General features: G+C 44.0%; 6 protein-coding genes across 13 annotated transcripts; 3 read left to right on the forward strand and 3 right to left on the reverse strand.

The window, feature by feature from the left end:
- Positions 1–942: 942 nt before the first annotated feature.
- LOC148833176 (retinol dehydrogenase 12) lies at positions 943–9,583 on the reverse strand. Of its 2 annotated transcripts, XM_088919004.1 has the most exons (7): positions 9,501–9,583; positions 7,788–7,903; positions 5,979–6,134; positions 5,459–5,563; positions 3,890–4,099; positions 1,490–1,676; positions 943–1,045 (listed from the first exon to the last, which is right to left on the reverse strand). In XM_088919004.1, the coding sequence occupies exons 1-7, from the start codon at positions 9,581–9,583 to the stop codon at positions 943–945; spliced, it is 960 nt and encodes a 319-aa protein (XP_088775130.1). The 2 variants fall into 2 exon arrangements, with proteins under 2 accessions (XP_088775130.1, XP_088775131.1); XM_088919005.1 differs by lacking the exon at positions 9,501–9,583 and having other exon boundaries at positions 5,979–6,131; positions 7,782–7,884.
- A 12,559-nt stretch (positions 9,584–22,142) lies between these two features.
- Positions 22,143–44,856, reverse strand: tnfrsf11a (tumor necrosis factor receptor superfamily, member 11a, NFKB activator). Its single transcript, XM_088919123.1, has 10 exons — positions 44,527–44,856; positions 33,374–33,449; positions 32,004–32,129; positions 30,247–30,393; positions 29,684–29,771; positions 28,739–28,824; positions 28,220–28,327; positions 27,942–27,991; positions 26,833–27,472; positions 22,143–23,963 (listed from the first exon to the last, which is right to left on the reverse strand). The coding sequence occupies exons 1-10, from the start codon at positions 44,623–44,625 to the stop codon at positions 23,635–23,637; spliced, it is 1,749 nt and encodes a 582-aa protein (XP_088775249.1). The 5' UTR covers positions 44,626–44,856; the 3' UTR covers positions 22,143–23,634.
- An 8,859-nt stretch (positions 44,857–53,715) lies between these two features.
- relch (RAB11 binding and LisH domain, coiled-coil and HEAT repeat containing) lies at positions 53,716–102,506 on the reverse strand. 5 transcript variants are annotated; one of them, XM_088918874.1, is made up of 29 exons: positions 102,024–102,506; positions 91,711–91,800; positions 85,896–85,967; positions 85,728–85,783; positions 85,324–85,437; positions 84,500–84,703; positions 84,157–84,245; positions 83,153–83,458; positions 82,085–82,160; positions 81,576–81,671; positions 73,762–73,874; positions 72,869–72,959; positions 69,916–69,987; positions 68,932–69,072; positions 68,522–68,686; positions 68,077–68,224; positions 67,400–67,556; positions 67,013–67,136; positions 66,794–66,842; positions 66,037–66,116; positions 65,839–65,945; positions 65,397–65,496; positions 64,258–64,340; positions 62,400–62,463; positions 62,018–62,156; positions 61,175–61,291; positions 58,557–58,645; positions 57,242–57,312; positions 53,716–54,327 (listed from the first exon to the last, which is right to left on the reverse strand). In XM_088918874.1, exons 1-29 carry the CDS (start codon positions 102,469–102,471, stop codon positions 54,207–54,209), a joined length of 3,582 nt encoding a protein of 1,193 aa, XP_088775000.1. In that variant the 5' UTR covers positions 102,472–102,506; the 3' UTR covers positions 53,716–54,206. The 5 variants fall into 5 exon arrangements, with proteins under 5 accessions (XP_088775000.1, XP_088774999.1, XP_088774998.1 ...); XM_088918873.1 differs by having other exon boundaries at positions 84,157–84,248; positions 102,024–102,499; XM_088918872.1 differs by having other exon boundaries at positions 82,085–82,178; positions 84,157–84,248; positions 102,024–102,499.
- An 892-nt stretch (positions 102,507–103,398) lies between these two features.
- On the forward strand, positions 103,399–128,690 carry pign (phosphatidylinositol glycan anchor biosynthesis, class N). The gene is made up of 29 exons (XM_088919717.1): positions 103,399–103,657; positions 104,344–104,579; positions 106,824–106,945; positions 107,585–107,683; positions 107,773–107,879; positions 108,241–108,365; positions 109,059–109,189; positions 109,696–109,812; positions 109,988–110,028; positions 110,351–110,410; positions 111,022–111,114; positions 112,242–112,297; positions 112,907–112,985; positions 113,428–113,610; positions 114,262–114,401; positions 115,431–115,530; positions 116,433–116,525; positions 116,967–117,058; positions 117,497–117,602; positions 118,334–118,442; positions 119,168–119,270; positions 119,677–119,779; positions 120,079–120,165; positions 120,962–121,017; positions 122,431–122,506; positions 123,506–123,579; positions 124,248–124,290; positions 125,634–125,686; positions 126,740–128,690. Exons 2-29 carry the CDS (start codon positions 104,353–104,355, stop codon positions 126,861–126,863), a joined length of 2,799 nt encoding a protein of 932 aa, XP_088775843.1. The 5' UTR covers positions 103,399–103,657; positions 104,344–104,352; the 3' UTR covers positions 126,864–128,690.
- Positions 128,691–221,783: 93,093 nt separating this feature from the next.
- Positions 221,784–231,231, forward strand: gpr141 (G protein-coupled receptor 141). Of its 2 annotated transcripts, XM_088919102.1 has the most exons (3): positions 221,784–221,938; positions 222,547–222,599; positions 227,590–231,231. In XM_088919102.1, the coding sequence occupies exon 3, from the start codon at positions 227,606–227,608 to the stop codon at positions 228,524–228,526; it is 921 nt and encodes a 306-aa protein (XP_088775228.1). In that variant the 5' UTR covers positions 221,784–221,938; positions 222,547–222,599; positions 227,590–227,605; the 3' UTR covers positions 228,527–231,231. The 2 variants fall into 2 exon arrangements, with proteins under 2 accessions (XP_088775228.1, XP_088775227.1); XM_088919101.1 differs by lacking the exon at positions 222,547–222,599 and having other exon boundaries at positions 221,895–221,938.
- Positions 231,232–232,742: 1,511 nt separating this feature from the next.
- On the forward strand, positions 232,743–260,410 carry hnf4g (hepatocyte nuclear factor 4, gamma). Of its 2 annotated transcripts, none has more exons than XM_088919784.1 (10): positions 232,743–232,901; positions 248,958–249,129; positions 251,358–251,452; positions 252,383–252,489; positions 253,251–253,406; positions 255,206–255,293; positions 256,177–256,329; positions 256,503–256,739; positions 257,499–257,621; positions 257,801–260,410. In XM_088919784.1, the coding sequence occupies exons 1-10, from the start codon at positions 232,865–232,867 to the stop codon at positions 257,920–257,922; spliced, it is 1,290 nt and encodes a 429-aa protein (XP_088775910.1). In that variant the 5' UTR covers positions 232,743–232,864; the 3' UTR covers positions 257,923–260,410. The 2 variants fall into 2 exon arrangements, with proteins under 2 accessions (XP_088775910.1, XP_088775909.1); XM_088919783.1 differs by lacking the exon at positions 232,743–232,901 and adding an exon at positions 243,702–243,935.
- The last annotated feature ends 27,948 nt before the right edge of the window (positions 260,411–288,358 follow it).

Below are 288,358 nucleotides of genomic sequence, written 5' to 3' on the forward strand. Positions count from 1 at the left end.
GAAGCAATTTAATAACGAGCACGGGTGTGACAGTTTCTCCTTCTCCTGGATAGCTCTGGGCTGGAGCAGGGGGCATTCCAGGACAAATCCTTTCACACTAATCAGTGTTCGCTTTCCTAAAGCAGATACAGCATCTCATAAGGCTCTTATAACAGCGACACAGCCAGCACAGAGGAGCAGTGAGGAAGAAGAAGAAATGAAATCCAGTTTTTCAAAGAGACACAATGACTCTGAGTTACCTAGACATGAATTCATTCATACACCGTATAGCTCCAGATGCTTTTGGCAGGGGAAGAGTTATATTCATATGATCGTTTAATACATCTCTTCTACTACAGGAAAAACAGGATTTTTTCTGTTAAACTTCTCTGTATATACTGCAGGTAGAAGAACATAAACAATGTAATCATGCACTGTGGAAAAACAGTTCCATCAGCCTAACTCCGTTAAATATTGTGACTCATTCAGGTGTCTTCCTGGACAAAGGGTAATAAATGTTTGTCTTGTCTTTATAAATGTGTCTTTCTACAGCAGGTACAGTTAGGTGGATAGAGCATTACACCACAGCATGGAGTTGCTGGTCGATTCTGTTTTTCCGCTGGTATTCTGTATTTTTTCATGTAGCAGCGTACACTTCGTTTCGTATTCTGACACATTTCATCACAGCCCACGGTGTGGGTGTGTGGGTTCCTTCAGCAAAATTTATTTCCAGAGACAGTGGGCACAAAACACTTCACGCCATACTGGTGCACAGAAAGGAAACATTATTGTGCATTTACAGTCTTCTTTTACTAAGACAAATATTGGCAGATAGGCAGCCATTCACTCTCATCGGAAACTAAATACATTTGTATCGCCCGTCAGGACTCTAGCGAGAAATATGGGGCGCGCATGCAGAACGCTTCAGGGGTTCTTTGTCAGCTGTCCCGACAGTGATCTGCCTTATTTCCACCTTATTCCCAACAGGTAGCAGCTGATGCCCCACAGCTTGTTAGCGGACTGGTCATCACAGGCAGCTCTGGAGCAGGTAGCTGGGGCACAGTTCCTAACCCAGACACGAAAGACAGGAGTTATTCTGGACATACAGTATATCACGTAAACAAACTGCATTTTCCGTCTCCTAAATATCTCTCTACAAGCCATTTATGTAGGTCTATCTTGCAATATCTAGAATATTTTATTTTCATTTTCAAGTATTATTCAAGTGCATATAAGAGCATTCCTTGATTAACATGTTAAAAGTTAATCTCTCATTTCCCATATCTTTTACATACTGTATTGATTCCTTCATTAAGAAGGCGTAATGCAAATTATTTCTAACTAGTACTGTTGGTCTGAAACAATTACTGTATAATAAGTACTGTGCACTCCGAATAGAGAGATTTAATATTAACCTGCGTCAATATATAGTATTTTGAACTGATACCATTTACCATTTAGCCGTGTCTCATAAAAACATTTCTTTATTATGTTATTGGTGTGATCTCACCTGTAATAGCCTCCTGACTCCAGATCCGGAGTTAAAACACAATAAAGGGTAGTGTAGGCTCCTTGTGCTGGTGTTTTGATGAAGAAGCTAAATGCTTTTATAAAAACCTGGAAAAAGGTTTTCATGTGTCGGATAGCAGCCGTGTAAACTATCCCAGGATCAACAGCATACGCTGTCACCCCAGTGCCTGAAAACAGAGTGATGCAGAAAGCTGTGAGCTCTAGGGTTATGTGAAGCCACAGCACAGTTCAGCGAAGGTTTGAAATTTGAAAAAAGTTTTAATTTGCTACAAAAAAGGCCATTTCCACTGAACACACAGGAGCACACAGAAGGTGCATTTTCATTTAATGCTGTGCACGTTTACAAGCAGCTTTAATACTTAGGCCATCACATGTCATTTAAGAGAAGCCTTAGGACCAATATATATTTACCATAATGGTGTTTTTGACAACATCTATCCTCACCTTCCAGGTGCTCTGAAATGTCACATACATTCTGTAACCAGTGTCTCTCCAGGGCACAGAAATACAATTCTACACAGATAGAGAATCAGCTGATTTGGACTGGATGAGAGGTCCATCAGACCGCAAGATAAATTATGAACAGAAAAATGTTTGGGGTAGGTAGAATCCATTTATTCAAATGGTCATACAATTCCCACTGAAGCCAGAACCTGGACAGTAAGTGGCTTCTAGTAGCTTCAGATCAGATCCGATACATGTCCTGTGACTGGTACTGTATGTCTGCCAAGCTCTGATAAATCGCATACTGGACAGGAGCTGCATTATCAACATGGCCTCAAGCGTACTGTTGCCAAAGGATTAAGGATTCTAATGAATAAAGGTATTATTTTTTACAATACATATTAATATTCACATATTATTTGGTAGTTAGGAATTAATTAATACACTTATTCAATTCAGCCATTTCTCGAAAGAAGCCAGGATATCGCTATTGACTCCAACTTGTTCTAGGCACCCACAGCACTTTGCTTGAAATTATGGCAAAAAATACATGCATTCCTGTTTAATTCCTGAACCAATTAATTCTTAATGGTAATAAATCTGCTCTAAAAATGCATAGTCCCTGCCTGCACTAATTATTGCATACTGCACAACAAATCCCCGTTTTATATTTTTTTAGATCTTTTTTATCTCGACTGTATGAGACTCAACTGACTCTGGAAGCACAGCTGTGCCATCGGGTTCAAGATTTAACCCGCTATCACATGCTCGATTCTCAGCTCCCCGTGTGCGCAGATAAACATGCGCAAAGCCAATGAAGGCAGAAATCTCCCACCACCACCAGCGAGCTGGGGCAGTTCAGAGACTCTGCTGTTGTACAAAATGAGACCGTGACCATACTGTATGTGTGAAGTCGCAGACTCTCTTGAATTCAGAGAAATTCACAGGCTACTGATGGGATTATCATGACTAAGATTTATTAGAGAATTACAGCTTTGAAGAAGCTGAAAGAACTCCTTCTAGGCAATTCTTTTACACGCGAGTTAAATTATGAATTGTTATGTCCCGACATTAAAGTTAGGTTCTTGCCACTATGCAATAACTCGTTGATCCAACCAAGCAGCTGAAGATTTGATTGATAACTGTCAATGCATTGACAGGTTGTAGACAAAAAAATCTACCCTGCAGCAGCGAGTGACTTTGATGGTTCCTGCGAAAACCAGTTGCTGGTGACACTATTTATCTATTTCTGTTCATTGCGTTGAGTGGAATATAGGTATGTCAAATGTATATACCCATGTCGGAAATTTCTGTTGGGGATGCATCTCAAGCTAATTATATTATTCCTTAAGAATATTAATTCCCTTAAGTCATTTTGCTGTAAGTGTTCATTATTTAGGAACATAACCTGGACGCTCTGTACAATGACAAACCTGAAGAAGACTCCACGGCCGAAATGTTGTGTTTTCTTTCTTCTCTTTTCAGCATGGAATAAACCTATTACTTGTTCCTCTGTACAATGCTTGGTTAGATGCAAGTGAAACACATATTCTTTCTAATTTGTGCTCCCTGACCTGACTCTATTCCATTAATTCTTGTGGGAAAAGCCACCTGCTCCAAGTCACATATGCAACACAAATTCTTTCTGGCCCAAACCTCCATATTTCCATTGTTTTTATTCCCCTTTATATGTCGTTTCGCCACACGTCACAACATTCTAGTCCTTAACTCTGACGTGTAACAGAGATCGACTGTAAAGCACTCTAGGTGCTTGTGACCTTATCATAGCTTTTCAGACCTCAGTGTATTTTTGCTCTCCTTCCCCCGAAGAGAATAATGAAACATTAAATAATTCGGCCTCTGTGACGGGAGTGGGCAGACCTGCTTGGAGGGGGGGGGGGTCAGGAAACAATCGATTAGAAGTGACGGCTCTCACCTTGCAGCCTGCTGGCCAGCTGCCGGGTGAACAGGACGTTGGCCAGCTTGCTCTGCACGTAGGCCTTGACCGGGTGGTAACTCCTCTCGCTGTTCACGTCGTCAAACTGAATCCGCCCCATGGAGTGCGTGAGCGAGGACACGTTGATGACTCTGGCCGGAGCAGACTGCTTTAAGAGGTCAAGCAGTAAATAGGTGAGGAGAAAGTGCCCTACAAAAAAGATTGCAAGCATCAGCTCCCAGAGAAAGCGTTTTGCATTACAAGAAAAAACAGTCCTCCTGCCACCTGAGATCCTCTTCCCTTTTGAATGGCCGACTTTGGACTGCCATGAAGGAACTGTCCAGTTCAATTTAGTGACCATCTTTAAGGGTGACCTTTAAGGAATGAGCAGCTTGCTTTCAAAATAAACTTCCCTGCATGTGTCATGATTGCCATCCCTCCTCTAGAGGGCGCTCCTACCTTTTCCGTTGTGTTCCCAAGCCTTATTTCTCCCAGCTGTTTCCTATACCCTTTTCCCTATTTAAGCCTGGCGTCTCCGTAGTTCTGGGCTCAGCTTTGGAAGACGGACGTCTGAAGGCCCGCCTATCCTCCAGGCTCAGGAGCAATCCGAGGTCGAGGCCTCTTCCCCAGACGTCCTGACCCTCTGAGTCCGCGGCTCGGAGCGCCTAGTCCCGTTATGGTTTGAAGCTTTCGTATTCCTAGTTCCCTGTTCCCTGTGTTTGTCTCTGACGGATCTCCCGGCACCTGGACCTTGGACTGCGCCCTGATTCCCCCCACTGGACTTCCTTTGGGACTCGTTTGCCTGCGCTCCCCCCACTGTCTTCATCGCCCCCCTGTCCATCATCCCGTCCATTCCTCTCCGTGTCTTCCCTGATGTCCTTCTCCAGTCTCTTCCGGATTCTACCATCCCACACAGGGTCTTTAACAACGCACTTCACGGGAGTCAGGACCGGCTCCCCTGACAGCATGCTCAAGAGTCCTTTGAGTACCCATCATTGTCTAAGAAACTCTTCACTGCTTTTACCCAAATAAAGAATATTTCAATAACTAAAATAGATGTACTTACTGTCACAGCCCCATCTACTGTGGCTAACTGTAAAGCTTCTCAGAGCTTCCTCCTTACCTGGAATAAGTGGCCCAAGCTCCAGGGTTACAACACCGCAATCCAGGAAATGAATCAACACATTACAGAACATAAATGTCTTTCAAACGCTGTGATTAATTATATTAATTCTAAGGTAGGCTATCAAATCAAGACATTAATAATTCAGGATGAACTGATTCTGAGAGAAGGTGTTAGGATATACAGTACACCCTTCTGGAGCGCAGAAACCTGATCTCATGGGTACATCAGAACTAGAGATCAGACATATAAGCTCTTCAAAGTAGAAACGGCAGCAAACATAAAGGGTGAGTTTCATAAGCAAAGATTTTGCTATAGCCCTAGACATACAGTATTTAACTGAAATAATAACGTGGTCCAAAATTAGTGCTAATCAAGGTCTGTGAAGCCACTGGAAACAGTCCTTAGCTGTTTGAATTACTCTAATTTAAATATACTGTACATACCTAAGTGATTGACTCCAAATTGCATTTCATAACCATCTGCTGTAGTTGCATATGGGCACATGGCAACTCCTGCATTGTTAATCAAAAAGTGTAGCGACTTCTCCGCTGACAGAGAACAAAAAAAAACAGGAATTTGAACACACACGATCATCAAGACTGCTCTAATTTCAGAACCACCATTTCCATTACCATCGGTCAGTCACAAAACATCTCCTGTTTTGATTACTGCTATTTGTGCCTTTACTGTTTTATAAATATGATTTATAATGGCTTCACGTGGTGACTGAATAAATTGCCTCATGCATTACAAATAATTCCCCTGCTTTAAAATCCTCGTCAATGATCACTATAACGTAGTTACTGTTGCAGCCTGATGTTTATAACTTGTTAATACAGTACATGGTAGCACAAAATGTCCAGTACTGATCTGCCAGATTTCCATTTTAATTGTCTAAATTACAAATAGTGGACATCTAAGACTTAACAGTAAAACATACACACTGAACATCCCAGCACTTACAGTTATAGATTTGCTCTGCAAATTCACATATGGACTTGGTGTCCGAGAGGTCCAGTCTGCCAGGAATGACACTGTTGCTCCCAGTGTCCTTAATGATCTCATTGGCTGCGACTTTAGCTTTGTCCATGTCTCTGCACGCCAAGATAACCCGTGCTCCTGTGAAGAACAGGATAAGGAATCTGGGTTAAAGGTCGCAGTAATTTAATCGTTCCTGTTCAAATCTGTGGATTGAAAAATATAAAAATCTTTTCTAGGAAATCATGAATCAAACTCTGAATGCATGTGAATCAGTTTGAATATCTTGAATTATAAAACAGTGTAGACTAACAGTTGCTGTATGGTGTATCAATACTCCTGGTTTATAAGGGAAGGACCTTTAACTAAGGAAGGTTAATTGTCGAAAAACAGTCCAAAAACAATAAAAACAATCTGAAGTGCCATTGGGTTCTAAGACACAGGACAAGTATGTGAAAATATTCTCCTAGATTTCTTTTGATTGATGGTTTCTTTTCTACAAGCGAATCAGTGCGTTTGAAATTCATAACGGAGGCAGTGAGGCTGGAGTTAACTGGGATTGTCTGCTCCCTGATCTGTCAGCCTCAAAGAGCTGAGGCTCTCTGCGCAAAACAACAGATCTCTGTGTCACAAGAATTTACCCAGAGTAAAAGGTCATATAAGTTCAGTTCCGATATTGCAAGCAAACACCAGGCACATTTACTGTGCAGAACCGCGCAGATTAAATTTGCGTTTGTGTGATTCTCCCCTAAAATCCATGTCCTACTACAGAAGCGATGTCACTCCCTCTTAAATCAAGACAGTGCAAAACTCCGCCGCGACGGAGGAGCCAGTCTTGTTGCTGGTGTGAAGGAAGCTTGCCAGCACTCGGGTTTGAAGCCTGGCACTGGGCACTGGGGTTACTGCACTGGTCACACTAATACTCTCAAATAATCTGAAACAGGGGAGCCCATCTCGCTCTTGGGGGCACAGGACACACGTGGCGTGTCAGAAAGACTCATTAAGACACGTCTCAAAGTAAGTCAGACAGCTTTGGTAGATAATGTTGAAGTAGATGAACTCATGGTCAGCGTTCTTAGGTGCTGGTTTCAGATGATTCCACAGAGCTTAAGAAAAGTGTTGGTCTACTGCTACAGGCAGGTCCCCATTCCAGATAGCACTGTTTTCAAGCGCTATATAGGATCTGAATAAGTGAGTGTAAAGCAAAGGAGTCCTATTGTTCTGCCTTTTCCAATCCATACTTTACTCTAGTGAGACTAAAAGCTCTGTGCCACCAGTAACCCCATGGAGACGTGAGTGAAAACGAAAGATCTCGATGAGCATCATGAGAAGTGAAAACGTGATTGTCTCTCATGAGATCTGTCAGACTGCCACCCCCTTCCTTTCAGACCATGGAGGGGAAAGCGAGGGGAGGATTGAAGAGCTGAGTTTCAAAGAACGCCCGGATGTAAAAACTGCCCACCCATTTTCTAACTGCTAACTTTCCGATTCAGGATCGCGGAGGAGCCGGAGCCTATCCTGGGAAGCATCGGGTGCGAGGCAGGATGCAGCCCGGACAGGACGCCAGTCCGTCACAGAGCCCAAATACACACAGACACTCAGACACACACCAGGGCCAATCTTCCCAAAAGCTGAATGCCAATAGCGCTGCGTTCTAAGCTTGGTGACGAGCTGATTTTAATCCTAAGAGTACGAAATTGTGAATTAGGAGTGTATGTACCCCACAGATGTGGGTTAAAAACCATGGAGACGATCAAGTGCTTTGTCAAGCCCCTGATATCAGGTGACACCCACCCCTCCTGGCCAGGTCTCTTGCTGTTTCCTTCCCAATGCCGGAGTTGGCACCCGTGACGATGGCCGTCTTCCCATCCAGCCTGGCGTCGGAAGACCAGCTCTGGGACATCATTCCTCTAAAACAAAAACAAAGACCAAACTAAGCTGAAGGCAATTCAGTGCATCGCCAGGACCTTTTAGACACTCAGGAAACACAGTGAAATCAAATCTGATCTGAAAAGCACAAAGAGACCTGGATCACAGGATCTTTCCATCCGTATGGGTGACAGTCTGTCAAACATTCCCGCAACAAGAAATTTGTTTTTCCAGCTACAGTAGAACGATCGATTACATTTCAGGCAGCACGTCCAAACGACGGGACGTCTGAATCTCATAAATTCGTAGAGGGTGGATAAGAATCATAAATCCCATTTGAATTTTAGCAGCTGAAAGTAAATTTGAAAATGTGCCCTAAACAGAAACTTAATTAGCTTGTGATTAAGAACTTGGCTGAAGCAAACTCAAGCACTCCTCTCCCAGGACCTGGGCTGTGGACTTCAGAACTTTTGTCTCACACCTTGTTGCTCCACAGGCTATTAAATCCTATAAAACAATGAAAGCAGACCTCAAACATTGCCATGGATACAACTGATTATAGAAGCAGTGTCTCCAGATTTGAAACCCGAGTTTCTTGCTCGTTCCTGTAGTCACTTTCTTCTTGACAGGCTCACGATGAGATTGCTCACAGTGTCTCATACAGTATTCAGTACTGTACTCATACTGTTCCAGTCTATCAGTTACTTGGGTTAAAAGTTTACTCCAAGCTCTTTTACCAAAAACAGGTAAATAATAGCTTAGAGGTGCTTGACAAAATAAATACTGTTTAATATCTAAGTGTTATATTTGGTGAGCTCTGTTTGCCTTTGTGTCTAATAACTTTGTTCTGGACAGTGTGTAGAAAAGCCTCCTCTGGGGCTGTTAATCTACATCAAAATCAGATTTTCCTGTTTCTCATACATGATAGAAAGAGACATAAAAGAAAGGGAAATAAACCGTGGTCTATAATTGCTCAAATGGACGGTAGAAAACAACCTGGCCCCTACTTTCACTTTCACTCTGGGAAGACTTTAAATACAGCAAAGGTCTTTTCTATTCACAGCTTGTGTCGGAGAGTCACAGTTCACTCCTGAGCGCCACTATGTCTGCAGGGGTCCGGTCCCAGCTCTCGGTTACACAACCGAACCTTTAATTGACTTCACTGATAGGATTGACTAGAACTGTCCTGTCTGACCGTGTTTAACTTTTAAACATGCTGGAAGTTGCAGTTTTAAATACTGCATCTCGTTATTCCAAAATCCAAACTTTTGAGGAGAAAGAAAAACATGCAAATGTTGCAGTCAGACAGCTTGTTACCATATTCAATTAATGCTTCAATTAAGCAATTAAGATGAGATGGAATGAAAACCAGGAGATTTGTGGTCCTCCAGTATCAGGACTTGGGACCTATATACAGTATGTGCATATATGTAACATGCACAATGTAATATTGTAGCACATGGTTCATTTAATACAACAGAAAAAAACAGTAATAGCAATACAGTTCATCACAAATGTTAATGTAAATTAAAAGGTAAAGTCGGCTCTAGCGGTGTTTATAAAAAATGCAAGGACATTTTCGTGTAGTCAAGTTAGTTACACAGATATTTACACAGTGTCTTAAGGAAATCCTCTTACCTGAAAACACTATCTCTGTAACTCTGCAAACCCAGCTGCCACAGTGGGGCTACAGCGTCTTCAGCAGAGCCAGGGCTGCCCATGGTTGTGCTTTTATAGTGCTTTTCAGGAATATAGAGAAGTAATATGTGCAAATGAGGTGCGTAAAACAGGGAGCATCTGACTTTTCTCTGAGCTGCAGGCTTGGATGTTGTCGTCAGGCATAACTAGTGTGAACACCCCTCTCCCTTTTGCTGAAGAGCAGGCATACCAAGTCATGATGAGGGAGAATAAAAGCCCCTTTCAGATGAGGAAAATCGTAACTAATTCTCACATGCACAGTGTTGTGTACCCGTTGAACTGGGCAATCCACAAAAACGTAAGTGCAACAGAACGATTTCTCCTGCAGAGCCGTTGCGCTCAATAGTCCCTTTGTTGATGTTGGGCCTTTCCTTTTCTTCAGAGCAAACCGCTGCATCACAGAGCCCCCACTTTCAAGGGTGAAGGTTGTAGGAGGCCTTATCATCGAGTTCGATGATAAACATTAGTAAAGCTCATTCGTCTTCACTATAACTCCTAGATTCACTTCCATCTTTTTGATAGATAGCCAGAAGCACATGGCTGTTTTCTCCTATGTCAACCTGCAGGCATTGAAGGGAAAGCTGTCAGGGAGTGTAAGCGATGTCATGTGTCCTCCTTTCACTTGGAAGCAGATACAGCTGGGGTGGACAAGTGTGCTGCCTATCACATCACTTAAAGATGCTTGACCACAGTTCTGTTCTAATTCTTGCAGCGACCTACAGTATAAGCAGGATGTACAGGGGGAAAATAGACTATAATCTTCACTCTGGTCCCTATGTTTCTACTGCTGTACCAAGAACAACACCCACCTTCAGATGGGCTGCTGTGTTTCTAAAACCGTGAACAGTACTTACATATACCTGTGTGCAAGTGTGGACGTCTCTTGTGCTGAAGATCAGGAATGGGCAATATTTAAGCCCGTCATTGTTTTACTGTTAATTCAATCCAAGACAATACATAGATAATATTCTGATTTTATCTTAAGGCAAGATTTTAAATGGCTGGAAAAATGTTTTCCTTTTATAGATGCACATTGTTGGAGCTTTCAAGACCAAATTAAGACAACAGATGAAAGTGCATTATTCACAGCTTTAATTGTATCTTTAGGGAGTTCACTGTTTTAGTGGTGATTATGTAGCAGTTAACTACACAATAATTACATAGTGAGAGAAAGTGATACCCATCATAAACATACAGTACTGTATATAAAGTGTGATAAGTTAAGTGAGAGTAGTTATTAAATGATTTGATCTTCTATTTCTGAGTCTTAGTGTACCCGATGTACTATTGTGTTCTATTGAAGGGAGGACAGAATCGAGTTTGTGGTCAAGTGTTAATTGTAATTGGATAGATGATCTGTTAAGGCACGTGAAGTTGCTCATAGGTTGCAACGTAACAGTGTAAACCACATTGCAGGTCTACTGTGCCTTGCAAGTGTATTGGAACCCTTGAACAGTTTTCACACTTTGTTGCTTTAGAGCCGGAAGTCATAACACTTCATTCAAAGAAAGGAAAGAGGGGAAAAAAAGTCAGAAGTATTCAAACCATTTGTTGTATATAATTTAGGTGCTCAGAATTACCTTAACGAGACATAATTACTTGAGAGGTTTCTGTGTGTAATAATTGCACTACACTATTTCTGAATAAAAATTGTAGGGTCGCTCAGTTGGACGTGAATTTAAATCAAAGATTCAACCATAAACACCAAGGGGCCTCATGGTTGAAGCGAGATACAGCCTAGATCAGCCAGACATTGAGGAAACTGGTTAGGGATGCTACCGAGAACAACGCTTAAAGAGTTACAGAGTTCATTAGCTGAGAAGGGAGAAAATGTGCATGAGCCAACACTATTCCAGTCACGCCACGCAGCTGGCCTGTGTGACAGAGTAAAAAGCTCATTTCAGTGATGCTTCCAACATGTGTCAAAATATTTTGTGGTAATATAAGACATAATTGAAGTGTTTTGGTCTAAGTGCAAAGTGTTACATCTAACACAAAACCAGCATAGTGCATCACTCAGTCAACACCATCCCTACTGTCAAGCCTGAGAGTGGCCGCCTTAAGTGATAGTTCTGTTTTTCACCCACAGGGACTACAAAATGTATCCAAAGCACAAGGCCAAAGCTACTTTGAAGTGGCTTAAGAATAAGAAAGGGAATGCCCTTGAGTGACACAGTCAAAGTCTTGACTTGAATCCTCTGGAGAATGTGTGGAAAGACTAGAAAACCGCTGAGAACTACTCTGGGAACTCGAGAGGCTGAGCAAATCTGGCAGGTAGAATAGGCAAAAGTTGCTGAGTTGGTAGTGTAATGATTCATAGCCGTTCAGGGACGCCAAATATGTAATGTAGTGGCTCTCTGAAGGCACCAGTTCTGTAGGGTTTGGGCATTTACTGAGACAATTATTAATTGTAGCAGTAAATCACAAAGTTGATTCTTTTGATGGCTTTAGAATCCAACCATGCGACATAACTCAAACAACGCACACACACAGGTACTAATACACGAGGATACATTTATTAATACATAGAATATCCATGTAAACCTAACAGATCTTATCGAGAGGGTTATCAGAATACAAAAGATATATATTCAATCAGTTACGAAGAGTTACACATATCAAGAGGACATACGTTCAGTATATCATTCATTAAGACCGTTTCATAAATGAACTTGGTTGTAACTTCTACATTAGATACTCAAAACAAGTACATAACTCTTAGGAATTAAATTGATATCAACTGGTTGGGATAACAATTGAATTCTCGAGCTGTAATGCATTGAAGTTGAATACTCATCCAATCTTTGGGGATTCAGATCTCCTGCGGGCACAAAGAAACAGTTGCAGGCTGTTGCTGTCCAATCCGCGCTCTCTGGCTCCGTGCCAGGCTGTGCTGTGCGGCTTGCGACGGTGCGCTGCTGATGCTCACTGACCGGCTAGTTAGTGTTGGTTTTAACTAGCAAAGTTTGTGCACAGGAGAAAAGATGACTGTGGGTCCCAGCAAGTCAGGAAGAGGACCGGTTCGTTCCTGGTGAAGAGCTAGTTCTGAATAGTGATTCAGCTGTCCACAGTTCCGACCTGTTCACGAGGCTTGCTGCTGGTGCTAACCTCGGGTGGATCCTCTGGTTATTCTCTGGCAACCTCCACTCTAGACTCTTAGAACAAAGGAAAGTTCTGGCACTTGGACACACTGGCCGTTCCGTGGTTGTCCGGGCTGAGTCTCAGGATGGTCAGGAGGCGCGCTGCGAGAATGTCCTGCCCTTGGGAGCCTTCTGCTCCTGGGCTGTCCTGCCCTGGAATTCTCCTTTGAATTCCCTTTAGAAAAGTCCACAGAAGTCTCTCCAGAATCTTACTGAATCTCCCGAATCTGAATCTGAATCTCCAGGCCTGTGTTGCCTGTTTTTACCTGGAGGAACTTCAGCTTGTTGATTGGCTGAAAGTTCCATGGGCATCAGAGTCCCACGTGGGTTACTCGGCCCTACCAGTCCCTGATTGGTTGATCAAGGTGAGATATGAGTCACTTAGTCCTGACACTTAGTAATGCAGTCCAGATGTCCATCCGGCACTCCCTAGACTGATAGGCGCCAATGGATGACCATTGATCATGATAGCCAGACTTAGCTAAGTGCATCCCCCTTTGGGAGCTGTCCTAGGACCTTAAATCACCCTGCACTAATGGTCTCTCTGTGGCTGCACCACAGAGATGAACAGAGAAATGGGGCCTCATTTGGGAAGCTCAGAAACACTTAATTCTGCCTTATTTTTAAGCCTCGCCGCTACAGTAGAGACTCAAAGACTTCTGGCTGTAATTCTGCCAAAGGTGCTTCTACCACGTTCACAAGTCGGAATGCAATCAACATGTATACTTTTTAGCTTTTACCGATGTACAGTATACTATAAACTTTCAGTCTTCAGTTCAAGCACTCAGGCTTTGAATAAAATATTAAGCTTAAAAAAACGTTAGGCATCATTTTACAATTTAACAAAACGCCACACATAGTCCCAATACTTTTGGGAGTCTTCGTCTCGCACTTTAGCGCCCGTAATAAAACAATTTATGAATGAGACCCTGCCTGTTAAATTTATTTTAAGTAATCTTGTGCAGCAAGCTCTTAAATATACGGGAAACCAGTCATCAATGAGAACACTTTCTTCACTTACATCGGCTCTTGACGGTGCACAGTATTTAAATGAGGACCTAAAGCTCGGGGGGAAAGCGGATGCTGTAGTGTGGTTGTTTAGGATCCCTTTGTATCCATTTCCCTGTGAATTGGAATTGGAACATGGGCAGTCAGAAAGCACTTGGACACTTGTCATTCAGTAAAAAAAAAAAAATGTATAAAAGATCTGGAAACACAACCTCAAGTTCAGTTTTATTTTTATAGATCAAAGTGAAGGTCATAAAAGAAAAATGACAAAATATTCTCCCTGGACTCCAATATTGTTCAAATGGTCACAATACAACTATCTGATCTACATCACAGCAATAGGAACCATACAGACAGCCATCACTGCACAACATAGACAATGTTGTCTATCCCAAACATTCTCTTGCTAGCAGCATGATCATTCACCATCTCCTTGAAAGGAAGTCGGAACAAAATGAAAGCCATACGTTTTTTGGGTCAGCATTTTTTGGAATAATGTTAAATCGTTCTCAGTGATTAAATAATCACCTTGCTTGAGCCCCCCTCCAAGAAAGACCGGTGAATCTGTAGGATCTAAAATGCAACCTTTCTCATCTCCCTCGAGGTAAACGAGACTCCTCTTCACCAGAAAGAAACGACGACTGAAGCTGCACCTCTGAAAAGAAACCCACAAGTTCTGTAATAGTACTGTAATAGTTCTTTAATAATACTGTAATAGATCTGCATCACGTCTGTAATAAGTGGGAAGTACTAAAGACTTGTTTTGACAACTAAATACAACATTGCTGCTATTTGAAATGCAATCTGTGCCCAGATATTAGAAAGGTACACTACACTGCACTGTAGAGAGTCTGGTGTACAGGTGAATCGCATACTATTGATACTCCTACACCTGAAGAAGGCTCCATGGCCGAAACGTTGTGTTCTCTTTCTTCTTTTTTTTCAGCATGGAATAAACCTATTACTTGTTCCTTTGCAGCCTACGCATGCTGACGCAGCTCCCCACCTGAACTACTATCAATACTGCTGAGGAAGGCAAAACAAAGCCCCGTCACAGCCTTGAATGTCTGACTTCAACAGGTGTAGCCAGCGCTTCCACTATGCTGATTGCATCTGGAGTCATGGATCGAAAAGGTCAAGGTTTGACGAAGAAGTTATACGGCTTAACTTGCGTGAGGATCAAGGTTTATACGCGTTGCTGGTATTGGAACTTCTTTTCATTGCATTTTATCATCCTATTTCATTTATTGGAACATAACCCATTTATATGTCACATTTGTATTCATGATTTCTATTTTACTTTTGAACTAACTTTAGAAGTAACTGAATTTCTAAGGCTAGCCAGAAAAGCAACAATAACAGGAGTTAAAACTTACTGACTTTTTGGCATGGCGGTAGTCTGTGCCTCCATAACACAGAAATGGCCTCTTAGCACTGGGCTGCTCTTTTTAAAAAAGCTAAAAGTTTGTTTTGGAAAAAGTGACGCAAAACACTCATACTCACATAAACCACATAAACAATAATCACAGAAGGAAATAACGCCAGCCATTTGTAGTCTGTCTGCAAAAATATCTTCATATCCTGGAATATGTCCGCCGAAGTAGAACAGCCTGTGATTAGCAGAAATAAAAACATTATAATGAGGAACATTTACTAGCAATGTTTGTGAAGTTTAATTTGTGTATAAAACTGCTTTTTGTGTATAAAACTACTTTTTAATGTTTTTCTCACATACAGTACGTATTCTGAAGGAATGTGAAATACCACTGAGACTGTACCTAATGCGATCTAATTTTCATTGCAAATTAGTGAGTCTTCAAATTCCTTTTGAGGTTTCTGTAAATGTTTTACAAAAGAAAAAAAATAATACCTTGCACTGAAAGTAACAGAATTCATCCAAAACAATGAAGAGGTCTCAGTAAGATGCAGATCCGAACACAAACAGATGTAAAATGTATACAGTAAAATACAAAATAAATACGACACTCCTGTATCATGGGTGTAACAGGATTTAACAGAACGGCGTGGTACGAATCTCTGAAGGCATTGACTGGGAAAAGCATCAGTGATGCTAGAGCGACGTGCTGATGAAAGCCACTTTCGCAGCACCATTCCGTTTTGTTCGAGCCTGCTCGCGGAACCAGGGTTATCCTGCTTGGCTTCCGCTCTGTCCTTCGCCACTGCGCGCCAGGGCCTGGGACGCGGAACCAGGGTTATCCTGCTTGGCTTCCGCTCTGTCCTTCGCCACTGCGCGCCAGGGCCTGGGACTAGGCACGGAGGAGCCCGTAGCACAGCACGGGGGTCTTGTGGGGGGTGGGAGAGGGGGGAGCCACACAGAGGTGCCCAGGGCCAGCATGGGCAGAGTCGGGAGCAGGAGGAGGAATGCCCACAGGAATGTCATGAAAGGAGGCCGGCCGGTGTTGTGGATAAAGTGAGTGTTATTGATAATTCGGCCACTTAAATTCTCTGTACATGAAACCACACAGTGCAATAACCCCCCAGAACTGTCCTCTAGTCTGGACCTCTCCTTTCTGTGCTACAAACTCCAGCACTGTGGGAGCAGGTGCTGCGTCTCTCAGGGCAGGAAGAGTCTGTCCCAGTACTGTTCCCAGTCCTGGTCCAGGTGGTCCTCACGCCGCCGGGTTTTTAATTCCAGCCCACCTTCATTAGATACAGTCATTGAAACCTTACTTCATCTCATCTTCATCTAACAATTTGCTTCAATTGAATGCATTTTGTTTGTAGTCAATCACAAAATACTTTACTTCTACATTGTCTTCAAGCTACAAATTCTCATTATATCGAACACAGCACAATATACATATTGAGTGAATTAGGTTAACATCACCAGATTTCCATTAAATCAAATCAGATATACCTGTAGCTGTCTCCCTTCTTCATTACACAAAATCATTCAGCAAAGCTAAAAACTTGTTTTAAATATTTTTCAATAAATTGAGCTAGGCAATGCGAGTCTATGAATATGAAGTACTTTTTGCAAGACATGTTGTTTTTATTCAATAATTTGTGCCGAAATATCCAGGTGAAAAACGCAACAAAATCACTAATTATGAAGAACCTGTTCCTACATTTCTAAACCACATGTTAAATACTACTTAGCAATTTTTCATTCTAGGAAAACACCATCTTTTTAATGCATTAGGCTCCTTGTGTTTTGTTGCATTATCTCAATGCGTTATTCTTGATGTTTAAGTAACCGTGTGGCAGGTCCACATGGCTTCTTCTAGAAGGCCGGGCAGGACTGCCACAGCCGGCCCTGTGGAAGGGGTTTTCACTCCTTCTGGAACACACCACATTGTATTTCGGGTTGAATACAATTTTCAGATTTTCAGGTGATTTCCAAAAAGACGCATGAAGAGAAACCTGAGATACCCGCAAGACCAATCTCACTTTCTGAACACCGAACGGGCCTCCTTCCAAGGGGAAAGCCACACAGAAAAACACCTGAGATGCAGAGCAATGGTTTGTGGGTGCAGAGGTGTACCTGTAACTGTTAGTCGGGTGTCTCCTTCCCTGTTCCGACGCCCCAGCGGCGCCCACAGTGTACACCTGTAGACCCCGGAATGCTGCTGGGTGAGGTTTCTCAGCTCAATTGTGAAACCATCTCCAGTGGGAAACCCCACTGAGTATTTCAGATCACTGTAGACACTGACCAAGTTGCTCTGAAGATTCCAGCGAACGATACCACTTAAGTGGCCTTGATCAGAAACCTACGGAAAATCCACAAAGCATCAGACTTGGAATTGAACACATACTTCACAAGCATGCAATTCGCAACCTCAACATTCAAATCACCCTGAAGCCTCGTCGATACGTCTCGTTTCGTTTTCTTAGAAAACTTTAACATTTAATGTTAGTGAGCCCCAAGACTGTTAAAAAAAAGTACAAAAGTTTTAGCATAAGAAATAAATCATTGCTTTAGGCATACTGTGGCTTTTTACAAAATTCAAGAGAATAAGTATGATTTCAAAGAATGACCATAAGCAGATAATGATCCAGATACATTTGTTTGAAAACAGAAGGTGAATATCAGACCATATACAGTATGTAAAGTGAGTTTTTTTTTGCTTTCTTACCTTATACCAGTTTATAGCTCTGTACTGGACATCTTGTTCGGATTTTGCCGGACATGAGATTAAAACGTCTCCTCCACAATTAGCTGTTGTCTCCATAGCTGCTTGGCCACACAACAAGACACACAAAAGAGCTGCACAAAGTGGTGCGTTTTGTTATTTCTCTGTGACAAACGTGGTGCACTTAATGTCATTTAAACGGGTACTGTATATCAACACTGGATCACACTCTCAGAAATCCACAGATAAGAAAAAAAAGTTTCAGGATTTGTCGTTAGGTGGTGTAATCGCTAGCACACATGCTCCGAGCACGTGCTCCTGTCCTCTCTCGTCTTTCTTCTAGTTTAGGAGAAGTTCACGAGGAATAACACCCAAGAACTGGATGCGCCGGAGGATTGAGGCATAGTGAATCTGGGCTTAACCTGCCTCTGTGAGGCCAAACTAAGGGACAGCTGCACAGGAGGAGGTTGTGAGTTCAAAATGTGAAAAGAGAGGATTTGCATATGATATATGTATAGCTTTGAAAAATGGGAAGTATTATGATTTAGAGCAGCTGTGTCTACCTGACAATCATCGGGACTGAGCTGGACAGAATGGACATCCAGCTGGGAGTCCATCTGTCACAAATATCACAAGCCTCAGTGCCTGTTTCGCACTCTGGTTGGTCAATGCATTAGGAGTAAAGGTTACTTTGTTTACTTTAAGGTACCGTTACATTTAACAATGACACTAGCAGTTCAGTTGGTTTTAATAATTTAAACATAATACTTACAGCAAAGCAAGGACATCTTCAGCTACCTTCTTCACAGCTACAATGAAGAAAGTGAAAGTTTCATTTCTCATGCCTCGTTTTGCTTGGTCACAGAGAAAGAGAAACAGAGTGATTTGGCTTTGAAGTTTTCAACAGCCATTACTTTTAGTTTCCAATCTCATTGCAACAATTCCTGTAAATAAGCGGTTTTAATTAAGAGGTTATGCAAACGCAAGGAAAGAGCACTTAGTTGTGAAAGTTGACTCCAATCAGTGTTAGAACTGTCAACACACCCCGATGTACGTCTTTGCCCTAAACCTCGAAATGCAGTTTATGGATTAGGTCATTTCCTTTCCGATGGAGTGCTACTGAAACGGCCGCTGGAGGCCACACAACCAGCCGTCCTCGACACCATGCTGTCCCACCAGTGAGCGCGTTAAGAAGATCGGTGCGTCCGCTCACAAGCCGGAACGGCAGGGTCCCCCAGTCCACTGACTGGACTCCCTGAGCGGGCAGGCTTGTGTCTGGGGCGAAAGAGGCGGGCTACATCTAAAGATAAAGAAGAGCGCCAAGATCTCAGCCTTGTTAAGGACTGGCGGAACCTGTGCAGAGCGTGTGCATTTATAAATTTGAGACACACCCAGAACACCCTCACCTGAAAGGTGTCCCGTGGAGAGACTCCGCGGCAGGTGTGTCTCGTCCTTCTCAAGATGAAGCCCGGCGAGTGGGCTGAGCAGTAGTGTGCAGTACATGCGCTTCAAGGGGCAATCGGAAATTATTGATTAGTGCGTGTATTTCATACGGAAGCGCACTGCCGCCACCAAGAAAGGTATCTCGTAATTACGAGATAGTAATTCTTGCGTACTTTATGTGATCACGCGATAGCACAATTGTCATATATTATCTATAATATCGCTACGTGCGGACTTAAACTTGCCAGCCAAGTTCACGGTAGCTTCTAGATGCGTTCAGTGCACAATGTAACAGATTGTACATACACAAAGGTCATCATTGTAATTACATTAATTACACTAATTACATTGTAATTAGCAATTACGAGATAAGGGGGCGAATTTTTTTTTTCCCCTTGGTGGCAGCAATGCGCTTCCGTAATTCCAGAGTATCCCTTACACTGTTTTCCAGCTTCTAAAAGAACATACATTTTTACCACTAGATGGAAACATAACCCTAAAAATCCCTTTCATGGTTATTTCAGTTCCCTCAGCTCGGAGCATTCTTGAGAGCTTCCTACGCGCACAGTATTCACATTAGCTGAAATTCTTATACTAGTGCGCACAATTATTCAATCACTGTTGAAACACGTACAAGTAGCATCTAAACATTGTCAGAGACAGAATCTCCTAAAACCCACAGCCTGTGCGAATGGTTGAAAATCCCAAATCCCCAGACAGTTCTTTAATATGAGCACAAATCCATTACATCCCACGTTAACATCCTGTATACTGTACATTCCGTTCATAAAAGAAAGCGGAACGAATTTCTTCATTTGAAAAGTCTCACCGTCAATACTTTCCTTTCAGCGCAAAGGCATTCAATGTTTTTTTTAAAAGGTTATGGGCCCTGGTTACAAAATATTAAGCTACGTACCCTTCAATGCTTCTCAGGGTAGCAAAGTGTTTTGGAAATGGGGCCCTGCGTTTTCTGACTTGTGCGAGAGGGACAGGGAGGGCGCCTGGCCGCACAGCCTGGAATTCTGCCGTACGGTTGTATGTACAGTATGTGTGCACATGGTATGAAAGTAGATCATCCGTAATGATGTTGAACAATATCCGGATATCTCATAACACTGTTATATTTTTCCCTGTTTGTGTAGAAACAACTGCAGGAACTGTGAGGCTATAGCAATGGTACATTTTATTTTAATTACAGGGAAACTGTTACGGTTAACAGGCAACTATTAACATACTATTGTAGGGGTGGTTGAAACTCTTTAGTCTTACGGCCCACCAAGAGCATGAAATTTTGTTTGTGTCTTGCTCTACCCATTTATTTTGATGTGGGTTTCGCATGTGTCCTGCAATTTCACAGCAAAGCAGGCCTGCAGCACAGAGTCTTGATCTATGGGCTGACTCACAAGCGATTCACACAGTAACACTATATAGTGCCTTGCAACAATATTCACCTCCTTTAAATGTTGTTCAATTACAGACGATGCATGCATATTTTTTAAAAGTGAATACTTTTAATAATCGTACGGGTGAAAGAAATGAAACATCAGCAAAAGCTAAAAAAAAACTATTCACTCTTAAATACTTAAATGTGTGTATGCATCATTCGAATTTCAAAAATACTGTATTTACTGAATATACAGTATGTACTTAACAGTGTAATTTAAGTTCAGTAGTTTACTGTATTAGCCAGACTACAGAAAATGTCAAGGTATTTTCACAGTTACTTGGGTGTATGGAAAATTGTATGTATTCATGTACTAAAAAGTTCCTCCAAAACGTAAGATTTAATTTATAAAAAATAAAATATTTTAAAAATTAAAGCTCTTAAGGAACAAAACAAAAAGACATGATCTACACTAATATATGTCAGTAAACTTTTACTTAAAATAAATGTCTACTTAGAATGCTATTTCATAGTCACATGCATGCCAGAGACCAATCTGTCATTATTTCCTATGTGCCTTAAAATAGTGTTTATATACACATTATACGGTATATGTATATATTTGTCTTCTTCTGCTGCAGTTCACATTAATTAAAAACTACTCGTCAAAGAATGGAAGCGCTCGCCTTGAAATCTAACTTGCTTCATTCTGATTACAAAGGACTCTCCTCCTGCATCACTGACGTGATACCGATCTTTAACTCAGTAATTCAGTTAGATTTTAATAAATGTGATCGAGGAACGAAGGCATTAGAGGTTATTTGGGGTAATTCACTGAGAGAACAGCAGCCTGACTGTATGGATGAGGCTGAGTGGACTCACACCCACTTCCCTAAGGAATGAGCCAGGGAGCTGCAGCAGGGGTGTGTGGGAGGGGTGTGAGAGAAACATGCACAGGAAAGGCCAGAAGGTGAGAGAGATACATGTATATATAGGATTGTGGAAGTAGGCAGGATTTGGATCTAACCTTCCTCACAAACATCTGATATACTGTACACCCCATTTAGTGACAACATCAACCTTCAGTACTCTATTCAAAAATCAATTGAGCAGGTCGGTTAGATTCTAATGAATGGTAATTAGAGGTTATTTTAAAGAACTCTCCTAGCTAAGAGAACAGCAGTCCGACGAACCCCCTTTCTCACTTCCCTGAGGAATGAGCCAGGGAGCTGCAGCAGGGGTGTAGATGGAGTGGCAGGTGGGGTGTCAGAGAAACATGCAAAGAGAAGTCCAGAAGGCAAGAGATTGACAGATGTACATAGGAGAACTGAAATAGGATCTAACCTGCCTCCAGAGCTTCTGTTGTTCATTTTATATATAGTTTTTTTCCATGATCTATATTTGGCTCATTACAGAAAATCACAAGAAAATGTTCAAAGATTTTTAAGAGGCAAAAATGTGGCAGCATTCTGTATATGAACATAAGACTGAAAAAGTAGACTAAAAGACAAAATGTTATAAAAAAACATTTATACATGTTAAAGACACAATACAAAACATTTCATACAAGGGCACAGTTTGAACACCCTTTCAATGGAAAGTTACGGGGCAGTTTTTGTAGATTCTCTAGTGCAAAGTTGCTCCATCTTTTTCATATCCAAATAAAATTCTAAAAAAAGGCAAAACTCGTGTAAATGAAAAAAATATTAATTTTATTTCTCCATTCCCAACCTGTGATGTCTCTTAATATATATATATGAACCTTTAATAGCTTTCTAGAATGCTTATAAAAACTAAATCCATTTTTGTTTCAATAGCTTAAAATGTATCACTTAATTACTGTATAGACCTTTCAATCCGTTTCCCTTCCCTACAGGTGGCATCAAGCAAACAACAAAAACAGAATCTTTCTAACAGGACGAAGAGCAAGTGGGAGTGAGGGTGTTCTCATGCTCTGGGAACAGAACGGGTGGTTTTAAGACAGGAATACTAACATAAATGGGCTGAACGTTTGCCGAACCTTGAAACAAGAAAGTGACAAAACTCTTCAAAACAGGTACCTTCTAGACATGCATTACTGTGTCATTACTGAAACACAGCTCGTTGAGAGCCAGTGAAAGCCTCAGGGCTGTATGTTACCCTGTTATTATCGATGAGAGATAAGTAGCCTAGCCACTCTTTACACAGCAGACGCATGTGATGTGAAATCCAAGCATTACAAGGCAAACAGGCAGCTAACATGCCTTACAGGTGATGCCTCAAGTAAAGTGGTACAGAGGTTTTCTCCTTTTCTTCATTCAGCTCCTTCCTTCTTCCGCCTCACGCTCCAGCAGGGTTCGCACTCTGATGCGTCGCTGGATGGGCTCAAACAACAATGAGCGAGGTGTTCCTTGTCTCCCAACACAACCCTTCTTCGTGTATCAGTCCTTATCTGTTGATCCAGTGTAGCCTCAGGCCCCAGGAATAAAGGAAACAGCAAATACAGTGTACAGATGCACTCTTCTGACGTTATAGCTTACCTAAAGGACATTCAACCCAACCTAACTAACATTGGGAGGCACTGTAATTACTGTCCCAACAGTCTTTTACCAACAACTTGAAGAAGTCACTGAAATGGAAGCTAGCTTTTTGTGTCCAATTGCATCACACAAAACTAAGCTGAATCTTAGATTTCAAAACCTCATGCTCGTTCAAGAACACAGGATCTGCAAATGCCAGTCATTACTAATACGAGTAACTAGTCAAAGAATTGGGACTGAAAATCAATTAAAGCTGAGAAAAAAATAGGTTTCAAATAATTTAACAAATGCATAGCATTTTATTGTACTTGAAATTGCCCTGTCGGTTTGAGCAATGCAATCTGGAATACTAAAAACTAAAAGACAAAGTCCTAGCAGATGTCCTTCCTGCCCCAGTGCTACCTGCAGCACCCTGAGTGGGTAAGTAGAGTGTCCTATTAAGGCACCATGTAATTCCAAAACACCAGTCCACCACGCTTCTGGTGTCTAAACGCATTTCTGCTGGGTCCACTCGTTGCTCTCCTCCTGCACAGGCACAGACGTGTTCCTCAAGGGCCCTTCCTTCCTGTGCTGTGTCTCCTCCTGCAAAGGACGTGCGGCATTCCCCTGGACGGGGTCCTCCTCCTTCACGTCGGCGCTCCCCGGGAAACTGGGCGCGCCAGTCTCCTCCTGGACCGGGCTGGCAAAGCCGTCCTCGGCGGTCCCGCTGCTGCCGTGCGAGTTCTGCCGGACGTAAACGACGATGACGTCCCCCGTGAAGTTCATGACTTGTCCGTTTGAGATGAACGTGGTGTTGTTGTTTCCCGTCACGCTGCCTGCAGAACGAGACCGGCGCCTGTTACACGTGTAGTGGAGACTGCTCATGGGTTTCAACAGGGCACGAGTTAGAAGCTAGGGAACGGTCGTTGCTTTACTAAATAAATCTGGGTGCCATGGTAATTACACGCACAGGAGGCCCTACAGCATCTGGAGCAAGTGACGAAAATGTACTTAAATGCACAAGCGAGCACTTTATCTTTGTGGAAATTGCGCTGCTGTGCTGCCTGTTGACCCCCAGCTGTGGATTTATTTGCAGGAAGGTAACGGCTTGAAAGGAGTTCATGAAGAATTTCATTCTCAAGTAACCAGCTGTAAATAACCCCCGCAATGTTTCAGATCTGGGGCACACGGACACTGTGGCGAGACTGGGGACTGGCTCACCCGCTGGCTCTTGAGCACAGGGAGGCCAGGCTGCAGCCCACTGTGAGCCTCACCTACCTTCCCTGCAGTGCCTTCAGAACCACACCTGGGCGGCCCTGAGAACTGCAGGCCTCAACAATTCCCTGTTGACAACGAGCCACACTCCCTCTAGTTTCCCATGACATGAGATTCTTTCGACAGTTAATAATAACTCCTTACACTTCTATAGCGCCTTTTCTGGACACTCCACTCAAAACGCTTTACAGGTAATGGGGATCCCCTCCCACCACCACCAGTGTGCAGCCCCATCTGGATGATGCACTAGTACTCTCCCCACACACCAGCTCTCAGTGGGGAGGGGAACAGAGTGATGAAGCCACCCTGGGATTTTTAACGACTACAGAAAGTCAGGACCTCGATTTTATGTCTCATCTGAAGGATGGCACCTTTTTACAGTACAGTGTCCCTGTCACTATACTGGGGCATTAGGACCCACAAAGGCAGCAGGGTGAACGCCCCCTGTTGGTCCTCTCTATCACCTCTTCCAGCAGAAACCTTAGCTTTCCCAGGATGTCTCCCATCCAGGTACTGACCAGGCGCACACCTGTTAAGCTTCAGTGGGCTGCCCATTGTGAGTTTCAGGGTGATATGGCTGCTGGCTCATTTAAGTCTATACAGATATATTTGCTGTGCAAATCTGTGCTGTGGCTGAGGTCTGACCCCTTGACCTCGAATTTACAGTGGTTTGCACTTCATAAGTTCATATGAAGCTCTATCTTAAGATGAGTGCTGCTGTTTGACAGAGAAATCGAGCCTCAGCACTGCGAATTCTTACACCCAGCATTCAAACAAAAAAAAGGTAGCAGTTTGCAGAAGTTCCTGTTTTACTTCTGCAAACAGTAAGTACTTCCGAAGTTTAATAATATCCACATCCACTCATATATATAGGCTTCAAATGTCTGGTGAGTAAGTGTTCATCTACCAATTAGTCATTACCGACTGCTTCATAATATATAAATAAAATTCCAAAATGTCAAGTAAGTTAGATTAGAACCATTTTCATTTTCTCATTTTCCTCTGGTTCTGAATGCAAAATTCCAGTGGAGTGAGAGTCCTCAAAGTCAACGAGTTCAAATAAATCAAAGATACTTGTGCATATCAGAAACACTGGCCACCCTGAAGTACTACTTTACATGAGCCATTTGCACTGCTTCAGCTGGGAGAGGACAGGTTGTGATTTTACAGCTGCTGAGCTGAGCACAGCTGAGATGAAGGGGTACAAAACACCTTTGTCTTCCACAAACATCTCTCTTCACTCTCCCCTCAGTGATGAGGGGTTTGATTTTTAAAGAATGGGATTTTCGTTTCACTGCAGTTCTTGGTAACGCTTCATTTGAATAATGGGCAGAATCCCATCACACGCAAGACACTACAATGCCACACATAATGCTATACAGGGACGCGCAAATGACACTATGTGCATGAAGCTGTATGTCACATGCATCGTTCCAAGCACTATCAGGGATGCTAAAACAACTGTCTTGACCTCTTTTGCACACATTATGTCATTTGCGCATGTCCCTATAAGGCATTATGCACGCGATTATAGCATCTTGTGTAGCATTTATGAAGGGATTATGAAGCCACTATGCAGCAACATATAAATAAAGAATTACCACGTTTTTGATTTCATTCTGTTCTCACTCACAAAGCTACTGTCATCTACGATTTGTTTAGCTAAAGGTGCCAATCTTTTGTCTGTACAAATAAAGAATTCTAGGAGCTGACTCCATGATCAAAAACACAGTTCAAAGCAGCGTCACTCCAGCTTCTGCCACTGCTCTGCCTTCACAGAGTCAAGGCGGACAGTGTCTCTGAGACTCGGAAGATGGGCGAATGGAAAAGCAGCTTACCCCTATAAACAAAGATATAATCTGAACTGCCAACCATCTGAACAAACATCTGGAACAGGAAAACCTCTGGATTTTAAACAGTTATGCCAAAGTGCTGACTGGAAGAGAGCTTTAATCATGTCATTAAAGCTTTGGGGAACACAAAATTACCCTCATTGTGTGTTTTGGACCGCATTCAACAATAGTTTCAAAAGTCGCAGCCGCAAGATTCTGTGCAATTTGCCTTGCTGTAACAATCACGTTTTCAGAGGGATGTCCATGCAGAAGTTTTCATTTGCGTCTCGTTAGAATAAGAATATATATGGTCATATGAAGTAAACTGCAATGGCAAACGCAACACTTATATCTCTGATGATATTCTCCACCTTTAAGGTGCTAAAAATCAGGTCCAGGAAGTTTCCACATTCTTCTCTCTCTTCCTAAACTGCTAAAATGTTAAGGGAAGGTCAATTGTATTCGAGTCAGATTTAGATAACTGATATCAGTGGAATATTCTATTTTCCGTTTTCGTGTTTTCATGGCAACTGTATCCCAGTGATAAAGTATGACAGGTGTTTTTTTAACGAGTAAAAGCACTCGGGCATCCACCTACCTGAGGCTGACGGGGGCTCGGCAGTGTGCCTGGAAGGTCTGGTGTCGTGGCCGGGAGGCTTCTTCTCCGGGTTCAGGTCCTCCAGGGAAACGTCCCCAGCGCTGTCGCCGAGGGCGCTCGTGGAGTCGCTGCTGCAGCAGCACGGCTCGTTCGCGTTTCCGCTCCGGGGACGGCCCCTGCTGTCGGGGTCCAGGCGCAGCCCCTGCCTGCGGGGGCAGCTGGGGCTCCCCGCCGCGCTCCCGCAGGACGGCGGCTCCTGCAGGTGCCTGGCTGCGCCCGCTCCGCTCTCGCTGTCGCAGGAGCAGCTCCGCGAGATGCCGCTGGCCACCGCCTGGCTGCAGTCCTCGTTCTCCCCCACCTCCATGGGCTCCTTCAGGGACAGCACACAGCTGCAGGAGCTGGAGGCCGTGGGCGGCGAGGGGTCGTACTCGGACGGCTCGCCGCTGCTGCTGCTGCTGCTTCCCGTCGACTCGCACCCTTCGTCCGACTCGACCGGGGCCCTGTCGCCGCTCGGCAGACCGGCGTTCGAGCAGGTGTTCAGGGAATCGGGCGCGCTCTCCTCGTTTCTGATCAGGCACGTGGTTTCGTACCGGGAGCACGTGTGTGGCCCGCCGTAGCCTTCGTAGGAAGAGGTTGTCTCCTTCGCAAAACGGGACAGATGGACAGGTCGTCGGAATGTGCGATTATATCAGGCGCACTCCGAACCGTCTCTACTGCAGTGTTGTGAAAATGAAGCCATTCATTATTTAACTGCTAGCAATTTATTAATCTGTCGCTGGGCCCCCTCCACAAAGAAGTCAACTTTTTCCTGCTCAATGTCACACTCTCTGAAAGAGCAACTTTCAAGCATCGATTAAACAGAACCAACGCTTCATGTTATTAGTATTGCAGCTTTCGCAACAAAACTTGGTCACTAAGTTTATCAGCGCATAGTCAGACACCTCAGAAGACATCTTCAGTGGCCCTGAGGGTCAGACATATTGCAAAGCGATGAGACTTTATTCTTGATATCGATGTTTGACAGATGCAGTATCCCAGGCCCACGGGGCGAAAGGGAACAGGATAATGGAAAATGTTACAGAGAATACAAACATGCACATTTCCCTTACCTGTGGTTTCCTGCTTCTCTTCAGATTAAGCACACAAGATCGAAGATTTTCTGGAGGTGGGAGAACAGCAGCCATCAGGTCAGAGGTTCACTCTTTCTTATCTATAACGTACACGTGTGCTTATGTAGCATGTGGACAGGTAGATATAGTAAGTTCTAATTGCTCAAGTTAGATTTTCACACACAAGAGACGTGTCTTTTCCATGCAGTCCACAGGGGATCCATTCTGACTGCTTGTACTGCCCCTGGTACCAGAAGGTAAGGTCGGAGGTCACTCACCCGACAGAGGCTTCAGCTTGTCCTTCTTGCAGACCAAGAGCAGCATGACAAACGATATCACAATGATAACCGACAAGCCAATCACCACTCCCAATAATGTGCCGTTGCCTGGTGTGAAATAAAGAAAGCGCAGAGCGTTAAAATTCAGCTTTACTAAAGCCGCCTGCGCTCCTCTTGAAACAAGGTGTCCTCCATGTCAGAGGTGCTGTGATGAGCTGTTTCCTGGCTTTGTAGAATTTATACCTGCAGTGTTACAAGGAAAATACTTCTGGCAATAGATATGGATTATTAATATGGTCGCTGTTTAAATTCAGGCATGTTCCTAACATATAGTAAGTACCTATTTAGAATGATATGCTTTCTTCTAATACAGTTTATTTAAGGTTTTTATTTTAAATATATTTGCTTGACTCACACTGAATTGAAGGGCTTTTTTAAGAACCTGCAGTGGAACAGCCACCTTCAAGGCAACAAGAAAAGCGAGTTATAATATCAAAATGGGGGAAAACAGTAACATACCGTCAAATGGTGGAATGGGCACCCCACATACTGCATCTGTTTTTTCATTCCCAGGCTGTTCCTCGGTCTTTCCAAGGGCTCTGCAACTGCAGGAAATAATAATAATACAAAATATTTTTTCTCTCTTTTTTTTTTTGCTGACAGTTGTGTTTCTATTTCCATCAGCTTGAATTATCCCAGTCTGAAATTCACCACAAACACAACTGGCTGCACCAGTCCAGCTCTTTCCAAGGGAAGTGGTGCTGGAGTTAGTCATCGTGCCGCACGGCGGTTAGCTCTCTGGGACCACGGCCCCTGACCAGGAAATCACAAGCAGGGCTTCCCACACGACCTGCCATCGCGCCTGCCACCTAGGGCCACAGCCGCATTTTCATTTTCATTCTTTCAGGACAACTCGGACCAAATCGATCACTCGAAAGGAGGGTATGCAGAGTTAGAGCGGTCGGGGTAATAAAATCTGATCCTGTCACAGGTCTGGTGCTGCATTTCCCATTACCACGTGGCTGGGACATGGAAAACGTACACACTGGGAAGTGAAATTATAGATTTAAGGACAGCACTGTATTTCCATAAGGCATATTTTGTTTAATTAAAGTGCTTTCTTAAGAAAAAAAAAAGATTGTGACAAGTAAGTGATCTGGAGAATAATTCAGAGATCTGGGGAGTGTAAACAAAGGATTTCTGCCCTGGTGCTGCAGCAGTTTCTCACTTCTCACCCCACTGAATGTGTCCTGGGCGACACAAGAATTTTCACTTTGATCAGTCGGATGCTGATAAACGTTAACATATGAAATAAGTGATGGAACGTGCCTTACGACAAAGAAATGCCCTGTAAAATGTCTGAGAAATGCTCTTTAAAATGTTCGCCGGCTCTTGTGCCGGTGACTGTAAAACCCCAGGGGTAAAGTGGCGGAGCAGAAACAGAGGGCCGCGGCTGACACTCACTCTGTCCAGGGCTTGCAGGGCTCTGCGGCCGAGGTGACGTTGGAGAAGAATCCCTCCGTACACTTCATGCAGGCGGTCCTGCCTGACTCTGGCAAGCACAAACGCCAAAAAAACAGAAACAGCTGCTGAAACATCTGAACTTACAGATCGCACAGACGACGAACTATCTTATAGTCTTTCCTCCCGGCGGCTGTCAGGGTGTATAGCGCTGCCCTAGGCTGGGACCGTTAGCCCTTCATTTGCTCGTCTATGGACAGCATGTTGCTCCATCATACTTTTTTTTGGGGACACTCAATCTGTATATACCTATGCACACCTTGCACATATTTTATTGTTTTACAGTGACTATGTGCATATTTTGCACACACCTATGTATTTATTTTATATTTATTCTGTATTACCGTACGTAATTTTATTTTTCGTCTATTCTGAGGTCTGTTTTTTGCTTGTCTTGGGCTGGACTGCTGTAACACATCAATTTCCCTTCTGGATCAATAAAGTCTTATCCATCTATCTATTCTCTATCTCACCGTGCCCACACGGATAGCACCTGTGCCAGTTACCTTCTAATGTGACTCCATAGCCGGGCTCACACTCCTCCATCTTCTCGCAGAACACGCAGTTTAAGATCGAGCACTGGAAGCCAGGCCGGCACTCACAAGGCACCAAGGCTGTGCGGTTTATCGTATTTGTCTTCCTGAAACCCCTTCCTGACGGGAAAAAGGACGAGACCAAACCCAGCCCTGGTTACATCGGATTGGTTGCGGGACTCACTGTGCATTCTTATTATATTTCAGATCAGATGTGTGATATTCTGTTGCCTTAGAATGTACAGTGTGCTCACAAAAAAAACAACAAGTCTTTACGAGTCTAATCGCTTGCACAAAACAGTTTAAAAGTATGTTATTAATAATTAGAGTAGCCACAATTATTGTTGTAGTCATTTTAATAGTTAGAGTAAAGTTAATTAAAGTTGGCCAATGGACAATACTTAATTCGAATATTTGCTGTGTCTGTGTATACTGTACTTGGCTAAAACCATTACAATATATACAGTATTTTACAACAGTAAAAGTATAAATTTGCTGCATGTGAAAAGACTTGAATGTATAATTTTAAAATTTATTCTGAATAGGTTTGTGCTTTTCCATTTGTTTCATAAATAAAGTATGGAAATTCGTTGTATTCCTATTTATTTGCTAGGCTTACAATGCCATTTCTAATTGATATTTTTGATTTACACATTAATTAATTAATTTTGTAAACACCCATTATGGACACTGTGCCAGTGAAAAGGGAACTAATGATTCTTTTTATTAATCCCTAAAAGTTATTAGAGTATGCTAATACTAATAATATAATATAATACCGTACTATTCTTAGTATATGCACATTTATTGTGGCAGAAACAACAGCAATTTCCCAAATTCCAGCTCAGAATGTGTTTTGTTATGGGTGTCCTTTGTGTTTCCATGATTGTGGTTTTTTACAAAGGTCTTCATTTCACACACACAGCTTTTCTTACATTTCCCAACACCAACTCATTAAATCCTGAATCAACTTGGCAAGCAGCATGTAAGAAGCTTGGAATTCCACTGCTTCTGTTATCATGGGTCCAGCTGACAAAAGCAATAATCCATTTAATCCAAGAACATGCAATTTCTCCCACAGGATACCTCTAATCAAGATCATCCTCAGGACCCGGGGGGTGTGTCATTTTTACTGAAAATCTATGAATGTGGAATATTATTTCCTGAGACACATAAGTTCTTTCCTCAACCATGCTTTTGTATAAACGCATGAGGAAGTAAGATTAAGATAAAAACGTCAAGTAAACTGCAGGGTTCTTATAATCTGTTCAAGTCCTTTAATTACACTACACATTGAAGGCTGTCACATGAGCTGTTTATTTCCGTACACCCTTGTGTGTAGATGTAACAAGGAGTTATAAAACACATGACCCAAAGGTCAGGTGATAGAACGGTTGGCAAATTATCGGATTGTCGGAGACTTCCTTTTCTACTGTGACACTTCCCCTCAGAGTTTGCTTATTAATAATTCCTCTCCCCAGCTGTCAATTTCATCACCAGCGTGTCTGGGCTGGGCAAATACAGAGAGAAGCATCTGGGTCAACGAGAGGTGACTCTGCTGTTCTCACGATGTCTACCTTTTCTGTGGATGTAATTGTATCACCAAGCCAGAATTTATCTGGTGTTCTCTTAAGGTCTAAATGACAACTCCATGAACATATACTACACAATTAAAATCCACACCAGACTTGTAACCATCTCTGCCGAAGAGAACAGTTGTAGCTGCTCACCTTCATCACAAACGTTCTGTGAATGGCATCTCTCCTCTTGGTTCCAATCTGGCTGGTATTCATTGTCTTTACAGGGCTGGCACCTGGTGTCCGACCTGTTATTACACCTTGCTGTCATAAACTCGCCTGTGTCCAAAAAGAAAACGTACACGATTTAACCTTAATGGAACTCCATGGGAAAATGTACACAATAATTACATACTGTATGCAGCTCTGATGACTGAGTGCCTGTCTCTTAAAGTTTCTGTTTCAGTTCACAGATTTTATCCTAGTTTGCAATTGCTTATAACCTAGGCATCCCACACTCTTCCCTCCAAGTGGATTTAAAACGATGCAATTTGCACTCTCTGCTGTGTGTGGAGACTTTGTAAGTGGGGATTTATGAACCAGTGTTATGGGTGGGTCTGTGAGCATACTCCTCTCTCAGACTTTGCTCCTTATTGTGCTGCCTTGCAACAGCATTTTTCAAATACTATGCAAAGCAGGGGAGGAATGCTGTGCTTTATAGCAGGGTTATCTCACAATGCCAAGCCCTCACAAAGGTGAGGTGCCACTTTCAAGGTCTTTTAGAGCCAAGCCTTCAGGCTCGGGCCTGGTGTGCAGCTCAGGCCGGCTCCTGCTGTTCCAGCCAGTTCTGTCACCAGACTGATTAACTGATATCAACATCCCGTCCCTAAAGACCAGAACCTGTGGCTGACCTGGCCAGCCCCTGTCCTTCTCTGCTATAACCTCAGCAGCATGTGGCCTGGGAATTCCAGTGATTAAATCACATGCTTTTATAAGGCCAGATATATACGGAGCTCTTAGCATAACAAAACAAAAGAAGGACAGTTCTAAGAAATAAATCTTTTGAGAAGGTGTTACGACAGTCCTATCTGACAATATGACACAAGCCTGTTACATGGGAATTCTCCAAAGTCTTGTGATTGAAATCAACAATGAGGTGCTTACACAATGCTCAGCGGTTTCGGTATGCTTTTCATATTCTATACTGCAACAAAGTGCAACTCAGTACATTTCTGGAAACTTGTACCACTGAAAGTAAGATTCCAAGTGCATTACAATGTTGCCAAGTGTCACGGAACACTACAGACCCTGGGTTCATTTTAGCATTATCTGGGAAGACAATGTCATATGGATTCAGAAATGCAGTGTGCGATGCTTTCAATTGGCACGTTTTGCTTGATTGCTTTTTCACAGCCTACTCTATTTCAAAGAATGTCATTGATGACACTCTTGCCGAGAATGGAATCGATCTGAGAATGATCGCACATTGTTGAGTGGAACTGTTCTGGAATTCATTCACAGTGGTGGAAGTGAACAGAGCAATGTACTGTACTGTTGCACTGGACACACATGAAAGACTCTACCTGGTTTACATTTACTGCAACACTTCTTGTCTTTAAGGTACTGCCACTGGTTGCATTTTCCATTTTCCAAGGCTGCCTGAAAAAAAACGAGTATAAAAACAATTCTGTGAGAAGTGAAAGCTTTTTGTTTCTGAATTTATTTAAGGAGCACATTGAGGACTGCATAGGAGCGTTCATGCTTCAGCTTTTTCCTTTTCTATCCGTCAGACAAGCGTGCCCACAAGGGAGCACTTGTTTGTGTAGTTCAGCATTTGCAGGAAAATACATAAATAAAAAACAACATCTACAGTATAAACCAAAGTCTGTAGACTTAACATTTTGTAGAATGAAGTGAGAACGCAATGAGAATGCAGGGAAGATGGTGATATGAGCACCAAAACATCTTCTGGTATGACATTTCAGTAGAGCAAAAGAAAGTAAACACTCACACTCAGCTGCAAACCAAAAAAAAATGAAATGGGTAATTTTTTTTATGAGTCAAAACATTGATGTTTTCAGGCCAAGATGCCTTTGTGGTATCGTGAAAAAAAATTCGCAAGTTGCTCTCGGTGAACAAAGGTGCTACTCAGAAAACAGTCTGAGCCTGTGGCCAGACGCTGTCACGGCCAGCCTGGGTCACCACACTGACTGCCTGTGACTGGGAATCTGACAGGCCAGGGCTGGCGGACAGCTGTTGGCCAGAGCTCCCTTAGACCTTGGTGAATGAGCGAATCCTGTAACTTGCCAAGGGCCTGCAGCCTGCAGTGACCGGCCTCTGCCAGGAGCTGCGGGGCTTGCAGAACATCAGCAGATACATGCCCCTTACAGGTGAGCATGTCGCACGATCCCATTGGCAGGTACTCACCCTGCTACATAGGATGTGAAACCATAAGACTATTCCCAATTGAGCGAGTTAATGAGAAAAATAATATTAACAAAAAAAGAAATTATGAAACAAGACACATTACCCAACCAAGACACATTCCTTTGATAAAAGGAACAGGAAAGACACAGAGTATCTCGATTTCACTTCTCCAGATGGGTCTCAAAAAGAAAGTATAAGTGCTTAGTCCAATACTGACTAGTGAAGACAAGACACCACTCAGTGGTGACTGATCCTTCCCATCCTACTGAAGACCAGACTCTGCTCTCCAGTGACAGAACCTTCTCACTCTGCTGAAGACCAGACTCCACTCACTGGTGACTGATCCTTCTCACTCTGCTGAAGACCAGACTCCACTCACTGGTGACAGAGCCTTCTCACTCTGCTGAAGACCAGACTCCACTCACTGGTGACAGAGCCTTCTCACTCTATTGAAGACAAGACTCCACTCACTGGTGACAGAGCCTTCTCACTTTACTGAAGACCAGACTCCACTCACTGGTGACTGATCCTTCTCACTCTGCTGAAGACCAGACTCCACTCACTGGTGACAGAGCCTTCTCACTCTGCTGAAGACCAGACTCCACTCACTGGTGACAGAGCCTTCTCACTCTGCTGAAGACCAGACTCCACTCACTGGTGACAGAGCCTTCTCACTTTACTGAAGACCAGACTCCACTCACTGGTGACTGATCCTTCTCACTCTGCTGAAGACCAGACTCCACTCACTGGTGACAGAGCCTTCTCACTCTGCTGAAGACCAGACTCCACTCACTGGTGACAGAGCCTTCTCACTCTGCTGAAGACCAGACTCCACTCACTGGTGACAGAGCCTTCTCACTCTGCTGAAGACCAGACTCCACTCACTGGTGACAGAGCCTTCTCACTCTGCTGAAGACCAGACTCCACTCACTGGTGACTGATCCTTCTCACTCTACTGAAGACCAGACTCCACTCACTGGTGACAGAGCCTTCTCACTCTACTGAAGACCAGACTCCACTCACTGGTGACAGAGCCTTATCACTTGACTGAGGACAGATTCCACTCTCCAGTGACAAATCTTTCTGATGTTCAGAATTATATCAATGGAGGCCACTGCCCAAATTCCCTAGAAACTGTGACTGTGGAATTTCTTTAGTGCTTTTAATAGATAATGTATAGCTTAGGTTTACTTGTGGTTTCCAAAGCCAATTTTATGTGACTTTTTACCTCTACTTTTTTGCTTCTATCACATATTTTATTTTGCAAGCTGTTGAAAAGCTTTGTGTACAGTATATTGAAAAAGTGCTCAAAAATAAAATGTTGTATTAATAATTACATTATAACATTACAATTATCATCATTCTGCATTGTTTGCAATGTTTAATGCTTCAGTTTGGGAGCTGTTTTTAAAGTGTGCCTTCCAGCCAGGAAATAAACCCAACTAAAACACTTTTAATTGCTTTAGAGTTAGCCAGTACTGTGGCTTATGCGTACTAATTTGGCAGGTCATGGGTACTGAAAAGAATATAAAAAAGCACATTCTTTCAAATTTTGAATATAGTGCATCTTCCTTCCTGGTGCACCATGATTAAATTAGGGATGGGCTGCATCTACAGTACAGTTTGTTTTTGACAGAATGTGCTCAGCCGTCTGATTTTCTGTAAGAAGGTGACATGCCAGTGTAGAGCAACAGGACAGTTATCTTGCAAAGCACACAGCAGGCTTGCCTCCTAATAGATAACAGCAGTGTGCTGATCTTGCGCTTCTGGTGAAGTACTCGGTCACGCCCCAAGAGAAGCGGGCTGCCCCCAGAACTGGGCTCCTCAGTGTCACAGTCTGGAATGTTTCCATTTGTCACACCAGCCGGGTTTCAGATAAACACGCAACTTGCAACAACAGAGCCCTGTGGCATCAGGTGTACATCTGCTGCTGTCCCGCGCCCTTTCAAGAGTCTCGCCCTTTGGTTCAGTCTATATTCACACATAAATCCACACGTTTATCAGATGTATATAAGTGTATGTGTAACCTTGGAGTAATCACGCATTCAAGTGCTCATGCCTTAGATAGTAAATCAGACAGGGCCATTGGGACAGTGTTAGGAAACCTTACAGAACCTTTGATCTTAGTAGTTTAATAATCGGCATAAATCACAGTTAACGAAAGGAAATACGTCCACAAGCATGGTGCATGATTTGAAACAATTTGCCCATTTTTAAAAAATGTAACATCAAGAAATTTTACCAAAAAAATGAGTTCTACTTATCTACGCCCACAAGTGCACACATTCTGTTTTCAGTAGACCTTGGAACATGCTTTGAAGACCAACAAAATGCTATGCTTAGTTAGTCTGCGTAGGTTTATAGACTAAATATTCAACATTTTTCCCTGGTTTACCGATCCCAGGAAGAAAAGTGTCATGGCATCTAAATGGCCTACTTTTATTCAGCATCAATTTCACACAGATAAAAGTGTGAATCTGTAGTTAAAAACTGAATGTCAATATTGTTTATTATTTCTTCATTATTAACTCCTTTAAAAGAGAAAACTTTTTGCCAGTATTCATTCATAGCTGAAGAAATGTAGAAGTATTTCTTGAAACACCCTGTAACAAGGGTGTAAAGGCCAAGTAAAATCTAAAATAGGTGAAACTGTGTGAATTAAGTCAGTTTCCAAAAAAGCGTTTCTCACCAAAGTGTCTCAGCAAGTGTTTTTCCAGTGTTTGTACAGTATATGGTTTCCGTACTGGAAGCTCTCTGGTGTCCACAGCAGACTGATGGAAGACTCGCACTGGGAGTGAGGAGCAGGAAACACTGGTCCAGGCAGGTGAGCAGAGCAAGAGAAACTGGTCACCCCCTTTTTAGGACCCTGACCAAGTGCAGCAGCAGGTGTCACACAACACTTGACCACACTAATAAATACATAATAAATTCCATCAGAAGAAATTTAACTTTGTGAGAATTAACTGACAACGTAGTGTCAGCAAGAAAATTAAAACTCTGCAGCGAAAGATTTCATGCAGGTCTAGACTGAGCTGCACTGAATGTGCCAGATTACTTTTATTTTCTTATAGTAAAATATATAATATAGTAGAAGTAAGTGAGACATTATTTGAACATTTGTTTATAATTCTCCCTGCAGCTGGTTTGTCTGCATTTGCATTAATTCAATTAGAATTTGGGAATATGCGTTGAGCAGGAAATTTGTATCCTCCTGGACATTCGATTATTTTACGTTTTTGCGTTCTGTACACCATAAGTAGGAAACAAATCTTCTCTCAGATACTTCACTGGAAGAATGTATTGCACAGCCTTCATTCTGCAGACATTTCCTTTCACTTGCTGTTAGAGACTTAGTGACCTCACCAATTTGCTTTGATAGCATGTTTTGTGACTGAAATTGTTATGAATGAAGTACTGGGCTCGTGTGTTCCCTGACAGGTTTACACACTTTACGGTTCGGTCTCTGGCAGGGCAGGTCGCAGTGCTGAGGGTCATGGAGATAGCCCTGGAAAAGTGGCCCAGGGGTCTGCGAGGGTGTGCTCTTACAGACGGCGTAATTTCACTTAGATGAGACTGAGTCTGAAGAATACCACAACGCCTACAGCCGGGACTTGTTTTAAAACAATTGTAATTAGGAGAGGTAGTTAGTTTGTACAGACAATACTTAAGCAACAGCGTGTGCAGACATTGCAAAGACACGGTCACGTCTGCCTTGTTGACGGATTCACTGCACATCTGTCTGTGAGATGGAACTGGCAGCTCAGGAACAGTCAAAGCTATAGTGTAACGAAAGAAATGAGTATCACTGATTAACAATGATTTATTTGCTTATGTGATACCTTTATGAAGGGCATCATGGGAACAACTGTGCCGGTGTTGTACGGAGCTCGGCCACTGAGAAGAGAGCCATTTAGCCACTAAATTCCTTTTGTGTTTTCGGGCAGTAAGTATAGTAAATATGAAGCATTCTTCAGGTAGAGCAATAGGTGGCATTATAGCAATTCAATATCAGTGGACTCGAGCACAACAGATTAACAAACAAAACAATGTTGAGAGTTTAAAAAAAACATTCATGAGGAATACCAACACCCAAGCATTAAAGGTATCGAAATGTGTTTCTTTTTTATACACAGGTGTAGCTAAGTGTGTTTTAACCTGCTTAGCAACTGCCAAAAGACTCAAGGAACCAAGGGGGCAGCTGCAGATGGAGGAACTTGAACTTGAACTTTACTGCCGTATGTAACCGGTACATGTACTGGTACAATGGCATTCTTAATTACAGAAAGTCTCTCGATTGTTAAAAAAGTTTAAAAACAGAAAGTGCAGACAGTGCATCAAGACAATATACAGACAAACAGTAGACAATGGACAAGTAAACAAGCAAACAGTTCGAATGTAAATGTAAATGAAGGAGGAAAAGAATGAGCAGGAGACAAGGCTTATATACAGGATACAGGATATACAGGATTCATATATTTTTTTATCTCGGAAATTAGAAATTTATTACGACTCTGAGCAGATGAACTTGGCGGACGTTGTCCATTCAAAACTTTCATTGTATATGCCATCAATGCAGATTACTTCGAGATACAATAATCTGTCAGACAAATGCAAGTGGAAAAGACCCATCTTGGTACACTGTGTAATATCTCATCGTGTGTTTCCTCCTTTCAGAGCCCTGTGAAGGTAAATCAATCATGGGGAATTTAGAGGAAGCATTTTTGTTTCCTTATTTAATGGAAATTAACATGTGATCTGCGTTTCCATGTCACAGCATTCATTTACTGTAGACCGATAAAGGCAGATTACGGCTTGTGCAATCTCCTTCACTGAAGTCTGGAGATGAAAGGCCAAATCACCCTGCCAATTCTCGTCAAGTTCTCGGTCTTAAAGTTTCAGTTTGGCTTGTGCCATCAACAGACGTGCTCTGTCAAACTGAAGCTGTAGTGATCTAAAGACCAAGACTGTGAAGATACACAGTACAGTACATAACATGCGATGGTGTTTCAAAGAAAAGGTAACAGTATCAGTCTGTGAGAACTTGTATTCAATAGGACTGTAAAACTGGTCAATCAGACAGAGAGCTGTCGTCTGCCATTCACTGAAAAACAGGGTGAGTGGTTTCCTGTCACTGGGAGAAGATATGGGCTTGACGTGAGGAGGGGCTGCTGCTCACAGTTCTGTGATGAACATTGCTAGTGCACAGATTGGTAGGGCAGCGTGAGATGGGCATTTCCCGATACCTAAAATAATCTACTTCTAAAATAACGATAGGTTCTACAGCTGGGCTCTGTCGTTTGTTTCTATAGTTCAATCAGCCGGAGGAGAGCCGAGTCACTGCATTTGGAGTTTTGTTTTAAAGGTGGAGCAGTCTAGACATGTAGAAGTGATACAGGGAAGGCAGAAATGACCTTGAGGACTGTTTCTGCGGGCCAGGGAGAAGAATGAGATAAGGGAAATTGATGAAAACACATTCATCCATAGCACTGTGCTTTAAGGGCCTTCTGATAGTTTTCTTTTTAGAATTCATCGTCATTAAATCACAACTCAGGTCTCTTACATTGCCGGCATATTTAATGTCTCTGAGCATTTCTTGGAAGACAGGCATGGCAAAGAAAAGAGAACTTGGGCAATTCCTCAACTCTTCTGCCTCTGAGCACTGCTGTGATGCCGAGTGTGGGTGGAAGTGATGGGCAGTCTCTTCTTGTGACATTCAGTGTTTAACTGGATTTTGTAAAGCTGTCTGGTGGGACACATGGTGCATTTTTATTTGTCAGTACTCTGTGAATTTCAGTTTTTACAATGGGATGCATGTGAAGTCCTTGATATGGCCTTTTCCTCTATAAAACAGAAGTGTTGAAAACCAAAAAAATAATAATTTGGCTTTTCCGGGGGCCGTCAAAGGTGAGATTGTGGAAAAGACCTAAAAAAACGTTTAGTTCTTTTAAGTTCCCTACAACCTAAACCATTACAATAGTGAGTTTACTCATTTCGGTTCTGTGCTTGAATCATTTTCATCTGTCTTTATTCACTTCTGAGGGATATCTGTCATGTTCTTACCAAGTCAAGGAAACCAGCTGAAGACTGGAAACCTTCAGTGCCTTTCGCTGTGTCAGTACATGAGAATAATTATGCAAAGCAAAATGTCTGTCATTCACTACATGTAGAAATGCCTGGTTTGTGATGCCCCACATAATTGCACGTTGTCTTATGTTTCTTAGGAAACTACCACATTCTACTCCTAGGGAGCCTTGAGATGTGTTTTATCTTTTCTGATCTGGAGAGTAAAGCTATGTTTAGTTCTGATGTATACTGCTGCATCTTTTTCTACATTTCTAATCAACTATTTCATGTTGTTAATTTGTTAGAACATGTATGTTTTTTTTTCTTTTGATGCCTTTTATGGGGTTTTTGGGGCTACTCGGCTAACCAGCATGTCAGCCGTGTTTATTATTTCTGAATGCATGCAAGCTACGACTCCAGTCCTCTACCACATGACCTATACGGTATGTTCAGTACATACAAACTCAAGTGCAAGTTGCTGATTAGTCTGTTTTGGGTCAGTGGTCAGTGTGAGGTTTGTGAGTGAAAATCTGTCTGTCCAGGAACTGCATACACTAGTCTTCACAGGTCAAGCACTGTAAAGAATAAGGGGTGTTGAGCGAGTATCTGCTGTATTCTCTGACCTGTCCTGTGGGAACTCTAAGGAGATGACCATGAAGGGCTACCATATGGTCATTTTCCCTAGATGCCCGTTCAATTCAAACAGGCCTATTGGCATGACCGACGAATTTCAGTGTTGCCAAAGCGAATACAATGAACACAACATCTACAGACATTTACAATACAAACACATCATAAGACAACTGCATACAATATACCACATGTACTATATAACATTACTGACAGACAGGTTCATCAAAGTTCCTCAGGCTGTGACAGGAGATCACATATTCTATTATTATTATTATTATTATTATTATTATTATTATTATCATTATTACTGGGGGACAGGCTCACTGTTCCTCAGGCTGTGACCAGAGATCACTTACTGGGCTGCCAGTTCAACTGAGTTCCCTCATCCCTCTCCCAGTAGGATTGGGAGCTGTTCCGATTCTTCTGGCAGGTGTGGGAATTCTGGGGTGACATTTGTTATTTTGGGGCAGAATGATTGTCTAACCCCAGAATACCTCTCACATCGCAGTGGAACGTGCATCTCTGCCTCTGTTTCTCCCCGCTGCCAGTGGAAGCCTGTCCTCTGTAGACCGGGTCTGTCTGTGTCACCCAGTTCCCAGAGTGACTGACTATCTGCTCTGGGCCTCCTGACTCTGAATGTACAGACCCGGGCAGCAGTTTCCTGCTGTACCCCACTCCCAACACGAAGGGCAGAGGCGTCACAGAGGGCTTTGTGAATACTGGCTGTAAATGGCCACAGGATTTATGGATGTGATGCACATTTGCAGGGTTCCAGAGCCGAATGCCATTTTATAACAGCCTTAATGACCTTAATATACAGTATGGTAACCGGAGGGCCATTTGTAAAGTCTTGATACTGAAGGAGTAAAAAAGGAGGAGAAAAAAAGAGTTCAGTTGTCTGCTGTTTTGGGGGGGGGATGTTTTTTTTCTTCTTAAACCGATCTAGGATTATGAAATAAATGGATAAATCGTGTGGAAAAAAAGGGTTTGTGGGAAAAGATCACCCTTTATGAAAATCTGCCAAATCGCCTGGGAAGACCTCTGTTTTACCGCTTCCTGCGAAAGTCGTAATTGACACCAGTTCTTCAAAGTATCTCACATCTGTCTGTGTGTGTGTTACAGTATTGTTCAGCGGTAAACCTAATAGGTTCATACATCAAAAAGGTAAACTAGAGAATAACATTTATTAAAAAAATACACTTGAGAATAACATTTTTTTTTCTTAAAAACAGTTTTCAAGGAACAACAACCTGATTTTTCAGAAACTATATTGAAAAACAATAACCACCACGACCGTTCGGTACTGTTCAACATGCATTGAAAGGGGGGCAATGCGAATATACTTGCATACATTAAAACAGCAGCTACTGTAAAATCAGACTGCATTATACTGTATATTCAGAACTATTGTTTCCGTGCGATTATATCCACTGCCCTATATAATAGTTTTCAACCTCTTTACGTCACACGCCCTCGATGTTAATTGAAGGGGGCGAGTTAGAATCACGATTCTGTGCCAATAATCACAGAAATCACCCTGGCAGCCCACCAAAGCAGAAAAGCCTGTACAGTTCAGAGCTGGGAATCATTCTATGTGAGTTATCTAGGAATACAAAACCATTGCAGAAATTTGCATAACTGCCATCACACCTTGATAACCCGACCCAGATCAGCTTGGTGTCGTAAGTCACGGTCTTTTGTAGCTGTAGTCAATCAACCGCTGTTTGGTTGAAACAAAGCAGTAAAAGTGCTTTTCTTTCTGAACATTTTTTTTTATTAATTTTAATTCATCGAGCATATAACAGTATCCATCCAGTTCTGTAAAAAATAAATTTGCTCTGACAAATTTCAAAATGACCCCACTAAAGGTGGTTCGCGTTTTTGCCTGAATTTTGTTTAGAATACGGGTAAATGTCTTTTTTAACCCACTCCACACATTTCACTGCAATTCAGCGTCACCTGTATGAAATTACTTTGCACCTTGACCTACAAGTACAGGCTGTTAACATGATCAACAGTAATACTGTAAGCCGCAAGACGAGGTGTGTCAGTTTTACACGACGATAATTTCTGGCATCATGACAGGTTTCTGCAGCAGCACGTATTCGTGAAACCTGCAACATCTGATAGCAAGCTGCGCATGAAAAAAAAATCCTTAACACGTGACTCGTGTGCAAATTAAGAAAAGGTTAATTTAGCTTAGCAGTTTTCATCAATTGGGAATTTAAAAAAACAGCGCCGAACAGAAGGTCTTCAGTAGTTTCTTTTTTTTCCTCGGCTCTGACATTCCCTTAGTCCAACGTGTTTCCAGGCAGCGTTTCAGCTGCCGCATACTTCTCAGAACAGGGAAATCATATCTTTTAAACTTTACTTTGAGATCAAATTAGCCTGCCAGCACAATGATAATAAGGTATGAATGACCATTTCCAACAGGACAGTTGTCTGAATACGTCTTAGTGTCATTATATAATACGAATGAAACATCTGATGGGCTTTCTGTGGAAAACAAACTTTAGCCGTTAGTTTTACCCGTTTTTACCACCTGTTTACATTATGTTAGACATGTACAGTGGAGTAATAAAAAAACCTTCTTAGAAATAACATAGATCGAAAAGTCGTCACCCTTATTTGGAAAACTGCAGGTCTTATATCTGCCCTCCATTAGTTTTTAGCCTTTATAATGTTAATTTCCTTGTCTCAAAACACGAGAAGGAATCGAAGATAGGCGATGTTCTTCCCTAAACCAACAAGTGCAATGTCCTCTCACTTCAGGCACCAGTACATTCAATAACGTTCTACACTTAATCAACAGACAAAGCAGATACAGACAAAACAGGAACAAGTTGACAAAAGCTATGGGAAGACACCTATGGTAAGTGCACTGCGAGTAAAACCAGCAGTATTTTACAGTCAAGTATTCTGGAGGCCGTCTGTTAGACAGCCAAACTGCACAGCCGTACACCACAGATAAATAGGGACAACAAATGCAAATGAAGAAAAGTCACCAGCATGTCCTGAGAAATTTGTTTAGACTTCCCACCACACAAGCTGTAGAATGCCAGAACAAAACAAATTAAAATCTGGCAATGAGTTGCCGTTCCCTGCGAGATTTCTGAGGTTTAGTGGTTAGAAAATCTCCTGGAGGGAGATCATGCAGCTCTCTGGTTCTAGTTAAATCAAACTTTGAAGCGTGTAAACACGGCTGTACAGAATCATTTATTGCAGACAAGAGCCAAAGGACAGTTTAAAATAATAAAAAAAACTTAATATCCTGGACCTACAGTATCACAGTAAATTGATCCGCATGCTGTAATAAATGCAAAACCATCATTATACACGAACACATTTAATACATCAAACTTTTTCAAATTGTCATGAATTAAGGATTTTAATTCCAAGCTAACCAGCTCAGATACTTCCCATTATCGTTAGTTTTATTGGTTTGCTTATTATCGTTAGTTTTATTTATTTTTTGTCCCTTTATAATCCAAATTAACAAATTGGATTCTTATTTAAGTACAATTTCACGAAGTTCAAGTACACAAACAGACTTCAATGTTATTATTGTTAGGGAAACGCATGTGAAGATAAAAACATAAGATTTCCTCCTTACCTGTGTGCAAAAAGCCACCAGCATGAACATAATCCACCCCTGGAAAACCCATCTGGCTGAGAAACCCTCCCTCATGACTCTTCTGGATTGAAAAGGCATTAAGAGGTCAAGATACGAGCGTGTGTCTCTTCGCTTTGAGCGGCTTTCTTTTTTCGGGAAATTAGACGTTTGATCTTTCCTTGAAATAAAGAAGCAAAAACAAAACAAAAACACGACAGGTTCCCTCAAGGATCCGGCTGGGTAGAGTCTTGGGTTTCAGAGTCGCGCTGCATGTCCACGCAGTACGTTCACCCACGCTTCCTAAGTGAAGTTCATTCCTGTTTAACAACAGGATTTACAGCAGAGGAACTTGTCTGGTGCAGCCAGAGCTCCTCCCACTACAGTAATATATATAAAAAAACTTCCTCTGTGAAATGTAGTACATGTGATGAAATTATCGTGCTATCTGGCCAGTAGCGAAAGGACACTTTCCGGCACCTGAGTCTATTTCGAAGTGTACTTTCTTTCATCGAAGTCCCCTGTGGTACAGTTAGTGAAACACTACTTACAGTAGCATTTGCTAATGCTATCCTCATAATCACTAAATTTAGGAAAGCAGGCAATGTAGATTAAAACACTTTTTTTTCAGACATGTTTATTAAATGACATGGGTCTTTGCTTCTTGCACTGTGCTGTCCAAACGGGAAAGGGTCTCTAATCATCTGTTAGTCATATACAGTATACTCAGCATGTTCTGTGGCTCAGTTTAGCCTCTCGATGATGTTGAGAGGAACTAGTGTGACCTCCACTCCGCACACAGGCTTGCATCATTCAGGGTTCAATAATATTAACATATTAATATGAGTAATATTAATTGCCAGCAGACATATCACCCTGCAGCTCACAACTGGAAGTCTACTGAAGCTCAGGAGGTGTTGGCCTGGTCAGTACCTGGATGGGAGACCTCCTGGGGGAAAAACTAAGGTTGCTGCTGGAAGGGATGTTAGTGGGGCCAGCAGTGGGTGGTAAATCTTCAAGCTCAATGCCCTTTGCTGGAGGGTCTAAGTGTAGCCAGTAAATCTTACTGCCTTACAAGGTTAGGTTTGAGGCAGAGATATTCTGTATTTGTTCGTAGAAACTGTTCTTATTGAAAGGTTATGATTATTATGATTGGGTTACACTGGCTACTGCAGAAACTGCATTGAGGGCAGATTTTTTTTCATTAGCTTCATGGTTTGTTTTTTGAGACCTCCCTTTCTGGATGATTTTGTTTACTTTTAAATGGAGGTTCTTCGCTGAAGTTCAGCACGGATGGCGGACAACCAAACCACTTTCATCCCAGCTGTTCTCAATGATAATGATTCCCAGTGCAATTTGACATTAAGATATATATACAGTGGTGTGAAAAAGTGTTTGCCCCCTTCCTGATTTCTTATTTTTTTGCATGTTTGTCACACTGAAATGTTTCAGATCATCAAACAAATTGAAATTTTAGACAATTTTTTGTGACCTCTTGGATGAGTCGTCGCTGCGCTCTTGGGGTAATTTTGGTTGGCCAGCCACTCCTGGGAAGGTTCACCACTGTTCCATGTTTTCGCCATTTGTGGATAATGGCTCTCACTGTGGTTCGCTGGAGTCCCAAAGCTTTAGAAATGGCTTTGTAACCTTTTCCAGACTGATAAATCTCAATTACTCTGTTTCTCATTCGTTCCTGAATTTCTTTGGATCACAGCATGATGTCTAGCTTTTGAGGATCTTTTGGTCTACTTCACTTTGTCAGGCAGGTCCTATTTAAGTGATTTCTTGATTGAGAACAGGTGTGGCAGTAATCAGGCCTGGGTGTGGCTAGAGAAATTGAACTCAGCTTTCCAAAGATGTGATAAACCACAGTTGATTTATGTTTTAACAGGGGGGGCAATCACTTTTTCACACAGGGCCATGTAGGTTTGGATTTTTTTTTCCCTTAATAATAAAAACCTTCATTTAAAAAACTGCATTTTGTGTTTACTTGTGTTATCTTTGTCTAATATTTCAATTTGTTTGATGATCTGAAACATTTCAGTGTGACAAACATGGAAAAAAATAAGAAATCAGGAAGGGGGCAAACACTTTTTCACACCACTGTATATATCATATTCACATTTTTCTCACATTCCATCACCTGCACCCTAGCTCAACCTGTGCAGCAGCCCCTGTATGGGGGTCCCAGCCTCCTCGTCCTGTCACCAGGGGGTTGGCTCTCAGCCAAGCGGGCCAAAACACTCACGTCTACTTCAATACTAGAATAAACATCCTCAACACATCGAATTCTGGGGTGTTGTAATTCCTAGTGATATAAGGTCCCGTGCTAAAAGGTTTCCACTGCTGTAGGTCCGGTTGCATGTCACAGTTTATGCAAAGCAGAAAGGAAACATCACAGAATTTATTTTTATTTTTTTTGAACATGCCTTGCTCTTGCAGGGAGGAAGCATTTTTTCCAGTTATCAGACAGAACATTCTTTTTTCCATTGGCTTGGACGATCGGGTGATTTGTGTGCGTAAGTGTGAAGTCTCCACAGTGCTGTTTCTTCAGCTGTCACCACAGGGTTTCCTGCTTCAAAGTGCAGATCTGAGCAGGAAGCTCCCTGCGCTTGTGTGTGGGGTGTGGGTTCTTCTCAGTGGCCCCTGGACGAGTGCTACTGTACATAATCCATGACACATCTCTGCAGTGTCCAGCTCAGGCACCACTGTAACATCTGTTCTCCCCACTACAAGTGCTTAGGTGTTGGCTCAGTCTTTTCCTCAGAGGTACAAACAATAAAGTTTACCTTATGGCATTTAACACCCAGCTCTCCATGAACTGTCCAGTGTATTGACAGCCAGCCACAGGTTACAGGATAAATCCATAGACCAAAGAATTTTATTTGCCTTCAAGCAGTTGTCTAGGGCACATGCTTCTGAGACACCCCATCCAAGTGGGAACCCCACCAGCTGCAGGAAATCTGAATAGTCTTCAGAGTCCTGGGTAGCAACATCACCGTCACAGCAGTGACATCACTGTCACAGTTGTATCTTACGCTATAAGACATGCAGTGACCTCAGTGAATGACAGGCACCAGGATCAATGGAGTGCAAACTCAGAGACTGGTCCTTCACTGTGACCATATAAATCTTAAAATCTTTTTTTACCTCACCTTAGCTGTTACTGAAGCTACTTAACAGAACAATAACACATGTCAAACAGTGTTAAATAACTGGGAACCTGAGTAAAAAAAAAAGAAAAATATCTATACAAACTCTAGAATATATACCACATCTTTCTGGAAAAATAGACTATAACCAGGCCAGTCACACTGAGGAATTGCTTTAGTGCACATATCCAAGGGCAAGTCAAATCATTGCCACTTAGGGCTCTCAACCATGCAACCTAGCATGATAGGCAGGCAGGCAGAATGACATCCCATTCTCCACTGCTTTCAAGTTATTATATATATACACATGCTATCAATGCTATTAGTATAGATTTCTAGGTCAAATCAAAGCATCAAAGCTAATGGCTGCTGCTCCACCTTTTAGAGAAGCATGTCCTCTAATTTCTAACTGCAAATGTGACCTTTTCAATAGGTCTAATAATCTACCTGTCGGATTGCAAAAATAACTGCAGTAAGGCACGCTCAAGCTTTTGAAATCCAAGAGCTAAAGTTGTTTTCTCCTACCTGCTAACCTCACCAGCTACTTGCTCTGATCAAGTTTTGACGGGTATGTGGGTGAGTTCTATCAGCATAGTGCTGGTGAACTTTAAACCAGTAACGTCACTCGACCTTTTCTGTAATCGATTAATATTTCTACTTACACATCTAACTCAAATTAAAAGAGATCTTAAGTTTATATTCTCTGAATGGTTTTCAGCTTCACAAAAGGCTCACTTCTATCCTGTAAATAAACTATTGAGCTCTCTCTCTCAACTGCAATGCAATGCAGTTTTCATAAAACATAAAAGGTTGTTTTAAAACAAGGCAGCTATAGATCTCTTTAGCTGTAGCAGAAAACAATGGGTGTGTTTCACCCCTCTGTAGATACTGTGTCTTGAGTCACTGCCACCTATCTTATTTACTCCACTCCAGTCACACACTGCCCTGAATTGTTTCCTCATAGACCAGAGGCGCAGATTTCCAGGAGCATTTTGCATTTTGAATAACCGTCAACTCTGTACTGTGTGACTCTGATCCTCATTAACTTTTTTTACATTCCCTTGCGACCTTTCATTTCCTTCTTAAATCTGAAGTATGCCAAGATGCAAATCAGGTGCACACGCGCTCGGACAGTGCCTCGCTATGCTGACATTTTTTTTACTGTTTCCTCGACACCTGATTCTCCACCATGGTTAAATTATGGGATAGTTTTTAAATAGAAATCCAACCTGGTTTAGGCATGATTGCCTATGTGTATAAAAATTTAAAAATTGCATCCCGGAAAAAACATTTGCATTGCTCTCCTGAGACTGGAGGCTCCAGGTTTAATAGTCTCAAAAAGCACCATAGAGATTTCTCTCTGATTCTCAATCTGCAAGCCAGGAGAATGACAAAGGCATATTGTTTCTTACTGAGGACACAAGTAAAAGAACTGTTTTATGACCTAGAGTCTTTACTATCCTGTGCTTGAAGTCTTTAATTTGACATTTACTTTTCTATGAAAAGAGAATTTCACTTTTATGACACTGTAAAACAATAGTAGTTCAGGTGGGTAGCTGCGTCAGCATGCGTAGGCTGCAAAGGAACAAGTAATAGGTTTATTCCATGCTGAAAAAAAAGAAGAAAGAGAACACAATGTTTTGGCTGTGGAGCCTTCTTCAGGTGTCAGCTATAAAACAATGTATGAATGTTAAAGAATGACAGTACTGCAGAGAAAGAGAAGTACATTTCTACATTCAACACAGTTTACAATGAACTGTTGAAAAATACTGACTGGTACAAATTGATTCATACTGTATTAGCAAGTTTGCCTCTTAAATCTGCTTTGAAAAAAATCTAACACTCTTTTTTTCTGATGCTAGCTATTAGTAGATGACATGTGGGGGGTTGTTGATTATGTAATGCTTCTCAGTGCTGTTCTGAAGGGACGACACACTCTTTCTTCCAGGACTTCTTACACATGTACTTCTGCACAGGTAAAGTTAACAATATCATTGAAACCCTTTCTGTTTTCTAGTCAATGTGAAACTGGAACAAAGACATTTTAAAAATGTGTTGAAATTGTAGGTGTGCTATTTTCCACCATGCTTTTAGTAGACTAATTGAAGTTTCACTTTAGGTTTCTACAGTAGAAACAGTGAAACGTGAAAAAAACAAGTAGAATATACAGCAAGTACAGTACCTTATCAGGACATTTCAGCACAGAGAAATTGAAATGAGATGTTATTTCCTACCTGGAACTAGATGAACAGATAGCAATCATTAGCATTGTGAACTTCAGCAGTTTCACTGATGGCAAATATATGAGGCTAAGTTATTATTTATCAAGGGAAACTATTAGTTATAAGCAAAGATGACGTCAGACAATCACGCAGAACAGATAGGCTGTTTGGGCTCACACGTAACTGAGTGCAATACCAATAACACATGGCACAGTACCCTGACAGTTCAAAAAGAACAGGGAAGCATGCTTGTTATTCTTGTGATGTCTCACTCATCTGTTGGCCTTCAGATGTGGACTAATGTTCAGACCACCAAACTACCACTGCTGCTTCCCCACCCAGGGTAAATAGTTCAATTTCCTTGGCCCAGTAGTATTAAAATATTTTTGTTTTTGTAAGTAATATGATTGATTGTACGGATTCCTTCCATATTAAGTAGCGTTGGTGCGGACACCATAATCCAGCAGCTCCCGTGCACTTTCCTGACAGCAACGCTCCGGTCCACTAGAAAAAACCCCGTAAAACAGCAGCTTTCAGTACAAGGCTTATAAGAGACACAGTACAAAGGCTTGAGAAACAAACTCTTGTCCATCTTGTTAATGTTTTGCTGATTCTCTGCTTGGTTTCCAAAAAATAAACAAGTAAAAAGACAAAGATTATGAAAAGAAGATTATTCTTAAGAATTGCATTTTTTTCAGCTGCTTATGGGCAACTGTGCGCTCTTGTGGAAAGTCTTTGCAAACTACAGTCCTTTTCGTGAGAAATAAACGGTTCCAGTATTTTAAATAAAAAGGAAAAGAGTGACATGTTCATGTGATTAATGCAGCATGGCTTCTCCTTGGTTTGGAAGTTAGCCTGATCTCTGTGATTCATCATTCGACTGCCAAACTGCCTTTTTTATGACTCACTCGTCTCTCTCAATCTTTTTTGTAGGCACTACTTTAGAGATTTTACTAACTGGACTTGCTTTCTGAATGATTTCTGTACACATTAAGCAAAAATGATTAATCCTTTTGACTTAAGAGTATTAACTCTTACAGGTTAAAGAAAAGTGTTTATTATTACATAGTTAAAAGTAAATCAGTTTAAATGAAAACTTAATTCTTTAATCAGGTTGCATTATATTTCTCAAAAGCTTTTTTTTTCTCCAACTTGCTCACCAACAGAACCCGCAGCTCATATAATACAATTGAATTCACAAACTATCAGACATTTTCCTTTACCTAGCTGGAGTTAAGTCTGCATCTTTGTTTTCTGATAATCGTGATCTTCTGTAGTGTAATATAGTCATTCATACTGTTTTTGGCACATCCTCTTTTATTTATTTGTTGAAGAAAGCTGTAAAACGAGTAATGCACCGGAGGGTCTGGCTGCCTTATAGCTTAAAGAAGGGAGTAAGCAACTGGATATGATGCTACCAGCAACAAAATGACTTAGACTGGCTGAAAGACCTCCTCTCATTTGTAGTCTTTGCTCTGCTTTTACTGTGGTACACACTCTTACATGATGCCTTAATTAAGATATACAGAGCATCAAAAGAAACTGCTCTAATTACGCACGTACTGTTTCTGCATTTGAATACTGATTACATGGTTTTGGCATGTTATCAATTTTTGATTCATTGATCATTCAATCACCGTTAAACACTCAGATGACTTTGTTGCATAAGCTCTCAATCCACATCGCTGCTGAGGACCGATTGGGAAAGCGATGAGGAGATTTAACCTGCTGGATGCCAAGCCTGAGGTAAAACAGGCCAGTATGCCCTGCTTATGAAGACAACGGTAACTTTGCGCCTTCTGTATGCTGGAGAGGCCGTCACACTGTTGCTTGCTGTTTTGGGCTCACCTAGATCGATGTCATCATGCTCCACCTTCGTGGCTGTGCGGTGACGCAGGGCGGCTGAACAGCCACTCGAGAGCACCAGACCCTCCAGCATCCACCCATGCAACACAACGTGGAACCACAGCCTCTTTACCGGAGACCGGAGGGGCTGTTCCCCGCCGATGGAGGTCAGCAAGCCCGTTGCGGCCGTGCAGAACGACACGCTAACTGCTACGTGAAATGAAGCGGTCGACGGCGAGGTCCGAGTGTGGTGTAGCATCCCCATTGATGCGTCTCTCCATCTGGTGGCAACGGACAGGATTCTGACTGCATGGCAGGACCTGGGACACTGGGCGCTGTCCCTCCTGGGCACCAGATTCCAGCAGATCCTCAGGCTGACTGTGTTACGGTCATGCCACAGAGTAGGGATGCTCTGCTCACGGGACCTGGGGAGGGCGAGTGGCACCTAGGGCTCAAGGAAGAACTTGCTTGTGCAAATTCAAGAAAAGAAATGGCACGGAACCTCACAAGGCAGCATCTGCAACCTTGTATTGTTTCCAGTGGCGGCCACACTCTCTGCGAGTCTGGATTGTACAGCATCTTCAACCTTCACACAGACGTGGTTTATCTGTGCTGTTCCTGACCTATCGGCCCTGTCCGATCAATAAAATGTCAGCGCACCCGTTAAAAGATTCTAATTTTATTGACAACACCTTTGAAACCAACACAGTTATAATCTTTTTGTTGCTTAGTGTACATTAAGTGAATCATTTATCAGAGCTGAGGGGTTGTCTATCAATCCCAGTAAAACTACAGAAGCATTAGGATTTCAAGAAGTGCAGCTGGACCCCCATAAGCTTTGCAATTCCCTCCAATAATGTCTGAATTACAGCAATATAACGTTTGAAATCTGGTCTTTTGAGCAAAACTGGAAACGTAGTTTATCCATCCATTTCCTTGGCAAGGGCTGTGGCTCAGACTTAAAAAAACCTGGACTTTGTATAAGACAAATAAAGCAACAGACATGTCTTCTTGTTTTACACAGATGTTTCTAACAAGGAATGTTTCAAAATCTGCAAACACCAGCTCCAGCCTGCTTCTGTTTTCAGGCGTGTGCGCTCTACGATCAAACTAATAAACACGACAGAAGGGGGTGTCATCAAGCCTGACATGTGAACACCAGCTGCCCTCTGTCCTTGACAGCAGGAATGCGTTAGGTGCGTGCTGCTGGCCTTTTCCAATGACAGAGCAGCAGGAGACTTCTTGACATGACAGGGATGCTCCCATGGGCTCCTGACGTAGCCAAGCTGACAACTCACCCGCCTTCAGTGCCAATTATGCTGTCGATGCCCCAGTCTCCAGATTCAAGCCCCCCTGTGAACATCTGTGGGAAGCACTGGGAGGAACTGTAGCATCTAGGAACCGGAGACCAGGGAAGAGCATGCTTGTGCAAATTCCAGATGGCCAAACAAAATCCTTTAACTCTTATGCAGCCACAGGCTGGGTGCCGAACAAGTGGAGAGTGATGAAGTGCACACAGAGTCCTCCTCTCTCCACAGACAAGGCCACAGGCGCTTTGGGTGTTTTAACGTGCAAGACATTCAAGGACCGTGCTGGGTCTACCTCTGACACAGAGACCGTCAGTGCGCCAGTGCTTCCCTCTTTGAACATCAACGTTAAAGAAAAGACTTGTCAAAGGAAAAAAAAGTACAGAGATCAGCCTGGAAAGGAGAAATCTTCTGAGCCGCCGGTACAGTCAGTCCCTGCTTCGTGGCAGACACGCCTGCAGGCTGGCCGTATGCTGTTCCTTCAGTTTCCTGTCTTGTGCCGGACCGGGGACGACGCAAACACCCCCCACACTTTTAACCGGGGATCTGTCGGCGTGCAGGTGGCCAGCTTCAGGAAGCTGACCTTGGAAAGGTTTTCTTTCAGAATAGTACTTCTGGATGGAGATCCTGCCACTGGGGTGTTGAACAAGCAGTCATGGGCAGACATGGCTTAAGAACACTTCACTTTTATTACTTCAGGACATCGACTTTAAATTTACATTATATGGGTACCGTTCTAATAATTCAGTGTATTGTACAGTTATTTACTTTTAGAACATATCCACAAAAAAAAAACGATCCCAAAACATTTCCACCCACTAGTAGAAAACAAAACAAAAAAAAACAAATGGCAGAAATAGTGCAACACAGAGACAGGAAGGATCTTGAGTTTTTTTTTCTAAACCACCTGCACAATGAAAATAAAGTACTTGGGGGAGGAGAGTAATTGAACACATAAATGAAAACAAGTGCAAATTTCTTTGGAATTCGGAATAAAATTATAGCCACGGTACACAAATTAAAAACAAAAGACGCAAAAAAGGACAAAAAGAAAAAGGAAACGAAAGATGAAAGGCAGAGGAGAAACTTCAAGTACGAGGTGCCGGACTGTGCGAGGGTCCTTCGTAGTGTGGGAGCAGCGCGGCGTCTGCGCCGGGTCACTTCTTGCGCTGGAACACGTTGGCCAGCATGGCGCCCGAGGTCGTCAGCTGGCCCATCTTGTTCAGGAACTTGGTCTTGGCGTCCTCGCTCACCAGGCTCGCCGCGATCGACATCGAGCTGCAAAGGACCGGGAGAGGAAGAGGAAAAACTAAAGGGGGAGACGAGGTCAGCAGCGCCCCCCGGGGAGAACGAGAAACACCCGTCCTCCGGGACGGAGAGGGGCAGCGCCCCTCCTCACCACGGAGCCCCGGCGGTGCCGAGCAGACCGTGGTGGCGTCAAGGAACACCACCACCATGGCCACGACGCCCACACCCTAAGACGAGATCCGCGGGTCGGTAAGCTGCTAACCGCCCGACAGGCTAGACCGCATGCCCCGCTGTCTCGCTTGTGACCTTACCCTTACCTGGGTCCCCAACGACATCTAAATGAGACGCACTTCGTTCCACCGGCGCGTCTGTGTGATGCATCCTGTTTTCGTGAAGGATCATAAAGAGGCCAAAACAACTCAACATTCGACCAAGTGTCCCTGCTCCGCCGGCATTCAAGTTCTTTTTTTTTTCCCTCTTGTTGCACCTTTTTTGCAAAAGACAATTTGCCAGTAGAGTACTGCACTGCTGAAACAAAACCATGTGCGAGCACGAGAGTTGTTTGAGTGATTTACCTGACGTTTCTACATCGGAAACTCTTTCCTTGCCCTCCCTTGTCATTCTAGTCTAAGCAGAAATGATCTAGCATGATTCAACCAAACCGTATTTTACCCGTTAGAAACCCACTTTACAGCTGTAGCACTACTGCACAGGGACAACAACCCTTTAAATTAACAGACAACTGACAGTATAAACACTCATCACATGAGCTTTCACACTCAGCTTGCCAAATACTGATTTATTTTTGACTATTACAAAAACAGGTAAGAGAACTGTAGCACTGAACGACCGCAGGTATTAACGGTCCATGAATTTCTACTGGACAACAGAAATAACCCTCATGGGAGCTCAGCTGTAGCTCAGTCAAATGTACCCAGTGTCTGTTCCAGTGCTTCTCTGGTCCTGAAACCCAACATTGTGCTACAAAAACACAAATAGCCGACAAGTGCTATTCTTAAAAAACAATCCATATATTTTTTAAAGAAATAATCTGTATAAGTGAAAACAGTTAACTGAGTGAAAAAGACTACAGTAATAATAAAACACACAAAACAAAAAGAAAAATACAGATCTCTGAAAGTATGTTAACTGTGCACGTGAATCATAATTAATGACTACTTTGTCCTGCTTTCACATCTCTACTCTGTATTTCACAATGTTCCTTGCATACTTAAAAGTTCAGCTTCTGAGAAGACTGAAAAATAGAGAAGTCAGGGTGTGAGCAGGAGATGGATTATTTCACCATGACAGAGCTTGCACACTGGGAGCACAAGTAGCATTTCTCCCACTGGACTATCACTTTGTAATAAAATGCACCCCCATTCTTAAGGACTTTTGGGAAAAGAATCTTCCTTGTTTCATAATCTAATAAAATAATATAATATAATAAAAATGAAAATATTTGTCAATGGCAGACACACAGAAGTACATTTACTTCTATCTACTGAACTAAAGATACACCCTATTACCTTTAGGGAATATAATTTCAGATTTGAAGCGTGCAATGTAACCAGAAAATCCAACTAAGATTAAAAAATATTTTTGTAATAGGGACAGAACTAAGCTTCATTAAAGCAGAGAAACGTTTGGGAGCCCAGATATCACAAACTGATTAGAATTTGGGCACTAAGCAAACTTTCTTTTATTTTGTAAATAAAGTGCAGCACAGTCAAGAAGGTGCTGTTTAGTCAGAAATAAGGGAGCAAGTTCTGAATTATAAAATTGAGGAGAAACAGTATAATGTAAACAGAAAGCATGTAGAAAAACAACAAAGCCCTAAAAATAAACTGCTTACAGAAGTAAAAATATGGGAATATGTAAAAAAAATTGAGATGGTGATCAGTTCTTTTAAAAAAATAAATATTACAAGATGGTGCCTGAGTGATGAAAATGAGACACTTCTCTTTTTTTAAAAGAAAAGCTTTTAGTACAAGTCCCCAACTGCTGTGGAGAAGTGGAAGAGCAGAAAAGGAAATTAGTGGTTGTGCTTTATATAGTGAATAGAAGCACAACATTTAATTATGAAGCACAGGATCCACGGGGCCTGTTTCTCAGGGCAGGAAGAAGAGCAGCAGAGCTACAGAGAGGCCGTGCCGCTCTTCAGTCCCATGGAGTGCCCACAGTGATTGTTTGTACCGCATGCTGAAACACTGCATTCCAGCGGATCTCAGTCAGCAACAGTCTCGGCCATCTCCTGCCACAACTCTAAATACACACATACACCAACAGGCTGTCTGGGCCAGTGAAACTGGCCGTCCCCTCTCGAGCCACCCCCCTTCACAACGGGACCCCTGCTGGTCTGGGGGCCAAGCCACGGACACCCCACCCTGACAGCGTGAGGGCCACAAATACATTGTCAACAACGGGATGCTAAAACGGTCAATTGATAAAAGCTCAACCTCCTGGGACAAAACCTTATCAATAATCCCGATTGCCGACTGGTTCATTTGCCTCACATTTCCCGTGATGCATCTTGCTCCCATTATGCCACAGAAACCAATGATTTTAGCAGCTGTAACAGGGACGAGGTGGACATTAAGAGCCACACTGCGGTTCAGAATATTGTAGCTGAGGTTGCCTCAAATTATAAGGATGGTGGGAGGGATCGGCTACGCTACAAAATTAAAATTAGCCGATTTATTCAAGAGATTCGGTCTCCAAAATCAAAGAAAGTATTTAAGCTCAAAAACTCCACTTGCATTTTATTTAGAAGCTGCTAATAATTAACATGAGCAGGAATTTGACTTGAACACGAACACTGGACACATACGTGCTCCCACAGAGCCGCCTACAGCTGCTAAGTTACCCTCAGTTCTTGAGTGAACAGCGAAGTGAACCAATTCCCCAGCGCTGGAAGAGCAGATACATGCAAGACTGTTCTTACCCCTGTGGCTCCTGAACAGTCTTGTTTTCCACCTTCAGCTCACATTCCTTAATCATGGAGCTTAAAATAACCTGTGTGAAGAAATACACGAGATCAGGGATTTAAATAGCAGTCTGGAAAAAAAAGACTTTTTCTAACAGCGGTTTTATTCAAGAGCGCCCCTTTCACATCACTGGAAAGCCTTCACCTGTCCGACAGGTGACTTGAGCAAGTGGTCATTACTTTAATTCAGCAGCATGTATGGAGAACTATGCAACAGAGGAATTCATCTGAAAATGCAGTTCGTACTAAAACTGGTTTAAAACTATGAAAATGGTTCATATCCACGGATGTTGGCGAGTTACACACTTACTCCACATTTCCTAAATAACCTAAATAAACAAAAAGGTAGAAAAAGAGAACAAAAGTCTTGCAAACAAATTTATTAATTCCACTTTTTTTTGTCTACTATTGCTCACCCTCCTATTAGACCTGCTAGCTAGGTCCCAGGGTGCACAATCACATGATCACGACTGTAAAAACTTGACACACACATCTGCCATGGGCCATGAAAACAGAAATCGATTATTTCACCTTCTCAGATTGTCTCATGCAAAATATTAGGAACTCTGATTGCAAAGTACTGTGTGCTTGCTTGTGGGATTTTTATTGCGGTTATAATTGCGGTTTAATCAAGCGATCTGACGCAGTCAATGTTAGAATGGCTCGTGGCAAGTAGAGATGACCATCTGGCTCGTGTTCCCGAAAATGACACAAAAAAGATGAAGTGGAGAAACCTGTTCCTGACAATGTCAGTTGAAACAGTTATTTAAATGCACCGCTTTTCTGGAAGATGAACTGCAACCTGTCAACAGATCGTAATAAGGTGGTATGGCGCACAAGCGGAGAATTAAAAAGCTCGGAGATGGAAAACCACAAAGCCCACATTCAGACTAATGCCATGATCACATTCAATTATTTCACCTTCAGCATTGCCTACAGGCAGGAGTGCCACTGTGCAAGGCAACCTGCAAGTCACCCGCAGGACTAAAAGGAACAAGCAGTGGCCTAATTCCGTGCCGAGACACAAAGGAAGGACGACAAGAAAATGAAAAGTGGGATGAGGAGACAGGAATCTGGGCGACTCGATGCGAGCAAGGAAGTGTTGAGAGAGAGCAGGGAAGACGGCTGCAAGACACTGTGGATTCTTGAGTCTGTCAATAATAAATAAAAAAAATACTTAATGGAAAATGATCAACCGCTCGGCTCAAGTACAAGGGTATTGGTTCTATTACTACAATAAAGAAACAAACACACAGCCTCTGAAGCTGCCTACCTCGTGCTCAGGGGAGAGATGCTCCATGTCAGTTCGTAGGCATCTCAAGCCGGGCAAAAAATGGTTCACCATCAGCTCCTCTGAGATAACTGGACACCACAGTTAAGGGGAAGCAAACTCAACTCTTCCACCATCGTAAAAGCCCAAACATCAAATTACAGGAAAAGTAGGCAGAGCTTTATACAATCAGATTTCTTTTAATTAATAATTAGTTTCTAATTAAAATGCACATCAAAAAGGGCTGCAAGAACACATTCCCCTTTTAAAAGAATTATTGATTACCTTAACTTTTTGATTCAGGTTCTACACGGTACTCTAAAACTGCTTGGCCTGCACTATTGATATTACCTTGTGCGAATCACATTGTGTGTGTCCATAATCACAATACAGAGAGATCATTCTTTCTGTAAAGAATTAAACTGGTACAAATGCCATTAAAGGAAAACAAACTTTTAGAATCAATCTTCACGAAAAAACCAAAAACTGTGTTGAAATCCCTAAGACATTATTTGTAAGTATAATATTTTGTATTTCTGAAGCTGGGATTACACTTTTCAACAACTCTTACTACTTTTGCCTCAACTTTCTATATTTGAAAATCCAAAAAATGTCTTAAAGGTATCGTGACTTAATGTCATCATTCTTAAGAAATCTATTTACATCCTCAAGCCCTATTAAGGAACTTCTTGTAAGTTAACAATTGTGAAGCTATTCAGCGCAAGAAATCTGGAGTATTTCCTATGATCAGTTCTCAGCTTGCTCTGCTTATATCTGCTGCGGTATCAAACTACGTCGGAACGATTTTAATCATGACATGAAATAACATGTTTGTGTCCCGTCCAATGTGATGGGCCCCACTCCCTATTTGCGCAGGCAAAGCTTAACTGGTAAGGAGCTCAGGAGAGCTTAGAACAAAGTCAACAAGTGCTTGGCACAGCTGTCTGGAAACCTCACACAGCTGTCTGAAAACCAACACTGCCATCAGCAGAGTTCACGAACGCCCGTCAGGAGATAGCTATTTTGTGGAAAACCTACACAAGGCCAGATGCTGGGAAATGTGACCAATAAGGAGGACCCTTCCTGCTTTTTGAACAGATCTCCTATACCACTTAAGAACATCACAAGGTTGTTTTGTTTCGGGCTTTAACATCAACCCTGCAATTTGGTTTATATGTACATATGAATAAAGGCCTATTTTCATTTTGCTGTCATGGGATATTGAAATGAAAACAAAATGCAGAATAACCACCTTCTTGCTTTGCCATTTGGTCAGCAGTAGAAAAAGAACAGAAGACAACATCTTTCATACATCTGAGATGGTGAAACTGTGCTGTCTCTCTTATTAACAGGGCAGCATCCATCCAGTTACATGCAAACACATTGATCTGTTCACCCCCATGTGTTACAGTGTGTGTTTTTGGGAGAAAAATGAGTTTCTTTTGCCATTTTGACAGTATCTTTTGTTGTTTCAACAAGTCAATATCCACTCTAGCAATGACACAGGTTATGCTCCGATCAATAAAATTCCAGTGTTCTTTATAAATACACACACAGCGCTGCGAAAAAGATTCCAGCTCAGCTTGCTGTTGTCGTCATGAAAGTCAGCACCACGGGTGCCCGCACATGTGGTGTTGCGGTCTGCTGACAAGTCGGCCGTCTGTGGACACGACAGCCAGGGCGGCTTATAAACAGACGACGTGCAGGTGGAACACGGGCACAGCCCGAGCAAAACCTGGCCATGACGTAGGAATCCGGCTGCGTTAACAGAACTCGGCGACAGCTAGTCCTCGGCAGACTCCGAGACAAACTGCACAGCACCTGACGCCTCGGCCTGAAGAGGGCTTCTGGGGTAGGGGAAGTGTGCTTACCAGTTTTCAGCAGCTTGCTGTCTGTATTATCTGAGGTCACAGGGTGGCCTGTGATGGTAATAAAAGAAACGGAGGAGGTTTCTTTAACATCGCTGTTCTGGGTGTGGTGCACGTGCCTCACTGAAGTAGCTCATGCCATTTACATAAAACGTCAGTTAAGAGCCTTCGGTTAAAAGTAATTACTTTAAGTGCAAGGCTGTTTTTTAAAATAACGGCGACAATGAGCGCTGACGTGTGCATGGAAATGTACCGTCTGACTGTATGACCGCTCCGTGATGACAAGCCTCCGTTACGGCTGTGTTAGAATTACTGTTTGCTTAGCAGACAAACTTGTGTAGATCAACTTCCAAAATACATCACCTTGGAATTTTTTTCCATTAAATACCCAGTACGTTTTCACTCTAAAAAGGACTGTTTTTTTTTTTAAAAACTAGAACACACTTCATTTGGGAGACAACTGGACAAAGGGACCACAGGAACAAGTCGAGGTTAATTCCAGGCTTTCTTCGGGTGCTCAACAGCTGACATGCTGGGCCTTTTCGTTCTGCTTCTCAGAGCAGAGATAACCTTGACTGGCTGCTTTGAAGCCAACCCACGCTGACACAGTTCCCCACTTGCCCCTAAACAGGACCTCCACTTTCAGACTGTTGACGATTACCGAGTCACCCAGATCTACCGCCAGAGCAACAGACGCAGACTGTGAGCCCGGCTCAGAGCTGCAGATCTCTGGACAGTCGGACTGAAGGATACAGCAGCAGGACAGGGCACTGTAGGCTTCGAAGAGCTGGGTTGCGATGTCTAGTCTCTTGGCGTCCACCGCCTGCATGTTGTTACTCAGAGCCAGCTTGTGCAAATGAGGAAGAACAACTGAAAACAAATGACAAGCAGCGTGAATTCAAGGAGGCCGCATGCATGACTTCAGAAATACAGGCTCTCCAAAGACAGTGCTAACATGACGATGCAAGGACTTCCCCAACGAGCAGCAAACGCAAAATAAAGAGCAAAAAGAAAAACACTGTTCCTTTTTTAAAAAGAAGATAACCCCGCCATTAACAGGGATTATGCACCTGCATGTGAAAAGCAGTGCACTGCATCCAGTTGTTTATTCTAACAGTGACTTAGCAGGACAAAAGGCTGCTTTTCTTTACTGCATGTGAAAAGAAACTGTACAGCAGGACAACTGAACTGCTTTATATTTATACACAGCAGCCGTTACCGTCACCAGCCTGCAACCCGTCTGGTCAGGTGTCCGAAGCTAAGCGAGGCTGGGCCTGGTCAAGGGAAGCCATGTTGCTGGGGCAAGAGGCGCTGGCACACCAGCAGGTAGAACTCTTTCCTATGGGCCTGATCACACCCCTACTTTTACCAACAGTGCTGATGGGATCTGTGGGATCTGCTGTGGGCACAGCAGGCAAGACCTCATCTGAAGAACGCCACCACCCTTGCCAGGCACTGGGACTAGGGAGGTCTAAAACCAGAGGAAACAGCGCTACCTAGAGGTCGACCAACTACACCAAAGTGTGCCCCTCCCCCAAAAGCCAAAATGCATCACGTACAGTGTTCAACAGCTGAGGCGCAACAGAAAACACTCACACTCATCTCTGAACCTGGGCTCTGCGTTAGGCCCCACCCTCCCAAAGGTTTTAATAATCTCCATGTGCAAAGAATGCTGGTCTTGGTACTGGGGATCCTCCAGAAATGAGGCCAACTGCATCTTCACTCTTTCCAGCAGCTGAAACAGCATTGGAGCAAATAAAGTGCTAGTGCACATACGGTATTATATGCAGACGGCTACTTACTGCTTTAAAGACAGATGCTTATTTACCAAAACGGTTTAGACTTTAAATTTAAACAAATACTACTTTATACCTGTGATCAAAAATCCCTCAACGCAAAACTCACAACAAACAGGTGTCCTTTCGACAGCCCACACTGAACGGTTACAATGAAACTGCCGTCCTTATTTAACAGGTACCTCTTTCTGCGTTACTGTCTCCATGATCGTACCAAACGCCGGTATCGTAGATATTCTTACAGAACTGAAAAAAAGACATGAAAGGAAATACCTGTTCAGACATTTTTTTTTAAATAAAGCAAAAAGAAAAAACAAACAAAACAGATCCAAACAAGTCTAGTTGTAGTAATTAGCAGGCAAGCATGGATTCAGTTACGAGTTCATTCTGATGTCAATAATGAAACAGAACCAAAACAAGGCTAAAGAAACAGGTTGGTACTTAAGGTAACTTAAGGTCTCGCGTCTGCATTTTAACTCACAATTCAGGATCACCGGACAAGGTAATAAGGGCCGGAGCTACTCGCTTGTCAATTAAGGCTTCGCTCATGCGTCGCAGAATCAGCTGCAACCAGTCAAAATGCAAGAGAGAAACGGTGGGTGAAACCAAGTGAGTGAGGCCTGCAGGCCGAGAGCCCCGCTCGCGGCAGCCGGGGGCAGCGGGGTGGGGACGGGGCCGCCTGCGAGGAAAGGGTTAGCGGGCACTAGCACAGCGAAGCGCGCCGCCCCCCGCGTTGGCTTCGAAGAGGAACTCCGCCGCCCGGCGGAGCCACGCTCATCGCGAGGGGGCCGGTTTGAAACTGCGGCTCGACCTCTTCAGGCTGGGGAGCCGTGTTGACTACCCTGCCCTGTGCCAATACACGGACCTGTAGCGCAGCGAGTATAAAGAGACAAAAAGAGCATGTGCTGCCCTAGAAAGGTGCAGTGGACACCTTCTGCGGTGAACACAAGGTGCTCTTGGCACAGACACTCGAACCTGGAAATGCCCAGCGGTCCTCGCTGTAAGCAGCCCCAGTGCAAGAGTGCAAGGGGCCGTGAACAACGTCCTGCTCAGATGCCGCACTTCACAAAAGGGAAAGCGGAGCGGAGGCCAGCGTGTCCGACTGTGCAGGGCAGTCTTGTTCTGCTGCATCTTTAACTGCATCTAAAACGGCGAGCGAGAGGCACTTCTTGATCCAAAGGGTCGCAGCCAACCGGAACAAGCTGCTCAGCTAAGTGAGGGGTGTTAATACCCTGACTTGTTCAAGACAAGTCTGGATGGGCTCCTCAGATCAAACGGGCCAGGTGGCTTGAGTGTCCGGTCAACAGGAACCGCTCTCGGGTTCCTAACTTGACATGAGCCTCTCTCCAGCTCCCACACCGAGCACCTTTCAACATTATAACTGCATCGCGCTTATTCAACAGTTAGGAGCATTACTGCAACACGAAATACAACGTTATTGTGCTCTGTTGTGACGCATGTTGATAGAGACTTTCAATTCTCGTTTTTTTTTTTGTATCGAACTGCCAGCAGAAGCCTTCTCCCCACCATATACACTGGGTGCTTGTTTGGATATGAAATCTAAAAATAGAGAATCCTGCAGGCAGAGAAGCACTATATAATAACAAGGAAGTGTTGTTATTTTGGCTTGGGCCCCCAACTCGACTATTCTAGCACATTATTATTTTGTAACGATCATGTATTTTTGGTGAAACACACATGCTTCGTATACTTCTTTATGCGCGCTAGTCTCCGTCACAAAGCACAATCATCACGTCTTACTACTGTCCATAAGACAGCAGGAAAAAAAATAGCAAAGGCTACCATAAATACACTGAGGCATTAATAATGCAATGTAAATACTGGAAGCATCAGACTAGTAGTAGTAGTATATGTGCTGTGTTTTCTAATGCGTCTCAGTATATAGTGTTAAATAAAGCAGTAGTCAATCCTCTGTGCGTGTGCTTATTATATATGGCAGACCGGGAGCAGTCAGGAGTTCACTCTTCAGAAGCCAAAGCTGGGCGCAGCGCCGGATGCACAAAGCAGGAGTCAACTTACATTTCAGGATCACTGGAGAGAGTAATAAGTGCAGGAGCGACTCTCTGAGCTACCAGAGTTTCGTTCACCCCCTTCACCAACAGCTGATTGGTCAGAGCAGGGTGATGTCACACGGGATGCATGGACAGAGCGAGCACAGTGTCATGGCAACACCGCAGAGAGAAAAGGAAAAAAAAACAACAATAATAATAAAAAACAACAAAATAAAAAAAAATACACAGAAGTGTCACATAAGCTTAAGAAAAGCAAACAAAAACAAAACAAAAAATGCCAAGCACATAATTCTACACTCCTGCTCATGAAGGGTGTGGGAGAATGTAGGATGTCACACACCCTAACAGGCCCAGACCGTGTGCGCGCATCAGCTTTTAAAGACACTAGCGAGCATCTGCAGTAGCCCTGTGCTTAAACAGCATTTTCCTATCATGTCTACTTAACTAACAATCTGAATGTTATGAATAGTGGCTGAATCGAAGCTGGAGCTGGCGGGGGCTGTATTCAATTTGGCTTCATCTTCCAATGAGGAAAGCTGGAAATGTCTATCCCCTTACAGAATTGCCCTTTAGCAATGCCACCAAAAAAAGCCAGGTGGCTAGAAGATCGCGTTTCAACAGTCTCCAAAAGCAGAGAGCACGCAAAGTACAGGCACTGCTCAAAAACTCATTACAGGGAATATCTGCCAGCCTGCCTTCACTGGTGACGTCCGGAAGCCATTCTCATTCTTTAAATACTGACGTGCCCCCTTTTCCGTGGCCTCTGCTTCTGCCTGGGCACTGACCTCCTAGAAGACGGGTACTGCCTGCGTCTCCTTATGTCAAGTGTCCGTTAAAGGCAGGGCACAGACCAGCCAGCGGCAGGGACACAGCGAGTTCTGCCACGAACACGCGGAAGTCTCTCGGCAACCTGCTCTCCCTATTTTCTGCTTTTGGAAGCAAGAAGCTTGCTGCAGCACAGACGCATTTACATTTCTACATTAACACTAGTTGCACTGGCGTACATCTCTATCAAACACTGGGCTGTATGGGTTTTTTTAAAATAGCATCGTGCAATCATTTTTTTTCCCCTTAATGAACCCCTCCCCCTCCCCCAGCTGTGAAATCACTGTGTCGATGGAAAACAAATGTCGACAGCCCACGTACCTCAAACATCCGGGCCGCGGTGCAGCGAACGAGCGCCGAGGTATGGACGACGCCATACCAGAGGACAGTCAGGAGCAGCTCGTGGTACGCAGGGTTGGCCCTGTGAGGCGAGAGACACCTTCAGCGAAGAGCCCTGAGCCCAATTCACAGCATGTGTATACGGCAGGAGCACGGCTGTTAGCCGTCGTGCTCTTTAAGACGTGTCCAACCTACACCCGCACGATGGGCAGAACAATATCGAAAGGATTTCCAACGTGACGGCTAAACCACCTAATTTTTCTAAAAAGAAAAACAATGCTGAAATTCTTCCAGCCTGATGGCTTGAATTTTTTTTTAAAAAAGGAAATGTTAGCGCAGGAGCTGCCGTGTAAACCAAACCACAGGGGAAGAGAAGAGGCCGAGAGCAACATCGCATCCAAGCGAGAGGCAGGCGCATCCGTACCCCAGCTCCACGAATGACGCCTTGAGGCTGTCCAGCGGTGCGTGCGACAGGGAAAGGATTGTCATGACGTCCTCCAAGAATCCTACCAGCAGCTTGCGGTCTTCTTCCTAATATTGAAAACAAAACGGCTCAAAGGAAGAACTGAAGCCTGCCTCTGCTCTCCTGCCCTCTCAGCCCCCGGCGCCCCAGCCTCCTCACCTGGATGTAGCACGTAAGCACACCTGTTGCATAGATGGGCACTGTGGCTTTTGTCAGAATCCCGTTTCCCGCAGTCGCATCTGAAGAACCACATGTAGAGCGACATTATTCAAAAGAGCATTTCAGTAACTGGCCATTAAACTGACCTGAATGCTGAAAATATGCATTCTTCTCAGTAATCTAATCATCAATACGCAGATAGAATGACAGAAATCTCAGCTGCTGGGGCAGAGACTTAATCAAATGACAACTACAGATCTGAAACTAATTTTCCAAGATTGGTTTCTCTAACCTATCGCTGAAGGTCAGTTTCCCTTAAGCAGAAGTCCTGGGACCAGCTCCAGTCTTCACATGAATGGACAAAGGCCTTACTGATGTGCTTATGCTTTGCTTTAGAGCCTTGGCGATTCACTAGAAGAGCACGTCTTGATTGTCGCACGAGGTCTTCAGCGTGTGTTGCTGAGGCACCTTGAGCTTAGGCTTTTACAAGTCAAGAGTTCTTCTTCACAGCAGCAGACGCGCAAGAAAGGAAAATCCCACGTGAACGGTACTGAACACAATGAACACTGCTGCGACACTGAACCCGAAAGCAACTGTGTTCATGAAAATGAGAGATCTACTTGAATGGGACAGGTGTTCTCAATTGAATTGGCCATAATGCAAACAAACGTAGGTGCCCATATAAAAGCCACCATCTTGTGCAATTGCTCAAAGTATATTTCTCATACCACAAATGCCGTAAAACATTTTCGCTTACCAACATTCTCTTCAGAAAGCCTGAGTATTTCTTGAAACTGCGGTTTTACCTATAAGGAGAAACAGCACAGACACAAAACTGGTTAAAGAATCATTATCTACGGAGAGGCTTTGCAAAACTTTGTTGCAACGATAATCTCGCAAATTAAGTAAGACATTCAACTGTTTTTAATGAAAAGTCTTAGACCAATAGCAAACAATACATTTGCAAGCTGCTTACCTTAGTATTTGTAAAAATTTTTCCAAATGTTCTACATAACCTCCAGAAGAACCTGGAGAATTCATGGACACAGGTTGTTGAAGCAACGTTGATCCTGCCCACTATTCCTATGAGCTGTGGCAACCTGTCGAGAGAGGAGGAGGAAAGATGGGAGTTATACTTGAAGGGCAGGGACAGGGCCACTGTCAGGGACGGGATCAGTCTCAGGGTGCCCAGTGGCAGGGACGAGGTCAGTCTCGGGGACAGGGTCAGTCTCGGCGGGCCCAGCGGCAGGGATGGGGTCACTGTCAGGACCCCTGCAGAGGGGACGGGGTCAGTCTCGGGGTGCCCTGCAGAGGGGACGGGGTCAGTCTCGGGGGGCCGGCGGCAAGCCGAGAAGGGACTCACAGCTGGTTGACAACCCAGAGCAGGCTCTCCCAGCCCGTGGTTCCCTCGTGCTCCAGCTGGTGGTCATACAGCTGCAGCAGGGCCGCCAGCTGCTCCCGGCTGCCGACGATGGTGGCCACGTCCTGGAGAGGGGAGGCAGGCCGGGGGAACCTGGTCACTGAAAGAGCGGCCAACAGGGCAGCAGTCAGGGAAGACATCTACCTTACCTCTCCCTGGCGCATAGCGCAAGGAAACGGGCAGAGCATTGCGTGGCTCTGCAGAGCTCTCCGAGTGCAGTCTCAAAGCAGACAGCAACAGCACTCAGAGTGAGGACGCACGTATGTGCTAAACCATCTAGAAGCTCAGATCATAGAATTTGGTAAGAATGACTATTTTTTAATTAACTCGTGTCCTACAGGTAGCCCGTTTGTGGTGACCCAGTACAGAGGGGCACTACGCCTCATTTTTTTTTAAGCTGACCAGAGCAGCACCCCGAGGACAGCTTGACACATCGAGTAGCTGGCAAGTCTGAGTCGCTGCTCGTGCCAGTGCCCCACCCATGCAGGGGACACCCCAACAGCACAGCCCGGCCTTCCTCCAGATGGCGGTTCATCCGACACCAGACGCAGCGGTTTCGTGCCTCACTCCTGATCTAGCGCCGAAGAAGCAGAAAGGAAAATGCGGCAAGGCTCCTGTACCTTCGATGGGTGTCACGTCCCCCTGCAGCTTGGCTTTACTGGTGAACGGGGCGTTCTCGAGCACCACCGCAAACAAGGCTGGGATGAGGGACTGCAGCGCCGACAGGAACACGTGCAGCTTGTGCTCATCCAGGCCGTGCTCTCCTTCCTACAAGCCAGAAGGGAAGACTCTCAGTCGGGCTGCCTTGCCCCACACGCTCAGACCCGCCACCCCACCAGAGACGTCCCAATTCGCCCGAACCCGGGCCAAGGCAGGTGGCGGTGAGGACAGAGAGCGATTCAGCAACCTGTGTGGCTGGGCACAAAACCCAGCCGGCGAGCTCTGAATGAGCAGCAGGCCAGCTCCCATGGATGACACGCGTGTGAGCTAGAGCAGAACCTTGAGGACTGGAAGATGCCGTGCGCCGGTGTGCATGCGAGGAGGAGCCGTCTTGCTCCGTCCTACCCTAAGCAGCCTCTCGATCCGGCCGAGCAGCGTGGGAATGAGCTGCGACTGCAGGTGGCCCAGCTCCGTCGTCCAGGCGGCGAAAGCCGGGATGAAGACCTGGTGAACGGCGTTGACCACGCGCTCTGAGGGGTCTCCCAGGGCCAGCAGCATCAGCTCGAAGCCCTGCCGGGAGAACACACGTGGAGGTTGGGCACTGTGCTCGGCAGGAGCTTGGGGGAGAAGTCACGCTACAGTGGCCCTCAGCCTAGTAGATCTGGAGGCTTCCCAGAAATATGGCCTTATTATAGCATCTCAGGGTAACATTACATTCCAGAAAGAGAAGTTACAGCGTTTTGATGCCAATTTCAAAAGAATTACCAATAGGTCACAGTTATAAGAAACAGCTTTAAGAGCTAGTGTTGATGTACCTGGGAGTACTTGTCTGGGTCATCAATATAGCCCATGATGATGCCCAGGCTCTTGACCACGGCCTCTCGGACCATGTCCGCCTTGTCTTCCGTCAGCATCTGCTGCAGCATTGACAGCACCAGCGAGCTGCGAATCTCCTTCTGAAAAAAGGGCAGGACTTCAGGAACGCCGCTCGCCGCAGCGTGCAACCAGCCGGAGACGAAGCAGCTGGCAATGCGAGACTGGAAGAGCGCTTGAAACCGAGAAGAGGAGACGCCTTCAACGCACAGGGCAGCGGGAGTCTGGAACAAGGGACCCAGCCACACTGTGGCTACACTGGCGTCCTTCGAGAATCCTTTCAGGATGCTATGGACTGCCAGTCAAACCAGAGGGGCCGAAAGGCCTGGTCTCGTTTCTAACCTTTCTCGTGTTCTTAAAAACACTGGCTATGTCAGCAACACATGGTGAGAAAGGAGACAAGCTATCACTGCATAAATTCATATGTATGACTATGGTCAAAACATTAGCCACAGCGCGTGGTTGCCGCAGGCCGGCAGCAGATGGGTTCTCTTCACCTTGCCCTTTCCGGAACAATCCTCAGGTCCTCCCATCTGCTGAGAACCAGTGAAACGGGGGGAGCGGGCGCCCCGTGACCCCACCTGCCGCTTCACTTGCTAAGGCCTCAGGCCAGGGAAATCCTGCTGGGGGGCTGCTGGGACTCCCAAACCCAGTCGGACATGAGTCCTACCCCGCCCAACCTGGCATGTTTTAGCGCAAGACTGGCGGCAACTGGTCACGGACACAACACACACGGCTGAGCGACACAGTCAAGGACAGGCGGCGTCCCAAGAACAGGAATGAGCTCCGGGCTCCTAGGGCCAGGACGCCTCGCCGTTGCCCAGAAGGAGCGGGGTTTAAATGAGAGAAAAGCCCATGAGTTGAGCAGGACTTCACGGTCATGAGCAGATCCCGCTCACGTTTACACGCAGGGCAGATTCTCTTACGGGCAAATATGGCGCCAGGGCTCCGCAGGACTCGGCCACCAGGAGCCTCCTCTCCGGATACTTGTGGTTGATCTGAGAAGAGTGGAAGAAACGAGTGAGTTATGTGTGTACTAAGTAACATCCTACTGCAAAGTGAAATGACTCAAGGGATTCACTGTCCTAGACAATTTTGGAACAACACAGAAAAAACTGATGTGAGTTTATTTCCTAAATGTCACTTCTAAATTACACTCAATTTATGTTATGTGTGGATAAGTATTTTGTACAAGCAAAACTGGCTTCTTATGTGCTAGAGCAGTGGTTCTCAAACTTTTTGGACCAAGTACCACCCCTAATCCAACCAAAGCATCCAAGTACCACCTACAAGTCATCATCTCATAGGAACCCCAGAAATTCTTAATGACCAACATGAGCGCGAGTGCACACACACACTCACACATACATATAATAAATATTATAATAATAAACTTCGTAGCGCCTTTAAAGGTGGCTTCTCAAAGTGTTTTACAGAAAAAAAACAGTAAAAACAACAAATAAAAATAATAAAAAAGCACCATTTCAGTGAGAGGGGTGAGCCTGTTTAGTCGAGCAAAGCAGATGTGAATTAATTTTTCGAGCCTTGATACAATTCACAACAGAGTCTAATAGATTTTAAATCATCAGGCATTTTCTTGATGGCAAAGGTCTCGCAGTGGATGTTGCAATGCATCCATTAATTTCTGGAGCAACCTCTCTAATTCGTGCAACTACACCGTTATGTCGGCTTGTCATTGCTCTAGCACAGTCTGTACAAACTCTGACGCATTTTATCCAGTGGATGCCATTCTCTTCGATAAATTCATTCAGAAGCTGAAATATGTGCTCTTCTGTAGTTCCTGTTGGTAGCGGTTTACAGAACAGAAAGTCCTCACGGGACGTACCCTCAAACCCGTATCTAACGTAAACGAGCAAATTGGCCAAATCGACTACAGACTCATCTAATTGCAGTGAAAAACATCTGCTCATCTTAAGGCGCTCTATCAGCGTACTTTCGATATAATACTTCATTTCAATAATTCTATTAATGACTGTGTCTTTCGGGGGGGGCAGCAGGTCGAGCTGTTCTGCACCTTTTTCTCCACACCTAATAGTGTGGCTTACCTGCTCTAGCAATCCGCAAGTTTGCATTTTCCTGCGTTTCCGTTTTTATTTCTGTATTTAAGTTTTTATTTCATGCGCATGGGAGCGAAACACAGAGACGCTCGGTGTATTTTTCTCAAACTAACTTAGAACAGTTCTTAAATATTTTTCTGTTATCTATCACGCTTTCCTGTGCTCACAAGATTACCAGCATTCGTAGCACGTATTTCTATGCATTCCTGTGTTTACAACGTTGGCATTGTTCCAAAATCACGCACATTCTCTTACCTCCCTATTTGCTGGAGATACAGTAGCTTTTTTTAAATACAATTGGTCACTTGCATCCGTAGCACGCATTTCTATAGAGTGGTATAGAATTACAGAGTATCTCTTGTGCCCACTGAAGTATTAGCGCGCGCTGTATCATAGTACGTAGGCTGCGTATTCGACACGTCTTAAAATACAAAATATGAAAACCCTTCCCAATTTTTCAGCGCACACAACACAGTTCCAGGGTCATTTGGCGTACCACCTGGCGGCACTCCACGTACCACTGCAGGTACGCGTACCACAGTTTGAGAACCACTGTGCTAGAGGGTCCAGAATAATTTGCAACAGAACACTTTTGAAGGTGAATTAAAAAATGTACAGTCATACGTTTTGCTGGGATTAAAACTTAAGAAATATATAGACATATGCCTTATTTCAAGTAATTTTCAGTGGTTGCCTACTGATGTTTTATTATAAAGTCTGGCAGGTAGTTATTGTTCCTAGCAAGAAATTTTCCTAGCAAGAAATTTCCACAGGAACTAAAACTTGTTAAAAAAACACCTGGCACACCTACATTTGGGTAGGTGTTTAACCAGGTGGCTAAAGCAATTCTTATGCTGCTACAGGGATTTTAATTCATATTATGTTCTGGTGTGTAGAAATAACATGTTTAAAAAACTAACAAAGGAAAAATTAATAAAAAAACAAAACTTCTCTAAATCAAACATCACGTTTAATATTAACTTGCGACCAGCTCACTTTCTACAAAGTTTAGAGTCTGAACAGAAGGTTTCTTTGTAAGGAAAATGGGAAACACAAAGCAATTACATTCCTCTTTTTTAAATCTATTTTAAAATCAATAGTTTTATCACTGGATAACAGGTTGTTTAATACGATTACTGTATCGATTGAATGAAAAAGGAAACCTTCACATTTTATATTTATTCTCTACCTTGAACAAAGCATCCTGACTCGGTGACCTGGATCACAGCCAGCATGAGATCTGTCCTCAATTGCCAACTCCCTACTCCCCCTTTCACTCAGAAAACAGGATAAACCGCTTAACCTCTGTGTGGTCTTGAACATCATTAGCCCACGAGCTCCAAGCTGTAGCTTCTTACTTGGACACACACAACTCCATTTTCCACCGGACTGGAAGGAAGGTGTTGGACTGTGACCCATGACTATTGTAATTGTGTCCCACTGATCTGAGCTACTCTTCATGTTCCCAGTTGGGTAAATCTGAGCCTTTTCAACCATTTACGGACGGACATTATTTGGTGGTAGAGGTGCCTGTACTGTGCACACATCTAAAACGCACGACACCTTCCTCGCGCGTCGCTATGTCTTAAGGGAGGAACCCACACAGATAAGGGGAGAACATCCAGACTTGGGGACCCCTCCCCTCCCTGTCCTGAACAGACCCCAGCACCCTGCAGCTGCGAGGACGCAGAGCGACACGCCACCTCAGGGTGCGCCACGGAACACGAACGCAGCTCCCGAGAGCTCCACGGGCTGGAGCACCCAGAGGCCCCCAGGCGTCACGGCGGAGAAGCGGCCTTACTTGCTCCCAGCACTGCGGGAGGAGCTCTGCTTCCACCCGCGTGGGACCCACGTGTCGGGCGAACGCCACGCAGCCGGTGAGAATCATCTGCCTGAGGACAGAGCGGGAGCCGGAGTCAGCGAGATGGGCACAGTGCCCCCCAGACCACACAACAGAACACTGCACAGCAGCGGTCTCACTTGAGAACGTCTAGGAAGGCTATAAACCGTGATCCTGGTGGCACTGCACAGAGCAAAGTCGCAGCTGTCATAATTAATTGAACAAGTAAAGGTTTATTCCACACCGAAAAGAAAAGGAAAAAAAAGAAGAGAAGTTTTGGCTGTGGACCCTTCTGTGGGTGTTAATTCATTATTATGTGAATACCAGAAAACGGGAGAGTCACGTTTATTCATGCCACTAAGCATTCCTTGAAATGAAATTCAAAAACGATATTCCCTGGGGAATTGAAGGAGGTGGCGCTTGTAAAACACTCAGTAGCACGGAACGGCACAGGAGCGGACACTCTTGTCTGTGCTGAGCCGCAGGGGAGGGAGGCACGCGTCCACTCCTCTGCAGGGCAACAGTTCAGAGCAGCCAGTCTACACAGGGAGCCGCCTGTGCTTACAGCACACATGCAGACTCCACACAGACAGCCACCCAGCGCGGGAATCGAACCCGGCACCCTGCAGCAGAGGAGCCCCCCCACACACACACCCAGCTGCCCCCTTGCCTCCTCAAGTCAAAGACTGTGAGGAACAAAATTCAGACCCACACGCGAAAACCAGAGCAACTGACTCAGAAACCGCTCGACTCTCCGGAGTCAGCGCTTACAATCAAACCGGCACGGTCTCTGTGCAGCTCGTCTGACAGCCCGCTTCCAGCTGGGTGTGCACCTGCACGGCCAGCCCCCTCACCTCTGCTCATCATCCGGTCTCTTGATGAGGTTGAAGAGGATGTGCAGCAGCTGATCTCTCTCCTTGGACTCGGGGTGCAGGCAGGCCGTGCACAGAATGAGGGGGATCAGCTCCTGTGGACGGGAGACGCCGTGAGCGCACAAGGCAGAGGCCTGGAGGGAAGCTAACACTCAGAGCCAGCTCTGCGGGGAATGCTGGGAGTGGAGAAGGGGAGCATCATGGGACTCAGAGCAGGAGGGGAGGAAGAACAACCACCAGCTGCTTTTATCTGTTTATTAAACACATACAACATAAAAGGGGTAGACGTACGATTTCACACAGAAGACAATAGTCATAGCTAGGGAGAAACAGCGGAACACACATTATGAACCAGCACCTCTTGCAACATCTGGGAAAGTGTGGGAAGCAGGGGCTGGACACCCTCCCAGTGAAGGTAAGTGATTCCAAGCACACGGATCGGAATTCACTCATGTCATGTCAAAGAGCAGGTAAGCTTTTCAAGGGATGCATGTTGTGTCAGTAAGCTAAGCCACTGGTCATGACGTTCTGTTGTTCCAGTTTTTATATTACTGTCTTTGCTATGAGAAGGGAAAGAAGTGACACTTTCTGGGTTTTAACAGCTGGGTGGACAGATGAGAGATTGCCAATTAAGCACCAGGATCTGGACCCACAATTACCAAACCAGTAGTCAGAGCCAAAACGTGAATATAAGGCTCAGCAGTATTTCTAGAACATTCATTGCTGGGAATGTCAGTTTCTGACATCTCCACAATACATTAGCTCTTTCCTGTGCAGTGCACCTTGCACCCTACCTATTATATTTTATATTGTTCTGTTTTATATTGAGTACATTGTGTTAAAATCTGTCCGGTATTCCCGAACCTGCCTGCTTATTCAGACAGCATCCCGCATGCCATGCATTTTCTTCCTATTTTTTATCTCAAATGTAAGTGGCTCCGTTTTACAGGGGGTAGAGGAGGGGGAAGCAAAACGCAAGAAACGTTAAAGAAGCCGTAAGAATGTCTGTGTGAATTTCAGCGATTCGGCTGTTTAATTCTCTCTGTACGACTGCAGCGGTACTTTCCCCCCTCTGGAGAGCGCAGTGCTTGCCCGGGCAGGCTGCTCGTGCAGCACTGGGCCAGCAGCGTGCGGCCGGGCGGCGTCCGCCCCCATGCTCCGATGGTGCTCAAGCGGCTCTGCGCCGAAGCGGAGGACGGCCTCACACGTTGGTACTTTGGAGGACGTCCGCACAATCCTCACCTCTCCCGTGCGAAAGAAGGGGCCAGAGAAGGGCTAGCCCTTTACGGAAACGACTGGGAGCAGCCCCTGAATCACATGTTCAATTTATGCGAGAGCTCCTGTCTCCCCCCAAAAAAGAGAACACAAACACAAAAAAAGAAAGCCGCTGTTTGCCCAGGCCGGCCGGGGGAATCGCGTGTGCCGACGGCACAGGCTGAACCAAAGGGCAACTTTCCCAGAGCACAAAGAAGCCCAGCGGACCAGACAGGACTACATTGTATTTAAGAGCTGGGCCGAGAACACAACGAGCGTGAAAGCGGATCACGAGAGTTTCGCAATGCTTCACAGCATGACCTAACCTGCCCATCGCTGACACAGCCCTCCTGTGGGGTTTCACCATGTCAGGAAAAACATTAAGTGTGCAAGGGTGCGAGAGAGTGTGCCTTTTGTCTTTTCGCAGACCCCAGCTTGCTCTCCAGTGTCAGCCATCGATACGGCGCCCCTGGAGCAGTTGGGGTTAAGGGCTTTGCTCAGGGGCCCAACGGAGTAGGATTCCTCTGCCGGCCGCAGGATACAAACCGGCAACCTTCCAGCCACAGGCGCAGACCCTGAGCCACAGAGCCACCTCTGACCTCCCGCTGCAACTCCAGCGAGAGACACTATTTGCAGATGCGAATTCCCTAACCTGCTCATACAGTACTATCAGGTGTCAAACTCCCCCAGACCCAGACATTGCTTCGCGCTTCGTGACAGAGCATAAGCATGATTCTGCCTAGAATGCATTTATTATAACAACAAATAGAATTAATGATAAAGTCTATAATAATAAAACAACTATAAGTTGGATTCTTACAGCGCACATTTAACCAAAGGAAAAACAAGTGGAGGACCTGCCGTATAAGACAAGAACTTTTCTTAAAGCTGCTTTTATCAGAAAGAATAACTAAGGAAGAGGGTACAACAAGTGGAGAAGTCTGGGACTGGCTTTTGAATTTTACATTCGGTAATCTCATCGCGAGACGGGACCGACTCATTAATCCTAAAACCAGCTCCATTTGGCGTCCTCACCCCTGCAATAAGGACGGCGTTCAGTCCTACTGGTGCTTCAACACTGAAATTGGATGCTTATCTGCCCGTTGCAGAGTAGTGCCCTGCAGCTAAAAGACTGATCAATCTTTTCCTTAGAAACACTGCAATCATTGCGTAATGCAGAGTGGCAACGAGCCAGACAGCTGCGTTTTTCAAACTTCGCAGCAACAAAGCATGATTATCACCAGACGCAACAGAAACATGGCAAACGAAGACAGGACGGGCTCAGTATCCAGACTGCAGTCAGACTCCAGCTGTGGCGCACTCCAGGAAGATGGTAACCCGTTTCAAAACAAGGCCCAGGGAGAAGTATTAGAATGAGCAGCGCGAGAGCAAACACAAATCATTCAGGCTGCTGACAGCTTCATGCCAGCTCTTCTTGTTTACCCATTGCAGGGAGCACTCAGGAGGAACCCACCTGCCCGGGTCTGAAAGGGCTGCATTATTCTCGCCCTGACCCCTCGGGTCAATTCAAAAACTGAAATGGCACCAAACTGCCGAGGGGAAGTGGCTTTAAACTGGAGCTCGGCATGCCAGGGGCGCGCGGACAGAGGCGCTATTGTAGCCAGACCGTCCCCACGAGGACACCTTCCAGAGGAAGCCTCCTGCCAGGCTGTTTACTTTGGCGGCTGCTCCCAGAGAGGTGTCTGGTTTCAGAGGAGCTGTGTCCACTGGCTCCCAGCCGGCCAGGCGCAGAGGGGCAAAGGATGAGCCGGCTTGAGAGCCGGCCGCGCTGTACTCTGGCTCGGTGCGTCTAAACGGCACAAGGCCGATAGTCTGGCCTCTCCCTTTATACTGACCGTCACTGGCTACCTGTGCGAGACAGACACCGGCGCTCTGAGGAATCAGGCCGCTGAGCCTGGGCCACTGCAGAGAATTTGTTTCCCTCTGAGCTTTTGTCCAAAGCAAAGTTATCGGGGTGACGGTTGTCTTGGTATCAGTATCTGCTGGCTGGCTTGCTGGAGCCACTTGGGGTGCAGTATCTCGTTTGGGGGTACAGCCGCCGCGTTCCCCAAGGCAAACGCCCTGAGCCCCACCCACTCCCCAGCTTCTGCCAAGCAATGCGTGGACAGGGGCCGGTCTCCGTACCCAAACCACAACAACGCCCCAAACCAGGGCTTCCCTTACTGTGCTTTTCCTTTCCAACCCTTTTCCTTTTTGTACACGCAGATTAATCTTAACCCCCCCCCGCAAAAAAAATTAAATTAAAAACTGTTAGGAACAAAGATTTATTCGCCTAATAGTATCGCAACAGAGGGGATTTTTAAACCTAATACACATGTAGCCAGTCAACAATATCGAATTATTAATAGGTCTGGAATATCAGCACCTCATGCAGCCGACTTCATTTGTGAGAGGGACCAAGGCGAACACCCGGGGCTAGTTGAAAAGTGGAATGGGACCTGGAAAGATATGAACAAAGCGTCTAATTCCATACGTCATAGACTATTTCAATTTCAGTTTCTTCATGGAGTGCACCTCACGCCCAGAACACGCAAGCTGACAGAGCCGTCTGTATCATTGCTCTAAACTATAAAATGTCGGCTGTAACAGATGAAATAAGGGTTAAATCATACTTTTATATGCTTATAATGGGGAAAAAATGCTTTACAACTTGAGACTTTTATAGTCCAGATAAAGAGATATGGGACACAATCTGAGAAAAGATTAGCAATTCTGTTTTATTTTCGTAACAGTTGTCAAAGGTCATGCTTGTCAGTCGGCGTGACAGGGACTTGGCCATGAGGATGGGTTGCTATTACAAGATGTCACCCTTTTTTTCTAGGCGGTCAATTATCTAACCAACATATCGAGCGCCTATTTATTTCTACAGACTCTTCTGTAGATCTGGAAAAAAAAAAGTAGAACAAAACACAAAGCACACAGAGACTCCCAGCACAGGGTCAACATCTCGACTTTTAAAAAAAAAATTCTCCGGTATACAGTGTTGGATTTCTCAGAAGGCGTCAGGCCCGATCTTTCAGTACAGGATTCCTTAAGAATTCTCAAAGAGAACGAACATCTTGCGAATCTGATTATTTTTACAGTGCACGATGGGACGCAGGAACAGACATTGCAAACGAGGAGGCTCCTGAGCCCATCAAGCTTGTTTGGCCATTACCGGAAGCCAGAATGCCAGCGAGAACTTTACTAGGCCACTTGTTACCACCCTCTGTAAAAAACTCCCCTCTAACCATCTAGTGACCCCACTCCAATCTGAGCTATACATTAACCAGCTCTTAATCCAGAGAAATGCACCGCCTTGAAGGCCAACTGCCGGATTTTAATAATTAACCTTTAATGAGGAACTTGATCAAAAGTCTTCTGAAAACCTAAAGATACCTTATCACATGCTGTTACTCTATTAATTTCCTGAGCGCTCTGACACGAGTGTAATGTGACACCGTAGAGTCGTGCGTGACCCGTTGCTACAGAATTCCCCATCTTTAACAGCGCAGGCTGGACACCTGCACTAAACCCCACTATTTCAGCACAGTAGGGGAAAAACCCTGAAGTCCGCAGAGCAGAAGAAATAGTCTGCCGTAAATTAAATGTGAAGGTGGTCAGTCGTATTCAATAAGGTTATTCGATTTCTTACGGAGACCCTTTGTTCCTGCAGACAACTGATCAGAAAAAAACAATCTGAGCTCCAAGTTTTTCCCCCCCAAACACACACTGGCTAAAGCTCAATGGGTGCAACTTACGAGACCACTTTAAGCACCACGGTAGTTATCAAAAGTAAACAGCTCAAAAATAATCACTACAGCAAATAGCACCCACTGTGTGCTTATATTGCATGTGATGATCAGGAATGAGGAAGTTTCTTTCATTCAAAAAGGCTGTTTTTCTTTAAGGTCTGGAGCAATTCCAAGCTCCCATTAAAACTGTCACTTGTACCAAAAAGCAAAACAGTGCCATGCAAATTTTCAGCGCTGGAGAAGGCTTTCTGTATACTGTTTTGTTCTTCTCAAGTGAGTCAAAACATCTGAGCTATCTACTCACGCCTGAAGGGTACATTCAGGACAGGTGCAGATCTTGCTTTAGTAATGTATTAACTGGTTCTGCAGACAAACTCCATTTAGGATCTCAACTTTCACGTTATCTTACTGTTCATAATATGTTATCCAAAATCTGTCTCTAATTCTTAATTAAAATGTGTCAACTTAGCATAGAAAGATTACATTTATGAGCCGTTCAATAACTCTCCTTTATAAGAACACCCTCTATTTCCTCTATATGAAGCAAAGAAAGGCAGTTTAGGACATGGGCATGAATCTCTTGCCCAGCAGAGACTCACACACAGTTTAAAGATCTTCACCTCTATTGGAAGAAATCGTTTCTTGCCTCCTGAAGGTGATATCTTCGTGCCAGTCACATCCCACCGACTGTGGTGTCATTTAAAAGCAAAGAAACCAAGAGAGACCATTCAAATGACAAAGCAAATCAGTAAAATACTGACGATTTTAGAAAAGGCTAATTTTCTCTCTTGAATCATATACCTTTATTACTAAAAGCAACTGCGATGAAGAAATTCCGGAACACCAGGGAACGTTAGCTCTACAATAGCCCGAGAGGGCTTTGTAAGTTTGTGGGCCATAAGAACATTAGAATACCCAAGGCCACAATTTTTGACTGTAATTTTCACAATCAAAGCCATGCTGGTTTTCTCCTCCTTGCCAAAGGCAACAGCATTTATATTCAATTACCTTATTTTCTACCAGTGCGTTAACATCCTAGGGGAAGATCACACCCAAAAAAGTTGAGCTGACCTTTCCAACTTGCACCCCGTCACAATATACAGTACAGCAAATACTAATGTATCAGTAAAATACTCAAAGCCACTAGTACTGGAAAAACAAAGGAGTCTTTTACATCAACTGTGATGCTCAGCTCTAGTGTTGAAAAAACCACGTGAACACAAACGCGCTCCTAGTGCATCGTGCGAGTTTCAGAAATGGCTCGGCTTGCTGTGCACGGTCACCTGTGGTTATCACAGCTCCTGCGTCCTCCTTGGGATTTTCAAGCTTTTTAATAAACGGCATAACATAACCCTCACTCCTGTCTGCAAAAGCTCTTATAAACTCTGCTGAATAAACGTTTCTTTTTTCTTTAGCGCTTAATTGGAGCCGTCATGCACAGTTAGATCAGAAAGCAAGTGGCAGTCTTGTCACTGATCACAGGAGGAATGTTTTTTACAGCCTGGAATGTAAAGAAAGGTAAATTTATTTGAGAAGAAGTAACATTTCTCAGGAAGACCTGCTAGCTAACTGAAAAAACACCAGAGTTGCTGTAAAAAGTCTTCATTTACAGTAATTACAATTAAATGAGCAAACAAAGTGCTTCTAAGCAAGCCTCTGTTGCTGCTTTGCCAGGCCAGTGCTAACAGGTTCACGGCCCTAGTGCCTCAGGGCCACTCTTCCAGAGCTTTATTTACTCCTTTTAGCCCAATAATTACATTCCAGTGAAGACGTAGCCAAAAATACAGGTATACTGTTTGGGCTCCCATTCTTCTTACTCCTGCTAAGAATAAATAATAAAACAGTAACGCAAAGCTGTCGCTTAAGACATCTAGTAGGAATCCTTAAAGGAAGTCGTTGGTGAGCAATGTTAACAGGGGCGAATATGCAGCAGAAAACTAGAACACAGGAGGCGACTTGTACTTGGTGTTCAGTAACTCCATTGCTATGCAGCCAAACGGTCAACTGATGATTTAAGTATTAGCCCTAGGTTATTACTCTGCATTACCTTGCCAGAATTCAGCTGTGAATTCTTTCTGATAAACTGCACATAGCACCCAGAACAGGACACATTTCCAAAAGTGTATTCCTAAATGCATTTGACTGAAATTCCAGCAATTATTCTCTGCTAAATGTCAATTAAATATGTCTGACTTGTTAAGTACTAAGCTGCATATTCAACCAGTTTGCTAAAATCCAAAGACATGGATGTTAAAGGCGTATAGAGATATTAATACATTATATTTTCTTGTTATACTTAAGGTGCAATTACTTACCTAATGATTTAGTGTTTAATGTTTTAACTTGACTATGATTAGATACTTAAATAAATCTGTTATGTCTCATTATCAAAAATAAAAGCATTTGGGCCCAAGTGTGAGTGTGCATGTCAAGCAGAAGTGGAGTTCGGTCCTAATAAAAGCAGAGCGCAGCATGGTTGTTCAGAGCTTTAACTGCTTAAGAGCAAATGGGCAGCAAATTAAAGCAAAGCACCAAGCCCACTGAAAACAACACAGACAGCGACAGCATGCAGATATGTTGAACTCACCTGGCACAGATGCACAACCATTCTCTAGGAGCAGAGATGCATGCACAAAATAAGAAGGCGATTGAAAGTAACAGACTGTCACACAGTGGAAAAACGAGCACAAAGTGAAACAGAAAAATCAACGCAGGCTCCAAAGATGGCAAACGGAAGCCAAGAAGAAGGCGGCCCACGCGCCTGCCGGGGGGACGGCTTGACGTTACCTCTCTCTTCGCTAGCAGCACGTTCGGGACGATGTGAGGCAGGCAGCGCCCCAGCATCAGCATGACACTCTGCTCGCTGTCGGCGATACGGGACACCTGCGCGGGAGAGAGACAGGTCGTCAGGGCCGGCGCTGACGCTCCCACCACCAGGGGGCGCACTGGATAGGCGGTGCTGCAGCCTCCAGCCCAGCCTCGGCGCCAAAGGAGGAACGAGAGACTGACGTGCTCTACTGTCCACTTCTAGCTTCTGGCATTTTGACCATTCCGTTTTAAGCTAAGAGCCCAATCTGGACAGATCTGTATCTCCCAGTCAGGCTGGATTTAAATGGCACGCTGAGGGGAGCAAGCAATGTCACTTTCAAGGGCTACCGCAACACTTCACACGGGCTGCTCATGAACGGCTCACTTTGAGGCTGGGATTAACGCGAGTTCATTCATACGTGACAAGCTCGGTTTCTTCTCCTACACACTGAGCTGTAGTAATAACAGTCACGCGAGATCGGTCTTACCTCAGAACCAAGACGACTGTCTGCAGACATTCGACAGAAGGATAAGAGTGCTTGGTGAAATGCAGGAGACAGCTTTCTGGAATGCAAAGACAGTCTGCATCTGTTAATGCGCGCTACATAATCCCACACCTGAAACAGTCAACTCATCCTCCTCCCGAATCTGGGAGCACTGACCCCACTGAGAGAACAATTGTTACGGAAGTGAGTTAAAAAACCTAACATTAACTCCCTACAAAAGTTAATACAGCAAATTCTGCTCTTCTTCCACTATGTAAATGTTTATAAGGTCGAATTTCACTTTCATTGTAAACAAGATTCTCTTTTAGATACCTGCAGCTTGCCGGTAATCCGCAGCTCTGTCTTTCAGTGAAGCATGACAGAGCCCTCTAGTGTCTGCTGGGTGTACAAACTCCGACTGATGGGCCATTTGGTCAGAAGCTGTCACCACGACAACATGCCATCTCAGCAAAACCAAAACATGGAAAAATCAACTCTTTTCTTTGCATAACTTTGTATGCATGTTTTACTATTGACAACCGCAGGTAAATGGAGGTGCTCTAATGTAGGAGCTCAGGAAATCACTGGTTGCCTTGGATCAGCAGTCTCAAGCTCATGCCTAGTGAACAGGTGACCCTGCGTTCAATTCCAGGAGACTTCATTTAGCCAAAAGACCTGGATGGGCAAAAGGACCTCCTCCCACCTGTAATTATTTTATGTTCCTATGCTAAAACGTGTGAAATGTTGGTCTGTCTTTCTTAAAAAGAGTGACCTAGTACACAAAACCTGTCTGACAAACAACAGTGACGTTAAAGGGCTGAGCAAATCGTACCCATTTCTCCAAAATCAGTAGCAGAAACCACCACGGGTAGGAAACTCAGGTGCAGAGCAGCCATCGTTGACAATCGCACCGTCTCCCCGTCAGCCTCCAACTAACCCCATCACCCCCAACAGCCTCCGACTGACCCCATCGTGACCCCATCGTCTCCCCATCGACCTCCGACTGACCCCATCAGCCTCCCCATCAGCCTCCCCATCAGCCTCCAGCTCCTGCACACTCCCATGTCTCACCTGTTGGGCTGGTCAAACTGCACAGGCACTTTGCTCTGGGACACCTGGGCTTTTAACTTGGTGCAGCGTGGGGACTGTGCTTCAGCCGCGGGCAGGCCCGAGTCCGTATCCGTCGTGTTTGTTACTGTGGAATTTGTGACTTGGCCCTGCTGCTCAGTCCCTTTGGCAACTTCGGTACCTCTGATGTCCAGGTACTGCCCGTTATCCAGGGAGTCCGACTGCGGCACAGCCTCCAAGCTGGGCGTCCCCGATTCCGGAACGGCCAGCGGGGAAGCAAGGCTCCTCTTCTTCAGGGCCTCGATATCACTGAACACAGGGAAAGGGTTACCCGCGCGGCCGGCTCACTGCACAACACACAACACAGCCCCACAGGAGTCCTTCACCTTTGCAGGGACCACTCCACCCAACGCAGCAGGGAACAGGGTGCGGTGTTGAGCGTTCCCCTGAACGAACTACATCCGTACAAAAACATTCCTCTAATTTTTTTAAAACAGTCTCATACACAAATTCATTTTGAATGAATGTCAAACATGCAATATTTAACATTGTGCTGTTCTTTTCAAGAAATCATCTTTAAAGGGTTATGCAATATTAAGCATTTTCATTACCTTCATTAACATATCCTCGCCTTCATTAGTGCATCATGAACACAGTGATATAAACTGGGATGGATGAAAAGTTAAGCTTGAGCATAAATTCCTCCAGAAGAAAAATCACGGTGTACGTAGAGTACAAAAACACAGCTGCATACATGGCACGCAGGACTGAATCTTTCGAATCCCAATCTTGAAGTCATTGAGCTCTATAGAGGTTAAATTAAATGTTTTTGGAATGCATAAATGCTAAAAAATGGCAGGAAGTTAGCTTGGTCTTCATCACACACTTACTAGCCAGGAAACGCTGCATCTGAGGACAGCTGCCTTCTTACATCATTGTGTAGGTCTCTCAATGTTCTTACGGAAACTTATCAGCTTGGAGCCCCTATAATCACAGCCACATCCTACCTCTGAAGGCTTTTGATTTGCTCAGCCAAACACTGCTTCTCGCTGTTCAAGAGGCTGATCTGGTGCTCCAGCTCTTGGACCACAGAAGACTGCTGAAATGAAAAGGCAAATTAAAACACAAAACGTAAACACAGCAGGAAGAATAACATTCAAATTAAAGAAATATAAAAATACGTTGCACGTCAGAAGATGAAGGTGTACGGCCTAACCACACTCAGAACACACTCGAGCGAACGGGCCACCGTACAACCAGTACAGAACAGCAGCGCCCCCCGCGGGCGGGCCAGATAACGTGCAGGGAATCGGAACAATGGAGGAAGGACCGAGGGAGGAAGGTAGGAACCTGTCTCTGCTCGACGGGCGGCGGCGGTAGCGGCTCCTCCTCGGCGGCGGCGGACAGAGGCAGCAGGTCGCCAGGCTCCACCCCGACCGCCACATCGGCCGTGCTCTTCGGGGGCGCCAGCGACGCCCCGCAGCTGCGGTAGAGCTGCAGCAGGTCGGGCGGCTTCGGCACATTCAGACCCACGTCGTCCCACAGCTCGAAGTCCTGCACACCGGCACGGAGAGACAGACAGCGCATCAGTCCCGCCGCCCCAGTCCCGTCTCCATTTCCCGGAGCCGTTCCTGGGGCAGGGGAGTAACGTGCGGCTGAAGCAAGGGGCCCATTCAAGCCTTCGCGTCTAGTGCTCCGACAGCAGCACAACCCGCCAAGCGACCACGTCCCGCGAGATCTATAAGCCATTTCTCACGCGCGGTTTCCTCTCAGTTGAGGAACACAACTCGGACGTTTAAAAGCAAAGTGAAATTCCACGAATCAGAGGAAAGCGTGCACGAGAAACCCGTGAAAAATCGGGAATTCGATGCTTCATATGAAACGCAGTGAATTATATGATGACAGGACCCAGATTGTAACTCTTCTTTGAGAAGGTGCTTCCGGAAAATTTAAGTATTTTTACAGATTGGGTCATTGTTCCTGCCGAAATAAGATGATTATAAGGTAAGTGATGTACATATGGTTAAAACAGTCGCCGTTGCTCACTGCCAAAAGATCACTACAGCTCTCACTGAGACTCTCCTGTCCCATGACTTTCCAAAGCCTGTTCATCGCAAAGTTCAACCTAACCCCAAAGTCTGAGAAGGCAATAAAAACATGATGGTAGCTGGTACCTGATCATCATTTTCATCTGAAAACGTGATGGACGACAGTTTGTAGTTGTTCTTTAATAAATACTCATTCACTAAAAAGTTCAGTGCTCTTTTTTCAAGAGGTCGGAGGGGCTCCTGCAAGAGAAGAGAGAAATTCAGACACCGAGATGTAATTCAAGACCCAGACTCTAAAGAATCACATTTACACAAAGTCATTACAGAAAAAAAAAATCCCCATAACTTTGAACTAACTGATCGTGGAGTCTCATCCAAAAACCTTCAGAGAAACCAACAACAACCTGGCTGGGCAGCTTCTTCCATACGGCCCTTTTTATTAACATGGGGAGACGAAGCAATATACAAAACTAATATCTCCAAAACATTCCATAAACAGGTTTTGCACACACACACAAAACAACTCTCACCTGAGTTTCAGGGCTGGATTTAAAGTTCTTTCGTTCCTGTAAAGGAACTTCACTCTCTGCAAAAGAGAAGGAAAGCCGTTTGTACCCGGGCGCGCGACACGCACGGGGCCTGAGCGGTTCTCAGAGCAGAAAGACTGAAGTAGTGAAAGTATAATAATAGTACGCCACCTGCTGCCTGAGTCAAGTTGGCACGAAGAGCCTGAATGGTCTCCTTGGCTTTCCGTAGTTCAAACTCCAGGACTGGACAGGGAGTGGATTAAACACACACAGGCATCCAACCAAGAAAAGGGAACAAACAAATAAAAAAAGAAATAAAAAACAGGATGGCCATGAAAAAAATAACGCAAAGAAAACAATACAGTCTATCCGAAAAACCAAAGCAAAATGAAGAGAGAAATAAAACTGAAGAACATGCAAACTATGAAACTCATGAACACATGCAGCAGAGGCTACTGGAAAAGCAGACTGGTGACAGTTTTTCCATATTTCGCCATTACCATCAACACTGTGAGCTGTCTGACAAGGGATCTTCGCAACAGCTACTACACATACAAGCGGGGTTTGTTTTAATGTGTCCCGGTCGGGCTGTCCGGCCAGCAGCAGGAAGCTGGCCGGTTGATCGGTCATTTCCTTGTTTATGCCACGTGGGTTCGATCACGCTGTTAGTTAATACCCTGAAACCGGCGTTAGGGTGGCACCGGGCCTCAAGTTTTGAAGATGGGTCTTTATGCCCTGCAGAGGCAACACAGAGCGATATGACTTTGCGATTTACAAAAAGAACGCATCGCCGTCATGCTAACCTGCTGCATCAGTGCCGTCTCCTGACCCCCCGTGTCAGTCCTAGCTCAGGCTCACGGTGACAGGTAGTACTAATCACACCAGAAAGGTCATATAATCGGCTTTCAATCTCCGGGTAAAGAAAGAAAAGTTCGGGGCGAGCTTCAGCCTAGAGGTCCAGGCCCATGTGCCGTTTCCTCGTGGAGAAGCGCACGGACAGTATGTAGCCCCCCCCTCCCCAGTCCAGCCAGAGTCGCTGTGCAGTCCAAACAAGGTACACACACTCCGTCTTCACTGCGGGGTAGGGGCTCTGCGCTGCGCTGCGCTGCCTCCCTTCCGATCTGCAGTCTTCAGGGACAGAGGCAATAGCGCAGGGGCCGGACACCCCCCCCCCCCCCCAGCAGTGGCTCAGGCCTGCACACCCGGGTCTCGCCTGAGAGCTTGCCTGCAGTCTCCGTCAGACAGGAGGCAACAGCTGGCTGTCCCCCTCACGGCTGCCCCATCGCGTCATGCTTCTTTCTCACTTCCCTTTGCACGACGCAGACGCGAGTCTCCTGGCCAGCTGGGCGGAGTCACTGAGAAACCGGTCTTGATCGACTGTTTCCGTTTAAATAAGGAATTTGCCATCCTGGAAAAAACTCGTCCTGAACACATTGACTTGTACTGGAACTGCACAGAAAATCACTGAAGGTGCATTTGCTTTCCGTATTAACTGTGGGTATGCAGATTAATTCAGTCTTCACCCAATCACAGCATTGCAGTAGGCTGATATATCTTACTCATTCCAGCCTTTTGTGCAGATTGGTAAGCAGCCATGGACAGCTGTTATATCCTTATCAGGTCTCATCAGCGTGGTATAACTAGTACACAGTCGTCTCGTATGTCTTGGCCGAAACGAAAACATTGTGTTTCAGCTTGACTCCCATTAACTACTTTCCAGTTTCGTTTAGAACCTTCCTGCTTTGCGTCTTTAAATTTGAGAAAATTACAAAAACAGTATTGTACAACCACCTGCAGGAGGTAAAATAATTAGCACTCCCACAACTGATTTAAAGGCGGTCACAGTCTAACAGGGTGGTTGAGCGAATACAGTATAAATTAGAAGCACAATTCATCGAGTTCAATTTTTCTCAGCGCTCCCTCTCTTCAGGTTAACAGAGTCATATAAATCTTGATTGCCATCCTCATTTCCTTTTATGATGAATAATTTACTGTTCTTTTTAAGCACATTAACATCATTTTCGCAGGCGATTTTTGCCCTTCAGCTATTTGGACTGGCAAAGTGCGATAGCAGAGCTGCCCCGAAACAAAACACCTCACACAGTTTGCTTTTCCCTTGCCTTTGAATGGCTTAAAATTACACCCCAATGCCAAGCCGAGAGAGGGGACAAAGACACTGGGAGGCTGGGAAAGGCAGAAATCCTTGCCGCTCTGAAAGCACGGCCAGAGAGCAGCTCGTGAAGGAGCATGGAGAGCTTTAGCACGCGTTGCATGTGTGTGCACCCATGATCTGATCTGCAGCCAGCCGGAACACCTCTGTTCTGCTCACTATTCCAAACCCCGCGGCTGCTAGCAGTTGGCCCAGCTGGGGTGTCCACTGAGCATTTCCGCGATCTATATCTGAACTTCTTTGGGTATCGGATTTTGACATGTTGCCCAAGCTCTAAAGTATGAGTGGAAAACAAATCCCAATTTCGATTGGAAAATGAAGGATTTCCTGTGCTGCACAAAAGCAAGGCGATGGCGCCACCTTGTGCGGCAGACGAAAACCCAAAAGGAGGCCAGCGGTTTCGCTCCACGACAGGCCGCGCCTGCTGAAAACGTGCAGTGTCCTGCAAATAACGTCTCGCTGCAGATCAGGAACACACAACATGCAAACGCAAAACACAGCACAAATCTGGAAAAACAAACAAACGTAAAAGAAACAGTGGTGGCCAGCAGAGGGGTTGCTAGCCTGCAGGGGGTGTTTGTTGTCCAGTTTCGGGAAAAGGCACGAAGTTTAAGATTCAGAAAGCCAGAAAAACCCAAGTCAGACAGCCAGGAAAGAGAATGGAGAATGAGCAGCGTCATCTCTTTTCTACTAAAAGAGAACAGTTTGGAGTTGAAGTATGGAAGCACTGCACTGCTTTCAGCTGCTAACCTGAACTATAGGCAATTGGCTCTCTCTGCTGCATGGTTCTTAGACTAACATTCCCCCTCGATTTCTCAATGCCAGCTCCTGCCGCCATTTCCCCACACGACCCCCAAGCATTCGCATACACCAACCCCAGCCTGAGCAGCACAGCAAGACCCGTCGTTCTCATTGTTGCATTTAAGTGGATTTAAAAATGGTCAATCTTGTACAGCTACTGTTATCATTCTATATTAAGCAAGACCGTTAACACATTGCGATAAAAGAAAGGATAAGCAAATCGGAGTTCTCCTGGCGTCCTAGAACCTGTTGGCATGAGTCCTTTGTAACAGACCTGTTAAGGCCGTCCATGGTGCGTGTGTGTGCCTGTGAGAAACTGGGAAACTTAAATAACCTACTGAAAATTACCCTTAGCAAACAAGGCCTTGGCTCAAAATAACGCCGTCAGGATTAATTAACCACTAGGACCTTGGAGAAAAAAAATCTGCAAGCTTGAAACCCACATGAATATTAAGCATACATGATGGCACATTCCTCCGAGCTGAGCAGACAGATTTCAGAGAGACGACAGCAATCCCAAGGGAGGTTAGCATGCTTGTACGTTTCTAAAGGAGAAGAAATCTTTGAGGAGGAAAACAGCTCATGTTAACAGAAGCCACCAGGATAGGGCCACATCCCATCCCACCAGGACTACACTGCAGAACAAGCTGCTGCCAGTGCTAAGACTTCATGGAAACAGAATCCAAGTCTTCTTGCATCAAAACATGTGACAGATTCACATGAGATTCTCAAAGAGTCATTCAGAAAGTTCTCTCTATCAGCTGGTCAAGAGCTGTCAGTAAGTGAATCAGGTGACTGCTGTGCATCCTTTCTGCTGAAAACCCTTTAGAAAATATGCAGAAAGACATCTTAAAGCTGGATATTATCCAACCACAGAATAGGGGCTTCTTCCTTAAGATCATAAATCATCCACAGACAGGAGTATTGAACCCCAGCATAGCTTTCAAGAAAATAAAATCAAGAGCCATCTTAAAAAGCTGATTTTCATCTTGAAAGGGATACAAAACATCTACCTGGATTTTGTTCATTAAATACTCCGTGGGCGTAACCATCTATCCATATGCTTTCCTATGCAAACGTCACATAACATCTAGGTGCAGAACACAAACATCGACATATCCCCTTTCACTTTCACCTGGCTTCTGTGCTGGGTTTCATACTTTACGAAGACTCACACGCTAAGCTCACCAGCACCCTGTGACTACATTTCAAACTGGAACCTAGTGGATGATGCGTCACAAAAATGTCCTAGTGTCACATTAGGAGCTTTAGACCACCATACATTTGAATCCACAGAAGTAACCTAGACTCAGCGTGTCGCTGGACAGCTTTTAAAATTAACCCAAAACTATGACAAGTAACCGCAACAACAGAGCTGTGTTATGAGAAATCAACTGAATTAGTTGTCTTCTTCCAGCTCTACTAATATTTCACCTTCTGCAATGTAACCAGAACTCTCCACATCTACAAGTACACCTCAGTTGTGATAAAACGCATTGCACTGCATGTGCCAATACAAACTCCACAACTGAACAAAGAAAGTAAATTCTCTGCCAGCAGCTATATGAACTTGTGACTCATAACTGACACCCCCCTAAAGTTCAGCAGGTGTGAGCCTGGCCAGTATCTGGATGGGAGATCTACTGGGAAAAACTGCTGGAAGAGATGTTAGTGGGACCAGTAGGTGGCTGTGTGGATCCTAAAACCCCAGAATAGTGATGGGGACTCTATACTGTAAAAAAGTACCATCCTTCAGATGAGACGGAAAGCTGAGGTCCTGACTCTCTGTGGTCATTAAAAGTCTCGGGGCGTTTCTCGAAAAGAGTAGGGGTGTAACCCCAGCATTCTGTCCAAATATCCCCCTGGCCTTTACCAATCATGGCCTCCAAATAATCCCCATCTCTGAACTGGCTTCATCACTCTGTTCTCATCCCCACTGAGAGCTGGTGTGTGGGGAGAGGACTGGGGAGCTGTCGCATCATGCAGGTGAGGGCTATATATTGGTGGTGGTGGAGGGGAGTCCCCATTACCTTTAAAGTGCTTTAAGTGGAGTGTCCAGAAAAATAATAATTAATTGTAATTGTTATTAATTAATAATTGTGTTATTATTATCATCATCATTAGCCCCTTGTCCACAGTGTGCGATTAGCCCTGTGATCTCGGGCGATCTTTGCAGACAGGGCAGACAAAGTGAATGTGGACCCTGCACTGAGCCCTGTGCTGCTGGGTTTGGATCGGTAAGGGTCCGGAGCATCTACTCTTGCTTTGCCTGACCGAACACCTGTCACTGCAAGGATACACTAAGGGCCCTACAGTCTAAATAAGAAGTGACAGTGGACTAAAACAGAACTAACTCCTACACCGTATGGCCTTAATTACACTAATAAGCACCAGAGACTAAAAGCCAACTTCCACAGGAGGCAGCCATAAACCAGAATGTTGTCAATTGTCAGCCCTTTTAAAATGGACAAAGCACCAGACTGCACGAAACTCTTAGCCCCATGACTTCCAGGAAAAGATGTTCTTTCTATTTCCAAACAGCACATCCAGTCAAGGACATCAAGTAATGCACTGTAAATACACAGTGGCTCTGCTTGACCAAACGTTTCCTTCGTTGTTCAACAGACGAGTATTTCAAACTCTAAAGACTGGTATGAAGTAAGTAAATTCCTGCCTTCCTTCATGACAAGGGCTGGGGAACCTTTAAAAAAAAAAAGAGACTCGTAGAGGAATGAGCTTAACTAGCTGGAGAACTGGGAGACACAGGAAAGGAGATAAAACTGCTTATTTAGATTAAAATGTCAAACAGCTATTTTTTTTAATTGGAGCCAACGTCACCATTAAGAAGTGATCTGAAATGCGAAAGGAATTTAACGGCCCCCGCACTGCACACTGGCTGCTCTCCCCCCCCCCCCTCCATTTCTAACACTTGCTCTTGGCGTCTCTCACCCCGGCGTGCTGCACTCTCCTCCGACGCGCCTCGCGTCTCCGGCTCCTCCCAGCCACACTGCTTACCTGCCACCCGCTCGTCGGCCTCCCGGTTCCCGTCGTCCGAGTACCGGGCGAAGTCCAGGGAGTCCAGCGTGCTGATGCTTCCCGCCCGGTCTGGAACACAAAGAGGACAGGGACTGAGGCTCTCCTCGATTCAATTCATTTTTATATCGCGCCTTTCACAACAAGGTTGCCCCAAGGCACTTCACAAAGCTGTGTGACAATACATGACACTCCAATACAATGTCTCCTCCTTCACAACCCCGGCCCCTCCTGCTTCCCAGTCGGGGGGTCCCCACTTCACCCCTCTTTCCTGGTTTCCAGCACTGAAACCACAAAGAAGAAACGTGCCAGAAAATGTAAGAGGGCAGCTCTATGGGTCATACTGGGGTCCTGTTCCATTTACGTTTGTATACTTTCACTAACTAATCAGTTATTGACCCCTCCTTACACAGACACAGCTTGAGGGAACAGCGCCAACGGGTGTAAAATCCTACGTTCTTCACAGCCTCCTGCCATCCTTTCCCATTTTCTTGGTTAGTCTGCTCAACGCTCTTAATTGAAACCGTTAAATCTGTTGGATTGAACTGCAGAGAGGGAGCCTTTTCCCAAGGCTAGAAGCAGGCCCGTCCACAGATAGTGAACGGTGCAAAATTAAATGATCCATCTTGTGGGCAAGGTATTGACCCGGTAACACGAGCTCATCGCAAGCTTTTAAAGCCTGCGGGAAGGCTAAAAGCATCTCGATCACATCATCGAGTTACATACACATCACGCGGGTTACAGTTTATCAAAACTCGTCCCCGTTAATCCACGGGGCGCTCCTGTCCTCAGTCACAGCCCCAGAGTCGAGGGCGGAGAGCCGCGGCACTGCTTCTGTTTGAGAGACGGAGCGGTCAACTGCGCAAGGCGAGACATGGCTAAGGCGCCCGATCATAAAGGATAACTAAAACAATAAATGTTGTTTACTTATTGTCGGCAGTCCAGACGTAGCCTTTTGCAGCTCAGTAACCAACTCAGTCGGAAAACACTCACTGCAGGCAGTAACCCGAGTTTCCCCAATGCGTTTTCATTCTGACTGAGTCCCGACAAACAAAATCGGCCCCAGGGGAAACAATAGGCTCAGCGCCTCTTCTGGGTCTCATGGAGCCCTGTGCCCCACTGGAAACTCTCCCCCTCAGGTTAACACCTGTGGCTGTTGAGCTTCACACAGCTGGACGTGATGGCCTGTAATACGGACACTGCGCAACAGTCCCAAGCTTGCAGAGGACAGCAAATCACACGGGACATAATCGCACCGTGCAGGAGAGGTCACTGCCACGCACAAGGGACAGAACTGCAGAAGGCCTCTCTCTCCCAGGACACCTTATGGACCTGTAAACCCCATCACAGAGAAGACCGAGCAATGCTGAGCAAACACCCTCTCTCAAGACTCCTGTACTTAAATTCCTCTGACCTCACCAGAGCAAGCAGCGTCCGGAGGGACGGAAAAGCTCATCATCGGGCGACGCACAGAAGGATACAAACGCCTGCCAGAGTCTGACAGGAAACTCTTGAGAAAATGAGATAACATCATCCTGATTTTAACCCTGCCCCTCATCAGTTCAGCATCATACCGTATCCCTAGGTATGACTACAACTCTGGAACTCTGCTCCCTGCCTCTCCGAGAAACACACACTCTTCCAGATCTGGAATCTAGACCTCGGATGTCTGTTTAGTCAGGCTTGTAAACAGTGTCTGCCTTTACTCCTTATCCCACATTTTTTATCTCCTTCATTGTTTCTCGATTCCTGTTTAATGTTATTAAATATTTGGCGCATTTTTGTTTTTACCCTGTAAAGTGCCGCACAATCTACATGGGTACCAAAATACATCCCTGTAATCCTCGCACTGCACTTCAACTATGTCAGCGTCACGTCTTTCACTGCATAGCCGGGCACCTGCCCTCCTTCTGCACGTGCATGTTAAAAAGAGGCGGAAGAAACCCGTTACAGAACGTTTCATTGGCACATTTCTAAAAGAGAAAGTGTTCTTGAACAGCAGCGGAATGCGTTTTAACTCCTGCTCAGCCAAAATAATATGCAGTCGCCGGCTGATTTGTCGGAAAGCTCAGACGCCAGTGACGTGTAAACCTCAAGGTTTGAAAGGAAAGAATCAAGGTCGCGTCTTTGCCTCGTACGAGTGAAGCCATACGTTGAAGAGGTCTTCACGAAAGGGCCGCATGCATTTAAAAAAAAACTCTTACCCTGCTGTGTAACCAAAATGTTACATTTACTACTGCCTTCTGTTCTAACCTCTTTATTAGAAACACTTTTATCGGCGCTGTAAACACAGACTATTTGCTCATTTGCCAGGACCTCAGGCTTGCTTCACGCCATGGTGTGTCTTTTTGCCATAAACTAAGAGTGTCTTTTGATATCCAGAGAAAATGAGAACTAGAGCTTTTATCCAGCACTTCCTCACACCAATCTGGGACACAGGCACACACAGTATTCATCCTCCTCTCCGGGAGCAGAAATCCCAGAGCGCGATGATGACATCCGTCATTTCTCCAGGAGGCTGACGCATCTCCCTGTCGCTCCGCAGGGAAGGAGCTGATTTCTCTTCCCGTCTTCTTAGATACAAAGACACACACACACACACACACACAGACACAGCGCAACATACACTTAAAAACACCCGATATCAGTCAAGCTACTGAATTCTATTCTTATCCACCTCTGAAGCTGCCGTACAGCCACAATGACAGTGCAAGTGCTGGTGTAACTACTCAACATTGGATTCGATCAGCACGGACCACTGTGTGCAGAAAGCCACGATGCGTTAAGAGCTCAGTGCGCATGATTCTAGCCTCAGCGTATGCAATGTGTTTATTTCAGCTTGGCCGTTTCCCAAGGCCCAGCATGTAGCAACCAGTAGTTCAAACTAGTCCGGTGCTGAAACCAGCCCCAGACGACAGAAATCAGATCAATGTTAAGAAAGAATTCAGGCTGGTCATTTGTGGAGCGGCAAGACTGTGTCCAATCCTAACACTATTGCCCTGGTGGGCCAGGCGGGCCTATCCTCACCACTGAAGGCAAGGCCAGCACTAGTCAGTGAGGCCCTCCGGCCAGTCATGCGCTCTGAGCCATGAGCTCAAGAAAGGGAACAGGCTGCTTAACACACATGGTTTCTGCCTCCTAACAAACCTTCTCTGCGTGCCGAATATTCAGAGAGCCTGAACGTTTGTTTTAAAGTAAAAAAAAATCCCCATTTTACAGTTTGTCAAAAACACAACAATCCAAGAAAGGAGTTAAAAAAAAACAGGAAGACTGAACTAAAAGCTGCCTTCGCTGTGAGGAGACGGATGAGAGGAATGTACTTCGAGTATCAAAGGGAGCAGCGAGTTACAGCTGGGGCTCATTTCAGAAGAGTCTCTCCAGCCTTGTCACTTCAAATGGAACAGAAGGGGAAAAAATCCGGAGGTGCTGAATATTTTACAGGAATCATCAAGTGGGAAGAAAAGCTGAGCTCAAAGGAACTTGCAGTGCACAAAGGATTGCAACTCTCCAGAAGCAGATCTGCCAACGAGGAGAGGCCAGGAATCATGTTCCACTCCTTGTTCCAGATCAGGGCACTGATGCTGTCAGAGCTGCAGTCGCAAAAGAATATGGAAACTGCCAGCTTTCTTTGGGGGACTCCAATATCTTTCATTTAGCCCAGAAAGATCACAAGATCCATTCATCGTGTGACAGGCACACGTGTACAGCAGCTGTCAAGCACTTCAGCACTGAACAAGACAGTCATGCAAAACAAGATTTTCATAGCAGGCAAATGTTCCGCTTTGACTTTGTTGCCGAGTACAGATTTCACTCAGGCAAGAGCTGCAAATGTTACTTTTAAAGATGCACAGATGCACAAATAAAATGAGAATGAGTCTCAAATTTTAGATCAATAAAATTACACAAATAATGTAATATACATCTTATGTATGTATGCATTTTATGCAAATTATGCGCATGTAGGTTCGTTGACTGAGATGTCCTGAGATGTCCTGGAGATCAATCGCTCAGCAGTGATTTAACAGAAGGCCCGGGTACTCCGAGTTTGGTAAACTCATGTTGCCCAGAGAATGACGTGTTCTGCTTCAGCAATCAGCAGATGGTGCAGAGACACCAGGGAGCTGGGTCTGCGGAAAACAGGCCAAGACCAGCAAGGCAGAGAGTCCAAACAGCGGCGCAGAACCGTCACGTATCTGATTCATGTCAGGGTTTCAGGCTGCAGTGGCTACAGCACAAGACGGTTTAAGTTGAAAATGAAGTCAAGATACAACGCCTAAGCCTCTTTCACAAGATGCGTTTAATTCGCTGATTAAACGCGTCACGCCCTGGGCAGACCTAATGGAATACTTGTCTGGACTCAAGGCTCACTGTAGCTCTTTACGATCAAGCTTAGCCATTCCTGACTTAAATTGATCAATCAATTGTCCTAAACTGATCAAAACTCGCACCATTCCAGGTCGTTACAAATTAAATTGATTACTGAATCAATTGATTATTGAGCTTTTAATTCCAGCTGATGATCACAAGAGCTCTTATTTGGATCTGCTTGCTGGTTAAGCACAAGAAGGAGCTTTAAACAATCTCTCCCAGCTCGTAATAGGTGATCAACTTGAGATGAACAGACACAGCTGCTAACTGCGATGATGATGGATCACACATTTCCACAGTGAGCTTTCATTTCTCAACATTATTCCCTTCTCTGGTAGAGGCCCAGCTGCTCCTTTTCAGACAACATGTTTGAACCAGGGGAGCAGTGATCAATCCTGATCAATCACTTTCTCAAGAGCTGAATGCAATTATGAAGACACGCCTCAAAAAGCCAACTGTAACCAATTAGCCTGGGATCCAGAACTTGGCTAGAAACGACACCAGAAGACACAGCAGCCCAGGGAGCTCAGAGTCGTTAAGTTCTCCTGGACTGCTGGTCTCTGTGACCAGGTCTGTCCCCCCACTACAGTATATCAGTGACAAGCTTCCAGTAAATTTACTGAAGGGTGCTGTACACACACATGCATGCACATGTAACATCAAGCATGTCTAGAAAGCAAATATCAACCAACCGCACGTTTATTTTCTACCGGATCTATAAAATGATCCAAACGCAAGACGGCCTCACTTGACTGCCTCCGTCAGCACACAGCTCGTCAAATACCTGCTTCTTCTCTCGCCATCACCGACACTACTGGCGAACCGGGCCCTTTTGCTGCCGCTTTTCAAACGTTCACACGTGGAACACTCCACGATTTCACACTTCCCGCCCGTGGCGTTTCGGGGCTCCCTACACCCCGCCCGCGCTGGACCGTGCGGAAGGGCACTCGGCTCCACAGGTCTCTCCGCCAGTCAGCAGGGAATCCCGCAGAAAAAATGACCAAGAAGCTGACCCAAAGCCCGGCGCTCTGCACGCCAGGCAGCCATGATCCAGCTGCTGCACGGGAGGGTACCGGCGAGTCCAGCCGGAGCAGCGCCGGCCGGTCCGCCAGCAGCGCCACGCGAAGCTCTCGCCCCATCAGGCCTGCCCACACGCGGGCACTTCCTCTCCGCCCCTCTAAAGCCCAGCTCCACTGAAGGCCCTGACTGCACAGCAGCTCCCTGCAGCGCACCACCACCTCTCCAGACTGCAACCACTCCTTTCCAGGCCCCGTAGCCTACGTGCCTTGGGCCATCCTTAGGGTGCAGCATGTAAAAAAAAACACTTTTTCGCCAGCGGCAGGTGTCATGAGTCTGCAGCACGAAAGGGACTCGTACGTGCCCCTTCCTTTGTCCCTGTGATTGATGCTAAATGAAATCTGCTATTTCAAATCTTCAAATGAAGGAGAGAAAAGGACATTTGAATGTTTTAAGAAGCATTTGTAAAAAGCCAGAGAGGCAGTAGGCTTCATTTCGGAAAAAAAGCGAAAACTGAAGACAGCGGCAACACTAAGCTATTACAATATCTAACTGGAAGTCATCAAAGTGGTGCCGTCCATTTCAAAGAAACATAAACCCTCTACATCGAGCGATGTTTAATACTTAAAAAAGGCACACGGGCCGTTGCGGCTTTTCTTGCAGCTGCAAAGGGACGGGATGTGTTCAAGTAACAGACACAGAGCAACTTCCACTCTTGACCTCAGCGGCTCCCGCTGGCTCTGCCTGACGTTATGTATCCAGATATGTACACCGTTATTATTGCTCGTGAAGATGAACTTCTTTTATCAACATCAACGTGCAGTACTAGCACTGCCCTCCACAAAGCCACTCTGAGGATTCTAATCGGGTTAAGCACAATGTTCAGCCCAGACATGGGTCCCAGCCGCCCCGTGCGCTCTGACGTCTCACTTTTGTCACAGCGCTCGGCCTCGGAGGGTGGGGAGGGGTTCACCTGCTGTATTTTATTTCCATTCAGCAGCTCCTGCAGTGCTTCCCTCCTCCGAGTGGCCAGGAGTCCGGCACTGCAGGCAGAACTGCGACGTCACAGCAGACCTCAGGCAACAGCAGTGTGCACAGCTGCAAAACTGCACGGCCTGCGAGTTCAGCCTCTTAACTGCTACCAATGACACGACTTGCTCACAAGGAAGGCTCCTCCCGTCCGCCTCCAGCTCACTCATTAGTTTACGGGCAAAGTCTTAAGGGTGTGCTGTGTGGGTTCAAACTTTTAACAGCCAGGTACACAAACACAGAAAACCACCTGCATGTGTAAACCCAGCACTGCCAAAGGCTCCCATTCAAGGATTTTTTGGTAGCAGGGCTCAATTACAGTGTGTATTTCTTAATCCCATATTTCGTCAACATGGTCGAGCATTGCCTTAACCTTAATCACTACTGCTCCAAAACGGAGCACACAGGAGGCACATTGTGAGGGTACTAGTTCATGATGCAGTATCAGAAGAACATGGTGTTTTACTGAAACATAGCATCTCATTTGTAAAATGTCATCTTTCCGTTGGGAACCCCCAGAAACATAGAACCACAGGTTCTGTAAATTTAGAGCGAGTCTCAGAGAGAGAAAAGGGGATCCAGGACGATGCTAAAACAGGACATACTGCCCCTCCGATCACACACAGCTGAACACGACTCTCCTAGCGGAGTGGTTTTCATAAATGAAACCGAGAAGCTCTTTTCTACCCGGTGGGCAACGGTGAGCCGTTTTGACGTTTCCACCCAGAAGTGAGAGCATAGAAATCGGGGCCAGATTAGACTCCACGCAGGCCCTGGCCACCTCTGTCTCCTGGGCCCTGTGGTGGTGCAGCTCTCTAAGTGTAGCGATTACTATGGGCAGATGGGTGATCAAAATTATCTTGAATATTTTTTGGATAGCCAACCCTTGCCCTATATGCATATTTATTCAGGATGAGATCTTTTTGACATTTTTTATCTTACAAATAAAATAAAATATCTTTCTTTTAATTTTCACAAGGCCCTACACACAGAGCCTAGCGTGTCTACTGGATAATACAGCGCTGGCAATAATCTTAAAATACTGTAAATGAACAAGTAAAGGTTTATTCCAAGGTGAAAAGAGAATAAAGTAATAACGTTTCGGCTGTGGAGCCTTCTTCAGGTGTGAACACTTGTTGTAAAGATTTATTCTTCCACAGCCGAAACGTTGTTTTTCTTCTGTTGAGTGTGGAATTAAACCTTTACCTTTCCTTTGCAGTCTACGCATGCTGACACAGTTACCCACTCGAGTGTCATACTGTAAATGCCCGCCAACGAAGGGGAACATGGAAGTCAGCGCTGTCCTCAGCCCCACCTGCCCTGACCCACCTCTGGGTGGCTCTGCTGCCCCCTGCTCAAGGCCAGTCCTGCCTGGGTGCTGTCCTCCAGCTCTGCCGCACCCCAGGAGCCGATATGCTGCGGTCAGGGGGGCTCAGCTCAATCTCACAACAACTGGCGCAGCTTTCGGGACACTCACACATAACCCAGGGTCTTACAGCACGCGTACTATTCATTTCTTCCGATTTACAGTACGTCTCACTTTGGGAATAACTCTAAACAGGCTTATATTTCAGACAGAGCAAATCGGCCTTATTAAAGCAATCAATGAAGTGCATCACACTGTACACTGTCTTGAGAATGGCCTAGGAAGGTCTTAACACATAGTGATCATCTTTCATTGTTTTTTTACACACGTCGATGAGCTTATCCATCATATTAACGTGCTCCCTACTGCACTGGTTATTTGCCCGTTGAAGGAACCTGAGGTCCGACAGTCTCCGCCGATGGCAGAGGGATTCCCTCTTCACGTGACAGACACAAATATAATCATGGCAGCATTTTCAAACACATACGGGCTGCATTGCAGACTGGGTTGTTTGTGTGTCTTCATTCTACTTTTTCCAAACGTTTCCAACACAATAGTGGTGACCGAGTTTCACAGATGCCGCACTGTCTGAGACGCTGGTGAGGCAGAAGAGTCAGGTCGCTGCTTATACCTGAAACACACGAATGAGCCTTGTGCCATACCATTCGCCTTCTCCTGCAGGGCATGAAACGATCTTTTCTTCAAACGCCCACGGTTTTACACATTCCCCAGAGTAGAAAATGCAAAGATTCCCCCCTAAAATTCCAAAAGTTAACAAATGTCTAGCCCTGTGCCTTTATCCAGATATTAAATAAACCCGTTTCACACACTCTTAAGCGTTACACTTCAGTACTGTTAAATGGGAATGTGGGTTCCACTATGTTTTATTGTATCTGCAAAGGGTTAAGGATCTTAACTTCATTTCCTACATGCGACTGTTGCTGCACTAATGCACTGTTCCTCGATGACCCGCTTGTATATTTAAAAACGTGTTTGTGTCCATCACAAGATGTAGGTCTGGTTCATCATGAGACCCGAAACTTCATACAGCATCAAGTCACGACTGCGAACGCACTGAATTGCCAGGGCAGGAATAGCAGACAGGGTGAAAACTACTCAGACCCCATGCAGATACGCACTCGCGCAGTCTCCCAGAAATCCTAATATTTGTATAATGGCAGCACTTCTGTTGACCCTTCAATGTCACGGTAACTTTAAGGAGCCACGGTGCAGTCAGCAGAGCTCCGAGGACAGGCGCAACACAGAGACGCTCTGCTGTTCGGAATCGCGACAGAGGGCGCTCTCTCCAGGGCTCTGCTCCATCACTCCGCAGCCCACCTCTGTCGGTACAGACCACCCTGCCCCCGTACCTCACCATCCTCCACCCTCTGTCCCTGCCTGACCCGATAGTCCCCCCCCTCTCAGCTGCGCCAGGCCTCACTCCCAGATCCCTGCCCCTCCGTGCACTCCCTTGCTGCTCCTGCCTGGTAGTTGAAATGACATTTTTAAAATATTTGTGTTACTATTGTATTCACCTGAGCATTGCTCTGACCGTGCGCAGGCGTAAATGGTCCGTAAGTGCGTCTGCTAAGCATTAAAAACCTAATATTTTTTTTTTTAATAACGTAAAAGACTAATTAACCTGCACTGCACGGTGCACGAAAAGATAGCTTCTTCGATCAATTTATCCTAAAAGCACCGCGGACGTATCCTAGAGAAAAATTTTCATCTAACCCCCCCCCGTACACACACACACAAACAAATCCTACTTCCTTTAACTTGCAAATATTCGAGTTGGGAAAGGGAGAAAGTTATGAATCCTAACAATTTCTCGGGATTAGCGCTAAGCACCTCGAAGGCGCCCGGCCAGCCGAGCCTATCCAGCCGGAAGTTTTTTTTTTGTGTTCATTTCTGAAACAAGGCCAGAAACGCCGGTGTTTCCAGGCTGCCAGCTGTGATGCAACCCAAGCAGCAGCATCTCTTGCTCCCCACCTACACGCCGGGCACCTGCTGCGCCTGACGCGTAACCAACGACGCACCAGCGCCGGCAGAGCTCGACAAGCACCGATCAACTCCCCTCACTCCCCGGGTGTTTTTAAATAACGACCCCGCCGCCCAAAACCTCCCACCTCCCGCCTCGCTCTTTGGAGGGTGCTTTGAAAGTAATGTCGTATTCTGCATGGTCAGAGGTCTAAGGAAAGCAGCGACGCCCGCGTTCGCAAGGAGGGGAGGACAGGGTACCGCACCGGGCGGGGACCACCTGCACCCCGTCTCCCCTGCAGACCCCCACGACTGGGGGGGGGGGGGGGTGACGGCTTTTATTCCCGCATCCCAAACGGATGCAACGACGCTTGACGCCTCCCGAGCTTGCATTCCCCGTGCCCGACGCACACCCAGTCGGAGACGGGGAAGGGCTTGGCGAGAAGGTGGTGGACCTGCCCGTGTGCCGGGCGCACCGCCGCCTGCCTGCGGGCTGCACCGCGCACAGATGCCGAGCAGCCGGCGGGGTACTTACTGAGCTGCCCTCCTTGCCCGAGCCCCTGCTCTTTGCAGGCGGGCGGCGTCCCGCTGTGTCGCTCGAAATTGCCCGGGTTGGAGAAATAATCCCGGAGACGGGGCAGCTCCCTGCCGGCCTCCAGCAGCTCGGTGTGAAACTCCAGCGCCGTGAGGATGTACTGGTCCCGCAGCAGCTGGGCGGCCATCACGTCCGCGGGCACCCGCACCTCGGCGGCGATGGCGGGGGCCGAAGCGCCTTCCCCGCTGGGGCTCGTCCTGCTGCCGCACGGCAGCAGCAGCAGCCCCGCCGGCTCGGCGTCCGCCTGCGGGGAGAGGGGGCCGGAGCGCCGGCCCGGCCCGCCGCCGCTGGGGCTGGGGCTGCGGCCGGCGTCGGCCCCGTCCGGCCGCCGCTCGCTCTCCTCCTCGGAGTCGCTGAGATTAAACGGGTTGACGCTGCCCGCCGCCATCTTCCAGCACCTCCAATAACAATTTTCTGCCCCCGTCTTCCTGGATAGCGCCGATCAATGAACGGCAACGCGAGAGTTGGTAGGCTGCGCCGGAGTGTCAGCCTTCCCCTCCTCCCCCGCCGAACCCGCCTCCTGCCCCCGGCTGGGGTTCGTCCGCCGCGCCGTGGGCAGGGCTGGGGTGACAGGCCGGGTCTTCCTCCGAGGGAGACCTGGGGGAACCCCGAAATTCACAGTGCCTGTTCTGGTTAATAAAGCTGCCTGTTCTGGTTAATAAAGCTGACTCACACCAGTCGCACACGGTTGTGCAATTCAAGATTTCAGCAAACGCAAAGCGATAAAGCGAACAGCATCAGCGGCATCATATATATAGTGATAGGTTTATTCCATGCTGAAAAAAAGAAGAAAGAGAACACAACGTTTCGGCCGTGGAGCCTTCTTCAGATGTGACAGAAGAAGGCTCCACGTCCGAAACGTTGTGTTCTCTTTCTTCTTTTTTTCAGCATGGAATAAACCTATTACTTGTTCCTTTGCAGCCCACGCATGCTGACGCAGCTCCCCACCTGAATCATATATATAGGCAGCATGTGACATTGGTTTTGTTTTCCCTGTGCTATTTGATTCACCGTCTGACTTATGTAAATACAACATATATGAATACAAATCATTAATTGCGATTAAAGAACCAGGGTGTTAGGCACAGTACTTTCAGAGACAAAAGACACCTAGCTGCTAGCTTTTCTGTGCAAGAATGGCGCTGGGGTGAGCCACACGGTATATGTGCACGCAACAGTTGCATAAAATTGTATTGCAGGGCCATTCGTCCCCCTTAAATTTTAAGATCGAAATCAAAATTGCGACGGCAAAAGCGAAACTACAACTCCCAGAATGTCCTGCGTCAACCTCAGGTTCAAAGGTCACCGACACAACAAGGAAGTTACTGAAATTTTGGGACGACAATAATCTGAAAGCCGTATGGATATGTACAGTTTAAACGTCTCAAGTGGTTCCATAGCTCGCTGTGTTCTTCTGAATAGTTATTACTTTCATGGTGTACTATAGGTTTATTTATCAGTAGTAGCACCGCTTACTTTATTAAGCGTCCAGATCACCTTCATTCATTCATCAGCAGTGGAGTGCATGCAAAGGAACTGCAGATCTGCTCCGTTTGTGCAAAATCCAATAAGAGGTGCTATAGCTATATATATTGTAACATTTAATTTTGTGTAACCGACATTGTTCAGTTAGAGTTTTAATATGCGTTTATCTAATACATGTCTGTATGCGCGTCTCGATTCAGTCTTCAGAAGGCTTTTTAAATGATCTGTTATAAATTCCTGCATTGAATCCGATGTATAAAAGTTGGCGATTTTATATATTTTGAAGATAATATTTATGCATTAATATATGTGTCCGTCATTCCAGGAAATAATGCTAAATGAACCTTAAATTGTGTAATTACTTCTTCCCGAGCTTCAGCTTACAAACCTCTGTATAGCTGGAAACAAAACACACGAGCTATTTCTCTTGTGTATCTCTCTGGTGTCTTTTTCTTCGTTTGGGGGCAGCGTGGTGGCCAGTGTCGTTGCCTCACAGCTCTTGGGTCCTGGATTCAATTCTGCCATGATGCTCCTTCTGTGTGGAGTCTGCATGTCCCCGAGTGGCCATGTATTTTTTTCTCTGGGGGCTCTGGGAAATAGGCATCAGCATTAATTATTTTAAAATGTGGCAGAGCAAGAAGATTTGAAAAATCCGCCCGTTGTGTGCTAAGATGCAGGCTTAGTTGGCGTCTTCTTTATCAAGTAATCCGGAGAGGCCACAGCTTCTCCTGTGTAGCATCTTCTTTCATGCAGGTGTCACTCATTTCCTCTGCAGACCTGCGCCATGAACGTGCTGGCGTTCTTCGCAGTGGGACTGGTGGTCCATGTTGTCTTCTTCGCCTCAATATTCGACATCTACTTCACCTCTCCTCTGGTCCACGGCATGACCCCTCACACAGCCCCCCTGCCGCCTCCGGCCAAGCGCCTCGTGCTGTTAGTCGCTGACGGCCTGAGAGCAGACGCCTTCTACAGACCCGAAGCCCACGGGACGAGCAGGGCTCCGTTCCTCAGGTACACCGCTTCCTTGAAGAACAGACTGGCTTCTTGTTCCCTCAAAATAATATAAACGACCTAACATTCAGTCATAGGTGACGTTTCGTGAGTCCTGCCAGTATTGGACTTTCAGAATATATTGCACTGCTTCTATATATGTGTGTATTATGTTCAAATAAATAAATAAAAAAAAAGCATCGGGATGACTTTGTTTAGAATCCTGTGCAGTTTTGACTGCCATGTTTCAAATCAGACATTGTTGCGTTGCTGCTCTGTAATCAGTTCAGCTACCTGGCAGTTAAGGGCAATGAGGCTTTAAAGTAACATCTTACACTCAGAGATCAAAGCAAGCAAACCTCCATCATCTAAAACAGCAGTTGAAGATGAACAAGTAATAGGTTTATTCCATGCTGAAAAAAAGAAGAAAGAGAACACAACGTTTCGGCCGTGGAGCCTTCTTCAGGTGTGAGAGAGACAGGGCAGTAGGCAAAGGTAAAGTAGCGGGAGAACAAAGGTTGGGAGGGAGGAGGAGTGAGAGGCGGGAGCAGGGGACAGAAAGAGAGGCCAATCAAGAGGTGTGAAGTCAGAATGGGTGCAGAGAGGTGTGAAATGAAACTTCCAATGAATGGAGAAAATTTAAAAGAACAGTAGTCTGTCGTTAAGGGAAGGGAGAAGGTGTGATCCTAGCTGCAGAATAATTTTAGTTTCGGTGGTCTTTCTGATGTATGAGTTTGGAAAACCGTCTTTGAGAACACAGACGGAGAGATTAGAGTGGTCGTGGCCGTCAGAGGTGAAATGAGAAACAATGGGCTTGGAGAGATCTTTAATCTTTACAGCCCTGACGTGTGTTGCCATTAAGAAAGTTGACAAGGTTGCCGCGTTTGATAGATAGATAAGACTTTATTGATCCCGAAGGGAAAATGTTTTAATTGCTATCGTTATTGTCGTTATTGTCACTCCTGTGATCCGTTATGTGTGGTTTCTGGGGTATCAGTGTCACTGCAGGAATGAGGAAGGCTGCCCTGAAGGACCCAATAACTTTCACGTTTGTTAAAGACAGGTGTGAACTCCAGCATGTCCTGAGTGACAGATGTTATTTTTCTCCTTATAATATCGAATTCTGAATTACTTAACCTTTTCTCAGCATTGTTCTGCATCTCATCCGTATCCAGCTGCAGTCATTTTATCATGTATTCTTAGGAAAGTAATGCTGTTTGTTTTGAGACGCAGCTCTCACTGCACTGACTTGTTATTCTGCAGTCCAGTTCGCCGTCCCTTTCAGCATCTGGCCAGGGAGCTGATCAATTGGCCATTGTTGTGGGGCCTTTGATAAAGGTTCCTTCTGCTCACAGTCTCATTTGTTGTCTTACTTCCTGTCAGTCTGTGTTTTGTTTGACTGCAAATCACAAGAGCACAAGAAACAAAGAACATTTCCAAACGAGAAGAGGCTTTTCGGCCTCAGAAGCAAAGGGGTGAAAGCCTGGTCATTTCCAGTTGAGGTAGGATGCCGTGGTTTTCCAGCCCAGACACTTTGGAGGATGTTCGGAGAGCTGGGCATGAGCGGCAGAGATAGAAAATCAGCGGTGACAGATGATAGAGGCAGCAGAAAACGCCTCATGCTGGCTCTGGTACAGACGGGATGAACCATTATGGCCGCCACAGGCAAGCAGTGGCTGATCATCACTGCTGTCCCGCTATCCTGAAGAAGTTCTGGGTTAAGGGACGAAACTTCTTGTGACGGATAGACCTAGTTGATGATGCCAAGGCAGACGGTTTCATCTCGTCTGTATATTTGATACATTAAAACATTCACAAATGATAAACGGCTAGTTCAGCAGTGAACAAGAAATTATGAAAAGAGTTGCTGGTTCACGTAGCTTTGAAACCTTCTCTTGTTGGTGTCAAAATGAACCTGAGACGGGCTCTCATTTTGGAAGAAGAGACCCAAGATACAATCGTCTTTATTCTCAGCAGTGTAACAAAAAGTGCGTTTACACTGCCCTGGGGAAGAAAGTGCAGCCTGGTGCCGCCCTGCTGGCGATCTCTGTGAGTCACTGTGAGGAACAGTCAGGTCAGCATGGGAACAAACTGGAGCATAGTGGCCATGGAAAGACAGAATGGCTCCAGTCTATCATATCTCACACAATCACAAAGCCGTGCGTTGTTGTGAACAGTGTGCCAAAACGAGGAGATGAGATTCCTGAGAGGCTTCTATTTGCTTTTGTAACTGACATTTTGTTTGTTTTTATTTGTTTTCGTCAGGAGTATTATTGAAGGAAAAGGCAGCTGGGGTGTGTCTCACACTCGTGTTCCTACTGAGTCCCGGCCAGGACATGTTGCCTTGATCGCTGGCTTTTATGAAGATGTAAGTGCCGTTGCAAAAGGTGAGTGTTAAATTTCACTTGGGGACAGTTCACCTACAGTGGGACTCTCGGACATCTCCTAGTTGTTTTTCCCAAAGAGTAAGATACTGTCACTGTCAAGGGCACTAGGGGCATAAAGCACATTATAGGATAAAAGTCAGAACATCTGTGAGAATTCTGCATGAACTGTACTCACTTTTAATCGTGCTTTGGCTACAAGGTGTTGCAAAATACACATTTGTTGCAAGTCTTTCTTTGAAATCCTTATTCCATTACAAATTTGGTTATTTGGAAAGCCCTTACCTCTGGAAATGTGACTGAGAGGTTCAAGCCGCCAAATAAAATCTGTTAATGTCACTTCAGAGGTAAGAACTGAGTTTCTTGGGGATATATCCAACTTGGAAACTTGGAAAAAAGCCTCAGCTGAGTCTATCAAAACGATAGCCGATTCTGTGTCGGCCTGACTGATGGCACTTTGTGATTAGTAAGACAGCTTCTCTCTCCATAAACAAGTCTCGAGAGGCAGAAGCATTTTCCCTTAGTCTGTTGATCAGCACACTGTCAAAATCCGCCATCTCGGGAGTTTTCTCGTACCAGGGGCCTTGACTCTCTTTTAATTCCCCCCCCTGCTTTTATAACATCTGGAATTTTCACCGGAAGGCTGGAAAGAGAACCCTGTGGAGTTTGACTCTGTGTTCAATGAAAGTCGGACGACGTGGAGCTGGGGGAGTCCTGACATTCTGCCCATGTTTGCTAAAGGTGAAGTATCGGGCCGATCCATGGCTGCTTTTCAGCTTCTTTACCAGTGACAAACTGTCCCTGTTAATACTTCTGCCTCTGTGCCTCAGGGGCCACTGGAGATCATGTCCATACTTTCACATACCCAGCGGAGAAAGAGGACTTTGCAGCTAAAGATGCCTCAAAACTGGACACCTGGGTTTTTGATGAAGTGAAGGTACAGTATTGCGTGAGCTTGTGAGATCCCCTTTCTCTTTCTCTAAAGCAAGGCCGCATGCACACAGCTCTTCTTCCACTTCTCTCCCTCGCAGAATTTGTGCTACAGCCAGGTACTTATTCGCATTGCATCATTCAGTATTGCGTGTGTTTTGCGTTTAAACTCTTGTCTTACTTTAAGTCAACACTGCAGACAAATGTCCAACGTCTCGCATCCTTTCACTTCTTTCCTGTTAAAAAAGTGAAACGTGAAACAAATAAAAATAACCCGACTTTCTGCAGTCTAAGAATGTATTGATTTGTTGGAATTCACAGTGGCAGTGTTTCCAGGTGCAGCTAATGGATTCCTTCTCTGTGTGTAGGCCTTTTTCGAGTCTGCTAAAGAAAACAAAACACTGCTGTCAAGATTACATGAGGACAAAATTGTTTTTTTCCTACATTTGCTTGGTCTGGACACAAACGGACATGCCCACAGGCCCATGTCAAGGTGTGTGTTTATATTTAATATTTGTCTGTACATTATGACCTCTATGTATTTTATTGACTCTTTTGCATTCCTCTGTATATGACATATGGTATACGTTCTAGCTGTATACCAGAATTAACCAGCCAAAAGAATGTCTTTTGTCGAAAGAAAAGCCTTCATTTCATCCCTGTGAGATGACATGTCCAAATGATGATTTGTGCAGAACAACTTTTATTTTTTATTGTACATCCATTCATTTCCTCACCACTATTTCCAGTTTAGGGTCACGAGGGAGCTGGAGCCTATCCCAGCGCAAGGCAGGGTACCCCCTGGACGGGACGCCAGTCCATCACAGGGCCACACTCACACTGACACCAATAGACACCCACTCACACCAGGGACCATTTTACAAAAGCCAGTTAACCTCCCAGTATATCTTTGAGTGTGGGAGGAAACCCACGCAAACATGGGAAGAACATGCTGTGCAAACTCCACGCAAATAGCACCCCAGGTGTGGAGTTGAACCCAGGGCCCCAGAGCAACGAGGCAGTAATGCTATCCACTGTACCACCGTGCTTCTTGGAAGGATATTGGATGAGGTTATTCTCCCCTTTACAGTATGGTATAGAAGAGACCTGAACCATATATCATTGAAAGGTATCTGGGATAAGGCAGGTAGTGACATTTCTCCTTGCTTCTCCTTACCTTTTTCAGAGACTATCAGGAGAACATCAGAATTGTAGATGCTGGCATTGCAGAACTAGTTTCATGGTTTGAAGAGTTCTATGAAAATGATGGAAAAACCTCTTTTGTGTTCACTTCTGACCATGGCATGACAGACTGGGGTAAGATCTCTTTTTTTTCTGCTGGTCGTCCGGATGAGCTTGCGCGTTTTGTGGTAATGTATGGAAAGCTACGGGTTTCGGGTATCTCGCAGCGTTACTTTGAAATGAGTTCTAAAAAATCTGAATAAGGTTTAGCAGGAGTTCCCTTCTGAAAGAGATTCTCTTAGAGGCTTTTTAAAACTCTTTAAAAAAAAAAAGGGGGGGAAGGTGCTGTGTTGTGTGTCATCAATTTAAAAAGCCCTGTCTCAGTTTTTTATTGAATACCACACCTACAAGACCTCAAGCATTTCATTTTCCGTCAACACCTGCCGTGTTTTGGGTTTTATTTATAATGCGGAGCCTTGGTCATGGTTTCGGCAATTCTGCACGTGCCGAGTTCGCGTTTTTGACTCTCTGCGTTGCATTTTGAAATGGGCGCCAGCTCTCGCTCGGTTCAGTGCTCCGGATGGAAACAGACCTCCGTGTCCGAGCAGCTATGAGTTCATGCGCTCCTGCCTTGACAACAGGGTCTCACGGAGCTGGCCACCCCTCGGAGACACTGACTCCTCTGCTGGCGTGGGGGGCAGGAATCAAGTCAGCACAGAGAGCAGCTGAACAGCACTTTGAGGACAATTTCCTGCAAGGTATTTTTTTTTCTACTAATTGGAACAGAAACCCAGCTAATGCGCACCATTACTTGTATTGGTTTAATTTCCCTTGTTGCTTTTGCGAGATTTTATGCGTCATTGATTTATGTAACACACAAAAGGTGTATCTCTCACAAACTGTCATCCTTCTCTCCTCTCCTCTCTCTTCCAGAGTGGAAGCTCGAGGGCGTCAAAAGGTTGGATGTCAACCAGGTAAATGTTTCGGAAGGCAGATCTGCGACTCGCCCTTTCCTGATTTAATAATCGATAGAATTGAACTATTGAACTGCCATAAGTGGCTTCCCTGTTAGTTTGGTGCTTTACAATATCTCAAACACACACCCTTTCATTTTGGGTTTATTCAGAAATGAAGGGAAGAAAGAGTGTTATGGTGAAGGAGGGGGGTTCAGCCCATCTTGCTTATTATCTTCTGTCTAATCATTATCATTCTGATTAATGTTTGAAAAAATGGTCATTTAAATACTGTCTAAAACAATGTGCAATGTTTCACCTTTACTGTTCTTCACATGGGCAGGCTGATATAGCTCCACTGATGTCTTCTTTGATTGGGGTGCCCATGCCTTTGAATTCTGTGGTGAGTTTTAGCCTCCTTCTCCCTTTTTGTTTTGTATGCTGTAGTGGGTAAATTAAAAAGGCAGATAGCTTTCTGTGTTGTACTCGTGCTATAATGCCACAATTGACTTTTTGCACAAGCACATCATACATTGCAGTTATCTTTTTTATCAGATCTTAAAATAAAAAGCTCAAGCTCTTGACTTTCAGTGTAAAAGCTTCACCCAGAATCTTGTATCTCAGGGTACTCTGCTGCTGCAGTATTTGTGCTTGAAGTGGTGTGTGATCTGTGATCTCTTGTGTCTCAGGGTACTCTGCTGCTGCAGTATTTGTGCTTGAAGTGGTGTGTGATCTGTGTTATCTTGTGTCTCAGGGTACTCTGCTGCTGCAGTATTTGTGCTTGAAGTGGTGTGTGATCTGTGATCTCTTGTGTCTCTGGGTACTCTGCTGCTGCAGTATTTGTGCTTGAAGTGGTGTGTGATCTGTGATCTCTTGTGTCTCAGGGTACTCTGCTGCTGCAGTATTTGTGCTTGAAGTGGTGTGTGATCTGTGTTATCTTGTGCCTCAGGGTACTCTGCTGCTGCAGTATTTGTGCTTGAAGTGGTTTGTGACCTGTGTTATCTTGTGTCTCAGGGTACTCTACCACTGCAGTATTTGAACAACGGTGACCACTTCAGAGCAGAATGTCTGTATGCAAATGCCCTTCAGATTCTGGAGCAGTTCAAGGTATGAATGACAGAATACTTGTTGTGTCTTTATTGTACAAAAACCAAAATACCTGATCTTCTGCTGCCTGTGTGGTTCAATCTTTAATAAATAAGACAATTCCAACCTGCACAGAAAATATGAAACAAAACTTCAAATGCAAGTATTGGGGCATTTCAGGATTGTGAAACCTCTCATTTAATATTGGAAAAATGCACACTCAAAATGTATTTTGACTCAAAATATATTTGGTCATGTCTTTTTCTTGCTTATAGTTTACTGCACTTTTGTCCTTCAACAGAGAGAGAAGTCAACCCAGTGATAATAGCTCATTCGTGATTCTGAGTTTATTCTGGTCCAGTAAATTGAAAATAAAATTTGAAATAAAATAAAAATAAAAGTTTTTTAATTTGTAAATGTTTAAAACCTAGCAGTAAAGTTAAACCTTTGTTTTGTTCTTTGTAGCTTTTAGTGAGTCCATATAAAAAAAGAAATTGTACCTTCGACACATCACTATATACATGTGAGGCTTTAATAATAATAATAATAATAGCTTACACTTATATAGCGCTTTTCTGGACACTCCACTCAAAGCGCTTTACAGGTCATGGGGATCCCCTCCACCACCACCAGTGTGCAGTCCCACCTGGATGATGCGACGGCAGCCATAGTGCGCCAGAACGCTCACCACACATCAGCTATCAGTGGGGAGGAGAGCAGAGTAATGAAGCCAATACATAGATAGGGATTATTAGGAGGCCATGATTGATGAGGGCCAATGGGAAATTTGGCCAGGACGCCGGGGTTACACCCCTACTCTTTTCGAGAGACGCCCTGGGATTTGTAATGACCACAGAGAGTCAGGACCTCGGTTTAACGTCTCATCCGAAGGACGGCACCTGTTTACAGTATAGTGTCCCCATCACTATACTGGGGCATTAGGACCCACATGGACCACAGGTTGAGCGCCCCCTGCTGGCCCCACTAACACCTCTTCCAGCAGCAACCTTAGTTTTTCCCAGGAGGTCTCCCATCCAGGTACTGACCAGGCTCACACCTGCTTAGCTTCAGTGGGTTGATTCAGTTCTTGCTTGCATGATAAACAGATCTCTGTGTGTTTTAAAGTTCCCGCCATTTTTCCCCCATAGGTTAAGATGGCCCAAAAAAAGGAGATGACTCTCTCATTTTTTTTCACCCCGTTTCAGTAAGTAGACCTCAGTTTGTTTTGTTTGATGACCTCTGATTGTCACTTTGAGGACTGACAATGACAATTGACACTGATGGGCTTTACCAGTACATACCAATAGTTTGTTTAATATTATCTGTCTCAAGTGTTTTTTGTTATTTAAGTGTTTATTATTCATTTAGGACTTAAACAGTCACGTCGATTGAGAATAAATTCTCCTGTACAGTGGTGACCTGGAGGCTGATTTATACAGGCTGGTATTTCACTGTAACAATATGAGTGCAGTGTCTTTCTCAAGAGTACAACAACTACTGTATATCTCGCTTGGGATTTGAGCCCGAACCATCTGGTCTGGAGTCCACAGCCAGTTTATTTGTGTAGTGCTTAAAATGTTTACAGGCAAAACTGTAAAACTGTGGTAGTGAAAACAGTAATTTTGAAGCTACACACATCACTAATGTGGGGTTGCACTAAGCTTTAAGGAGCACAAACCTCTCGGGCTGGAGACGTGAATAGGCTTTGGAGATGGATTCTGAGAGAGAAGGGTTGTCACACAGTGGCCCCGCACAGCCTAGACGGGTGGTTGAGACCCTCCCTCTCAGAAGATACGTGTGACCTCTCCTGCAGTTCGCTGACGGAATCGGAACAGGAGGTCTTCACGCGCAATGCGACGTCACTCATCCGGCAGCAGCGCTATGATGAAGCTGTAAGTTCTGTGATGGGATTCCTTTGGCTAGTGTGTCGGTTCACTCACATCGCGTTTCTCCCTTGCAAACACACTGGTCCTCAAGGCCCGCTGTCTGGCCCGATTTACAGCTCTTCGGCTCTCTAAATCTCTGGCTTCTCAAGAACGAGGAAAATCTTGAACTTGTCCAGTTAAGCAATAAATTAGTTCAGTTAGCAAATTAACTGCTCAGGTGGAAAGAAACACAGAAACCATCTGTTCTCCAGGAACGGAGCTGTGCCTTCCTGCTCTAATGCAAACTAATCTAACTATTTGACCCTGTCTGTTGCTGAAGAAGCGCAAGTGAAGGTCAGAAATGTAGCCTACCAGCCGCAAGCATTCAAGCTGCAAAGTCAAAATTCCAACCGACGGAGTAATTTCGCAAGACTGTTCTCGAACCCCTTTTTGCTACTTCCTCTTTCAGATCAGCCTTTGCCATGCCCTGATCCGGCTGGCGTTGGAGGGGCTTGCCTACTACCACACGTACGACCGGGTCTTCCTAGGAAGCAGTGTGGTGCTCGGCTTTGTCGGCTGGACCTCCTATGTCGTCCTCGTGGTCCTGAAAGCCCACACCAGCCTCCGCAAGCCGCCTGCGGGCAGAGAGGAGGTGAGGGACCGGGCCAGAGGCTGCAGTCTCGGGGATGCGCTCCTGCGGCTGTGTGGCCGTGCAGCCACGCTGTCCATCAGCCGCGCTGAAGTGAAGAGCGCTGTGAGCAAACTGGTGTTCTGTCCAGGGTCTGAATAGCGTTTCACAACACGCCGCCATGCTCACCGAGCTGAGGTGCTCAAAGTGTGTGCACTGGATTCAAAGTTTCATTTTCCTCGTGCAAGATGCCTCTCGCAAGGCTAAGGGTTTTCCTCAGAGCGTAACGTTTAGAGAAACGCCTTGTGTTAAGGCCGCCATTCAGACACGCAGAGTGTTTCGCAGAGGTGCTTTTGTAATGTGGGAATGCATGGAGCTCCAGGCTGCTGCATCAGTTCAGTCCTGAAGTGGGAATCTGGCCGTGCAGTTCCAGATGTGCGGATTCTTTCCACAGAACAAACCATCCTGTTCCGGCCATGAGCAATTTAAAACAATTTGCACTCCCGGTCCCCGCATTACAGAAGATCCTTCTGCAGTTAGATTGCATCAGTAAGATACCATAGCGAATAAGACGGGCTCAGCAAGTTTGTCTCATTCCCTCATGAGCTTTCCTCTGAATCTGTGACGAGGGTTTTGGGGAGGCCATCTTCATGTAATTGTACGTCTGTCTCCTAGATATCAAGCAGTTCTCTTGGCAAGGCTTTTGTCGGCATTGCTCTGCTGATAACCGTGTTCCTGCTGATCCAAGCTAGTCCCTGGACCTACTACGCTTACAGCTTGCTCCCTGTACCTGTCTGGTATGCCGTGTGTAAAGAGTGAGTAAACCAATATTATTCTCTCCCCGGGGTAAAAGGGCTACCATCTACTGCAAGGCTCAGTGTCCCCAAAATTATCCAGTCTGTGATACGCAGCCACGTGTCACTGTTTTAATTTTCCGGTTGCCATGAAGAAGTTTGCTGCATTTTTATATTGCAGTGTAAGAATGTCCTACTGGGGAGAACAGGTGGCAGGTAGCAACACTGAGTCTTCTGTAGCATATACTGGATTCAGCCATGCATGTTTTGCATATTTATCACAGTACTCCGTCAGTAATAAATGGCAGTAATGTGCTGTATTTATGACTGTACATTACTGTCACCATGTACTGTTCTGTAATATACTGTGCGCATTGCGTGGTATTGTCTATCGTATTGTGCACGTCCTGAGAGAGCAGTGTGAATATAAATCCCAATGTACAGTATACTGTATGTACCTATGGCAAATAAACTCCTCTCTCTCCATTTTTATGGGTTACTGTGATGTGACCTCACAAACAATTTGAAATCTAAGGCACTGATGGCCTAGAATGCTCTATGAAGAAGCGCACTTTCAGTGGCATGAAATTCAAAATTGTGTAATCATAGTAATATGTTTGAGCATATCCATGCAAATGAGGGTATTGTGTTGCTGATAGAGATGTAATACGTAATTCATCTTTCTTTCAGCTCATTAATTCAATATTCCCTGAAGGCTTCTTTTAAACATTTCAACACTGTCTTTACCAACATGCTTTAATTAATAGGAAGTTATCTTTTTTGGATGTACAGCTACTTAGGGTGCTGTTGTATCTTCTCTCCTGACTGCTTCCAAGTCAAATTGAGTGACAAAATGTTGGTGTCGTCATGTTTGGCACTGAACCCCTGACACATACAGTGGGACCGGGGTCAAATCTGAACTCAGTGGCAGGACAGTCTTGTTTTCTAGGATGCGTTTTTAAGCAAAGTCTTGTTCCCTTCAAATGAAAAGCAATAAGATTGTAAATGGCTACAAGTTTGCTGGATGTTAATGAATTTTGTTCCTTTCAGATACACAACATTTACCAGTCTTCTCAGGTCAGTGTCTGCTTATCCTTTAAAACAGTGTGCTGGATTTGTGCTGGTGGCAGTCCTTGGTGTGGAGCTACTGGTAAGTAATTAATTCAGTTCAATTTAAAATACTTTATTCATCCCCAGGGGCAATCTTAAGTTTTAATTTAATGTTCCTGAGTTTCATAATATGAATTTAGTACAACTTTGTTAGAGTTCACCTGTAAGACTTGTATTCATTATTTGACTCACTAGGATGTAAGAATGAGAGACATCTCCTGCATAAAGGCTGGAGAATCCTTATTACCTCTTGTTACTAATGCGTGACTATTACAAGCTCTACATGATTCACGAATAAGGCACATTAGCCATGTGTACGCCTGTGAGACGACTGCTTTGTGAGGTTTTAGGTTTATGTTTGCATCTTGAATATACTTTGAGAATACTGGAGACCATCGCTGCTGAAGCTCTGTGCGTCTAGTCTGTGATGAGGGACTTTGCTCCTGATTTCACATTGTGCCTGAGTGAAGGGAACCCCTCTCAGTGGGTTATGGCTCACTTTCTACATGAGCCCCTAGGTCTCTGCGCCTGTAGGCCACACTCAGAAACCCACACTGAACGTGTGAAAGTGTGTGCTTTTGTGTGACTCTGTGTTCCAAGATCATACTCTTTCATGTCGGTTTTGAGTGTTGACTTTTCACTGCTTTTCTCACTGTGCCGATGAGGTCTAAAACGGAGTTATAGCCTGCCTGATGTTACAAGGCTTTATAATGTTACAGATACAGCCTTCTAAACTCAGGATATCTGTACAGGCACAATGGTCAGAATCAGAATAATTAAGACACCTGCTGTGGAAAAACAGGCCCCTAGAACACACAGGTTTCAGAATAGACACTACTCTACATTGCAATGAGCAGTTCAGTATATATTAAAGATCTGATTTTTCCACTTCTGTGCCTGTATTAGGTACCGATATTTCTGAGCAATATATTTCAATTGCAGGTTATGACTTTTTTCTATCGCGCTGTGTTAACTGTTGGACTCGTTGCACTAGCTGGCTGGCCTGTCATGTCGACACTGTGCAGACAAGCAAAGGTAGGTTCCATTCAGTCACTTTTCATTTTGTCCAGACGGAGTCTGTCTCTGCCTTTCTGATCTGTGATTTTTCACAGCGCAGAATAAGACGTGTCTGGAATTTCATAAAACATCACCAAGAAAATCAGTAAAAATGCAAATGATATAAAGTGCTACAAAGCATAATGCAGCAAATGCTACACCTTTTGAAACAAACTAATCTGAACCTCACAGATACTGTGTGTTGTTTACCAACCGTATATCTGTGAATTCCCCGAGCGGTTTGCAGCATTTCCTTTCTTTTGGTTTGGTTTCTCTTCACAAAAAGAAATCTGGAGGAGTGGGAAACGATGCTGAACCTCTGGATGGGATAGCGAAAGTCATGGCGCTTGCTCTCACGGCGGGCCTGTCCCCCTGTGTGCGGGGTGTGGGTCTGACGCTCCCGCTGCGCGTGTTTTGCAGGCAGAGTCAGCGGGCTGGATCCTCGGGTGTGTGTTTCTGGCCACCTTCCCCCTCATGCCTGTCGTGGGCCGCGAGCCCAGCACCAGCCTGGTGTAAGCCTCACCGCCGTCTCGCGCAGCTCCCCGCACCCTGCCCTCCGCACGCTGAAGCTTCCACTGCTTCTTTATATATACTACACCCTCAGTGGCAAAAACGACCATTATTTATTTTAACCACTTGTTAAGAGGGTGCTGGAAACATGCAGTTATGGTATATAGTATAGTAGGCTTTATGTTCTCCATTGCCGCTGGTTTTCAGTTTCTTGCACAGTGGAGCACCTCAGGTGAGCAAGCTTGTCAGCAGCTCCAGTGCAGTCATCCTGCTACAGGGCCTGGGGTTCTTATAAACATTTACATGGATCCACATTTTCTACGGATCTGGAATCATGTCGATCGTGATACTGAAACTTGATATGCAGAGTGCAATTTAAGCTCATGTGATAACACGGGCACCTAAGTTTTCTGTTTTCCGATCTCGGTGGGTGCTTGCAGGATCTGTGCTGCAGCCTTGACTCTGGTCATCTCGGCGCTGTTCCTGTGGAGGTCCAAGAGTGCAGCACCTCAGCACTGGAAAGACTCTCCTCTTTACGTCCTGCAGGTCAGGCCAGCTCTGCTTGCGTTGTCATGTGCAGCCTGCACTGATTCACAGAAGCTTTTCCTTTGCTTGCCCTGGACACGCTGGACAAGAGCAGTAATCTGCAAACCTGCAGATTCAAATTGTAAATTAATACGTTTAATTTTCTGTTTTTGATTGGCAAGAATACAGTACGCCCAAGTCTTAGTTGTGTGTGTGGTTAGAATTCTGGATTTGTAACACTACAAGGTTACAAGGTTGTGGGTTTAAGTGTCAGGTGAGACACTGCTGTTCCAGTACAGTACCCAGCTGTAACAATGGCTGCAAAGGTAACTTGTAAACCCATAAATCTGGAATAATAATAATGAAACACCTGATAAAATACAATCATGAAAAGTCCTTTGTTCTTTTGTCTAAGGCACTTGCTGACGATGGCATTTTGACATGCTTACAAGCTTATATACAATGTGGTGTTTATTTCTTTAAACACAATTAAGATATTACTAACAAATAAGAAGACAATCATTAATGAAATGTATTTATTCAATCAGTCCTTTCCTTCCTCACTTTTCACTTTCGTGTTCATGTATCTAAAATAAAAGGACAGCATAACATTTGACAGTGCGTTTGATCTGTTAAAGAAACCATGCTGTTGTTGAAATGTGCTTAAGGTCTTCCAGTTTAACCAAAGGAGCTATGAATTCATACCAATGTGACATGAATGTTAAACTAAAGTATCTTGTTCACTTTTTTAGATGTTTCATGTGGTTTTATGTGCTGGTGTGCTGAACAGCACCCATTCCAGTCTACATCAGAAGCAAGGGTTACCTGTCTTCAATCAGCTTGTCAGTTGGGCGACACTAGGTATGAGCTGACCTGTTCGTGAATCCTTCCTCTTAAACTACATCGATGCGTGTTGGGAGTCTGGGCTGTCATCCGAAATCTCTCCTGTGTTTCTCTCCCTCTCTGTCACCCCATCTCTCCATGGCAAGGGGTATTTTTAGTCTGTTGTTTTTCTTTTTGTTTTGTTTTTCAAAACTTAAAAAAAGAGGTTAGCAAAATGACAAAATGCCATTAATCTCCTGGGTCACAAACCTGGGAAGAGCTGTGGTAATGTGATGTGTATATATAGAGGCGCCGATCAAACCGGTCTGCCCTTTTTGAACATCTTGGAAACTGAAGCCCACGCACTGGATGACACCGAGTACAAACAGAAAGGGGACTGGGGAGAAGATGTTTCACCAGGGGGTGTCGTACCAGCTCGGCGTGCTCGAGCTCCCCTTCTGGGTCAGCAGCAGCTGCTGTTGTTGCTCATGAGCATGTGGACCTCATGCTACCACACCTGCCCAAGCTGTGTGAGCACCGTGTGTTTTGTGCTAGTAGTGTACTGTATCTGAAGGGACGAGCGAAGGTTTATTCCATGCTGGAAAGAAAAGAGACACAACACCTGAAGAAAGCTCCACAGCCGAAGCGTTGTGTCTCTTTTCTCTTCATTAACCTGTTGTTCCTTTGCAGCCTATGCATGCTGACGCAGCTCCCTGCTTGAACTTCATGTGCTGTTTCTCCCCTGTCTCCGCCCTGTGTTTCAGCTTCCTCTTTCATCATCCCCCTGATGAGCTCCACCCGCCTCTTCCAGCGGCTCCTGAGCCTGTTCCTCTCACTGGAGTCCACCTACCTCCTGCTCAGCACAGGGTAACCCCGTCTGTCTGCTAGTAATACCGCCCTGCAGGGGGCACTGTGCCACCACAGGCATGGCCGTCCCCACTAGGGGGCACTTTCTACACTTGACGCAGAAACTGAAACAGTATATTTGTGCTTTTTCGAATTCCACAAAGGCTTTTGTTACGTTCTATCAGTCATTTTTGCTCTTGTGTAGTGCCATGCAGTCCAGGGCATTCTCGAGACACTTTACCTAAATTAAAGTTTTGAAAATTTAATTTGTGTAAAAAATGTTCTGCAGGTCAGTCGTGTTAATTCACAGCCAGCTCAGGGTACCAGAGCTGAACACAGAGATGATTCCCTTTGTGTGTTCCGAGTCTTACACCTGCTATAGACACTGCTGCCTCCTGCAGTTTCTCTCCTGTAACTCTTATCACAGGTATGAGGCTCTCTTCCCCCTGGTGCTGTCCTGGCTGATGTTTGTTTGGATTAACATTGAGCAGGAGACCATAAAGATTCAAGGCATGTCTAGCAAACTAAAGGTAACTGTGCTTCACACACTGACAGAATCTCGTCCTGTTTCTCTCTCTCTCTCCGTCGCAATATGGAGTGCATTTCAAATCCTAGAAAGAGTTCAAATGAAAAACAGCAAGATGTATTTGTGTATCTCGGCCCTGTGTGGTGGAGTGAGAGGCTCTGGCTCTGACAGGGATCTGGCTTAGAGTATGCAGAGGAAATCACTGCTCTTGAAAGATTTTCTTCTCAAATTTTCTCATGACTAAAGGTGATCATGGATATTTTTATTCCAGTGGTTATTAATTTTTCATTTCTGTTTTTTCAGCTTTCTGGCATTGATTTTTCTGAGAACATCGACATATCGAAGATCAGGCAGTTGAGGCTTGACGACATAAGAAGATCATATTTCTTTGTATCCTTCTCTCAACAGGTTCATTCTTGCTCTATCCAAATGAACCAGTAGATGGCGGTGTTTAGAAACTGTAGTATCTGAAAGCTGCTTTTCAAGTTCAAGCTTATTGTCATTATACTCATATACAGGTATATGGTATAATGAAATGCTATTTAACTAGCTCTCAGACGATAAGTAGTACAAAAAAACAACAATACAGTTGTATAATAAAAGAAAGACAGAGACAACAGGCAGTGTGCAAAAACAACATCAGATGTGCAAAAAACATGCATCAACAGAATTAAATAAAAGGATAGAAAATTATGGGGAGTGAGCTTTTTGACATGTAATTAAAAATGTCTCGGACTGTATGCAAAAAAATTAAATAAATGCATGGGTCCGGTTATTGAGTTGATTGTTCTGGGTTTCCAGATCACCAGTGTACATGAGAAAATCCATTTGACTTACCTGATCAATTGCACAACTGCAAAAACAATGACCTGCAGTGTCAGAATGGTAAAGGTCACAGATACCTACCACTGGGGATAGGAATGTTTCATATTTCTTTTAAGCCCCTCATTTCTCTTTGTGAAAGGAAAGTGAAATGAAGAGAGTTTGTTTCATTTAATACCCTCGGGACACGGTGTGGCGTATTAACGTGTGCCGTTAAGGTCCAGATGAGTCGAGAAGCCCGTCTGGTTCTCCGTGCAGTTTCTTGCGGCGGCGAAGCGCAGGATTAGACCCTTCCAGCCGCGGCTGCTTGGCTGGCTTGTGTTACAGCTGGAAACGCCACCGTTTTCCTCAGCATTGCGTCCAGGTCTTCTTCATCATCACCGCCTTCTTCGGGACGGGGAACATAGCTTCCATCAACAGGTAAAGCTGGGATTGAGATGGCATGTGCTGTGGCACACCGTCTCCTTGTGTAGGTAAAAGGTACAGTAAATGGCACCTTCCTCCACCACAGATCATGGATCCACCTGCCTCTGCGGGCATTTGCGTTGTGTTGGGAAACTTATGTGGCTCTGTTCGATTTTGTCCGAAGGTTTTCTGCCCATTCCCTGTCGGAAAGCCGTTTATTCCTGGTGAGGCTTGCAGCCTCCCAGCAACCAGCTTTGGAGACGCCGGTGAGCCTAGATAACGTACAAAATACAGTAGCTGCCAGTAAGATAAGGTCACTCTTTTGGCCATATCCAATTTCTTGTATTGGGAATCTGTCTTTTCGCAGACCCCAGCTTGCTCTCCATGAGACACACGGACAGGCAGAGAAGCTGGGGGTCAGAGCACAGGGTCAGCCATTGATACGGCGCCCCTGGAGCAGCTGGGGTTAAGGGCCTCGCTCAGGAGCCTAATGGAGTAGGATTCCTCTGCCGGCCGCGGGAGCCTTCCGGAGACTTGCCTGCCCCTGGAGTCGTTTTGCTAGTTCTCCCATGTGTGTGCTCTTGAACGAAAGGAGAAATGCATTGCGCTGCATACCACCACTGAAATAGCTATCGTAGGCGTGCTTGACAAATATTTAATGAGCCTATACAGTTGCCTTATATACTGTTATTTACTGCTTTCATACATTTAAAATCTCAAGCTACCAGAAGACTTTAGTAAAGGGCTTTTACAAGGGCTATAGGGTAAAATGTGACTATACACGAATTAGACATGTTACATTCACTCCTTATAACTCCTTATTCATAACAAAAAACAAACATGTTACATTATTTCATGGAACAAGTAAAGTTTTATTCCATGCTGAAAAGAGAAGAAAATAAACAACATTTCGGCTGTGGAGGCTTCTTCGGGTGTGGACACTTGCTGTAAAGGTTTATTTTTCCACAGCCGAAACGTTGTTTCTTTTCAGCAGGGAATAAACCTTAACTTGTTTCTCCTCCAGCTAACGCAGCTCCCTACTTGAACTACATTATTTTATAACACTTTATGCTGTACTTTTAACACTGGGTTAATATATGAATCGGTAATCATGCTTTTACGCCTTACCTCTGCTGCGAACTGGCGCACACAGACTGAGGAAGAAAGACGCCAAACACTACCATTAAATCACCGGCACACCAAAAATAAGAAAAATAAAAATTACAAACAGGAGAAAAAAAAAATACTCCAAAACATTCTTAGTCAGTTTTAAACACGACATGAAGGGAAATTAAAAACAGAGGAGTTACAGTACTCGGGCGTAAAACCGGGGAGCGGGGTAGTGGAATCATTTGTTTTGCGATACTATACCGCGTATATTTAGAATTATTCAAGCGACATGATTGTTGTGTTTTTTTCCCCTCACAGCTTTGACCCTGCTTCCGTCTACTGCTTTCTGACCGTGTTCAACCCCTTTGTCATGGGAGCCTTGATGATGTGGAAGGTACCAGCTCTTATTCTACCGTGTTTTAAGTGCAGCCTCAAAAGGCACCCCGTGAGAGACTCAAGAAAGAATCGGGGGACTTCACGGGTGTGCTGGACACACTGCCTCCTAAAGTGGCCTTACATTTTCGAGCTGTTCTGTTTGTAGTGTATAGTAGTATAAATACAGTATTCATCTTTTTATTCGGTGGCTATTTCGTTCTGTAAAGTGCTTTGAGAAGCCGCCTTTAAAGGTGCGATGTAAAATAAAGTTTATTATTATATTAATGTGCACCCATACTCGTGTATGCAAGGAGATAGGTGTTCCCTTCTGGGCTCTTCTGATAAAATAATAGATCAACAAATGTCATCAAAGCAATTGCTTGGTAACCCCGCAAAACAGTCAGGTTTGGCATTCTGTCCCTTTCTGCCAGAGCCTCACTTTGTGAATGTGCCACTATCATGTGTCCTCGTTTGCTAGTCTAGCTGCTATGTGATTGGCTGCAGTCAGACCAATCAGAACGTGCTTCTTTTTAGCTCTAGACCCACACTGCCTGCACCCCAGCAGAAAATAACCTGAAAGTTTACCGTTACACTTCTAGCCCTTTGTAGGTCACATTAGAAAAATCTATTTTTGTCATTTGTTTTGCACCAGAGTTCTGTCGTTTGTGTCAGCCAGGCTCGTTAGATTTGCATAAAAATATTTCAAAACGTCCGATGCACAGGTGGGAGATGCCTGTTGAACCCTTGAGTCGCTCGATGTGCTTCACCCCCCTGGTAGCTTCAGTAAAGTGCTTCACAGTACAACAAGTGGGAACAAAGCTGCTTCATACTAGAGCATCAGACAAATACATTCACATCCCTTTAAAAAAGGAATTTAATTTTATGGTGTGGCAGGTGTGTTTTCTAATGCATCTCTTGACAAAAATTCAACCTATGAAAATTGGAAGATAATTTCCCAGGCCCTGGGAAACGGATTGGAGAATCAGCTTACTAATGTTTGTCCTTGTTTCCTTGACAGATATTGATTCCTTTTGTCATCGTGATGTGTGCATTTGAAACCATTCAAGTGTCCACACAGCTTTCTTCGAAAAGGTATTCTGCAAAATTATGTCATGCTATTGATCTGTTGCCAATAATGCATTTACTTTATTTGTTTAATTAATATGTTCAGAGTAGACTGCTATACACAGTGTATGGGTTCCGGACACGTGGCATGTGCAGTATCCTGTTGAAAGGTGTGCTCTCAGGTGACAAGGAAGTGCTGTAGTGGGATGTTCGGCCCAGTGTCTGTCAGCCAGCTGTTGCACAGCTGTGTGAAACAGCCTGATTGAAGAAGGGAGTGGACACATCCCTGCGGCAAGGGGTCGCCTGCCCCCAGCAGAGCCTGTGCTTTCTAATTAACTTGGCACAGGACTTGGAACTGGGCGATCAATGTTGCTCTACGGTCCGGTATATGCAATGGCCCTTATTTATTATTGCATCTTTCAAATTTGTGTGTGGAGAAGGGTTTTCGTTTTCAGGTTAGAAACCTTGCAGGGATGTATTCTTGTTACTAACTTGTGAATCCAAGTATCCAGTAACACCTTTGGGCATGGAGTGAATTTATTTAGATGTTAAATGTCCCACCCTCTTACACATCCTGTTTTTCCCTGATCGCCAGCAAGTTGGATTTACTGGATATCGCTCTGTTGTGAAGACACTGAAATGACACTTCGGATAGTTCCTTTTATTGATGGGTTTATTTCTGCTTTATTTTTCAGCCTGTTTCTTATTGTCCTTGTTATCTCAGACATAATGGCACTGGTAAGTTGCAGGTATTGTGAAAGATGATGATAATAATAATAATTTTGATACATTTTTATACAAATACAGTATACTGATACATTCTGGATTATGCCACGTCAGCATCATTGAGTGTGAAACAAACTGCCTCAAAAAACAGAACACAAGAAAATTCTTATTTGCAAACAGTAAAATACGTACCCAGCCGTGGTATTAAAATTAGTACCCTGGTTTCTTTCAAGAAATGGCTGGATGAGATTCTGTAATCAGTTAGCTGCTAATCAGTTAGACTGAATTGCCTCTGCTCATTTGTAACTATTCTGTTCCTACAAACAGTGACTGGGTAAGTGAAGGTGGATTACATGTGTAATTAGGCCTACTAACAATGCAAAGACTCAAACAATGTTTTGCAAACAATGTAATTTGAATACAAACACCACAGGATGTAACTTATTTACGGTACTCAACTGGGAAATTGTGTAAAAAGAAAATGCTTTTTCAAGGGAGAGAGCCTCAGGCAGCACTCTGGTATCTTTCTGAAAACTGAAAGAGCTCCTCATTGTCGGTGAAAACATGCTGCACATCAGTCTTGCTGTGATTGAAGTGCACAGGACAGTACCTGCTTTTGCACACATGCAGCATGAGGTTTCTCTTCCGGTGTTGATATGTGAGCGGAAAAAGATGAGAAGTCTGTTTCACGGTGTAAAGTTGAATGATTCTGTTTAAACACAGCAGGAGCTGCAGATTCTTAACCAGGCTGCAATGAGATAAAAAGGTATAAGTTTTCAGGTGAACAAGAGAAGGTTTATTCCCTGCTGAAAGGAGAAGAAAAGAGAACGTTTTGGCCGTGGAGCCTTCTTCAGGTGTGAGAAAGGGGGAAGGGGGATCCTCGATTCATTTGCAGGTTTCGACTTCACCCCTCTCTTCACCTCTCTCGACTTTACCTGAGTGCCCACTCTGCCTCCCCCTGCTCCCACCTCCTCTATACTCCCAGCGTTTGTTCTCCTATATGTTATGCTATATAAGCAGCTGACCTCCCTGTCTTGCTTACACCCGAAGAAGGTTCCACAGCTGAAACGTTGTTTTCTCTCCTCTCTTTTCAGCATGGAATAAACCTTTACTTGTTCCTTTGCAGCCTACGCATGCAGACTCAGCTCCCCACCTGAACTCATTTTTCAGATGTTGTAGGAAAATCTTAAAGCAACCCTGACTCTGAAATTAAATCAATGGAATTGTTTCTTGAAGACAAAGAGAACCAAAAATGGTATAAATGGACCAGTGACAAGTCATTTTGAAAACCATAGCAAAAGATTGTACTGAAATACAAGCAGATTTAATTACATTTCTGGCAATTTCTTTCACAGCACTTTTTTTTCCTGGTTAAAGATTATGGAAGTTGGCTAGATATTGGTACCAGGTAAGCAAATTGTTTATTTTCAGAATAATGTAATGTTGTTTTACAGTTCATTAACTTTACAGGATGTAGACTCATTTTCAGTAATCTTAATAGCAGGCTATGCTTTCCTGACAATTGGGTTAATCATTTGTGATGCTGTATGTCTATCTAGGACATAACCACCTAAACAGGAAAGTACAACCGAAATAGAATTAACCCAGAGCTGTTGATTATTGTTAAAATCATTGAGAGTCTACTGGATGTGGTAGTCCTTCAAATAAACTTTGTGCCATGCAAGGGAAAAACAGAGAAAAATAATTATACTCTTCAGACTGCTAGTGAGTCACCCCGATGCCAGGGCTGTCCTGAAATGCAGATTTCACAGCCTTAATGGTAGCTGCTGTGTCAAGTCTGGGCTGCAGAAAATGGATCTTCTTAAAAACTTTTTTTTAATGAAGTCATTAGTTGAAAGAAATCTGATGTTTTGGAACTAACGTTTGCTTTTAAATAAAAAGTAAAGCGCTGTATACTGTGTAAACAATCATAGTCCCATGAAAAAGTTCCTATTATTGCTATGATTTTCTGCATATTTGCACTTTTGTCACAGTGAATTTGGCCAGGTCTTTTTGTGGATTGTAGCAGTATATACAGGAGATTCTGAGAGAAAAAAACCAAAGTTTTTGCCCCGTTTGTTATCTCAACCCATTTAAAGGGATAATTCAGGTCAGCTAACAATCAGACCTCATCAAGGCCAGCCCTGCCCAGTATAAATCTGACTAACTTTGGCACAGAGGTACATCATGCTGCGATCAAAAGAGCTTTCTGAACACCTGTGTCCAGAGCTCAGGAAGGCAGTGCCTTTCATAGCTGTGTGGACGTGTGCCTGCCTTCTTTCCTCCCTCACAAACACCAGGGTCATAGCGGTTAACATGGGGTAGAATAACAATTTCTAAGGGTCTTGTTTAAAAGAAATTTAAACGCGCAGAATAACGTCAGCATTTGCACATTTAAAGAGTGCTGCACAATGCAGTTTCTTACATTTAAAGAAACTAATGGCTTATTTTCCTGTTGCAGTATTAGTCATTATGTCATTGTGATGTCCATGACTATCTTCCTGATGGTCCTGAGTGTCCTGGCCCAAGTCCTGACTTCGAAGAGAATTTATCTGGATAGAAGAATGAAGCTCCACTTCACATGAGGGATCTGTGAGGTTGCTGAGGACGCACAGCAGAAACGTGGCTCGTAAGGGGGACATCTCTCTAGAGTCTAAACAATCCTGCAGTGAATTCCTGTGATTTCACATGTAATCTCAGTCAGCCAGTGAGCTGCCAACGTACTCTCCTACTCTCATTGTAGTGCTGTATCCCATTTACACTGCAGTCATTGGTGTGCTCCTGTATCTTTTAGCTTAGAAATGTTGAATCTGGATGACGTGGGTTGGGGCTGTATTGCTCATTTCCCTCAACAAATATCCTGTAGTTCCTTATACATTCAGGAGTATGCCGCTTCAGTGTTGGAATAAGAGCTGGAATTTCCTTCGTTTACAAGGCAGGGAATTGGCAGGCTGGGTGCCTTTTGTATCACATTAATTGAAACTGAAATGTTTACTTATTAAACCAATGAAGTTTAACTTCCTTTACTAATACACAGAATACGATGGGCTACCCATGGTTACAGAATGTACTGTAATGTTTCTTATCTTTTTAGTACCATCAAACATGACTGCAGGGCCAGTGACGAGCGGTGTGTTTAGCGTTTTATCTCCCACTCTTCATTTGGGGTGGGAAGTACTTCTTAATGTCACAAATGAGAGGAAAACATCTGCAGGGGACAGAACTGTAAAATGATTGTTTTGGGAAATATTTTCTCATTACATTTAATTTTCCCACTGTCCAAAGTTATCCCAAGAGCAGGGAGGGTGTTTTCAGGTTCTGGTTTACAGTATTTACTCAGGGAAAAGTACATAAGACCGTTGGTCTGAGCAGGGAGAAATGGACAGTTCCATCACCAGCACTGTCCTTCTGTACACTGCTGACTGCTTCAAGTTTCCATTATTTAAAACCTGTATTTATTGTGAGTTCTGTACATTACCATTAGCTGTCCCCTTGGTACAATAGCATTAGAGATCAGGGTAGGGACTGAGGAGTGACGAACTGTAGTGGTTCAGTTAAGAAAAGCACCTGCTGTGAATTCAGGTGACACTGGATTAGCTGTGCAGAAGAGCTATCTAAAGGGATTTTAGCTTTCAGAAACATTTATTTGCCTGTGGCACCAAATATTTATGTTGTCATTTTTCTGTAGAGGTACTAAAATGAAAAATGTTCAAGGAAGTGTGTACCTTAGGTTCACAAACTGAGCATCAAAAGAAACTTGAGACTTAAAACTGCAACAAATTCACAATTTTTTTATTTGTTTCAGAAAAAAACCTCACACACACACCTAAAGAGAAGAATCTGCAGCTGAAAAACATTTTCTCCTTTCAGTTTTTCATTATGAAATCAGCCTTTACTTGCTCTCCCATACAGATAAATGCTTCTTTTTTATTTTTAACTTTCATTTATTAAATGGTTTTAAAGTAAAATATACATAGAATGTTTAGCTTTTTCTTTTATCTCTGCTTTTAGTTTATAATTGCATGTTTTTAGAACTTTTACATTGTGGGGTTTTATACAGAAATACAGTATATTAACTTTGTCAAATCTATATTAGTTTAGTATTTACAGAAAAACAGTCTAGACTGAAATATTACTTTTTTTATTTCAGAAAGTGAAATCAGGACTTAACGGATACATACATTTTATCCAGGTTAACCAATATTTGCAAAGTCTTCCTAAAGTAATGTTTCTTTTGATGCTGAGGATATTTGGACTTGGTTTTAACAACACAGAATATACCAGTTGTGGATAGATATCTGCGCAATAATTTACTTCTTTCACCTGTCTAATTTTAAAAAATGTTTTAACAGTTGTTTAATTTTTTACATGGGCATGCATGAAAAGAAAATTAAAGTAGAACTTGAAACCTAAATTCTTTCTTAGTATTTTTACCTTCAAGCCAAGATTTTATTGGATCTCGACTTAATTCTCACCCAGCTTTGTTACACAGAATACAGAATTGTTTTTCGTTTAAGTGACCCAAGTGTGCTGGCCATTCAAGGCCTCGAATTATATTTTTCTGAAGAAGCTCCTTCAGTGTGTTAGGCGTGTGTCGTTCTGTTCTTGAAATATCTAGGAACATTCCTGCCACATGAGCTTGCTCTTCAGGACGGAGCTTAGGCCATCTTAGCACAGGAGTTCATGTTGTGAATGTGCTGCCCGTCAGTAAACGGGACCAGAGCACACAGTGAACAGGGCGAACGTGCAAGCGCCGCATAGAGGGGTTCCTGTCCCAGAACTGAACCCAGGCGTTGAGTGGGAGGTGGCAGCAGTCCAAGCTACAGTGCCACACTCGTGAATACCACTCGCCTTAAAACCGACCACATGCCATGCTTTCGACCACTGAGGAAGTGAGCTCGTTTATTTGACCCGATTGTCTACTGGGTACATTTGGTGGCAGTTTCTTTCTGTACAGGGATGATATTTGAACATAGTTTTTAGAGTGCTTACCAAATCATGTGGTGCCGACGCTCACTTTGCTCACGTCTTTAGATACATAGTTTTAATAAGGATGAGGTGACTGCAAAGCACTGCGGAAATAATACTTAATAATTGCCTACAATTATATAGCACTTTTCTGGACACTCCACTCAAAGTGCTGTACAGGTCATGGGGATCCCCTCCACAACCACCAGTGTGCAGCCCCACCTGGATGATGCTCCAGTCTGCTCCCCACACACCAGCTCTTAGTGGGGAGGAGAGCAGTGATGAAGCCAGTTCAGAGATGGGGATTATTAGGAGGCCATGATTGGTAAGGGCCAGGGGGAAATTTCAGTGGGGTGATACCCCTGCTCTTTTCGAGAAACACCCTGGGATTTTTAATGAGCACAGAGAGTTAGGAACTTGATTTTACTTCTCATCAGGAGGACGGCAGCTTTTTACCGTCTAGTGTCCCCGTCCCCATACTGGGACATTAGGACCCACACGGACAGACAGCTCCCTACTGGCCCTTCCAGCAGCAGCCTTGGCTTTTCCCAGGAGGTCTCCCATCCAGGCACTGACCAGGCTCACACCTGCTGAGCTCCAGCAAGCGGCAGGGTAATATACGTAGCTGCTGGTACCCAAAAGTCATTTCACTCTCTCCGCTCTTCTCTGAACATGCTCCTTTTCTAGCTCGGCCAGTAGGAAGTCCCCTCTCTTCAGCCGTTTTAACCTGTATCCTCCCACCCCGAGTACCTGAAGGTAAGTCAGATTGTCTTTTTCTTTTGAAATGGAAAGAAAAAGGCTTTGAGATTTGGTGAAGCTACTATATACAGTATATTTAACAGTCAACAAAACGGCAGGGAGTTTGCTGTAGTGGCTCCTGTGTTCTTTTTTCTCTTTCATACCATCTCATTAGAGAATCAGTGACATTTCTATGGTGAGGGAAAGCAGGGCCCCATCCTCTTCCTCTTCCCCTTCTTTAGTTATTCAGCTGCCTCTCTCTAGACCTCTCACGCCCGAACACTCACGTCCAACGTCTCCACCCCCCGTCCTCCTCCCCCTCTTTCTGCATCCCAGTTCCCCCTGGATGAGTGAGGCCGCGGCCCCTTCTGGGCAGGCCAACACAGTGGGAGTTGCACTGTCCTCGGATCTCAGCAGCTCCTCTGCTTCACAGCTGCTGGAGAAAGTTGGTCTCTCTCTAATTCTCCGGAGGGCGCAGCTCCGGGCTCCCAGATGCCGCCGGACCAGCCGACCCACAGGGTCTATGATCGTGCTATCCACACTCGGCGTTCTCAGTGCGGCGCTGTCCTCTACTAGCCCTGCCCACTCTTATTTACTGTACACGAATACAATCAAGAGTACAACCCTGTGACTCTGGAGTGAAGTTTCCATTTGTCTGCCATTGCTCTAGAGGTGTGCCGAAAGTTCAGTTTTCCTAGAAGTTACACAAGATTCACACCTATAGCGCCTACACAGTCCACTCCTGGTGTGTACGCACTGCGGCTGGTTCAACAATTGCCCACAGTCTGATCTGGCAAACGGTCACTTTTCCCACGATCTAAAACCTTTATAACTGCTTCCTGAAAGTCGTTCACTTCCTCTTGCAGAAAAGGCACTTGTGGTAAATGGGCGTTCGCAAATTCTCACCCGATTTAGAAAGAGATATTGGCACAGGAAAGAGATTCTCTGACACCACACTCCTTTGGCTATCTAAAATCTATGATCCACCTGTACCTTGTGTGGCTCCTTTGGACTGTCTTTAAGTATAAAGTCACAATTTTACAGTAGTCCTTTTCCTCTTCCTCAGTTATTCAGCTGACCTGCTAGGCAAATGTAATCAGTTGCAGTCAGTTTCTGTCATGTCAGCCAATGTCCATTTTGAATTCCAGCCAAGAATATATAGCACCATTATTACTAGCTAACTGTTGATTAAAAACAGTTTCACCACATTCTTTTTTTAAATGTGTTGTAATATTATTTCAGCACATAGCATAAAATGGCAAAATAGTGTTAATTATCATAATCACAGTAATGTGTTTTTTAAAGAAAGGATTCAGGAGTCTTATTGGGGCACACCACAGAGAAAAACTTGCAGCATCATGACACCTCCTCAGTGGAGTGTGGCATAGTATCCTGCAGGTTCATTAGAAAAGCAGTGCAGCAGCTCACATCTGAGTAACTCAGGTTTTTACTTTCTTGTCCACATAGACACTCACAACATGATTCTTAGTTTCAGCTATAAAACAGCCTAGTGCTGCCCAATTCAGTGAATTAGAATAAAAGTTTAATGGTTGAAAATATTAACTCTTCATTCTATCATTTTGACAAGGATGGTGTGTACCTAAGCAAAACTAAACAGAGCTTTTGTTTTTCTTTAGTCAGTTCTTTTTTTCTGTAGATTTCTATCTTTTGTCTATGCTGTTTCTTCTGAAACAATAAAGCTCTTTCTTCAGTTCGAAGGCCCCAATATTGCAACATGAGTGTTTCTCTGACTGGTGAAAAATTGCACACCACTTCCTGTCTCCTGACAGGGACTTCCCAATGCTCAGGTTGTACTTCTATATTGCTGAATTTCATTGTGAATGTTTAGAGAAAAATATGGTCTATATCTCTGCCTGCCTGTCTCGCTGTCTGTTTTAGCTGATTGATGTGTTAAAGCAACTATAATTTATCCTTATACTGTCATTTATCCCAGAAGTAGGGGGCTGGGTTACTAATTCTCAACACTGATAACATCTGCACAGCATGGGTGTGGAAAGTGACAGGAGACTGGAGCAGCTAGAGAAAGCCCATGTGAACAGCAAACTCCCAACAGACTTCCCAGTTCTGGATTTTACCGATTCAAAGAACTTTGAAATCACAGCATGTGGCCCATCCAGAAACCTGGTCCTCTTACCTCACTAGAGTATTCTTTCAGTGTCTTAGCAACCACAGCTGCCCTGGCTGACTAAGGACGAGCCGCAGCTGTGGGGCCCTTGAAGACACACTGAGCTCCTCCCCGGAGGGATGAGCAGACCCCCGCAAGGGAAGGGCCTTCCAGCAACCGTCCCACAGGGGGACTGTGGATAGAGAGCTCTTGCTTCTTTTTCTTTTCTCCTGTCCCGCAGTGTATCACCCACCGGGGCAGGTTGAGTTTATTTTGTTTTGGACTTGCGCTCCTTTTCTTCCGGTGCCAGTCCAGGCTGGGTACCGCTGTCCCAAGTGGTTCTTTTTTTTTTCCACGCTGGAACCCGCTACATAGGGACAGTCAGGCCTGGACTCCACTGTACATAGTGGCGCATTTTCATTTTCCTTTTGTTTTTTTTCCTCCTTTTTTTGCTGTTTTCTCTAACTTCGCACCAGTGCCTCCGCCCCCTCAGACAGGGCATCGACTTCTGCCAGTGCTCACTGTTTGGCTCTTTCCCATTTCCCCACTGTTACGTAACATGTGCTATGATTGTATAGCACTTGGTCAGGTATGTAACATCCATGCAGCCTTCCCAAGAGGTTTGAAAAATGCATCCCATCAGGCTTGTCACTCCAGCTTGTCACCCCAACAGAGAAGAAGACAAACTCGAGTAAAATAATTTTGTCCTTTTAATTGGTTAGGTTAACATTTTTCTGTAATAGAAATAATCTTATTTGATTCCAAATTCTCTCAATTTTTCTGATGTTTTTTAAATCTTTAGCCTAATATTTCAAAACCTCTGCCGCAAAACACTTTACCTGTATCATTATTCCGTGTCTGACGGACTCGAGGTAGAATTAAGTTTCAAACAACATAAAAAGCAAACAAACATATGTTCACAAATTGGACATTGAAAACTCATACATTTAAATTAGTGTACCAACTGAGTAGGAACAAAGAGGTTAATACCGTACTGAAGTGTAAAATGAAAAGGCACACCAAAGTAGGATGGAGAGGCTCCACAGCTGAAATGTTCTGCTTCTTCTTTTTCTTTTACTTTTAAGTGAAGCCTCTACTTGTTCCCAGATAAGCGCACACACACACACACACAAGCTGCTTGTTTGTAAGGATACTGAAAGAGACAGAAGAATAGCTTGGTGTAATTTTACTGGTGTACTTTCATGTGCATAATTCCTGTCTGTGTGTACTGAAGTATGTAAGCAATACTAAGCTGCCTTACTAGATGTCTGGAATGTTCTGCTTCACATTTTTGGTAATGTTAATTAATTAAACATTAACTTTCATCAAACATTTAAAATCACTCACTGACTGTTTAATCTGTTTACAGAGCATGAAACTTCATAGTAACCTTGATCAGGTTTAAATGTTTTGTAACAAGTTTTCCTTCTTCCGTAACAACCTCCACATTTCAAAGTACGCTTCATGACCATATGTAAATAAAATTAATGGATTGTTCCTTTTTTTAAAGGGTAGTTTTACCCTACAAAATTAAATAAAATGCAAAATAATACTTAGAACTTTTGAAATAATGTTTTAGATAGTGCCTTCCACAAGCAAAATGGCAAAGCACTTCACAGGACAATGCAGACATAGATGCAATATAAACTGACTTAAGATGACACAAGTTGGTCAGCAATCCAAACAAACATGAATATGTTAATAAAAGCCCACATTTAAAAGTATGCAGTAGAAACAGTTTCATAGTCTGTTATCACCTCAAGAGATCATTCCATTGCCTAGGTGCAAAAATAAGCCAAGCCTGGGTTTTCTCTCTTTCTCAGTATTAACCAACAGCCCAATCAGTGCCCTACATCTTCTCTCCACACCTACAGATGCAGCCATTCAAAACAAGCGGGCGATACCGCATTATTTTGCGATGCGCTTCTCGCGGTGTAACGCAAGTTACCGTATTAATACCGTATATTCTCGCATAGTACCGCATGATACCGCATGTAAAATAATAGTATCTGGAATTTCCGCAAGGTGGAGCTAATAAAGCTCAACCTCCCATGTTTGAGCTGTCACCATCAAAGTCTTTACCGAAGATATTACTAGTAGTATTTATAATGAATGACCTTGGACAAGCTGTAAATTCAAAGTATTGCCCTCGTCCACATTCTTTTTTTCATTGACCGTCTTTGTAAAAGTAACACCACAGCATTTTGTTGATCCAATCACGCATTTGTTTCCAATCATGCAAAGTACAGTAATTTTTGAGAATCTCCGATTCACCATGCCTTTCACATGCTCATAAAAGATATTGATTTAGGAACATAAACATATTACTGTATGCAAAACTGTACTGTATACAGTATGTATATGTATATTTAATGTCTTTACTGTGCCCGTTTAAGTATTGAATATTTATATGGAATTTTACCACTGAAGGGAAATCTTAGTAGCCGAGCATATAAAGAATAGGAGCATAATGTGTGTGAAGACCATAAACGATATTAATTTTGGAACATAAACATACAGTATTACAGTATGTAAACTGTATATGGCTGGTCTCGGTTCTTTAAAGAAAAAACACACACCAGTATTCCATTCCTCCCTAAACATTTTAAGCATCGAAGTCTTTAACTAACATGTGAAATAACGTGTATAAAAAGTGGTAGTTTTAAGCTTTTCTGCAAATACGCTCGATACCGGAGCAAACAAGCATACTTTTAGAATTTGATTAACAGGGAATATAATATGGAATCACGTATCTAAAGAAATTAATAATGATATAATTATATTTGTGTACTACAACACAATAGTACACGCTGTACAATGTCTGTTGATACTGTTTGTGTGGGGCTTTTTCACCACTTGTCATGTGACCTTGCAAGTGGCGCTGTGGTATAGGTGCCGCACTTGTAAACGACAGGTTGGCTGTTCAAATCCAGCCACCGCCATGACTTTTCTTTTAACAAACATTTCTTAGAAAAAATAAAATAGCAATATTATGGATAATTGACTTTTTATATTTCTAAATATTACATGTTCGAATCTAAGTCTTTTTTTAATAACAATGAATAGTCACCTTCTTTCCTTCTGACAATGGTTCCTGCTTCTGCTTCTGCTTCTACCATGTGGGAATCCCTTTAGATCTCCCTTCAGATTTAAAAGGTTATTAATATCTTCGGTGTCGCATCTTCCCAGTTTAGCTGATCTTTTGCTGCCCACGCATGCTTACACAGCTCCCTGGGTAAACTATCACAAAGCTTTAGAGAACTTAACATTTTTATTATCAACAAATTGTAAATACGACGTTTACATTGGCATTATTAATTTTTCACGAGTGTATGGAGGATTGTCAGCTGTCACTGAGAGCAGACCCCCCCTCTTAGGCTGCGCAAACGATTTTTAACATTTTTATTAAGAAATGGAGGCTGTATGCGTTACAATATAAACATTTACTGTCAAACTTTAAATCAACAATTGATTTAAAGACGATCTGTCAAAGTACAATGAAATACAATATTGTTGTTATTGTTGTTTTTATCCTGTAAAGGGTTTTGAGAAGCCACCTTTAAAGGCGCTATATAAAGGCGTGATTCTTATGGAACGTGTTTTCTTTCTCCTTTTTTTCAGCATGGAATAAACCTATTTCTTGATTCTTATGGACGCCCGGTTCCGCCGGGGATTCAAAAAAACCCATGGAATCGTGTATCTAAGGCAATAGCAGTATAACTATATTCATGCACAAACAGTAGCATGTTACATTATTAATTTGGGTGTCTCCTCTTGCCAGAAAGCTCTAAATTGCATTTTGAGTGCGGTTTTTGACTTTTTTTAAAATTACAACCCATAAATAAAGCTGATACTGTTTAGACTTTTAATTATTTTAAACTGTATTACAGCAGCACAATGCAACGTAAATCGCTACCTTTGTCTTCTGCGTAATAATGTTCACCTCTCTGTCCAGCAAATTAACAATAGTAATAATAATGAACTTTATTGTATATAGCGCCTTTAAAGGTGGCTCCTCAAAGGGCTTTACAGGATAAAAACAATAACAACAATACTATTAGGCTGGACAAACGATATTTATTTTTTTTTAAAACAGAAATCAAAAATGATATAATGATGTGTTCCGGCTTAGACATTGCACGACTTTAAAACCTATAAAAACAGATTTAGAGGGTTAATAACCACTTTTTATGTGTGAAAAACGGGTGATCTTTTGCAGCTGTTTCACTGTTTTAAATGAATAAGAAATAAGATTTCTTAGATAAGGTACCACAGGTTAAACTGTAGGGCGCAAATCAACATGAGCCCAGAAGCTCAAAATTATGTGCATTCGCCTGGCACAGCACGGTTTTAATCACTCTGCGGGAGTGCTGGCTGTAACGAATTAAACAGATTTTACAGGTATTTTCAAAGTAGAATGGGGCGAGTCTTCCAGCGAAAGACACCCCCCCTCAAAACCCCTTTTTTTGCTTAAAGTAGTACTTAAGTACAGTACAGTTAGTACAGTACTTACGATAGTAATTCGCGCGATAAGAGAGCTAGGTGTTGGCATAAATTATTAGCAATCAATAATATTAAATTTAGCACTGTAATAAACTGTGCTAATAATAAACTCTATTCTACTCTGAGAAAGTAGGGGGGAGGAAGAATACCCATGGACTTTTCATTGACTGCAATATTATGGACACTCAATCGATTTTTTTCTTTCAAATGTGGCTTCTAGTGCATATTGCGCAGCTGCGCAACAGTGTTCCGGAACAGAGTCGGATCGAACGTGCCTTCTAGTGCGTATTGCGCAGTTGCGCAACAGTGTTCCGGAACGGAGTCGGATCGAACGTGCCCTCTAGTGCGTATTGCACAGTTGCGCAACAGTGTTCCGGAACGGAGTCGGATCGAACGTGCCCTCTAGTGCGTATTGCACAGTTGCGCAACAGTGTTCCGGAACGGAGTCGGATCGAACGTGCCCTCTAGTACGTATTGCACAGTTGCGCAACAGTGTTCCGGAACCGAGTCGGATCGAACGTGCCCTCTAGTGCGTATTGCGCAGTTGCGCAACAGTGTTCCGGAACCGAGTCGGATCGAACGTGCCCTCTAGTGCGTATTGCGCAGTTGCGCAACAGTGTTCCGGAAACGAGTCGGATCGAACGTGCCCTCTAGTGCGTATTGCGCAGTTGCGCAACAGTGTTCCGGAACGGAGTCGGATCGAACGTGCCCTCTAGTGCGTATTGCGCAGTTGCGCAACAGTGTTCCGGAACCGAGTCGGATCGAACGTGCCCTCTAGTGCGTATTGCGCAGTTGCGCAACAGTGTTCCGGAACGGAGTCGGATCGAACGTGCCCTCTAGTACGTATTGCACAGTTGCGCAACAGTGTTCCGGAACCGAGTCGGATCGAACGTGCCCTCTAGTGCCTATTGCGCAGTTGCGCAACAGTGTTCCGGAACGGAGTCGGATCGAACGTGCCCTCTAGTGCCTATTGCGCAGTTGCGCAACAGTGTTCCGGAACGGAGTCGGATCGAAAGTGCCCTCTAGTGCCTATTGCGCAGTTGCGCAACAGTGTTCCGGAACGGAGTCGGATCGAACGTGCCCTCTAGTGCGTATTGCGCAGTTGCGCAACAGTGTTCCGGAACGGAGTCGGATCGAACGTGCCCTCTAGTGCGTATTGCGCAGTTGCGCAACAGTGTTCCGGAACGGAGTCGGATCGAACGTGCCCTCTTGTGCCTATTGCGCAGTTGCGCAACAGTGTTCCGCAACCGAGTCGGATTAAATGTTGCAAATAATAATTTTCGTCTGCTTTTTACAGTGGATGTGTGCGATTTCGACGCCGAATGTGAGGCTTGGGGAACATGTTGACAAAAGGGTAGGCTGGAGTGCTTCCGAGAACGAATGTATGACTGCTCCGTTGAAACCCCAGCTGGGGATGGGGTTAGCATTCAAACACCAAACATTTGTGATGCTCAGCGCTGGAAGGTGTCCCAAGAAAACTTGAGGACAAGTGAAAACGTGCTCCCTCCTCTGCTTTTTTCTCCCCCCAGACTGTTGGTGGTTATAGTGCGTATTGCGCAGTTGCGCAAATGTGTTCCGGAACCGAGTCGGATCAAATGTTGCAAGAAATCCCTTTCGCCTGCTTTTTACAGTGGATGTGTGCGATTTCGACGCCGAATGTGAGGCTTGGGGAACATGTTGACAAAACGGTAGGTTGGAGCGCTTCAGAGAACGAATGTATGACTGCTCTGTTGAAACCCCAGCTGGGGATGGGGTTAGCATTCTCACACCAGACATTTAACATCACTTTATTAGCCCTATACAATTTCTTGCATTAGGAATTCGTCCTTTCGCATACCCCAGCTTGCTCTCCATGAGACACTGACACACAGACAATGAGAGAAGCATCTCCTTTGTGATGCTCAGCGTTGGATTGTGTCCCAAGCAAACTTGAGGACAAGTGAAAACGTGCTCCCTCCTCTGTCTTTTTTCTCCCCCCAGACTGTTGGTGGCTTATAGTGTGTATTGCGCAGTTGCGAAATTGTATTCCGGAACCGAGTTGGATCAAATCTTGCAAGAAATGCTTTTCGTCTGCTTTTTACAGTGGATGATTACGATTTCGACGCCAAATGTGAGGCTTGGGGAACATGTTGACAAAAGGGTAGGCTGGAGTGCTTCCGAGAACGAATGTATGACTGCTCCGTTGAAACCCTAGCTGGGGATGTTGTTAGCATTCAAACACCAGACATTTCTGATGCTCAGCACTGGAAGGTGTCCCAAGCAAACTTGAGGACAAGTGAAAACGTGTTCCCTCCTCCGCTTTTTTCTCCCCCTACACTGTTGGTGGTTATAGTGCATATTGCGCAGTTGCGCAATTGTGTGCTGGAAATGAGTCGGATCGAACGTGCCCTCTAGTGCGTATTGCGCAGTTGCGCAACAGTGTGCCGGAACGGAGTCGGATCGAAAGTACCCTCTAGTGCCTTTTGCGCAGTTGCGTAACAGTGTGCCGGAACGGAGTCGGATCGAACGTGCCCTCTAGTGCCTATTGCGCAGTTGCGCAACAATGTTCCGGAACGGAGTCGGATCGAACGTGCCCTCTAGTGCGTATTGCGCAGTTGCGCAACAGTGTTCCGGAACGGAGTCGGATCGAACGTGCCCTCTAGTGCGTATTGCGTAGTTGCGCAACAGTGTTCCGGAACGGAGTCGGATCGAACGTGCCCTCTAGTGCGTATTGCGCAGTTGCGCAACAGTGTTCCGGAAAGGAGTCGGATCGAACGTGCCCTCTAGTGCCTATTGCGCAGTTGCGCAACAGTGTTCCGGAACGGAGTCGGATCGAAAGTGCCCTCTAGTGCGTATTGCGCAGTTGCGCAACAGTGTTCCGGAACGGAGTCGGATCGAACGTGCCCTCTAGTGCGTATTGCGCAGTTGCGCAACAGTGTTCCGGAACGGAGTCGGATCGAACGTGCCCTCTAGTGCATATTGCGCAGTTGCGCAACAGTGTTCCGGAACGGAGTCGGATCGAACGTGCCCTCTAGTGCGTATTGCGCAGTTGCGCAACAGTGTTCCGGAACGGAGTCGGATCGAACGTGCCCTCTAGTGCCTATTGCGCAGTTGCGCAACAGTGTTCCGCAACCGAGTCGGATTAAATGTTGCAAATAATCATTTTCGTCTGCTTTTTACAGTGGATGTGTGCGATTTCGACGCCGAATGTGAGGCTTGGGGAACATGTTGACAAAAGGGTAGGCTGGAGTGCTTCCGAGAACGAATGTATGACTGCTCCGTTGAAACCCCAGCTGGGGATGGGGTTAGCATTCAAACACCAAACATTTGTGATGCTCAGCGCTGGAAGGTGTCCCAAGAAAACTTGAGGACAAGTGAAAACGTGCTCCCTCCTCTGCTTTTTTCTCCCCCCAGACTGTTGGTGGTTATAGTGCGTATTGCGCAGTTGCGCAAATGTGTTCCGGAACCGAGTCGGATCAAATGTTGCAAGAAATCCCTTTCGCCTGCTTTTTACAGTGGATGTGTGCGATTTCGACGCCGAATGTGAGGCTTGGGGAACGTGTTGACAAAACGGTAGGTTGGAGCGCTTCAGAGAACGAATGTATGACTGCTCTGTTGAAACCCCAGCTGGGGATGGGGTTAGCATTCTCACACCAGACATTTAACATCACTTTATTAGCCCTATACAATTTCTTGCATTAGGAATTCGTCCTTTCGCATACCCCAGCTTGCTCTCCATGAGACACTGACACACAGACAACGAGAGAAGCATCTCCTTTGTGATGCTCAGCGTTGGATTGTGTCCCAAGCAAACTTGAGGACAAGTGAAAACGTGCTCCCTCCTCTGTCTTTTTTCTCCCCCCAGACTGTTGGTGGCTTATAGTGTGTATTGCGCAGTTGCGAAATTGTATTCCGGAACCGAGTTGGATCAAATCTTGCAAGAAATGCTTTTCGTCTGCTTTGTACAGTGGATGTGTACGATTTCGACGCCAAATGTGAGGCTTGGGGAACATGTTGACAAAAGGGTAGGCTGGAGTGCTTCCGAGAACGAATGTATGACTGCTCCGTTGAAACCCTAGCTGGGGATGTTGTTAGCATTCAAACACCAGACATTTCTGATGCTCAGCACTGGAAGGTGTCCCAAGCAAACTTGAGGACAAGTGAAAACGTGTTCCCTCCTCCGCTTTTTTCTCCCCCTACACTGTTGGTGGTTATAGTGCATATTGCGCAGTTGCGCAATTGTGTGCTGGAAATGAGTCGGATCGAACGTGCCCTCTAGTGCGTATTGCGCAGTTGCGCAACAGTGTTCCGGAACGGAGTCGGATCGAACGTGCCCTCTAGTGCGTATTGCGCAGTTGCGCAACAGTGTTCCGGAACGGAGTCGGATCGAACGTGCCCTCTAGTGCGTATTGCGCAGTTGCGCAACAGTGTTCCGGAACGGAGTCGGATCGAACGTGCCCTCTAGTGCCTATTGCCCAGTTGCGCAACAGTGTTCCGGAACGGAGTCGGATCGAACGTGCCCTCTAGTGCCTATTGCGCAGTTGCGCAACAGTGTTCCGGAACGGAGTCGGATCGAACGTGCCCTCTAGTGCCTATTGCGCAGTTGCGCAACAGTGTTCCGGAACGGAGTCGGATCGAACGTGCCCTCTAGTGCCTATTGCGCAGTTGCGCAACAGTGTTCCGGAACGGAGTCGGATCGAACGTGCCCTCTAGTGCGTATTGCGCAGTTGCGCAACAGTGTTCCGGAACGGAGTCGGATCGAAAGTGCCCTCTAGTGCGTATTGCGCAGTTGCGCAACAGTGTTCCGGAACGGAGTCGGATCGAACGTGCCCTCTAGTGCGTATTGCGCAGTTGCGCAACAGTGTTCCGGAACGGAGTCGGATCGAACGTGCCCTCTAGTGCGTATTGCGCAGTTGCGCAACAGTGTTCCGGAACGGAGTCGGATCGAACGTGCCCTCTAGTGCGTATTGCGCAGTTGCGCAACAGTGTTCCGGAACGGAGTCGGATCGAACGTGCCCTCTTGTGCCTATTGCGCAGTTGCGCAACAGTGTTCCGCAACCGAGTCGGATTAAATGTTGCAAATAATCATTTTCGTCTGCTTTTTACAGTGGATGTGTGCGATTTCGACGCCGAATGTGAGGCTTGGGGAACATGTTGACAAAAGGGTAGGCTGGAGTGCTTCCGAGAACGAATGTATGACTGCTCCGTTGAAACCCCAGCTGGGGATGGGGTTAGCATTCAAACACCAAACATTTGTGATGCTCAGCGCTGGAAGGTGTCCCAAGAAAACTTGAGGACAAGTGAAAACGTGCTCCCTCCTCTGCTTTTTTCTCCCCCCAGACTGTTGGTGGTTATAGTGCGTATTGCGCAGTTGCGCAAATGTGTTCCGGAACCGAGTCGGATCAAATGTTGCAAGAAATCCCTTTCGCCTGCTTTTTACAGTGGATGTGTGCGATTTCGACGCCGAATGTGAGGCTTGGGGAACATGTTGACAAAACGGTAGGTTGGAGCGCTTCAGAGAACGAATGTATGACTGCTCTGTTGAAACCCCAGCTGGGGATGGGGTTAGCATTCTCACACCAGACATTTAACATCACTTTATTAGCCCTATACAATTTCTTGCATTAGGAATTCGTCCTTTCGCATACCCCAGCTTGCTCTCCATGAGACACTGACACACAGACAATGAGAGAAGCATCTCCTTTGTGATGCTCAGCGTTGGATTGTGTCCCAAGCAAACTTGAGGACAAGTGAAAACGTGCTCCCTCCTCTGTCTTTTTTCTCCCCCCAGACTGTTGGTGGCTTATAGTGTGTATTGCGCAGTTGCGAAATTGTATTCCGGAACCGAGTTGGATCAAATCTTGCAAGAAATGCTTTTCGTCTGCTTTGTACAGTGGATGTGTACGATTTCGACGCCAAATGTGAGGCTTGGGGAACATGTTGACAAAAGGGTAGGCTGGAGTGCTTCCGAGAACGAATGTATGACTGCTCCGTTGAAACCCTAGCTGGGGATGTTGTTAGCATTCAAACACCAGACATTTCTGATGCTCAGCACTGGAAGGTGTCCCAAGCAAACTTGAGGACAAGTGAAAACGTGTTCCCTCCTCCGCTTTTTTCTCCCCCTACACTGTTGGTGGTTATAGTGCATATTGCGCAGTTGCGCAATTGTGTGCTGGAAATGAGTCGGATCGAAAGTGCCCTCTAGTGCGTATTGCGCAGTTGCGCAACAGTGTTCCGGAACGGAGTCGGATCGAACGTGCCCTCTAGTGCGTATTGCGCAGTTGCGCAACAATGTTCCGGAACGGAGTCGGATCGAACGTGCCCTCTAGTGCGTATTGCGTAGTTGCGCAACAGTGTTCCGGAACGGAGTCGGATCGAACGTGCCCTCTAGTGCGTATTGCGCAGTTGCGCAACAGTGTTCCGGAACGGAGTCGGATCGAACGTGCCCTCTAGTGCGTATTGCGCAGTTGCGCAACAGTGTTCCGGAAAGGAGTCGGATCGAACGTGCCCTCTAGTGCCTATTGCGCAGTTGCGCAACAGTGTTCCGGAACGGAGTCGGATCGAAAGTGCCCTCTAGTGCGTATTGCGCAGTTGCGCAACAGTGTTCCGGAACGGAGTCGGATCGAACGTGCCCTCTAGTGCGTATTGCGCAGTTGCGCAACAGTGTTCCGGAAAGGAGTCGGATCGAACGTGCCCTCTAGTGCGTATTGCGCAGTTGCGCAACAGTGTTCCGGAACGGAGTCGGATCGAAAGTGCCCTCTAGTGCGTATTGCGCAGTTGCGCAACAGTGTTCCGCAACCGAGTCGGATTAAATGTTGCAAATAATCATTTTCGTCTGCTTTTTACAGTGGATGTGTGCGATTTCGACGCCGAATGTGAGGCTTGGGGAACATGTTGACAAAAGGGTAGGCTGGAGTGCTTCCGAGAACGAATGTATGACTGCTCCGTTGAAACCCCAGCTGGGGATGGGGTTAGCATTCAAACACCAAACATTTGTGATGCTCAGCGCTGGAAGGTGTCCCAAGAAAACTTGAGGACAAGTGAAAACGTGCTCCCTCCTCTGCTTTTTTCTCCCCCCAGACTGTTGGTGGTTATAGTGCGTATTGCGCAGTTGCGCAAATGTGTTCCGGAACCGAGTCGGATCAAATGTTGCAAGAAATCCCTTTCGCCTGCTTTTTACAGTGGATGTGTGCGATTTCGACGCCGAATGTGAGGCTTGGGGAACATGTTGACAAAACGGTAGGTTGGAGCGCTTCAGAGAACGAATGTATGACTGCTCTGTTGAAACCCCAGCTGGGGATGGGGTTAGCATTCTCACACCAGACATTTAACATCACTTTATTAGCCCTATACAATTTCTTGCATTAGGAATTCGTCCTTTCGCATACCCCAGCTTGCTCTCCATGAGACACTGACACACAGACAATGAGAGAAGCATCTCCTTTGTGATGCTCAGCGTTGGATTGTGTCCCAAGCAAACTTGAGGACAAGTGAAAACGTGCTCCCTCCTCTGTCTTTTTTCTCCCCCCAGACTGTTGGTGGCTTATAGTGTGTATTGCGCAGTTGCGAAATTGTATTCCGGAACCGAGTTGGATCAAATCTTGCAAGAAATGCTTTTCGTCTGCTTTTTACAGTGGATGTGTACGATTTCGACGCCAAATGTGAGGCTTGGGGAACATGTTGACAAAAGGGTAGGCTGGAGTGCTTCCGAGAACGAATGTATGACTGCTCCGTTGAAACCCTAGCTGGGGATGTTGTTAGCATTCAAACACCAGACATTTCTGATACTCAGCACTGGAAGGTGTCCCAAGCAAACTTGAGGACAAGTGAAAACGTGTTCCCTCCTCCGCTTTTTTCTCCCCCTACACTGTTGGTGGTTATAGTGCATATTGCGCAGTTGCGCAATTGTGTGCTGGAAATGAGTCGGATCGAACGTGCCCTCTAGTGCGTATTGCGCAGTTGCGCAACAGTGTGCCGGAACGGAGTCGGATCGAAAGTACCCTCTAGTGCCTCTTGCGCAGTTGCGCAACAGTGTGCCGGAACGGAGTCGGATCGAACGTGCCCTCTAGTGCGTATTGCGCATTTGCGCAACAGTGTTCCGGAACGGAGTCGGATCGAACGTGCCCTCTAGTGCGTATTGCGCAGTTGCGCAACAATGTTCCGGAACGGAGTCGGATCGAACGTGCCCTCTAGTGCGTATTGCGCAGTTGCGCAACAGTGTTCCGGAACGAAGTCGGATCGAACGTGCCCTCTAGTGCCTATTGCGCAGTTGCGCAACAGTGTTCCGGAACGGAGTCGGATCGAACGTGCCCTCTAGTGCCTATTGCGCAGTTGCGCAACAGTGTTCCGGAACGGAGACGGATCGAACGTGCCCTCTAGTGCCTATTGCGCAGTTGCGCAACAGTGTTCCGGAACGGAGTCGGATCGAACGTGCCCTCTAGTGCCTATTGCGCAGTTGCGCAACAGTGTTCCGGAACGGAGTCGAAACAAACGTGCCCTCTAGTGCGTATTGCGCAGTTGCGCAACAGTGTTCCGGAAAGGAGTCGGATCGAACGTGCCCTCTAGTGCGTATTGCGCAGTTGCGCAACAGTGTTCCGGAACGGAGTCGGATCGAAAGTGCCCTCTAGTGCGTATTGCGCAGTTGCGCAACAGTGTTCCGGAACGGAGTCGGATCGAACGTGCCCTCTAGTGCCTATTGCGCAGTTGCGCAACAGTGTTCCGGAACGGAGTCGGATCGAACGTGCCCTCTAGTGCGTATTGCGCAGTTGCGCAACAGTGTTCCGGAACGGAGTCGGATCGAACGTGCCCTCTAGTGCGTATTGCGCAGTTGCGCAACAGTGTTCCGGAACGGAGTCGGATCGAACGTGCCCTCTAGTGCCTATTGCGCAGTTGCGCAACAGTGTTCCGGAACGGAGTCGGATCGAACGTGCCCTCTAGTGCGTATTGCGCAGTTGCGCAACAGTGTTCCGGAACGGAGTCGGATCGAACGTGCCCTCTAGTGCGTATTGCGCAGTTGCGCAACAGTGTTCCGCAACCGAGTCGGATTAAATGTTGCAAATAATCATTTTCGTCTGCTTTTTACAGTGGATGTGTGCGATTTCGACGCCGAATGTGAGGCTTGGGGAACATGTTGACAAAAGGGTAGGCTGGAGTGCTTCCGAGAACGAATGTATGACTGCTCCGTTGAAACCCCAGCTGGGGATGGGGTTAGCATTCAAACACCAAACATTTGTGATGCTCAGCGCTGGAAGGTGTCCCAAGAAAACTTGAGGACAAGTGAAAACGTGCTCCCTCCTCTGCTTTTTTCTCCCCCCAGACTGTTGGTGGTTATAGTGCGTATTGCGCAGTTGCGCAAATGTGTTCCGGAACCGAGTCGGATCAAATGTTGCAAGAAATCCCTTTCGCCTGCTTTTTACAGTGGATGTGTGCGATTTCGACGCCGAATGTGAGGCTTGGGGAACATGTTGACAAAACGGTAGGTTGGAGCGCTTCAGAGAACGAATGTATGACTGCTCTGTTGAAACCCCAGCTGGGGATGGGGTTAGCATTCTCACACCAGACATTTAACATCACTTTATTAGCCCTATACAATTTCTTGCATTAGGAATTCGTCCTTTCGCATACCCCAGCTTGCTCTCCATGAGACACTGACACACAGACAATGAGAGAAGCATCTCCTTTGTGATGCTCAGCGTTGGATTGTGTCCCAAGCAAACTTGAGGACAAGTGAAAACGTGCTCCCTCCTCTGTCTTTTTTCTCCCCCCAGACTGTTGGTGGCTTATAGTGTGTATTGCGCAGTTGCGAAATTGTATTCCGGAACCGAGTTGGATCAAATCTTGCAAGAAATGCTTTTCGTCTGCTTTTTACAGTGGATGTGTACGATTTCGACGCCAAATGTGAGGCTTGGGGAACATGTTGACAAAAGGGTAGGCTGGAGTGCTTCCGAGAACGAATGTATGACTGCTCCGTTGAAACCCTAGCTGGGGATGTTGTTAGCATTCAAACACCAGACATTTCTGATACTCAGCACTGGAAGGTGTCCCAAGCAAACTTGAGGACAAGTGAAAACGTGTTCCCTCCTCCGCTTTTTTCTCCCCCTACACTGTTGGTGGTTATAGTGCATATTGCGCAGTTGCGCAATTGTGTGCTGGAAATGAGTCGGATCGAACGTGCCCTCTAGTGCGTATTGCGCAGTTGCGCAACAGTGTGCCGGAACGGAGTCGGATCGAAAGTACCCTCTAGTGCCTCTTGCGCAGTTGCGCAACAGTGTGCCGGAACGGAGTCGGATCGAACGTGCCCTCTAGTGCGTATTGCGCATTTGCGCAACAGTGTTCCGGAACGGAGTCGGATCGAACGTGCCCTCTAGTGCGTATTGCGCAGTTGCGCAACAATGTTCCGGAACGGAGTCGGATCGAACGTGCCCTCTAGTGCGTATTGCGCAGTTGCGCAACAGTGTTCCGGAACGAAGTCGGATCGAACGTGCCCTCTAGTGCCTATTGCGCAGTTGCGCAACAGTGTTCCGGAACGGAGTCGGATCGAACGTGCCCTCTAGTGCCTATTGCGCAGTTGCGCAACAGTGTTCCGGAACGGAGACGGATCGAACGTGCCCTCTAGTGCCTATTGCGCAGTTGCGCAACAGTGTTCCGGAACGGAGTCGGATCGAACGTGCCCTCTAGTGCCTATTGCGCAGTTGCGCAACAGTGTTCCGGAACGGAGTCGGAACAAACGTGCCCTCTAGTGCGTATTGCGCAGTTGCGCAACAGTGTTCCGGAAAGGAGTCGGATCGAACGTGCCCTCTAGTGCGTATTGCGCAGTTGCGCAACAGTGTTCCGGAACGGAGTCGGATCGAAAGTGCCCTCTAGTGCGTATTGCGCAGTTGCGCAACAGTGTTCCGGAACGGAGTCGGATCGAACGTGCCCTCTAGTGCCTATTGCGCAGTTGCGCAACAGTGTTCCGGAACGGAGTCGGATCGAACGTGCCCTCTAGTGCGTATTGCGCAGTTGCGCAACAGTGTTCCGGAACGGAGTCGGATCGAACGTGCCCTCTAGTGCGTATTGCGCAGTTGCGCAACAGTGTTCCGGAACGGAGTCGGATCGAACGTGCCCTCTAGTGCCTATTGCGCAGTTGCGCAACAGTGTTCCGGAACGGAGTCGGATCGAACGTGCCCTCTAGTGCGTATTGCGCAGTTGCGCAACAGTGTTCCGGAACGGAGTCGGATCGAACGTGCCCTCTAGTGCGTATTGCGCAGTTGCGCAACAGTGTTCCGCAACCGAGTCGGATTAAATGTTGCAAATAATCATTTTCGTCTGCTTTTTACAGTGGATGTGTGCGATTTCGACGCCGAATGTGAGGCTTGGGGAACATGTTGACAAAAGGGTAGGCTGGAGTGCTTCCGAGAACGAATGTATGACTGCTCCGTTGAAACCCCAGCTGGGGATGGGGTTAGCATTCAAACACCAAACATTTGTGATGCTCAGCGCTGGAAGGTGTCCCAAGAAAACTTGAGGACAAGTGAAAACGTGCTCCCTCCTCTGCTTTTTTCTCCCCCCAGACTGTTGGTGGTTATAGTGCGTATTGCGCAGTTGCGCAAATGTGTTCCGGAACCGAGTCGGATCAAATGTTGCAAGAAATCCCTTTCGCCTGCTTTTTACAGTGGATGTGTGCGATTTCAACGCCGAATGTGAGGCTTGGGGAACGTGTTGACAAAACGGTAGGTTGGAGCGCTTCAGAGAACGAATGTATGACTGCTCTGTTGAAACCCCAGCTGGGGATGGGGTTAGCATTCTCACACCAGACATTTAACATCACTTTATTAGCCCTATACAATTTCTTGCATTAGGAATTCGTCCTTTCGCATACCCCAGCTTGCTCTCCATGAGACACTGACACACAGACAATGAGAGAAGCATCTCCTTTGTGATGCTCAGCGTTGGATTGTGTCCCAAGCAAACTTGAGGACAAGTGAAAACGTGCTCCCTCCTCTGTCTTTTTTCTCCCCCCAGACTGTTGGTGGCTTATAGTGTGTATTGCGCAGTTGCGAAATTGTATTCCGGAACCGAGTTGGATCAAATCTTGCAAGAAATGCTTTTCGTCTGCTTTTTACAGTGGATGTGTACGATTTCGACGCCAAATGTGAGGCTTGGGGAACATGTTGACAAAAGGGTAGGCTGGAGTGCTTCCGAGAACGAATGTATGACTGCTCCGTTGAAACCCTAGCTGGGGATGTTGTTAGCATTCAAACACCAGACATTTCTGATGCTCAGCACTGGAAGGTGTCCCAAGCAAACTTGAGGACAAGTGAAAACGTGTTCCCTCCTCCGCTTTTTTCTCCCCCTACACTGTTGGTGGTTATAGTGCATATTGCGCAGTTGCGCAATTGTGTGCTGGAAATGAGTCGGATCGAACGTGCCCTCTAGTGCGTATTGCGCAGTTGCGCAACAGTGTGCCGGAACGGAGTCGGATCGAACGTGCCCTCTAGTGCGTATTGCGCAGTTGCGCAACAGTGTTCCGGAACGGAGTCGGATCGAACGTGCCCTCTAGTGCGTATTGCGCAGTTGCGCAACAGTGTTCCGGAACGGAGTCGGATCGAACGTGCCCTCTAGTGCGTATTGCGCAGTTGCGCAACAATGTTCCGGAACGGAGTCGGATCGAACGTGCCCTCTAGTGCGTATTGCGCAGTTGCGCAACAGTGTTCCGGAACGGAGTCGGATCGAACGTGCCCTCTAGTGCCTATTGCGCAGTTGCGCAACAGTGTTCCGGAACGGAGACAGATCGAACGTGCCCTCTAGTGCCTATTGCGCAGTTGCGCAACAGTGTTCCGGAACGGAGTCGGATCGAACGTGCCCTCTAGTGCCTATTGCGCAGTTGCGCAACAGTGTTCCGGAACGGAGTCGGATCGAACGTGCCCTCTAGTGCGTATTGCGCAGTTGCGCAACAGTGTTCCGGAAAGGAGTCGGATCGAACGTGCCCTCTAGTGCGTATTGCGCAGTTGCGCAACAGTGTTCCGGAACGGAGTCGGATCGAACGTGCCCTCTAGTGCGTATTGCGCAGTTGCGCAACAGTGTTCCGGAACGGAGTCGGATCGAACGTGCCCTCTAGTGCGTATTGCGCAGTTGCGCAACAGTGTTCCGGAACGGATTCGGATCGAACGTGCCCTCTAGTGCCTATTGCGCAGTTGCGCAACAGTGTGCCGGAACGGAGTCGGATCGAACGTGCCCTCTAGTGCGTATTGCGCAGTTGCGCAACAGTGTTCCGGAACGGAGTCAGATCGAAAGTGCCCTCTAGTGCGTATTGCGCAGTTGCGCAACAGTGTTCCGCAACCGAGTCGGATTAAATGTTGCAAATAATCATTTTCGTCTGCTTTTTACAGTGGATGTGTGCGATTTCGACGCCGAATGTGAGGCTTGGGGAACATGTTGACAAAAGGGTAGGCTGGAGTGCTTCCGAGAACGAATGTATGACTGCTCCATTGAAACCCCAGCTGGGGATGGGGTTAGCATTCAAACACCAAACATTTGTGATGCTCAGCGCTGGAAGGTGTCCCAAGAAAACTTGAGGACAAGTGAAAACGTGCTCCCTCCTCTGCTTTTTTCTCCCCCCAGACTGTTGGTGGTTATAGTGCGTATTGCGCAGTTGCGCAAATGTGTTCCGGAACCGAGTCGGATCAAATGTTGCAAGAAATCCCTTTCGCCTGCTTTTTACAGTGGATGTGTGCGATTTCGACGCCGAATGTGAGGCTTGGGGAACATGTTGACAAAACGGTAGGTTGGAGCGCTTAAGAGAACGAATGTATGACTGCTCTGTTGAAACCCCAGCTGGGGATGGGGTTAGCATTCTCACACCAGACATTTAACATCACTTTATTAGCCCTATACAATTTCTTGCATTAGGAATTCGTCCTTTCGCATACCCCAGCTTGCTCTCCATGAGACACTGACACACAGACAATGAGAGAAGCATCTCCTTTGTGATGCTCAGCGTTGGATTGTGTCCCAAGCAAACTTGAGGACAAGTGAAAACGTGCTCCCTCCTCTGTCTTTTTTCTCCCCCCAGACTGTTGGTGGCTTATAGTGTGTATTGCGCAGTTGCGAAATTGTATTCCGGAACCGAGTTGGATCAAATCTTGCAAGAAATGCTTTTCGTCTGCTTTTTACAGTGGATGTGTACGATTTCGACGCCAAATGTGAGGCTTGGGGAACATGTTGACAAAAGGGTAGGCTGGAGTGCTTCCGAGAACGAATGTATGACTGCTCCGTTGAAACCCTAGCTGGGGATGTTGTTAGCATTCAAACACCAGACATTTCTGATGCTCAGCACTGGAAGGTGTCCCAAGCAAACTTGAGGACAAGTGAAAACGTGTTCCCTCCTCCGCTTTTTTCTCCCCCTACACTGTTGGTGGTTATAGTGCATATTGCGCAGTTGCGCAATTGTGTGCTGGAAATGAGTCGGATCGAACGTGCCCTCTAGTGCGTATTGCGCAGTTGCGCAACAGTGTGCCGGAACGGAGTCGGATCGAACGTGCCCTCTAGTGCGTATTGCGCAGTTGCGCAACAGTGTTCCGGAACGGAGTCGGATCGAACGTGCCCTCTAGTGCGTATTGCGCAGTTGCGCAACAGTGTTCCGGAACGGAGTCGGATCGAACGTGCCCTCTAGTGCGTATTGCGCAGTTGCGCAACAATGTTCCGGAACGGAGTCGGATCGAACGTGCCCTCTAGTGCGTATTGCGCAGTTGCGCAACAGTGTTCCGGAACGGAGTCGGATCGAACGTGCCCTCTAGTGCCTATTGCGCAGTTGCGCAACAGTGTTCCGGAACGGAGACAGATCGAACGTGCCCTCTAGTGCCTATTGCGCAGTTGCGCAACAGTGTTCCGGAACGGAGTCGGATCGAACGTGCCCTCTAGTGCCTATTGCGCAGTTGCGCAACAGTGTTCCGGAACGGAGTCGGATCGAACGTGCCCTCTAGTGCGTATTGCGCAGTTGCGCAACAGTGTTCCGGAAAGGAGTCGGATCGAACGTGCCCTCTAGTGCGTATTGCGCAGTTGCGCAACAGTGTTCCGGAACGGAGTCGGATCGAACGTGCCCTCTAGTGCGTATTGCGCAGTTGCGCAACAGTGTTCCGGAACGGAGTCGGATCGAACGTGCCCTCTAGTGCGTATTGCGCAGTTGCGCAACAGTGTTCCGGAACGGATTCGGATCGAACGTGCCCTCTAGTGCCTATTGCGCAGTTGCGCAACAGTGTGCCGGAACGGAGTCGGATCGAACGTGCCCTCTAGTGCGTATTGCGCAGTTGCGCAACAGTGTTCCGGAACGGAGTCAGATCGAAAGTGCCCTCTAGTGCGTATTGCGCAGTTGCGCAACAGTGTTCCGCAACCGAGTCGGATTAAATGTTGCAAATAATCATTTTCGTCTGCTTTTTACAGTGGATGTGTGCGATTTCGACGCCGAATGTGAGGCTTGGGGAACATGTTGACAAAAGGGTAGGCTGGAGTGCTTCCGAGAACGAATGTATGACTGCTCCATTGAAACCCCAGCTGGGGATGGGGTTAGCATTCAAACACCAAACATTTGTGATGCTCAGCGCTGGAAGGTGTCCCAAGAAAACTTGAGGACAAGTGAAAACGTGCTCCCTCCTCTGCTTTTTTCTCCCCCCAGACTGTTGGTGGTTATAGTGCGTATTGCGCAGTTGCGCAAATGTGTTCCGGAACCGAGTCGGATCAAATGTTGCAAGAAATCCCTTTCGCCTGCTTTTTACAGTGGATGTGTGCGATTTCGACGCCGAATGTGAGGCTTGGGGAACATGTTGACAAAACGGTAGGTTGGAGCGCTTAAGAGAACGAATGTATGACTGCTCTGTTGAAACCCCAGCTGGGGATGGGGTTAGCATTCTCACACCAGACATTTAACATCACTTTATTAGCCCTATACAATTTCTTGCATTAGGAATTCGTCCTTTCGCATACCCCAGCTTGCTCTCCATGAGACACTGACACACAGACAATGAGAGAAGCATCTCCTTTGTGATGCTCAGCGTTGGATTGTGTCCCAAGCAAACTTGAGGACAAGTGAAAACGTGCTCCCTCCTCTGTCTTTTTTCTCCCCCCAGACTGTTGGTGGCTTATAGTGTGTATTGCGCAGTTGCGAAATTGTATTCCGGAACCGAGTTGGATCAAATCTTGCAAGAAATGCTTTTCGTCTGCTTTTTACAGTGGATGTGTACGATTTCGACGCCAAATGTGAGGCTTGGGGAACATGTTGACAAAAGGGTAGGCTGGAGTGCTTCCGAGAACGAATGTATGACTGCTCCGTTGAAACCCTAGCTGGGGATGTTGTTAGCATTCAAACACCAGACATTTCTGATACTCAGCACTGGAAGGTGTCCCAAGCAAACTTGAGGACAAGTGAAAACGTGTTCCCTCCTCCGCTTTTTTCTCCCCCTACACTGTTGGTGGTTATAGTGCATATTGCGCAGTTGCGCAATTGTGTGCTGGAAATGAGTCGGATCGAACGTGCCCTCTAGTGCGTATTGCGCAGTTGCGCAACAGTGTGCCGGAACGGAGTCGGATCGAAAGTACCCTCTAGTGCCTTTTGCGCAGTTGCGCAACAGTGTGCCGGAACGGAGTCGGATCGAACGTGCCCTCTAGTGCGTATTGCGCAGTTGCGCAACAGTGTTCCGGAACGGAGTCGGATCGAACGTGCCCTCTAGTGCGTATTGCGCAGTTGCGCAACAGTGTTCCGGAACGGAGTCGGATCGAACGTGCCCTCTAGTGCGTATTGCGCAGTTGCGCAACAGTGTTCCGGAACGGAGTCGGATCGAACGTGCCCTCTAGTGCGTATTGCGCAGTTGCGCAACAGTGTTCCGGAACGGAGTCGGATCGAACGTGCCCTCTAGTGCCTATTGCGCAGTTGCGCAACAGTGTGCCGGAACGGAGTCGGATCGAACGTGCCCTCTAGTGCGTATTGCGCAGTTGCGCAACAGTGTTCCGGAACGGAGTCGGATCGAACGTGCCCTCTAGTGCGTATTGCGCAGTTGCGCAACAGTGTTCCGCAACCGAGTCGGATTAAATGTTGCAAATAATCATTTTCGTCTGCTTTTTACAGTGGATGTGTGCGATTTCGACGCCGAATGTGAGGCTTGGGGAACATGTTGACAAAAGGGTAGGCTGGAGTGCTTCCGAGAACGAATGTATGACTGCTCCGTTGAAACCCCAGCTGGGGATGTGGTTAGCATTCAAACACCAAACATTTGTGATGCTCAGCGCTGGAAGGTGTCCCAAGAAAACTTGAGGACAAGTGAAAACGTGCTCCCTCCTCTGCTTTTTTCTCCCCCCAGACTGTTGGTGGTTATAGTGCGTATTGCGCAGTTGCGCAAATGTGTTCCGGAACCGAGTCGGATCAAATGTTGCAAGAAATCCCTTTCGCCTGCTTTTTACAGTGGATGTGTGCGATTTTGACGCCGAATGTGAGGCTTGGGGGACGTGTTGACAAAACGGTAGGTTGGAGCGCTTCAGAGAACGAATGTATGACTGCTCTGTTGAAACCCCAGCTGGGGATGGGGTTAGCATTCTCACACCAGACATTTAACATCACTTTATTAGCCCTATACAATTTCTTGCATTAGGAATTCGTCCTTTCGCATACCCCAGCTTGCTCTCCATGAGACACTGACACACAGACAATGAGAGAAGCATCTCCTTTGTGATGCTCAGCGTTGGATTGTGTCCCAAGCAAACTTGAGGACAAGTGAAAACGTGCTCCCTCCTCTGTCTTTTTTCTCCCCCCAGACTGTTGGTGGCTTATAGTGTGTATTGCGCAGTTGCGAAATTGTATTCCGGAACCGAGTTGGATCAAATCTTGCAAGAAATGCTTTTCGTCTGCTTTTTACAGTGGATGTGTACGATTTCGACGCCAAATGTGAGGCTTGGGGAACATGTTGACAAAAGGGTAGGCTGGAGTGCTTCCGAGAACGAATGTATGACTGCTCCGTTGAAACCCTAGCTGGGGATGTTGTTAGCATTCAAACACCAGACATTTCTGATGCTCAGCACTGGAAGGTGTCCCAAGCAAACTTGAGGACAAGTGAAAACGTGTTCCCTCCTCCGCTTTTTTCTCCCCCTACACTGTTGGTGGTTATAGTGCATATTGCGCAGTTGCGCAATTGTGTGCTGGAAATGAGTCGGATCGAACGTGCCCTCTAGTGCGTATTGCGCAGTTGCGCAACAGTGTGCCGGAACGGAGTCGGATCGAAAGTACCCTCTAGTGCCTTTTGCGCAGTTGCGTAACAGTGTGCCGGAACGGAGTCGGATCGAACGTGCCCTCTAGTGCCTATTGCGCAGTTGCGCAACAATGTTCCAGAACGGAGTCGGATCGAACGTGCCCTCTAGTGCGTATTGCGCAGTTGCGCAACAGTGTTCCGGAACGGAGTCGGATCGAACGTGCCCTCTAGTGCGTATTGCGTAGTTGCGCAACAGTGTTCCGGAACGGAGTCGGATCGAACGTGCCCTCTAGTGCGTATTGCGCAGTTGCGCAACAGTGTTCCGGAACGGAGTAGGATCGAACGTGCCCTCTAGTGCGTATTGCGCAGTTGCGCAACAGTGTTCCGGAAAGGAGTCGGATCGAACGTGCCCTCTAGTGCCTATTGCGCAGTTGCGCAACAGTGTTCCGGAACGGAGTCGGATCGAAAGTGCCCTCTAGTGCGTATTGCGCAGTTGCGCAACAGTGTTCCGGAACGGAGTCGGATCGAACGTGCCCTCTAGTGCGTATTGCGCAGTTGCGCAACAGTGTTCCGGAACGGAGTCGGATCGAACGTGCCCTCTAGTGCGTATTGCGCAGTTGCGCAACAGTGTTCCGGAAAGGAGTCGGATCGAACGTGCCCTCTAGTGCGTATTGCGCAGTTGCGCAACAGTGTTCCGGAACGGAGTCGGATCGAACGTGCCCTCTAGTGCCTATTGCGCAGTTGCGCAACAGTGTTCCGGAACGGAGTCGGATCGAACGTGCCCTCTAGTGCGTATTGCGCAGTTGCGCAACAGTGTTCCGGAACGGAGTCGGATCGAACGTGCCCTCTAGTGCGTATTGCGCAGTTGCGCAACAGTGTTCCGGAACGGAGTCGGATCGAACGTGCCCTCTAGTGCCTATTGCACAGTTGCGCAACAGTGTTCCGGAACGGAGTCGGATCGAACGTGCCCTCTAGTGCGTATTGCGCAGTTGCGCAACAGTGTTCCGGAACGGAGTCGGATCGAACGTGCCCTCTAGTGCGTATTGCGCAGTTGCGCAACAGTGTTCCGGAACGGAGTCGGATCGAACGTGCCCTCTAGTGCCTATTGCGCAGTTGCGCAACAGTGTTCCGCAACCGAGTCGGATTAAATGTTGCAAATAATCATTTTCGTCTGCTTTTTACAGTGGATGTGTGCGATTTCGACGCCGAATGTGAGGCTTGGGGAACATGTTGACAAAAGGGTAGGCTGGAGTGCTTCCGAGAACGAATGTATGACTGCTCCGTTGAAACCCCAGCTGGGGATGGGGTTAGCATTCAAACACCAAACATTTGTGATGCTCAGCGCTGGAAGGTGTCCCAAGAAAACTTGAGGACAAGTGAAAACGTGCTCCCTCCTCTGCTTTTTTCTCCCCCCAGACTGTTGGTGGTTATAGTGCGTATTGCGCAGTTGCGCAAATGTGTTCCGGAACCGAGTCGGATCAAATGTTGCAAGAAATCCCTTTCGCCTGCTTTTTACAGTGGATGTGTGCGATTTCGACGCCGAATGTGAGGCTTGGGGAACGTGTTGACAAAACGGTAGGTTGGAGCGCTTCAGAGAACGAATGTATGACTGCTCTGTTGAAACCCCAGCTGGGGATGGGGTTAGCATTCTCACACCAGACATTTAACATCACTTTATTAGCCCTATACAATTTCTTGCATTAGGAATTCGTCCTTTCGCATACCCCAGCTTGCTCTCCATGAGACACTGACACACAGACAATGAGAGAAGCATCTCCTTTGTGATGCTCAGCGTTGGATTGTGTCCCAAGCAAACTTGAGGACAAGTGAAAACGTGCTCCCTCCTCTGTCTTTTTTCTCCCCCCAGACTGTTGGTGGCTTATAGTGTGTATTGCGCAGTTGCGAAATTGTATTCCGGAACCGAGTTGGATCAAATCTTGCAAGAAATGCTTTTCGTCTGCTTTTTACAGTGGATGTGTACGATTTCGACGCCAAATGTGAGGCTTGGGGAACATGTTGACAAAAGGGTAGGCTGGAGTGCTTCCGAGAACGAATGTATGACTGCTCCGTTGAAACCCTAGCTGGGGATGTTGTTAGCATTCAAACACCAGACATTTCTGATGCTCAGCACTGGAAGGTGTCCCAAGCAAACTTGAGGACAAGTGAAAACGTGTTCCCTCCTCCGCTTTTTTCTCCCCCTACACTGTTGGTGGTTATAGTGCATATTGCGCAGTTGCGCAATTGTGTGCTGGAAATGAGTCGGATCGAACGTGCCCTCTAGTGCGTATTGCGCAGTTGCGCAACAGTGTGCCGGAACGGAGTCGGATCGAAAGTACCCTCTAGTGCCTATTGCGCAGTTGCGCAACAGTGTGCCGGAACGGAGTCGGATCGAACGTGCCCTCTAGTGCGTATTGCGCAGTTGCGCAACAATGTTCCGGAACGGAGTCGGATCGAACGTGCCCTCTAGTGCGTATTGCGCAGTTGCGCAACAGTGTTCCGGAACGGAGTCGGATCGAACGTGCCCTCTAGTGCGTATTGCGTAGTTGCGCAACAGTGTTCCGGAACGGAGTCGGATCGAACGTGCCCTCTAGTGCGTATTGCGCAGTTGCGCAACAGTGTTCCGGAAAGGAGTCGGATCGAACGTGCCCTCTAGTGCCTATTGCGCAGTTGCGCAACAGTGTTCCGGAACGGAGTCGGATCGAAAGTGCCCTCTAGTGCGTATTGCGCAGTTGCGCAACAGTGTTCCGGAACGGAGTCGGATCGAACGTGCCCTCTAGTGCATATTGCGCAGTTGCGCAACAGTGTTCCGGAACGGAGTCGGATCGAACGTGCCCTCTAGTGCGTATTGCGCAGTTGCGCAACAGTGTTCCGGAACGGAGTCGGATCGAATGTGCCCTCTAGTGCGTATTGCGCAGTTGCGCAACAGTGTTCCGAAACGGAGTCGGATCGAACGTGCCCTCTAGTGCGTATTGCGCAGTTGCGCAACAGTGTTCCGCAACCGAGTCGGATTAAATGTTGCAAATAATCATTTTCGTCTGCTTTTTACAGTGGATGTGTGCGATTTCGACGCCGAATGTGAGGCTTGGGGAACATGTTGACAAAAGGGTAGGCTGGAGTGCTTCCGAGAACGAATGTATGACTGCTCCGTTGAAACCCCAGCTGGGGATGGGGTTAGCATTCAAACACCAAACATTTGTGATGCTCAGCGCTGGAAGGTGTCCCAAGAAAACTTGAGGACAAGTGAAAACGTGCTCCCTCCTCTGCTTTTTTCTCCCCCCAGACTGTTGGTGGTTATAGTGCGTATTGCGCAGTTGCGCAAATGTGTTCCGGAACCGAGTCGGATCAAATGTTGCAAGAAATCCCTTTCGCCTGCTTTTTACAGTGGATGTGTGCGATTTCGACGCCGAATGTGAGGCTTGGGGAACGTGTTGACAAAACGGTAGGTTGGAGCGCTTCAGAGAACGAATGTATGACTGCTCTGTTGAAACCCCAGCTGGGGATGGGGTTAGCATTCTCACACCAGACATTTAACATCACTTTATTAGCCCTATACAATTTCTTGCATTAGGAATTCGTCCTTTCGCATACCCCAGCTTGCTCTCCATGAGACACTGACACACAGACAATGAGAGAAGCATCTCCTTTGTGATGCTCAGCGTTGGATTGTGTCCCAAGCAAACTTGAGGACAAGTGAAAACGTGCTCCCTCCTCTGTCTTTTTTCTCCCCCCAGACTGTTGGTGGCTTATAGTGTGTATTGCGCAGTTGCGAAATTGTATTCCGGAACCGAGTTGGATCAAATCTTGCAAGAAATGCTTTTCGTCTGCTTTTTACAGTGGATGTGTACGATTTCGACGCCAAATGTGAGGCTTGGGGAACATGTTGACAAAAGGGTAGGCTGGAGTGCTTCCGAGAACGAATGTATGACTGCTCCGTTGAAACCCTAGCTGGGGATGTTGTTAGCATTCAAACACCAGACATTTCTGATGCTCAGCACTGGAAGGTGTCCCAAGCAAACTTGAGGACAAGTGAAAACGTGTTCCCTCCTCCGCTTTTTTCTCCCCCTACACTGTTGGTGGTTATAGTGCATATTGCGCAGTTGCGCAATTGTGTGCTGGAAATGAGTCGGATCGAACGTGCCCTCTAGTGCGTATTGCGCAGTTGCGCAACAGTGTGCCGGAACGGAGTCGGATCGAAAGTACCCTCTAGTGCCTTTTGCGCAGTTGCGCAACAGTGTTCCGGAACGGAGTCGGATCGAACGTGCCCTCTAGTGCGTATTGCGCAGTTGCGCAACAGTGTTCCGGAACGGAGTCGGATCGAACGTGCCCTCTAGTGCGTATTGCGTAGTTGCGCAACAGTGTTCCGGAACGGAGTCGGATCGAACGTGCCCTCTAGTGCGTATTGCGCAGTTGCGCAACAGTGTTCCGGAAAGGAGTCGGATCGAACGTGCCCTCTAGTGCCTATTGCGCAGTTGCGCAACAGTGTTCCGGAACGGAGTCGGATCGAAAGTGCCCTCTAGTGCGTATTGCGCAGTTGCGCAACAGTGTTCCGGAACGGAGTCGGATCGAACGTGCCCTCTAGTGCGTATTGCGCAGTTGCGCAACAGTGTTCCGGAACGGAGTCGGATCGAACGTGCCCTCTAGTGCGTATTGCGCAGTTGCGCAACAGTGTTCCGGAACGGAGTCGGATCGAACGTGCCCTCTAGTGCGTATTGCGCAGTTGCGCAACAGTGTTCCGGAAACGAGTCGGATCGAACGTGCCCTCTAGTGCGTATTGCGCAGTTGCGCAACAGTGTTCCGGAACGGAGTCGGATCGAACGTGCCCTCTAGTGCGTATTGCGCAGTTGCGCAACAGTGTTCCGCAACCGAGTCGGATTAAATGTTGCAAATAATCATTTTCGTCTGCTTTTTACAGTGGATGTGTGCGATTTCGACGCCGAATGTGAGGCTTGGGGAACATGTTGACAAAAGGGTAGGCTGGAGTGCTTCCGAGAACGAATGTATGACTGCTCCGTTGAAACCCCAGCTGGGGATGGGGTTAGCATTCAAACACCAAACATTTGTGATGCTCAGCGCTGGAAGGTGTCCCAAGAAAACTTGAGGACAAGTGAAAACGTGCTCCCTCCTCTGCTTTTTTCTCCCCCCAGACTGTTGGTGGTTATAGTGCGTATTGCGCAGTTGCGCAAATGTGTTCCGGAACCGAGTCGGATCAAATGTTGCAAGAAATCCCTTTCGCCTGCTTTTTACAGTGGATGTGTGCGATTTCGACGCCGAATGTGAGGCTTGGGGAACGTGTTGACAAAACGGTAGGTTGGAGCGCTTCAGAGAACGAATGTATGACTGCTCTGTTGAAACCCCAGCTGGGGATGGGGTTAGCATTCTCACACCAGACATTTAACATCACTTTATTAGCCCTATACAATTTCTTGCATTAGGAATTCGTCCTTTCGCATACCCCAGCTTGCTCTCCATGAGACACTGACACACAGACAATGAGAGAAGCATCTCCTTTGTGATGCTCAGCGTTGGATTGTGTCCCAAGCAAACTTGAGGACAAGTGAAAACGTGCTCCCTCCTCTGTCTTTTTTCTCCCCCCAGACTGTTGGTGGCTTATAGTGTGTATTGCGCAGTTGCGAAATTGTATTCCGGAACCGAGTTGGATCAAATCTTGCAAGAAATGCTTTTCGTCTGCTTTTTACAGTGGATGTGTACGATTTCGACGCCAAATGTGAGGCTTGGGGAACATGTTGACAAAAGGGTAGGCTGGAGTGCTTCCGAGAACGAATGTATGACTGCTCCGTTGAAACCCTAGCTGGGGATGTTGTTAGCATTCAAACACCAGACATTTCTGATGCTCAGCACTGGAAGGTGTCCCAAGCAAACTTGAGGACAAGTGAAAACGTGTTCCCTCCTCCGCTTTTTTCTCCCCCTACACTGTTGGTGGTTATAGTGCATATTGCGCAGTTGCGCAATTGTGTGCCGGAACGGAGTCGGATCGAAAGTACCCTCTAGTGCCTTTTGCGCAGTTGCGCAACAGTGTGCCGGAACGGAGTCGGATCGAACGTGCCCTCTAGTGCGTATTGCGCAGTTGCGCAACAATGTTCCGGAACGGAGTCGGATCGAACGTGCCCTCTAGTGCGTATTGCGCAGTGGCGCAACAGTGTTCCGGAACGGAGTCGGATCGAACGTGCCCTCTAGTGCGTATTGCGCAGTTGCGCAACAGTGTTCCGGAACGGAGTCGGATCGAACGTGCCCTCTAGTGCCTATTGCGCAGTTGCGCAACAGTGTTCCGGAAAGGAGTCGGATCGAACGTGCCCTCTAGTGCCTATTGCGCAGTTGCGCAACAGTGTTCCGGAACGGAGTCGGATCGAAAGTGCCCTCTAGTGCGTATTGCGCAGTTGCGCAACAGTGTTCCGGAACGGAGTCGGATCGAACGTGCCCTCTAGTGCGTATTGCGCAGTTGCGCAACAGTGTTCCGGAACGGAGTCGGATCGAACGTGCCCTCTAGTGCGTATTGCGCAGTTGCGCAACAGTGTTCCGGAACGGAGTCGGATCGAACGTGCCCTCTAGTGCCTATTGCGCAGTTGCGCAACAGTGTTCCGGAACGGAGTCGGATCGAAAGTGCCCTCTAGTGCGTATTGCGCAGTTGCGCAACAGTGTTCCGGAACGGAGTCGGATCGAACGTGCCCTCTAGTGCGTATTGCGCAGTTGCGCAACAGTGTTCCGGAACGGAGTCGGATCGAACGTGCCCTCTAGTGCGTATTGCGCAGTTGTGCAACAGTGTTCCGGAACGGAGTCGGATCGAACGTGCCCTCTAGTGCGTATTGCGCAGTTGCGCAACAGTGTTCCGGAACGAAGTCGGATCGAACGTGCCCTCTAGTGCGTATTGCGCAGTTGCGCAACAGTGTTCCGGAAACGAGTCGGATCGAACGTGCCCTCTAGTGCGTATTGCGCAGTTGCGCAACAGTGTTCCGGAACGGAGTCGGATCGAACGTGCCCTCTAGTGCGTATTGCGCAGTTGCGCAACAGTGTTCCGCAACCGAGTCGGATTAAATGTTGCAAATAATCATTTTCGTCTGCTTTTTACAGTGGATGTGTGCGATTTCGACGCCGAATGTGAGGCTTGGGGAACATGTTGACAAAAGGGTAGGCTGGAGTGCTTCCGAGAACGAATGTATGACTGCTCCGTTGAAACCCCAGCTGGGGATGGGGTTAGCATTCAAACACCAAACATTTGTGATGCTCAGCGCTGGAAGGTGTCCCAAGAAAACTTGAGGACAAGTGAAAACGTGCTCCCTCCTCTGCTTTTTTCTCCCCCCAGACTGTTGGTGGTTATAGTGCGTATTGCGCAGTTGCGCAAATGTGTTCCGGAACCGAGTCGGATCAAATGTTGCAAGAAATCCCTTTCGCCTGCTTTTTACAGTGGATGTGTGCGATTTCGACGCCGAATGTGAGGCTTGGGGAACGTGTTGACAAAACGGTAGGTTGGAGCGCTTCAGAGAACGAATGTATGACTGCTCTGTTGAAACCCCAGCTGGGGATGGGGTTAGCATTCTCACACCAGACATTTAACATCACTTTATTAGCCCTATACAATTTCTTGCATTAGGAATTCGTCCTTTCGCATACCCCAGCTTGCTCTCCATGAGACACTGACACACAGACAATGAGAGAAGCATCTCCTTTGTGATGCTCAGCGTTGGATTGTGTCCCAAGCAAACTTGAGGACAAGTGAAAACGTGCTCCCTCCTCTGTCTTTTTTCTCCCCCCAGACTGTTGGTGGCTTATAGTGTGTATTGCGCAGTTGCGAAATTGTATTCCGGAACCGAGTTGGATCAAATCTTGCAAGAAATGCTTTTCGTCTGCTTTTTACAGTGGATGTGTACGATTTCGACGCCAAATGTGAGGCTTGGGGAACATGTTGACAAAAGGGTAGGCTGGAGTGCTTCCGAGAACGAATGTATGACTGCTCCGTTGAAACCCTAGCTGGGGATGTTGTTAGCATTCAAACACCAGACATTTCTGATGCTCAGCACTGGAAGGTGTCCCAAGCAAACTTGAGGACAAGTGAAAACGTGTTCCCTCCTCCGCTTTTTTCTCCCCCTACACTGTTGGTGGTTATAGTGCATATTGCGCAGTTGCGCAATTGTGTGCCGGAACGGAGTCGGATCGAAAGTACCCTCTAGTGCCTTTTGCGCAGTTGCGCAACAGTGTGCCGGAACGGAGTCGGATCGAACGTGCCCTCTAGTGCGTATTGCGCAGTTGCGCAACAATGTTCCGGAACGGAGTCGGATCGAACGTGCCCTCTAGTGCGTATTGCGCAGTGGCGCAACAGTGTTCCGGAACGGAGTCGGATCGAACGTGCCCTCTAGTGCGTATTGCGCAGTTGCGCAACAGTGTTCCGGAACGGAGTCGGATCGAACGTGCCCTCTAGTGCCTATTGCGCAGTTGCGCAACAGTGTTCCGGAAAGGAGTCGGATCGAACGTGCCCTCTAGTGCCTATTGCGCAGTTGCGCAACAGTGTTCCGGAACGGAGTCGGATCGAAAGTGCCCTCTAGTGCGTATTGCGCAGTTGCGCAACAGTGTTCCGGAACGGAGTCGGATCGAACGTGCCCTCTAGTGCGTATTGCGCAGTTGCGCAACAGTGTTCCGGAACGGAGTCGGATCGAACGTGCCCTCTAGTGCGTATTGCGCAGTTGCGCAACAGTGTTCCGGAAACGAGTCGGATCGAACGTGCCCTCTAGTGCGTATTGCGCAGTTGCGCAACAGTGTTCCGGAACGGAGTCGGATCGAACGTGCCCTCTAGTGCGTATTGCGCAGTTGCGCAACAGTGTTCCGCAACCGAGTCGGATTAAATGTTGCAAATAATCATTTTCGTCTGCTTTTTACAGTGGATGTGTGCGATTTCGACGCCGAATGTGAGGCTTGGGGAACATGTTGACAAAAGGGTAGGCTGGAGTGCTTCCGAGAACGAATGTATGACTGCTCCATTGAAAACCCAGCAGGGGATGGGGTTAGCATTCAAACACCAAACATTTGTGATGCTCAGCGCTGGAAGGTGTCCCAAGAAAACTTGAGGACAAGTGAGAACGTGCTCCCTCCTCTGCTTTTTTCTCCCCCCAGACTGTTGGTGGTTATAGTGCGTATTGCGCAGTTGCGCAAATGTGTTCCGGAACCGAGTCGGATCAAATGTTGCAAGAAATCCCTTTCGCCTGCTTTTTACAGTGGATGTGTGCGATTTCGACGCCGAATGTGAGGCTTGGGGAACATGTTGACAAAACGGTAGGTTGGAGCGCTTCAGAGAACGAATGTATGACTGCTCTGTTGAAACCCCAGCTGGGGATGGGGTTAGCATTCTCACACCAGACATTTAACATCACTTTATTAGCCCTATACAATTTCTTGCATTAGGAATCCGTCCTCTCGCATACCCCAGCTTGCTCTCCATGAGACACTGACACACAGACAATGAGAGAAGCATCTCCTTTGTGATGCTCAGCGTTGGATTGTGTCCCAAGCAAACTTGAGGACAAGTGAAAACGTGCTCCCTCCTCTGTCTTTTTTCTCCCCCCAGACTGTTGGTGGCTTATAGTGTGTATTGCGCAGTTGCGAAATTGTATTCCGGAACCGAGTTGGATCAAATCTTGCAAGAAATGCTTTTCGTCTGCTTTTTACAGTGGATGTGTACGATTTCGACGCCAAATGTGAGGCTTGGGGAACATGTTGACAAAAGGGTAGGCTGGAGTGCTTCCGAGAACGAATGTATGACTGCTCCGTTGAAACCCTAGCTGGGGATGTTGTTAGCATTCAAACACCAGACATTTCTGATACTCAGCACTGGAAGGTGTCCCAAGCAAACTTGAGGACAAGTGAAAACGTGTTCCCTCCTCCGCTTTTTTCTCCCCCTACACTGTTGGTGGTTATAGTGCATATTGCGCAGTTGCGCAATTGTGTGCTGGAAATGAGTCGGATCGAACGTGCCCTCTAGTGCGTATTGCGCAGTTGCGCAACAGTGTGCCGGAACGGAGTCGGATCGAAAGTACCCTCTAGTGCCTTTTGCGCAGTTGCGCAACAGTGTGCCGGAACGGAGTCGGATCGAACGTGCCCTCTAGTGCGTATTGCGCAGTTGCGCAACAGTGTTCCGGAACGGAGTCGGATCGAACGTGCCCTCTAGTGCGTATTGCGCAGTTGCGCAACAATGTTCCGGAACGGAGTCGGATCGAACGTGCCCTCTAGTGCCTATTGCGCAGTTGCGCAACAGTGTTCCGGAACGGAGTCGGATCGAACGTGCCCTCTAGTGCCTTTTGCGCAGTTGCGCAACAGTGTGCCGGAAATGAGTCGGATCGAACGTGCCCTCTAGTGCCTATTGCGCAGTTGCGCAACAGTGTTCCGGAACGGAGTCGGATCGAACGTTCCCTCTAGTGCGTATTGCGCAGTTGCGCAACAGTGTTCCGGAACGGAGTCGGATCGAACGTGCCCTCTAGTGCGTATTGCGCAGTTGCGCAACAGTGTTCCGGAACGGAGTCGGATCGAACGTGCCCTCTAGTGCGTATTGCGCAGTTGCGCAACAGTGTTCCGGAACGGAGTCGGATCGAACGTGCCCTCTAGTGCGTATTGCGCAGTTGCGCAACAGTGTTCCGGAACGGAGTCGGATCGAACGTGCCCTCTAGTGCCTATTGCGCAGTTGCGCAACAGTGTGCCGGAAACGAGTCGGATCGAACGTGCCCTCTAGTGCGTATTGCGCAGTTGCGCAACAGTGTTCCGGAACGGAGTCGGATCGAAAGTGCCCTCTAGTGCGTATTGCGCAGTTGCGCAACAGTGTTCCGCAACCGAGTCGGATTAAATGTTGCAAATAATCATTTTCGTCTGCTTTTTACAGTGGATGTGTGCGATTTCGACGCCGAATGTGAGGCTTGGGGAACATGTTGACAAAAGGGTAGGCTGGAGTGCTTCCGAGAACGAATGTATGACTGCTCCGTTGAAACCCCAGCTGGGGATGGGGTTAGCATTCAAACACCAAACATTTGTGATGCTCAGCGCTGGAAGGTGTCCCAAGAAAACTTGAGGACAAGTGAAAACGTGCTCCCTCCTCTGCTTTTTTCTCCCCCCAGACTGTTGGTGGTTATAGTGCGTATTGCGCAGTTGCGCAAATGTGTTCCGGAACCGAGTCGGATCAAATGTTGCAAGAAATCCCTTTCGCCTGCTTTTTACAGTGGATGTGTGCGATTTCGACGCCGAATGTGAGGCTTGGGGAACGTGTTGACAAAACGGTAGGTTGGAGCGCTTCAGAGAACGAATGTATGACTGCTCTGTTGAAACCCCAGCTGGGGATGGGGTTAGCATTCTCACACCAGACATTTAACATCACTTTATTAGCCCTATACAATTTCTTGCATTAGGAATTCGTCCTTTCGCATACCCCAGCTTGCTCTCCATGAGACACTGACACACAGACAATGAGAGAAGCATCTCCTTTGTGATGCTCAGCGTTGGATTGTGTCCCAAGCAAACTTGAGGACAAGTGAAAACGTGCTCCCTCCTCTGTCTTTTTTCTCCCCCCAGACTGTTGGTGGCTTATAGTGTGTATTGCGCAGTTGCGAAATTGTATTCCGGAACCGAGTTGGATCAAATCTTGCAAGAAATGCTTTTCGTCTGCTTTTTACAGTGGATGTGTACGATTTCGACGCCAAATGTGAGGCTTGGGGAACATGTTGACAAAAGGGTAGGCTGGAGTGCTTCCGAGAACGAATGTATGACTGCTCCGTTGAAACCCTAGCTGGGGATGTTGTTAGCATTCAAACACCAGACATTTCTGATGCTCAGCACTGGAAGGTGTCCCAAGCAAACTTGAGGACAAGTGAAAACGTGTTCCCTCCTCCGCTTTTTTCTCCCCCTACACTGTTGGTGGTTATAGTGCATATTGCGCAGTTGCGCAATTGTGTGCCGGAACGGAGTCGGATCGAAAGTACCCTCTAGTGCCTTTTGCGCAGTTGCGCAACAGTGTGCCGGAACGGAGTCGGATCGAACGTGCCCTCTAGTGCGTATTGCGCAGTTGCGCAACAATGTTCCGGAACGGAGTCGGATCGAACGTGCCCTCTAGTGCGTATTGCGCAGTGGCGCAACAGTGTTCCGGAACGGAGTCGGATCGAACGTGCCCTCTAGTGCGTATTGCGCAGTTGCGCAACAGTGTTCCGGAACGGAGTCGGATCGAACGTGCCCTCTAGTGCCTATTGCGCAGTTGCGCAACAGTGTTCCGGAAAGGAGTCGGATCGAACGTGCCCTCTAGTGCCTATTGCGCAGTTGCGCAACAGTGTTCCGGAACGGAGTCGGATCGAAAGTGCCCTCTAGTGCGTATTGCGCAGTTGCGCAACAGTGTTCCGGAACGGAGTCGGATCGAACGTGCCCTCTAGTGCGTATTGCGCAGTTGCGCAACAGTGTTCCGGAACGGAGTCGGATCGAACGTGCCCTCTAGTGCGTATTGCGCAGTTGCGCAACAGTGTTCCGGAACGGAGTCGGATCGAACGTGCCCTCTAGTGCGTATTGCGCAGTTGCGCAACAGTGTTCCGGAACGAAGTCGGATCGAACGTGCCCTCTAGTGCCTATTGCGCAGTTGCGCAACAGTGTTCCGGAAACGAGTCGGATCGAACGTGCCCTCTAGTGCGTATTGCGCAGTTGCGCAACAGTGTTCCGGAACGGAGTCGGATCGAACGTGCCCTCTAGTGCGTATTGCGCAGTTGCGCAACAGTGTTCCGCAACCGAGTCGGATTAAATGTTGCAAATAATCATTTTCGTCTGCTTTTTACAGTGGATGTGTGCGATTTCGACGCCGAATGTGAGGCTTGGGGAACATGTTGACAAAAGGGTAGGCTGGAGTGCTTCCGAGAACGAATGTATGACTGCTCCGTTGAAACCCCAGCTGGGGATGGGGTTAGCATTCAAACACCAAACATTTGTGATGCTCAGCGCTGGAAGGTGTCCCAAGAAAACTTGAGGACAAGTGAAAACGTGCTCCCTCCTCTGCTTTTTTCTCCCCCCAGACTGTTGGTGGTTATAGTGCGTATTGCGCAGTTGCGCAAATGTGTTCCGGAACCGAGTCGGATCAAATGTTGCAAGAAATCCCTTTCGCCTGCTTTTTACAGTGGATGTGTGCGATTTCGACGCCGAATGTGAGGCTTGGGGAACGTGTTGACAAAACGGTAGGTTGGAGCGCTTCAGAGAACGAATGTATGACTGCTCTGTTGAAACCCCAGCTGGGGATGGGGTTAGCATTCTCACACCAGACATTTAACATCACTTTATTAGCCCTATACAATTTCTTGCATTAGGAATTCGTCCTTTCGCATACCCCAGCTTGCTCTCCATGAGACACTGACACACAGACAATGAGAGAAGCATCTCCTTTGTGATGCTCAGCGTTGGATTGTGTCCCAAGCAAACTTGAGGACAAGTGAAAACGTGCTCCCTCCTCTGTCTTTTTTCTCCCCCCAGACTGTTGGTGGCTTATAGTGTGTATTGCGCAGTTGCGAAATTGTATTCCGGAACCGAGTTGGATCAAATCTTGCAAGAAATGCTTTTCGTCTGCTTTTTACAGTGGATGTGTACGATTTCGACGCCAAATGTGAGGCTTGGGGAACATGTTGACAAAAGGGTAGGCTGGAGTGCTTCCGAGAACGAATGTATGACTGCTCCGTTGAAACCCTAGCTGGGGATGTTGTTAGCATTCAAACACCAGACATTTCTGATGCTCAGCACTGGAAGGTGTCCCAAGCAAACTTGAGGACAAGTGAAAACGTGTTCCCTCCTCCGCTTTTTTCTCCCCCTACACTGTTGGTGGTTATAGTGCATATTGCGCAGTTGCGCAATTGTGTGCCGGAACGGAGTCGGATCGAAAGTACCCTCTAGTGCCTTTTGCGCAGTTGCGCAACAGTGTGCCGGAACGGAGTCGGATCGAACGTGCCCTCTAGTGCCTATTGCGCAGTTGCGCAACAGTGTTCCGGAACGGAGTCGGATCGAAAGTGCCCTCTAGTGCGTATTGCGCAGTTGCGCAACAGTGTTCCGGAACGGAGTCGGATCGAACGTGCCCTCTAGTGCGTATTGCGCAGTTGCGCAACAGTGTTCCGGAACGGAGTCGGATCGAACGTGCCCTCTAGTGCGTATTGCGCAGTTGCGCAACAGTGTTCCGGAACGGAGTCGGATCGAACGTGCCCTCTAGTGCCTATTGCGCAGTTGCGCAACAGTGTTCCGGAACGGAGTCGGATCGAAAGTGCCCTCTAGTGCGTATTGCGCAGTTGCGCAACAGTGTTCCGGAACGGAGTCGGATCGAACGTGCCCTCTAGTGCGTATTGCGCAGTTGCGCAACAGTGTTCCGGAACGGAGTCGGATCGAACGTGCCCTCTAGTGCGTATTGCGCAGTTGCGCAACAGTGTTCCGGAACGGAGTCGGATCGAACGTGCCCTCTAGTGCGTATTGCGCAGTTGCGCAACAGTGTTCCGGAACGAAGTCGGATCGAACGTGCCCTCTAGTGCGTATTGCGCAGTTGCGCAACAGTGTTCCGGAAACGAGTCGGATCGAACGTGCCCTCTAGTGCGTATTGCGCAGTTGCGCAACAGTGTTCCGGAACGGAGTCGGATCGAACGTGCCCTCTAGTGCGTATTGCGCAGTTGCGCAACAGTGTTCCGCAACCGAGTCGGATTAAATGTTGCAAATAATCATTTTCGTCTGCTTTTTACAGTGGATGTGTGCGATTTCGACGCCGAATGTGAGGCTTGGGGAACATGTTGACAAAAGGGTAGGCTGGAGTGCTTCCGAGAACGAATGTATGACTGCTCCGTTGAAACCCCAGCTGGGGATGGGGTTAGCATTCAAACACCAAACATTTGTGATGCTCAGCGCTGGAAGGTGTCCCAAGAAAACTTGAGGACAAGTGAAAACGTGCTCCCTCCTCTGCTTTTTTCTCCCCCCAGACTGTTGGTGGTTATAGTGCGTATTGCGCAGTTGCGCAAATGTGTTCCGGAACCGAGTCGGATCAAATGTTGCAAGAAATCCCTTTCGCCTGCTTTTTACAGTGGATGTGTGCGATTTCGACGCCGAATGTGAGGCTTGGGGAACGTGTTGACAAAACGGTAGGTTGGAGCGCTTCAGAGAACGAATGTATGACTGCTCTGTTGAAACCCCAGCTGGGGATGGGGTTAGCATTCTCACACCAGACATTTAACATCACTTTATTAGCCCTATACAATTTCTTGCATTAGGAATTCGTCCTTTCGCATACCCCAGCTTGCTCTCCATGAGACACTGACACACAGACAATGAGAGAAGCATCTCCTTTGTGATGCTCAGCGTTGGATTGTGTCCCAAGCAAACTTGAGGACAAGTGAAAACGTGCTCCCTCCTCTGTCTTTTTTCTCCCCCCAGACTGTTGGTGGCTTATAGTGTGTATTGCGCAGTTGCGAAATTGTATTCCGGAACCGAGTTGGATCAAATCTTGCAAGAAATGCTTTTCGTCTGCTTTTTACAGTGGATGTGTACGATTTCGACGCCAAATGTGAGGCTTGGGGAACATGTTGACAAAAGGGTAGGCTGGAGTGCTTCCGAGAACGAATGTATGACTGCTCCGTTGAAACCCTAGCTGGGGATGTTGTTAGCATTCAAACACCAGACATTTCTGATGCTCAGCACTGGAAGGTGTCCCAAGCAAACTTGAGGACAAGTGAAAACGTGTTCCCTCCTCCGCTTTTTTCTCCCCCTACACTGTTGGTGGTTATAGTGCATATTGCGCAGTTGCGCAATTGTGTGCCGGAACGGAGTCGGATCGAAAGTACCCTCTAGTGCCTTTTGCGCAGTTGCGCAACAGTGTGCCGGAACGGAGTCGGATCGAACGTGCCCTCTAGTGCGTATTGCGCAGTTGCGCAACAATGTTCCGGAACGGAGTCGGATCGAACGTGCCCTCTAGTGCGTATTGCGCAGTGGCGCAACAGTGTTCCGGAACGGAGTCGGATCGAACGTGCCCTCTAGTGCGTATTGCGCAGTTGCGCAACAGTGTTCCGGAACGGAGTCGGATCGAACGTGCCCTCTAGTGCCTATTGCGCAGTTGCGCAACAGTGTTCCGGAAAGGAGTCGGATCGAACGTGCCCTCTAGTGCCTATTGCGCAGTTGCGCAACAGTGTTCCGGAACGGAGTCGGATCGAAAGTGCCCTCTAGTGCGTATTGCGCAGTTGCGCAACAGTGTTCCGGAACGGAGTCGGATCGAACGTGCCCTCTAGTGCGTATTGCGCAGTTGCGCAACAGTGTTCCGGAACGGAGTCGGATCGAACGTGCCCTCTAGTGCGTATTGCGCAGTTGCGCAACAGTGTTCCGGAAACGAGTCGGATCGAACGTGCCCTCTAGTGCGTATTGCGCAGTTGCGCAACAGTGTTCCGGAACGGAGTCGGATCGAACGTGCCCTCTAGTGCGTATTGCGCAGTTGCGCAACAGTGTTCCGCAACCGAGTCGGATTAAATGTTGCAAATAATCATTTTCGTCTGCTTTTTACAGTGGATGTGTGCGATTTCGACGCCGAATGTGAGGCTTGGGGAACATGTTGACAAAAGGGTAGGCTGGAGTGCTTCCGAGAACGAATGTATGACTGCTCCATTGAAAACCCAGCAGGGGATGGGGTTAGCATTCAAACACCAAACATTTGTGATGCTCAGCGCTGGAAGGTGTCCCAAGAAAACTTGAGGACAAGTGAGAACGTGCTCCCTCCTCTGCTTTTTTCTCCCCCCAGACTGTTGGTGGTTATAGTGCGTATTGCGCAGTTGCGCAAATGTGTTCCGGAACCGAGTCGGATCAAATGTTGCAAGAAATCCCTTTCGCCTGCTTTTTACAGTGGATGTGTGCGATTTCGACGCCGAATGTGAGGCTTGGGGAACATGTTGACAAAACGGTAGGTTGGAGCGCTTCAGAGAACGAATGTATGACTGCTCTGTTGAAACCCCAGCTGGGGATGGGGTTAGCATTCTCACACCAGACATTTAACATCACTTTATTAGCCCTATACAATTTCTTGCATTAGGAATCCGTCCTCTCGCATACCCCAGCTTGCTCTCCATGAGACACTGACACACAGACAATGAGAGAAGCATCTCCTTTGTGATGCTCAGCGTTGGATTGTGTCCCAAGCAAACTTGAGGACAAGTGAAAACGTGCTCCCTCCTCTGTCTTTTTTCTCCCCCCAGACTGTTGGTGGCTTATAGTGTGTATTGCGCAGTTGCGAAATTGTATTCCGGAACCGAGTTGGATCAAATCTTGCAAGAAATGCTTTTCGTCTGCTTTTTACAGTGGATGTGTACGATTTCGACGCCAAATGTGAGGCTTGGGGAACATGTTGACAAAAGGGTAGGCTGGAGTGCTTCCGAGAACGAATGTATGACTGCTCCGTTGAAACCCTAGCTGGGGATGTTGTTAGCATTCAAACACCAGACATTTCTGATACTCAGCACTGGAAGGTGTCCCAAGCAAACTTGAGGACAAGTGAAAACGTGTTCCCTCCTCCGCTTTTTTCTCCCCCTACACTGTTGGTGGTTATAGTGCATATTGCGCAGTTGCGCAATTGTGTGCTGGAAATGAGTCGGATCGAACGTGCCCTCTAGTGCGTATTGCGCAGTTGCGCAACAGTGTGCCGGAACGGAGTCGGATCGAAAGTACCCTCTAGTGCCTTTTGCGCAGTTGCGCAACAGTGTGCCGGAACGGAGTCGGATCGAACGTGCCCTCTAGTGCGTATTGCGCAGTTGCGCAACAGTGTTCCGGAACGGAGTCGGATCGAACGTGCCCTCTAGTGCGTTTTGCGCAGTTGCGCAACAATGTTCCGGAACGGAGTCGGATCGAACGTGCCCTCTAGTGCCTATTGCGCAGTTGCGCAACAGTGTTCCGGAACGGAGTCGGATCGAACGTGCCCTCTAGTGCCTTTTGCGCAGTTGCGCAACAGTGTGCCGGAAATGAGTCGGATCGAACGTGCCCTCTAGTGCCTATTGCGCAGTTGCGCAACAGTGTTCCGGAACGGAGTCGGATCGAACGTTCCCTCTAGTGCGTATTGCGCAGTTGCGCAACAGTGTTCCGGAACGGAGTCGGATCGAACGTGCCCTCTAGTGCGTATTGCGCAGTTGCGCAACAGTGTTCCGGAACGGAGTCGGATCGAACGTGCCCTCTAGTGCGTATTGCGCAGTTGCGCAACAGTGTTCCGGAACGGAGTCGGATCGAACGTGCCCTCTAGTGCGTATTGCGCAGTTGCGCAACAGTGTTCCGGAACGGAGTCGGATCGAACGTGCCCTCTAGTGCCTATTGCGCAGTTGCGCAACAGGCATTCAAACACCAAACATTTGTGATGCTCAGCGCTGGAAGGTGTCCCAAGAAAACTTGAGGACAAGTGAAAACGTGCTCCCTCCTCTGCTTTTTTCTCCCCCCAGACTGTTGGTGGTTATAGTGCGTATTGCGCAGTTGCGCAAATGTGTTCCGGAACCGAGTCGGATCAAATGTTGCAAGAAATCCCTTTCGCCTGCTTTTTACAGTGGATGTGTGCGATTTCGACGCCGAATGTGAGGCTTGGGGAACGTGTTGACAAAACGGTAGGTTGGAGCGCTTCAGAGAACGAATGTATGACTGCTCTGTTGAAACCCCAGCTGGGGATGGGGTTAGCATTCTCACACCAGACATTTAACATCACTTTATTAGCCCTATACAATTTCTTGCATTAGGAATTCGTCCTTTCGCATACCCCAGCTTGCTCTCCATGAGACACTGACACACAGACAATGAGAGAAGCATCTCCTTTGTGATGCTCAGCGTTGGATTGTGTCCCAAGCAAACTTGAGGACAAGTGAAAACGTGCTCCCTCCTCTGTCTTTTTTCTCCCCCCAGACTGTTGGTGGCTTATAGTGTGTATTGCGCAGTTGCGAAATTGTATTCCGGAACCGAGTTGGATCAAATCTTGCAAGAAATGCTTTTCGTCTGCTTTTTACAGTGGATGTGTACGATTTCGACGCCAAATGTGAGGCTTGGGGAACATGTTGACAAAAGGGTAGGCTGGAGTGCTTCCGAGAACGAATGTATGACTGCTCCGTTGAAACCCTAGCTGGGGATGTTGTTAGCATTCAAACACCAGACATTTCTGATGCTCAGCACTGGAAGGTGTCCCAAGCAAACTTGAGGACAAGTGAAAACGTGTTCCCTCCTCCGCTTTTTTCTCCCCCTACACTGTTGGTGGTTATAGTGCATATTGCGCAGTTGCGCAATTGTGTGCCGGAACGGAGTCGGATCGAAAGTACCCTCTAGTGCCTTTTGCGCAGTTGCGCAACAGTGTGCCGGAACGGAGTCGGATCGAACGTGCCCTCTAGTGCGTATTGCGCAGTTGCGCAACAATGTTCCGGAACGGAGTCGGATCGAACGTGCCCTCTAGTGCGTATTGCGCAGTGGCGCAACAGTGTTCCGGAACGGAGTCGGATCGAACGTGCCCTCTAGTGCGTATTGCGCAGTTGCGCAACAGTGTTCCGGAACGGAGTCGGATCGAACGTGCCCTCTAGTGCCTATTGCGCAGTTGCGCAACAGTGTTCCGGAAAGGAGTCGGATCGAACGTGCCCTCTAGTGCCTATTGCGCAGTTGCGCAACAGTGTTCCGGAACGGAGTCGGATCGAAAGTGCCCTCTAGTGCGTATTGCGCAGTTGCGCAACAGTGTTCCGGAACGGAGTCGGATCGAACGTGCCCTCTAGTGCGTATTGCGCAGTTGCGCAACAGTGTTCCGGAACGGAGTCGGATCGAACGTGCCCTCTAGTGCGTATTGCGCAGTTGCGCAACAGTGTTCCGGAAACGAGTCGGATCGAACGTGCCCTCTAGTGCGTATTGCGCAGTTGCGCAACAGTGTTCCGGAACGGAGTCGGATCGAACGTGCCCTCTAGTGCGTATTGCGCAGTTGCGCAACAGTGTTCCGCAACCGAGTCGGATTAAATGTTGCAAATAATCATTTTCGTCTGCTTTTTACAGTGGATGTGTGCGATTTCGACGCCGAATGTGAGGCTTGGGGAACATGTTGACAAAAGGGTAGGCTGGAGTGCTTCCGAGAACGAATGTATGACTGCTCCATTGAAAACCCAGCAGGGGATGGGGTTAGCATTCAAACACCAAACATTTGTGATGCTCAGCGCTGGAAGGTGTCCCAAGAAAACTTGAGGACAAGTGAGAACGTGCTCCCTCCTCTGCTTTTTTCTCCCCCCAGACTGTTGGTGGTTATAGTGCGTATTGCGCAGTTGCGCAAATGTGTTCCGGAACCGAGTCGGATCAAATGTTGCAAGAAATCCCTTTCGCCTGCTTTTTACAGTGGATGTGTGCGATTTCGACGCCGAATGTGAGGCTTGGGGAACATGTTGACAAAACGGTAGGTTGGAGCGCTTCAGAGAACGAATGTATGACTGCTCTGTTGAAACCCCAGCTGGGGATGGGGTTAGCATTCTCACACCAGACATTTAACATCACTTTATTAGCCCTATACAATTTCTTGCATTAGGAATCCGTCCTTTCGCATACCCCAGCTTGCTCTCCATGAGACACTGACACACAGACAATGAGAGAAGCATCTCCTTTGTGATGCTCAGCGTTGGATTGTGTCCCAAGCAAACTTGAGGACAAGTGAAAACGTGCTCCCTCCTCTGTCTTTTTTCTCCCCCCAGACTGTTGGTGGCTTATAGTGTGTATTGCGCAGTTGCGAAATTGTATTCCGGAACCGAGTTGGATCAAATCTTGCAAGAAATGCTTTTCGTCTGCTTTTTACAGTGGATGTGTACGATTTCGACGCCAAATGTGAGGCTTGGGGAACATGTTGACAAAAGGGTAGGCTGGAGTGCTTCCGAGAACGAATGTATGACTGCTCCGTTGAAACCCTAGCTGGGGATGTTGTTAGCATTCAAACACCAGACATTTCTGATACTCAGCACTGGAAGGTGTCCCAAGCAAACTTGAGGACAAGTGAAAACGTGTTCCCTCCTCCGCTTTTTTCTCCCCCTACACTGTTGGTGGTTATAGTGCATATTGCGCAGTTGCGCAATTGTGTGCTGGAAATGAGTCGGATCGAACGTGCCCTCTAGTGCGTATTGCGCAGTTGCGCAACAGTGTGCCGGAACGGAGTCGGATCGAAAGTACCCTCTAGTGCCTTTTGCGCAGTTGCGCAACAGTGTGCCGGAACGGAGTCGGATCGAACGTGCCCTCTAGTGCGTATTGCGCAGTTGCGCAACAGTGTTCCGGAACGGAGTCGGATCGAACGTGCCCTCTAGTGCGTATTGCGCAGTTGCGCAACAATGTTCCGGAACGGAGTCGGATCGAACGTGCCCTCTAGTGCCTATTGCGCAGTTGCGCAACAGTGTGCCGGAAATGAGTCGGATCGAACGTGCCCTCTAGTGCCTATTGCGCAGTTGCGCAACAGTGTTCCGGAACGGAGTCGGATCGAACGTTCCCTCTAGTGCGTATTGCGCAGTTGCGCAACAGTGTTCCGGAACGGAGTCGGATCGAACGTGCCCTCTAGTGCGTATTGCGCAGTTGCGCAACAGTGTTCCGGAACGGAGTCGGATCGAACGTGCCCTCTAGTGCGTATTGCGCAGTTGCGCAACAGTGTTCCGGAACGGAGTCGGATCGAACGTGCCCTCTAGTGCGTATTGCGCAGTTGCGCAACAGTGTTCCGGAACGGAGTCGGATCGAACGTGCCCTCTAGTGCCTATTGCGCAGTTGCGCAACAGTGTGCCGGAACGGAGTCGGATCGAACGTGCCCTCTAGTGCCTATTGCGCAGTTGCGCAACAGTGTGCCGGAACGGAGTCGGATCGAACGTGCCCTCTAGTGCCTATTGCGCAGTTGCGCAACAGTGTTCCGGAACGGAGTCGGATCGAACGAGCCCTCTAGTGCGTATTGCACAGTTGCGCAACAGTGTTCCGGAACGGAGTCGGATCGAACGTGCCCTCTAGTGCGTATTGCGCAGTTGCGCAACAGTGTTCCGGAACGGAGTCGGATCGAACGTGCCCTCTAGTGCGTATTGCGCAGTTGCGCAACAGTGTTCCGGAACGGAGTCGGATCGAACGTGCCCTCTAGTGCGTATTGCGCAGTTGCGCAACAGTGTTCCGGAACGGAGTCGGATCGAACGTGCCCTCTAGTGCGTATTGCGCAGTTGCGCAACAGTGTTCCGCAACCGAGTCGGATTAAATGTTGAAAATAATCATTTTCGTCTGCTTTTTACAGTGGATGTGTGCGATTTCGACGCCGAATGTGAGGCTTGGGGAACATGTTGACAAAAGGGTAGGCTGGAGTGCTTCCGAGAACGAATGTATGACTGCTCCGTTGAAACCCCAGCTGGGGATGGGGTTAGCATTCAAACACCAAACATTTGTGATGCTCAGCGCTGGAAGGTGTCCCAAGAAAACTTGAGGACAAGTGAAAACGTGCTCCCTCCTCTGCTTTTTTCTCCCCCCAGACTGTTGGTGGTTATAGTGCGTATTGCGCAGTTGCGCAAATGTGTTCCGGAACCGAGTCGGATCAAATGTTGCAAGAAATCCCTTTCGCCTGCTTTTTACAGTGGATGTGTGCGATTTCGACGCCGAATGTGAGGCTTGGGGAACGTGTTGACAAAACGGTAGGTTGGAGCGCTTCAGAGAACGAATGTATGACTGCTCTGTTGAAACCCCAGCTGGGGATGGGGTTAGCATTCTCACACCAGACATTTAACATCACTTTATTAGCCCTATACAATTTCTTGCATTAGGAATTCGTCCTTTCGCATACCCCAGCTTGCTCTCCATGAGACACTGACACACAGACAATGAGAGAAGCATCTCCTTTGTGATGCTCAGCGTTGGATTGTGTCCCAAGCAAACTTGAGGACAAGTGAAAACGTGCTCCCTCCTCTGTCTTTTTTCTCCCCCCAGAATGTTGGTGGCTTATAGTGTGTATTGCGCAGTTGCGAAATTGTATTCCGGAACCGAGTTGGATCAAATCTTGCAAGAAATGCATTTCGTCTGCTTTTTACAGTGGATGTGTACGATTTCGACGCCAAATGTGAGGCTTGGGGAACATGTTGACAAAAGGGTAGGCTGGAGTGCTTCCGAGAACGAATGTATGACTGCTCCGTTGAAACCCTAGCTGGGGATGTTGTTAGCATTCAAACACCAGACATTTCTGATGCTCAGCACTGGAAGGTGTCCCAAGCAAACTTGAGGACAAGTGAAAACGTGTTCCCTCCTCCGCTTTTTTCTCCCCCTACACTGTTGGTGGTTATAGTGCATATTGCGCAGTTGCGCAATTGTGTGCTGGAAATGAGTCGGATCGAAAGTGCCCTCTAGTGCCTTTTGCGCAGTTGCGCAACAGTGTGCCGGAACGGAGTCGGATCGAACGTGCCCTCTAGTGCGTATTGCGCAGTTGCGCAACAGTGTTCCGGAACGGAGTCGGATCGAACGTGCCCTCTAGTGCGTATTGCGCAGTTGCGCAACAGTGTTCCGGAACGGAGTCGGATCGAACGTGCCCTCTAGTGCGTATTGCGCAGTTGCGCAACAGTGTTCCGGAACGGAGTCGGATCGAACGTGCCCTCTAGTGCCTATTGCGCAGTTGCGCAACAGTGTTCCGGAACGGAGTCGGATCGAACGTGCCCTCTAGTGCCTTTTGCGCAGTTGCGCAACAGTGTGCCGGAACGGAGTCGGATCGAACGTGCCCTCTAGTGCCTATTGCGCAGTTGCGCAACAGTGTTCCGGAACGGAGTCGGATCGAACGTGCCCTCTAGTGCGTATTGCGCAGTTGCGCAACAGTGTTCCGGAACGTTGTCGGATCGAACGTGCCCTCTAGTGCGTATTGCGCAGTTGCGCAACAGTGTTCCGGAACGGAGTCGGATCGAACGTGCCCTCTAGTGCGTATTGCGCAGTTGCGCAACAGTGTTCCGGAACGGAGTCCGATCGAACGTGCCCTCTAGTGCGTATTGCGCAGTTGCGCAACAGTGTTCCGGAACGGAGTCGGATCGAACGTGCCCTCTAGTGCCTATTGCGCAGTTGCGCAACAGTGTTCCGGAACGGAGTCGGATCGAACGTGCCCTCTAGTGCGTATTGCGCAGTTGCGCAACAGTGTTCCGGAACGGAGTCGGATCGAACGTGCCCTCTAGTGCGTATTGCGCAGTTGCGCAACAGTGTTCCGGAACGGAGTCGGATCGAACGTGCCCTCTAGTGCGTATTGCGCAGTTGCGCAACAGTGTTCCGGAACGGAGTCGGATCGAACGTGCCCTCTAGTGCCTATTGCGCAGTTGCGCAACAGTGTGCCGGAAATGAGTCGGATCGAACGTGCCCTCTAGTGCCTATTGCGCAGTTGCGCAACAGTGTTCCGGAACGGAGTCGGATCGAACGTGCCCTCTAGTGCGTATTGCGCAGTTGCGCAACAGTGTTCCGGAACGGAGTCGGATCGAAAGTGCCCTCTAGTGCCTGTTGCGCAGTTGCGCAACAGTGTTCCGGAACGGAGTCGGATCGAACGTGCCCTCTAGTGCTTGTTGCGCAGTTGCGCAACAGTGTTCCGGAACGGAGTCGGATCGAACGTGCCCTCTAGTGCGTATTGCGCAGTTGCGCAACACTGTTCCGGAACGGAGTCGGATCGAACGTGCCCTCTAGTGCGTATTGCGCAGTTGCGCAACAGTGTTCCGGAAACGAGTCGGATCGAACGTGCCCTCTAGTGCCTATTGCGCAGTTGCGCAACAGTGTTCCGGAACGGAGTCGGATCGAAAGTGCCCTCTAGTGCCTATTGCGCAGTTGCGCAACAGTGTTCCGGAACGGAGTCGGATCGAACGTGCCCTCTAGTGCGTATTGCGCAGTTGCGCAACAGTGTTCCGGAACGGAGTCGGATCGAACGTGCCCTCTAGTGCGTATTGCGCAGTTGCGCAACAGTGTTCCGGAACGGAGTCGGATCGAACGTGCCCTCTAGTGCCTATTGCGCAGTTGCGCAACAGTGTGCCGGAAATGAGTCGGATCGAACGTGCCCTCTAGTGCCTATTGCGCAGTTGCGCAACAGTGTTCCGGAACGGAGTCGGATCGAACGTGCCCTCTAGTGCCTATTGCGCAGTTGCGCAACAGTGTTCCGGAACGGAGTCGGATCGAACGTGCCCTCTAGTGCGTATTGCGCAGTTGCGCAACAGTGTTCCGGAACGGAGTCGGATCGAACGTGCCCTCTAGTGCGTATTGCGCAGTTGCGCAACAGTGTTCCGGAACGGAGTCGGATCGAACGTGCCCTCTTGTGCCTATTGCGCAGTTGCGCAACAGTGTTCCGCAACCGAGTCGGATTAAATGTTGCAAATAATCATTTTCGTCTGCTTTTTACAGTGGATGTGTGCGATTTCGACGCCGAATGTGAGGCTTGGGGAACATGTTGACAAAAGGGTAGGCTGGAGTGCTTCCGAGAACTAATGTATGACTGCTCCGTTGAAACCCCAGCTGGGGATGGGGTTAGCATTCAAACACCAAACATTTGTGATGCTCAGCGCTGGAAGGTGTCCCAAGAAAACTTGAGGACAAGTGAAAACGTGTTCCCTCCTCCGCTTTTTTCTCCCCCCAGACTGTTGGTGGTTATAGCGCGTAATGCGCAGTTGCGCAAATGTGTTCCGGAACCGAGTCGGATCAAATGTTGCAAGAAATCCCTTTCGCCTGCTTTTTACAGTGGATGTGTGCGATTTCGACGCCGAATGTGAGGCTTCGGGAACATGTTGACAAAACGGTAGGTTGGAGCGCTTCAGAGAACGAATGTATGACTGCTCTGTTGAAACCCCAGCTGGGGATGGGGTTAGCATTCTCACACCAGACATTTAACATCACTTTATTAGCCCTATACAATTTCTTGCATTAGGAATTCGTCCTTTCGCATATCCCAGCTTGCTCTCCATGAGACACTGACACACAGACAATGAGAGAAGCATCTCCTTTGTGATGCTCAGCGTTGGATTGTGTCCCAAGCAAACTTGAGGACAAGTGAAAACGTGCTCCCTCCTCTGTCTTTTTTCTCCCCCCAGACTGTTGGTGGCTTATAGTGTGTATTGCGCAGTTGCGAAATTGTATTCCGGAACCGAGTTGGATCAAATCTTGCAAGAAATGCTATTCGTCTGCTTTTTACACTGGATGTGTACGATTTCGACGCCAAATGTGAGGCTTGGGGAACATGTTGACAAAAGGGTAGGCTGGAGTGCTTCCGAAAACGAATGTATGACTGCTCCGTTGAAACCCTAGCTGGGGATGTTGTTAGCATTCTAACACCAGACATTTCTGATGCTCAGCGCTGGAAGGTGTCCCAAGCAAACTTGAGGACAAGTGAAAACATGTTCCCTCCTCCGCTTTTTTCTCCCCCTACACTGTTGGTGGTTATAGTGCATATTGCGCAGTTGCGCAATTGTGTGCCGGAAATAAGTCGGATCGAACGTGCCCTCTAGTGCCTATTGCGCAGTTGCGCAACAGTGTTCCGGAACGGAGTCGGATCGAACGTGCCCTCTAGTGCGTATTGCGCAGTTGCGCAACAGTGTTCCGGAACGGAGTCGGATCGAACGTGCCCTCTAGTGCGTATTGCGCAGTTGCGCAACAGTGTTCCGGAACGGAGTCGGATCGAACGTGCCCTCTAGTGCGTATTGCGCAGTTGCGCAACAGTGTTCCGGAACGGAGTCGGATCGAACGTGCCCTCTAGTGCGTATTGCGCAGTTGCGCAACACTGTTCCGGAACGGAGTCGGATCGAACGTGCCCTCTAGTGCGTATTGCGCAGTTGCGCAACAGTGTTCCGGAACGGAGTCGGATCGAACGTGCCCTCTAGTGCCTGTTGCGCAGTTGCGCAACAGTGTTCCGGAACGGAGTCGGATCGAACGTGCCCTCTAGTGCCTATTGCGCAGTTGCGCAACAGTGTTCCGGAACGGAGTCGGATCGAACGTGCCCTCTAGTGCGTATTGCGCAGTTGCGCAACAGTGTTCCGGAACGGAGTCGGATCGAACGTGCCCTCTAGTGCGTATTGCGCAGTTGCGCAACAGTGTTCCGGAACGGAGTCGGATCGAACGTGCCCTCTAGTGCCTATTGCGCAGTTGCGCAACAGTGTGCCGGAAATGAGTCGGATCGAACGTGCCCTCTAGTGCCTATTGCGCAGTTGCGCAACAGTGTTCCGGAACGGAGTCGGATCGAACGTGCCCTCTAGTGCCTATTGCGCAGTTGCGCAACAGTGTTCCGGAACGGAGTCGGATCGAACGTGCCCTCTAGTGCGTATTGCGCAGTTGCGCAACAGTGTTCCGGAACGGAGTCGGATCGAACGTGCCCTCTAGTGCGTATTGCGCAGTTGCGCAACAGTGTTCCGGAACGGAGTCGGATCGAACGTGCCCTCTAGTGCGTATTGCGCAGTTGCGCAACAGTGTTCCGGAACGGAGTCGGATCGAACGTGCCCTCTTGTGCCTATTGCGCAGTTGCGCAACAGTGTTCCGCAACCGAGTCGGATTAAATGTTGCAAATAATCATTTTCGTCTGCTTTTTACAGTGGATGTGTGCGATTTCGACGCCGAATGTGAGGCTTGGGGAACATGTTGACAAAAGGGTAGGCTGGAGTGCTTCCGAGAACTAATGTATGACTGCTCCGTTGAAACCCCAGCTGGGGATGGGGTTAGCATTCAAACACCAAACATTTGTGATGCTCAGCGCTGGAAGGTGTCCCAAGAAAACTTGAGGACAAGTGAAAACGTGTTCCCTCCTCCGCTTTTTTCTCCCCCCAGACTGTTGGTGGTTATAGCGCGTAATGCGCAGTTGCGCAAATGTGTTCCGGAACCGAGTCGGATCAAATGTTGCAAGAAATCCCTTTCGCCTGCTTTTTACAGTGGATGTGTGCGATTTCGACGCCGAATGTGAGGCTTGGGGAACATGTTGACAAAACGGTAGGTTGGAGCGCTTCAGAGAACGAATGTATGACTGCTCTGTTGAAACCCCAGCTGGGGATGGGGTTAGCATTCTCACACCAGACATTTAACATCACTTTATTAGCCCTATACAATTTCTTGCATTAGGAATTCGTCCTTTCGCATATCCCAGCTTGCTCTCCATGAGACACTGACACACAGACAATGAGAGAAGCATCTCCTTTGTGATGCTCAGCGTTGGATTGTGTCCCAAGCAAACTTGAGGACAAGTGAAAACGTGCTCCCTCCTCTGTCTTTTTTCTCCCCCCAGACTGTTGGTGGCTTATAGTGTGTATTGCGCAGTTGCGAAATTGTATTCCGGAACCGAGTTGGATCAAATCTTGCAAGAAATGCTTTTCGTCTGCTTTGTACAGTGGATGTGTACGATTTCGACGCCAAATGTGAGGCTTGGGGAACATGTTGACAAAAGGGTAGGCTGGAGTGCTTCCGAGAACGAATGTATGACTGCTCCGTTGAAACCCTAGCTGGGGATGTTGTTAGCATTCAAACACCAGACATTTCTGATGCTCAGCACTGGAAGGTGTCCCAAGCAAACTTGAGGACAAGTGAAAACGTGTTCCCTCCTCCGCTTTTTTCTCCCCCTACACTGTTGGTGGTTATAGTGCATATTGCGCAGTTGCGCAATTGTGTGCTGGAAATGAGTCGGATCGAACGTGCCCTGTAGTGCGTATTGCGCAGTTGCGCAACAGTGTGCCGGAACGGAGTCGGATCGAAAGTACCCTCTAGTGCCTTTTGCGCAGTTGCGCAACAGTGTTCCGGAACGGAGTCGGATCGAACGTGCCCTCTAGTGCGTATTGCGCAACAGTGTTCCGGAACGGAGTCGGATCGAACGTGCCCTCTAGTGCGTATTGCGCAGTTGCGCAACAGTGTTCCGGAACGGAGTCGGATCGAACGTGCCCTCTAGTGCCTATTGCGCAGTTGCGCAACAGTGTTCCGGAACGGAGTCGGATCGAACGTGCCCTCTAGTGCCTTTTGCGCAGTTGCGCAACAGTGTGCCGGAAATGAGTCGGATCGAACGTGCCCTCTAGTGCCTATTGCGCAGTTGCGCAACAGTGTTCCGCAACCGAGTCGGATTAAATGTTGCAAATAATCATTTTCGTCTGCTTTTTACAGGGGATGTGTGCGATTTCGACGCCGAATGTGAGGCTTGGGGAACATGTTGACAAAACGGTAGGCTGGAGTGCTTCCAAGAACGAATGTATGACTGCTCCGTTGAAACCCCAGCTGGGGATGGGGTTAGCATTCAAACACCAAACATTTGTGATTCTCAGCGCTGGAAGGTGTCCCAAGCAAACTTGAGGACAAGTGAAAACGTGCTCCCTCCTCTGCTTTTTTCTCCCCCCAGACTGTTGGTGGTTATAGTGCGTATTGCGCAGTTGCGCAAATGTGTTCCGGAACCGAGTCGGATCAAATGTTGCAAGAAATCCCTTTCGCCTGCTTTTTACAGTGGATGTGTGCGATTTCGACGCCGAATGTGAGGCTTGGGAAACATGTTGACAAAACGGTAGGCTGGAGCGCTTCAGAGAACGAATGTATGACTGCTCTGTTGAAACCCCAGCTGGGGATGGGGTTAGCATTCTCACACCAGACATTTAACATCACTTTATTAGCCCTATACAATTTTTTGCATTAGGAATTCATCCTTTCGCATACCCCAGCTTGCTCTCCATGAGACACTGACACACAGACAATGAGAGAAGCATCTCCTTTGTGATGCTCAGCGTTGGATTGTGTCCCAAGCAAACTTGAGGACAAGTGAAAACGTGCTCCCTCCTCTGTCTTTTTTCTCCCCCCAGACTGTTGGTGGCTTATAGTGTGTATTGTGCACTTGCGAAATTGTATTCCGGAACCGAGTTGGATCAAATCTTGCAAGAAATGCTTTTCGGCTGCTTTTTACAGTGGATGTGTACGATTTCGATGCCAAATGTGAGGCTTGGGGAACATGTTGACAAAAGGGTAGGCTGGAGTGCTTCCGAGAACGAATGTATGACTGCTCCGTTGAAACCCTAGCTGGGGATGTTGTTAGCATTCAAACACCAGACATTTCTGATGCTCAGCGCTGGAAGGTGTCCCAAGCAAACTTGAGGACAAGTGAAAACATGTTCCCTCCTCCGCTTTTTTCTCCCCCTACACTGTTGGTGGTTATAGTGCATATTGCGCAGTTGCGCAATTGTGTGCCGGAAATAAGTCGGATCGAACGTGCCCTCTAGTGCCTATTGCGCAGTTGCGCAACAGTGTTCCGGAACGGAGTCGGATCGAACGTGCCCTCTAGTGCGTATTGCGCAGTTGCGCAACAGTGTTCCGGAAACGAGTCGGATCGAACGTGCCCTCTAGTGCGTATTGCGCAGTTGCGCAACAGTGTTCCGGAACGGAGTCGGATCGAACGTGCCCTCTAGTGCGTATTGCGCAGTTGCGCAACAGTGTTCCGCAACCGAGTCGGATTAAATGTTGCAAATAATCATTTTCGTCTGCTTTTTACAGTGGATGTGTGCGATTTCGACGCCGAATGTGAGGCTTGGGGAACATGTTGACAAAAGGGTAGGCTGGAGTGCTTCCGAGAACGAATGTATGACTGCTCCATTGAAACCCCAGCTGGGGATGGGGTTAGCATTCAAACACCAAACATTTGTGATGCTCAGCGCTGGAAGGTGTCCCAAGAAAACTTGAGGACAAGTGAAAACGTGCTCCCTCCTCTGCTTTTTTCTCCCCCCAGACTGTTGGTGGTTATAGTGCGTATTGCGCAGTTGCGCAAATGTGTTCCGGAACCGAGTCGGATCAAATGTTGCAAGAAATCCCTTTCGCCTGCTTTTTACAGTGGATGTGTGCGATTTCGACGCCGAATGTGAGGCTTGGGGAACATGTTGACAAAACGGTAGGTTGGAGCGCTTAAGAGAACGAATGTATGACTGCTCTGTTGAAACCCCAGCTGGGGATGGGGTTAGCATTCTCACACCAGACATTTAACATCACTTTATTAGCCCTATACAATTTCTTGCATTAGGAATTCGTCCTTTCGCATACCCCAGCTTGCTCTCCATGAGACACTGACACACAGACAATGAGAGAAGCATCTCCTTTGTGATGCTCAGCGTTGGATTGTGTCCCAAGCAAACTTGAGGACAAGTGAAAACGTGCTCCCTCCTCTGTCTTTTTTCTCCCCCCAGACTGTTGGTGGCTTATAGTGTGTATTGCGCAGTTGCGAAATTGTATTCCGGAACCGAGTTGGATCAAATCTTGCAAGAAATGCTTTTCGTCTGCTTTTTACAGTGGATGTGTACGATTTCGACGCCAAATGTGAGGCTTGGGGAACATGTTGACAAAAGGGTAGGCTGGAGTGCTTCCGAGAACGAATGTATGACTGCTCCGTTGAAACCCTAGCTGGGGATGTTGTTAGCATTCAAACACCAGACATTTCTGATACTCAGCACTGGAAGGTGTCCCAAGCAAACTTGAGGACAAGTGAAAACGTGTTCCCTCCTCCGCTTTTTTCTCCCCCTACACTGTTGGTGGTTATAGTGCATATTGCGCAGTTGCGCAATTGTGTCCTGGAAATGAGTCGGATCGAACGTGCCCTCTAGTGCGTATTGCGCAGTTGCGCAACAGTGTGCCGGAACGGAGTCGGATCGAAAGTACCCTCTAGTGCGTATTGCGCAGTTGCGCAACAGTGTTCCGGAACGGAGTCGGATCGAACGTGCCCTCTAGTGCGTATTGCGCAGTTGCGCAACAGTGTTCCGGAAAGGAGTCGGATCGAACGTGCCCTCTAGTGCGTATTGCGCAGTTGCGCAACAGTGTTCCGGAACGGAGTCGGATCGAACGTGCCCTCTAGTGCGTATTGCGCAGTTGCGCAACAGTGTTCCGGAACGGAGTCGGATCGAACGTGCCCTCTAGTGCGTATTGCGCAGTTGCGCAACAGTGTTCCGGAACGGAGTCGGATCGAACGTGCCCTCTAGTGCCTTTTGCGCAGTTGCGCAACAGTGTTCCGGAACGGAGTCGGATCGAACGTGCCCTCTAGTGCGTATTGCGCAGTTGCGCAACAGTGTTCCGGAACGGAGTCGGATCGAACGTGCCCTCTAGTGCGTATTGCGCAGTTGCGCAACAGTGTTCCGGAACGGAGTCGGATCGAACGTGCCCTCTAGTGCCTTTTGCGCAGTTGCGCAACAGTGTGCCGGAACGGAGTCGGATCGAACGTGCCCTCTAGTGCCTATTGCGCAGTTGCGCAACAGTGTTCCGGAACGGAGTCGGATCGAACGTGCCCTCTAGTGCCTATTGCGCAGTTGCGCAACAGTGTTCCGGAACGGAGTCGGATCTAACGTGCCCTCTAGTGCGTATTGCGCAGTTGCGCAACAGTGTTCCGGAACGGAGTCGGATCGAACGTGCCCTCTAGTGCCTATTGCGCAGTTGCGCAACAGTGTGCCGGAACGGAGTCGGATCGAACGTGCCCTCTAGTGCCTATTGCGCAGTTGCGCAACAGTGTGCCGGAACGGAGTCGGATCGAACGTGCCCTCTAGTGCGTATTGCGCAGTTGCGCAACAGTGTGCCGGAACGGAGTCGGATCGAACGTGCCCTCTAGTGCCTATTGCGCAGTTGCGCAACAGTGTGCCGGAACGGAGTCGGATCGAACGTGCCCTCTAGTGCGTATTGCGCAGTTGCGCAACAGTGTTCCGGAACGGAGTCGGATCGAACGTGCCCTCTAGTGCCTATTGCGCAGTTGCGCAACAGTGTTCCGGAACGGAGTCGGATCGAACGTGCCCTCTAGTGCGTATTGCGCAGTTGCGCAACAGTGTTCCGGAACGGAGTCGGATCGAACGTGCCCTCTAGTGCGTATTGCGCAGTTGCGCAACAGTGTTCCGGAACGGAGTCGGATCGAACGTGCCCTCTAGTGCGTATTGCGCAGTTGCGCAACAGTGTTCCGGAACGGAGTCGGATCGAACGTGCCCTCTAGTGCGTATTGCGCAGTTGCGCAACAGTGTTCCGGAACGGAGTCGGATCGAACGTGCCCTCTAGTGCGTATTGCGCAGTTGCGCAACAGTGTTCCGGAACGGAGTCGGATCGAACGTGCCCTCTAGTGCGTATTGTGCAGTTGCGCAACAGTGTTCCGGAACGGAGTCGGATCGAACGTGCCCTCTAGTGCGTATTGCGCAGTTGCGCAACAGTGTTCCGGAACGGAGTCGGATCGAACGTGCCCTCTAGTGCCTATTGCGCAGTTGCGCAACAGTGTTCCGGAACGGAGTCGGATCGAACGTACCCTCTAGTGCGTATTGCGCAGTTGCGCAACAGTGTTCCGGAACGGAGTCGGATCGAACGTGCCCTCTAGTGCCTATTGCGCAGTTGCGCAACAGTGTGCCGGAACGGAGTCGGATCGAACGTGCCCTCTAGTGCCTATTGCGCAGTTGCGCAACAGTGTGCCGGAACGGAGTCGGATCGAACGTGCCCTCTAGTGCGTATTGCGCAGTTGCGCAACAGTGTTCCGGAACGGAGTCGGATCGAACGTGCCCTCTAGTGCCTATTGCGCAGTTGCGCAACAGTGTTCCGGAACGGAGTCGGATCGAACGTGCCCTCTAGTGCCTATTGCGCAGTTGCGCAACAGTGTTCCGGAACGGAGTCGGATCGAACGTGCCCTCTAGTGCGTATTGCGCAGTTGCGCAACAGTGTTCCGGAACGGAGTCGGATCGAACGTGCCCTCTAGTGCCTATTGCGCAGTTGCGCAACAGTGTTCCGGAACGGAGTCGGATCGAACGTGCCCTCTAGTGCCTATTGCGCAGTTGCGCAACAGTGTTCCGGAACGGAGTCGGATCGAACGTGCCCTCTAGTGCGTATTGCGCAGTTGCGCAACAGTGTTCCGGAACGGAGTCGGATCGAACGTGCCCTCTAGTGCGTATTGCGCAGTTGCGCAACAGTGTTCCGGAACGGAGTCGGATCGAACGTGCCCTCTAGTGCCTATTGCGCAGTTGCGCAACAGTGTGCCGGAACGGAGTCGGATCGAACGTGCCCTCTAGTGCCTATTGCGCAGTTGCGCAACAGTGTGCCGGAACGGAGTCGGATCGAACGTGCCCTCTAGTGCCTATTGCGCAGTTGCGCAACAGTGTGCCGGAACGGAGTCGGATCGAACGTGCCCTCTAGTGCGTATTGCGCAGTTGCGCAACAGTGTTCCGGAACGGAGTCGGATCGAACGTGCCCTCTAGTGCCTATTGCGCAGTTGCGCAACAGTGTTCCGGAACGGAGTCGGATCGAACGTGCCCTCTAGTGCGTATTGCGCAGTTGCGCAACAGTGTTCCGGAACGGAGTCGGATCGAACGTGCCCTCTAGTGCGTATTGCGCAGTTGCGCAACAGTGTTCCGGAACGGAGTCGGATCGAACGTGCCCTCTAGTGCGTATTGCGCAGTTGCGCAACAGTGTTCCGCAACCGAGTCGGATTAAATGTTGCAAATAATCATTTTCGTCTGCTTTTTACAGTGGATGTGTGCGATTTCGACGCCGAATGTGAGGCTTGGGGAACATGTTGACAAAAGGGTAGGCTGGAGTGCTTCCGAGAACGAATGTATGACTGCTCCGTTGAAACCCCAGCTGGGGATGGGGTTAGCATTCAAACACCAAACATTTGTGATGCTCAGCGCTGGAAGGTGTCCCAAGAAAACTTGAGGACAAGTGAAAACGTGCTCCCTCCTCTGCTTTTTTCTCCCCCCAGACTGTTGGTGGTTATAGTGCGTATTGCGCAGTTGCGCAAATGTGTTCCGGAACCGAGTCGGATCAAATGTTGCAAGAAATCCCTTTCGCCTGCTTTTTACAGTGGATGTGTGCGATTTCGACGCCGAATGTGAGGCTTGGGGAACGTGTTGACAAAACGGTAGGTTGGAGCGCTTCAGAGAACGAATGTATGACTGCTCTGTTGAAACCCCAGCTGGGGATGGGGTTAGCATTCTCACACCAGACATTTAACATCACTTTATTAGCCCTATACAATTTCTTGCATTAGGAATTCGTCCTTTCGCATACCCCAGCTTGCTCTCCATGAGACACTGACACACAGACAATGAGAGAAGCATCTCCTTTGTGATGCTCAGCGTTGGATTGTGTCCCAAGCAAACTTGAGGACAAGTGAAAACGTGCTCCCTCCTCTGTCTTTTTTCTCCCCCCAGACTGTTGGTGGCTTATAGTGTGTATTGCGCAGTTGCGAAATTGTATTCCGGAACCGAGTTGGATCAAATCTTGCAAGAAATGCTTTTCGTCTGCTTTTTACAGTGGATGTGTACGATTTCGACGCCAAATGTGAGGCTTGGGGAACATGTTGACAAAAGGGTAGGCTGGAGTGCTTCCGAGAACGAATGTATGACTGCTCCGTTGAAACCCTAGCTGGGGATGTTGTTAGCATTCAAACACCAGACATTTCTGATGCTCAGCACTGGAAGGTGTCCCAAGCAAACTTGAGGACAAGTGAAAACGTGTTCCCTCCTCCGCTTTTTTCTCCCCCTACACTGTTGGTGGTTATAGTGCATATTGCGCAGTTGCGCAATTGTGTGCTGGAAATGAGTCGGGTCGAACGTGCCCTCTAGTGCGTATTGCGCAGTTGCGCAACAGTGTGCCGGAACGGAGTCGGATCGAAAGTACCCTCTAGTGCCTTTTGCGCAGTTGCGCAACAGTGTGCCGGAACGGAGTCGGATCGAACGTGCCCTCTAGTGCGTATTGCGCAGTTGCGCAACAGTGTTCCGGAACGGAGTCGGATCGAACGTGCCCTCTAGTGCGTATTGCGCAGTTGCGCAACAATGTTCCGGAACGGAGTCGGATCGAACGTGCCCTCTAGTGCGTATTGCGCAGTTGCGCAACAGTGTTCCGGAACGGAGTCGGATCGAACGTGCCCTCTGGTGCCTATTGCGCAGTTGCGCAACAGTGTTCCGGAACGGAGTCGGATCGAACGTGCCCTCTAGTGCCTATTGCGCAGTTGCGCAACAGTGTTCCGGAACGGAGTCGGATCGAACGTGCCCTCTAGTGCCTATTGCGCAGTTGCGCAACAGTGTTCCGGAACGGAGTCGGATCGAACGTGCCCTCTAGTGCCTATTGCGCAGTTGCGCAACAGTGTTCCGGAACGGAGTCGGATCGAACGTGCCCTCTAGTGCCTATTGCGCAGTTGCGCAACAGTGTTCCGGAAAGGAGTCGGATCGAACGTGCCCTCTAGTGCGTATTGCGCAGTTGCGCAACAGTGTTCCGGAACGGAGTCGGATCGAAAGTGCCCTCTAGTGCGTATTGCGCAGTTGCGCAACAGTGTTCCGGAACGGAGTCGGATCGAACGTGCCCTCTAGTGCGTATTGCGCAGTTGCGCAACAGTGTTCCGGAACGGAGTCGGATCGAACGTGCCCTCTAGTGCGTATTGCGCAGTTGCGCAACAGTGTTCCGGAACGGAGTCGGATCGAACGTGCCCTCTAGTGCGTATTGCGCAGTTGCGCAACAGTGTTCCGGAACGGAGTCGGATCGAACGTGCCCTCTAGTGCCTATTGCGCAGTTGCGCAACAGTGTTCCGGAACGGAGTCGGATCGAACGTGCCCTCTAGTGCCTATTGCGCAGTTGCGCAACAGTGTTCCGGAACGGAGTCGGATCGAACGTGCCCTCTAGTGCCTTTTGCGCAGTTGCGCAACAGTGTGCCGGAACGGAGTCGGATCGAACGTGCCCTCTAGTGCGTATTGCGCAGTTGCGCAACACTGTTCCGGAACCGAGTTGGATTAAATGTTGCAAATAATCGTTTTCGTCTGCTTTTTACAGTGGATGTGTGCGATTTCGACGCCGAAGGTGAGGCTTGGGGAACATGTTGACAAAACGGTAGGCTGGAGTGCTTCCAAGAACGAATGTATGACTGCTCCGTTGAAACCCCAGCTGGGGATGGGGTTAGCATTCAAACACCAGACATTTGTGATGCTCAGCGATGGAAGGTGTCCCAAGCAAACTTGAGGACAAGTGAAAACGTGCTCCCTCCTCTGCTTTTTTCTCCCCCCAGACTGTTGGTGGTTATAGTGCGTACTGCGCAGTTGCACAACAGTGTTCCGGAACCGAGTTGGATTAAATGTTGCAAATAATCGTTTTCGTCTGCTTTTTACAGTGAATGTGTGCGATTTCGACGCCGAATGTGAGGCTTGGGGAACATGTTGACAAAACGGTAGGCTGGAGCGCTTCAGAGAACGAATGTATGACTGCTCCGTTGAAACCCCAGCTGGGGATGGGGTTAGCATTCTCACACCAGACATTTAACATCACTTTATTAGCCCTATACAATTTTTTGCATTAGGAATTCGTCCTTTCGCATACCCCAGCTTGCTCTCCATGAGACACTGACACACAGACAGAGAGAGAAGCATCTCCTTTGTTTTGCTCAGCGCTGGATTGTGTCCAAAGCAAACTTGAGGACAAGTGAAAACGTGCTCCCTCCTCTGCCTTTTTTTTCCCCCTAGACTGTTGGTGGCTTATAGTGCGTATTGCGCAGTTGCGAAATTGTATTCCGGAACCGAGTCGGATCAAATGTTGCAAGAAATCCTGTTCGTCTGGGTTAATTCTCACAATCCTCTCATTTAACATGTAAGTAGATGTTTAAGTGCAATCTGCATTTAATGCTTCTTGGAACCAGGGTTCCCCCTGGGGGGCACATCACACATGAAGGGCCAGTCAACTAAGGCATATAAAGTGAGCATAAGATTATGTTGCTAAACTTTAACTGAAGGTATTCTTACCTTAAAATAGAAGTTACCACAGAGGTCTGGGCTCAGCTGCCTTCAGTGTCTGTCCTGTTGCCCCTGAAGTGGACGAGCGGTGGACTGCTTTAATCCAAGATAATACAAAGGAATAGGATCGAATCTCTCCAAAGGAGGTCCCTTCAGATCACTAAAAAGAAGTGAAGAGAGTGAGAAGTTAACTTTTTAGAAGCTAGTCTTTCCTTGGTCACCACATAGGTAGATCTGAATAAAACTGCTATTTCCTGAATTAATCCACTCCTCAGATAAATGCATGCCAAGTGCTTTGTCTGACAGCAGAAGACCCTTTACATCTCTGCATATTATGAATGCCAAGTTTCCATTCTTAATGAAAGGCCATGGGTTACGTTTTGAACCCACAGTTTTACGATTGAACCCACAACTAGCAAGAAAAGTTTCCTGTTTTCTCTAGGGCATCGTCGTTGCTTCACAGTAAATTATATAGAAAAACTAATGTCACTGGACATTTTCTCTGCAAATTCACTGTGTGCCTTTTTTTTAGAAAACTTAACCAAGAGTTATTTGTTAGTTTGTCTGCTTGTTAGATGAAAATCTAAAGACGAAATGTTGCCTACTTTTGGAACCGCGCCGCCATGGCCTTGATCAGTAACAGCATTAAGTTGCTTAGCTATTTCTATGGCAACAACACACTCAAAACAAATATAAATGTAGTCTATACTGGAAAAAAGTGAGATATAAATAGGAAATTTCTTAAATTGTCTGTCTCCATATTTCAAAGACCCCCCCACAAAATTTCACAAAATGGTCTCTTCAGGGGAGCTCGTTCCTTGCTCAGCTAAGATCCCCTGTAATTTGCACTGTGCTTGGAACCCAAACCCTAATTTTGACCTGAAATGCACCCTCATTCCAACACCATTTAACAGCCTTTTTCAGCTAACAGACAATTTGTCTAGATAAGATGCATTATCGGAGAACATACATTTCCAAGAGCATTTTTCAGTGGATTTGATTGTTTCTGAATTTTTGTGATTTGGGGAACATTTTCACAGAACAGTAGACTGGAGTGCTTCAGCAACAGATTGTAAGGTTGCTCTGCTGAAACCCCAGCTAGGGTTAGGGTAAGCATTTCCACACTAGACATCTGTGATGCTCAGAAGTGACCACAGAGGTCTGGGCCCAGCTGTCTTTGGTCTCTGTCTACACATCTACACTTAATGCTTCTTGGAACCCAAACCCTACACTGGTCTGAAATGCACCGTCATTCCAACAGCATTTTTCACCTGATTGACAATTAGTCTAGATAAGATACATTGGAGAAGATAAAAAATAAACACCATTGTTGGAAATGTATTCGTATTTAATTAACCTGGAACATACAGTTGATGGAAAGTCAGACATTTAAGAGGTGAAAACAGAACTTAACTAAACAATTGCAAATATCATTGACTTTAAAACTGACCTGAGCTTTTTATGCATTTATTTGTAAGGAGTTGAAGCATACTTAAGTCAGTATTACCAAAGACCATTTAACCAAACATTAGGACAAGATAATCCAAATATTTGACAGGATTGTTATAGTAAGCTTTCTTTGTAAACAAGCTGTGTCAATTAAGTCAATACATACAGCCTATCATTATTCAAATACCAGTGTATTTAATATTTCAAGGATCCTGTACTGCTGCTCGGATAATCTGATCTCCCATGGTGGACTGTGTAAGCCAAAGCCGTAAGAAAAGAAAAAATATAGGTAGGTTTCTCAGCTAGAGACAGGAACTGGTGTGGTTGCACACAAAACTAATAATCCTAATGCAGGTGTCAAAAACTTTAGGACAAGTGAAAATTTGTCCCCTTCTGCAATTCCCCAATCAATTTTATTGATTTTATTTATTTATAAATAGATATTCAGCTTCTTCCTGCCATGACTTGAGTGCCCATTCGGGAATCCCTCAATTAACAGTAAAAATTGGAATTAGATTTTTATAAATACAAATCAATAAAAATACAGTACTAATTATAAGTCTCTGTGCTCGTCAAGCAACAGTTGCTTATGTACAGTACATAATTTTGTGACTTCATGAATATGTATGCTTTGTTTGTTATTTTCATTTTGCACTCAAACACACTAGAATTATCATTCCTACTCAACTGCTGATGAAAACTATTAAACTGGAGTATACTGGTTCATTTTCTTTTGTGAAATTTTGACATGTTTAATGTAGGCATCTACATTCAATATTGGGAATGATATTCTATACCCTATCTAGAAGGATGGTACAATTGTCTAAATTATATGTACAGGCGTAAGTTAACAACTGTCAGGGGCAGATGTCCAACACTGCTGTAAGGGAACCTAAATTACTCTTAGATTTGGAGCTTCTAAATACATGAAGGAGTATTTAAATCAACAGCAATGAGTTTGTGTAATGATTCCGTGTACAACCCTGATATGTGAAATTTAAAATGCCTTATAAATAAAAAAACTCCTAAATTAAGCACACAGGCTGCTCGGTCACTACTTTCCCAATCAACTCTGAATGACTATTTTCTTTATTGAAAGAAAATCCATTTTACCGTATATATGACTGTACTTTGCTTAGTAAAAACAAGAAACATCAGTTAAATAGCAGGCATTATATATATTCATTCATACATACATTATCATCCATGTAAGCAACCAGTGCAAATCAGGACACCAGTCCATCGCAGGACAGACATTTAGACACAAACACCAACATGCACACTGTCAATTCTTCCAGAAGGCAATTAACCTACTAGCAAGTGTTTGGACTACAGGAGGAAACCAGAGCACCTGGAGAAAACCCTGGCCAACACTGGGAGAGCATGCAATATCAACACAGATAGCACCCCACAGTCCCAGTGCAGCAAGGCTAACCACCGTGATGTCATATACAGCATACTTTAGATTATATTAGTTAACAAAAATACCAGAACATAACTGTTTAAATATCTATACTTTCCCAATAATAATGTAAAATTACAGAATGTTGTGATGTTCAGGGAGAGGTACCAAAACAGGCTGCCTCGTTGTCAATTGATTGACATTAACTATTTAAAATTAAAGAGGTGATTTAAGGGCAGCCTGTGTGCTTAATTTAGGAGTTTTTTTTATTTATAAGGCATTTTAAATTTCACATATCAGGGTTGTACACGGAATCATTACACAAACTCATTGCTGTTGATTTAAGGGGTTCCAACAGAGCCAGTTATTGAGCTGTGATTTTCTAGGGCCAACAGCAGCCATCTCTTTTCTAGTTTACATTACAAGTGACTTGAGAAGCAATAACTGGGAAAACAAAAGATAGTAGTGAAGCGAATCAAGCCAAACAAAAGCCAGAGAAAGACAAGCTGTCAATTTTAAACTAATGCTGTTTCACCTTGGAGTAGACTGTGCTGTACTTGACTCTTCTATGCATGGCTTGGCTGCTGTTGTGAAGTGCTTTGGTATCTCTTGAGATGAGAAGAGGTGCATGAATGTAAGTCTGTTTTTAGAATTCCAGTTGTTCTACCCCACATTGGGCTCTTGCTTATCTATTTCCTGATTCAATGTATTCAATCACACTGTTAAGTGTGCAATCCTGTTGTTTTTCAGTACATTGTTACCTATTTGTGTACGACGTATGCAAAACATTTTATTACACTGGCTCTCTTGATGTGCGACCGTAGAAAATGTCTCCATTTCACCAGATAACTGTTTTTTGTTTTGTTTTGCAGACTTATCAAATAGAGCAGGTTAATGCTCAGTTTTATTAGTACAATAATTTGGCAAGGAAATACAGATGGTAAATTAGATGCTCCCTGCATTATAAGAAATATAGAGTGTCCATTGTGCTCTTCATTTAGTGACACATTGAGCGAGCACAACTGCAATACTAGCTCTTTACACACAGTATTGTCTGAAAACAAATCCAAGAATTCCTTTTGTATCCATGGAGAGAAAATGAAAATTGTGTAACTGTTATGACTCAGGATTCCTTGTAGGCAGAAAGACAGTGTATCAATGCTCAGCACCACCTTACTTCTACATTAATAGGAGCTGTCAAACCCTTTCTGATTTATTGGGGTTGGAGACAGACAAGCCACATTGCATGTCGACTCAAAAGGGAGATAAGCCCTTAAATTACAATGCAGTGCCAGCGAAGGAGAGACATGCTATCAGATACCTTAATACACTTACAGAGGGGTTTTTATCATGCCCTTTAGAAAAGGCTGCTTCATCAGCAAACTCTTAAACTGGTATCTTGGTAAAAATTGAAAAAAAAACATCAGGGATCCAACTGTAAAAACTTTGATAAATATAGAAGATGGTTAAATTCAAGGGCATTTTCTTTATTTGCATCACTGGCAATATGACACCTGAGTTGATGAGCCACAGGTAGCTAAAAAATAAACTAAAATGTGAGTTTAACAATCTTCATCACCTCTAAAGATTCCGTGAACACAACAAGTTCCCGAAAACAGAACTAAAGCAGTAGAAACAGTTACTATTAACACGATTTAGAACGTCAATAAGAATGATAAAGGGCTAGGGCCCTGGGCTTAATTCCCACAGTGCTATCTGCACAGGGCTTGTACGGTGTGCTCCCCCCATGACTGCATGGGTCTCCTTCGGGTGCTCTGGTTTCCTCCCACAGTCCAAAGACATACTGTTAGGTTAACTGAACAGGCTCCAGCTGCCCTGCGACTCTCTACTGGATAAAGTGTATGTGTGAAAATGGATGTGTAAGAATGATATATTAATTCCCAAACAACAAAAGGTGCTTTTCAGAGGAGCATTTAACACCCCATATTAATATACTGAAAGCTTAGATTCTATTTTAGTGCAGCAAGACGCTCTCATTTTTCTGCTTTCACTTGAAGAGATTTAGCAAAATTAAAATGTAACTTTTTAAATCATACCAAATGCTTCTGAGCTTGGTTCTTTTGATCCACTATTCTATGGGGATAAGCTGCCAGCTAGCCACTTAGTACTATATATTGCAAACCAATTTCATTCTGAATATTTTTTGAAGGTCTGCAAAATATTTACGGATATTTCTTGGGTTAAATCCAGTATACACAGTATACACTCTTGGAACTTTTCTGTTTTAGGAGTTTATCCTTAACAGAATATTACTTGCAGAGCTGTGATAATAAAATATAAATGAGCAGTTTTAGCTTTTTCCTGTTTCTTTCGATCTCTTTACTTTGAAATGCAGCTTTAAACTTGATTTATTGCCAAACCTAGATCTCCTCCAGAATTAAGAAGCCCCCCAACAGACACAAGCATTTTCTTTACTCTGATAAAGGTTAAACATTTTAAAATTACAATTTGTTCAATCATTTATTTACAGAAACCTAACTCTCCCCTACAATTATGTTTTTTTTTTAATTGGTAACATCTTCTGAAGTTCTGAGTATAGGGATTTGACTGATTTTCACTATTTTGTCATGTTATGAAAGCAAGATATGTCATAATACTTAAATGACTGGAATCTGTAACCAAAAACATAACTGTACACAAAAGTGTTTATAGGTAACCTAATTGCTCAGTATGTATAAACAAGCACCATTATGAGTTATTCATTTATGAGACAAATTGCAGCCAAAGGACTCTCTGAAAACACTAGACCTTTTTATCAAACAAACAAAATGTGAAAATTGCATTCTGCATATGTAGATCATTTAGTTTCATTGGAAATGAATGGAAAGCACCTACAGAACTGTGCTTTCTGAAGTGAAAATGAGAATTTAAAATATTTTTGAGATTCTCTCCTTTGCAGTGAGTATTTCCTTTTTGACATTATGAAACATACTGTATTATTTTTGCTTGTGTAAGGTAACTTCATTCATATATTTTTCTGCAGTGTCATAAAAACAACAGTAGTGGAGAAATAGAAACTCCCTATACTCACAGACCTGAATGCGGTCTCTCCCTTGTTAAACCTCTTCAAATTTAAAAACTTACAGTAGAGTCATGTCATTTGTACAGCATTGATGAGTATTCTTTCCTGTTCTCATGGGGGTTTACAAAACTGTGCCATTGTAATCATGCTGGGAAAGAGAAAATACTAGTTTGGGAGTTATCCAAGCTAGCTGTGCACTCATTTGTAGTAGATCCCTTGGCCATATCTACATGTTTAACAGATGAAACTGTTTTACTGACAGGAAGCTTACAGACAATGTGGTTTGTTTCAGTTTGGAATAATTCTGCTTTCATTTTACTCTTGCTACATTTAGTAGTTTTCAGTTCCCTTGGGGAAAAATACCTTGTTGTTGATATTCATCTCATATCTCAGATAACGTGAAAAATGTTCAGTGACTTTTGAGTCCTATATGGAAATATAGTATAATGGGAGCATTATGAAAAACTGGGAAAAAAACTGAAAGTGAAGCCATATGGAATTAAATAATGCAAAAAGAAGGTAAAATCTATAAGAGCATGACATTTGTCATTTGTTATGCAAATGAATGCCGAGCAGTATTCATAAACCATCACCTGTATACAGTATAATTCCTGAATGTTAAGATTAATAGTGGAGACTATTAATCTCAATCTTCAACATTGTCTTGTGAAATGTGTGCTTTGTATTAATACTTTTTCTAAGAACCATATATTTCTAGTACAGACCCAGTATTTAAAACTGGCAGTGTTTCTTCACATTATTGCCTTGTGTGAATATTTCATCAAAGTAGAGGTTGGATATGTGGACTAGACGGACTACATGAGTCAAAATCAACTGCTTTAAATAGACTGGATTAGACTTTATAATGTTGTGACTGGTGTACATTGAGGTGATGTACAGTAAGAATCTAAAACAAAAATAGCTACCATTGTCACACATCTACTCTATATCTGAAATTGCAGCTGATGATCTGTTTTGATGATGAGTTATGATTTAATACATGTTTAAGTTACTTAGATTTAGTCTAGTTTTTGCTATACCAGTCCAATCTGAAAAATTCTGTATTTTTTGTATCTCAGCTTATGGCTATAAACTTTGCAACCACATACAGGGGACAACTAAGTGCAGGCAGTTAAAAAATAGTTAATATTCATTAGACATGGCCACCTCAGTTTTAGATTAACTTAGAGAGCCAGAAATTCAACTGTATTGTTATGAAAAAGGTACGGGGGTAATAGATCTCCCCCATTTTACCCAATATTTCATGGTAAAATGCCGACCCTTCTATCTACCAAGGGAATTCACATAGGTCATTATTACCGCTGTATACATACCTCCTAATGCTAATGCTAAAGAAGCAGTCAAAACACTATCCAAAGCTATTAGTAAACAAGAATCAGCACACCCTGATGGTGTTTTTATTATTGCAGGCGATTTTAATCAGGGAAATCTGAAATCAGTCCTGCTTAGCTACCACCAACACGTTGACTGCCCCACCAGAGGAAACACAAGACCTTGTTTATACTAATGTACCCGGTGCTTACAAAGCAGTACCTCACCCCCCTCTTGGACAATCTGACCACATCTCCCTGTTCCTACTCCCAGCCTACAGACGACTTCTCAAAAGCACCAAGGCTCCAGTTATAACTGTAAAAATATGGACCAAAGAGGCAGAATCAATGCTTCAGGACTGTTTTGAGTGCACAGACTGGAGTGTGTTCAAAGATGCAGCCTCCCACGGATCCCACACCGATATTGACATGTATGCATCAGCAGTCACCAGCTACATCAGCAAATGTGCTGATGTGGTGAGCGTTAAAAAGATACGCAAACTCCCAAATCAAAAACCTTGGATGAACACTGAGATCCGCTCCCTGCTCAAAGCCCATGATGCAGCCTTCAAATCTGGTAATGAGGAATAATTGAGAGTGGATTGGAAAAAATTAAGAGCTGGCATAAAATCTGACAAGAAACAGTACAAATCGCAGATAAAACACCACTTACAACACCAACGCTAACCCACGACGCATGTGGCAAGACAAATACAATCACAAGCTACAAGAGCAAAACAAGCCCTGTAAGCACTACTGACCCCTCCCTTCCAAACAAGCTTTACACCTTCTACGCACGCTTCGAAGCTCAAAACCCTGAACCAACCACCTGGACCACTGACTCCCCTGCCACCCCACCCCCCACACTATCTAAGCTAGATGTGTGGAAATCACTAAGTAGAGTGAACACACATAAAGCTGCTGGACCTGATGGTATCCCTGGCCTGGTACTCAGAACATGTGCCTGGCAGATAGCTGATGTCTGTACCAACATCTCCAACCTGTCCTTGGCCCAGGCCACTGTACCTAGCTGCTTCAAGACGACCACCATCGTGCCAGTACCAAAAAAATCAGCACCCACATGCCTGAACGACTACCGCCCTATTGCACTCGCCCCCATCATAATGATGTGCTTTGAAAAACTACTTATTCAGACAGTCTGCTATGGCAGCTGCACCACATCCGACCGTAAGGCACTACAGCGGGTGGTCAAAACTGCCCAACACATCATCGGCAGTGCCTTACCATCCATCCAGGAAATCTGGATTTCTACCTTGCAAAAAGTATTGTAGAAGTTACTCCAACTAACTCACTGCTTCAGGTAGTTTAAAAAAATTCCTAAATGTACCATTTTCCAATTGTAGGTGTTTTAGATATCTTTGCTGCATTAACACATTGTACTGCTTAGGCGTCTGTGCACATTTGTGAATAGATATTATCCAATAGTGGCGAACAACGGCAATGTAATACTAATCATTATTTCAAGGGATACCATCATACAGACCTGTTTTTACCCAGATAACATCATAAAGATACCAGAGATTCATTAATACCACAACAGTTAAATATGTGAAGACATTACTCAGTTACCACTGAATCTGCATCTGCAAGCTCTTGTGTACTGTATCATTGCAATCAATTAAACCCAATTTGCTTAACCTGCATATTTAAGAACAGATTAAATACATACCTTGGCTTATTTCCATTACATAAAAATGGATTTCTTACGGTTTTAAAGCTGGGGAGAAGCAAAAGAGGAGTTGCATTGTTGATTTACATAGATTTAATCATTTATTTTCCTCCAATCTTTAGGCACATGACACCAGCGGCAGATACTTCACCTTCATAAAATAGAGTATACTGATGATGATAGTAAAGGGTACTCTGATTTTGGTGAAAATAAAATAGTCTTGTCATTGGGAAACATTTAACGTTGTTTATTCATTCTATTTTAATTGGATTGATGGGTAAGTGTGTGATCATGTGGAAATGCTGAAGTGATTTCGTGTAACCTAAAGCATTCATGTATAGAACAATAGTCACTATTTCCTCTCCTAATATTTTACAAATAAGAAAAAACAGTAACAGTGATCTGGGAATAATGTTTCTAAATAACCCTCATTTACTGGGTGATATGATCTGAAATGTTCCCTTTCTCTGATCAGCATTGTTGGACAAATAACCAAGGAAAATTATACATACAGTAATAACCTAGAGAGGCCAAGTCACTTTAGGTTTTATTGAAAAATAAATGTCTGCAGAGCATATTTTCAGTAATTCCAATTCATAAATGTTTTGGAGTGTTTAAAAGTCTTAGGGACTACAATAAGCTACAATAATAACACTGATTTAACATAAGATAAAAGGTAAATTAAAAACCAAGGGACCATGTGACCCTGGATTTGCCAGTCCCTGGGGTAGAATATTGTACAGGCGCAAGCCTCTGGGCACAAGACTGCAGACTGGGTTTCAGTGGACTTTTACTGGAATATTATAGTCAGAAGAGGATAATGCGAGTTATCCGTTCCAAATGTTCCATATTTACTTTGGTTGTAAAAGTTACTGCACACACGTTTGAAACGGTCTCACATTCTGTGGGATTTGGGGATGCCTCCTCATTTTCACAAATGGGATACGAGGAGTGGGAAGGGAACTATAGCACTATCCAGTAGTCTGAGAAGGACCTGGGAAACAAATCGGTACTGAATGTATGCTGTGCACCAGTACTAGACTAAGCTGGGAGCTACAGCTGGGCCTTGCAAATAAAGAGTCAATTCAGCCCCAGGAACCCACCTGAACCCTTGTAAGTGCTACAGTCTCATCAATAATATTCACAAGACAACCTATAGTTCAGCATTCTTTTGCCATCAGTATTCAGTCCTGCATTTAACAATTTACACGTTTCACACTCAACAATGTTTAGACGTGCTTTGATTTGGGATTGAGAGAAAGGAGAAGCTTGTGCACAACTGTTCCCCTGAGCCTCCCTGGGGGTCACCCTTCAGGTAAGATGCAGTATAAAACCAAACTAACGGTGTAAATTACTCGGTGGCAATCTTTTTTATAAAAACATTAACTTGATGACCTTTTGTGCGGATTCATTTGGAAATATGAATATTGAGTTTATTTAATGACGTTCACAGTGCTCAGCATGGTGTTAGGTTAGAAACTATGATAAGACCACAATTTCTATTTACCAAACAAAACAGAACTTGGAAGTGACATTACAGTAAATATTATATGCCTCCGGACCCCTTTTAAGCTGTAATGTGACATATTCCCCTATATTGTGCCATGCCAATTAAGTATAATCAACATTATGCATAGCTGTTACCCTCACAGTAGACTTGAACCATAATGAAATGAATACCAATAAACCTTGAGAGCAAGTTCGACTGTAGTCTATTCTTTCCTAAAGCAACTGGTTACAAATTCAATCAAATGCATACAAGTTCAGCTGTAAGATGTTCTTCCCAACAGAAACTGGGTTTACAAATTCAATTAATCTCATGCCCTGCTAAGACTTTGTATTTGGACAAAAGCTTTGTCAGAGAATTATTTCTTTTCCTCTCCTTTCCCACTGCTACAGAAAACCATGACTTTTGCAAAATTAATTGTAATTGATGGAAAGAGGCCAGCCTTTTTTTGGCAAGGGAAATTACCATATTACACATTTAATAAATTGTGTAAAATCATTAGTGAATGCTTCTATTTTGTCATGTTTTAAGGAATGTTGATTAAAAGTAAAATATAGCTCCTTATATGCTGTAGCAAAAACAACTTTTCAAATGTTAAATCACTTCGTATTATTTAAACTGCAAACTGCTCAATAACTTGTATTCTATACTGGATGCTTCATATAGTATCATACATATGAAAAAGTACAGGTTAATTCCATACTGAAAAGTAGAAAAAAACACAATTATGTTTATGCTGCTTAGCCTTCATTAGGCTTTAACAGGTCTGCTTAACAAAAAGTTCAGTTTTTTTCTTTTCAGTGTAGAATCAAACTTTGACTTGTTCCTTTACAGCCAACAAAGGGTGGTGGAATAAAATGTGGGGTTTAAACCTAAAGAAATGACCATCAATAGATGTGTATTTAGACTTCAGAATAATATAGAGGCCAGATTTGGAAAAACATTGCATCTAGGTATTGTCTATGACAGCAAATTAGACAGTTGTCCAGGTCCAGATTTTGGGTGGGGTTTATATGTGACCACATACACTTTAAAATAACTATATATGACAGGTCCACTGCAGTGTATTATCTTCATGATTACTTCTGCATGTTGAGCCCATTCTAGTTTAGTTTTGTAATCCTCGAATGTCTGTCACCCCCCCATCCTCACACTTTTTCATAACAATACAGTTGTCGGCTATCTTTAGGTGCACATACAAACTAACTGACGAGGCCATGCTTTAAAGAATATTTAGCTTTCATATGCTTGCTTTAATGTCACCAAGTCCATAACTTTATTAAATTATTTCCTTTGAGGAGACATAATGCACTAGTTACCCGTTTTAAGTGAAGCTGAGGAGCCCTTTGAATTATCTTGAGACACTCACTATTCTTTCACTGCGGTAGCCTGCTGCTCACGGTCCAACTAGGAATTCAAGACTGACATGGCAGGTGCTGAAGCCATGTAACCCCTCATGTGAAGGTGATCCTCAAAGTACCACAGACAGGCACTGGGCCCCATCCCTTTAAATGGATCACCAATTGGACAGGAGGCTTTTAATCCCCCTGCTCTGTGGCTTGACTATGTCTCAGCTACAGTCTTCTACATAAACAGAATTATGTTATTTCTGATTTCCAAGTTTCATAAAACAGCTATCGCACAGACAGGCTTTAAAAGAGATCAAAACATACATGCTGACACGATGCACATTATACAATTCTTTTGGTTTAATTTAACCAACAGCAAAGCACTGTATGCAAATAAAATCTATGGTGTATCTCTATGCTGTCAAAACTTACAGATTTATGAGGATTTTGACCACTAAGTACTGTATAACAATCGAGCACACAAAAAGGCAGATTCAAAGGATACAACAATGTTTTTCTTACAAATAAAACACTGTGCAAAATAAACAATACAAATGAAAACATATACAGTGGTGTGAAAAAGTACACCCCATGAAAAGGATGGTCTTTTTTTACATTTTTAGACAAAAGAATATTTGATCATCATTTCAACGATACTGATGGATAAAGGTGATCTAATTTTAAAAAATAACATTGAAAAATCCCATTTTGCACTCATTTGTACCATTTAAATCAACAGAACATCCAATTTCCTTGTGCGGAAAAAGTTAGTACACCCCTACCTTTATCATTGCAGCTAATGCCTAAAATTAGAATCAGGTACACCAAAACAGGTGCAAATCATTTAGATCATCATTAGAGTAACTTGGACCTTGCAACAAGACAATGACCCAAACACTAAACATCACAGTTGAAGGAGTTCTATAAGGAGGAGTGGCCAAAAATTTCTCAAAGTCGATGTGGGAGACTGATAGACAATTACAAGAAATGAAAAAGTGATTTCTGCTAAAGGGGGCAACACCAGCTGCTGAAGATAGGGTGTGTACTTATTTTTTCCCCACAGTAGACAATTGCATTTCTGACTGAATTTTGTTGAATAAATGATTAAAAAGAATTATTTATTTGTTAAATTAGATCACCTTTATCTATCAATATTGTTGAAATGAAGATCAAATATACATACATGCAAGTATGTCGAAAAACACCTTTTAATTGGGTGTACTTTTTCACAGCACTGTACACTGGATATCCATGGCCACAGAAGAATTCTATACAACAGTAAATAATGGAAAATACAAATATTACCAAGTAGTTGCACATGACACCACCCTGGATTTAAACCCTTACCTATAAGGCAGCTCCTAGCACCTGACCCACATAACGCAGACAAATTCACTATTCCCAATGGATCCCAATGTCTCCAGAGAGACGTCAATAATACAATCTCATCTTGTACAGAAACAAATCTTTTACATGGCTAACTCTCAGTATTAACTGGTGTACTAAGTTCTTAATTATTTTAAATCATGACAAGATGTTTTTTAAGCCCTAAGAGACCTAAGAATAAATTGATTCAGTTCACCTACAGCAATACTGCTGACTTAGAGTCAGGCTAAACTGCTCTGCTTCTATTTGATTTGACATATTTGTCTACATATGGTTTGATTGAACAATTAGATAATTATATGAGAAAAACAGGGTGAGAATTCACTCCCCACATGTTCTTCAGATGTTAAAAATTAACATCCAAGACGAGGCTTTATTCAAGAGATTAAATTTATAATTAAAAACAATGCACTTAGGCAATGTAAACCCTAACGTTTAAATATACAACTGAATTCAAAGGTATGCAGGCAATTGAGAGGTTCTTTCTACAAGTCAGGCCTTTCTATAAGGTCTCAAACAACCCATGCTGTAAAAAGAGTTTTTAAATTGATGAATAAACATTTAAAGGTTAATGTGCACATTAAGATGTCATTTGTCCAACTTACCCAAGTAAAAATGTGAAATCAAGGGCTGCAAATGCCATTTCTGCATAACAAATATAATAACCAACCTTTTACAGTTGATTGTAACAGAACACTTATCCTGACTAGATTAAATGAGACACCTGAACTTCACCTAAAAGATACATGGTTCTAATGTTTTGTATACCACTATGATACCGGTTAGAATGTTTCTACACAGTTAAAATGGGGACTTAAACATGTAATGTGTTGTGTGAGCTCATGGGACAATGCGTGTATTCTGACACTGGTAGGAGTTTACATCTTTATTTCCAAAATGGTCAAATCAAAGAACAGTATTCATACTGTATCCTCTACACAAACGGACTGCTTTAGGAGATGCCCTCAACCCAAATCAATTAATTAAATGACAGGTTATTCTCTCACATGCTCACCCAATTTGGAAATTCCAACTTTTTTCTTCCAAAACTAGCCTGTTTTCCCCAATTATAGAGAGAATGGACATTTTGTCACTGCAGTCATCTGTAGAACCTTTTTCGATTTGACAAACTACAGGGCCCCAGTGCTACAAGGCAGTAACGCTAACCACTGTGCCACCTTAGACTTGAACTAATGTGGTCTGAGTCATTACTTTCTGATCTCAGAGACACCTAACATATCACATATTGATGCCAATTTAAAACGTTTTTAAAAAGGAAGGCTGATACATGTTTTGTCTTTTAAAACATTTACTGGTGTTTACAGAGAACCACAATGAGCAATAATCTTGGACTACCTAATTTTTCAACTAACGAAGACTAGGAGTACAACTCATCCCAGCCTGTACACATCTAAAACAACTGCAGTGTGGGCTGGAAATGTTATACAGTACTTATCATTTAGAGAACTAACATTTTGTCATTCATGTTCGTTTTTTTAAATAAAAAAAAAGTACTTCTAGAAACTTAATTAGATGTTCAGCTTGTGATTTGGATTGAAAATTTGTGCAGCCTACTTCCCTCCCCCCAGTTTTGAAAGCAAAACAATCCCACGCAGTATCCCATCTTGTAATTGTATAAACATCTGCTGTTAAACCAACAAAGTTTGTACTATCTGCATACAACACAAAATAAATATTGTGATTTTTGATAATTCCATCAGGGAAAATGGAAGAAAATGACACTTAAATACATAAATGTGTAATATTAGTTCTTATTCCAGTTTAATACTTCATAAAATGACCATTCCTATTTATAACCTGCAATAGTCCATTTCATGCTTGACATGTTACAACATGCACCACCCCCTGGGTGAGGATGCAGAGGTTACAGACCCAGGAGCAAGCGCATCACAGTCCAGGAGAATGTTTTCTGACACTGGTAACCTGCTCTACACCTGAGGCTCACTGCACGTGCACAGAGCAAGACTGTCCGGAATATTGGCAGCTGCCCGGTGACCGCTGTGCGACTTCCCACTACAGCCAGGTGCTCTGCGAAACCTGCCTCCATGCCGTTTGGGGCAGAGCAGAGGCGTGGATAGTGGCCACTCTAGCTGGGACATCCCGCTGGGATGCAGCAGGGTGACTTTAACATGACTAACTATACAGTATACAGTATAGAGTACATTATATATACTATTTTATGGCATCACAAAATGTTAAATTTAATTAAAATCAGTCCAAGGAAAGCTAGAGACACATTAAGCTTTTGTCTATTTTCTGAAGTTAAGAAGAATCGTTTACAGTGAAGCTGAAGAGCCCTTTGAATTATCTTGAGACACTCACTATTCTTTCACTGCGGTAGCCTGCTGCTCACGGTCCAACTAGGAATTCAAGACTGACATGGCAGGTGCTGAAGCCATGTAACCCCTCTTGTGAAGGTGATCCTCAAAGTACCACAGACAGGCACTGGGCCCCATCCCTTTAAATGGATCACCAATTGGACAGGAGGCTTTTAATCCCCCTGCTCTGTGGCTTGACTATGTCTCAGCTACGGTCTTCTACATAAACAATTATGTTATTTCTGATTTCCAGGTTTCATAAAACAGCTAACTATCGCACAGACAGGCTTTAAAAGAGATCAAAACATACATGCTCACACGATGCACATTATACAATTCTTTTGGTTTAATTTAACCAACAGCAAAGCACTGTATGCAAATAAACTCTATGGTATATCTTTATGGTGTCATAATTTATCACAGATTTATGAGGAATTTGACCACTAAGCTTTCACATCTCAGTGATCAATAAAGTATTTCTAACCCTGACAGACTGGCTTCCTTTCCTTCTGAGCTCTAGGTTTTTAATCAAAGTCTTAATTAAATATGATTTTGAACCTGAAACAAATTTTCTCTTAAGCTCTTAGACATTTCAGGCTAACTGTTCAATTTTTACAACCCTGAAATCAGAAATGTTTAGCAAATTACTCTTTAGCTGAGATGTAATCAAAGGAAACAGACATTCCACACAGCTAAACTTAAAAACAAAAAAACATTTTTTTAAATCATGCACTTATCACACCAATCTGGCAGCATCTCTGCCAAGGCCGTGCAATGGAATGAGCTTGGAAAATGAGGAAAGACGTTGCAAAACCATACATTCCCTGTAAGTGATTAGAACAAAGTAAAAAAACCACACTAACACTGCTAAAACTGAAAGAATTCTCAAAGTGCAGGTACAATCGTTGTCAAGGGAGCAGTAAAGCTTACAGGAAAATTGCATCAAAATATGTCCTGAATTGTACTTTGACACAATTACAATATGTGATCCTTAAAAAACTGAGGTGTCAGGGCATGTGGGCATATGTTTAAATTAACCTGATAAAATAGAAACTTCCAGGCTTCTCTAAGGAAAAGACCCCCCAGGAGTTTGCAGACTCCAGACACAGAAGAGATCACACCAGGCTAGATTGCTTGGAGGGGTTCTCCTGCAGTGTACACTGAAGTCTCTGGGCAGCTTAAACAGCAACCTACTATGTGATCACACCTCTTTTCCCATGATTGACAATTTTATTTCTGATATTGTTCATGCCACTGTGACAATAGTATATGAAACGTTTTTTGAACAGACACAGCTGTGTTCAGCTTAATAATGATAGAGTACAGGCCGGTATGTGGTTGCCACGCTGGTTGTGATTGAATGTGACACCGGTTGCCCGTGTTATTGAGTGGCTTTTCCAGTACAGAGCTAGCTCCGCTAAACTTCCTGGCTGTGAGAACTTTTCAAAGTTGAGTTTGCCTTCTCTCTGCTCAATTTTTTTCTCGTTAGAAAAAGCCAACAAGGAAACACAATAGTGCTGAATTTGGCAGATCTAATGGTTTTTTCCCCCCTTTTCTGAATGGAAAGCTTTGAATTTCCTGGTTCAAAGAATACCTGTAATGAGCTGTGCACATCGAGAAACCAAATTATTCTGATAAGCAAAGGGCAGAATAGTGAAAATGAACATTAATTAGGTACTCCACTGGGTGCTACTAATTGAAAAACCGATCTATTCTACTGCATTCCATTCTGATGCCTGTTGCTAAGCTATTAATGAGTGTACACTGTCCCAGTGAAAATAATGCAACATTTTTGCAAGTCTGTTATACCTTCATTCCAATGCGGCCCATTGTTTATAGGATAGCTTGAATTCTGTCCAAACCTTATATACTGGTAACCTCCACATATGCTCCACTAAAAATGTAACTTCTTATATACACTCCTTTTCCAGGTTGAGGCTGATCTAGCATTCACCAATAATCGAGCTATATATACACTGTAGTGCACTTTTGTCCTGTCATTCACTACATTGATCATCCTATGTTGTAAATATGTGAAACAACCTTCAGATATAACCTACAACTATATTTTTTATTAATATCTTTTACACATAACACAAGGCAGCTTGTGTTATAATTTAACAGTTTAACATTAAATGTACATTATCTGTATTTTTGGTGTCATTTGAAAGTTCTTCCCATCCTGTCACTAAACGCATAGAAAAAAACTAAAGACAAAGGGGAACTGATTGTTTTGTAATGTTGAGGATGACCGTGGTTAGCAAGCTAGATGCAGTAACTTCTATAAATGTGTAATTATGATGGTCTGAACCTCTTGGAACAATAAGAAATCGTAACAGTGAATTGCAAGAGTACTGTATAACAATCGAGCACACAAAAAGGCAAATTCAAAGGAAACAACAATTTTTTTCTTACAAATAAAACACAGTGCAAAATAAACAATACAAATGAAAACATATACAGTGCTGTGAAAAAGTACACCCCATGAAAAGGATGGTCTTTTTCTACATTTTTAGACAAAAGAATATTTGATCATCATTTCAACAATACTGATAGATAAAGGTGATCTAATTTTAAAAAATAACATTAAAAAATCCCATTTTGCACTCATTTGTACCATTTAAATCAACAGAACATCCAATTTCCTTGTGCGGAAAAAGCTAGTACACCCCTACCTTTATCATTGCAGCAAATGCCTAAAACTAGAATCAGGTACACCAAAACAGGTGCAAATCATTTAGATCATCATTAGAGTAACTTGGACCTTGCAACAAGACAATGACCCAAACACTAAACATCAAAGTTGAAGGAGGTCTATAAGGAGGAGTGGCCAAAAATTTCTCAAAGTTGATGTGGAAGACTGATAGACAATTACAAGAAACGAAAACAAAGTGATTTCTGCTAAAGGGGGCAACACCAGCTGCTGAAGATAGGGTGTGTACTTATTTTTTCCCCCACAGTAGACAATTGCATTTCTGACTGAATTTTCTTGAATAAATGATTAAAAGGAATCATTTTTATTTGTTAAATTAGATCACCTTTATCTATCAATATTGTTGAAATGAAGATCAAATACACATACATGCAAATATGTCGAAAAACACACCTTTTAATGGGGTGTACTTTTTCACAGCACTGTACACTGGATACCCATGGCTTTAGCGACTTTGCTGAATGTCCAACATTATTCAGTGCTGTCAACAAAGTCCAAGTGTATTATTCTGTTGATCAGGAAAAATGAATCAGGTGAGAGAAGGTCTTAAGAAAAATTCTGTTTTGCATACCGTTTCGATTGCTTTAGCTATGTTTCATTAAGGTTGAGTTTTTGGTCCTTTAGGATGCCAGGTGTTCAGGAGGTCAAGAAAGCAGAGACATTCCCAACACTTTGTAATTCAAGAAGTTACAACACCTACCCAGCCATGTTGTCATTAGGTGTAGTGATACTACCAGAGACTTAGAGATGCAGATACGGAGGTGCCAAGGTAAACAGTTCCTCACTGAAAGTTTCAGATTGTACCCAGTTTACGAGGCCCTTGTTTCTGTCTGAAATCCTGCTCAACCTGCTTTTCAAATTACCAAAAGTAATGATATTTCTAAATTATCTAAAATTGTACTGGATTTAAAACTGGATTGCAAAAGCAACACAGATTATGAAAATGTACAACTTCACAGAAAATATTGCTAATATTTTTCTTAACATAGCCATTAGATATTTAACGACAGTATTAATTAATATCCCTAAAACATATCAGCATGTCAAAGCTGTCTTGGGTTCTATTTGTTTCATCTCCTCAGAAGACAGGTTCTAATCTCACACTTCAGTATCTTTCTACCTTTAGGTGCCACGCATAGCACACCAGCGATTTCTATTTCAATTGCCCCACAAAGGGTTCTTATTCAGTTTAAATGTGTATTTAAAAAAATTGTAAAACTAGATTAAGGGTATTGATAGCTATCAAAAGTAAATCAAAGCTGACATAGACTGTGCTGCTGAACCAGAGGTTACAAATACAGAAACACAAGTTAAGGGTCAGAACGACTGCTAAATAAGTAAGAACAGAAAGAATATACAGTACAATTCACATCTACAAATTTTACAGCAGAACAGTGCAGATAAATTTCAATAAATTCCTACCCCATTAGGACTTCTGTTCTCTCCTGTTTAGATACGTTAGTGCTCTATCTTCAAAAGATGTATTGTGCATCTCTTAAGGGGGAACTTTTCTTTGCAAACGCTCACATGCTCTGCTTCCATGATATTATTTGAAATAACCACAATCTTTCACTTAAATCTGTCAGGTCATTTCAGACTGCAAATGAGCAAAAGGTTCCACCTCATTTAGTCATTTTTTCCTCATATGCAAAGTCATACAAATTGGGTTTCTATTCCATGAGTCAGAATGCCCTCAGAAGATGCAGAACCATTCCCAAACCTACTTTTAAACTTAATAGGAATTATTCTGCTCCAGATATGTGCCAGTGACGAGCACAAGGCTTCTTGGAACTCACAGGCAAACATCAGCAACAGCACGTTACATGTTAGTGAGAATGAAGAACAGATAAGAGTTTCAGATGGTAGCAAAAATTTCCTTCTCAAACCCAGTATAAGCAACATTTGAGTTTCAGTTTTAGGCTTAACTATTTAGAAGGAGAAAAAATAAATATTGATTCAATTTAACTTTATGACATCATAGTATATGGGTATATTACAGTATGCGATATATAGTTAATATGGTTAAACTCAGATTAAATAAAACCACTTTAAAAATGTTTGTTTTATAATGGTGATTTGTACTTCTGACAGGGAGCGCTACAGGTGGTCATTCTTGCCTTCTAAAATAAGACTGTACAATGCATCCACTTTGTGTCTGGGCAGGGGCAACATTGACATTGACCTGTTTCTGGACTGAACAGTAAACTGTCTGCTACATCTGGCTTTCCCATTTACAACTTTTTGTGCAATATATGCCAGGGACTTGTGCAATACATTTATACTTATATTTTGCAATACAACATTTTGTGTACTGTTCTGGTTTGCTCTTTGTATGTTCTGGACTGTGAGTAACTCTTCTTAGTGCACTTATATTGTATTATTGTATCATTTGTTACACTGTTTTGTGTTGACTGTTAAGCTGCTGTTGCACTGCAATTTCCCTCACGGGATCAATAAAGTAAATGACAAACTATTGCAGTTACTATACTATTTGATACAAAGACATTTGGAACAAGTTAACTTACTGCCATAGCTGGGTTTTGAAATTTGTGGTAATCATTTTTATACATAAAGAAAGATTTTTTGCTTCTCGACATCTGAGGGTAAAGATTGCTTTGCCCTACATTGTGACCTGACCTTCAGGTGGTACTACTGTAGTGGTAGTAACAAACGCTTACAGCCATCTCCAGTACTTATGACTTCACCTCCTAATTAAGATTTACTGATCAATAACAGCCCTCTAATTACAACTTATCATACAGAGCAAAAGAGACAGAACCAAACCAACATACTGTACCTGCGACCTCAAATTCCCCAAGAATATTGCTTGTAACCAGTCCCTCAAAATAACTAAAGGGATAGTCAATATGAAACTCCATTCTGACCACTGAGATAACAAGAGAAAACTAATTGCTTTTTACAGATATACTGCTGTTCCATTCAAATGTGACACAAGTACTGCATGTTTACCTAGCAAGGTCTACTTGAATCTGGGCCTTCATCAGATTGTTGTAATTAGTGTTACACCACTGCTATCCTGTTTGACCATTTTCCATTTCAATTTTCATAAAATTAGAATATTTAACTCCAAAACATCTTTTATACCAACATGCTTTGAAGTACCACAGTAAGCACCAAAATATTTTGACTAGAAATGCAAGGACTGATGTTTTGTAGTCCGTCTATAAATACTGTTGGAAAGGTATGTTCTGTGACACAGGTATGGCCATATCTAGTTTAGGCCTTTGAGCAGAATGTGGTGAGGACACTGGTTAAAAGCCAATTACAGTTACCTTGCAAAATAATAAGAATAATAATTACTTACTTATATAGCGCTTTTCTGGACACTCCTCTCAAAGTGCTTTACAGGTAATGGGGACTCTCCTCCACCGCCAATGTGCAGCATCCACCTGGTAATCAGAGTAAAGTAATCAAACTCTTGCACAATTATCACGTATTATTGCTTTAAAGCTTGCAGTTATGATATTTTGCAGAAGCAATTATCTTTATAACAATTATATCTATATTCAAACAAAAAAATAAGTAAATAGTTTAAAAGAAAAACAGAAAACACCGTTTATTGTGGCAAATCTAAATTAATTCAGGTACACAGAATTACCTTAACAAGCCGCACAATTAGTATAATAAGTGTCCTCTGTGTGCAGTAAGAGAGGCCCTTAATTCAGATTGTGAACTCCAAGCAAGGACTTATAAATACCGAGGTGTTTTCAAAACCACTCGGGGATAGAGCTGTATAAAGGCAGAGATCATGAGAAGGGAATAAAACCAGTTTAAATCCTGCTAAGCATATACGCCTAAGTGTGGTATTTTTGCTTAGGTATACTTCTCCTTACCAAAAAAACTTTTTGAATCGTTTCTCAAAATATTGCAAAAACAATTGAAAACATTAAGTTTGTTTTCACTTCAGTGAAACTGTTTTGTAACAAACAAATTAATAGTGTACTCTTGCCAGGCCTACATCACGCAAACTGCGCATCTGTTTAATTACACAAATTTCTACCAGCAAAATCAAAACACCATCACGTACTATACTGTACGTAACAAAACAAGACAACCTGAGCTTTGCAGAACTTTGTTTCGTAGTTAGATACATCAGCATAAAGCAAATAAACCCCCTTCTGATAGTTAAACTTATCTGGCGTTTACGTTAAGAGAAGCAGGAAAATATTTAGCATTTAGCGGTCAGCAAAATACAAGCGCAAAAGCAAAACAAATTCGCTAAAATATATAAAAAGGCATTTTACCTTACCTTGATCAAGTGCGTTCAGTTGGCTGTTCTCACTGCGAGACCACGAGTTTGAAAAAAACAAAATGGCTGCGAAACGCCTCTCCAGCGCTTTTAAATCTACCGGCATAAAAAAAGCTAATTTAATAGGTTAGAATAGCTGTCACTCAGCGCATTCTGACCATACACACTAAAACCCTCCTCTCTATAGCAGGCAAGCGCAGTTTTTTTTTATTTTACTAAACTTTTTTTATGATGAGTTACTGTAAGCCCATAAAAACCAGAAATTTGCACAAAAAAACACATTTTTAAAACTGTAAACATCATTAGAAGCCTCTCTAGGGCTGGCGGTATTGAAATACTATGGTACAAATGTCTTCTTTTCATTATTTTATTTATTTTACATTTTTGTGAAGGCTGAGAAAACCTATAAATGGGCTGTCTTCATAAAATAACAAGCAGTGATGGGATGAATGGCCTGTTTCCATCATCAGTTTTTCTTAATGTTTTAAAAGTTTCACACTTTCACAGAAAAACCAATCAATGACATATTGTATTTGTATTGGGAATCTATCTCATATTCCAATAATAGTAGAGCAAAACCACACAGTGAATTAAGAAATCCTTTTCTTCCAGAGGTCTCTTTAGTCGTGATGCAGTTCTGGTGATAATAAAATATATATTTTTCATACTCAACCGAGAAGCTTAAATATACTGTAGAACAAAATTACAGACAGCAGCAAGGTCATCCAAAAATCAACAGATAGATCTGGCATTCAAACTGCTTCCAGTTGAAGTACTTTGCATTTAGATGTGCGTGATACATGACACCTAAGAAGGTCAGCAGGTGTTATATTTATAAGTTCAGGTGGGGAGCTGCGTCAGCATGCGTGGGCTGCAAAGGAACAAGTAATAGGTTTATTCCATGCTGAAAAAAAGAAGAAAGAGAACACAACGTTTCGGCCGTGGAGCCTTCTTCAGGTGTGACACCTGAAGAAGGCTCCACGGCCGAAACGTTGTGTTCTCTTTCTTCTTTATTTCAGCATGGAATAAACCTATTACTTGTTATATTTATAATGCATGTTACTTGCTGCTGTGTTAAGAGGATGAAATAAAAAACTGAACTGTAGAGTAGGGTTCAAAACTAACATAAGAAAGGTTACAAACCAGTCGGTCATTTTGGTCCTCTAGCTCATTTCATTACCAGCAGCTGAGAGATTTGAGAATCGAATCCATTTTTTTCTTGAAATAAACCAAGTTATTAGCTGTGATAACAGTCAGTCCAAAATCGTACATTGTGAAAGGAAGTTCCTCCGGTCTCTGTTTCAAACTTACATTTCCATAACTTCCACTTCTGGTCTCTGTCTTGTGTAAACTCTTGATTCTGAAGAAATCCGTTAGGCAGACTTTTTAATACTTTTGAGGATTTTGAAGAATCAGGCGTCATTGTAAATGTTTCAGTTCATTCCTTTAAAATGAAAAGTATGAGTTCAGTCTTCCCTGGAACGATTCTTAGGCAGCAATCTATTTTGTCTAACAAGGTGACTATGATTGTGAACAATATTCTAAATGAGGTGGGGCAGGCCAAGCCAGAGAGGACTGAATTTACAGTTCACCAGCAACTGCAGGCCTCTATTACTGTAATTAGTCTCACAGATGGTGATATTAGTTAATGAATTAAATGATTGGTGAAGGGTTCAGAAGGCACATTCTAAAATAGTGGTATTAAAGTAATTTTGGTATAAAAAGGGACTTTAATTCCAAACCCAGGGTGCTATCTGTATGGAGTCTGCATGTTTTCTCCGTGTTCAAGTCAGTTTCCCTTGTGTACTCTGGCTTCTGCCCACAGCCCAAAGACATACTGGTAGGTTAACTGGCTTGTTGGAAAATTGGCCCTGGTGCAAGTTTGTGTGTTTGTGTCTTTGTGTGACCTGCGATGGCCTAGCATCCCATCCAGGGTGTATCCTGCCTTGTGCCCTTTTCTTGCTGGGACTGGCTCCTGTATTGGATAAAAGGGATGAAGGGATGGATGGGTATTACCCCTGTCTTGAATGTCTGCTGAAAGAGTTTGGCTAATGTTCGATTGAAAAAAAATCTCACTCACTTCAGTATAATTGGTAGAATGCTATTGGGCCCAGGAGATTTGCTTAAGTGTTTTTAATACCTGTAACAATTCTTCCTCTTACATGATAATACTATTTAATACTGAACTTACTCTTTGCGTAGCCCGGAGCATATTTCAATTACTTACTTGGTAAATACCTTAGTGAAATATTAATTTAATACATTACCCATTCCAATTTCATCATCTAAATTTTTCCCTTTTTTCCTCCTTGAACACTATGACCTTTTCATAACTATTACCCAAAGACATTTTGAGACCTTTGTATTCATCTACTGCAGGTTGCATTCCTGTGCCTAAATAGTTTTTTTGATGTATATTCCTACAGCTCACCCTTTTCCATCTTTCCTGTCTCTTCAGAATGCAGTCTATCCACTAATGTATTTCTCACTGTCACTCTGATTCTGTGATTCCAGTTAAATCATAACTACATGTTCACGCAGAGAAAGGGGAGCCGACCGACCAGCTTCGGCGCCCCCTGCGCACCTGCGGGCCTGCAGAAGGGCCAACCTCCAAAGGGGTCCACCGGCAGGCATGCGGACGGGGCAGGGCCTAGTAAAAGCTAAACTCCATCTTGGCTTCTTACAGCTGTAGAAACTAATTTTGTTGGGTGATCTCCCTGTATCTGAAGAGGCACCGGTGCTTCATTGGGAGCCCCTGAATTCCTTCTCTTGACAAGAACCTGTCCTACTTTGACACACCAGTATTGATGCCAAGTGTTCTACTGCTCAGATGCGCAGTGCAGTGCTGGGAGGGGGGTGTTGTAGGCTTGGAGTGCTGCTGCTGATTAAGATTAGCAATATCCTATTGTAAGAAAAAAAAGGGGAATTTTGTTCTTTCCGGTACTTAAGGCTCAAGTCAAATCTTTTTTGCACTGTACTTTTATACTGCAGATAATCCTATAGCAATTATCTGTCGTTATCTTAGGAGTACTATGGTAGAAATTCTGAGGGTATATCACTGAAGTGGATTTGGCAAGAGGGTTGGTTGTTTTTAATTCTGTTTTTAAAAACAATAATAGGATTTAAGTCACACAAAGGAAAAACATGAGTAATTATTCAAGGAGTTTAGTCCAGTAGATTTCCATCAACTGTTGAGGCCTGTTATTTTTATGAACAATATAAGCAGTACATTCATAAAAAAATACCTTAATGCACAGTACACAATATGACAAACTGGAAAAACACAGTGCACCCATAGTATAAGCATTGGATAAATGTGGTAAATTCAATGGTGTTGTTTAAAATGAACCATGGCAATTATTAATATGTATTCTCCCGTTTGCATACAGTGTACTCACTCACCCTATTCATGCTAGAAATGAAAGAGGGGTTGGCATCATTACTTGGCAAGCCATTCTAAGACAAAAGTCTTTCACATCTCTTTTACCGTGCTGTGGGTATAGATGGGAGTGAAGAGTCCATTTACGAAAAATTGTAAAGAAACAACTGCAATGCCCTCTGCACTCCACAGCCCACCATTATCCTATTTCCACTGCGTTAAGTTGCCTGTTTTTTTACTCAGGATAATTTCTAGAGGCCTGTCAGTAGGCCCAAACTAGCAAATACTAAATGAATGTTTGCCAATACTTGAATTTAGTGGGACATAAATATCAATTGTCACAAGCCATCAAAGTACTACAAGAGAATGTGATAACGTTTATAACAAGGTTTCAATCAAGAAGAAGGCCATTTGGTAGAGAAGGCTGTCTTAATTAAAATCCCCCAAAAACATGCCTCATTGTAAATCGGATTTTCTAAATATATTGGGTATCATACCGTGTACAGAATGTTGTGCTGTTGTAGTATGCATCTATAGAGGCTGATCCTCTGAAACTACCTCCTCTTTTTCATGTCTCTAGCCTTGGAATGTCTATATCCATTTCCAGCACAGATAGTGATTTTGGTAACAATGCATGTCTCACTACTGCTGAGCACACTGGAGGGCAAAACACTTACTGTAGTTACATTAAAACATGTAGTATTATGCTACTGAAGTGTAACAAGTTGTTGCTCATATATTCACAATCCCTCAGTTTCTATGAATGTGAAGGAATATTCACTGCGGTTGGTCTTCATTCAGAAGTTTTGTAACATCTTGAAGTTCTGACAGTACATTAAAAAGAGGAAAGAGCACTCTATGGCCTCACAGTTCAGTTCACAGTTATCTCGGTCTTCTGCAAGAAGTTTACATATACAGTAAGTGACATTTAAAAAAATGGTGACCTGTATGCTATTTAATATTGAACTGAAAGATCAAATCAATTCAAGTAATTAAAGTAATTAATTAAAGTATGTCTCTCCCTTTGATGAGTGTGCACTGCAGAGGATGTCCCCATAAAGCACTTTGACTGTGAAAGCTTAATGGGGACATTGAAACATAGAAAGCCTCCATTTAAAGAGCTTTTTAAACAGTCACCTGACCAATTGTCTTCAAGCAACTGGTCAGGTGATGGGAGCAGCAACTCATTTCCCCAGAGGTTTCTGGGAAATGTGGTCCCGACAAATCTGAAATGTTTAAAAACATTGTAGCAGCAAGGTATACAGTATGTTACAGTAAGAAATAAGTATTATTACAGATGTCTTAGAATCTTTTGGTTGCCTTGACAAGATAAAAACTCTAGCAGTTTGAGCCTCTGCATGATATACTAGGAATGTACAGTAGCTGTAAGAGGCCTCTCTGATAAGCACTAAATCCCAATTCTTTGACACAAACCTCAAAGTCAAACTCAGCAACACTCTCTCCAGAACCACTTTCAGCACCACTCTTCTTTCCTGATGTAGAACACACAGATGGCAAGAAGACAAAGTCAAAGTAGATCGGACAGCTTCAATAAACCCAGCCCAGCATTGTGTTCCACGAGCTTTTCACACAGCTTCCAGAACACTTTGGCAAAGGCGTCCAGATGAGTAAAACATGTTAAATCTTGTACATTTTAAATAAACATTGTTATTCCAAACATATTTAAAAAGTTTAATTAACAACAGTAAGTGAATGTGATTTGAATATGAATGTAATTAATTACATGTAACTTATTTAACTCATACTTGAGGATATTGACAAGAACTCATATAGTACTTCCTATCTTTATACAGTAATTCCTGAGTAAATGATGAGCCATTGTATCAAAGCAATTTTATTCACAGATACACTATGAATGAATGACCCTGAATGACCTGGGTGTGACTGTTGTTACTGACTGCACCTGCTAGACGGTTTTCATTGGGACAACTGCAGTCACCCCCCTTGAGTGAGAGGCAACATTGACACCATCCTGGAAATCAACATAACCTAATCAATCCCAGCCTGTGACTGTCTCAATGGCCCACATCCTGCGACACTAACCCAAAGTTAGAAATAAGATTTAAAATTTTAGCCTGAGTTCCAGTGGAAGCCAGTGTGTCACGGATGTCGGAGAGGACGAACCGTGGAGAGGCAGGAGAGCGAAAAGACCCTGTGCGTAGCGGCGAGACGGGGGTTAGCCTGGGCTCAGCTGTTCAGGGAATGCTGTATAGAAACCTATGCCCTCAGGTAGCGGACGTGGGGCGACCTGGTGCTAGGCGGGTTTCAGGACATCTGAACGTCAATGCTGAGCGAAGGCAGAATGAAAGACCCGGAAATATATAGCCCCAGAGAGAGAGAAACACCGGAAGGACAGTCTCTCGGAAATGAAAGGAGTGCCCTCTGGCTGCAGAGGGCGTGACACAGTGTAGAGTTTCTAGGACTGGTGTAATATGATTGTACAATTTAGTTTAAATTTCAATGGCTGGGTTATTGACATATTGCGGCTTGTTAAGAGCAGACCAGATCTCTGCGTGGTGAGACAAGAATAAATATAACCAATATGGTTAAGGGGAAAACAAGGCACTTTACTGATGTTCCTGGCTTCAAAAGCCAAACTGGTCAGAAACTGGGTCAGAAATAAACCCAGTGTGACAAGACCACACTTTAGTGTCATCAATTTTAGTTTTTAAGCATGTTAATTTCAAAGCATGTTGTCCAATTTATACAACTGTCATAGCGTTGAATACCATAATGTACACATCAATTTACAGCATGGTTGATGTCGCAAACTGCTCAACTTTTTTTTTCTAGTTCTATTGTACTATTGCTGTTTTTTCATTGAAAATGTAGCAATCTAGCTTCACATGCAGCAATATCTGAGCTTGCACTAACCATGTTGCAATCTACATCCGTCACTCTAAAGCGCTGTTCAGTTACCAGCTGCATAGCTTGGCTTCTCAAAGTGAACCCAGAAGTTGACAGAAGACACGGAGGTTACTTGTCAAACTCATTTGTTTGGGCCAAGTCATCAATGTTATACCGTGACATTTTTCTAAAATTATAGCCACCTTTGCACTTCAATACTATTGATTGCTGTTTAACCCCGTATTAAAGTACAGTTTTTAAGACAGTGAAGTTGTAATCCCCTGTCCATCGCCGTTTGCGTAGGCAAATCTCCGATGTTATAAATTTAGGGGATCATCCTGTGGTCTTGGGGCCCCACTAGGTAGAGCATGAGACTCGTCATCTCAGGGTAGTGGGTTCGTGTCCCACGTGGGGCGCCGTTGGTCCTCCGTGTTGGAGGTTGGGCACAAGGCTAGCAACCCTGTTCTGTAAAAACGAGTGTTACGGTAACAGCAGAAGGAAGGCATAACGGGCAAACATCCTTCCTGAGGTCTGTGGTCCGCAGTCAGTGTAACCCATCTCAGCTGGTGCTCGGAGCAGAACCGACAGGCGTGCTGATGCCAAGCTTCACCGACACACGCAATGTTACATACCTGTATGTGTTTTTGCGCACAAACAGGCACCTCTGGTCAGGTCTGTGTCCCATGAAAGTAAACAGACCTTTAGTTATTCTGCAGCGAGGCTGAGTGAAGAACGACGTCCTTGTGCAGAGGTAGGGAATGTGCATTGTCGTACAGTGTATGGCTCCTACAATTGTAAAACACTTTTTTTTTGTTGTTGAGATGATTTGTCTTTTCTTTCTTAGTGTTTTTCGGAGACGTGTTTTCGGTCTAGTTCTTGTTGCGGGAAAGCTGTGCAGAATGTTAGATATAATATATGTAAAGTTTTGTCTATTTACACACTGCGTGTTACATTTGTAAATAGGGTTTTTGACGGCTGAAGAAAAGTCTTGGAAAACGCCGGGGATGGTAAAGAAATATCCAGTGTCAATTTATTAACATGAAATGCCGCGTTAACGTTAACTTCATTCCGTAATATTAATTTCATGTGGAACGACGATAACCAGACGTTTATAGAAATGTAATGTTTTTCAAATTGTGCTGTTCTGACAGACAGCACGTTAAGTGAAACTAGATGTTTCCTTCATACAGTACAATGATATAATACAGACAGGTATAACAGAAATAATTATTAAATAGATATAAACCTAAACTTTAAAGCCAAACGTGTAAAATGACCTGGCCAATAACTGCATGCCATTTTTATAAGGGGCGGTGTTGAATAGGCAAATGAAAGAGTAACTGAGATCTTCCCTTTTAGCTGCTGTTTTCCTGGGTTTGGAGAGCGTTTATTGAGAGCCGCTCGCTTCACTTGTAAGTATGTTTGCGTTGGGGAACACAGGCATTAAGCTTCACAGTCGTGAATATCAAACGAATGTCGAGCTTGAATCCAGCTTTAACCCCCTTGCATCTGTCTGGAGTTTAAAATTCATTCTACCAATGAGGCGCTGATCTGTATATAGAAAATAAAGGTCGCAGTTCTGTTCTACAGCGCAGCGTACGACTGCTTTGTACAGAAGTACTGGTAATTTGAATGGTGATGTAATGATTTAGAAAAAGCAAAATGTTTACTTTTTATTCGTTCCTTGTATTCCCTTTCTTGTTTTGTCCTAAAACATTCTATAAAAATGTATAAATTACTACAAGGGACAGTACTGGGGTGGAATAGATAGTCTTCCTATCTTTGTATTTTTAGCTTGTCTGGAGGATCGTGAGGTATAAATCACCTACAGCAGTGTGTCAAGAATGAGCTGGATATAGATTTTTTACAGCGGATCTTGTTAAGAATGGAATAAACTGATTTTCTTTTAGATTGGTAATCCTTACAATAAACTAATAGATGATTAGTTAATTTATGTCAGATACATCTTACTTCACTGGGATTCCAAAGGCTTTAAAACTGAAAAATCTGTTTTACATGTTGTGCTCTTTATCAATTATGTGACAACTGGGTAACAATGTACCATCATCTCCATCAACAAGAAGATTTACAGTAGCAACAGTGATAAGATGTGGGTGAAACATTTGAATTTTATTTGCACACATGCTACCTCCTAAGGTAGACTTTGATTAGCAGCAGGGTAACTTTAAGTTGTTTTTTATGAAGAAAGAAAAACAATGGGGTTATTCTACACCTATCCGTCCATTTTCTTGATCAAATATTGGGTTGCTGGGGAGCCGGGGTCTATCCCAGCATGCAGATACACCCTGGATGGAATGACTATAGCATGGCAGACAGACACTCACACCAGGGCCAATTACCCTACCACTAAGTTCCTGGACTGCGGTAGGAAACCAGAGCACCCGGAGGTTGCTGTGCCAGCAGCCGTATCACCCTGCACCCCACTGAAGCTAGGTAGGTGTGAGCCTGGTCAGTACCCGGATGGGAGAGCTCCTGGGAAAGGTGAGGCTGCTGGGAGAGGTGTTAGTGGGGCCAGCAGGGGGCGCTCACCCTGCGGTCTGTGTGGGTCCTAATGCCCCAATATTGTGATGGGCCCCGTACTTCATGCCCAGCTCAAGAGCCCCTTTGTTGTAAAGGCTCTGCTCTGATGAAAGGTGAACCATAATCCTGTGTTTCATGCAAATGATGACGAGACTTTAGGTATAGTAGCCATGTGTGTGTTTCCTTCTGAGCCACTGAAAGAGTTTGATGACTTAAATTAGGAGCCTCAGACTCAGTTCCTGGAGAGGCAGGTGTCTTCTGGTTATTGTTCTGACGAAAGTGTTTAAACAATTTACCAAATTATTGTCCTAATTAGATTTATAAAGGATTTTCCTTTACAGCTTATTACTGACAAATGCCCTTTAGTGACAAAAAAAGTAATGATAATATTATTTTATTTACAGAATGACAACAGCAACAACAACAATTAAAAATGAACAATAAAAAATACACAAGATAAACATGATGAAAATATGCAGAGGAGACAGTAGATGGTGGTACTAAATACAGTAGGAGCAGAGGGGTAAAGAATGGAACCAGTGAAGTAAAGGCTCTTCTAAAGAAGAAGGTTTTGAGTCTGAGTTTAGAGAAGGTGACTCTCTGATATCCTTGGGGAGAGAGTTCCAGAGCTTATGGGGATAACAGGAGAAGGCCCTGTCACCCATAGAGTGCAGATGGGCTTGGGGGACAGTTAGGAGACCAGAATTAGAAGAGCGAAGGTTGCGAGATGGGGAGTAGGGCGATAATAGCCCAGATGGGTACAGAGGTGCCAAGCCATGCAGAGCCTTATAGGTGAGCACGGGGATTTTGAAGTCGACATGAAACGTGACAGGAAGCCAGTGCAAGGACTCCAGGATAGGAGTAATGTGATCACTTGCACTATGGTTGGTCGGGATTCTGGTTGCCGAATTGTGGACATACTAGAGTTTGTTCAATTTGGATTTAGATACCCCAGCGAGTAGAGCATTACAGTAGTCAATTCGGGAAATCACAAATGTGTTGATCAGCTCTTCAGCCACAGTTAGTGATAACATAGGGTGTAGTCCTTCTGAGGTGATAGAAAGATGTTTTAACAATATGCTGCAAATGTGGGTCGAATGTTAAGCCTGAATGAAATATCACCCAAAGGTTTTTCAATTTAGACTGTAGATGTATATTTGAGTATGATAGAAATGATAGTTGAGAGCATGTTATCTTAAAAGCTGACCAAGTGGAAACATGTAAATGCTGAAAAGTAGGGGACCCAGCATCGAGCCCTGAGGAACACCAGACTTAACAAGTCCAATTTCAGACCTAAATCCGTCAAGAGGGACAAAGTGACAGCGATCAGTGAGATAAGAACCATTTAAGAGCACTTCAGAAAGTCCAAACACAGTCTCAAGATGAGAAAATAAAATGTCATGGTTAACAGTGTCGAAAGCAGCACTGAGATCAAGGAGAATGAGGATAGAAAGAGAAACGGAATCAGAAGCTCATTAGAAGATCATTAGTAACTTTGACCAGGGCAGTTTCTGTGCTGTGAAGTTGTTGGAAGCCAGATTTGAGGGGTTCGAAAAGGTTATTTGTCATGAGGTGGTTATGTAATTGAAATGTGACAGCAAGTTCCAGAATTTTTGCAAGAAAGGGTAAGTTGGAGATGGGGCGAAAATTGTTAAGATTGTTGAGAGCCATGTTAGGTTTTTTTGGCATGAGGGTAATGGCAGCAGTTTTGAGGACCGTTGGTACAACACCAGTGCTCAAGGATTCATTTATTATATTGAGGACAACGGGGCAGAGAGAAGAGAAACAGGACTGAAATAAAGTGGTAGGAACCTGATCTAATAAACAGGTGGTGGATTTCATGTGTGAAACTAGTTTAATGGGGGATGCAGAGTCAAGAGGAGAGTTGGAGAGAAGGGAACCAGAAAAGTTCTACAAGCAGGGAGGAGGTGTGCAAATGATATGCGTAGTGGAGAGAATGTGATGCCGGATGTTGTTGATCCTGGAGCTACAGAAATCTAAGAATGTGTTGCAAAGTTGCGATGAGGCAGGTAATGTGGTGGGGCAGTTTGGCTTGAACAGTCTGTTGATGGTGGAGAAAAGATGTCTGGGGTTGTTATGTTTGTTTTCAATGACGTGAGAGAAGAAGGTGGATCTAGCAGACTCTATTGTATCCTTATATTCAGACAAGTAATCTCTCCAAGCTTGATAATGTACATTTAGGCCAGAAAGATGCCACCTATGCTCTAGTTTCCAAGAGACTGCCTTCATAGATCGCAGATGGTCAGTGTACCAGGGGACAGAGCTAGAAAAAGAGATGGTACGAGTTTTTAGAGGAGCAAAGGTGTCGAGGGTAGATAAAAGAGCACTATTAATCACATGTATTTTGTGATCTAGAGGATCTGAGGAAGAGAAGCAAGATAAGGAGGACAGAACAGAATACGTGAACCTAGGCTGATCAATTGATCGCCAGTTGTGGAAATTTACAGAGCGTGGGGGAGAAGTGTTAGAAACAGGTAATTACAGGTTGAAAAGAGCTAAGTGGTCAGAGAGGCTTAGATCAAGGGGAGAGCAGTGGGAGACAAAAGAGCCACTTGCAATGAGTAAGTTTAGAGTGTGTCCTTTGATATGTGTAGGGTTATGAACAAACTGAGTTAGATCAAAGCATCCTTACAGAGCTAGCAAATCATTAGTCAAACTGGAAGACCTTGAGTAAATGTGTATATTAAAGTCCCCAAGAATAAGGATCCTCTGAAATCTGAGGCATAAAAATGAAAGTAAATCGGCAAACTCGCCTAAAAAAGGCTTCGTTAGGTTTGGTTGGTCTATAGACTGTGGCAATGAGAGTAGAATGGGGAACAGGGGCATTTAAAACAATATACTCAAAAGAAGATGAAGAGGTACAGTAACGGGACTTTTAGTTGTAAAGAAGATTGTAAATAACAATGATGCCCCCACCTCTGCCTGAGAGATGTGGGAAGTCAAACAACCCAAACTCTGGAGGGACTAGGTTCAACAGGAGACCATCGTTTTGTCTGTGCCAGGTTTCGGTTAAGCAGAGAAAGTCCAGTTTTTTATCTGTAATAAAATCACATATAAAAAGAGCCTTATTGTTCACAGAGCGGGTGTTGAGTAGAGCTGATCTGGCCAGTCTCGGGGATCCGGGGGGAAGCGGAGAGGGTTCCAGGTACGGTAGTGAGAGGAGATTTTTGAGGTCGGCGCCGGTGCAGGATGGACTTGCAGTCTTGCGCTGAGAGGCAGGGATAGAGACCCCACAGGTAGACGAAGGAAAGGAACGGCGTCCTGTGCCGCGATGGATGTAACGCATCGGTCATGAGATCCCAATACCTATTACCTGTAAGCCACCTTCAAGATAAAAATATTAACAATTGTGCATTGTATAACCAAGATGCTGTCACACTGAGGCCTCCAGGAATTGTTTGACATCGCAGACTTAAGCGTCATATACAGTAGCACCCCAGGTCTCTAACCCTGGTCCAGTCTTATAGATCACTGTGAATTGCATGCTTATTAAAGATTAGGTACATTTATGAGTTATTGACCGATTGAGCAGGTAATTTGTTCTGTTAAGGCAACTTTGATCACCAAGGACTGGATTTAGTTCCAAATGATCTCATGTCACAGCTAATTTATACTCGTGCATCAATATTATCTTAATGGAGTTTTGGAGACCTTAATACAAAGCTTAAATATATTTGACTTGCTTGGATCGTCCATTTCAGGGAACATTAAAGTCACCTAACCTTTTTTAGCTGAAAGCACTACATGAGAAGACGACAACAGGAGCTGCAGGGGAACGTTGGAAACAGATGTGAAAGCAGAAGATGTCGGCTGCTCTGATCCACCCTTTTTATTTTCCAGGGAAAGACAAACAGACATGTCACTGAATGGCATTGCGAACAACACGACAGAGGACAAATACTGGCCCTGCAAGATGGCGTTGATCACAATTTACAGCTGCGTCCTCCTGGGTGGCGGCGTGAGCATTGGACTGGTGATCTGCATCCTGAAGTCGAACATACGGTCCGTGACGACGACCGCCGTGCTTAATCTCATTGTGGTGCATATCATCTTCCTGCTTACGGTGCCCTTCCGCATCTATTACTATGTCACGGACACTTGGGATCTGGGCCCCTTCTTCTGCAAGCTGGTCAGCGCCATGATTCATGCCCACATGTACATCGCGTTTGTCTTCTACGTGGCGATCCTGGTGGTCCGATACCGGTCCTTCTACCTGAAGAGGGACAAGATGGAATTCTACAGGAAACTTCACGCCCTGTGGGCCAGCGCAGGGGTCTGGGGAATCATGCTGGTGATCGTGCTGCCCATTTACATTACCCAGTACGGAAATTCTGGAAACTATACTTCATCCCAGTGTTTCCTTTTTGAAAGTGAGCTGAAAGAGACTTACGTGGTTGTACTGAACTACATGATCATTATCATTGTCGTGTTAGTTGCGTCTGCACTGAAGGGATGCCAGATGTATATTTTTTGGAAAATCCTGAGAAAATACAGAAGTGAGTGTTCCTCCTACCAGGAGTTCTGGGCACAGGTTAAAAGTTTTGCATTTGTCATGGTGATGTTTGTATGTTTTGTTCCATATCATGTCTTTAGGATCTATTACTTAGTGAAACAGAATAACGAGGATGAAAAAACGGACCTTCACTGGCAGAACGAAGTCTTTCTTGCCCTGACGGCTCTCAGCTGCTTTGACTTGCTAACCTTTGCAGGAAAAGCCTCTTGCATTGCCTGCAACAGCACTTGTAGTAAACTCAAGAGCTTCCTTCCATGCTGCTGAATGGATGTGTGAATGGATGTGCTTTGTCTTCTACGAAGAATTTAATTTTACTTGCTTTACTTGCTATACCCATGGCTCTGTTGCAAGTGGGCTACTGAATGTAAAACGAATTGAACTGAATCAGTAAATTACTGAATAGAGTGTTACGGCTTGGACCTCTAGTTTTTCGAATTTGACATTTTGATTCCATTGGTCAGGCTCCTGTGTTTGTTTACAGAATAATGTCATTTCCCTTCACAGTGTTGTACATATAATGGGGGACCCACTTTGTGCAGCTCATCCACGGAGGCGCAGCCCCCCCTGGATTATGCTCGGGGGAGCAGGTAGTGAACTGAGACGTTGTGCCAGCAGTTGAATTAAGAAGGCATTTGAGGAAGGTCAGAATTTTACAAGCCCAAGGTGGTGTTTAGCCAGGACAGTGGTTAACAGTCCCACTCTTCACACAAGTGCCATGAGATCATTTTATTGTGGTCCAGGGGTCATGACCAATTAGTCAGTACTTTCCAAGAGTTGAACCCAGGGCCCCAGCTCAGTGAGGAAGCAGTGCCCACCACTGAGCCAACATGCTTCCCGGAGATCAAAAGCCATTCAGCTTCAATATTCACAAACTGGAACTGGTGAAAGCTAGAATCATCAGAAAATCTGAAAGTTTTTCTAATTCCTCGACACAATTAAATTAGCGATGTCTGGGTGACTGTCTTTACAATTTCAGTATCTCAGTTATCAAAGGTAAGTAACTTAAGTACCCAGTCAAAAACAGATTTCAGTTATTTTTTGATGGTCACATATCTGTTTACTTGAGAAACAAATTGGAAAGTATGCAGGGAAAGAAAATATATAGTGTATGTGGACAGTGAATTTTCCCTTCTCTGGAGCCTTTTAGCTAATGGCATATGATTTTATAATGCCTTAAAATTTGTAAGTTGAGGTTATTGGCCAACATTAGTTTTTACAAAACATATGTATATAAAATCAGTCTACATGAAAAGGAAACAGAGATACAAAGACAGCATCCTAATTCTACTTCACTACTTTATACACTTATACTGCCACCTTGTGGCCTCATTTAGAGACCTAAAATACAGATTGTTACCTATGTTATTAATTTTCAGGCACTGCTTAATGGATTAATATAGCTGCATGTTCGATTTATATGAACGTTTTCTTAAGGTGTTTTCATTTAAAAAAATACGCTTAATACTTTAAAGAGACTCCTCTTCTATGTGGCAGTCGTCCCCGCTGATTATGTTGAACGTCTGTGTACAGATGAACTCTACACTAGAGTCCACTAGTTAAAAGGGTGTGGTGGAGAGCGTTAAAGAATTACTGATTGCCACAAAAAGCAAGTTTTAACCGCAGGTGATAACGGTAATGAAACTGTCCATAGTTTTTTTTTCCATCCCTCAGTGACGTTATTGCCAAAGTAAACGTCCCTTCTCAATAATTTTAAAAAACAGAAACTGAAATTTCAATCTGCTGTTTCCGCATAATTATTAGCACACAATCCGTCCATTTTAGAGAATAGATACAGTCAAAACTGTCGTTGGTACAGCTATAGCTTCACGGACAGCCAGTAAACATGTTTTGTTAAGACGATTATCAGGTAATTTAAGACTCTTAATTTAAAACAAGTAGAATATTTTATGAACAATACAGGTGTTGAAAACGTATTGGTGGACTTATTCTGCGGTGGTTCTGAAGTATAAAATGAACATTTGGAGCACACAGCACACTACACACTTAACAGAGCTTTAAGCTTTTCTGCTGTAGTGTCTCAGTGCCACCTGGCGACAAAAAATAAAAACGCAGTCTTTAAGGAACTCTAAAATGCCAAAATTATCCCAGATTGTCTCTCGTATCGAGGCATCGCCAGTAATGATAGTAATCTGGAATATCACGGTCAGCATCATCAGGAGACGTTTGGCTAAATCAGAATAACCAAGATGATTTTATTGAAAGGGAAATAGACTAAAAATGAACTGTGGTAGTGGTCCTTTGAGAAAAGAGTATATTAAAATATTATGCTAATTCAAAATAAAAGGAAGATTACATTAGTTAAAACACATGAACTAAATGACGTTTAAGTTTAGTTTTATATTTTTATATAGTGGCCTCTTTGTGAAACTACTCTGCTTTGTATTGTGTATCATGAAGAGTGATGTGTGTTAGTGCAGGGTTAGTTCAGTCACTTGAATGATTCACAGGCAAAGGATATAATTATTTTAGACTTTTTTAATATGTTGAGAAATTCTGAAAAATATTCTTCTCTCTGCATTTTGAAGTTGAAACTTCTAATTTCAGCAGAGGTAAGATCAGTAAACTAAGAATCACTGACAAAAAATGGTTAATCAGAAATCTCTGTCAGTAGCCAGTGTTGTTGTAGCTCCCCAAACCACTTTTGAGTTAATGCTCCCTACCTGCACATTGCATGGTTAATAGTGATGTTGATTTCAAACACAAATATTTTCTGGTAGCCTCTGCTAGCTTCTTTCGAAAATACTGTTCTGATGCATCCCCTTTCTAAAGGTCATCTGCCTGCTTTCATGCAAATTATCAACCCGGAAATCAGCCTGAAAATTCCTGTCGTTGATTCTCCAATAAAGAATGTGCATTAAATACACAAAGTTTGTAGTTTGTAGAAGTTATGTTATGTTTGTAGAAGCATGTTTGTATTATTCCTTCAATTAAAGATGTTTACAATTTTATGCATTTTTTACGATTTATAATTGTAAGACCAACAGCAAATATTTTAAACAAAAGCATATACTTTAATATACCTACTTCAAAGTACAAATATCATTTTTGAGAAGAAATACATTAACAATTCAAATACTAAATTAATATGAATTGATTTATGCTGTTTATTTAAAATAGAGTACAAGTGAACTCTTAAAACTGTATTGATTTTGTTTGGGATTTAATTAAAATAAAATCAAAATTCATGAAAATAATCTTGCAAACAATATTAGTTTTTACTTCTTGACAGAAGCTTTTATTATGGAAGACATTTTAATGTATAACTTCTTGAGTGTAAAAAATTAGAGCAAGGCAAAATCTATCAAAGGTACACAGTGTTTCCTGAAATGTTTTCTCCTGTAGCCCTTCTCCTTCGCCTGTACTGTGATTGCTTTCTCCCTCGGTCAATAGCAATCTCAGGATGAACAAATTAGGTTTGTAAAATAAATGAATACATAAGATGAAAACCAAGCAAACATTACATTAAACACACAGACATTTAAACAGTCTCTGTATGATGAGGTCTCTTTTGCTTTAAACAGAAGACTAATGAGGTCATATAATCTAAGTCCTTCTTTGCTGCCATTATTCAGAAAGATGATATGCCTTTCTACCACAAGAGCAGCATAAAAACAAAACGCTTCCTGATTATTTAGTGTTTCTAATCTGTTCATTTTCTGACTTCTTTCTCCAGTACAGGGTCACAAGGGGTGCTGGAGCCTAAATTAGCAAGCAACAGGCACAAGGTGGGGTACACCCTGGATGGGACACCAATCCATCACAGGACACACAGAGACAAACACACAAACCAGTTTTCCCAGAAGACATTTACCCTGCCAGTATGTCTGAACTGTGGGAGGAAACTGCAGCACCTGGAGGAAACCCACACAAACATGGAAGAACATACAAACTCCAAGCAGACAGCACCCCAGGGATTGAGCTCCGGGGTCCAGTGCTGTGAGGAACTGTAAATACAAACAAACAGTTCAGGATACAAAACGGGTATTTCCCTGCAAATTTAAATTTAATTTTGGTGTTTCTTCTTAGTTGGACAAAATCACACAATGAGTAAAATATCACACACTGAAAATGTCGTTGTTTAATAATTTTTCCCCTTTTGAGAATGTTTAGTTACATTCTTATATAAAGCTTGAAGCTGACTTGCCTCTTGCTAATAAACGCACTGAGGTGTCCCTCCTACCTTTCGTTACTAGCCACGTTAATTCCTGGGTTTTATTTTATTCATTATTCAGATTTTAGATTCATAACATAACGAAAAGGTGATTTAACTTCCAAATCTATGTGATTTAAAGATACCTTTTCAAGGTACAGTTGACAAAGCTTTTACGTTTTTTTCTTCTCTCTTTTTTTATTGGAGCTAGTTACTGTTTAACATCCACACCCAAGTTTCAGTTTGTTTAGTAAATCGATTTAATGACAGGCACCCCCTGACGCCACCGAGTGGGTCTCTATCATAGAATTGTATACCATATGGTGAAGTCCCGACCTAAAAACCTCACTGCGAGAGAAGGTCTGGGACCCACCTCAGGCGGGTGGGCAGCAGTGTGGAAGGTCTCGGATCACACTGAAGAGGAATGACCCATGCCGAGCGAGCGCAGAGCCAGTGCCTTTAAACAAGGTAAATTCGTCGAGCCGTTTGTTTCTTCTTTGAAAAGAGAGAAAAAAAACTTTAATGGCGCAAGATGCCCCTCTAAAACTTGAGGACATAGTTTTTTTGGGGGGAGAGGGTAGGTTTAAAAGCGGGATGATACGGTTAGGCTCCATTTATTTTAAAAATGAAAGCGCACAGGCAATAAGCCCTAGAAATACCTTCGTGGGTGTGTCACGTGGCGTGGGGACGGAAAGTTCAGCTAAACAGGTCAGTAAATAAGCACTCCTTTCAGGTGTATCTGCAGTACTTTGCTGACGTCTGGATACACTGCCGTTTACTTCCGAGATTAGCTCTATAATAGCTTTTGTTTTTCAACAAGTAACGGCCGGTATATTATTGAATCACTGATTTTTTTCCCCCTCCGGCTCAATTTATCACACAGCGCGCTTTTCATATTAAGCTACTCTACGTGTCCTGCGAACAATAACGCTCGGGTGGTCATGTTCAGACATTAAGTGAGATCTTTTGTTTTTGCACCATGTAGGACGATCATTGTTGGTATTTGTGTTCTCAGTTAGGATAAGAAAGTTAGGGAGCTACAGCCTGTTTGTAAGTGAGGGCTTAGATTAATCTTCTTGAAGGTTAGTTGTCTAATTCAGGTGTTGCATTCTAAAGCCCATTAATTAGGGCCTTGCGTTTTAATGCAGGAAGTGAAACATTTAAAAACTCATGAATGGCAAAATCCCATCGTCTAGATCCTGTAGATACAGACCGGGCACCATAATTCATACCAGCGAGGCCAGGGTAAATTCGCGAACACTTACAGTACGTGCAGCTACAGTAGTACAGCTGTGGATTGGCTCGGGAAAGAGCTGCACGAAAAAATGTGTCAAAGAACAAGTTCCTGGAAGCCTGTGGCCTGATTCTCAGAAGCCGGACCTCGTCAGTTATGAGAAGGGAGAGCTACTAAGGAAATCAGGCTGCTACTTAAAGTGATGTCAGTGGACCAATAGGTGGAGTTCTTTCTCTGGCCCAGAATTTGCCTACCGATGCCCAGTCTCTCCCTCCTCCAGCATGGCTATCACCGCACCCTTTGGTGGTGGATGAAGTGGGTCTTCTCCTGTGTGGAAAGTACTATGGGATCCATTGGGCTGAAAAGCCCAATATAAATGCAAGCATTTCTACTTGTCTCCAAAGTGAATTGATCTGTTTTACAAAGCTCATTGGTTTCTACAGATATGAGGGAATTGTTTTTTTTCCCATACAAAAAAAGTCTGGATGGGCACATCTCCTGTTGGACTACATTTCAATGTATGATATTGACTGTGTGCCAAAGGAAGGAAAAAGATATTCGTTTTCAGTAACTGTCTATAGACTGAATGTGCTTTTCATTAAATAGCAGTTTAATATGAAAGGTTTATGAATCATTTGCTGAATAGATGTGGTAAGGTCAAACCTATACTTTGACTATATGTGAAATGTTGCTAAATACTAATAAAATGCTGCTTAATTTATTAAAGAAATATATTCACCACTTGTTGCTGAAAAGAACAGAATTAAAAATGCATTTACAACTTCAACACCCCTCTCCCAGAACTGTAACTCTGTAACACTGTCACCCTCATCTGATATATAATGAGGGGCACCTTTCTCAATCTTGTCCTCTAAACCCAGTTAAGTTATTGGAAGAATCACAATTTATAATGCCTACATTATTCTCAGGTTGAAAATGAAATTGAAGTTTATCTGGATTTTCTAGGAACATATGACTGAGAAAAGGAAATTCATTCAAATGAGATCCCAAAATCAAAGATTACAGTGAACTTGTTGAACTGTGTTACCAGCTATGAAGTACAGAGGGCTCAATCATAGTTCCAGAAATATATCTCCTCTATGTTGTGACAATGAAAAGCTGTGCATGAATGGGAAATAAATAATTTCAAGCTGGCTTTTTCCTGTGTAGAAATAGCAGTGCACTGAGTGGGTGTTGTGCTTACTAATAAAACAGATAAGGTCTCTCTGTTTGCTGAACATCCATTACCTTCAGCACAGTAAAAAATAATCTGAAATCTCCTGTACAGTATACTCACTCACTCAATGCAAATGTCTGTTTTTCTTGTTGCAAAGCTTTTTTAATTATTTGTTGTTATTTTCGAGTCATTCGTGTTCTGTGTTTCTTGTGTATGAAGTGTTTTTCAGTGTGCCGCGCAGTACATTGTTTCAGCTGCGCTTGAGAAGATAGTGAGCTTGCACATCCTTGCAGGAGAAGCTATCCCTGTGAAGTGAAAGTCTAATTCAACACGTTGGATTTTTTACAATTCTGGGAAAACATGCCTTTAAGTTATTGTTTTTCTCAACATACATTTTCTGCAGAAAGATTATCCTTGCAGAAGAATTATATATAGATAGAAAAGCACTGTCACTGTAGTTTTTAAGTTCCAAGATTGTTCCAGATATTATACAAGGCAGCAGATTTTGTACCGAGTGGGGATTTTCATAAACAGAAATTGATGGTAGAGTCAGGAAAGCATGTGAAGTTGCATTTCCTATACTGTTTTTATTGTTGTGTCAGTTAGTCTTCACTAAGACAAATGTTCTTGCAGGGTCTCTTTGAGTGCTGTAAGAATTGCTTTGAGACTATACGGAGTGGGGATAAATAGTAAAATTGTAGGACTTCAGTCCGGGGATGTAATGCCAGAATTGTACAATATACTGAAACAACATCATATAGAATAGTATTTGCAAACGAGAGGAGGCCTTTCAGCCCATCTCAGTTGTTTGGTTCACAGTAGCTAATTGATCCAAGGATCTCATCCAGCTGCTTCCTGAAAGAGTCGGCGTTTTGGCTTCAACACAATGGCTTGGTAGCTGGGACTCCCACAGCCCCTTCAGGAAAGAAGTGGCTCCTGTACTGGATGTTCAGTGCTCCTCCATGCAGTTCCCTCCTATGCCCTCTGGTTCATGTTTCACTGTTGATTCTGAAGAAGTCTGCTGGGTGGACTTTCTCAGTAACTTTCAAGATTTTAAATTTTTGAATTTTTGTATGTGTTCAAGACTAAAAAGAGTCTTTACAATTCTTCTCTGGTCAGATTCTAGAACAGCAGTAATGTTTTTATAACCCGTTGACCAAAAACGTACTGTTTGCTGTTCTAATGTTATATATAACATTTTTATATATAAAAAATAATGCATTCTGGGAATTTCTGATTATAACGAGCTAGGGATGGAGTTCTTTTTCTTCCTGGGCTTAACACATTTTTTTTTTCAGGGTTTCTCACATTTTTGAGAGTTTATTTATTTTATTTGGTCAGAGATTTAAACGCAAGAAAACAACAAAGTATCTTGAACATGAAACGTGTTTGTGTCTTTGCAAACTGTGACTGGCAGAGGTCTGGAGGAACCAGATCCTTGGACACACACAGGTAGGCCCTTCAGTTCTGCGGGAGTTTGCAACATGCAGAACAACCGGCTTCAATTTGAGGAAGGTAGAAAGTCACTGGGACCAGATATAACAAAGCGCACACCTGAAAACCACCTGCCCATGATCATCAGGAGATGCACCTTTGTAGTTGCCCAAGCACGCAGAACTAGGAAGTGCTTCCTAAATGAAGCAGGATTGGCATGCCAGGACTGTTCAGAGGTGTCCAGAGAATAAAAAAAATCCCTGTTGGTCCACCACAATCCGATTCAAAGTTCTTTTTTTCGTGATGATTCAAGATTTAAATCCCAATTACCATCTCTGGAACCCTGCTCTGCTGGCTTGTACCCTGTGAGGGCAAACGCAGTTCATAGCAGAGCTGGAGCAGGAGTTCGCCAGAGCACCTGAGTGCCATTTCCCACAGTCAGATCCAAGCCCATCTTGCCAAGGTGCTATTGCTGCAAATGGCGGACAAGCTTGTTATTGAAACTGTGACGTCTTCACTTGACCAGGTTTGGGCCAGAGATGTTCGGACAGCAAGGATAATCTTCAATTTGAAGTGCAATGTGAAGAAAATTGCTTGTAAATGACTGAGGTGTTACCTCTGTTATACACATGAAAGCTGCTTAGTAGTTCAAGTAGGGAGCTGCGTCAGCATGTGTAGGCTGCAAAGGAACAAGTAAAGGTTTATTCCCTGCTGAAAAGAGAAGAAAGAAAACACTGTGGAGCCTTCTTTGGAGGGGTTCTCTGGGTGAACCCACAACAGCCAGACTGCCTAGTCATGTATGGGAAAAGGTCCAGTTTGTATGGAGAAATGATATTTTAAAAAATAATTATTCACATATATTCTTTAGTTTTGAACACATTTTGAAAGTGGTGTACTGGTTGCAAACAATTATGATTGTAAACTAGCGGCTTCTTAATTAGACAAAACCTAATCTGAGATTAATACAGTTCTTTAAGTGCATTTTATAATCGCACGTTTTAATGAACGTGCTGAAAAGATCTTCTAAAAGACCTCACAGTAAAAATGACATGGGGGAACAGAGATTTCAAACTGGTAAAATATGTATTTTGCAGTGTTGCAGTATATGTGGTAATAGCTTTCTAGACCATTTTCGTGTGTTAATCATGAACACTCAGTGGCTTCAGCAACAACATAATTATAGCACAAGATTGCTGGCTGAAATGGTTTCTAATTCCAGGTATCACCAGGTACGAAGGTCTCCATCTCTGTCATTAAGGAGCAAAACTAAATAAACAGCTTGCTATATGATCACTTTATTGCACTTCACCCATAAGATTTAATTTTTATTGCTCTAGCAGGCACCTGCAGACTGAGCAAGGAACTGTGCTAGAAAAGTGAAGGAAATCATGGCCTGTTAGGAGGGGCAGCAGTATCAGAGTAGATTAGCAGGGGACCTGAACAAGCATTTTATTTATAACCCTGAAAGATACTGGCAAAGTCAGCCTAGAGATTTTCTTCAGGATCAACACTGAAAACAAAAACATGTGGACTCTGAAGAAAAACAGGAGAAAGTGTAATTAGATCTGAAATCAAGAAGCCCTTTCTTGCACAAAGGGTGGTGGGTATTCACAAACAAGCCACATACCCATATTGTCAAAGCTGATTCACTGGTATTCTCCAGGAAAAATCTGGATGAGCTTCTTGGATCAGTAAACTTGTTGCAGCCAATAGAGCAAGTTGGCTGAATGGCCTCTTGTTTATAACTGTTCTTATGTTCTTATCACAGTTGGCGATACTCTGTTTTCTTTATATCACTAGTGATAATTCATTCGGTCAGATCACCTAGTTCTTAACTATTTAAAATAAATGTGCTCTAGAGGATCCTAAGATGCTCTACTTCCTGTAAATGGAGTTCCTGGTTTACAAATAAACTTCAATCGTGGCCATGGAAACTAGAAATACACCTGGAGAGGACTGAAAACTGCTCCCTTTACAGGGGAGCTGCAGTCCCAGTTTCTCAGGCTGGTGATTAAATCTCAGTAACAAAATAAATCCATTGATAGTATTGGTAAATTTGACAAATTTCTGAATTAAATACAAAATCGTGAACTTTGAGAAAGTACTGTAAGTCGCCATGCTGTCAAGACTTTGTGAGAATTGCGACGTGAGGCGGCCCTTCCTGCTCACTAGTCCTTTTTGGATGACAGTGCTTCTGAACATTTTGAACACTTGTATTACAGTGTAGGTTCCCTCACAGTCTTCTCTGTTCAGGACTATAAATGTTCAGTTCCTTTACATGTCCAGTGAAGGAAAGCTTCAGCTGCTGGCTGGGAGTGTGGTTTCGGAAGGCGTATACCCTTTCCCACAGAGAAAACGAAATACGACTGCGTTGACTGCGGCCAACATCTTTATTCAAGCTTGCTCACAAGAGTTCCAATTGTTAAATCAGTTTTCTAAGTGCAACGTTTTAAAGTTGCAGAAGTGGGTGATGGAGTCAAGCGAAAGAACCCAGAGATTGTGTGTGTGGGCTGGCTGCAGTGGGAGGATAAAGAGGAAGTGAGGTCAGCAGGCGGGGCATGCAGCAGGAGGGAGGTGGGAGGAAATGGGACAGTCCAGGGAAAGAAGGGAGATGAAGATGGGATCCGCAGCAGGAGGCAGGAGATGTGTCCTGGGGGGTGCAGAGAGAGAATAGGCGGGGTGCACCTGCAGATGGAGTAGGGGACACAGAGGGAGGGAGAGTGTCACCGGCTGGCCTGGCAGGAGCACTCGGAGAGATGGGAAGCCTGAATAAAGAACCTCAGGGAAGGGGAGGAGGGAACATCCGTCCTGACTGAAGCAGGGTTGATTTAAACAGGGGATTCATTCAGCTGGATCGATGCTTTTCCTTGCAGTATTGTGTGGAAGACTCGCATGAAATAATAGCAAAATGAAATATGTACTGTGATGTTTATATGAACTCATTATATTCATACAGACATTTACCTTCCGCCCTCTTGCTCTCAGAAATCAGGGAAAACCTGGAAATGTGTTTAAATTAACTTGTGGAGACAGAATCTGCATATGCTATTGTCTCAACTCAAAATATATTACTTCTCTACAGGGGGAAGTGCAGAAGATGTATTTTGCTGACATTTTACTGCACAGGTTTCTCATTAAAACCGCACATATTCTAGGTTTTCTGTCACGCAGATCTCCATTCCATATATTTTTGCTTACTCTGTTCTAATGATTTCCCTGGAGGGTTCCTTGGGCATTCCTTCTGTCTGCCGTCTAGCTGTGAAGCTCACCCCAGAACTCGTCAGCAGGCTTGAGGTCAGGTGACGGGGGAGGCCTGTGCATGAATTGTAAAATTCCCCAACAGTAAATTACCTAAATAATAAAGCCGATGGTCATATGCCCTGTATGTCCTGGTTTGGCAAATAGTAAATAAAAATAAAAAGTATTTAAAATGCGCGCAGTGACATTGAAACGTGACCATTACGTTCTCATTAATGTCTCTGAAAGGTATAGGAAGAGTTTCAGGAGGCTGCTTTCTGCTTGCCTTACTCAGCTGTTGTACACGTGAGTACAGAAATGTGTATTCAGAAAGTTAAACTTTCTTCTTTCACTTTTTCAAAACATCCTGGTATACTTTGTTCCTCAATTCTAACAAAGGTACTGGGAAAAGAGGATGTAACACATTCCTTTAATGGAAATGGTCTATTCCTACTCTTCACAAAAGGGGAGACATTGTCATTCGAGCTTCCTCTTCCTCTGCTAATCATACTTCTGGGTGGATCGGTCCAGCAGCTGATCTTGTTTTTCATGCAGCTGCATTGTGCTGTCCAATTCGACTCAGGAATCTATTAGTTACTGTTTGGCAAATTCATGTCTTTTTATGTTGTCATGGAATTCTTTTTATAGCCTTCACCCAACCTGTGGAAGTTAATAACTTTTTGCCTTTTTCCTGTGACAATTCTCTGACTTTCCCCATCATGATTAATGATACTGACTGCCTTGCATCTGTGTGTAGCCTGCTTCTGTACCTAGTTGCGATTGAGGTGACCTCCAAAAGCTTTGAGAAACAGATGACCACACGGCAGTGCGATATCGTATTCACAACAGCTTTGACATTTACTGGGCATTTACAGTAAGAGTGAGCACCTACAGAAGAGCTCAACAGTGGAAAATTGTTTCTTCTGTTTTACAGTGTGAAATTAACCTATACATCTTCCATATTTGTAGGAATGTGGCCTTTTGTGTTATTTTAATGTTTTTTTTTACTTCTTTAAACAAAAGAAATGTTTTATGTTTAAAAAGGGAGCATTCTCCCTCCATACTGTTAAAGACTTTGGTGTTAGTAGAACTTTGTCCTGTAAGGTTTTTTTAAACATGTCTTAGTAGGATTGATGAATAGAATCCAAATAAGTTTTGAGAATGTGACCACCGCAAGATAAATGTGAAGATCAGTCCGCCTGTTCCCCAAATCAGAATTCTTCAGCGGTGTTCATGTGGGATGTGGGGATATCATGTGAGTAATCACTGACGGCACAGAATGTCAGCTGATGACCCGAAGCAGTTACACAGTGTGCTGATGGATGTGTCTCAGGTTCAGGGCGAGAAGTGCACTCTGGGAGGCAGGTGTAGATATAAAGGGCTGGGAGCTTTTGTGCAAGAGCAGGGGGAGTTGCTGCACTTTGACTAAGGCAGGCAGAGAGCAGAAGCCCTGTTGGAGGGCGTTGCTCATGACCGCTCACATTTTCAACCCTGGGAAATTCAGTGGTGATCCCTTAAGTAATTTTTTTGCTGACGAATTTTGATTAGTTCCCTTTCTCTTCCTTTAAGGACCCTTTTGGCTTGGTCTTATAAACAATACACCTAAAGTGATTCTGCTATTAATCCTAAAATAGATCACCTTATACTAAAAGTGTCTTGACCCTGACTGAATTTTATGGTGAAGTGCAGTTTTTGGGTTCAGTCCCCATGCTTAAGAGTGACATGAGACTCACACACTGTACTTGAATTGTGGCCTTAAGTCAGAACATGCTGGATTGCTGTGTGTCTTGTCGAATGCCAGGAGAGAGATATTATAATTAATATTATATTATAAACATATTAAAGGCAAGAAAGCCTTATTTTCAGAAGAACTGTCCTTTATTAACTGCTCGTTTTGCAGCCTTTTCACAGCCACACTTAGCTCTCTTTACAGGCTCTGGTCTGGACAGCTTCCTTCAGTGTTCAGGTTCACTTAAATTGTCAGAGATCAGCCCTGTCCTGCTCCCAGTATGCTCTCCGCACAAGCTGTGTGGAATCCTGGGTAGCCCTGAGGGTATTTGCAACATGGAACGCAACCTGTGCAAACGCAGACCCTACCAAACACCTGCCATTCCTGATCTCGGCTCAGGCCACAGGGTCCAGATGCTTGAGGGAGTGACTGAAGGGGCAAGGGGAAATGTACAGCATTTCACACACAGGGCAGTGAAATAAAGTTTAGGATTTTGTCTCTCAGGTGGGACGAGAGATCTAAGACTGTCAACATTATGTTCTACTAAGGTGCTCAGTGTTATTTTTAAAATGTATTTTCTTTGATTAATTCTTTTTGTGGTTAAGCATCATAATAACATGTAACTCTTCCTTCTTGATAGACCTTTGACTTATTTTGGAAACCTGTTTTGAATTTTCAGTGACACGATCTCCTTGGAATTATACAGTTTTGCAGAATTTGGTCACTTTTGCTTGGAACCAGCTATGCTTGTGTGCTTAGTGTTGGGATAAATTGAAAAAAATAAAACATTACACGAGTGTAAAAAGAACTATACAGATGTTCTCACTGTAGCAAGGTCATTATTTTTATTACACTTCTCCTGGATGTTCAAGAGAGCAAGGAATAAGGAAATGGATATGATCTTGGAATGTGATTTCAGATATCATTGCAGATTGGCTTGGGTTGTCCTTTTCCTTGTTGTGTAATATATGCCTAGATTACATTTCAGTGCTGAGGCACATAATAACGGCAAAGATAAGATAAAAACTGTAATTACTTGTGCAGAATTTTGGGTGATATTTAAAGCAACAGTGCTCAGTTATGGTACTAGGAATCTTTGAAGCTGCAGCTGAAGCGAGGATCCATTTACACATGAAACTAAGACAGAAATGGCCTCCTGAGTGAGATGAGCCCCTGTAGTCTCTCCCTGACCAGTTAGCCTCTGGGCTTCATCACTGGCCCACGTGTAACCAGGATTCCCGTCCCCAAGAGAATCTCCAGGTGCCCAGCTGGCCAAGCCCCCTGGCCAGGGTGCTCTCTGCCCGTCACACGGCAGTGACTCTGTGCCTTGATGAGCGCCCGTGAGCTTTCAGGCTGATCGGCGAGAGTCACGCCGCTCCCCATCGACAGTGCTGTAGGTGCGGTGAGGCTGACAGTGCTGGTAAAAGGGAGATGGCTTGCAAGAGCAGGCGTAGCAGTGCTTGCTTGGCTGTGAGCCCTGTTGCAGGAGGTGATGCCACTCCCTTGGAACCAGGAGAGCGCTGAGTTTTCAAGTGATGGCGTGGCAAAGCTCTCCGGTGTCTGGGGAGCCGAGCTATGGGATTCTGTGCCACCGGTCCTGTGGGTCAAGCATGTGAAGTCCTCGTCCCTGCTGTGGTGTTGCAAGAGCTGTGCCTGTGAACCAAGCGGACTGACAGGTGGTGATTCCTCTGGAGGGTGTGTGGAGGGTGGGTTGGGGGTTTTGTTATCAAAAACAAGGAAGCAAAATAATTGGGCACACGTGGGACATGCGATGCAGAGCAGTGAAGTGCTTCAGATGCCCGTCTCCTGTAAGGATTCAATCATTCATGACCCGACAGGGCACTTCTGCACAATTCCTGGTGCACAGAATCTCTTCAGCAGTTAAACTACCTCATGGCAGATAATACTGCCCAGGTCAAGATCCCAATGAAGGGAACAAGGAAATAATGCTTATGAGAAGATACTGTAGCTACAGTTTCATCATTGTTATTATTGCTCTTGTTATTGTCCATAGTAGCTGTAATAGTATGTTCAGTAAAAGTGATACAGTGCCAGCATATAGTTTTAGCAGTAATATTCACTGAATATGGTGCTCATGTAAAAGATGGCAGCTGTTTTTTTTCCTGACTTGTTTCCTTGTGTGTGATGTATTATAACCTCCATTTGCAGTATTTGAGTATGTTATGTGAAGTGGTGTGCAAACATTTTGCTTTTTTGCTCTCATTTCACAAGAAACAAGCAAGGTGTCTTTTTATTGAATGGCTTTAAAAGACTTGAAGTGCATGGCACAGAATTTCCTTTGTAAGTCCACCAAAAGTGGCCTGAGACAGTGTGTTTATTTTTGAAAATCAGACGGGATACTTGTCAGCGTTTCTGTGCTTGGAGTAAAGACCATGTGACGTGAGGAAACCAAGAATCACTTTTGCCGGACTCCTCCCATTTCATCACAAGAGACAGTCGGGCAGGTAGCGAGAAATGTAACTCTAGGTTAGCATTTTACAGACCATGTGTAAAAGAGTAACCAAGACGTGCTCATCACTCAGAGGGCAAAGGAACTTCTCAGGCTCCTTGAAAGAATGACACTGTCTGAATCCCTTTTGGACATGGATGTACCAGATTACAGTGAAGGGTTGGATCCAGATTACACGACACTTGAGTTTGAAAACACGCATGTGCTGTACAGAGATACAGGTAAGGCGTCTTACCTTTCTTTACGAGCAGAAAGCCAACAAAACCGTCTTTTTCTGCAGGAAGGACAGCAGATCCTTAAATCTCCATTTGTGTTCAGAGTGCAGTGCACTGCAGTTATTGTAAGAGTGAATTCATTAACCAAAGTAAACATCTGTGGATATTTATGCTGAGGAGGGTGGTGATGAAACAAACAGTAGAGCTATAATGGAGGGAAGTATTACCTTGCAGCAGGTTTCATTATTAAATAAGTTTGATGTGTTTTGAAAGAAAAAAGAAAAGAAAATGATTTTCATTAATTATTTCCATTGTTCTTTAATATTGTGCAAGATGATGGTGTTGTTTCAAGATAATACAATTGATAAAAATAATAAAGTGTTATAAGCACACGTAGTGTCTTACATACAATGAAACTCAATTAACAATTAACTTAATTTTATTTTCCAGTATAAAGGAAGTTCCTACTTTGACCGGCCTTCCTAAAATATTGTAAAGTATTGCTTCATATTGATAAGTGATAATACTGGCATCGATCTAGTTATGTAACAGTGGTGAGGAATTATGTGGGCATAATTTACATTTTCAAAAAACAAAAGGTTTTGGTTAAATCATTCTCCACAACTTTAATGAGCAATTTCTTATCCTATCAGCCTCAAGCTAATGTTTAGCAAAGTTCAATTCTTATTTTTTAACAGGGTTAAAAAATTAACTTTTCGGTTCTTTGACAGTACTGCAGTACATTTCTCATATTTCTTCTAGGACAACTTTTGTAGGTTTTAATGCTCACATTTGTTTAGTAATATTAACAAAAGCCGATATTTTACATAGTGTTAGTTTAAATTGTAAAAAAAACAATATTACAGTTGTTTTACATCTCTTTTTATTATAAATTAACAAACCCACAGAATAATAATAATAATAATTTCTATATAGAGCCTTTAAATGTGGCTTCTCAACGTGCTTTACAGAACAACAAAAAAACACATTGAGAGTAGATAGTAGATAGTAGATGTTGGGTATAGAATACAGTAGGAATTTAAGCCAAGGGGCTCACAGAACCAGTTAAGTAAAAGCCCTTGGAAGAAAGAAGCACAGTGATTCTCTGATGTCTTTAGGGATAGAGTTGGTGTAGGAGAAGCAGGCCCTGTGCAGGAACTCCAGGACAAGGGTCACGTGATCACTTGCACTAGACCTGGTCAGGATTCTGGCTGATGAATTCTGGACATACTGCAGCTTGTTCAATTTGGATTTAGATCAATATGAGAAAAAATAAAAGTGTTGACCAAGTTTTTCAGCAACATTTAGCGACAACATGATGATGTTTTTGACAATATGATTTACATGTGGGACAAACATCAAGCTTGGATCAGATATTACTTCCTAGTTCTTCAATTTAGATTGAAACTCCAGTACAGTACCATCTGTACCATCCACAGACGGGGTTACAGCATTGGTTTTACATAGTTAATAGGTTGTGCCAAGAAGCATGACTTCTGTCTTGTCACAGTTCAGGTGAAGGAAATTTTGAGTCATCCAGGTATTTATGTCAGAGATAAGCTTAGAGACAGCAGACAACCACATCAGTGTCAGGTTTGGTATGGATGTAGATTTGAGTATCTTCATCATAGAAATGATCATTTAGACCACATGATCCTAACAGCTGACCAAGTGGAAACATGTAAATGCTGAAAAGTGGGGGCCCAGTATTGAGAACCTGGGGAAAACCAGATTTAACAAGTCCAGTTTTAGAGCTGAAGAGGCCAAGACAGACAAAGTGACAGCAGTCAGTGAGATAAGACTTAAACCATTTAAGAGCAGTGTCAGAAACAGCAAACAGAGTCTCAGGATGAGAAAGTAAGATACTGTATCATGGTTAACAGTGTCGAAAGCAGCACTGAGATCAAGAAGAATAAAGATTGAAACAGAACCAGAACCAGAACCAGAAGAACGTTAGTGGCTTTAACCAGGGCTGTTGCTATGCTCTAAAGTTGTTGGAGATCAGATTAGAGGGGTTCGTAGAAGTTATGTGCAAAGAGATGATTATTTATCTGAATTGTAATAGCATGCTCTAAGACTTTTGCATGAAAGGTAAATTGGATATAGGGTGAAAATAATTAGGTTGTCCAGAGCCATTTTTTTTTTTTGGTACAGGGATCACAGCAGCAGTTTTGAAGGCCGTAGTTACCACACCAGTACTCAAGGATTACTTTATTATATTAAGGGCAACGGGGCAGAGAGTAGTGAAACAGGACTGAAATAAAGTGGTTGGAATAAGATGTAATACGCAGGTGTTGGATTTCATATGTGAACCGGGTTTACTGAGGGATGCAGAGTCAAGTAGGGAGAAGGGCACCAGTAAAGTTGGGCAAGCAGGGAGGAGGTTTGGAAGTGACATGTGCTGTGGAGAGACTGTGAGGCCAGATGTTGTTTATTTTGGAGCTAAAAAACTCTACAAATGTGTTGCAAAGTTGGGATGAGGCAAGTAATCTGCACTTTTCTGTCCTGTTTTCCTTTTTAAATCCAAACCTGGCAGCTTCAATGCAGTAACCCCATTTTATCTTACAGAGCCATGCTACATCAAGATATGCTTGTTGTGTTATCATAGTTAAAGCAATGCTACATCATGACATGCTACTGGTGACATCACAGTTGTAGCTAAGCTACATCATGTCGGAACAGTTGCGATCTCCTTTACCTGTCTGACTTATTTGATTGATAACACTTCTTTACCTGACAGATCCCCATTTCTAAATTGACCATTTTTGCTTTGTCCAGATGTACAAATTAGGGGAACAACTGGAAATGCATAACTGGGAAAAAACCTGTGAAAGCAAAACTTCGACCCACTTGCCCGTAGAAAGTTCTGATTGTGCCGCTAGTTGGAAGCTGTTGGTCTGTCAGAGGCTTGCTGTGCCCTGCTTAATGGAAAGGGATTACCAGCTGGAGGAAGTCTGCAGCGGTCGTGGGTCAAGGGGAGCCATTGGTAGTTCAGACAAGGGCGTCTAGCTCCTGACCGGAAGGTCCCTGGTTCTTTCCAAATAAGTACGGGGGGTTAATCCTCCTGGGGGTAATAGGCCGTCCGGAGCGTGATGCTGACCACATCACCTCCACCTCCAGTGTCGGATGGTTGAGAAAAATGGTGGCCCTTGCCCCCCATTCCCCCATGGGCCTTTATGACCTGAAAAAGGGACCTAACCTACCTTCTTACCTAGTGGGTCAAGGACCTGAATGAATCCACACCTACCTCAGTGTAAACTATGGACAGTCTCCATTCGGCATTGCGATATAGCTGAAACCTCACAAATGTCAAACTGTTTGCTATGCCATGCCTGCAGTACATCACTGGTGGTGTTTTGCTCTTTCAGTCTTAGTTCCCAAAGTGTGGATATGACTCATTTGCCCTGTTTTTCCACTCTTGTCCCCACATCCTATAGAGTTTCAATGGAGTAATGTGGGGTGAAAGATGCAAACATATTTCTAATGGGCCCTCTAAAAAGCTCTCATTCAGAGTTTGTCAGAGTTTAAACAAAACCAGTCAGCAGTGGGTTTGGTTTGGGGTTAACAGGCGGCCCCTGATTTGCATCTTGCATGGTGTTTTCCCTTTCACTGGGAATTGCGGGGCTTGGTTGACCCTGTGCACTGCTCTCGTCGATGGTGATGGCCGTTCTGAAACAAGGTCGAGGTGCAGCCGTGATGCCAGCTTCTCAAAGTCTCCACTTCGTGGTTTTCTCCTTTCCTCTGATGTGGGGAGACATGAATGTAGAATTGAAATCGACTGCGACGGCTGATTAGGAAACGAAAAGCCTTGGACTTTCAGGCAATAAAACTGGCTTTTGTTCTGATTGTTTTGCTCCTTTTACCTGAGTTACTTTCATTTGTAAAGCCTCCTATTTAACTGTGTCTGTTGATTTTGAGCTGAATTCGGATCCACTTTCCTTGCAGTGTCTCTTAAATGCAGTGTCTCAGAATGAGTTGATCCCTTCCCGATCAAGAGCAGATCAGTTGTTGCTTCTGGTTTGTCCCAGACTTTCACTTGTCTCTTTTGTCAGAATTAGCTCATGTTTTAGAGACTCCCTGGCTGCACCCTTCTGATGGAGGAGGGAAAATTGACACTTTTTTTAAAGATAGCTGAGGTGTCAGTAATAAGCAATGCAACATTTCCAATGTTATATTTCCTTTTGAAATGGATATATATATTTGCATAAGCAAAGTTTGCGGTTATGTATAGTTTTTCTTTGCAGGATGTCAGTTCCCATTAATTTTGACCACTGGTGAGTTGTTTAAGCACGATGTAGGTCTGGGAGCTGTATGCTTTTGCGCTGTACTGTATGCTGGTGTCAGTTTCGCATTTGTCCGTTTCTTTAAAATGCAGCTCCGTGGCTCCAAAAACATCACTTGTACTAGACACGGCAATTGAGTAGTAATTAAATAAATCGTTTAATGAAATTAGCTGTGTTTCAGAGGTTCGCTGAACAGCTGGAGTGATCTTCTTCTGTGTAAACAGCTACACTGCACAGACAGGAAAATGTGCGAGTCCACCGCACATAAGAATTCTCTGCCAAAGCCAAACCGCTCATTAGCCTGCTGGTGAGACCGCAGCTGACAAAATTAGCAATCAAATAATAATTAATCTTGGCAGCACGGTGTGGCTGGGAGTGGACTTGCGATGTGCCTACCCCAGTTTTAATTGGATCACTCCCAGAGGTGCCCTGACTCTTGTGTTCGTTAATCAGCTGTTTAAGCTCGCGTTTAAACACCCTGTCTTTAAAGTTTGTCCTGTGCCAGTAAAGGGAGCCGGGAGACGCGTTCTGTGAATGTCCAGTAATTCTTTGCCATTTGAAGTGTTCAGGAACTTTGTTGTAGCATACGGGTGCTTAGCCTGGCCGCTCTGCTGCTCGGTGTTGCGAAGAGTTGCAAGTGGTGTTGCCGGGCGGCAGATGTTGCAGAATGAGTTGTGCCCAAACCCGTACGCGGAGTTGCGCTGGGGTCCCCACCGCCGGTTTTCTTCTCTAACCCCCCCCCCAGACCCCGTTCCCGTCGAAGCCGCGGCCATGGACACGCCCGAGAGCGGCCTGAGCTCGCTCTGCTCCATCTGCGGGGACCGAGCCACGGGGAAGCACTACGGGGCGTCGAGCTGCGACGGGTGCAAGGGCTTTTTCAGAAGAAGCATCCGGAAGAGACACGTGTACTCGTGCAGGTACCGCCGGCGCAGCCAGCTCGCTCGGCTTGCTTCATAAGCACGGTTTTGTATTGCGACTCTGTGCTTGTTTCTGTCTTGTCACGATTGTTTTGGGTCTGTAAATCGTGTTTCAGGTTTGAAATATTTTATAGCCTTTTTAAAAAAAATTGGAGATAACATTTTGCCAATGTTGACCAAAGACCTTTACTGGCTCACAAACTGTTTTGTGGGATCAAATGTGTGGACCTCTAAGATTTTACTGGCACTCCTGTGGGATATTTAAGGATAACTTTTGAAGAATGAAATATTCTGCTCATAGAATTTTGGTGCTAGACCTAGATAATCAAGGTCCCTTCTATTGATTTGCTATTCTCTGTAAGGACTGTAAGGCTCTTGCCTAATAAAATCACCCTGTGTGTGAATGAAAAATCAATTCATTAAGGTTAAAGATACAACTGCCTGGATTGTCTGTCAAGGTTTTTGGAAATCATGCTCACAGCACAAATGTGAAAAAAAACTCAGGTCGAAGAACATATCCTGCCCCAATCCTAAAAAAGTTGACTTCTATCACATCTGTTTAAGTTACATATCCTTCTCTGTCAGTAAACAAAAGTGGCCAAACTCAGGATCCAGCACTGTGGGACTTGTATAGCAAGCAGTGGTGCAGAGCCGTTTAATCATTTGGCCAAGAGTCTGAAGTGGAAGCATGTATTTCATTTTCTTCGCACAACACAAGTAGAAACTATGTGGTAGTGCTTTTACAACCAAGAAAAGAAGGCCATCTTTATGCAAGGGGTGGTAGGGGCATAGAGCAACCGTCTCTGTGATGTTCCTGAAGCTGATACCCTTCATTAAGAGGCTGAATGAGAATGGGTCCTAGCTACTCCATAGGTGCACTAAGTGGCCTCTTCTTGTCTGTTACCACTCTTATGATCTTTTGTTCAAATTTCACCTTTAAATATTGAACAATATTTCACTTTCTGGAACTTTGTTTTGTCTATGGATTACACTTTCACTTTAAGGTACCCCTCAAACTATTCACAGGGGTTCAGATCCAAAACATAGGGCAGGCATTCTACAGCCTTGATCACAGTGTCCTGTACACAATGTCCTAAAATCACACGATTCTCGGTACTCTGACCTGAAACTGTCAGTGTGCACCGGATGGGAAAAAAACGGACTTTTATCAAATCCACACATGTTGGAAGAGGTTGTTGAATGTGATCAAATAAATGATCATAACATTCTTGAAGACCCTTTCTGGAATTGCTATAGCAGTGGTGTAGAAGGAACTTAAAAGTTAGTTTGGATCTAAAGGACATTTTTAGTGCTTTTTGGTGTTTTTTCAGGCACTAAATAATGTACATAGTTTTATTTCATAAAGACAATAAGTATCATATCACCCTGCAACTCACAACTGGCGGCAGCGGCAGGTGTGAGCCTAGTCAGTACCAGGCTCACACCTCCTGGGAAAGCTAAGGTTTCTGCTGGAAGAGATGTTAGTGGGGCCAGCAGGGGGTGCTCACCCTGCAGTCTGTGTGGGTCCTAATGCCCCAGTATTGTGACGGGGACACTGTACTGAGAAAAGGCGCCATCCCGCTGATGAGACGTAAAACCAAGGTCCTGATTCTCTGTGGTCATTAAAAATCCCAGGGTGTTTCTCTAAAAGAGTAGGAGTGTAACTGGCCAAATTTCCCATTGGTCCTTACCCAAGGGCCTCCTAATAATCCCCATCTATGAATTGGCTTCATCACTCTGCTCTCCTCCCCACTGAGAGCTGATGTGTGGTGAGTAATTATTATACTTATCCTGCATGACCTTCTGATGATTTCACAAATTGAAAGTGACCAATATGTTTTTGGAATAAAATGACACTGCCACTACTGTTACTGCTATACATGTTTTATCATATTTGCAATTTAGGAGGTGAATATGTAAATTAGATTAGCTTTAAATATATGATTAGGATTGGATAAAAAATATAGATGGGTAATGAATGTTTTGAACTTTGTTTAAACAGACGTGTCTCTAAACTACTGCTTCCTTGTTGTTTTGAGTCTGTTGCATATGTTAAGAATTATGTGACCCATTAGCACTGGCTGAAAGGACCATATAGAATAATTGCTTTCATAAAGAGTGCTGTGAGTAGATCTAAAGAGTACTAAGTATATCTCTAAAGACCAGTCCTCTGTGACCTTTTAGAACAGGAATTTAAGCTCTAAGCTATTATTTTTCTCTTTGTTCAGGTTCAATCGACAGTGTGTTATTGACAAAGACAAAAGAAATCAGTGTCGATCTTGCAGACTGAATAAATGTTTTCATGCAGGAATGAAGAAAGAAGGTAATAGTTTTAAATTATCCTCTTTTCTTTTGAGTAATAGATATTTATTTTTTGTCATGAAGGAGTTATAGCATAGAAAACCTTTACCCCCGAAAAGCAGTGTTTGGCTTGAAATATGATGTGAATTATACAGGCAGTGTGCTATTTATTGCAAGCATAACCTTGGCTTTGTAGTTTATGACTTATGATCATGTGTTTGCTCACTCACCTCTTATTCCTGTATAGTGTTGTCTGCATAACTGCTGGTTAAAGTTTTACTTTTTCTTTATGCATAGCTGGTATTTATCATCATCAGCTCAGCTAAGCCCTACCTAATGAGAGGAAATGGTTCAATGTTATTGGTCTAATGTAAGAAGGAGAGAAAGGCACTTAAAGATGAACTAATAATAATAAAGCACTTCTTTTTGTAATGGCCAACAGAAGAAAATGGAAAACTGACAATAACTACTAAACAGTCATAATGAAATTACTAATAAATAAATTTTAAAAGCCTATACTCTATTTTTAACTTGTTTATTCTTTGGTATGACACAGAATAAGCCTTTTGTTGGTGTTTTAGCTTTACTTTTTCAACTTAGTGACATGGCTTGTAGTATACAGTATCAGAGCCTTTAAAACTAAAAACCTGCTGTAGCCAGTACTACAGTATGTAGAGCATCAATTATTTATAAACAGTGACATAATTTCCTTTTTAGTGTTCATGATTCATACCTGCAGACAGAAAGAGAAGACAAAGGAAACCCCTTACTCATTCAATGGAGCTGATAATTCTCCTGATTAGTTTTGTGTTAAGACAACACTGTGCTAATGACCATTTGCCCATTAGGGAGGGTAAGCTTCACTGAGTAGAAATTAAAGAACAGTGCACGGGCAGTGAATCAGGGGCCCTGTTGGTTTTCAAGCAATGAAAACGGCTGGCTTGCCTTCCAGCCGTACAGAATGAAAGAGACCGCATCAGCTCCAGGAGAAACGCGTACGAGGCCCAAAGCCTGCCGCCCATCACTGTGCTGACGCAGGCGGAAAGTCTCTCTCAGCAGGTAAGACGGGCGCCGGTGATCAGCCCCTTTTCAAAATCCAAGCTTTTTTAGTTTGACTCCGACTGTATTGATCCTCTAGCTTGATGATCTTGTAAATCTTACTATCGGGATATGTGTGCTCATTTCCTGCTGACAAATAAGTCTGCAAGCATCACCCAACGGGGCATCTCTGAATAATGAGGTGTTTGTTATTCCCTGTGGCTCCTCGGAGGCCAGGAGGGCTGTGAACCTTCCTCTCAGGAGGAAGAGGTGCATCAGCTTACTTGTTGCTTTTCCAAGCCTTAGGACAGAAACCTGTGTCCAATGTGAACACAGGCGTGCGTACTTCAGGTTAGTTCTCCTTGATGGACCAGAAAAAGAAAAGAGCTTGAGCCAAGAGGAAAGAAATCTGTCCAGATACAGTATCTGCTGCAATTCTAGCCTTCTGTACATAAGGTATATGCTTTAAATGATAGCTGTGAAAATATTATACTCTTTATAATTGGGAGCAGGGCAACAATTTACCTGTTTATTTATTCCCCTTTTTTAGGGAACGCATTTCCCAGAATGTTAAGATTATTAATGACTTTGTTGTGAAATGACAGCTGCTAATTTGCATGACCATTAGTCTCCGCTGAAGCATGAATAATGTCATTAAAATTTTTTCAATTATCTGCCTGAATACTTATTGGAGGTTGCTTTGCTAACATTAACGGCCAGTGAAGAAATGAATGTTTCCTGAATGGTAACGTAATTTCCACTCTATATCCGTTTCTGGATAGATCAGTTTGCCCAGCCCAGGAGTTCCCACAGATATATCAACCAAGAAGATTGCCAACATAACTGATGTGTGCGATTCTATGAAGCAGCAGCTGCTCGTGCTAGTAGAGTGGGCTAAATACATCCCAGCTTTCTGTGAATTGCCACTTGATGATCAGGTAACGATTTAAAATGATATTAATAACCTTTATTCATATTCGGTCCTCTCTGCACTAATTCTTCAGTGATTGTGATAAATTGCTTCGGTAATGAGAGTAGCAGTTTCATGTTGCATGACTATCTATATGTGGAATTAAGAAATAATGCGTAGTGTATAGTTATTATAACAGCATTTAGTACGTAATACATCTTCAAGGCTTAGCTCAATTAATTGGCAGAATTGTTTATAAGCAACTGTGCTTTTTATGGACTGCTCCTGTCCTTCGGTTAAGACTGAATCTAATTTTTCACTTAGACGTTCCAGTACATCTTATTCTCAAAAAGTAGGTATTCAAGGTCAATCCCTCAAAGCTGAATTTCTTGTCCTACAGGCCTGCTCAAAAAGACAGATTTGCCAGAGTGGCATCCAGCATTAGTATCCTGAATTTACAGACGGCTTTGTAAATTCAGTATGTTTTCCACACCAAATTTAAGAGAACAGAAAATATAAGTTCGGTGGTGAACCCCAGAGTTCCAGATATCCCCAAGGTGGATCAAAAATTGATTTACCCTCTGTTTGCTAAACTTGGTAATTCAATAGTTATGTCATTTCCTGCTTACACAGATGAAGGATTGTCTAATGCACACAGAAAAACACAGTTGTCAAATAAGCCTAGTGTAACAAACACTTAATAAATTAGTCGTTGGAGATGGTGGGCGTCTGTATTTAAATGCTGTGTTGATTCTTTTTTCCCTAACATTTATCACACACGTGGGTGTTTCAGAATGCAAAGGCCATTGAGAATTAAGACCAGTGATTTGGTAGGTGCCATTCATTGCCTCACTTTTCCACAGCAGAGCAAGAGGAGTAGAGAGAAACACCTCCCCCAGTTGTATTAAGAGTGAACTTTAGGGAGGTTAGTTTCTGCATTCCCCCCAGAGAGGAATTTAACCAGAACGCCCTGGTTGACAAACCTACTCTTATGACCATGGGATCTTTAATAACCAACTAGTCAGGACCTTGGTTAAATGTCTCATATATATTTCACACTTTAACGATTTAATATTTATAAATATGTAATATTCAATGGTAAATGACCACAAATCAGGCAAGTCACCTTTACTCCTTTTCAGTATAATTAATGCCGCCAAAGTGAATCATGTGGTGAACATGTTTTGCGGTATGATACTGTATGTGCTCTTGGGAACAAAGTGAAAATCTGGTTAATTAGGCTCCTATCTACTCCTGTCAATTAATGACCTATCTACAAACATCACATTTACACTTCAGAGCATTATCTGTTAGCGCTGAGACTCCAGCTGGTTACTCTACAACAGGTAAATGCCCTGTAACTGCTTTTTAAAAATGCTGATGGAGGCAGAATATTACCTTGTAAGCAAAGATTGTAATGAAATGTTGCTACAAATATCACCTCACCTAATTCCATTGTATTTGTAATGAACTAACATGCTGTGCGCTTATTAATGTTCAGTCACAGTCTTCATAGTAAAAATAAGACTTTAAGATCTTATTTTCAAATTGTATTTATTTGCATTTTATCCTTTTATATAGTATTAAGTGTTAAGTGTTTAAGTAAATCTTCTTTTTGCTATGTTATAGTAAATACAACTATATTTTATTTTACAAAATTATGTTTGGATTCATCAGCTATAATCTGGGCAAATGTTGGTTCAGTGTGGCTGTCCCTGTAGTTGATGATAAAGCTTAGCTGTTTGGCTTTAGTGTTGTAGTGTCAGAGCAGGATGAAAGTGTAATTCTGGTGTGAGAGTTCGTCTGAGTCTCACTTTCTAATTCCAGGTGAGTTTATTACGGGCTCATGCCGGGGAGCATCTCATTCTGGGAGTGGCCAAGAGATCAGTGCCTTACAAAGACATCCTTTTGCTTGGTAAAACATTATTTAACCGTTTAGTCCTCCAGAGCTATTAAAAAAACTTCCAAAGCATGCATTCTTTTGCAATGCTTACATAGCATGTATTGATGCTTAATGATCTGGTATGGTGTCCATCTGAAAGTGCCCAAGTGTCTAAAAGTGATTCTTAGTGGTTACACATCTGATGCCACTTCACAGGCTATAAATTACGCGGTTACTGTACTAGGTGTGTACATGTGGCACTGCAGTTACAGCTTGTGTTTTTAAAATTTTCTCTTAAAGTCTAAACTCCGAGATCCCTCATGTACCTGATGTTGTAATGATTGTTCTGAGGATGATAAGACAGCCTGAAACTGAATTGTCAGCGTTTTTTTCCATTGGCCTGGTCACACAAGTGCATTCAGCTAACCTTGCTTGAGCATGTTTTTTCATGATCTGCAGTTAGAATAATAGAAATGGCCATTGGTATAGGAACTAATGGCCATCTGTGTCACCTAAGCTAAAACCCACGATAACAAGAAGAATTAAAAACATCATTTACCGTGAAGAGATTATAAAATAATTTCTCAAGAAGCCGTGCAACCTTATTTAATTAACTTGGAGGCAGATTTATTTTCTGAAAGGATTGCCAATGTTTTGGTTATCATATCTCACCCAAGATAAACAATAAATAATAGCACAGTTACTTATACTTTCTCCAGTGACTTTATTAAGTTATTGGTCCTTTTTAACAGGCATTACCTTGAGCAGATGGACCCCTCATGTTTTTAGTGTGTTATGATATTGCAGTACGTTTTGTACGGCTCAAGAAACATTTCACTGCGAATTGCACCAGCATCGGTTTCCATAGGTAATAATCTTATGTTTCAGTAGAAATAGTTTTTTTTTCTTCCCCAAGGTAACGACCACATTATCCATCGGAATTGTCCGGAAGCGGAAATCTGCAGAGTAGCTAATAGGATTTTGGATGAGCTTGTCACACCATTCCAGGAGATTCAGATTGACGACAATGAATATGCATCCCTGAAGGCAATTGTTTTCTTTGACCCAGGTAATGTCTGTGTATATATATATACACACACACACACACACACACACACACACACACACACACACTAGTTATCAATAAGATCTAATTGAGAAGTAAATTGAATAAAACACAAACATTGACATCTTTATTTCAACTCCCTGTTATTGCGCCCGTGTCTCCTCTCGCGCCCCCAGATGCCCGCAGCCTGGGGGACCCCTCCAAGATTAAAAGCATGCGCTGCCAGGTGCAGATGAGCCTGGAGGACTACATCAACGACCGGCAGTACGACTCCCGCGGGCGGTTCGGCGAGCTGCTCCTGCTGCTGCCCACCCTGCAGAGCATCACCTGGCAGATGGTCGAGCAGCTGCAGTTCGTCAAGCTCTTCGGGCTGGCCAAGGTCGACAGCCTGCTGCAGGAGATGCTGCTGGGAGGTACGGCCGGGGATACGAGCCGAGTCCTCGAAGTCCTCGCTCTCGGGCCGCGGTTCCCAGTCCTGGTGCCCCGCACACCAGCGGGTTTCCATTCCAGCCCACCTTTGTTAGACAACTGAAGCCGCACCTGTTGTTATCAGATGCTATCGGTTCTGTGGTGTAATGGTTAGCACTCTGGATTTTGAATCCTCTGATCCGAGTTCAAAATTCGGTGGAACCTGAGCCCGATATCCTTCCTGGGGCGGGGCGGTGGCTCTGTGGCTAAGAAGGTTGCCGGTTTGTTTCCCGCAGCCGGCAGAGGAATCCTACTCCGTTGGGCCCCTGAGCAAGGTCCTTAACCCCAGCTGCTCCAGAGGTGCCGTATGAAGGGTTAATTAATCCGTGGATCTCACCAAGCTCACCAAGTTTCTAGAAAGAAGCCAAAGTATCGACTTCAACCACATGGCCGAGTGAACCATGTGGTTGAAGCTAGTTTCATAGCTAGTCAGATGCATGCAGTTATAAAACGACAAAATTCACTGTGAAGCTCCGTTTTCAAGAGTTTGTGTTTGAATTTTTGTTCTGCAGTCGATTTCCCCATTCAAGGGTGGCATGCTGTTTAAGTTCTCCTAATGGCATTTCGGCTGGCTAAAGCCCTACAACGCAAATTGCAACATCATACATGTGAGCGACCTGCACAGTGCAAGTGTTCTGCTGGTACTCGAGAAGCTCGGATCTCCATGATAAAGAGTAACGGGTGTGCTGGTTGTCTTTGCGCAGGGACAGCCGCAGAGCCCTCACACTTCCACCACCCTGTCCATCCACAAGTCGCTCAGGACCCCCTGACTGGGCAGACTGTTCTAATAAGCACACTGCCCACCCCCGTGCATCCAGAACAGATTGGTAAGTGAACCGATCTGTAAATTCGGCAGCTGTCATAAAGAATGTCTTTGGAAAATACAATTACGTTTTAAAATAAATTGTAAAATGATTGAATTAATATGTATACTATTTTTAGAACCCGGAGGTTTTCTTTTGTGCCATCTCTCGAGTTAATAATGCAGCACAACTCTTATTTTCAGCTACTCCTGAAACTCCTTTACCATCACCACCACAGGGATCCGGGCCAGACATTTACAAAGTCATCACAGAGCAGGCTGTGGGTGTTCCGGGACAGGAGATTTCCAAACAGAAGGTCTCATGACTTTTGACGTCAAAGAGCACCGAAATGGAATGTTTAAAAAAAACCATAAAAATTGGACATTAAAAAGTAAAGTGTGCTTGTAGGTGCCTATGCATTTAAATACTGTTGGACTATCAACCATTACCAAAGAAACTTCCGACCTGACAAAAGAATAATGATGAACCTTGCTCATAAATACTGTAGATGAGCATAGTGAGACTAGTGAAGATCGGTTAAATCTCAGATCGTGTTTATTCTTTTGTCAAAAAATGTGTTTAATTCAATTTTAAAAAAATCTTTTAATAAATGAATTTTATTACAAAGCTAAATATTAAAGATAAATAATAGATTTTCATGAAGTGGCAACTTTTTATTAAAAAGTTATTTAAAGAAATGTACCATAGAATAAAAAATATTCACACCATTTTCTTAAATATATTATGTGCTCTCCTTGTGGATCTTTTTAAATCTTCTATTCATTGTGTTCCATTTGAGCACTCTTGGCATCTTTTGTTTTTTTCTGCCTGTTGGTTTTTGCTGAATGTCTATGGCTGCTCCACAATGGAGGGGTGATGACACTTGGCTGAGGTCAGTCCGCGGCATCTCAGTTCACACCCAGTGACTGAAAAAGTTCATCTTTGCTTCATAAATTCAGTGGTTGTTTTTTGTGCCACATGTTTAGTTTTTTCACCATGTTGGAGTATGGAATTTCAACCAACAAGCCTGTGAGCTGATGGGGTCCTTGTGTTTCTTGATATTTGGTTGCAAATAAGGTGTCTCCTGTAAAACATTACACTGATAAATCAAGGTGAAGGCATAAGAGACCCGAATCCTTGATTATCGTTAGGGATCAGATCACTGTCTTCAACAACTGTGCATTTAGGTCTCCTAATATACTGTAGATTACCTTTTGGAAAAGGTTTCCTAAATCAGCTGTAGGTATCAGGACAAAGAATGTTGTCACAGTATTCAGAAAAGTTAACTGACTGTGGCCTCCGGGCGTTTTTACTGCTCCGGTAGGTTCTCACTGCGTCTCTCCATACTGTATGTTCCAATTACACAGATTTCCACTTGGGCCTGCTGCTTCAGGTCACGTCTTCTCAAAGAATTATTGTTCCTCCTCTTCTCCTGAGGAGAGAGAAGGCTTTTTCTGTGTCTTTGAAATTTGTGAAGGATCGAGCCGACAGAACTCCCAAGTCACCTGATGTGCCCGAGCTTTCCGAACCCACTGAGAACACCTTTCTTCCTCCCCTGACGTCGCTGTCGGCCTTTGGTTAGAGGGGGGTGTGCAGTCCAGGACCCGGAGGGCCGGTGTGTCTGCACGGTTTCAGGGTTTGTGTGAAGCACCAGCTATTGAAGTCGTTTAGGGCTGAGCTGGCAAGCAAACCAGCAGTCCCCCTCTCCCTCCTGCACCGGGACTGCACTGGTCCTGCTGGCTCTCATCGCACGTGTGAGCTGTGCAAAGTCAGCCTGGTCTGTGACAAACTGCTCATCCACCCTTCTCAGCATGCAAAGTCAACATACTGTCGCTCTCCGCTGATTGCCCACCTGACAATGACATCTCTTTCAAAGTGTTGTAGAATTAACAATGGTGGGAATGCTTTCTTGTCTTCGCCTACTATATTCTTCATACGTTTGTGATTCTCTGAGAGTGTGTACAGGTATATATCGGACTTCTGTCCAAGCCAGGAAAAAGAAAATCACAGGGCTTTTGAGATGCCTGCTGTAATTATGCTTTATGTGTGCTACTGAATTTTTAAATATTAGTATTTTATTATTTTAAAAGTGGAATTTGCAAGACTTGTCACCCATAACTAGGGTTTCACTGAAAATGTGTTAATAATAAATATTGTCGTGTGGGTAATGATGTGTCCTTAAGGTTTATCAGTCATGTACAGCAGTCTCTGTTAATACACACTGGGTTGCGTTATATTATATTGCTGCCTTACTAAAGTACACTCTCCAATTTGTCTTTTAAAGTGACCCCCATTGACCTCTTGCAATTTATTCTGATTTTGGGGTGATCACAGATTTGTAAGAAAATTAGTCTGTTTCACATTTATGCTGCAAGTGTGTTTTTTCTTTGTTTAAGGTATGAGTTGTAGAAATATATTTTTCTTTATCTTACTAGTTATTCAATAGCCTTATTAACTAGCTTTTTAACCTGTTGTTTTAGTACTAATACTGTTTATGTTGTTTGATAAAAAGCCATTGATTTGTGTATAATTATATGATAAATTGATTTGTATCCTGGTTATCTAATTCATTGATTTTTTTAAGGGTAAAGTAGTATTTATAATATTTTATTGACTCAAATAAAGCATCTTTATAATAATTTCTTCTTATATCATTCCCATTACATAAAGAAATTAGTAAAAAATGACGAATATAATACCTGTTAATAACATCTTTTAAAGCAAAACAGCAGTATTCAGTAATGATTTAAATGATTACAAAAACAATAAAAATATTAATTCATTGTAAAACGAATGTAATGTAATTGCAAACTAATAAAAAACGATGGGTCACAAGCTTCATGTTTTATTAATGGAATCTATGAGTGTACAAGATATGAGAAGTTCCCACCCCTTTTTTTTTGTTTATTAAATATTAAATCTAGTTTGGACCGCTCAGCCTGTTTGGTAGGTAACTGATCCAAACAACTCATCTATATATTTCTGGAACAGATGCCAAGGGTACGGCCTTCAGCAGCATGGCTGGGCAGCTTGTTGGCACACCCCCACAGTCCTTTGTGGAGAGAGTGCCTGCTGCCTCCTGTACTCCCTTTTAAATGCACTTCCATTGGGTCATTTTTCCCTGTGGATTCTGAAGAAGTCCACTGGGGTGCCCTTATCATGGTCTTTGCGGAGTTTGGATCAGGAGTCTCGCAGTCTTCTCTTACATTCTCTTACAGTTCTTCAGCCTGTCAGGGCAGAGCATTCCTGTAAGTCCTGTAAGTCCCAGAGTGAGTAGGGCTTCTCTTCTTCGGAATGAATATCCTTGTGTCTGAAAGCCTCCAAGCTGCACCTCCCCTTCCATCTCCAGTTTCTCCAGGATGCTCTCCAAGATCCACTATTTTTGTATTCTTTCCCATTGCTGTCTGCCAGGTTTCAGTGATTTCATTACATTATAATCACCAGCTAATGCAATTTAGTTTAATTAATTACTTGGTCCTCTGATGTTTTGTTTCTTTTTCCAGGTTTTAAACTCTGCTCCCAGCACATATCCCTTGTCAGCTTTCATTCGGGTCTTTTCCGTTCTAGTTTCAATGTTTGATGTATTGATTAGTGGGATCCTGTTTTCTCATCAGTTCCAGCAACTCCCTCGTACCGGTGCAACAGCAAATATTCAGAACTGCCCTTTGACATGAAAAGACTACAGCAGGAAATTGAACATGTAAGCTTTTTAGAAGGAAAGCAGCATAGTCACAAAATCGTTGAACTGAATTGCACTGATAATGTGAAAACATCAAATTGCGATTGAATGATTAATACACACCTTTGCTCCTTTCACACCGAGAACTCTCATAGCTTTTTTTTGCTACTCCTAAACTTTCCTGACATGAATGGCTCAAGCATTGATCGACTGAATTGATCTCGTTCTCTCAGGAACATTATATAAGGATATAAAGAGTCTACAGAAGCTATTTGGCCCATCCTGCTCTTTTGCTCAAATTACAGGGTTGGGTTGCATTACAGTAGAATGATACAGGTTTTATGTTCAACATTAAACGTCATCTGAAATGTTTATACTTCAGGTCAGTGGTTCCTAATCCATTTTCCAAGTACAGAGTCCCAAAATGTCACAGATTGACTCCCATCATTTTGGGTCTGAAAGAAATAAAATGCGTTTCTTAAAACTGTAACACTTCACTAATATCCGGTCTGCTTACCAGATAATGCCACGTCTGATCTTATTGCTTATTTCTAACAGTCCTAGTCAAAAATACAATGTGGTTTGGTTTCAAAACACATCTACAAGGCCTTTCTAATCAGCAAATGTACATAGTGGCTTTAAAGCGGGTACTATCACTTCTGATCTTCACATTTTGTTTTAGAGACCTCCACTGCTTCGGATTCCAGTTCAGTTTTTGCTTTATGTACAGAATTACGTTATATCGCACCAGTATGGAGGGTTCTGTATCTACGAAGGATGTTACCCCATGGATGTGAGTCGTTTTAATTTGTGGTCGATCGCATACCATTTGTCATCAGACAACAGCTGTCACTATCCTAAGTGTGGTGAAGGGTACAAAAGACCTGCAGCCTCTCTGTGAAGGTCATGACAGTCACTAGGCATTCTTAAATAATTGGTTTTTAGTTCTTTCAGTTAAGAAATGACCTTCAGACTGTAGAATGTAGAGTATTTGCAGATCCTTGCCAGACAGCTTTTCAGGGGTGTTTTACTGTATTATATAGGGTTTCACCCCAGACTCCCCTACTGTATGACTGGCCATCCTTCCTGACACGGAATCAGAAGTCATGACAATCAGAAGGCAGTTCTGGGGTGGCATCGCCACGTCTGCGTACAGGCCACCTTCGCAGTTCGGAGTGGGGTTTATTCCTGGTCACCGACAAGCTGACATCAGAGCCGTGATGTTTGTGCTCCCTGTGTGTTGCGTTTTCTAGACACTAGGACGGAATAGGCTGTGCTCCACTATGGAATTCTAAGCTCCATCCAGTACAAAAAAGATTCTCCGAGCAGCACCTGCCTGTGTCTGTATGTCCATGGTAATGAGTCTACAGAGCTCGTATAGAAGACTGAGTCCCAGCCCACACTGAAACGGATGGAGACAGCGTATTACTGACCATAGCTCTGCTATTGTGTGGCACATACTGGACAGAGCAGCATGCATGAACCACCCTTGACTTACAAGTATCCTGGTTAACCCACTTTGTCCTTCACACATAGTCTTGACCAGCCATGGGTTGACAAACTCACTCACCCTGTATACAATGTGTGAGCACATGCATAAGGGCTGCATTACAAAGCATTATCGCTATAACAATATTGATGTGTTGTTCCAGAATACAAGTAGGGATACTTTCTCCCCTCTAATTATTTAAATAAGACTTTTAGGACTGTGTTTATTTGTTGTCTGTTTTATGAAATACGTGCACTGTAATATGGTGTTAAGATCAGTTATTACTCACTTTGTGATGTTTCTGTAAAGTGGACATTATTCATATTATATAGATAGGTATTAAAAGATTTTTATCCTGCAACAAGTTAAATCAATAAAGAGTGACTCCTACAAACAAATGGACTCCTAATTTCATTTACTAAGAATGCAGTGTTGTCTTCCTCTTCGGCTTCAAGAAAATATGCCTGCAAATTACAGTGCCAGGTCCAGTTTCAACACAAGTACTATGTTTAAGAATACAGTATAGTCATAAGCAGTTGTGGTTTCCAGGCATATTGTGAGAAGCTTATGGGAGGCAAAAATAATGTGCTTGGGAAAGGATGTCAGTGGAAGTTTATGAAAGGCGCCATCTTGTGGCTGTGATTCAAAACGTAAGCTACATGTTTTCTGTCTACTTCCAGAGGAAGCTTGTGTTAAACACTTGTTTATATAGATTTAGAAACCAAAGAACACTTTTAACATGCATTTAGAAACTTTTCCTTGGCCCGGTGTTGTGCAGTATCACAACTGGTGATCCCATGAAGCCCGACTCTGATAAATTAGCTTCCATTATTGCCTACCTGTAGGAAATGAGAACAAGAGTAAGGGACAGTGTTTCCCAGTCCCCGGCTTTGTGTATTCCTGTGCCTTCTACTGTTAATTCCCTCGGATCGTCTGATTACATAGATAAATCAATTATTTTAACTGTTTGGTAATGGAGCTCTATAAAACCTTCTGGACTGCTGCTTTGACCCTGTGCAGTGCAGGTCAATCTATTCATCGGCTGAAGTTTTTTCCTGTTTGTGTTCTTGTCCCTCCATGGACACATGTGGTCTCCAGAGGCTACAGTGGAGCTGTGCTCTCCATGCTTTCCCAGCCTACTTGCCAGCTGATAATTAAGTCATTACTGTGCAGCATACTGCTTAACCTATTTGACAGGCTGAAGGGACTGCCACAGTGTCGGAGGTTTCTGTTGGAAGAGGAAAAGGGATTAACTCTCTAGTTCACGACCGAAGGGCGGGGTGTTTATGGGCATGATATCTGCATCGTCTTTCTGCACTGGTGGATTTCACCCTCTCTGTCTGCCCACTCTCACTTTACTCTGTCAGTTTCCTGCAGTGCACCTCAACCAACCAAGCTTTGCCACCCCTCCAGGAAGAAGCAGCTTCTTCCCAGTAAAACTTTTGGGGAATCAGAGCTTACAGTAAGACAGGGCGCAAAACTGGAGCTCACCCTGGATGCAATGCCAGTCCCCTGCAGGGCAGACACACATGCTTGGGCAGTTTAGAGTGCTTACTACTCACTTTAATGACTGATGTAATGTGATGTATGAGCGAATACGTTTAGGTGCAGCAGACATTTCACCGCAGAAATGTTCCAACGTGATCTGCAAGCAGTGTTTGTCGGAAAAACCATTTCAAAATGTCACACCCTCTGCAGCCAGAGGGCACTCCTTCTCTGTCCTGTCTCTCATTTCTGGTTCTCTGCTGTCCTTCCGGTGTTTTTCTCTCTCTGGGGCTATATATTTCCGGGTCTTCCATTCTGCCGGTGCTCAGCATTGACGTTCGGATGTCCTGAGACCCGCCTAGCACCAGGTCGCCCCACGTCCGCTACCTGAGCGCATAGGTTTCTATACGGCATTCCCTGAACAGCTGAGCCCAGGCTAACCCCCGTCTCGCCGCTACGCACAGGGTCTTTTTGCTCTCCTGCCTCTCCATGGTTCGTTCCTTCTGACATCCATGACACAAAATCAAGAGCAATATTTCTATTGGATTAAAAGACATGTAAAGTATTCACAAGCCTTGTTTACAATGCCATAGGGCTGCATCACATCACCACACGTTTTCAATTCCTTCTGAACTGTACCTTATGGCGCTGTGCATACCTGGAAATGTAGTCGATTTTGTGATGTGAGTTGGAGGTTTTACAAATTACTGTGTATTTTTTACTTTCATTTGGTTTGCACTCATCAATGCTGATTCTTTCTAACCCAGAAATATAAAACATATCTTTGCAGTTCTCTTTTAATAGAAAATTATAATGTTAGAAAGGATTATGTTACAACATAGAAGTATGTACAAGCGCTAACACTCCATAGAACATAAAACATTTTCAAAATGTACAACAGTACCAACAGAATACTTCACCACCAGTGAAAAGTTTAGAAAGTTTTGAAGGCTGTGGCTTAAAATCCCAGGTGAGATACTGCTGTTGTACCTTTTAGCAAGTACATATGGCTATATGACTGGGTGCAAATGTCAGTTTATTTGGATACAACTATGTGCCAGATAAATTAGTCTCTTTGGTGCAAAATAAAAAAATTGCTGAACTCTTGAGAGTCCTATGAACAGCGACTACAATACTTTATGATGTCAAGGGAATATCACACACAGACCTAATCAAAGGAACGGTCTCAAGTTGTAAACAATGGAAATTGTGAGGTGTTAAACATCTTGATTATCTTTAAATGTTGATGCAGTCAGGTCATGGGACTACCTGAAGCTCGACAATTAAAGAAAGGTATGAGTCATGCACTGTATGTGTAAATTAAATTAAGATTAAAACTGAAAAAGGGGAGGCTTGTGGAAGACACTGTTCAGTCAAACTGATTAAGCCAGTATTTTGAAGGATTCTCCTACAAGAAGCTAATGGACATTTTTACAAAGAAGTTCGGAACCATGACTTTTCACCTGTGACCCCTTTTTATTTTCTCACGATGCTGGAAGGCTGAAGCACTTTGAGATGTGTTTCCATCTCCTTTCTCTTGCTGTGACTATGGCTGGGCAGAACGCGGTGATCTGCTGCACCTGTGTTCATTGACCGAGTCTCCAGTATCACGTCGCAAGTACCGGAGCTTTTGAATCTGAGTATTGTTTTTTGGTCTTTTTAAATACTATGTGAAGAGAAAAAAAAAACAGAAAAAGAAAGCTGAAAGTCAGATTATGCAACACAGAATTTATCTTAATGTGAAAAAAAATAGATATCCATAGTCTCAATGTCCATAATCAGTCTAAGGTTTTCAGCCTTTGGATTCCAAATGTCTTTTGTAATGTTGAATGAAGAAACAGGAAACTCACAGTGACCTAAATGTGATGTTTTTTGAGAGGGAATTAATCTCAATTTGTGATGTTAAAGCACCAATTAAAAGAAACTCATGTTAGGGGTAGACAGTTACTTCCAATTACTAATGGGTTCATTGAACTATTTCATTAATTCAAAACTGCATGAGATAGATTTAAACAGTGTTTCTACCTAAGATCACTGACTTAAAGGCATCTTTGTAACAGAAGATACAAATTAGCCAATCTAAATGCCAAACAGTAACAGCATTATTCCTTTAAAATAAAGGAACCTTCTAAAAAGAAAATTCTTAGACACATGACTTCTCTCACTGGGAATGAATATAATTAAAACTAATACTAATAAAATATGATTTAAGTATTTCATTACCGTTATAATGTATAGATTTATATATATACACATACAGATTATATATTTATTATACAGATGATAGATACAGTAGAATATAAAAACTGAGCGGGTTGTGAGAAACAAAAACAGGGCATGTACCTTATGTTTTATAAACTACATTGTAATTCATATACAGAAATCATCAATGTGTCAACCTGCGCTCACGTGCCGTCTAATCAGAAAATTGAATCCAAAATGAATCAGGGTAGAGCCAAACAAAGCACCCTGTCATTAACCGACTGTGAACAGGGTCACCCAAATTATAGCACACCAAACGTTTAGCAGCACCAGGTTGGGAGTCCTTGAGATATTCAGGTTAATATGAGCTTTTTTCCCTTGCCTGGGGTCTGCGGGTTACTGGATCTGTTCTCAGTGAGAGCTGCTTTGCTCCTCCGTCTGATGTAAAGTCTGCTGTAAATGCTGTGTGGACTTACAGTGTGAGGACATTTTAGAGGAAGGCATACACATGACATTATAAGGGTAGTGCCACCCTGATATGGTGGCTGTCCAAATGGAGTTCCAGAATGAGATTTAACCCTGAATGGTACTCAATCATCACTGAGTGATTGATTGGACCAGTTGTGCTTCCACAAACGTGATAGGTCTGAGAGATGCTCTGTAAGTGTTGTCATGGATTTATAAAGCCACTGCAGAAACTGCTTATATGCTACTTTTACATAATAATGCTTGCTTCCAATTCAAACCTTGTCGCAGTTGCTGACGAAGTAACTTTGAAAAGGTGGGAGCAGGGGGCTGTGTCAGCGTCTGAGCTGCAAGGGAACCAGGTTAAATCGAAGACACTTCAGATGTAGAGTCCTCTTCAGGTGTGTGATTACTACCTGTATATAAAAGACCTAAGGGTTGTTCAGGCTTAATAAAGGTGTTATATTGTGGACAGTAGAGTAGAGAAAGCTTTTCTAAAGTTTTATTTCCACGTTGGTCTTTCTTATTAAACAACAGAGCTCTAAGATTTTCAGTGCATCTAATGAAACCTTAGGAACAAGTAAAGGTTTATTCCATGCTGAAAAGAGAAGAAAAGAGTGTGACACCTGAATAAGGCTCCACGGCCAAAACATTGTGTTTCTTTTCTTCTCTTTTCAGCATGGAATAAACCTTTACTTGTTCCTTTGCAGCCTACACATGCTGACGCAGCTCCCCACCTGAACTACTTCTAATGAAACCTTAGCCTGGCACAAAAATCTAGAATCTTTTTTTCACTTGGTTTTATCTGGCTACTGTTTGAATAATTAGATATTGCACAATGTAGTCGTTCAGAATTCTGTATTGCCATGTGTATTAACTCAAGCTGTGATGTGCATGATGCTCCAATGACAAGGAGAAGGACTGTGCGAAGAGTGTCGTGAAATCCAAGCACTTGCTGAAAGGTTAGCAACTTGCAATATTTCCTTGCACTGCTTTATCAGCCAAGAACTCCTTGGCCACCACTGACTTCTGATTTTCATTTTGAGTTCTTTTTTACAATATGTTTTGGCTTTATTAAAGTCTTTTTTTCTGTTTCCTCTTTAAATACCAGTAGATACACTTGTGATATGAAACCTTACCCGTGCACGAATCAGGCAGGTGTGTATACGTTCTGAGGCATGCTTGCAAAGAGTTTCTTTACTGTCAGTAGCCTAGGAATGGAGTTACAGCAGAAACTTGGAGAGGACACAAACTGAATCTGAATGCAATCAGTACCTAACAATGAGGTAAATCAATTGTGCATGGCCTCTTTAGTACTCCTGGTTCTCTTGTAATCTATTATTTATTATAAAAAGAAAAATCTTTTAACCAGAACTTGCTGTAGGTCATAACTAAGCATTTTGTTTACTCTACAGAGACCCATTGTTTCAGCTAAAATCAATTACTGCGAGTGTTGTTTTCAATCATAGTACTTAATTTATTCCCTATAAGTAATATCTCTTTCCTACACATGGTAGTTTTTGTTGTTGTTCAGACTTAGATGGATTTAACCAAATCTGTCTCATCGTGTACACAACATTTAAATATCAATCGTTCTGTTTTTGTACGGGAAGCAACATTTATTTTAAAGCAAGGTTTTATGTGTGTGTGTATTCAGTTAGCAGAATGCATCAGCACAGAACAATTTAATTTAACTAATATATATTAAAGACATACTTTGGAGAATATTTTCTGAGTTTACAATAAATCTACAGTCTTCTTTTTTAAATGAAGAAAAATACATCTTGAAGCAATGGGTTACTTGCAGCCATTTGTGGTAGAATGCTTGTGATTGTCACCATTTGTCTTTACTCTGACCGTGGTATTTTGTTTGTTTTTAGGAATTTGAAATTTTGGGTGTTTTCTTGGGTCTGGGATACAATTGTAAATAGTTCATTCTGCATGTTCACATAGTCTGAGAGCCAACTAATACGGATGAATGTTTACAGAGAACAGTGATGGACTAATGGCAGTAAACAAAAGGCACTTCGGGCACTTCAGCTGACGCCAAGGTTGACATAAACTCTCCTTTGTTTTACACCAATGGGATTAGGATGAGAACAATAACCATTTCAGAGATGTGAGAAAACTACTTTAAGGACAGAGTAAGGATATTTCCTCTGAATGTTGGGGAACAAAGTTATGGCAAAAAATTATTGCTAATGGTTTCCTTTGTCAAAGGAGACATACAGTACATTCGGTTTAATAAGCACTAATCAGCACTTCATCAGGAGGTATATAATGTGCCAGTTTAAGACAGGTAGGTCTATGGTATAAAGAGTAAACTTTAAAGATAATTTAGTCAAAACCATTTTGGGAACATTTTCCTGTCCAGAACTGGGTTTGGTTTTCTGTTTCATTCAGTCTGAGAACAATGCAATATTTACCAGTTTGCATGTGTCTCCTATACTCTCGAGCACACACAGTACTGTACTGTTTAAAAATGGTCTGTATTTTCCCTTTTCCTCTTGAAATGTCCCTCTACTTGCAATGATCAATTTGAGGTCATGTCCCTTGAGAAAGACAGATGATAAGCAGAAATATATACAGAGATATTTAATGAAGGAAACAGCAATTCAGTATATTACTTTATTCATGTAAAAGGGGATACTTAATCATTCAAGGCACAGATTTTATTTCTGAAGCACTTAGCTTCATGTGACAAACCACATTATACCCTGGCTAGCTTCTAGTATACAGTCTAGACTGGCTAAAATAATTGTTTCCTTTTTGGTGCTTTGTTATAAATGAAAAGACACACAGCCTCTTATACTACAGAATTTCAATTATGGAGAAGGTTTTTAAAATGCTCCCAGATTAAAGCACACACAAAGCAGTCTTTATGGATTGAAAACTGGTTAAAGGACATGATCTTGGTTAGGTAATGTGTTGTATTTTGCTTGACCTGCACCCTCTTCTCTGCAAGACATCCCGTTCAGGCCAGAAAGTTCAGCTCTGTCCTCCACGTTGAGGCTTGGAAGTGTGGAGGAACGCAAGGAGAGAAACGCAGCTCTGCTCGCTTTGGAACAGAGAGACGCCTCCTGCTCTGTGAGCCAGCAGATGTCAGCATGTGTCTGTTCTGTCCTCAAACAAGAAGGATTCTCATGGAGGAAACAGAACATACAGACTGTACCATATTCCATCGTTATGTTAAACGCATTGCACTGTGAATGCATTTTTTTCATCATTTCCAGTTATGGCATTATTGGATCTATTGCTATGAAAAATTCATCCTTTTCATTCCTCATTTTTCCCTATATGTAGGAGGGGGATATAGTGGAAAACTGGATATAGTGGAAAGGTTTTGTCAGCTTGACATTTTCTGTGTTTCTACTGTGGATGGACCGAAAAATAAAGCTGGGATATTAATGTGTAAATTAATAATTGAAACACAGATTTCATAATCAATTATTCATTAATCTGAATTAAATTCAGTTTATATAAATTAACAGTCAGTACCTTTGAGTAATCTGTCAGATGTTAAAAGAATTTCAGGCATTTCAAAGTGAGTGTTGTTTTCTAATCCATCTAATGGAGAAATAAGCATGGAAACCTCATAAAAGTTTGTGAAAGTATGTAAAGGTACAGCAACCCTACCTGCTCACTAATTGAAATGTAATTTTTGGATACCAGGTCTGACAAGATTAAATTTAATGAAAACAAATTGAAACTCCACAAAACATCCTGTGCACACCTACCTTAAAGTTTCTTAAGAAGCAATATGTTTGTTGAGCAGAAAAATAAATGACAATGCACAGCATAGTAAATGATAAAGGCTGTGATATTTTCTTTGACTGATGTTGTAGCAGTGATAAGGGGTGTATGGGTACATTGCAAGAGGTGTCTCTCAAAGCTGACAATAGCCATAGGGAGATATACATGAAATGCTGTTAAACTGTGTGGAAACTGTGTAAAGGATACTGTATATACCTTCGTGCATAGTTTTGTGTTAAGCCAATTTTTTTTAAAAAGTAGGAGAAATATGTTGAATTTGGTTTTCTTTTCCACATTTAGGAATTTTCTTGTCCGTGGAATTTGCTTCAGCTTCTATATTTCTATATTTATCAGGCTTTAGTCCACTCAAAGAGCCTGTCACCTTCAGCTGTGTTTTTTTCCAGCGCTCAGAAATGAATTTAGATTGTATCTCCACTGCGCCGTGAAGGGACGGACCTGGTGGCTGAGACAAGTTTCTTTTTCATGCAGTGGGCCAGTATTATTCTAAGGATGTGCAATATTATTCTAATATCCACGTATTTAATCCAGGAAGGTGATACAGTTAATAATGGAGGCTGTGAAAATTTTCCTCTGCTGTTTCCCTGATGATAAAAAATTGTTACCTTCTAATTTCACTTCAGTTTAACTGTTGTGCTATTAGTGTCAAATGTTGAAGGTACTACATAAAATCTGAAATTTAATATTTGCATTAGAAGCCTTACTCGTAAATTGTTTTCTGTTCTTCATATGCTTCTATGCTATTCCATAAAACAGACTTTTTGCTATTTTGTGCCATTTGGGGGAAGTTGTAAGTAATTTTATTTAGACAGAAATGGAGATGTATTTTTTAATTGTTTCCTGTTAATTTTGCAGTGAATAGGAAGCTGTGCTGTGTGTGTGTACCTTAATCGCAGCTCACTGTGTTTCCAGGACGAAGACAGCAGCTGCAGGCTGCCCGTTCATGCTCTTCTCTAGATGGAGGTCTGGGAGAGTCGAGCCCAGAGCTACTCTGTTGCAGGGGCTCCCACTCCTGGTCCTGGGGAGCCACACACCTGGCTCTAATTCCAGCTGGGCTTCATTGCTTAATTGCTTAATTGAAACCTTAATTGAACTGACAAGCTGCTTGACTGGAACAGCCACAAGTTTTTTATTTCTACACTAAAGTTTGGAATTTTATGCTACTAATGAAATACGCGAGTTACAACGCAACTTTCAACGAGCTTAACAGCCGAAAAGAATCAAACAGTTCAAATTTATCCTATTTCTGAGGGTCAAATGCTGTAACTGAGAGTCTGACTGCAACTTAATCTAGCCAGTGCATGAGCCACCAGGCCCAGGGCTGGGAATCCCTGTACTATTACTCTCGGGCTGAGAGAAAAAGTCAGCTTGCTGTCAGAAGATTAGACCTTGACTTTGTTTTCTCAATGTTATGACATTGTAATGCCACTCTGTGAGGTCTTTGGTTGCCACGAGAAACATGAATTGTAGGAACAGAAAAAACTTTCAGCTTAAGGGTTTGGTCAATGTATTTGCTGAACAAAAAGATTGCCTCAATCTCAAACTTCGCAAACAGCGCTCTTGTGTAAAAAGAGGTTCCCTTCCACATCGTCACACTTCCACTACTATACTGGTTGGTTTGGGCAGCTTGAAACTGATCATAAGGCTCACTGTGAGGTCTCCTGCAGATGACTGAGATGTTCCTGGGCTGGTATGATGACCCTCTGTCCTGCAGGACGACTCGTTCCTCCCAAATCTACTTTCCTAGTTTTCTGGACTAGTCTGCTGGTTGTAGAACACCTTCCCTGCACACGTTCTCTCACAGACAGACCCCCTTCTACCATACCTGTAACAAACAGAAGAACTTGGGTATTTCAGAGTTCTTGCATTAATGGCCACCATGTCTTTTGAATGATTTGAATTTATACAGATTCTTACTATAGATCCACCCAGTTCTGACAGTGGTCCTCAAGTGTTCAGCAACCCTACCTGCTCACAAATTACAATGGAATATTTAGAGCCCAATGATGTACTTGTGTAAAATGTAGTCAAATAACTTTTTATTTATCAGTACAGGATCTGTGACCAAACATAACATTTAAAAATCTATGTGAGCAAAAACCAGAATATACTAAAACATAACATAAACCTGAAACCCTAAAGATTGCATCTACATACTAATTGAATATATGAGTACTGTGTGTAATTTTATACAGAAGTGTGAAAGAAATATATTTAAATTGTGGACTAATAAATAAGGATAAGGCAACTGAAATTAGGTGCAGCTTCCTTGTTCCTCAGCCTGTAGTTTGTGGTTGTGTTGGGTTTATAATGACATTAATGCGATTTGTTTTTTTATATTAGGTCCTCATTCTAATGTGCTTTTCCTGCCTTTGTTACTGTTACTACAGAGGCCGCAGATTGCAGTCAGTGGTTAATTAGCCTAAATGCTATAAACACATGTGCAGACCCGTTAACTATACGCATTCACTATGTCAACATTAGTATTTGTCTTTCAAGTGCAATGGTTTATTTTCACACTGGAGATTTTGAAACAAAAGCACAGCCCACACATTTTGTGAAATGCATTTCCACGTCACAAAATGTTGTCTTCTGTAATTCCATTTACAATTATACAGTGTGAAAAATAGTGGGTCTCTTAGATTTTTGATTTGGAGAAAACAAAAAAAACCTTCCTTTTACTTCTCAGTAACGTAAGTACAGTTTTAAAATTAATGATGGCTGTCAGGATAGGGACCATCTTGCCTTTCTGCAGGAGATTAAGGGCAAAGATTGTGCCCCATCATTTTTCACACATGCATTTACTCATAATTCCTGACTGTCTCCTCTAGATCAACTAAATTTCCCTTGAAAGATTGAGAAGGTATATGGACTGAATCCCTCTCAGCCCAGGAGGAATTCAGTTATGAGCTGGTCTGAATACTTTGAATGGTACTTGCTTTTTTTTTCTTTTCACACTGTACCTTTTCAAATTCTACTTCCCGACGGGCCATTTAAAAAAAAAATCAGATGAATGAATTCCCGGACCCGTTTCTATAAAAACTTATTTTACAAGAAAAAGGGACCTCACAAACAACAAAATGAAATGCTTGTAGAAAGCGATATTATTCACTGTAGTCTTCAATGACACTGTGAATTTCCACATAATGTGCAAACTGCATCGTATAAAATGATTGCAAAATTTATTCAATTCAAATTAAATAGATGTAGCGCAGAGTAATCTTTCTCTATTAAATGTGTCACTTTTTGCAATTGTTCCTTAATATCCTTTACAGCTTCAATCTAAGATTAGTGCTTTCTTTGCTGCCACAGTTTCAGTAACCTACTGAATTATTCACTGAAGCATAACCTTCAGATACCAGGTTAGAAAGACCTTGATTATAGCAGGAAGCCAACTATATAAAGCACTCTCCTTTAAAGGAAGTGTTTCACTATGTGAAAATTTGAATCGTAATTATGAAATACACACATAAATAGTAATAAGAAATAAATTATACGAGCACTGTGGGTTTCTTTGTACACACAAGGATCTCAATTCTAATTCATGGAAAAATCATTAAGTAGACATAGAACCTCCTAGCAGAAGTGCTTTGCAAATGAAAGGCTATTTTTTCTTTCCTTTTAGCTGTACCAGAGAAGGCAGGACCAGAAAAGGGTGGGTTCACCCGTATGTGTATTAAAAATACATCAGTGACTCAAAAGTTTTGGAAGTCTTCCTATCCAGTTGTGTGTCTCCCAGTGTTCACTGTTTTTTTAACTTCTATTTTGTAGGCCTAATAGTCAGCACTCAGAACTGATCGTGGTTTTCCCAGCACACTATAATATCCCTGGCTCTGTGGGGCTCAGTCTGCAAGCTGTTCCTGATACACTTACAGGAAATGAGGCAAACTGAACGCTGACAGTTTGTACACCTATAATTCGCACCCCTGCATGCATTTTTCATAAAGTTACTATAAATGGACTTTTCTTTATTATCTGTGTCTCTGAAATTGAGTCTGCCCCACTGTGTTCCTGATTAACAAGGTTAAAGAGTGAAGTGAGACTTTGAAGGAAGGACACTTCAGGTGATTTTATGTTTTCTAACGACCATTTCCATGTTATTTTGTTTCATAATTGACAATAATCAAACTTCTTTTCAATTGGTCACACTTGCTTTCAGCTTGGCAAACGATGGCATTGGGGCACACTTCAGAATAAGTCAAACTGAAGACATTGACTTTATGACTGAAACACAGCTCGTTTCTTTAGCTTATATCAGTTGGCTGTAATGTTGATGCCACTTGTGGTTGATATCACTGGGTGTCAGAAATTAGGCTAAGCTAAATGATCCAGGAGACTACAGGGAGAATTGTGTCTGGACAGACAAATTGAAAGTTTAACTTTTTGGTCATGACGAGTAATGTTTTGTGTGGTGAAAACCGAATACTGCTTTCCAAGAGAAGAACCCTTGTCAAACTGTCACGCATGGTGGTGGAGTGTCGTGGTTTGTGTCTTCATTGCTTTGCTGTCTCAGGACCTAGACGGCTTGCCATCATGGAGTCAGAGTTTTATCAGCAAATTCTGGAGGAGAAAGACGGACCATTTATTCATTGTCTGAAGCCAAGATGAAAGTGGGCTATGCAGGAAAACAATGATCCTTAACGTACAAGATCTACAACAGAACGGCTGAAGAGACATTTTAGATTGACCATCTTGAAGTCCATACCTGTATTCCATTAAAATATCATAATAAGAACTGCAGCAAGCTGTTCTATAAGGAAGAATGGGGTTCAGTTCTTAAAAGCTGGTGCAACAGATCGATATACTGTACACTTACTGAATGTAAGGGTCCACATACCTATTCACACAAGGATATTTACTGTGTAGTTATACTGTTAACTAAATAAGCCAAATATACTGTATCTTAGCTGTTTTGTAATATGTTTAATGTTGTTAACTTTGTATTTTAATAAGACATCATAATAAAATTAGATTTAATTTAAAAATCTGAAGATCAAATTCCATTTTAGGTCTAAAATATACAGGAATACAGACCAGCTTTTGGGGTTAACAAACTTTTTCCTAGCACTGTGTTATATGCTAATCTCAGCAGTATTACTATGACAGTTATACCACCAATGCAGTATGGCAGTTTTTCACAAAAAGTCACAACCAGAGGTACTGTAAGTTATCGCTATTGAAGGTACACAATTCTCACACATTCTTTACAACTAACACCTATTCCATATAAACCTAACTGCTTTACTATAGTATTTCTAACACCTTGGCTGGTGCATACTGGCTTTTATATTAGTGAAGACTCAAATAATTATTTTACCTTCTTTTTTGCTATGAAAATAAGAGATTTACTATAGTATTCCAGGAAAAGCTAACTTGCTTGGAAGCTGTCAAAACACCGGCAGCTCACATCTGCTCTTGTTGTTTCTTCAAGGCAAGTTATTTCCAGGGTTTATGTGCATATTGGAGTAGATGCCAGTGGTTAGAACTGAGTAGCACAATATGTGGTATTTTATTTCTGAGGCTCTATACACATTTTCAGATATAAATACATTTATGTGATCTCCTCTTCCATTTCAAAATGCTTTACTATGAACTGATATTAAAATAACTTCAGAAATGCAAATATTTATCTACTATTTTAAACATTCTTTTCTGCACCTTTAGTATTCAAGTATTTGAGATTGGTTTAATATTGATTAATGTTAATTAATTAACTTCTTGAACAAGAAGATAATCATGCACAACTAAAATTTTTCCTTTGATTTTTCATCCTATTTATTATTTTAGAAAGTGATTTTTTGTTTAATAAAAAAGTGTTATAATATTTTTTTATCTCAGAATTACAGATTCCATTCTTGTACACAGTTCTCAGCATAACCAAAAACTCCAGGAGCAGAGCAGAATTTTCATACACTGCTGCTCATATCCATGTTTCTTTAGTGCTAAAATTGTGAATGTAAATGAAATCATTTTGGATTGAAAAGATAGGAAGGTGTGCAAACCTTTGTCTGACTGTGTTTATATCGCACTGTGAAGCAACTTACTGACCCCTCCTTGAAATGTAAAGTATTATTTCAGTGACAAGTAAAACGTCACTTGCATATTCAGCTTAAAAATATAGCAAGTTGATGTAACGAAGAATGAAACTTAGCTTAAAATGCATTTGTGTATTCACTGAACCAAATTCAGAGGCTTGTGTCTGAGGGAGATAATCACAAGTAACTCCCCTGGTACGTGTTCAGGAGTCAGATAGACTACCTGGCAGGGGGAGATTGTAGACCTGCTTGGTAGCTGATAGACTTGATATATCAGGGGGCTAGCTTTAATTTGATGGCTGCAAAAATGTAACAGGTTAATTTAGCCCAGCGTTCGCTGAACACGTTACCTAAATAGCCTGCTACAGTGTACTTCTGATGCCTGCATTTTTAATGTTATTCAAACTACTGTCATGGCTTAGGCAGCCAGATCTGTCGAGAAAACAAGATGTGATATCAAGTACTGGTTTATTCTTGTGAGAAGCATGTGCATTTCAGAACAGAAACCATTGAATATAAACCTGATTAATGTGAAGAACCGTTCGGCTATTTGAAATATTAACTGTTCGTTGGCAAAAACATTTTTGTGACTTTAAACTTGCATGATAGAAGAAAAAGAAAAAGGAAAATCTCAAGGAGGAATTTAACCTGTCTCCGTCTCCTCCAAGTGAAATTATGTACAGATTTCCAACCCGGAAGAACTGAGCCTAACAGGGCTTGCTGTACCTCAGCACAATGAGCTGATGTCCTCAACACACCCACTGACTTCCTTTTCCCACCCAACTAGAGAAAGTTAAGTGGTCTTTGGGAAGTCTAATAACACATCGACAGTCTCCGCAACAGTTTCAGAAGGACCTGCTTGCTGCATTTCGGGATTCCTTAAAGAAGGGCGTCATGTGACCATGCAGCTCCAGGTTTTTTGTCAGTGTTTTTGACATTTGTTGTCACGAAGTTCCTCTAACCCTGGCGCGTGCAACAACCTCCCCCCCCCTCCACATCCTTGGTCTGGAAGAGGCAAAAATGAAATGGTCCATCATGCTGTCCAAAGGACCACTGCTACACGAAGACGGGCTCCTTCTCTGTGAGTGCTCAGGCAGCTCACATTACACAGCTCCATACAATTTCATTCGGAGGCTTAGATGGCCTCATTACATCGAAGCCATTTCTGACTTTTTACAAGTGTTCACCTCCGGATTCTGATCAGCCTCTTTTTCATCAGACTAATGCATTTTTCGCAATCTTGTCCTGACAACCTCACTTCTGTAATTTCATTTTCTTAACCTTCTTTAACAACAGTTCCTTCTCGGTACCGTGAAGATCTAGATTTGTGTTTTCTTCAGTACTGTAAATCATCTCCTCTGTGTCTCAGTGAGCGCTACTTATATGTTTAGTGCCTGAGATTGAAATCTTAGTTCAGGCCTTTGTGTGCCCCTTTCCCAGATGAAATTTATGCCTGCTTGCTATAATGACTTTTTTATCCAAGGCAAAAAATACTGTATCCACATGACTGGACACTCATGCTGTAGAGATCTCTTCCAATATTTTTTCCTGGTGTTTCTTCCCTTACCTCTCTGATTCCCTTCTTTGTCTTTGGTGCTCTACAGTTAAAGGCAGTCCTTCTGCCAGGGAGTGAGTAAGAAACATAACATAAATCCTGCAAAGATTTCAGATTAATTTCAGATTACTTTATATGGAACTCCATACTCTGTCCATTGGGTCAGTGACATAAATTCAGTTCCCATATCCTTTGTGAATTCTGAGCAAGGCCTATAAATGTGTTATTAATTACTTCCTTCTGCCTGATTAGGGAGTTAAGAGACATATGAAAGTAAACATGTATGATAATAGGAATCTAATGCATCACATATTTTAAATGTGTAAAATAGTTCACCTTCTCTAAAGTTACCTACAAATAAATTACCTTTATTTCGAATGCTGAGGTTTGATTCAGCTAATAGTACTTTTCATATAAATTATTTATAGCACATGTTTCATAGTAAATTCATTCTAAAACAGTGCTAAACGTTGAACGAAATCACGTATCTTTCAGAGGAATGATAAAGACAAATGTTATTGGAATCATAATGTTAATTTTTCATGTTTTAGCATGTTGGAAACTACTGGCTCATCTACATAAAAGGCAGTTTTATTTTGCAATCTAGTGAATTCAGGTTTTCAGGACAGGAGCATGACGTTCTTTCATTTTTGATAATCCCTATAAACAATACCTGTCAGCAACATTACAGATCCCATAAAACTCTGGGATAAAACTGCTGTCCCATTGGGAACTTGGTTACAATATGCGTGTTAAAATTCCAGAGTGCAGGGCTGGCATGAAAAACAGCACAAGACTAAAATTGGGAACATGTTTTGTTTTCCAGTACAAGTTTCTTTTTTTTTACTGAGATTAAATTAAAGTCAGCCTGTATTCCTTGTTGCTATGGCCTGCTTGAACTACATTTTATTAGGAGGTGGCATTGTGTTTTGTATAGTGCCTATAGGACATATTAACATAGTTCATACAGTATGTGGTGCAATAATATTAGCAAAGTTCATTTGGTCATGAAACTACACAACTCACTATTATGACCTTTAGATGAATCCACTCTGTCTGTCTTGGGCTAACAGACGTTGATAGCATTGGTCAACTTGGTTACACAGATGTGTACTCAATAGGTCCCAAAGCTATTTAAAATCTCTCTTATTACTGCTCACATTGAGATTCCATTTTAAAATCTCAAAGCAAAATATGTAGTGACACTGACAAGACTGGAATCACTCATTATGGTCCCTTTTTTCCCTGTAATAGAACATAGACACATTGTGCAGGTTCTTGTGGCTGGAGTAGGTGCTTTTTCTAAAGCTCGTGCAACATAATTTCAGAAAGAAATATTATGAATTTTAAATGTTCTTATTTCAACCAACTTTTTGGTTGTTTTTTTTGTCTCCATTTGCCTTTAAATCCTGTTTCCAAATCTCCACATAAACAGAGAACATGATGATTTCAACTCCATTGAGTGCTTTTGCCTAAAGGAACACGTTAAAATGTTTGTTAAACAGTATGTCATTCCTAAGCTTGTACGTTTGATGAAATAGTAATTTAAAGAAACCAAACAGTGTAAAGAAAAGTGCAAAGGGCGCCCAGGTTAAAATAATCTGCATAACTGTTCCACTAGTTAAATTACAGCTTGTTGTTCTGCAGAATACACTTCAGTGCTCATATGGTTTTAAATTATGGGCAGATGCCTGCAATTGTGAACTACCTACCTTGTGGCTGCCTGCTCTCTGGCTTCATCAACCAAAGCTGTCCAATGGGATTACTGTAAGCCTTCACAGCAGTCTGCCAGCCACTGTTCAGAAATTCATATCCCTGGATGTTAGATTGCTCTCTTCATTCTGTCCTTGTGACGGCTGTGATTGCTGTCATGGTGTCAGGCTAGAAATTAGCATTTTGCGGCCCAAATTTTGCTGTCCAGCACATAATCAGAAAAGAAAGTAGATGAATAGTAATTCCATCTGTCAGAAAATAGAAATTGCCATGCCGTAGCAGTACAGTAGTCTAAGAACACTTGGTCAAAAAAAAATATATAGTTGGGTTTGTGATGGCTGCTTTGCACTCTACATACAAACAGCTTATACCTGTATAGTGTTTTTTTTTCAGGCAGAATCCTTCAATTCACAAATTTGCTCTCCCTGTTTTGCACAATGTATTAATGACTTCCAGACTTTCTGCATGAAACTAGGTAAGGTTTAGAAACTCTGGGAATTAAAGAAAAATTGCAAGGATGTCTGGCAGATAGTTTCAAGGACATGCTGAATTAATCACAAGAGGCTGGTTGGCAGGAGGTCATTGAGTAGCTTCTGAGCATCATTTTGGGTCATATGTCTAGAGGCGATGGCTGTGTGTGTACTATACTGTGATATCCCCTTTCTAGTTTGCTTGTCTGAGTCCAAAAGGATGCACACACACACACAGTGAGTAGGGCGGTTGAAAGGAAGGAAACACTCTGGTAAATATTCACAAGCCTTTACTATATCTTTTCACTATTCAATCGCATAATCATGCTGTATTGATCGGTGCACGTTACTGTTTTGTGTATTTATTATTATCACCACCCAAAATTGTGTGCATTTTCTTTTTTTTGATTTCATCATTAGAACTTTTTGCCATTTCTGACACTGTGGACAAGATCGTTGTGCTGCATAATTCTTTCTTTGTAAAATAATCCAGGTTGTACTGATGCAGGTGCCTTATGCTAACAGACTGAGACAATATCTAAAGTGCTGTAATATACAGAGGACGATCAGGTCTTTAAAAGACGCCTTGTTATTCACCTTAGACTAATCTGCAGACGTTAATTCTCCCTGTCATTAGCAATGAACATGCTGGAAGCATTCTGACATTTAAGGTGTACAGATTTACCGTTAGCAGGCTCGATTTTTATCCACCCAAGCTTATCCATCATCTTTAATCATGCAAAAAGCAGAGATTACTTCATCACTGTGTTCTACTGGAAAAGAACAGGAAAGATTTACATTAGAATGAATGACATGCAAGAAAAATATAAGGAGAACGATCATCAAGAAATGTAATTTGGAAGCGAAGGCTCCATTGGTTTTGCAATGCTCATTTAGAGCAATGATCTGCTGAAGTCACTGCATTAAAAAGAAGATGATCTTGCCTGCTGAAGTGAACCCCAACCTGCATCTTAAAATGTATCTCATCTAAGCGGCCTCATCCATTCTCAGGGATGTAAGAATAGGTTTTGCGAGCATGGTTTCAATGTACCGTTAGCGAAATATTAACTTTATGACATTTTCCGTGTTGCTCTCCATTCCAATTTATTTTCCTAATACAATTCACATCATTTAAAATGCTTCACATACAAATGTTTTGCCTTTTTTATTATGGTGAGGCTTTTAATGCTGTTTATGTGCTGTAATACATTGTGAGTAAATGATGAATATTGCATGAGAAAGGAAGAGGATAACCATAATATTTAAGCTATGTTTCCAGCACAAATGTGTATTTTAAATGCACATAATTTATTAGACGAAAAACTTGGCAATTTTTAATTCCCCCCCCCCCATTTCTCTTTTAATAGGTAGTGCAACAACCCATTTATTGCACACTTCATACATTGGAATAACATTTTATATTATAATGATTTTTGGAATACAATTGTTTTATTCTGTGCATATTACTCTGTGCATGTTGAACCATTAGAGGTCGTTTTTATGCTGAGAATATATGGATGGTTTTTAAGTTTTAAAAACATAAAACAAAAAAAACATATACCCCACTATTTTTCATTGAAATGAGATTTGTTACATTGCATTGCATAGTAAATATTAAATATAATGATGTTTTAGTTAATAAAATTATTTTCGATGTTTTTTATAAAGATTACATTTTCTAAATCAATTTTAATCTTCTGTTCATGGGAAAGTTCTTTGCAATCTTGAATTTGTAACTATTTTGTCTGAGCTTTAAGTATCTGTTACAATAACATCTGTTTTTGTGTTCAGGAAAAAGACAAACTTACAGAGCATCTTATAGATGCAGGACATCTACAAATACATTTTAAAGTGAAAACTGATGTGGAAAAATGCCACAAGCTTGTCTGATGTTTGTGGGATGGCCTTACTATCTGCTAATTTTTGAAAGAAAAATGTTTTTGTTTTTTTTTTAAACCCCTTTTAATTAATGTAAAACATGAACAAAATAAACCTTTATATATTTAATATATATTAAAATAATATACATTAGAACAAATATATGTTCTGAATGTTTTTTTGTTCTAATCCTATAATAATAATAATAATAATAATAATAATAATAATAGTTATGTTGTTGACTTGATAACATAATCGCCGGTGTCAAACGCATGCAGGGAAAAATAAAATAATGAAATCTTTTTCCTGGGAAATATTTTTTAAAATATACATTGTTATTTTGAGCAACATACGACATGTTAAATCATACGAAATGTTAAAAAGTAATAAACTTAAATTATACACGGATTATATAAACTGTCACCCTACAATATGTTATTGCATACTATAAAACTGATTTTCAGGGGTTTGACTAAAATCCCATAAGTTTTCTCTTGCGTTCTTTGATAAGTACGTTATTTTTTTTGTTTTTGTTTTGGGTAAACACTTCAGATTTTTCTTTAAATTCTGCCGTTAACAGAACATTTAGAGAGTGTTAACTTGGTACTAACTCCTGCTGCTGAGTGATCACGTTGTAATTAACAAAAGATAGACTTTTCCTCATATAGAAATGCTTCATTAGTGGATATATCCACGTTTATAATTGTTGGTCATTTATGTATAATGTGCCATTTACCCTGAAGTGAACTCTTTTTTTGTTTTTTGTTTTTCCTTCCGAAGTCGCTCTTGCTCGTCATATACCCAGCTGCATGTTGTAGTTTAAAATTGTTGTAATAAAAAAATAAACTCCGATGAGGAGACTCGCCGTTAATGAAAACCGCACGAAACTCGGTTTCTTTCACGTGTGTGGAGCAGGCAGTTGTGTTTCTCTCACACAGAAGTTGAGTAAAAAAAAAACAGCACAGCACTGAACGGAGGCTATTTTCTTCTATCGCACAAAACCATTTTTAGTCTAGTCTTTTAATTATTTATATTTCTAGATTTTCAAATGTCAAAAATGCAGTTCATGGGATGTCATTAACAAACCGATAGTTCTTTTGCTGTCAAAATTGCTGAAAAATACATTTAATTCCGAGTACAAATCTAGACTGCTCTGTAATTTTATTTAGTTCTGTTTTGCTGTTTCTTTAGCTTTACAATTTTTTTTTGTGTTACCGACCTTTGGAGTAGATTGATGTTCATTGACATAAACGTGAAAGTACCAGTTATGCATAGGTTATATAGCGTTTATATATACGTGTGTGTAATCTGAGGGTCATTTGCAGATCTGTTCATCTGCAATAAAAATAACTCAATGTAGTGTATAACATTTTCTAAGATTTCCAATAGGTGTCAGTGTTTCCTTAAGCATCTTACTCCTCCCAGTCTCCATTCTAACCTCCCACGAAATTAGTACGAATGGGAGCCCTAATGATTATTACCATTCTTTGTACTTGCGCTAAAGAAAAAAAATATATAAACAAGCGAGCTTGGTTTCTGGAATATGGACAAATGACACTAGAGAACCTTCTCCGGAAAGGTGAATTGCTACAGATTTTTTTTTTGTTTTTAATATGAAAGCTAGGTGAATGTTCAGCTTTTTCCTCACTGTAATAAATGTAAATGCCTGTAGGAGCAATATTATTACTGAAAATCATAAAATGATAAAAGATCTGTTATCATTCCTTCCATCAAAATGTCATAAAACCCTGTTAGAGTAGTATTGTGTGTGTGAAATTCCCTTTTTACGAAAAAAAATGCTTTTGAGTTAATTTCCCATATCAGGTATTCTTGTTTCCTTTTCTCACAGTTTGATGTGGAGCTGGAATCATTTACATTGTTACAAAGCATGTTTCTGATTTAACACCATAAATATTCATTAAGATGAGGGTCCACAAAATTGAATCTTTTACCCTTTTTTGTAGAATGGAACTAAAATAATTTTAAAGCCGTCCACTCTGCTGATGTTTTCAAAATATTTCCTTCTTGAGAAAATCTGCTTATTGTATTATATGAATACAAAATATTATGAACTCACAAAATAATTAAAATTTCCCAGAAGAAGGAATTGTTGTACTTACAGTCGTAAAGATAGAAGTTGATTAAAAACTGTCAGCGTTTCAGAGACCCACAGTCACTCTGCATCATCAAATCCATTTCTAATTTTATGGATTTTGATCAGGCTGTACCAAGATTGACCCTTAACTTTGACATATAATGTTCTTAATATCCAGATTAAATTTTCTTTAATCTGTTCTGCAACACGTGAAATGATTTCTGCAATAAAGTACAATTTCCTGATGCCCAGCAGATTTTATTTTAAGACCTAAATAATGAGCAGTGCAGGGGCAGCAGTGTTCCTGTGATGAACATGCAATTAGAAAGTGAAAACCAAGAAAATAATAAAAAGTGCATTTTATGGAATTTGTTTAAATTCCACAGACATGGTGGTTAATGAAACTAGGAGATTAAACGCAGAATGTATTAGAGTGGATTAAAATATACTACATGCAAAGACAAGAGATTTAAAACCCTTCATAAAATATATAAATACTTATTGCACAAATGCTATTTGCATAGCAAACATAATACTAAAATGCAGTACATGTGTAGGGGGACGTAATTATGGAGCTGTTTCACAAGTGTGAATACCTCTTGTTGCGGTTCGAGCCCCAGTTCCATGTGAGCCGAGCAGCTCTTTTCTAGAAGAGTTGTTAATTGATGCTGTCTTGCGTTGCCCCTTGTGAGTAGAATTTGGGTCTTCGGTTGGTACAAGTCGATTCAATTCTGCCTCGATGTGAAAAGCAAAACGAGTCCTTCTTGCCAGTGCACTTGCATGCTGTGAAGCTGGCATCAAAAAGTATTTGGAAAATGAAAGGATGGAATAAAGTGTTATCCTTGGCCTGCGTTTGACATTAGTTTAATTAAGCTGATTCAAATGTGAATTAAATGCACAGTTGAAACACTGAAAGCCTGTTTGTCCAAATGCCGATGCCATTTAAGAATATTTCTGCCCCATTTTATTTACTACTTGCCGATTTATTTGTTCTGTTTTATGTGAAGCTCACAGCTGTTGTTGGCACTTTCCTCCAACTTGTGCTGGGTCTGTGTTTCAGTTTGTCTAAGCTGCATTTGGCATATTGCTGCCTTTTTTTTGTCATGTTACAGTCTGTTTTGAGGCAGGTGCAAAAAAAAAAGGAAGCAGGAGAGATGAATGTTTTTGATGGCAGGTAACAGCACCAGCTCCAACATATTTTACTATTTTTATCAGTATTTTCTCTGAAAAACCAATACACACGTGGCCTTGCAGGAACACGTCCATCAGAAATTCAGTACTGGGCCCATGTGTAGTGAAACCAGCACCATTGAAAACACCCAGTGATTTACATTAAGACAATTCCTGGAATTGTACATTCAAATGCCTTGTCAATTCATGGTAATTTTTAACAGAAAAGCCACAACTGAAGTAAAATGAAGTCAAGAATACTGCGTTTTAAGCAAGGTGATAAGGAGAACTCTGATGTCGCACATTGCAAATTGAAACTGAAGGTTTCTTTCTCGTAGACTTTATCTTAAAGCAGTAAAACAAGTAGCTGTGACTACAACTGCAGGTATTGATTTTGTAATTTCAGCAAATTAAGAACAAGACAGGAAACCTATTAAACCTTTCACTGATTGCCACTGGTACTTTTTGGTGATGCTGGGGTTGACGTTTAAATTAGACCCATGGCCTTGCTAGAAATGGCTGCTTGTTTTCAAATAGCATGTTTTTAATTAACCAGATGCATTTTTTGTTCATTTTGAAATGAAAAATACCATGAATAAAATACGATATATCATGCTACTTACCTGCAATGATATTTAATGAATGACGTATTTTTGCATACCATGGGATTTTGTAATAAAAAGAACTAAGGCTATCTTGGTAATAATATTATCTGTCACAATATTATGAATCATGATAATATAAAAATCTGTATACAAAAGATTAGTGGTTACTGTGATTTAATTATTTTCTTTTATATGAATGTCTGAACAGCCATTGTAGGATTTCATTAACCCATGGCTAAGACATTTTTTCTTTAAGGTATTTTGAGATTATTTTCTTGAAACTGTAATTTCATTTACTAGAAGTTAAATATTTAAAATATACCCGACACAATTTTTTTTTCACACAAACTGTTTTTCATGGCGATTTCCTTATTATGCTTTAAAATTGCATCTTGAGACTGTGCTTGGTGGGTTATAAATTACAGAATACCTTTGTGTAATAAAATTAGTTTCATAGTTTTTTTTAGTTATTTTCTGTACATTTTTCAACAAAGTACAAAGTTAACTGTATTATTATTATTACATTAAATAATAATAATAATAATAATAATAATAATAATAATAATAATAATAATATTGGTATTGCGACACTTTGGCCAGTGATGCATTGTGTATCCTATGAATAATGTATTGGTTCCAGTGTGAGAATAGCACTATATGAATTTGCATCCGTGATGACAGCTGCAGTTCCAAGTTCATATGAATTTTCAGGGGGAGTACAGAGCCTGCAGGAGCAAGGCTGTGACAAGGTTGGCGATTCATGAAGAGATATTATAAAATCTAATTAGCAGAAAGTGCAAATGAATTTTTATTCCGCCTGTTTGAAAAGTGTGGCTGCAAAGACAAGGTTCAGTCTGAGTGCATTGGAACAGGCAGCGCAGGACGGGAGCTGTGGGAAAATCACAAGCTAATTCATTGATTGCCCCTTGGAAATTATGGTTGCTAATTGTTAGGTAATTAACATGGAGCTGCAATTATGTTGGCCTTAGGGGGTGATTAATGTTTCAACGTTGTCACATTAGCAGCGAATGGGCTCTAAAAGCTTTTCTTTTACAGGGAGTTTAGAGACAGATGGCTTATTGTCAGCTGCAAAAATGTTTTGTTTTCCTGAAGTTCAGAAGTGCCAAGGGAGTTGTCTTTTTATATCAGCTTCATTAATTAAATGCTAATACGTTGTAATTATTTACAAAATCACACTTGGAATGGAGACATTAAGTGACTGTTTCTGAAAAGATTACAGCCAGTGCCACATTCAGAATCAGTTTGTCAGTGCATTTGTGTTTTTTTTTCCAGTCTTAAATGGAACAATAAAACTGTGCCTTTTGAAATAAGAGATACTTTGTCAAGCTCTGATTGTTTTTTTTGTTGTGTGACTCTGATTGGAACATGGGCGCCACACTCATAGTGCTGAACTTGTACAGCGTTTGCATTAAAGAAGCAAAAATAAAAAAATTAAAAATCTAACTACATTTAAATACATTTTGGATTTCCATACCTCTGGTGTCTTAAAAAAGTAAGCAGATTGCATGAATCTACAAATGCTCACAAAGCTTTTAATATAAATGCCTGGCCTTTGTTAAATGCATATGGAATATGTACTGTACAGAATTCATTGAACTGATTTTTGAGAGTTCCCATTTCTTCAGGCTAATATATACATAATTAAAAAACACTAAATTGCAGCTCAGCCTTTGTTAAAAATATTATTTTAGTTCCCTTGTGTTTGATTATTAGTTGCCTTTGTTCTTTTTAAGGTCAGTGATGGATGAAAACAGTGAAGTAGCCGGAGTCTTTTTGTAGCTGTTTCCCTATTTCCTTTTTTCCAGTTCTGGAGCTTGCCAATACATTTATGAAACCCTTCTGTGCTGTGTTTCTAGTAAGGCTTCAATCTGACATTGATCAGATTGGCAGTGAACTAGCTTTGGCAGTATCCCTAACATTAACACCTCTGGCTAATCGACATGACAGAATTTAGACCTGACCTAGAAAATCTGATAGCTTCTCCAGAAAGGACTTGATTGACAAGCCCACCTCCTATTAAGGTCACATTAACAAGAATTTTGTGCCTTTGGTGCAAATATGAAATGTGCAGATTTACATTTAGAAATAAAATACATACTGTATATACTTTTTTTCAAACTAAGATATA

The sequence above is a fragment of the Atractosteus spatula genome, chromosome 6 (genome assembly GCF_055471065.1).
Source record: "Atractosteus spatula isolate fAtrSpa1 chromosome 6, fAtrSpa1.hap1, whole genome shotgun sequence".
Classification (NCBI taxonomy): domain Eukaryota; kingdom Metazoa; phylum Chordata; class Actinopteri; order Semionotiformes; family Lepisosteidae; genus Atractosteus; species Atractosteus spatula.

Coding starts and splice junctions, on each gene's coding strand:
- tnfrsf11a (XM_088919123.1), bottom strand. CDS start 44,625: ATGCCTTTTCAATCCAGAAGAGTCATGAGGGAGGGTTTCTCAGCCAGA. Junction 30,394..32,003: donor ACAGAACGTTTGTGATGAAG/GTGAGCAGCTAC, acceptor TTTTCCCGTCAG/GAAGGGGTTTCAGGAAGACA. Junction 28,825..29,683: donor CCCTGCAAGCCCTGGACAGA/GTGAGTGTCAGC, acceptor TATTTCCTGCAG/TTGCAGAGCCCTTGGAAAGA.
- relch (XM_088918872.1), bottom strand. CDS start 102,471: ATGGCGGCGGGCAGCGTCAACCCGTTTAATCTCAGCGACTCCGAGGAG. Junction 72,960..73,761: donor AGACCGGATGATGAGCAGAG/GTGAGGGGGCTG, acceptor CTCTGTCCTCAG/GCAGATGATTCTCACCGGCT. Junction 66,117..66,793: donor GCTTTCTGAAGAGAATGTTG/GTAAGCGAAAAT, acceptor GTGGTTCTTCAG/ATGCGACTGCGGGAAACGGG.
- LOC148833176 (XM_088919004.1), bottom strand. CDS start 9,583: ATGGGCAGCCCTGGCTCTGCTGAAGACGCTGTAGCCCCACTGTGGCAG. Junction 4,100..5,458: donor ATTTGGAGTCAATCACTTAG/GTATGTACAGTA, acceptor TCTTTTTTGTAG/GGCACTTTCTCCTCACCTAT. Junction 1,677..3,889: donor GCTGGCCAGCAGGCTGCAAG/GTGAGAGCCGTC, acceptor CTCTGTTTTCAG/GCACTGGGGTGACAGCGTAT.
- pign (XM_088919717.1), top strand. CDS start 104,353: ATGAACGTGCTGGCGTTCTTCGCAGTGGGACTGGTGGTCCATGTTGTC. Junction 110,411..111,021: donor CCATGCCTTTGAATTCTGTG/GTGAGTTTTAGC, acceptor CTTGTGTCTCAG/GGTACTCTACCACTGCAGTA. Junction 112,298..112,906: donor TTTTTTTTCACCCCGTTTCA/GTAAGTAGACCT, acceptor CCTCTCCTGCAG/TTCGCTGACGGAATCGGAAC.
- gpr141 (XM_088919102.1), top strand. CDS start 227,606: ATGTCACTGAATGGCATTGCGAACAACACGACAGAGGACAAATACTGG.
- hnf4g (XM_088919783.1), top strand. CDS start 243,821: ATGACACTGTCTGAATCCCTTTTGGACATGGATGTACCAGATTACAGT. Junction 249,130..251,357: donor AGACACGTGTACTCGTGCAG/GTACCGCCGGCG, acceptor CTCTTTGTTCAG/GTTCAATCGACAGTGTGTTA. Junction 255,294..256,176: donor CAAAGACATCCTTTTGCTTG/GTAAAACATTAT, acceptor TTCTTCCCCAAG/GTAACGACCACATTATCCAT.